This window comes from Schistocerca serialis, chromosome 2, assembly GCF_023864345.2.
Source record: "Schistocerca serialis cubense isolate TAMUIC-IGC-003099 chromosome 2, iqSchSeri2.2, whole genome shotgun sequence".
In the NCBI taxonomy this organism is placed as follows: Eukaryota; Metazoa; Arthropoda; class Insecta; order Orthoptera; family Acrididae; genus Schistocerca; species Schistocerca serialis.
This window is the reverse complement of record NC_064639.1, coordinates 163,321,488-163,609,845: the sequence shown is the minus strand read 5'-3', so window position 1 is coordinate 163,609,845 and position 288,358 is coordinate 163,321,488. Positions and strand designations below refer to the sequence as shown.

General features: G+C 42.8%; 1 non-coding gene and 1 pseudogene across 1 annotated transcript; one reads left to right on the top strand and one right to left on the bottom strand.

The window, feature by feature from the left end:
* Positions 1–40,751: 40,751 nt before the first annotated feature.
* LOC126459221 (5S ribosomal RNA) lies at positions 40,752–40,869 on the bottom strand (annotated as a pseudogene).
* A 231,611-nt stretch (positions 40,870–272,480) lies between these two features.
* LOC126458742 (U5 spliceosomal RNA) lies at positions 272,481–272,597 on the top strand. Its single transcript, XR_007585711.1, has one exon. It is a non-coding gene; the product is annotated as a U5 spliceosomal RNA (small nuclear RNA).
* Positions 272,598–288,358: the final 15,761 nt, after the last annotated feature.

Here is a 288,358-nt window from a genome sequence, read left to right as displayed (position 1 = left end):
TCCAAGCAGAGCCACGCGTGTTGAGCCTTCCTGGCTACCCTCACTCTAACTGCGGTTCGGCGAAGACGCTTTAGAATTCCATTCCACAATAGCAGAACCTGCTTTCCCCACTTAGCGATTCCAACGGACCATAAGTGATGATTGACTGACGCTACATCGCGCGCACCGCAACTCCCACAAAGTGAGGCTGTGCTCAGGCCGCACACGCTCTGTCGCACCCACCAGCCGCCGCCACTGAACTCCGGTCAAAGTTGCATTCCAAGCAGCGCTCACACCAGTCTCATATTCGAGGCATCTCCAGGTGTCACTTGTCTCTGCTGTTGAAGGCAGGGCGTGAAGACACACACACACACACACACACACACACACACACACGTTTAACCATACTTAACTACGCACTACAGCTCTCACCTCGCCGCGAAACGTCTGTGTGACGACTCGCCATCTAAAACGTTCTCAACATTATTCTTACGTCACATCTCTTTCCAAAAAAATAAGAGCCAACTCAACCTCTCGGGAACTGTATAGTGTCCCAGAAATAGTTAACGCTTGCTTTCTTCATACCTCAGCTTGTATGCACGGAAATTCTACCCATAACAGAACCTGTTTACCAAGATATCACCTAATCCAGTCTTCCTCCCGGACATAACGTGATAGCCTTCCTGCTCACAACAAAGGCAGATGTTCTCACCGCTCCTGTATCACATCACAATCAATTGGGCATTCTCATTAACTCTTATCGAATTTACCAGTCGAATTACTAACGCCATCGCTATCGAAGCACCATCCACCTTTTCTTTCTGGTGCTCTCTCTCGTTATTTTGCAAAGATTGCTAATTTGCACCGACAGTTCCCTCAATCTACATACCGCCAACCTGCTCTTTCTTTATACAGACGCTACACTCAATGGTAATAAACTTTTTTACAATGATCACCATTTTTCACAGACAACTAAACATCGCAATGTTGTGTATAGGTCATCAAATACAAACGATACTCGCAAGAATATTTGACCGTCAAACCGATCTCCCACCAGGGAATGTATCACCGAATAACGTCAATTTTCGCTGTACTTCTCGATATCAAGAACACTGCACTAACCTCCCGATCGCTAATGCAACATAATGCACAACATATACACTGTAAATTATTTCTCCACAAACACCATACTTTAGCGATGTGCAGCGTGCTGTAAACCATTGACTAACTAGAAACAAGTAGAGTAAACTGATATGCGCGCTCTCGAATACCGATGTCGGTCATCTAACAGATCTGAGATGATCAATATTCTCTACAAACCAACTATGGTTGTTCCCACGTCTAGAGATCAGGCAAACACACCGCAACCCATATTCCCTCAACTAAATAAAGGCGTCAAATGTGCAAAAGCCGTCGATCGAACAAGTTACATTGGAGGGAATAATGCTCCATTTCAAACGTGCCATCTTCTCAAAGTCATACTTGTTCATGTAAGCAGCCCAGCACATACTTAGTTCGCTATTCGGTCGTCTACTCGTCTACAACATGGAAAAGTTAATTATCGTACATTTCTACACTCCAACAGGCCTCTACATTCGGAAGACTGCTACCATTAACGTGGGAACGTGAATCAATACCACCACAGACTTTGCATACACGAACACATTCTAGAAAACGCCTCATATACTTCTTCTATCATTATTATTATTATTCTGGATTTACAATGTGAGTACATTTTTCCAGCACCTATTCTAGATTACAGTAAGTCACTAATTATTGTTCTCCACTCTTCTCTATTTGTCCATAAATCTTCAGGAATGTTGTTCTTCCTCATTGCTGACTGAACTCCCTGTATCCATGTATCAGGTGGTCGTCCCCTTTTCCTTCTTCCAATTGGTACCCAGTCGATTATGCATTTTGGTATCCTTTCCTGTTCCATTCGTCTGATGTGTCCATACCATTTAAGTTGTTTGTGCTCGATGAAATCAATAATTGAATTTTTACATTTCATCTTGTCTCTGATTACTTCATTTCTTATTCTTTCTCGTCTTGATATTCTTGCTGAACGTCTCCAGAAATCCATTTCTGTGGCTAATAATTTTGATTTCAGTTGCCATTTTGTTGTCCACACTTCTGAACCATATGTAATAATGCTCCTAACTATTGTTTTAAAAATCCTTATTTTGTTATCAGTTGTTATGTGTTTGTCCCAGAGAATTCCATTCAATAAAGAGATTGTCGTCTTTCCAGAATTTATTCTTGATCTAATTTCTTTGTCCTGTTTCCCATCATTTGTAATTTTCACACCTAAATATTTATATTCCTCGGTAGCTGTTATTGTTCCCATCCCTTCTTCTAATATTAAGTCTCCATTCACTCCACCAATTACCATGTACTTTGTTTTATTCATGTTTACATTTAGACCTGATTTTTTATATTCTTGAATCAATTTTCTGGTCATATACTCTATGTCCTTATAGTCTTGGGCTATAATCAGTTGGTCATCTGCAAATTGTAACGAGTATATTGTTCTATCATTTATTGGTATTCCCATAGCGTGACATTTTTTCTTCCAATTCTGTAAAGTTACTTCTGTATATATTTTATACAATGTAGGTGAGATGCTACATCCTTGACGTAATCCTTTTGTGACTTGGAATCCATGTGATAGATATTTACCAATTTTTATTTTTGAAATAGAATTTTTATATAAATTTTGAATTGCTTTAATTATTCTTGGATTTATTCCTATTGATATTAAAGCTTTCCATAAACTGGATAAAGGCACACTATCATAGGCTTTTTCTATATCTATGAATACTAAATGTATAGGTTGTGCCCGAACCATTTTTTTTTCAATAATTTGTTGTAGACAAAAGACATTTTCAATTGTTGATCTTCCAGCTCTAAAACCTGCTTGTTCTTCAGCCTCCTTTTCTTTGTATTCTTGTTCTAACAAATATTTAATAATTCTTCCATATAATCTACTGAAGGTATTGGTCACTGTTATTCCCCTATAATTTTTACACTCATCTTTCGCTCCTTTTTTATGTATCACTGAAATATATCCTACTTTCAAATCATTTGGGACATCTTCCCCATTTAAACATCTTTCGAAAAGGTTTCTTAACAATTCCATTAATTTCTTTGTTCCTAATTTTAATAATTCTGCAGGAATACCTCCAATGCCTGTAGCCCTTCCATTCTTTAAAGATTTTATTGCAGTTTTTACTGTCTCTATTTCCAAACGGATGTAATTCTCTGCTTGTAGATCTATCATTTCATTATATTCAGGGTTTCCCAAGTATTCTTCCCTGTTTTCTGTTAATAAACTTTTAAAATATTTTTCCCAAGAGTCATGAGTAATATATTTAATATGTGTTGTTTCTTTGGAATTCCTTCTTAAATTTTTTATAGTTTTCCATGCTTCTGTGTTTCTTCTATCATTACACTTACAATTAAATCTTACGATCTAGGCCTCAACTGAACTCTATTCGGCAGTGAGCGAAGTACTGGAAATACACTCTGTTGAACGCTGGGGTTGTGGAAACATTTGTACCTTCCTTAGCACTAGACATACTCTTCGCTTCGCTATCACAGTACCCCAAGTCAAATCCCCCCCTACAGCAGCACATAGACATTTCTTTTACACAAACAGATATACTTTATAAACCTGATCGTCAAATGCGGACATATCACACACTTGTCCAACGAATTTTGAAAGTCATTCAGCTAAGAAACGCATTTGTGTCCAGTATTTGCAGTGAAAAAACAAAAGTGACAGTCAAAGTTCGTAGGATGTGGACTATTTCGTATGTGTGATCGATTATTGTGTTGGAATTTGAACTTGTGATAGATTTTTGTTATGGATGTAACGCAAATGGCTTTCTTCCCACCGAAATCGGACATCTTGAATAAATAATAAATGATAATATGATAATAATAACAAATAGAAGTACAGTTTTCGAGACATTATCGTGTTGGAATTTGAATTTGGCTCAATTTTCTAGTGGAGGTAGGCCAATAACAATAAATGATAACAATATTAATAAATAATAATAATGATAATGAATGATAATAAATGATAATCAATAATAATAAATAATAATAATAAAGACAAGTACAGTTTTGCAGCCATTATCCAGTTACAATTTGAATTTGGCGCCAATTTTTTCTGGAGGGTTAGGTTAGTGGACATAGCATAATTGACCTATTTTCCCCACGCTCTATCCCTCACATTCATCTCAACGATCGTACACATGGCGTTGATTTGACAACGACAGCTCAGCAAAGACTAAATGTGCAGGAGTATTTAAGGTCATAACGGTAGTTGAGTGGATGTGGCCCATTTGGCTTTCTTCCCACCAAAATCAACCATGCTGAATGAGGTCACGGCAGCACTCCCTGGGGGTTGAAATATGAACTGAGATAGTTTGACTCCGGACCTCGTAGCGAACACACATGCAAGGTACAAATAATAATAATAAGTGATAAAGAATGATAATAATAAAGGCAAGTACAGTTTGGAGACACATCCTGATGGAGTTTGAACTTCCTGCAATTTTTAGGGGGCGGGGGGTTAGGTTAGTGGACATAGACAAATTGGCCTATTTTCCCACCGTTTTCGTGGAGTTATGAATTATCGTGCTGGAATTTGAATTTCATGCCAATTTTTTCTGGAGGGTAAGGTTGGTGGACATATCCCTGTTGACCTGTTTTCCCGCCAAAATCTGCCACCTTGAATGACACCATAGGCTGCTGCCAAGTTTAAAAGTCACTATCTTGGATGAGGTCATCGCTGCCAACTTGAATAAATTTGGCAACAATGCAGAGTGCGCCTGAACGAAGGTAGTCCCACTACTCCTGGCAGTAGGTGTGACCCGTGCTGCAGCTCGCATTCGTGCTGTTTGTATGTTTCCGCGCTGGCCTCTGTGACCGAGCGGTTCTAGGCGCTTCAGTTTGGAACCGCGGTGCTGCTACGGTCGCAGGTTCGAATCTGGCCTTGGGCATGGATTTGTGTGATGTCCTCAGGTTGGTTAGATTTAAGTAGTTCTAATGGACTGATGACCTCAGATGCTAAGTCCCATAGTGCTTAGAGCCATTTGAACCTTTTTTTTTTGTAGGTTTCCGCCCTCTGTTGGAGGCCAAACCGTATTGCTTAGTTGACGTGGTTGCGGTTCTTTGTTTTCTTCTCGTGTTGACTGGCGCCACTCCGTCTTCGCAAGCATTGCCTGCAGCAACGGTGGTTATCGATATGTAGTAACTGTTGCCCTATCTTTGGGTGGACGTCGTTGTTTTTCCAGCTCCTTTGAGTGTGGATATGGTTGGTGACTGAGGAGGAGCCAGGTCCACGCAGTGTGAGAACACGCCAGGACCGCTGGTGTCAAACATGGACTGTCGGATCGATGGGCTGTGGCAAGGAGGTTGCACAACCTCATCGTAAATCAGATCTTGCAAGCTTTAAGATGAATGCACTTGATCACCACTGTGATATCTCGCTGTTCTCCAGTGACTTTGGTCGTGTTGCTGCTCTTAGTGTCGCCGAGGCGAGCAAGTGGATAGCTTGGGGAAGGCGGATCTGATTAGCTTTCATCGACTTGTTATTACAATTTATTGCATTAAAAATGTTCAAATTGCTCTAAGCACTATGGGACTTAACATCTGTGGACATCAGTCCCCTAGACTTAGAACTACTTAAACCTGACTAACCCAAGGACATCACACACTTCCATGCCTGAGGCAGAATTCGAACCTACGACCGTAGCAGCTCTGCGGTTCTAGACTGAAGCACCTAGAACCCGTCGGCCACAACGGCCGAAGCGCCTAGAACCCCTGAGCCACAGCAGCCGGCTTACTGCATTCAGCTTGTTACAATTTGTTTAGTTCAACCAGCGGTATTTTTCCTGGCTGGTGGCCGGTAACACCCCATTTACCTGCCCTGAGAGTTGGTGTATGTAACGGCAGTGTACATTTCCTCGCGTTGCGCTGCTGTCCGGTAAGGCGTGTAGTTTTGACAGCTTTCTTGATTGTAGGCCGGTTGGTGGTTTCTGTACTCTGGTGGTAGTGATTCCTTTCTCGTTCTCTAAACACAGTATGGTTCAAATGGCTCTGAGCACGATGGGACTCAGCCTCTTAGGTCATCAGTCCCCTAGAACTTAGAACTACTTAAACCTAACTAACCCAAGGACATCACACACATCCACGCCCGAGGCAGGATTCGAACCTGCGACCGTAGCCGTCGCGCGGTGCCAGACTGAAGCGCCTAGAACCGCTCGGCCACACCGGCCGGCTAAAGACAGTATTCTGTGGACGTAGTGCAGACCACCGGTTCCAGCTTTGGCGTATTGCTCCATCGTTGCATATGGTTTGTCGGACGTCAGGTAGTTTCAGCAAGTTATCATTAATCATTTATTGGACTGCCCCTAGTCTGAGCTACCGTCTTGTGAAGTGAATACAACTCTTGGCTGCCTATCTCATCGCTCGTTTGTTCTCAGAGCTCGATTTCTGGAGCACAGTCTGTGACTGGTCCTTGTGTTTTATACTGTATTATTTATTGTAATATCTTGTAATGCCTACATTAATGGTTATGTATGCCTAGTTACTAGTTCTGGTATCCTTCTGGAATAAATATAGCAGTGTATGGGTTATATTACAAGGTTTATCGTCATTTTATTTCACCCACTCGGTGATCAGTTTTTTTTTAATTAACATTTGCTATTGTATTTGCTGTTTTTCGGCAGGATTCTAAATTTTTTTATATAATTTTCGTTCCTGAAGTGTAATTTTGTGTATTGTCCTTAAAACTCTAATTTGGTATTGGTATTTTTAGCAGCAAGCCTTAAAACCTTATGTATTGCCTTGTCTGGCGTTTGATGCCTTCTGCTGTCTTTATGGCTACTTACCGATAGTATTTTAATATTTGTAAGTTGTAAATTGCAGCGAGTTCTTAAACATTCTTCATTTATGGCCATTCTTGGCGTATAAGGAGTTCAGCCGTGATCACAGTGGCTTGTTTTTTTTTTTTTTTTTTTTTTTTTTTTTTTTTTTTTTGAAAAACATTGGTTGCTGTATGTCCATTTTACGGTGATTTGCTAAATTTTAACGCCCTGAAAACACTAATTTTACACAGTTCAGTCCTTCATTAACAACGTGTGTTTTTTTATTTTTTGTTGAGTCTGGAATTACTGGTTTAAAATAAATGTGTATAACTACAAATAGTAACTGACTATGGCCCCGTTCACAATCGTAACCGAATTCTGCCTTCCCCTGACGGCTATCAAGGTTTCAAGGTGGCATCAATGCACCTAATATAAATGTATGTTTTTTCGGGGTGGCCGGATACTTTTGATCACACAGTGTATTCCTTTATTTCCAAAATCCTGTTCTTTCAAATGTATCATATGAAATGACGGACATTTTGTATGTTCCAATAGTCCCAAAGTGAAACCACCTCCTTAAATCAATTATTTGCTTCTTGCCGACTTCTTCTAGTCGTTACTTCCCATTATAATAAAGGTTAATTTTGTGGGAAATTTTAAACTTACATTGCTTTCATATCGTTCATACTCGAAGCGTTAAAGAAGATTATAGTGTACGTCCGCTTTCCCTCACTGACAGGCCTATCAACATACACGTCCAATACGGGAAACGACGAAGTACAAGCTGCGGAAGCGAATTTGTCTAGCACGGACATCACAACCTCAACGGCCTTACCCATTTTCTCGTTACTTCCCACAGCAAGCGCAGTAGGCGAGTGCGAGCGAGAGATCGATATTTATTATCGGAGTGGGGGAGCTGGCGGCGCGGACGACCGAGCGAGATAACTCGCACGGCCCACGGCCGCCTGACGATTCCGAAATCAGAGACGTCACAGACTACGTCCCTTCCGGCACCCCCTTTCCTTCCCCCCCCCCCCGCCCCGACGCCCCCCTACCGCTCTCTACTGGAAATCCGAAGGCCGCAAATAAAGAGCGGTCCGACGGCCGGACGCTGCAGGGAGTTCCCGATAGCGCATTATACCGGCTCGCGGCGTTCGCCGCCAGTTTTATGGTAACGCGCCGGAAGCCTGCATTTCCCGGGGAAGTGGCGCCCGGCTTCGAATAATGACAGTAGGTTCTCGCCGAGCCACCGAGGGGCGATAGCTGGGGCAGCAGCAGCTAACCAAAGGACTCTGGGCCACCAGGTGTAAACGGGAAGGTGATGCACCTCGCAGCTGGAGATTATCGCTACTGACAAAGAGTTACACAAATTACATATGCAGTGCAGTATAGTGTAGTGTAATGTAGTGTAGTGTAGTACAGTGAGCGTTTTTGTGCAGTTTTGATATATCTGAGGTGTTATAAAAACAACTTGCTTTCTATACACACACACAAACACTGCGAACGATAAAACACAACACGCAGGATTATTCATAAGTGTCTCCAGAGTTTCAGAAGACAACTGCGTGTAAAGTATAAAGCATCGCTTCAAGTTTTTAACTCACATTGCAGGTGCCCAGTATCAGCACTGTTTGTCACGTGACAGACGCCAAAATAATGTGTATGCAATTCAGTGATGTCGCTGACCGAAGTTGCCGGGGAGTCATGACAGTAGCCCTCGTCGAAACTGTGTTGCCCGTCTGCAGGTGCGAGATAATTCGATGCGACAGTACTAAGTGGGCGACGTGTCTACATGTTCTGGCACCCGTGCCCCTAGTGCAACATGGAGAGAAGCTCCGTACACTGACTTCTGAAACCCTGCATATTGAATGACCTTACATACAGGGTGGTACAGCAGCCTTATGCAACTTGCAGTTCCGTATCTGTCCATCAAATACCTCGCGGGAGATTTTCATTTCTGTAGCTCGCTATGAGATAACTCTTAGACCTACAGAAAAGATGAACCAACGGTTTTGTAGGAAATTTAATTTAGTTGTTTTTCATACTTTTTTTGATTAATAATCAGCATTGGCGGCCAAAGACTTCGGGCATAAGAAGCCGCCTTCTTTCTGCCAACGGCCTTCTCAAAGGGCGGAGGAGTAGACAGAGGTTCAGCGCACTCTCATAGCCTAGGGGTGGCAAACTGCTCTCCAAAGGCGGAAGAATCAGCAATGATCAACGGCATCAGGATGCAGAAGGCAATGGAAACCACTGCATTAAAGACATCTGGCCTGTAACTGAAGAAGTGTCATGATGATCTCTCCATTGGCAAAAGATTCCGGGATATTCCCCCATTCGGAACTCTGGGAGGCGACTGCCAAGGTGGGGTAACCTGAGAAAAAGATGGAATAATCAACGAAAGGATAACGTTCTACGAGTCGGGGCATGGAATGTCAGAAGCTTGAACGTGGTAGGGAAACTAGAAAATCTTAAAAGGGAAATGCAAAGGCTCAATCTAGATACTATAGGGGTCAGTGAAGTGAAGTGGGAAGAAGACAAGGATTTCTGGTCAGATGAGTATAGGGTAATACCAACAGCACCAGAAAATGGTATAACGGGCGTATGATTCGTTATGAATTGGAAAGTACGGCAGAGAGTGTGTTACTGTGAACAGTTCAGTGACAGGTTTGTTCTAATCGGAATCGACAGCAGACCAACAAAGACAACGACAGTTCAGGTATACATGCCGCCGTCGCAAGCTGAAGACGAAGAGACAGAGAAAGATACATGAGGATAATGAAAGGGTAATACAGTATGTAAAGGGGGATGAAAATTTAATAGTCATGGGGGACTGGAATGCGGTTTTAGGGGAAGGAGTAGAAGGAAAGGTTACAGGAGAATATATTCTTGGGACAAGGAATGAGAGAGAAGAAAGACTAACTGAGTTCTGTATCAAGTTTCAGCTAGAAATAGCGAATACTCTGTTCAAGAATCACAAGAGGAGGTGGTATACATGGAAAAGGCCGACACATACGGGAAGATTTCAGTTCAAATGGTTGGTTCAAATGGCTCTGAGCACTATGGGACTCAACTGCTGAGGTCATTAGTCCCCTAGAACTTAGAACTAGTTAAACCTAACTAACCTAAGGACATCACAAACATCCATGCCCGAGGCAGGATTCGAACCTGCGACCGTAGCGGTCTTGCGGTTCCAGACTGCAGCGCCTTTAACCGCACGGCCACTTCGGCCGGCAAGATTTCAGTTATATTACATCATGGTCAGACAGAGATTCCGAAATCAGATTTTGGATTATAAGGTGTACCCAGGAGCAGATGTAGACTCATATTACAATGTAGTAGTGATGAAGAGTAGGCTGAAGTTTAAGACGTTAGTCAGGAAGAATCAATACGCAAAGAAGTGTGATGCCAAAGTACTAAGGAATGACGAGTTCTCTAAGGCTATAGATACGGCAATAAGGAATAGTTCAGTAGGTAGTACAGTTGAAAAGAAATGGATATCTCTAAAAAGGGCCGTCACAGAAGCTGGGAAGGAAGACGTAGGTGCAAAGAAGGTAACTATGAAGAAGCCACAGATAACAGAAGAAATTCTTTAATGGATCGATAGAAGGAGGAAGTACAAAAAAATAAATTTTCTGGGAAACTAAGGAATACAGAAATACTTGTCGCTGAGGAATAAAATAAATGGGAAGTGCATGGAAGCTAAGACGAAATGGCTGCAGGAAAAATGTGAAGTCAATAAAGAAGAAATGATTGCCAGAAGGACAGACTCAGCATACAGGAAAGTCAAAACTGCCTTCCGTGACATTAAAAGATAGAGTGATAACATTAAGTGTGCAACGGGAATTCCACTGTTAAATGCAGAGGAGAGAGCAGACAGGTGGAAAGAATACATTGAAAGCCTCTATGAGGGGAAGATTGTCTGATGTGATAGAAGAAGAAACAGAAGTCGATTTAGAAGAGATAGGGGACCCAGTATTAGAATTAGAATTTAAAAAAGCTTTGGAGGACTAAAGATCAAATACGGCAGAAGGGATAATTTCTAAAATCATTGGGGGAAGTGGCAACGAAACGACTATTCACGTTGGTGTGTAGAAAATATGAGTCTGGCGATATACCATCTGACTTTCGGAAAAACGTCATCCACACTATTCCGAAGACGGCAAGAGCTCACAAGTTCGAGAATTATCACGCAGTCAGCTTAACAACTCATGCATCCAAGTTGCTTACAAGAATAATATACTGAAGAATGGAAAAGAAAATTGAGTATGCGCTAGATGACTGTCAGTTTGGCTTTAGGAAAGGTAAAGGCACGAGAGAGACAATTCTGATTCAGTTAATAATGGAAGTAAGACTAAAGAAAAATCAAGACATGTTCATAGGATTTGTCGACCTGGAAAAAGCGTTCGACAATGTAAAATGGTGCAAGAAGTACGAAATTCTGAAAGAAGTAGGAGCAGCCTGTAGGGAGAGACGGGTCATATACACTATGTGATAAGTATCCGGACCCCTGGCTGAAAATGACTTACAAGTTCGCCGCGCCCTCAATCGGTAATGCTGGAATTCAATATGGTGTTGGCCCACACTTGATGACAGTTTCCACTATGGTAGGCATACCTTGAATCGGGTGCTGCAAAGTTTCTTGGGGAATAAAAGCCCATTTTTCACGGAGTGCTGCACTGAGGAGATGCATCGATGTCGCTCGGTGAGGCCTGGCACGAAGTCGGCGTTCCAAAACATCCCAAAGGTCTTCTATAGGATTCGGGTCAGGACTCTGTACAGGCCACTCCATTACAGGGATGTTATTGTCGTGTAACCACTCCGCCATCGCCCGTGCATCATGAACAAGTGCACGATCGTGTTGAAAGATCCAGTCACCATCCACGAATTGTTCTTCAACAGTGGGAAGCAAGAAGGTGTTTAAAACATCAATGTAGAGCTGTGTTGTGATAGTGCATTGCAAAACAACAAGGAGTGCAAACCTCCTCCATGAAAAACACGACCTGCCCGCATCTCGTGGTCGTGCGGTAGCGTTCTCGCTTCCCACGCCCGGGTTCCCGGGTTCGATTCCCGGCGGGGTCAGGGATTTTCTCTGCCTCGTGATGGCTGGGTGTTGTGTGATGTCCTTAGGTTAGTTAGGTTTAAGTAGTTCTAAGTTCTAGGGGACTGATGACCATCGATGTTAAGTCCCATAGTGCTCAGAGCCATTTGAGCCATTTGAGAAACACGACGACACCATAACAACACCGTCTCCGAATTTTACTGTTGGCACTACACACGCTGGCTGATGACATTGACCGGGCATTCGCCATACACACACCCTGCCATCGGATTACCGCATTTTGTACGGTGATTCGTCACTCCACACGACGATTTTCCACTGTTCATCCTCCAATGTTTATGCAACTTACACCAAGCGAGTCATCGTTTGAAATTTACTGGCGTGATGTGTGGCTTATGAGCAGCCGCTCGATCATGAAATCCATGTTTGCTCACACCCCGCCTAACTGTCATAGTACTTGCAGTGGAACCTGATGCTGTTTGGAATTCCTGTGTGATGGTCTGGATAGGTGTCTGACTATTACACATTACGACCTCCTTCAAGTGTCGGTGGTCACTGTCAGTCAACAGACGAGGTCGGACTGTACACTTTTGTGCTGTACGTGTCCCTTCACGTTTCCACTTCACTACCACATCGGAAACACTGGACCTAGGGATCTTTAGGAGTGTGGAAATCTCGCGTTCAGACGAATGACACAAGTGCCACCCAATCACGTCCAAAGTCCGTGAGTACTGCAAAGGGCCCCATTCTGCGCTCTCACGATGTATAATGACTACAGAGTTCGCTGAGGTGGAGTACTTGACGGTAGGTGGCAGCACAATGCACCTAATATGAAACACGTATGTTTTTGATGGTATGCGGATACTTTTGACACATAGTGTCCCAAATCGGGACTCATCTGACCAGACCACGGGTTTCCAGTCGTCTAGTGTCCAACCAACATGGTCACGAACCCAGGAGAGGCGCTGCAGACGATGCTGTGCTGATGCAAAAGGCATTCACATCGGTCGTCTGCTGCCACAGCCCATCAACGTCGAATTTCGCCGCACTGTCCTAACGAATGCGTCAGACAATGATTTCTGCGGTTATTCCACGGAGTGTTGCTTGTCTGTTAGTACAAACAATTATACGCTAATGCCGGTGCTCTCTGTCGTTATGTAAAGGCCACTGGCCAGAGCATTGTCTGTGGTGAGAGGTAATGCCTGAAGTTTGGTGTTCTCAGCATACTCCTGAGACTGCGGATCTCGGTATATTGAATACCCTAACGATTTAAGAAATGGAATGTCATATGCTTCTAGCTCTAAATACCGTTCCGGGTTGAAAGTATGTTAATTACCGCCGTTCGGCCTTGACCACATGGGATACTTTTTCAAATGTATCAACTAAGTACAAATGACAGCGCCGCCGAAGTACTGTTCTTTCGTAACTTGAGTATGCGGTACTACCGCCGTCTGTGTATGTGGAACTCGCTGTCCCATAACTTTTGTGACCTCATTGTAGATGGTGCAGCAAAGCCCTCAAGGCCGGCCGCGGTGGCCGAGAGATTCTAGACGCTACTGTCCGGAACCGAGCGACTGCCACAGTCGCAGGTTCGAATCCTGCCTCGGGCATGGATGTGTGTGATGTCCTTAGGTTAGTTAGGTTTAAGTAGTTCCAAGTTCTAGGGGACTGATGACCTCAGATGTTAAGTCCCATAGTGCTCAGAGCCATTTGAGCCAAAGCCCTCAAACTATTCCAGAATGACATCTACAAACTCTCAAGGCTGTAATGTCAATACTTTTTAATTATTTCCGATTAAGTCTCACATCAGCATCAGGTCAATGTAAAATTACATTTGCATATTGTGTGTAGAGGCGGTTAACCGAAAGCACGGTCTTCCTTTCTCTCTCTTTCATTTGCAATATCGTGTCTTTCATACGAAAAATTTTGAGAGGCCCTGCTAAAACCGCAGGACAGGACAGGACAGGTAGTTAAATTGTGGAAAGGGGTCAAAATAAGCGGCTGTCAGTTACATTCGAACACACAACTTTATTTATTTGACCAAACATTACAAAAGCCAAGAAAATTTAAAAAAAAACCACATTAATTTTTGGAAATTAATAACCGGCTGAATATTCCATACAATCTCATGCCTTTAAGGCAATATCACCTTAATTTAAAATCGGCTAAAGCCAATAACTTAAGACTCAAACCAGAATCAGAAATTTAAAAGGCAGAAGGCCTTATCTTAAATCAGGTCTTTCAATTAGGCTGAAGGCCCAAACATACATTAAGAACAAAACAACTTTAATTTTAAAAAAAAATCGACTGAAGGCCTATCTCTTGTGACTCAAACCAAAATTAAATTTTTAAAAGGGAAAAAAGCCTTATCTTATAACAGTTCTTTAATTAGGCTGAAGGCCCAAAGAATTTGACACCTTAAGAGCAAAACAGCTTTAATTCAAAATCGGGTGAAGGCCCATCACTTAAGACTCAACAAAATTAAATTTTTAAAAAGGAAAATTAGGCTGAAGGCCCAACCAATCTTACGCCTTAAGGACAAAACAACCTTGATTTAAAAATCGGCTAGAAACCATAAAATACAAACAAGAAGAACAAATAAGAAAAGACAGTACACCCAACGACGCTCAGAAGTTTCCGAGGGTCAGCCTGGAATTCAAACACTAACGCTCACTTAGGTGAGACAGGCAGTCGGCCCAACCATTCTCGAACCGACGACAACCCAACCGACAGACAGACAGTCAACAGACCCATCGACGAGGTAACTTCTGCTCCACCCGACAAGCACACAACAGAGCGTTCAATGGAACAACGTTGAATGTACTGGCGACCTCAACCAATTACTTTTTTTTGTTTATTTGGCCTTTGAGTGCGTACTTAATCTAGCCATCGGCTACACATAGTGACAATGTACACATAATTGAATAAACAAATAAATGCATATTTACAAGAATATAAAGCTTAACTGTTACAGTTTTGTACATAATGCCTTAAAAATTGAACTGAATTGAATTGGAACATAATTAAAAGTGTCTTGGCTTACAATTCACACCAATTCTGAAATATCTTCTTCAGCAAGACATATTTATAATTTACGTACACCATTAAAACCTACAGATTGTGACCAGTACTCTTGAAGAAGTTAACTATCACTTTATATAGACGAACGTCTTTAGTACACAAAAGAGAAGAAGCTGATTGAGGAAGATGGTAGCCCATACTCAGCAATGTCTCCAGAAAGACCAACCGTTCACGGTCAAATTTGGGGCACATAAATAAGATGTGGTTGACATCAGCTTCCGACTCAGGATCACACTCACATGCTGGTGAACTGTAAACGTTGATCCGATGTAGATATTGAGGGAAAGAGGCATGATTGAAGCGGAGTCTTGTGATGGTAGAAATCGTGGATTGGTCCAGATGTGTCCTCATGAACCACGGCTGTGAAGGAATCCGAGGTTGTAGCACTGCGTAATAACCGCCTTTTGTCGGTTGAGAAACATTCCACATTTCCTGCCATTGTTGTCTTGCGTGATCCTTGACTTCACGTAAGTAGACTGTATAAGGAAGGTGCAGATCCAGGCCGGGCCTAAGGTTGCCGCTTGTTTAGCTAATGCATCAACTTCATCATTATAGAGGATACCAGAGTGGGAAGGTACCCACAACAAATGGATCGTCCGGTCCGTGCGTGTGCTGCGAATATATTCAGATATCACATCCAAGATATAACTGTTGGTTGTTTTGTTCCATCGACTGTACTGAATGTTTTTAAGAACGCTTTGCGAGTCAGATACTATCAATATCTTGGGGAAGGAAGTGCTAGAGACAAACTTAAGTGCTTCCAAAACTGCCACTGTCTCCCCCGTAAAAATAGAAGTGCTCGTAGGCAGTTTGAAGGTTTTGCAGATCTGGATCTGAGGGCGGAAAAAAGCGCATCCTGTACACTCTTCTTGCGGGATTTTGCAGCCATCGGTACATACACAGAGAAAACCCGGCCATTGTGCTTGAACGAGACGATTGAAGCCAACGTTGACATTAGTACTGTCCAGCCAGGTCGTACTTAAATAATGGACTGGGATCTGGGAGCGGAGCGTTTGAAGATCATATTCAAAAACAGGTAGATGCGCTGAACGCCGTATAGAATGTATGACAGGTGACGAAGTGTCAAAGCTGGCACAAACGGCTGGCACTTTATTCCTTCTGTGGGATGCAATCCACAGTCGATAAATGCAGTCTCTACTTTGATAGACGGAACTGTCCATAATGGCCATGCCTTGAATGTAGAATTTGTCCGATAACATTTGGCGCCTAATGCTCAAGGGCATCTCCCCTGCTTCTATTAAAAGGGCGTTGGTGGGCGTCGATCGCATGGCTCCAAGACAGGTACGAATGGCTCTATATTGAAGAGTAATTTGGAGAGATGAATCTTTGACCCAGTGTGGTAGAATTGACAGCCATAGTCTAATCGAGATCGAATTATCCCTCGGTACATGGTGAGTAAAACACTGGTGCGCTCCCCACGGGACACGAGTGAGTGATCCGATTACATTTAAACCTTCTTCACACTTGGTAACGGTGGATCGGATGTGGGGCGCCCAGCTTAACCGGGAGTCAAAAATCATCCCCAGAAATCGAACGTGAGATTTTATTTGGAAGGTGTGCTTGCCACAGGTAATGTGATCTTCAGTGCGAGCTGTCGTCGACTTGGAGAAGGGAACGACTGCTGATTTCTCAGCCGAGATCTCCAGGCCATTGATAGAGAGAAGCAGCAGTAGAGTAAACACACATATCATCTGCATACTTTAGGATTTTTGTGGGGGGAGTAAGTATGCGTTCTAGGTCGTGTGTATATAGAGTATACAGGAGAGGACTTAAACTTGCACCTTGCGGCAAGCCCTGGGAGACATAAAAAGGTCCGATCATGGTACATTTGAAACGGACGTAGATCGTTCTTTGAGTAATCAGGGTACTGATACCGTAGATCATCCGTGAAGGAATTCCGAATCCTGCCAGCTTGTCCAAGTGTATCGGTATTTGTACGTGATCATATGCACCCTTAACGTCAAGAAAAGCTGCCACTACTGTCTCTTTCGTTTGAAAGGCTGACGTGATATCCATATTAAGCAAAAACAGGTTATCCATGGTCCCTTTGCATTTTCTGAAGCCGTATTGACTCCGAGGCAACAAATTACTTTTTTCAAGCCACCATTATAGTCTCCTTTTTACCATTCGTTCCAGTGCTTTTACAACACACGACGACAAGGCAATAGGTCTACAATTAGTACCGACATTTGGATCTTTACCACTTTTGAGAATTGGAATTACTACTTGCGTCTTCCATGTTGATATGAGGTCTTTCTTCATCCAGTACTGATTAAAAATGTTCAAGAGAAAGTCTTTCGCTTCTATAGGCAGGTGTGGAAGCATAGAGTAGTGTATATGATCAATGCCAGGGCAACTGTCGCTCGATACTTTAATAGCTTCGTTGAGTTCTTCATTAGAGAAAGGACGAAGGAGAACATGATAGTGGTCTTCTTCAGCAGGGAACCGATGGTTTAAAAATGGCTCCGTGGGAGGAGCGATTGTATCTATGAATTCCTCTCACCAGGCCGTGGTAGCAGGAGGGGAGGAAGACAGTCTTCTTGTTCTAAAAGTTTTTATTTTATGCCAGATGCTTGCCATACTGGTTTCATTATTTAGGGACAGGCAAAATTGTTTCCAACGGTCCTTCTTGGTTTTCTTCAGGAATTTGTTAACTCGCGCATTCACGTTTTGCACAGCCAAGAAGTTGTCCAATGAAGGATTCTGAAGATAGGTTTTCAAGGCGAGTCGTCGCTTCGCAACTTCCCGAGAGCATTCAGAATTCCACCAAGGAGGAGAACGGTGCTTCATTACTGTAAACTCTTTCTTAGGGATGTTGATGCCAGCTGCGACGTTCATAGCATTGAGTAAAACTGGGTATGCATCTTCGTTCCGTAAGTCACGTCTCGTATTTGCGAGTGCCCGCCGAACCGTTTCCTTATAAGAGGCCCAATTGGCTTCCTTGATTTTCCACGTACTATTAGAGTAACGGATGTGCGTAGTATCGACGTTGATGTTAATGTGAAACTCTATTGGGAGATGATCGGATCCCATTGAATTCTTTTTAACGCACCAATTAGATATTTGAGTAAAGCAGGGGGTGCAAAGAGTTACATCAACTGCGGAGGGTCTACGGAGAGGTGAAGTTATCATAGTAGGAGAGCCATCGTTGAGTATCACTAGGTTATTATCTTCTATAACGCTTATCAAGGTCCTGCCGTTCCTGTCTGTCACGTCTCCTCCCCACGCTACATGGTGGGCATTCACGTCTCCAGCTACGATAAAGGGAGGACGAAGCTGACTTATTAATTGTCTCCAGTCATATGCCACGATGCTGTGGTGGGGAGCGTTATGCAACGAGACAACTGTAAAGGTTTTGTGGGCAGTTCGTATCTCCACAGCAACTAATTCAAGGTTGGTGACAGGTACGTGTAACGGGTGTGGTCGATGCGGCAGCAAAGTTTTTACCAGTATAGCTACGCCGCCCCATCCATTACTATAGAATAATTTTGAAAGCGAACAGTTCGTTCGAATTTGAACCAAATTTCACATAACAGAACGATATCAGGCTGACTTACCAACAGTTCTCGTTGCAAGCTTTCTCTATTGGAATTAGCCGATCTCGCATTCCACTGCAATACTTTTAAAGCCGCCATAATTTAGGGAGAGAGAGATTGAAATATGCCAGTAACGAGGTGCCGGATATCGAAATTGTTCATAACACTATTTTGTCTCATGTTTTGCACTATAATATCAATCACATTTATTATCTTATCTATAAGTTCAGCAAGACCTTGAGGCTGTCGTTGATTCGGCGCTTGTGTGGTTGCTAATCTGTGAGCAGCAGGCTGGTATGGATTTTGGGTGATAGGAGTGAATGAATGTTGCATGGGATATAACAGGCTGCGGTACTGAGACCATTCACGAACGTTACTTTGGTTGTTTACTTGCGCCTGCCGCCGGGGAGGCCGGTAAGCGACGTGTCTGCTGGGGCACAGTTGCACACTGAGTTGCGTCCCCACTTCCGCGTTGTTGACTCTGCATGCTTGCGGCGGGCAGCGGCGGGAAGAGTTGTGGGTTTTGAAAGTCCGGAGAGCTCAAATTTGTTGGAGCACGAATGATCGGAGCCGGCAAGTGATGTTGTTGAACTCCGGTGACGGATGCATAGGTTGGCATACAGCGCATCCCTGAAGTCAATGTTGTTGAACGTAGCTAATTCTTGAGCTCGTCGCCGTATATGGTATTCCGGGCAGGAACGGTCTGTGGATGCGTGTTGTCCCCCGCAATGAGCGCAAATAGTGATAGGTGATACATAGGATTCAACATTATGTGGACCACTACATTTAATGCATCTCATCTGAGATCGATATTGTTTGCTGATGTGCCCGTAACGAAGACAATTAAAGCCCTGCCTGACAGTTGGTACATAAAGGTCTACGGGACATTTTGTTCCGTGAATAGACACGGCTTCCGGTAAGGTTTGAGAGTCGAAGGTTAACAAACAGGTCTGCAATTGAACGATTTGGTCTTTACCATATCTCTTCGTAAACCTCCGAACGCCTACAACAGGGAAGGGAGATTGTACGACTTCCAAAATCTCCGCTTCTTCAAGGTTGGTGTCTACTTTCCTGATTACTCCCAGCTTATGGACAACAAATGAAGGAATGTAAGCTTCTACATTTTTTGACTTTAATATCTCGCTGGTAACTAGGAAATTAGCCTTGTCTGGGGTTTTCAATTCCACCTTAACTTGTTTTTCCTGCTGAATAGATATTAAGTATAGAATTCTTCACTTCTGGCAAGGAAATATGCAATAATTTCCCTAGTGCCATAGGGTGCAAGTGGCCTAAGTTTTTGTCCAAACATTCCATGTAAACTACGAATGGTCCCCTATCTGTACGTTTGTAAAAGTTGAGAGACCTCGGAGTAGATGCAGGTCCCACAGGAGGGGTGTTAGTTGCAGCATGTTGGTTAGGAGTGAGCCCAGAAGCAGTTGCTACGGGGGGGTCAGCTACATTTGAAACGTCAGTTACAGGTAAGAGTTGATTAGCGTCTGCTATGAAGGTTTTGGAATTTCTTAAATCCAGACTGACCTCACTTTGTCGCTTGTTTCTCGTAGGGGAGAAGCTGGAGGAATCCTGTTCCGATAAATCCATATGCTCTTCTGCCGGCTGTATTCCAGATTCTCCCCGAACAACTGCTAACGAGTGGCTGATCACAGCCGTCGTGTTGTCCAATGTAGTTCCTGGAGGAGCTGGTAAGGGTGCGGCATCTGGATGTAGCCGCTGGGCAGGTGGTTGTTGTTGATATTGTCCCATAGGGGCGTCGAAGTCACCACCTCCTTCTCCATACACCCCACCATACATGGCGGGGCTTGCCGTCACGGATAGTGATGTCAGGTGTTAATGTGCTTAACAGAAAATCGTACCAAACGAAAGCTGTTACGCGCGTGCACTAGTAGGAAAACACAAGCGTCACACGGAAGAGCGACCGCGTAGCACGTCTTAACACTTCGCGTCTGTAAGCGAACTGCACAACCAATTATACATTGAGCTGTCAGACTGCACACCGTGCTGGACAGCGACAATACGATGAAGGAAATACACTGCCTGAATTTACGACAACGGATAGGGCAGTTAACCGGAATGTTAACAGCCACAATGCAGAAGGTTCTTCTGGTGCACAATTCAAAATAACCAAGTACAGTTAAACTCCACTGGAGGGTGGCTAAAATTTGCCAACTTGAAAACTCACGTTGTTGCTCGCAGGAACGAGAACAGCCGACAACGAAATTCAAACGAAACAATGTGAACAGTCGTGACTTGCTGGTAGATTAAGTCAAAACTCAACTTTCGTGTCCAGGATCGGTGAGGAATGGACCTCGTAGCAATAGGAACAGCACCACACACTCCGACCAATCGTAGACGCCGCCAGAGCCCCTGGCCAAACTTCGCGCCGTGTAGATTTCCTCGCTACTCCACGCCAAATGACCATCTGGTCCCACACAGTACAGCAGGAAACTTTAAGTGCCAGGTCAAAGATAGTACAAGATGCGAATATCGATACACACCCTTTCTGCCGCTCGCGGAGAGAGAGGATAACAGCATAATCGCAGTAACCGCGGAGGACTAAACACAAAATAGCAATTAAGGTTTAATCAAACGAATAACATGAGCCAGCAATAGTTAAAATTTTATAAATTTTTATTTTATTTGTCGCATATAAATTGTATAGTTACGTATCGTGTCACCTGACTTGGGTGTTTGAATACCAGAACAATAAAATACGTTGCCCACGAACCTGTTACGGTGTTGTAACAGGCGGAAAGGTGCTACTCCGACATGGAGCGTCCCCATGTGGTAGATAGGGGGTGCTCATTGGCTTGCCAGCCGACTTGAAAAAAATGTTCAAATGTGTGTGAAATCTTATGGGATTTAACTGCTAAGGTCATCAGTCCCTAAGCTTACACACTACTTAACCTAAATTATCCTAAGGACAAACACACACACACATGCCCGAGGGAGGACTCGAACCTCCGCCGGGGCCAGCCGCACAGTCCATGACTGGAGCGCCTCAGACCGCTCGGCTAATCCCGCGTGGCAGCCGACTTGAGCGAAATAAAGTAGCTCTCGCGGACCAAACACAAACTCGCTGGATTAACACTCCAGTTGTATCTCGAGCAATCTTCAGAAATCTCCACCACTCCAAACTTACAATTTTTATTGATTATGAGTGGAGAAGAAAACAAATTACCCCAGAGAGTAGTTGTGTACATAGTTCCGCGTAGTCAGCGCGTACACAACTTTCCCACTAGAGCGCGCCCCGCTAAGCACAACAGCGCAGGCGCAGCGCTCGTCCGTCTCCGCTCTACGAGATGGCACTGCCATAAAGACGGACCAAATTCTGCTTCCGCCGATCCGTATTAATATGTAACGCAGCCAATGAGATTGCTGCTAACGTAGAACCTTTTCTCCTCGCGGATCACACTCGCGCAGTGATACCTGAACGCGCGAGGTATTATAACGAGTGTACAGACCTCCGATTAGTCAGTCTGCATTAGTCTGAATTAGTTTGTACCAGTCTACATTAGTCTGTACCAGTCTGTAGTCAAGTTTCAGTCTACGCCTAATAAGATAATCAATTCCTGTACTTAGCCATGAAAATGAATAGACACTTTGTCAAGTATCAGAGATATGTGAGAATAAGATTAACGTACCAAGACCAAAGGAACTTCAGATTGTCAATTGTAAACAGCATCCAGAATCAAGTTACGTAATGTCTATGATTTTTATTCTTTTAATAAATGTGTGTGAAAATTAATCAAGTTCTGTTTAAAGTTGGTCACCGTCAATCAGCTACTCTAAGCGTGCAAGTGGCATTTCTATCGTCTGACCTAACGGCAGAAGATAAACACGCCACGATAAGACCACGAGACATATTGCTGACACTCGCCTACTTCGTTAGAGCGACAAGTCAAATAATCTGATGGCGTGTGTACCGAAGGTCTTACAGTACGCACACCACAAGAGTAAAATCTCTCGACCTCAGATCGCAAGCAGGCATTTCGGATTCTGGGGAGCCTGCACTTTCTGCTCTTGTTTTATCGAAAGAACCTGAAAAACTAAAATTCAGGAAGAAATATAATATAGGAACACTGAACGTTAAGTGACTGATCAAAACAGGAAAACATAAAAAACTGACTCAAGCACTTGAACACCATAATATCCAAATTCTGGCACTACAAGGAGCTCCCTATACTGATGAAAATCCTTTTGAAACGGGCAATTACAGAATTTATAAAGGAAAACCAGCAGCGTATACCTTTGGAAAATGTCCTGTACTAGGTACAGCCTTCATTGTTAGAAGAAATATAATGGATTCCGTAACAAACTCTACGTCCAACAGGCTCTCAACATTGACAATCAAATGTAAAACATAATTTATACGCTATTTTAATGCACAGCTCGTCAAGCAGAAGAAATACAAAAACATAGTTGGAGAATACCCAGCGCATAAGAGAACAAACAAAAATGAAATAAGACTTGAACTCCGCCAAATTTCCAACCTCAGAATAATGACTACACACTTCAAGAAAGATCCCAAGAAGATAGAGACCTGGAAAGCACCAAATTAGCTCCTTGGAGAGTTCCAAATTGACCTCATAGCCATTTATAGTAGATAATTAAGACAATTCAAAATGTTAAGGTACGGAAAGAACCCAAAATAGATACGGATCACTATCTTGTTAAGTCTAAAATTAAATTCATCGCAAATTCAGGAAGAAATAATAATAAACCTATGGGAAAGCATTTTTAAACCAGAAATGCTAAGGCAGATACTCAAAATTATTTCAAATGAAAATGCAAGGTGAGAAGTGGGAATAAATGAAGTCTCAAATAGTGGAAGCTGCAGAAGAATCTCTTCCAACAAAAACCAAACAGAAGAATATCTGGTTGAATGAAAGTGCAACAAAGATCTGGAAAACAGATAACAGCTGTGGCAAAAATTTAAATCGAATCCGATACCTGGAAAGGTTCAGAGAAGGTAGAAAAATAGCCTCCTACACAATCAGAAACGGAAAGAGACTGTAAGAAAGACTATCCCTTCAACAAATACAGGTGTACTTCACTCAAAACAAATCCAGAGACAATTACCAATGTTTCAAAAGACACCTGAAAGGTTACGAACCACCCAGTTTAAATTTTTGTGACAAATCAGGGAAATTAGGTACAAATGACCAAGAAAATTGCAATATTTTGGCATACTATTTCGAAGACCTCCTCAACTATAAAGCGCCTCCAACGAAACGGGAATTCTAAACTCCAGAAGAAATACCTGCACAATCACATCCACCAACTCTAAATGAAGTCCAGCAAGCTATAAAATCCCTCAAGAACAACTAATCTTCTGGTGAAGATGGAATCACAGCTGAACTTTTGAAACTAGGTGAGGAAAAAGTAGCACTACACCTGGGTACAATTATTAAGGAAATTTGGAGAACCAAGAAGACTCCAGAAGATTCGAGGACGGCACTTATACATCCACTTCACAAAAAGGGTGACAGATCAAATGTGAACAATTAAAGGGGAATTTCCCGTCTATCCGTTCCATACAAGGTCCTTTCCAAGATATTACTAAATGGTATTGAACCAGTTCTCGATGCACAGATAGGAGAATACTAAGGTGGAGGAGCTATTCGGAGCAAATTATTAACCTTAAAAACGTAATTAGAACACATGCTGGTCAACCACATGTTACGACGTTTACTAATTTTAGAAAAGTGTATGACTCCATAGACAGAGTAAGCCTTATTAGATTTCTGAAGAAATTTATAATTGACAGAGAAACTAGAGAGACAGTAAAGCAAACACTGACAGATACCAAGTGCAGTTTTTGAGGCAAGATTTCTCAACCTTTTAAAATCCAAACGGGTTTGAGACAAGGGGATGGACTCTCGCCATTTCTGTTCAACATCACTTTGGGAAAGATTGTGAGGGAGACATTGGACGAATACGTACAACAAGAAGTAAAGGGAATTTCTTTTGGAGGATCAGTTAAAGGCCTTACGACACATAAACTAGCTTTTGCAGATGATACTGCTCTCCTATCCACAAATATAGCAGATGCAATTAAACAAATAGAAAACTTAGCAACGCATGCAGCTAAATTTGGTTTACAGATATCACAAGGAAAAAGCTAAAGTCATGTCTAACAAATATAAGGAAATCAAACAATTGCACACAATTGCCAGCCGCTGTGGTCGAGCGGTTCTAGGCGCTTCAATCCGGAACCGCGCAACTGCTACGGTAGTAGGTTCGAATCCTGCCTCGGGCATGGATGTGTGTGATGTCCTTAGGTTAGTTAGGTTTAAGTAGTTCTAAGTTCTAGGGGACAGATGACCTTAGATGTTAAGTCCCATGGTCCTCAGAGCCATTTGAACCATTTTTTTGCACACAATTCTTGGATGTATCGAAAGGGTCAAATACTTTAAATATTTGGGTGAACAATAACGGATACTGGCACAGAAAAAGAAGCTGTCAAACTTCGTATAGCACAACTAGGCTTTCGTGGCCGTTGTCACTGAAGTTACAATCTTCTGGGTTGTTAGGCCGCGTCATGTTTCTTATAAAATGATTGACGTTTCGACCCCTCTGCTGGGATCTTCCTCATGATCTTTTGGTGTCCACTACTGCTAGAACACTGTCAGAGACGAGTGTCGCGTCCACTTATAAAGGGGGAGTTTTCTGGCGTTCGTGCTGGAGAAGTGATAGTACTGGTTAAAATTCATATGGCTAGCATTGGTGGACCATAGTCATAGGCTAATGCAGAAGAAGGGGCGTTGGTAGCTCAACTCCTGTGGATGCCATTGGCGGTCATCCTCATTGGATAGAAAGGCACTATTCCACACTTATGCTGGAGAAGGGTATTGGTTGAAATGCCTGCTACCGCTATTGGTTGGTCGTCATCAGTGGCTAGATTCGAAACGGACAGAGCAAGAGAGGGGGAATGTTTACCCAAAATATTATTGTCGGCTGAGATGACTTGCAGCGCGTTGTTTATGCCGCTCACACACCGCGGCCGCGTATTTACTTCCTTGATGGCGGGGAGCCACGATGCCGGAAGCCTATATGCGTCAGGTTACCGTTCGTTTCTGGGGTCACTGACCGCATAAGCAGAATTTAAAGAAAAATGGTATTCAGACATCTTTCTTTAGTCGAAACAAAATAATATTTTTCCTACGGAAAACGGATGCATCTGATTACCTCCACAATGCAGGCGTCTATCAAGTGTCATGTGTCTGCGGCAAAGTGTATATAGGCGACACGGGAAGAACTGTCAATCAACGCATTAAGAAACACGAACGGCACATGCGGCTAAAACAAAGTGCAAAATCGGCAGTAGCGAAACATCACGAGAACTGTGGCTCTGAAATCGATTTTAATAACGTACGTGTACTGGCTAAAGAATCAAAAATTTATAGAAGAAAGGTCCGAGAAGCGGTTGAAATTTCTAAGAATGCATCTAATTTCAATAGAGAGGACGGATATAGGCTTCCGGCATCGTGGGCCGCGGTGGTCTTGCGGTTACGGCGCTCAGTCCGGAACCGCGCGACTGCTACGGTCGCAGGTTCGAATCCTGCCTCGGGCATGGATGTGTGTGATGTCCTTAGGTTAGTTAGGTTTAAGTAGTTCTAAGTTCTAGGGGATTGATGACCACAGATGTTAAGTCCCATAGTGCTCAGAGCCATTTGAACCATTTTTGAACCATCCGGCATCGTGGTGCCCCGCCATCAAGGAAGTAAATACGCGGCCGCGGTGTGTGAGCGGCATAAACAACGCGCTGCTAGTCAGCTCGGCGGACAATAATATTTTGGGTAAACATTCAATCCTCTCTTGCTCTGTCCGTTTCGAATCTAGCCACTGATGACGACCAACCAGTAGTGGTAGCAGGCATTTCAACCAATAACACCTCTCCAGCGTAAGTGTAGAATAGTGACTCTCTAACCAATGACGATGACCGCCAATGGCATCCACAGGAGGAGCTACCAACGCCCCTTCTGCATTAGCCTATGACTATGGCCCACCAATGCTAGCCATATGAATTTTAAACAATACTATCACTTCTCCAGCACGAACGCCAGAAAACTCCCCCTTTATAAGTGGGCGCGACACTCGTCTCTGACAGTGTTCTAGCAGTAGTGGACACCAAAAGATCTTGAGGAAGATCCCAGCAGAGGGGTCGAAACGTCGATCATTTTAGAAGAAACATGACGCGGCCTAACAACCTAGAATATTTTAACTTCAGGGTGTAAAATACATGATGGCAGGAACACGAGCCTCGTACGGCTCAAAGCTGTACAACAAAAAATGACTATCCAGAAATGCGAAGTTATTGCACTTCAATATAGTGGCGAGAACAGAAGTTCAATATGCGGCAGAAACACTGTCCTTCAAGAAAAAAGGACTAATAGATGAGCTCGAGATGAAGGAAAGAGTAATTCTGAGGAAGATTCTTGGTGGACACAAAAAAATTGTTGAAAAATGGGTAAAGATGAGCAATGAGAAGATCTACCAATTTATTAAACCAGTCACAACGGAAATGAGAAAGAGAATGCTGATGTTCTTTGGTCATATGGTGAGGATGGATGATGACAGATTAAAGAAGAAAATCTTCAATATAATTCAGGAGAGGAAAACACCCAACTGCTGGTTGCAAGGAATAAAGAAGCACCTCGGTGAACTTGGACATACAGAAATGGTCGCAATGAATACGGACAAGTACAGAAAGGCAATAATTGAATTCAAGGTTTTTCAGGAGGCTCCAAAACCGAAGACCAACAGAGAACCAACAGCTGAACATCTGGCAAAAATGGTAGCAGGCAGAAGAGCACCCCGAGAGAAGAGAAAGAAAAAAATGAACATGAAATAGAGTTTCTAACGCAGTCCTTAGTTGGCCAATTCGTGTAAATAAATAAATAAAATACGTTGCTGGGCCTCTGTTAATAAATTTCTGGAAACAAAACTTTTATATTGATAACGCACAGAAGACACAAAGTAACTTTTCAGGTTAAACTGCAAATTCCTCCACTTTTACTGCTTCTTCTCCTCTGTCAATACTTTCTTAGGGGAACAGCTTAAAATTACTGGACCTTGCACAGAATTGGCTTTTATGATAATACAATGCTACGTTTAGTGCGTTAGTGCAATACAGTGTGTGTTTCGCTCACATGGACAGGATCGAATATTTTGCCTTCATTACATTCTTTCTTTTGACCTCTCTGTTGGGAGCAGATATTTATCCAGTTTTGATTACTGTTGCAGTATTACCTCTTTACAGCTAGTTAAGGTACCAGTCACACTAATTGACCGAGATTATTGTGGTAGTTGAATCTTCTTCGCCTTTTCCAGTTTCTCTACGTCGTCTGCGTTGTTATATGGGTTGTGGCAGCGTTGATGGCAGCTGGTGATCGTATGCCCTTCCTGGCGCCATTGCTCTCCCAGCCCACCTCCCCTCCACACCCGAGAAGGTGTATGTATGCCCCATTTGTCTGAGTATATCTCGTGTTCAAACTTGAGAAAGTTTTCCAATTACGTATCGTGTATCTTCATCTAGGTGGACGAGGGATCCTGCCTAAAAACCACGCGAAGGCTGTCTGGCTCACCACCCCTCATTGTTACTCGCGATGTGGGTGCGGAGGGTGGTTTGTCTTCTCCAGTACCGGCAGCTGGACATTAACACGCTCAGCTAACCAGGCCGGTCTACTGTGGTAATCTTGTAATAAATTATTTTAAAAACAACAGTACCCGCACTATTACTTCATAGATGAACCACTGCGCAGACTGAATTGCTTAATATGGGGACCTTATGTGTAAACATTGGTAAACGAGCCCCGGTGGGAAACATTAATTGCACGCAAACCTAGTAAGTGATGTGCTTTAGTCCTATGAGCTGGAAGTTCGACAATAATCCGAATGATAGCAGATCTGTCTCTAATATCAGATTATAGCTGGTGACGACTTTGTCATGATGTATGCATGTAAACAATGGTATACGTCACAAATGTGGCTGCTTGCAGTAGTGACGTGTGCGGTGGTCGTTGCAAGAAAATGCTCTCCGGGAACGAGCTGTACGAATTGCAAGATGATTTGGATACGTTGACTCCGATAAATGGTTCAAATGGCTGTGAGCACTATGGGACTTAACTGCTGAGGTCATGAGTCCTCTAGAACTTAGGACTACTTAAACCTAACTAACCTAAGGACATCACACACATCCATGCCCGAGGCAGGATTCGAACCTGCGACCGTAGCGGTCGCGCGGTTCCAGACTGTTGCGCCTAGAACCGCTAGGCCACTCCTGCCGGCACTCCGATAGATACTGAATATGTTCCTGGACTAAAATGCGCATCAAGAGGTGTTACTAATAAGGTAACTGTGCCTATTTCCTTAAGCAAGTAAACAATGTTAAATCACATAGCTCACAATAGTTCACGTCCATTTACGTGACAGTGCGGTGGCAGGCATGTTAAGGGCCATCTTTTACATTGTCGGCGTGCTGTAGTGAGGTGCTTGAATTGGTATCTTACAAAGCATTATTTACAGCTTTTCGCTTTCTTTGTTATTACTCACGTAACAACTAACATATTGATAAATGGATGAGATAACATATATTGCTATACTTAGTAGTGATGCTGTGCTGTGAATTTCTTTGGAGCTTTAATTTTCAACAAAACAAAATATATTATGTTATTATTCTGGATCTGGCTTTCTATAAAAAGGAACATTGTTTCGTTACTGTAACTCGCTATAAAGTTCAACATATCTTCCTTACTTTACAGTTACTGAAAAGGTTACTGAAAGTTATATCGTTATCAATAATGATGCTACAGCACGCAGTGTTTGCTCAACATCACAATATTGTAGTTGACTTTTGTTAACAGTAAAACACCAATAAGTAGCACGACTAACACGAGAGCATGAGACTTATCAGAGAAAAAAAGTTTTACTATGTTTTCCAGACCAGAACTACGCACAGAAAGATTTCATTTATGTCATGAAGGTAAATTATCTTTTTGCAATGTTAATGATATATCATCCGAAGCCCGCGTCCACCTGTAAAACATTATAAAATCTGCTGCTCTGCCCTGCAATCCCGAAAGCTGAAAGAAATAATTTTAGTTCACTGTTACCTGTCCGCTTCTTTGCGGTATGACTGGTTTCATTTAATGCAGTTCGAATGCGCCGCAGCAGCGGCTCGTTCGTTCGTAGCGCAGCTCTGCACCACGAATAATATTTAAATAGCTGAAAATGTCTTAAAAGGCAGCAGGCAATCTTATTTCAAATCATCGTGCAAGTTTTCACTAAGTAACTCTATTCAAAACATTTAGACAGATTAAATTCTTACACACCTTTACAAATCGATCCCTAATGGCGTCCTTCTCTCAATCTTGACCAAAGAATGCTACACAGGCATACAATAGCGTCACAGGCTCTTCTTACTCACATAACTCCAAAAAGACGAGAGAGAAATTAATGCTCGGTCACTACTATTTATACTCGGGGTGACATATTCTCTTCTTTGTTTGGTATTTAGTAAGTATCGTCTGTGGCGGTTTCACTACTCGCCGACACAGATCTCTCAAAAATATCGGTACATAATTCTATACAAGTAGGCCTATGAAACGTGACACATAATGGTTTCTCTTTATTACACAAAGTTCACACAATCATTATCCACGCAATTACAATCATCCAGTTCAACTACTCTTTTCTCTTTTTTTTTACCACAAATAATATGCGTTTTGCCAGGAGACGTTACAAGCTGATCCATACCTTGAAAATCGCGCAGGCAAACGTCAGTTATGTATTACCTGCTTCCACACAAATTAGTGCTGCATTTATACATCCTATAAGGCGTATGTTGCGAGTTAGTATCTATCTGGCAAATGAGTGACGGCATTAACGAGTAAATAGTACAAAATATCAATGAATGCGTTTTATTATTGTAAATGAAATAATTCTGAGATGAGTGGAGGCTTATCGCCTAGAATTCTTCTAGGTTCACAGGAACGTCCCAAAAATCTATCATGCAGATACACCAGGTCCTGACAAACAAGAAGATAAAGTTGCTGCCAAATATCAGCGGAGCAGATAGAGGTGCCAGAAGAGGGTGATACATGGAGATATCCTGTAACAAGTGAAGAAAATAGAGAAATGAAGTAAAGGAACACAGAAAATACAAGGGCAAGGGGGCAGGGGTGGAGGTTTGTATGAAAATAAATTCTCCATGTGAATGCTCTAAAAAGTATTTCGAGCGAATAAGCCAGAAAGACAAGGATTAAACATTCAGGAAATTCTAGCAGTTGAATTGGTATGATAAGCAAAATGCGTGCCTACAAGGTTGTCTACGGTTAGAAAGGACTATCTGTAAAAGTATATTTTATGTTTGTATTTCTGAGAGGTTTCGCAGTAATGTTTCATTCAATCGGGCACTAAGTAAAAAGTGGTTAGCCAGTGGTAACTTATGTTAAATGAACTCACTTTGCAAGTGATCAGTGTTAGACACCCACTGACGAAATGGAATTGTGGGTACGATTTAACATTTTAAAAACACGTCGTTACGGTAAAATATAACCAAACAATGAGTATCAGGATAAAAAAGTCACGTCAGATGTATGTGCGATACCTTTTTTAAGTGAATTTATTGAGACTTTCGCGTTTACTATCTCTAAACAACCGAAATACCCTTACAATTGTTTACAGTCGAGGCCTTCATATGCCGTTCTTAGTGTGATCGAACTTACAGCAACAATTCGTAAAAAGCTGAGATTTTCAATAGAGAATAGAAAAGACACGAGCAGTCTGCCGTAAATCCACTGTTGAAAGAACGAAGTCCTCCAAACAAAAGTAAAAGTACGCACTACCTCGCAACCCTCCCTTTCCCACCTACAGAATAAAAGATAAAAAGAAGCGGGTAATACATCACGTATTCACAGGCCGCCCGACGCGTTCGGGAGTGGCGCAGCGAAAGACCGAGCTTTGTCCTTTTTGTGTACCGTGCCGGCCGCGGTTGGGCCTCTTCAAACGCGCTGCCGCGACCTCAGAATTAGATGGGGCCACGCGGCGGCCGGTGTGTGTGAGGCTGCGAGATTCTCTGGAGCCCGCCGGATTCGCGCGCGGTAGGGAGATGAGCTAATCGCGGTAAGTGCACATAAATTCTGCGGCGTGCGCACCCCGCCGACGTAGCGAGACCGGCCGCTGGGAGCACCAACACTGTGCAACAAATGACTACACGCGCAGGCGCTCCGGTACCGTGCAGCGAGCGACATCCGCCCAGCATAATAGTCCACGTAATAGTCCATGTAATAGTCCATGTAATAGTCCATGTAATAGTCCATGTAATAGTCCATGTAATAGTCCATGTAATAGTCCACGCGATTACAGGAAGCTAAATATACAAAATTCAAGACCATATGATAACAGCAAATAAAGTATTGCAAAGTACGTAGAACTTAACTCACTTCACTTTATCTACAAGGGATGGACAAAAATATGGAACCACGAAAAGCAAAACACATTATCATGTCAAACAGGGTGTAGAAACCCATTGGTATTCAAAATAGATTCAGTCCTATAGGAATGGTTAAATAAAGATCCTGTGTTAGGTTTGCCAATTCTTTAAAGTGGAGATGAGGAATAATAGTGTATAACAGAAGTTAAAATAAGGGTTAAATGAAAAAAAAAATTAGGGACCTAAAACTAGCTACTCGAACAGAATAACAAATGGGAAGAAATTGTGTTGCATTATTTTTTCTATAAAAAATGTATCAGTAAATTAACAATACAGATTAAATACATTCCTGCAAAAACAAAAAAATAAAGAAAACGCACCAGAACAGATATTCAACACTTGCCAGATTACAGATACAGTGATTTAAAGCCTTATCATTTAATTGTTGATGGCTTTCTGGCGTTTGACGACACATAGTGACCCTTTCTGCAAAGGTGAGTCACTTTTTACAAGAAATTCCGTACAATTATATTAAAAAAAAACACTAACCTGAAGTTCTGCTTTCATTAGATCTAAACGACACCTATTTCCTGGGTCAGTCCATTTATTACTCAGTGACGAAAGAATTCTTTCTGTGGTTGCATTTGATCCAATCACATTGGAAACAAATGCAGCTACCTTTAAAACATTACGCACATTGATATTTCAATTTTTTTTTTTTGAAGGAAGTGAAACCATAAACCCACTTTTACAAGAATTTCTTTCCTGAGAGGTGACGTTTTTTTAAAACATCTTCATCAACTTCGATCTGAAGAAATTCCAGAAGTTTCTGAATGCGCTTAAATTTAAGTCAGATACTAAAGTAAGTTGTATCCAAGGTTATACTGAAATATTTTCATCAAATTTGAAATGCTGGTTTAAATATTCAAGGAAAGTGGAACAGGAATCTATAAATTCCGTCTCAGTAACTGCCCTGGAATACATCAATTCATTTAATTATGTTTGTAGCAATACCAAAAAATTGGCGCGCGATTGTCTTATTTTACTAATTAAATTTTTTACAATTTCGAGAGACTCCATTACACTTGCTCCAGAACATTCTAGTTCCTTCGAGTATTCCGTTATTACGTTACCAGTAGGAGCTAAAAACAATAAATCTGTAATATCAATTCCATTTCTGGGTTTTCACAGTCATTGTAATACTGTTGCATTACTTTCCCACAGTCATTAGTATTTTAAAAATGGCTTCTTACGGGTTACTTCTTATGGGTTCCTAGTGTTCAATTATCCTTTCAACAGTAGGGGTTAGTGTTAACCAGCTGATACGAACGTGCCTCAGGCTGAAGCGGCAATTCTGAAAACACGGGATATATCTTCAGAAATACAAGACTCTAGATTTTCTTCCAAATTACGGGGAAATACAGTATTTCCCGGGATGTGCGTAATATATGGCATCAATATCCCTTTCAAGAACTCCTGTAATATTCTTCCTGCAAAATAGTGGCGAACTCAGGTAACGATGGTGCATATGTGTAGCGGTCACACACCCTTCTCTCCACACTAAGCCACAGACTAAATAATATTGAGATATGCTGACCGTGGTGGCCAGAGGAGGTGCGAAAACTCATCCTGGCGCTCTCAGAACCAGTCTGGACTATGCGAACTGTGTGAACAGGTGCCCTAACGTCTTGCAACACAGCTTCATCATTACTGAACAAACACTATACCTCGGGCTGGATTTGAGCAGCCAAAATGGCAGTAATGTATTTGCATCACTCGTGAGTGATTTTGGAATTCTAGCTATCCCCGTAATTTCCCGGCTATCGGGGCACCTCCGCCCCCCCCCCCCCCCCCCCTCTCCTACACCCTTCCTTTCACCACCTTTGATGGTGACAGTGTTCGCGAATGTGACTTGTGCGCTACTCTTGCAACTACCATCCCATTATTTTTTGGCACAATCCTCTGCAATGAGGCCCCGCCACGATCATTTAACACAAGCTTTCGTCCGCGTTGTGACTTACCGAATGATGTTTTTCCGCTTTAACTGTATGCCGTGTAACTCTTCGATACTGCACCACTTGGAACACCAAACCTTTCGGCTATCCTGGTTACGAAAAAATCATATGACCAACAACAATCTGCCCACGTTTGAAATCACTTAGCTCCTACATAAAGCACTCACAATCACATAGAACACGGTTTGAATACGACTGACACATGCAAGGTATTGGGTAAGTTCCATAGATGCAGTTCGTGGTCAAATACTACAGCGTCACCTGCAGGCTTGACTAGCATCTGCATTTATGTTCAAGCATATATTTAGCTGGTTGTTCCCATACTTTTGTCCAACCTCTATACCTCCATATCAACATAACTACTGTGCAGTGTAAGTGTCTGATAAAGGGTTCATAGTATGACTTTCAGAGTATTTTTCGACCGTTCGGTTTTCGAATAGCAAGAGGGATAAATAAATATTTTACGTTCGACCTCAGGTTTATTTTATTAAGATTGTCATTTTTTTCTCTGTGTAGGTACGAGTCAACAAATAATTCTGGCATTCGGAGGAGATAGTTGGTGATAGAAATTTCGTGGAAAGAACACGTCGCAAGGAAAAATGCTTTTGGCTTAGTGATAACATACGCGAAACTCGCTACCAGCTGTACACTACAAGTTTCAGGAAATAATTCCCACTATCAAATGCGTTTTCCATGTACTATGATATTTTTAACGGTGATGTTTGCGATTTATGAGGGAGTGCACTATTCGTGTGCCTTTACTGTAATATAAACTCGCAAAAGTTCGCAATTACCGTACAGATAAAGCTGATTTTGGAAATTATTTTCGGATGTCGGATTTCTTATTGTCCTCTGACGTAGAAATTCACACATATCATTAGTCAGTTTTACAGTTCATAGTCCAGAACCCTCCCCATGAACCATGGACCTTGCCGTTGGTGGGGAGGCTTGCGTGCCTCAGCGATACAGATGGCCGTACCGTAGGTGCAACCACAACGGAGGGGTATCTGTTGAGAGGCCAGACAAACGTGTGGTTCCTGAAGAGGGGCAGCAGCCTTTTCAGCAGTTGCACGGGCAACAGTCTGAATGATTGACTGGTCTGACCTTGTATCCCTAACCAAAACGGCCTTGCTGTGCTGGTACCGCGAACTGCTGAAAGCAAGGGGAAACTACAGCCGTAATTTTTCCCGAGGGCATGCAGCTTTACTGTATGGTTAAATGATGATGGCGTCCTCTTGGGTAAAATATTCCGGAGGTAAAATAGTCCCCCATTCGGATCTCCGGGTGGGGACTACACAACAGGACGTCGTTATCAGGAGAAAGAAAACTGGCGTTCTGCGGATCGGAGCGTGGAATGTCAATTCCCTTAATCGGGCAGGTAGGTTAGAAAATATAAAAAGGGAAATGGATAGGTTGAAGTTAGATATAGTGGGAATTAGTTAAGTTCGGTGACAGGAGGAACAAGACTTTTGGTCAGGTGAATACAGGGTTATAAATACAAAATCAAATAGGGGTAATGCAGGAGTAGGTTTAATAATGAATAAAAAAATAGGAGTGCGGGTAAGCTACTACAAACAGCATAGTGAACGCATTATTGTGGCCAAGATAGACACGAAGCCCACACCTACTACAATAGTACAAGTTTATATGCCAACTAGCTCTGTAGATGCTGAAGAAATTGATGAAATGTATGGTGAGATAAAAGAAATTATTCAGGTAGTGAAGGGAGACGAAAATTCAATAGTCGTGGGTAACTGCAATTCGAGAGTAGGAAAAGGGAGAGAAGGAAACGTAGTAGGTGAATATAGATTGGCGCTAAGAAATGAAAGAGAAAGCCGTCTGGTAGAATTTTGCACAGAGCATAACGTAATCATAGCTAACACTTGGTATCAGATAGATTATATAATTGTAAGGCAGAGATTTAGGAACCAGGTATTGAATTGTAAGACATTTCCAAGGGCAGATGTGGACTCTGACCACAATCTATTGGTTATGAGCTGTAGATTAAAACTGAAGAATCTGCAAAAAGGTGGGAATTTAAGGAGATGGGATCTGGACAAACTGATTAAACCAGAGGTTGTACAGAGTTTCAGGGAGAGCGTAAGGGAACAATTGATAGGAATGAGGGAAAGAAATACAGTACAAGAAGAATGGGTAGCTCTGAGGGATGAAGTAGTGAAGGCAGCAGAGGATCAAGTAGGTAGAAAGACTGACTAGTAGAAATCCTTGGGTAACAGAAGAAATATTGAATTTAATTGATGAAAGGAGAAAATATAAAAATGCAGTAAATGAAGCAGGCGAAAAGGAATACAAACGTCTGAAAAATGAGATCGACAGGAAGTGCAAAATGGCTAAGCAGGCATTGCTAGAGAACAAATGTAAGGATATAGAGGCTTCTCGCACTAGAGGTAAGATACTGCCTACAGGAAAATTAAGGAGACCTTTGGAGAAAAGAGAACCACTTGTATGAATATCAAGAGCTCAGATGGAAACCCAGTTCTAAGCAATGAAGGGAAAGCAGAAAGGTGGAAAGAGTATATAGAGGGTCTATACAAGGGCGATGTACTTGAGGACAATATTATGAAAATGGAAGAGGATGTAGATCAAGATGAAATGGGAGATATGATACTTTGTGAAGAGTTTGACAGAGCACTGAAAGACCTGAGTCGAAACAAGGCCCCGGGAGTAGACAACATTCCATTAGAACTACTGACAGCCTTGGGAGAGCCAGTCCTGACAAAACTCCACCATCTGGTGAGCAAAATGTATGAGACAGGCGAAATACCCCCAGACTTCAAGAATAATATAATAATTCCAACCCCCAAAGAAAGCAGGCGTTGACAGAAAATTACTGAACTATCAGTTTAATAATTCACGGCTGCAAAGTACTAACGCGAATTCTTTACAGACGAATGGAAAAACTGGTAGAAGCCGACCTCGGGGAAGATCAGTTTGGATTCCGTACAAATATGGGGACACGTGAGGCAATACTGACCCTACGACTTATTTTAGAAGCTAGATTAAGAAAAGGCAAACCTACGTTTCTAGCATTTGTAGACTTAGAGATAGCTTTTGACAGTGTTGACTGGAATACTCTATTTCAAATTCTAAAGGTTCCAGGGGTAAAATACAGGGAGCGAAAGGCTATTTACAATTTGTACATAAACCAGATTGTAGATATAAGAGTCGAGGGGCATGAAATTGAAGCAGTGGTTGGGAAGGGAGTGAGACAGGGTTGTAGCCTATCCCCGATGTTATTCAATCTGTATATTGAGCAAGCAGTAAAGGAAACCAATGAAAAATTCGGAGTAGGTGTTAAATTCCATGGAGAAGAAATAAAAACTTCGAGGTTCACCGATGACATTTTAATTCTGTCAGAAACAGTAAAGGCCTTGGAAGAGCAGTTGAACGGAATGGACAGTGTCTTGAAAGGAGGATATAAGATGATCAACAAAAGCAAAACGGGGATATTGGAATGTAGTCGAATTAAGTCGAGTGATGCTGAGGGAATTAGATTAGGAAATGAGACACTTAAAGTAGTAAAGGAGTTTTGCTATTTGGGGAGCAAAATAACTGATGATGGTCGAAGTAGAGTGGATATAAAATGTAAACTGGCAATGGCAAAGAAAGCGTTTCTGAAGAAGAGAAATTTGTTAACATCGAGTATAGATTTAAGTGTCAGGCAGTCGTTTCTGAAAGTATTTGTATGGAGTGTAGCCATGTATGGAAGTGAAAAGTGGACGATAAATAGTTTGGACAAGAAGAGAATAGAAGCTTTCGAAATGTGATGCTACAAAAGAATGCTGAAGATTAGATGGGTAGATCACATAACTAATGAGGAGGTATTGAATAGAATAGGGTAGAAGAGGAGTTTGTGGCACAACTTGACAAGAAGAAGGGACCGGTTGGTAGGACGTGTTCTGAGGCATCAAGGGATCACAAATTTAGCCTTGGAGGGCAGTGTGGAAGGTAAAAATCGTAGAGGGAAGAGATGAATACACTAAGCAGATTCAGAAGGATGTAGGTTGCAGTAGGTACTGGGAGATGAAGAAGCTTGCACAGGATTGAGTAGCATGGAGAGCTGCATCAAACCAGTCTCAGGACTGGAGACCACAACAACAACAGTCCAGAACACGTTAAACATGCAAACATACGTTCCACAACGGTTTCAACTCACATGTTTATCTCATCCACTTCTGTTTGAGGAATTAAATTAGACGTGACTCAGTACAGTTATTACGCGACGATTCGAAAGGAAACTTAACGAAACATTCAATTACCATTTAAGTATATTTGTTTGTATTAACACTTAAACATTACATGTTTACATTACTCTAAAACAAAAAACCAACCCAGCATACTGCTCATACTGAACGATACTGGTGTATTGCGACAGCGGCTCGGTGTGGCGACCACCAAAGTTGCTACAGAAGTTGTACCTGAGAAGCATGTTCTGGTGCACATTCTCCATCCCACCTATGTCTCTTAAATTTCTGGTGCAGTGGCGAGATTTCGTGCCAGCAGATCTTCCCCTGTCTCTACAGGAGTCTCGCTGCAAGGCAGATGTTAAGCGACATCAAGTGACCCAGTGACATAGTACACGTCATCCAGGCGCAGACACGCTACACATCTGAACTGAAACCTCGTAAAATGGAAACGGTGCTTTTCAGGACATGGGTTCTTATACAAAATATTGTGTATTCACTTTCCTCTGCTAGTCCTAGAAGTTTGTACAAATGGTTCACATGGCTCTGAGCACTATGGAACTTAACATCTGATGTCATCAGTCCCCTAGACTTAGAACTACGTAAACCTAACTAACCTAAGGACATCACACACATCCATGCTCCAGGCATGATTCGAACCTGCGACCGCAGCAGCCACGTGGTTCCTGACTGAAGCGCCTAGAACCGCTCGAAGACAGCGGCGGCCTATAAGTTTGTACGGGAATTTCAGAACACCCTGTACAGTTAAAATGTAAGTTGGTATTTAAGTAAATAATGACTTGTGACAGTATGAAAGTGTGATTACGGAAACAGTGTAGCATTCGATATCGGCTGTTTTCGCCAAACAGAAAATAGGGGAGTAATTGTTGAAAATGGAACCCATTCGTATTCTTATTGTGTTGTGATAATTGTAGAGTCCGATTGAAGTGTGCGATGGTCTACTTACAAGGCGGACGCTGCATGAAAAGCTACACAGCGTGCACTGAGGCTAAACTTAATATTCATTGTACAGTCAGCCAGCCACTATATTCACTGCCAGGTATTACATGCTTTGTAGTGAACTTGTGCTAGTATCGCTATGCTACTGACATTTCCGTAATGTTTTCCTGTTTATTTAACCTTGCTGTATAATCTCGATATTGTGACAGTGTTACGCAGTTGCGTGGAATAGGCACGTTGTTCCTCGTACGATACGAGCGTATGCCCGCAGGTGGCATGGGATGTGCGGCGAATATTACACACTCACGCTCAGAAAAAAATTGAGCTTCTAGAGATGGGACGTTGATAAACACAGGTCATATACATTAGTATGTTCTGCATAATTGATTTGCATTTGAACTCTGTCCGCCCGCGGGTTCGAGGTCATCATCGATATCGCGGATCAACGCTACCTGCCGGTAAAATGTGCCTGCGGCTTTCGTTGTCGCTGTAGACCGAAGATAACGGACCAGTGTGACTTGAGAGACGTGCAGGGTCCTTCGCAGCCGTAAGCATGAACCATACCATCAAATCAGTGAGTTTGAAAGAGGGTGCATTATTGACATGAGAGAATGTGATGTGTCCGTCCGGGAAATTACTGCTCGTGTGGGACGATGTGGAACAGTGTAACACATCGTACATTATCAGGGGGTGACAGTCTATCACTGTTTATTAAGGCATGGGTTACGTGCGTGTTGTCCACTTCTGCGCCTACCTTTGACGAATGTGCAGAAACATACTAGACGGCAATGGTGTATGGAACGACGTCACTGTGGACAGGAAAGAGATCAGATAGTGTTTTTGGACGAATCCAGGTTCTGTTTGTTTGAAAATGATGGCCGCATTTCGATTCGTCCTAAACAGGGGAGTGGCATCGCAGTGGCTGCACTTGCACAAGACATACAGCGCCAACTCAAGCCCTTATGGTGTGGGGTGCTACTGGGTACAACCACAAATCACGCTGTGACCAGTGCGTCCTACGTGAATGACATCCTGCGACTCGTAGGGATACCCTTTCTGCACAACATTCTAGACGCCATTTTTCAGCAAGACAATGCACAACCACACGTCGCTGCACGAACACGTGCCTTATTGTTTCCACAGGATATCAGCCTTTTGCCCTGGCCCGCCATATCAGCAGACTTGTTGCCAATCGAAACTGTTTGGGATATGGTGAAAAGACAGGTGCAGCGCCAGCCACCACAGATGAACTTTGGAACCAGGTGAATGTAGTAGCGTGGATGGCTATACTACAGGATGGCATTCACGGCTTGAACGCGTCAATGCCATCATGCATGAAACAAATTATCAGGACCCATGGCGGACCCTGTGCCTACTATGCCACACGACAGGAATTCAAAAAGCACCGGGACGATCCGACCTCAGAGGAGGATGCGGATAGGAGGGGCGTGGCGTCACCACACCGCTCTCCCGGTCGTCATGATGGTATTCTTGACCGAAGCTGCTACTATTCGGTCGAGTAGCTCCTCAAGTGGCATCACGAGGCTGAGTGCACTCCGAATAATAGCGACAGCGCATGGCGGCCTGGATAGTCACCCATCCAAGTCCCGACCACGCCCTACAGCGCTTAACTTCGGTGATCTCACGGGAACCGGTGTATCCAATGTGGCAAGGCCGTTGCCACACGACTGGAATTCAGGTGACTGAAATGCTGATCATTCCTGCAGAACATACTAATGTGCACGTCAGGTGAATATGAACGTCTTATTTCTAGTCGTTTGAAGTTTTTTTTCTGAACATGAATGTAGTTGGCTCGGGAGCTGCAGCGTGATAGATTTGTGTCTCTCCCCAGAGTTAAGCACAAACTAAGGCGTGATGCGACATAGTTAACACTGCATTTGTTTACAGCAGGTGCATTAAGTGATGTCTCTCTGCGATAAAAGCAGTTTGACACCTGAGAAATTGTTAAACGGTTGGAAAATCTCAGATGTGAAAATGCTTGAAACCACAAACCGAATACTGTCCTCATGGCTTTCGAGTGTATAGCAAGTATGCGCGAACGCTTTATCTTTCAAGGTACCCCAAAGATAAAAGTCACATTGATTTGGATTTTGGACATTATTACCATATTATTAAAAACACCTCTTAGAAGTGCCGTGGGCACAATGGCAGAGTGTGCTCTTGAAGTAATCAGCCTGAAATAGCTGTGCGTCTTTTTGTTAGTTCCATGAAAAAAAGATTGCAGTGGATTTTTGACTTAACTGCCAGAAGCTGTGGTTTAGAGGAACATGATCGGAGCTATTATTCGCGATACACCAGCTGCACACCACTCTCCTGTTATCACATCAGGCGTAGGCTGTGTATGTAGGTAATGAGGATCTTCAGAATTTAAATTGCTTTGCAAGTTCACGCACCACGATAAATCCAGTAATGGCTCGTCAGAGAGTGACACGGTCAACCTCGCCATCAATCACAGACTACAGTAGGCAGTTTCAGAATGTTTGTCGAGTAACAGACCCGTATTGGTCATATGCTGCACCATCACCACTTTGTAAGCTTCCACTTTGAATCAGCGCACAGGTCTCCGAGCGTATACGAGTGATACACGTCGCAGAGTAAGATTCTCGGACTTCTTTCTCAGGCTACTTCTAACTCGTCTAATTTACTCTCGGTTAAAAGCTAGATGTTCTAGATAGTCTTTTGCGTGACACTGTGCCTCTCTCTTAAAATTTCTGAACTAGTCTATGTATTATCCAACTACGTGGAACCGTAATCGGGAAATTTTCATGTCAATGCAAGCAGTTCAACAAAAGAAACTATAGTCGATCCTTCGTGTAAATTGTAGTGAACAGAAACTTCATTTATCGCGAATATCTCGCCTTGTGCAAAGTCTCTAACCACTAGAAAAAAAAAACCACAGGTGACTCACTTATACAAGAAGGGTGAAAGACAGGACCCCATCCGCAGAATGAAAACCGATGTTCTTAAAGTGGGATTGGTGCAGAACCCTTGATCTTAAGTTCGAACCTGATATGTTTCCTTGAAACAGCAATACTTCTGATCACAAACATGCAAGGTTTTAGAAAGTATCGCTAAATCGGCTTACTCTTTTTCGGATATCCTGCAAACCATGGACGAAGCGCAACGGGCAGATTTTATTTTTGTAGACTTCCGGAAGGCATTTGACACGGTGCCTCTTTGCAAGTTCTGGAATATATTCTCAGATAAAAATATGAGTGACACGAAGACTCCTTCAATTCTAGAACCCTATAAGATGTCGTGGACAGCGAAGTGTTAAGCGGAGACAAAGGTAACGATAGGAGTGACCGAAAGAAGTGTGATATGACCACTCTTGTTCTCCAAATAAATAACGATTTGACGGGTAAGCTAATGTCACTGCTGTTTGATCATGACACTGTAGTTCAGAGGGAAGTGGGTACTTCCAAGGATGTTTGCCTATCTAAGCTGCGGGGTCCAAACGATAGATATCGAACGTGCGATTGTAAATCGATCTCGCAACTGTGGTGACGGGCCTTTATGAGCATAATTATTGTGTTCACTACAGCAATGACAAAAGAAGAGCGTTACTAAAATACTTGTAATTGCAAAGGAAACGACTCACCTCACTCGTCGTCGACGATGTCGTCATGAGAAAGTCCATTTGATGTGTATGCTACGGGAAGCATTCCTTTTTTCCCCTAATCTGCGTAGACTCTGCCAATGTCACGCAAAAGTATGGGTAGAGCGTCATATGCGTTAATTTTTCCTTGCAACCGCAAGTTTTCGAAATACAGGTACTGAAACAAGAAGAGTTCTTCTCTTTCTCCTGGACGCCCTTCTCTTTTAATGGAAGATTGGACTCATTTCCACAGGCGCTCGATGTTCCGCGTGTGCACACTGGGATCATCCGAAGACACAAAGTCTACAGAGTGGTTGACGAACTCGTGGTGAAATCCCTCTGCTTTCAGTGTCTTGTAGGACTGAAAGCCGTCTGTAATCACTTTACTGCCGGGCAGTATAAAGTGCTTCATCAAACCGAATAAAGTTACCTTGTCGCTCGACAACACACTTACAACAAAGCACTTCCGGGACTCTCGTTCTGTACCACCGAATACCCAAATATGTTTGCTTTCATTCTTTAAAGTTCGTCCTCTCTGATTCTTCTTTGTTGCTATGTGCGATTCCTCCACTTCAACAACTTTATCTGCTCCACGAACGGTACACTGTCGTTCGTCACTACTACATAACACACTTCTGTGCAAAATCCGGTATTAGTAGATAAGTCAGTTTCCGAAGCTGTTGCTTGCAGGGTGTAGTCCCTAATCCACCACAATCGCGTGATCGATTTACAATCGCACATTCGATATCATTCGTTTGGACCTCGCTGCGTCGATAGGCAAAAATTCTTGGGAATTACCGAGAAGTATCTTCTTTGAGTGACGTAGTAGGATGCGGGATGATTTAAACTAAATTTCAATTGATGTGATGCATGGCAGTTTTCTCTAAGTGTATAAAAATTGGAGTTAATATAGATGAGTTGGAATCAACCATGTAATGTTCGGTTACAATGTTAATGGTATGCTGCTTGACACGGTCACGACGATTAAATATCCACGCAAAACGTGGCCAAGCGATATGAAATGGCAGAAGCAGGTACGTTCGGTTGTAAGAAACGAGAATTGTCGAATACTACTTATTAGGAGTATTATAGGAAAGCGTAGCTCATCTATATAGGGGAGTTATGATAGAACACCTGTGCGATCCATTCCTAAGTATTTCATGGCTATTTGGGATCATCACTAGGTCCAATTAACGGAACACTACGTAGGAATTTTCAGGCACGCTGCTAGATTCAGTTACTGGGAGATTCGGTCAACATGCGAGTATTACGGAAATGTACATGAAATCAAGTGGGTTTCTCTGGTATGAAGATAACGTTTAGTTAAACGGCAATTGAGATTGTCTATAGAAGACTCTACTACCACAAGCGTGTATCTCGCATATGGACTGGGAAGACGTAAGAAATCGAAGCTCGCGAATATATATAGATAGTCGTTTCCCCCTCGATGTACTTGCCTGTGGAAGAGCAAATGAACTGTTCGACAGTGCTACAAAGTAGCCTTCGACATCCACTGTTTTGTAGCTTCCGCATCATGTATGTAGCTGCAGAAAGGAAGAAAACAGATGAAACGTTTACTCGATTGCACAGTACACAAACACACGCGTACGCACGCACACACGTTGTTACCCGACATACCACACGCCACCACACCTTCCGAAAAACAGGCCAGAACGTAATACAGTGTTTCAACGTCCGGCTACGAGGGTGTCTGTATCATCTTCTATTCTATGTAAACTATTACGTAGTGCATGGTTTAGTGTGCTTCCTATTATACTACGTATTGTGTTGTATATGAGACTTCCTGTACATAGGAGTAAACGTACGTGACGAGATGATTGGATTATTTATATATTTTAAAGCAGTATTGAAAGACAGTTTTTTATTTTTATTGTTAGAAAAATTATATTAATCATTAGTTCTCTTGTAGTGTGAATTTCTGATTTATGTAAATGTTAAAATTTTCGCCATTTGACTGTTCCTTTATTCAGTTTTGGAACTATCTATACAGGATGTTCGTAAATTCCCGTTACAAACTTCTGGGTCTTGTCGAGGGGAGTGAGAAGAAAATATTTTGGATAGGAACCCATGTCCGGAAACGTCGTCAAACGACGCCACAGAGACTCAACGTTATAGGCGACAGCGACTGTAAATGTATGTGTATACAGGTTGATTCTCTGATGATGTTACAAACATTCAAGGATAATGGAGACGAATAAAAGTGCCAATTCTAGGTAAGTGTGCCTGGTTCGGAAACGAATGAGTCGAAATTCACAAGCGAAAAATCATTCTGAAACCGCTGAAAGTGGAATGCATATACTATTTTTGCCATGAACGTAGAGTATCTAATTTTCGGAAGTGGTAGCAGGTTGAACCAAAACAAGAAAAAATGTCCAGTAAACAGGGGACCTAACATGCATACTTGAGGAGCTATGAGCACTTGTTCATCTTCGCTAGTGTGAAATACACTTTCTCTATTTAACAAGTGCTCATAAATATTAAAGTATGCATTTTAGAGCCCATTTTTACTGGCCATATTTTCTTACTTTGGTCCATACTACCATCTCTGAATGTTGCGTAGCCTACGATCTTAGCAACAACAGTACTGGTGCATGTTTTCCGTTGTCAGAGATATCAAAACTGTTTTCGTTTCTAACTTCGGACTCGGAGGTTTCCGTACCAGGGTTCTGTACAGCAAACTGATACAGTTATCCTTCTCCATCATCCTTGAAAGTTTGTATCATCATCACGGAATCACCTCGTATATACACACATTTACGGGAATAGGAGCATCCCCTGTACTCATTTTGAAGCAATTCGTTTGTATGGCGTTGTTTATATTCAAGAACCCCATATACAACATCTACATCTACATCTACATCTAAATACATACTCCGCAATCCACCATACGGTGCGTGGCGGAGGGTACCTCGTACCACAACTAGCATCTTCTCTCTCTGTTCCACTCCCAAACAGAACGAGGGAAAAATGACTGCCTATATGCCTCTGTACGAGCCCTAATCTCTCTTATCTTATCTTTCTGGTCTTTCCGCGAAATGTAAGCTGGCGGCAGTAAAATTGTACTGCAGTCAGCCTCAAATGCTGGTTCTCTAAATTTCCTCAGTAGCGAATCACGAAAAGAACGCCTCTAGAGACTCCCACCCCAGTTCCTGAAGTATTTCCGTAACACTCGCGAGATGATCAAACCACCAGTAACAAATCTAGCAGCCCGCCTCTGAATTGCTTCTATGTCCTCCCTCAATTCGTCCTGATAGGGATCCCAAACGCTCGAGCAGTACTTAAGAATGGGCCGTATTAGTGTTTTATAAGCGATCTCCTTTACAGATGAACCACATCTTCCCAAAATTCTACCAATGATCCGAAGACGACTATCTGCCGTCCCCACAACTGCCATTACATGCTTGTCCCACGTCATATCACTCTGCAATGTTACGCCCAAATATTTAATCGACGTGACCGTGTCAAGCGCTACACTACTAATGGAGTATTCAAACATTACAGGATTCTTTTTCCTATTCATCTGCATTAATTTACATTTATCTATATTTAGAGTTAGCTGCCATTCATTACACCAATCACAAATCCTGTCCAAGTCATCTTGTATCCTCCTACATTCACACAACGACGACACCTTCCCGTACACCACAGCATCATCAGCAAACAGCCGCACATTGCTATCCACCCTATCCAAAAGAACATAAAACAGCGGACCTACCACACTTGCCTGGGGCACTCCAGATGATACCCTTACCTCCGATGAACACTCACCATCAAGAACAACGTACTGGGTACTATTACTTAAGAAGACTTCGAGCCACTCACATACTTGGGAACCAATCCCATATGCTCGTACCTTAGTTAGCAGTCTGCAGTGGGGCACCGAGTCAAACGCTTTCCGGAAGTCAACGAATATGGCATCCGTCTGATACCCTTCATCCATGGTTCGCAAGATATCATGTGAAAAAAGGGCGAGTTGCGTTTCGCAGGAGCCATGCTTTCTAAAGCCGTGCTGATGCATGGACAGCAACTTCTCTGTCTCAAGGAAATTCATCATATTCGAACTGATAAAATGTTGGAGAATCCTGCAACAAACCGATGTTAAGGATATTAGTCTGTAAATTTGAGGATCCGTCCTTCTACCCTTCTTATATACAAGCGTCAGTTGGGCTTTTTACCAGTCGCTCGGGACTTTACGTTGGGCAAGAGATTCGCGATAAAGCGAACGTAAGTGGTATGAATCACCTGTAAGTGTGAATAGAGACGAAACTACAAATGTATGGAATAGGAAATAAAAGGAAAGTAAAATTAGCGAAAGTGCTTTCATTTGGACAGTTGCACGTAAGTTTGACTCCCCAAAACAGAAATATTGTGAAATACTGAAGCTAGTAATTGTAGTAGGGTTACATCTCAAACTGCTGACTTCTAGGATTTAAGTTGGAATCAGTAAGAGATTCCTGAGATTGCATGCCTCAGTCCACTGGAAAACATTGCACCGTGGTCACCAAGAAATGCAAGCGACGTTCCGACAAAAACACTGGTTCACTTATCTTCCTGCAACATGGCGCTCGCGGCACTGCACGCCCCCTCCGCGCCCCGCCTGTGGGGAAACCGTCTGTTATCTCAGCTGAGGGGGAACGTCTCGGGGCGACCAACATTTCAATGCAGCCTAGATGTATGCCAGGGGAATGTACCACTGCAAACACAATTATATATTCAATTTGCGTACGCTGAATGGGATAGGGGTAGCGAGGGCCCTCGTAGGTCGTTGCGGAAGATTTAGCTCCGGCTGCAGGGGGTGCTGGGCCGTCACGCCCCCGGCATTCCGCGGGCTCCGCTCTGCCCCGCCAGGAGCCGAGGCATTACTTATAATCCGCTGTGGGCCCCGTGAGGACTTGACTCCAGGCTCCTGTTGGCCCACAGTGTTACGCGTCAATGGATGTGGCCGCTAAAGTCTTCTCCGACACTGAGTGTATTGACAGCATTCCTGATAAAAAAAACACCGCAATTAACAAAATATTCCGGGCTATTATGCCGCTGTCGAAGGGATTTTACTTTGAAACCCGACGTTTCGTCCCCATCTGGGGATGAAATTTTCGAGGGGTATCGTGGCTTTGTTGCATAATCGGTCATTCAAGAAAGTCACAGTCCCCCTTGAAAATGTCCTCCGCAGATGGACGAAACGTTGGGTTTCAAAGTAAAATCCCTTCTACAACGGCATAATAGCCGGGAATATTTTATTAATTGTGACAATTTCTCCCGTGAAAGTTTACATTTTACAATAAAACCATCAACGCAGTAATCCTGATACATTATAAAACTGGATGTATACACGATGGTCCATTGATCGTGACCGGGTCAAATATCTCACGAAATAAGCGTCAAACGAAGAAACTACAAAGAACGAAACTTGTCTAGCTTGAAGGGGGAAAGTAGATGGCGTTGTGGTTCGCCCGCTCGATGGCATACCCATAGGTCAAACGGATACCAACTGCGTTTTTTTTTTACTCCGAACCCCCTTTTTTTATTACATATTCGTGTAGTACGTAAAGAAATATGAATGATTTAGTTGGACCACTTTTTCCGCTTTGTGATATATGACGCTGTAATAGTCACAAACATATGGCTCACAATTTTAGACGAACAGTTGGTAACAGGTAAGTTTTTTAAATTAAAATACAGAACTTAGGTACGTTTGAACAATTTATTTCGGTTGTTACAATGTGATACATGTACTGTTGTGAACTTATCATTTCTGAGAACGCATGCTGTTACAGCGTGATTACCTGTAAATACCACATTAATGCAATAAATGCTCAACATGATCTCCGTCAACCTCAATGCATTTGGCAATACGTGTAATGACGTTCCTCTCAACAGCGAGTAGTTCGCCTGCCATAATGTTCGCACATGCATTGACAATACGTTGACGCATGTTGTCAGGCGTTGTCGGTGGATCACGATAGGAAATATCCTTCAACATTCCCCACAGAAAGAAATCCAGGGACGTCAGATCCGATAAACGTGCGGGCCATAGTATGGTGCTTCGACGACCAATCTACCAGTCATGAAAAATGCTATTCAATACCCCTTCGACCACATGCGAGTTATGTGCCGGACACCCATTATGTTGGAAGTACATCGCCTTCCTGTCATGCAGTGAAAGATGATGTAGTAACATCGGTAGAACATTTAGATTGCCATCGATAAAATGGGGGCCAATTATCCTTCCTCCCATAATGCCGCACCATACATTAATCCGCCAAGGTCGCTGATGTTCCACTTGTAGCAGCCATCGTGGATTTTCAGTTGCACAATAGTACATTTTATGCCGATGTAAGTTACCGCCGTTGGTGAATGACGCTTGGTCGCTAAATAGAACGCGTGCAAAAAATTTGTCATCGTGCCGTAATTTCTCTTGTGCCCAGTGGCAGAACTGTACACGACGTTCAAAGTCGTCGCCATGGGATTCCTGGTGCATAGAAATATGCTCCGGGTGCAATCGATGTTGATGTAGCATTCTCAGCACCGACGTTTTCCGATTCTCGCCCAATTTGTCTGCCGCGACAGCAGCTAAAACACCTACTTGGGCATCATATTTTGTTGCAGGTTGTGGTCGACGCTTCAAATGTGGCGGAACACTTCCTGTTTCCTTAAATAACGTAACTATCCGGCGAACGGTCCGGACACTTGGATGATGTCGTCAGGATACCGAGTAGCATACATATCACACGCGCTTTGGGCATTTTGATCACAATAGCCATACATCAACACGATATCGACCTTTTCCGCAATTGGTAAACGGTCCATTTTAACACGGGTAATGTATCACCAAGCAAATACCGTCCACACTGGCGGAATGTTAAGTGAAACCACGTACTTATACGTTTGTGACTATTACAGCGCCATCTATCACAAAGCAAAAAAAGTGGTCCAACTAAAACATTCATATTTCATTTAGTACTACAGGAATATGTAATACGAGGTGCGGCTAGAAAAAAACCGGACTGATGCTGGAAAAAACATTTATTTACAATTTCATGTTATCTCCTTCAATGTACTCTCCTCCTCGGTCTCTACACCGCTCTATACGAATTTTCCACTGTTCATAGCAATGCTGCAGATCATTTTCGGTAAGTCCATACATTACTTCCGTCGCTTTTTCTTTTACTGCTTCAACAGTCTCAAATCTAGTTCCTTTCAAAGCTGACTTGACTTTAGGGAAAATAAAAAAGTCACAGGGGGCCAAGTCAGGTGAGTAGGGTGGATGATCTAAAATGGGAATGTTGTGTTTTGCCAAAAACGTCTTCACTGACAACGCGCTGTGAGCTGGGGCATTGTCTTGGTGAAGGATCCATGACTTTTTTCTCCACAAATCGTTCCGTTTTCTCCGTACTCGCTCACGTAGAGTAGCCAGGACGCTAATGTAGTAATGCTGATTCACTGTTTGTCCCTCTGGTACCCAATCAATGTGCATAATCCCTTTGATGTCAAAAAAGACAATCATCATTGCCTTGAATTTCGATTTTGACATTCGTGCTTTTTTTTGTCGTGGAGAACCAGGAGTTTTCCAATGCATCGATTGGCGTTTAGTTTCGGGATCGTAAGTAAAAAACCACGATTCATCGCAAGTAATAACATTTTGTAAGAAGGTGGGATCACTTTCAATGTTTTCCAGGATGTCAGAACAAATCATTCTTCGGCGTTCCTTCTGTTCAGTTGTGAGACACTTTGGAACCATTTTTGAACACACTTTGTTCATGTTGAAACTTTCATGAAGAATCTGCCTAACACTTTTCTTGTCAACTCCTGTTAACTCAGACACTGCTCTGATTGTGAAACGGCGATCTTGTCGAACAAGTTTACCGATTTTTTCAATGTTTGCATCAGTTTTTGCTGACAATGGTCTGCCAGTGCGAGTGTCATCACTGGTGTCTTCGCGGCCATCTTTAAATCGTTTAAACCACTCAAACACTTGTGCTCGCGATAAACAATCATCGCCGTACACTTGTTGTAACATTACAAACGTTTCACTTGCAGATTTTCCTAGTTTGAAACAAAATTTGTTGTTAACACGCTGTTCTTTCTGTACACTCAACATTTTCCGACGCACAGACAAAACGTCAACTACTTAAAACAGACGCCCCGGGCAGACTGAGTGCAGGAGGCAGATGAAACTCGAGCAGTAGGCGGAGCGAGAGTCACGTGACAGGCCACGCGACTTTCAGCCTTATTGCATTGGTTTTATTGTTTCACCAGTACTAGTCCGTTTTTTTCTAGCCACACCTCGTAAAAATGGGGTTCCTATTTAGAAAAACACAGTTGATATCCGTTTGACCTATGGCAGCGCCATCTAGCAGGCCAACCATAGCGCCATCTGGTTTCCCTCTTCAAGCTAGACGAGTTTCATTCTTTGTAGTTTTTTCGTTTGATGCTTATTTCGTGAAATATTTGGCCCGGTCACTATCAATGGACCACCCTGTATATGTATGTTCTACACCTCCTCCTAAAGAACTGGACCGATTGCAACCTAACTTCGTACACGTAACACTTACTTCCTAGAAAGAACCGCTTCGGGGACAGAACCACTTACCTCTCTAACAGGAGGCGGTGGAAGTGAAAAGGTAGTGTAGTGCACTACGCGCAAATATCCATATTTTATTCATTATTTGAAAATGAGAGCCATTAGTGACTTGCAACTAACTTTACATGTATCCAGAATGAGATTTTCACTCTGCAGCGGAGTGTGCGCTGATATGAAACTTCCTGGCAGATTGAAACTGTGTGCCCGACCGAGACTCGAACTCGGGACCTTTGCCTTTCGCGGGCAAGTGCTCTACCATCTGAGCTACCGAAGCACGACTCACGCCCGGTCTCACAGCTTTACTTCTGCCAGTAACTCGTCTCCTACCTTCCAAACTTTACAGAAGCTCTCCTGCGAACCTTGCAGAACTAGCACTCCTGAAAGAAAGGATATTGTGGAGACATGGCTTAGCCACAGCCTGGGGGATGTTTCCAGAATGAGATTTTCACTCTGCAGCGGAGTGTGCGCTGATATGAAACTTCCCGGCAGATTAAAACTGTGTGCCCGACTGAGACTCGAACTCGGGACTTTTGCTTTTCGCGGGCAAGTGCTCCGAGTTCGAGTCTCGGTCGGGCACACAGTTTTAATCTGCCAGGAAGTTTCATATCGGCAGACACTCCGCTGCAGAGTGAAAATCTCATTCTGGAAACATCCCCCAGGCTGTGGCTAAGCCATGTCTCCGCAATATCCTTTCTTTCAGAAGTGCTAGTTCTGCAAGGTTCGCAGGAGAGCTTCTGTAAAGTTTGGAAGGTAGGAGACGAGATACTGCCAGAACTAAAGCTGTGAGACCGGGCGTGAGTCGTGCTTCGGTAGCTCAGATGGTAGAGCACTTGCCCGCGAAAGGCAAAGGTCCCTAGTTCGAGTATCGGCCGGGCACACAGTTTTAATCTGCCAGGAAGTTTCAACTTTACATGTAATTTCAAAACATTACTAAACTTTTTCTCTCAAACAACCCCCACAAAATGATGAAAGGAAACATAATTTATCGCTTACTACATTTTCGTGGTTCACGTAGTAAAACTGCTGCATTTATTACTTCTTCGCTACTAACTCAGTTCGAAACAGATTTCGCACATAGTATCCGCATATGAAACTGAATGTACTTAAAAAAAATGTATCTTGTATGACACATGGTTCAGGAGACATGACGTCATAAACACTAAGCTGCGTGGAAACAAAACTGCGGGGCGAAATCCACCAAAAATGCAGACGAAATATATTAAATAAAAACCTCAACAAAAGTTCATAGAGTTTACTACAATGAGTTCCTATAGTACACCCACTGAGGTTTTTGCATTACCTTATTAACAAAATAAACTTTATTCCTTCTGAAAACAAAAGAAAGACTTTCGAAAGTTAACAAAAATCATTACGAAACACAGCAGGCTGTCTCCTAAGTGTACATATTGAAACCAAAAACAGGACCACAGATTCGTTTGTAGGACCTGTTGGAGGGGCGGTCAGATTGCCGCAGATGGGAATTAGAGGGGTCAACGATAACACAGAGTGGACTGAATATTACAAAAGCACTTGGTTGAAACGTGAGGCCGAGGTTTCTGCTAATTCCGAAGATTAGTAAAAAAAAAGTGAATTACTTAATTCAGGACAACTAGAGGAAGTAATAAGGAAACAACAAAATAAAAAATCGGCAGTACCAGAAGGTATAAATATGTAACTCAAAGCTCGGAAGTCGTTTACTCGAACTCCTCCTTCTTCGTCTATTAATCGTCTTTGGCGTACAATCAGGATCACCGGTAAAAGGTTAACGGCAACTGTCTCGTCTATATTTAACATTTGTGAAGGAAATAAAGCCACACGCAATAGAGGTCTAAGGATACTAAATTCAGGAAATAAGTTCTACGCTGTTATCTTGGATTATCAAATGAAGCCAGCAGCAAAGAGAAGACAGAATGGCTTGCGGAAAATGAAGCTTGTGTTCACAATATATTTACTATGAAGCAGCTTGCGCAGAAAGGAAGAGAAAACAATTTTCCACCTACATGGGCTTCGTAGTTTTAGAGCAGGCATTCGGTGAGGTAGACTTACAGGAGCCATGGAACAGTATGGCTCGACGGGACTGCCCTCAACACTTAATAATGTGTGCGAAAGGTTATGTAATGCCACTTGCTCCAGTTTCAGTTTATCTGATTGCAATCGGGGAACCGAGCGTGGTGAGGGAGTGATTAGCACAATGGACTCGTATTTAGGATGACCGTTCATACTCGCGTCCCACCATCCAGATTTAGGCTTTTTGTCATTCCCCTAAACCTCTCCAGGCAAATACCGCGATGGTTCCTTTGAAAATGGCATGGCCGAGTTCCTGCCCCATCTTTGACACAATCCGATCTTGTTCTCCGTCTGTAATGATCTCGATGTCGGTGGGACATTAAACCCACTCTCTCTTCCTTTTACAATCGGGGACATATAGTAGTCAATCAGGAGGTAACACAAGGGAGCGTACTATCACCTGCACTTCTCAACATTTATATGGGTGGTATCCTACATACATGAAATGAACAGGTCCAACCTGGAGTTCAGTTAGGTCGGACCCCTTTAACTGTGCTAGGATACGCTGATGGACTAGTGATTATGCAAAACATTGAAAATAATCTTCAAAGAGCTATTTCTACATCACATAAAGTTTATAAAGAATATACCACTAAAATTGTTAACTCAAAATCAGTAACAATGGCGTCCCAGTGCTAACACCTATTAACAGGTAGGATTATGTTGGAGCAGGTTCAACATTTTAGTTACTTAGGTTGTGATGACTCATATTATTACAATAGAGATGTAGACAATAAATTAGGAAGATGGCATGCAATGTGCGGAGCACTGAAAACAGTGCAGTCTGAAGCTGTAGAGGATGTTAGCAGTGCAGTTATTCTATGTAGCAATGAAATGTAGATGTTAAGACAGAAAAACCACAGCCATACACAACTCACAGAAATGAAATTCATTAGGGCACTACTGCGACAAAAACGCCTTGATAGAATAAGAAATCAGGATTTACGGAATCAATTACAAATATGCGCAGTACTGGAAAATAGACAAATGTACGAGGAGTGTTGATTAAGTAATGCAACACTTTCTTATCTCTGCCAGTTTTGGTTGAAAAATGTGTAATTCGTTGATAAAACATCATGGAATATTCGACCAGGTTACTTTCGTGAAGTTCCGACAGGTGGAGGCACTCTACGTTGCTTTCAAAACGGCGTCTGTAACGAAGGTGCGTTCCAAGCAGAGAGCTGTCACTGAGCTTCTTTTGACAGAAAACCAGAGCATCGTAGATATTAATATGCGCTTGCAGAATTTCTACGGAGACTTGACAGTGAACAAAATCACTGTAAGTAGTTGAGCGAGGCGTCTGTCATCATTTCAAACCTGTTCGATCTTCTGCGTGCCGGCTGGCTGTGCAGATACTTTCATTCGAGGTGATAAACGGATCACAGTCAAACACCTCGCTGCTCAACTGGACGTCTCTGTTGGTAGTGCTGACAAACTCGTCCATCAGCTGACGTACTCAAAGGTGTGTGCCCACTGGGTTTTTCCAGACGACCATAAAGCGCGACAAAGCAACGAAGGACTGTTGTGCGAAACTGGTTGCGCGTTATGCTGCCGATCGTGACAGTTTGTTGTCGAAAATCGTCACTTGCTTTGAGACAGGGTCCATCGCCTCTAACCGGCAATCCATGGAGTGGCGCCACGCTACCTGTCCTCTGAAGAAAATGTTCAAAACCACACCATCAAGCCGGCCGCTGTGGCCGAGCGGTTCTAGCCGCTTTAGTCCGGAACCGCGTTGCTGCTACGGTCCTGAATCCTGCCCCGGGCTTGGATGTATGTGATGTCCTTAGGTTAGTTAGACTTAAGTAGTTCCAAGTCTAGAGGACTGATGACCTCAGATGTTAAGTCCCATAGTGCTTAGAGCCATTTGAACCATTTTTGAACCACACCATCAACCGGTAATATCATGGCGATAGTCTTCTGAGACTGAGGCGTTTTTCTGTTTGATGTTCTCTGAAGTGTATTGTGCTACCATCGCGCAAGGCCTCACGCAAATCCGCACACCCTATGGATGGTTACAAAATTTCATTGGACTGTTCTTCGTCATCCACCCTAAAAGCAGGATCTCGCACCATCAGATTTCTATCTGTTTGGCCCAATGAAGGATGTACTCTGCGGCAAGTAGTATGTGGATGCCGGGGAGATTACTCACGCAGCAAGACCTTGCCTCCGACGTCGACCACTGGAGAGGTACGACGCGGGCATGCAAGCCCCTCCAATAAGGCGGTGTAAAGCAACACCCACTCAAAGGAAGGCCTGGGCGCTTGTTGATGACGTCACGTCAGCTAGGCACGGCGAACGCCAGGTCTGTTGCAGGCATACCCATAGTGGTGGTGTCTCCCTCCCTGACACAGGAAAATGTGAAACTATTGGCGGTAGTTGACCAACACACATTGTTCTGAGAGATTTCTGCAATCAATTACTTGTGCAATTCATTACACTTCTTAACAAATAGTGGACTCCTGAACGTAAATTTCCACCTGTTTTAACGATTGACACACAAAAACAACTTCATGGTCCAACAGCAACAGAATTCGTGCTTCTTTACCTTATTTGTAAATCTGAGGAAGTTACGTTTGCACTGCGTTGCTTTTACAAGAAACTGAACATATTCGTGCTCTTCTTTAGGTATCTTGGTTGACTATGGGGTGAGGAGCACTGAATGTTAATGAAATATCTTGCGATTGTACACGTTGGGGGAGGGGGTGGGGGACAGAAGAAGAGGCAAAAGAGAGATACTTGTTTTATCAAATAAAATTTTTTTATCTTAAAAGTTACTCCTTTCAGTTGCAAGAGGGGAATATTTATCTTTTCTAATGTGCATGTCTAAAAAAGTTTAAGCTCAGCAGTATTTTCGATGTATGAAGCTATTTTGTTTCCTGTTTAGAATTCTTTTCGTTGAAAACGACTGTAATCTAATGACCGGCAACAGTTGGACATTTACACATCTAAATTAGTTCACATTTCCAGTGACGATGTCAAACGAAAATAAATAAATAAATAAAAGAAACGAGTTCATTGTAAGGGTGCTGGGGAAAGTTTCGATAACAAAATGGATCGAGTAAATATAGTTACTTGAATGTAAAATTTCCGAAGCTTGCAATGGGGCAAAGCATTTTCTCATATTGATCTACGTTTGTTTCGACAGGATTCAGTAATACAGAACTATGATCTTCATTTGTAGCTTTACGATCTTTCGTCTAAATAAAACTGCAGAATCCAAAACAATACCAAACATTTTGTCCAAAAATAAGAGATTTATAGTGATAAGCACGCCCAGGCGTTTCTGCCTGCAACAGACCTGGCGTTCGCCGTGCCTAGCTGACGTGACGTCACCAACAAGCGCCGAGGCCTTCCTTTGAGTCAGTGTTGGGTAAGGTCGTCGCGTTGAACAGAGGTTATGTTGAAAAACAGAGTTTTGTAGCCAGAGAGTGGGGAATTATATGGTGTACTGTAATACTGAGTAAAACCAACCTGCTTTCAGAAAAAAAGATTTGTCCCAGTACAAACTGAAGGTCTCTCGTATAAGAAACTCGAAAGAGTTTTTAGAAAGAATTACCAATTCAACGATTCCGATAATGTCATACAGACCTATTGGGCGAGGAGACTCAGGAAGACCGAAGCGAAGATGGACTGAGGCCGGAGAAGGCGGAAGGGCCCAACCCCTGAAAATATGAGAATGAAATGAAATGTCATGTGGCTAGAGCCTCCCGTCGGGTAGACCGGTCGCCTGATGTAAGTCGTTTTGGCTGACGCCACGTCGGTGGCTTGCGTGTCGATAGGGATGATATGACAATGAAGGCAGCACAACACCCAGTTCGTGAGCGAAGAAAATCTCCGACTCAGCCGGGAATCGAACCCAGGCCCCTCGCATGACATTCCTCTTTGCTGACCGCTCAGCTATCGAGGCGGCCAGGATGAGGATGAATATTGTTTACTAGGCCATACCTGAAAGCGATTCCTCGAGATGTTGAATGAGTTCGCACTGTACAGCGTAATTCTCGGAGGATCCCTCACTGGAGTTTGTTTAACATTTCAGTTTTGCGAGGGTCCTGGATAAACCGCGCCACACATCTTAATGACGCAGCTTATGACAAAGCGGTAAATTAATTTTTCTTATATTTTTCCCAGAGCTATACTGTTAAACCAAACCTCTGGATTATTATATCTCTGAACAATACCTATAAATTAGATCGAAAAGTGAAAAGTTACACTAAAGACGGAACAATTAAGAGGATATCTGTGATAGAAATAGATATACATTGCCACCGATTACTTCGATTAAAAAGAAACCGGGGAAGTGTCTCTACATCATCCGTTTTGAAGGAACGAAATACAATCAAGGAGCTATTGCCTATAATTGATATTATCCAGAGTAAACATTACAAAAAGATGCAGAGCCTAAACAAGACGCCTGAGACTCCACGTATTTCTGGTAATATTCATTGCTGCGAGATACTAATACAATGATGTCAGCAGGAAGTCTGTATGGAACTTGCAATGAATGGAGTACAACATGTGGCAAAATCAAGCATTTAGTTGATCCGCGAGGTGTGCTCCACTGGCGAATGGTAAGAAGGCTACACCAAAACGATAGATTTTTTGGGGTCTGGGGTCTGCTTACAACACGAAACTCGCTTCCAGCTTCTCACAGAAAGAGGAACATGTTGTTGTTGTTGTTGTTGTTGTCTTCAGTCCTGAGACTGGTTTGATGCAGCTCTCCATGCTACTCTATCCTGTGCAAGCTTCTTCATCTCCCAGTACCTATTGCAACCTACATCCTTCTGAATCTGTTTAGTATATTCATCTCCAGGTCTCCCTCTACGATTTTTACCCTCCATGCTGCCCTCCAGTACTAAATTGGTGATCCCTTATGCCTCAGAACATGTCCTACCAATCGATCCCTTCTTCTAGTCAAGTTGTGCCACAAACTCCCCGTCTCCCCAATTATATTCAATACCTCCTCATTAGTTATGTGATCTACCCATCTAATCTTCAGCATTCTTCTGTAGCACCACATTTCGAAAGCTTCTATTCTCTTCTTGTCCAAACTATTAATCGTCGATGTTTCACTTCCATACATGGCTACACTCCATGCAAATACTTTCAGAAATGGCTTCCTGACACTCAAATCTATACTGGATGTTAACAAATTTCTCTTCTTCAGAAACGCTTTCCTTGCCATTGCCAGTCTACATTTTATATCCTCTCTACTTCGACCATCATCAGTTACTTTGTTCCCCAAATAGCAAAACTCCTTTACTACTTTAAGCGTCTCATTTCCTAATCTAATTCCCTCAGCATCACTTCACTTAATTCGACTACATTCCATTATCCTCGTTTTGCTTTTGTTGATGTTCATCTTATATCCTTCTTTCAAGACACTGTCCATTCCGTTCAACTGCTCTTGCAAGTCCTTTGCTGTCTCTGACAGAATTACAATGTCATCGGCGAACCTCTAAATTTTTATTTCTTCTCCGTGGATTTTAATACCTACTCCGAATTTTTCTTTTGTTTCCTTTACTACTTGCTCAATATACAGATTGAATAACATCGGAGAGAGGCTACAGCCCTGTCTCACTCTCTTCCCTACCACTGCTTCCCTTTCATTTCCCTCCACTCTTATAACTGCCATCTGGTTTCTGCACAAATTGTAAATAGCCTTTCGCTCCCTGTATCTTACCCCTGCCACCTTTAGAATTTGAAAGAGAGTATTCCAGTCAACATTTCCAAAAGCTTTCTCAAAGTCTAAAACTGCTAGGAACGTAGGTTTGCCTTTCCTCAATCTTTCTTCTAAGGTGAGTCATAAGGTCAGGATTGCCTCATGTGTTCCAATATTTCTACTGAATCCAAACTGATCTTCCCCGAGGTCGGCTTCTACCAGTTTTTCCATTCGTCTCTAAAGAATTCGCGTCAGTATTTAGCAGCTGTGACTTATTAAACTGATAGTTCGGTAATTTTCACATCTGTTAACACCTGCTTTCTTTGGGATTGTAATTACTATTTTCTTCTTGAAGTCTGACGGTATTTCGCCTGTCTCATACTTCTTGCTCACCAGATGGTAGAGTTTTGTCAGGACTGGCTCTCCCAAGGCTGTCAGTAGTTCTAATGGAATGTTGTCTACTCCGGGGGCCTTGTTTCGACTCAGGTCTTTCAGTGCTCTGTCATATTCCTCATATCTACCATTTCACCTTCATCTACATCCTCTTCCATTTCCATAATATTGTCCTCAAGTACATCGCTCTGTATAGACCCTCTATATACTCCTTCCACCTTTCTGCTTTCCCTTCTTTGCTTAGAACAGGGTTTCCATCTGAGCTCTTGATATTCTCTTTTCTCCAAAGATCTCTCTAATTTTCCTGTAGTCAGTATCTATCTTACCCCTAGTGAGATAAGCCTCTACCTCCTTACAGTTGCCCATTTTGCTCTTTCTGGCGATCTCTTTTTTGAGACGTTTGTATTCCTTTTTGCCTGCTTCATTTACTGCATTTTTATATTTTCTCCTTTCATCAATTAAATTCAGTATTTCTTATGTTACCCAAGGATTTCTACTAACCCTTGTTTTTTTACCTACTTGATCCTCTGCTGCCTTCATTACTTCAACCCTCAAAGCTACCCATTGTTCTTCTACTGTATTTCTTTCCCCCATTCCTGACAATTGTTCCCTTATGTTCTCCCTGAAACTCTGTACAACCTATGGTTTAGTCAGTTTATCCAAGTCCCATCTCCTTAAATTCCCATCTCTTTGCAGTTTCTTCAGTTTTAATCTATAATTTATAACCAATACATTATGGTCAGAGTCCACTTCTGCCCCTGGAAATGTCTTACAATTTAAAACCTGGTTCCTAAATCTCTGTCTCACCATTCTGTAATCTATCTGAAATCTTCTAGCATGTCCAGGCTTCTTCCATGTATAGGAACATAGCGTAAATTAATAAAGGATTAATAACGTTCTAACGAAGACGGGCTCATTGGGGGCTAAGAAAGTCTCATAATTTCTCAACTTGGGATCCTATTTCTGCTTTTCCAGCAATGCCGAGAACGTATAAGTTAGCCAGAGTCCAAATCGTGGAGTTTCGTCACTGATAACTATTAACCCGCGACCCATGCAGTATCAGGGGAAGGGTGGGATAGGGGTGGGGGAATAGTTTATGCTCACACTTTGAAAATATTGCAGTCTAGTCGCGTACTTTATGCTTTAAAATTTTAAAAAAAAGTATTTTGTGTTTTGAATGAAGTTTTTAGCCATATTCCAGAAATGTTTTAAATTTTTCAGTAAAATTTAACCCAAACATTTAGGTAGCACGCTTATGTGCCATTTCACAACGAATGTCATATTGACTATTTTCATGTTCAGTACCCTACTTACAAATCGTAAGTATAGTCACCCCGCTTGATAGTACATGTCACTGAAAGGGCTTTGCTATTCTTGAGATTGCGCTAAAAGATATTTTCAGGTTCTGAACCATCGTGACATTTCAGTACCTTGTGAAATCAGCATCAATTAAGTGTTAAAAATGGTATCGGCGTAAAGTGCCCTGTTCTCCTTGGTAAAACACGTCACTGAAAATGTGCTAGTATTGCCAAGGTTAATCTAGAACAGTCTTACATCGTCTTTTAAAAAATTGGCTCTATCTTACTGCTTCTATGCATCCTCATAGCAGTGAGGAAATTCCTCGACCACTTGTGATCGTAGACCAGGTGTGACACTCGCTAGGGGAGTGACAGGCACTTGAAGCTTACACACAATCTCACAACCAGACGCAGAGATGCAAAAAAGTATACGAAGGATTCAAAGAAACGAGCAACACAAGAGTAAAGAAAACTAAATTATCTGATCTAAGAATATTTCTCTCAAGATTTCCTACTTCACTTTTACACCGGAACTAGCTCCATAAGGAGCTGTAATAGTCGGACGACACTAAGTTAATTCACTTGTCTTGATAAATCTTTCACATGTCCTGATGGGTACACTTCTCCATGTTCGTCGCTAACAGCGCTGATGTCATCAAGGAAGTAGACAAATGATAATTCGGGAATTTTAGTTTAAGTGACATTATACACCCCATAAGGAGGTATGATCTCAACAATTTTTGTACAATATCGTGAAATTCTCTGTCCTATGGCTGCCTAAAAAGTTCTTGAGGTCGCTTTCTGAAAGACAGCAGTGACATTCTGTCAACATCATGCAACAAATCAGGTAAATGTTAGACATTAATTCTTTAATTTGTGATCCTCCAAATAGTCCTCCCTTCACCTTTCCGTCATTGATACTTGGAAACGTGACCTGTCAGTATAAGAATTCATATAAAATTCTGTCCACGTTGTTCAAAAAGTCTCTGAGGAGACACAATTTAACGTGCAGTGGAGGTATATAAACAATTTTGAACGCAATAGGTAAAGTGTTCACCACGTCATTCCGTCCAGTCATAGTTCACTTTGAGCAAGTCATTTTCCATAATAATGTTTTTCTCGATCCTTACAGTCCCACTTACATACAAATCAGCAGTGTTTTGTGTGCCCGAGATGCGTGCAGATAAGTGCAGTCGTAAGGGGCAGTCAAGTTTATGATTTCTGAAGTAATTTCCAGAACTGCTGACACGCTCATACCACTGTGAGACAAGACGGTCATGCCTTTATGGAAAAAGTTTTGCGGCAGCCTGCGGAACCATGATTGTACCGAAGCTTGCGGCTCTTCGTCCGAAGCAAATCGACAGCCTCTAGTGTCTTTCTTAAGGGCTCCAAAAAATATGTAAATCGCATGAGCAGGAATTGCGACTGTATGGAGAAAGTGTATGGGCTTTCCAGCGAAATTTCTGCACCGTATTCGAAGCATCTTCCCATCAAAATGCCCGCCCACATATCGCCAAGCTTGTCTTGAATACGCTGCAGAATTTTTGATGGGAAACCCTTACACATCCTTTATAGTGTCCCAATATACGATTTCTATATTTTTGGAGCACTGACGATACACTTTAAAGGCTGTCTATTTGTTTCCGACGAAGAGGTACAAGCCTCAGTATAATCATGGTACCATAGACAGCCACATTTTTCCACGAAGGCATCGACTGCCTTGCCTCACAGTGCCATAAATCTATTAACAGTTATGGCTATTACTGTTGAAATAATAAACAGCTGACTTACTTTTTTCCATTTGTTTCGTCTTCATTTTTACTGCCCCTTACACTTTGAGATCTCTACATTAATGACGTTTTTATTTCCCATACTGGATATATGTGAGCAGCAACTTACGTCTCATTCGCATTAACTACATGAGCACTCGGAATAGACAAATTTTTTTTCCAGTTGTGGGTAAGTACTGCTTTCAGGCTAACTTTGATATATATATATATATATATATATATATATATATATATATATATATATATATTGGCAATCATTTACACTGAGATAATGACCAAGTGTTTTCATAACGACTTCGACATCGTTGCAACGATATCGAGGCCGTTACGAAAACGCTTGGCAATTATTATTTCAGTGTAAATGAATGGCACTCTATATATTACTGCAAAGTTTGCCTGAAAGCAGCACTAAAAAAACGTCATGGTGGTCACGGTAAATACTCACGTGCGCTTCATAAAGAAGGAGATTCCATACTTTTAATCGCGAAGATAACAGCTCTTTTTGTTTCGATAAACTTAAAAAACGAACAAGATTATTGAAATTTCACTGAAACAAAAAGTATGGCTCGTTTGATTAACAGGAGTGCTTAAGAGATACAGTTTTGTCATTGTGACGTACAAGTCTTATAACAGACGTCAGATTAGGATACTGCAGGATTTTCTTAGTTTACGAGAGAGATTCCAACTTTTTTTTTTTGTTAGGAAATAATAACTGTCGATATAGTGTCCATTGGTTCCCACCAGATCTTGGGAACAGCGAAGGATATGTGATGTGATTATCACAAACAGTGTGTCAGGAGTATAATACTTGACGATTAGAATATTGGGGGCGGGGTCACAGTTCTTTCCCTGCTAGCCAACCTTACACCCGAAATGAAATTAGTATTACTTTTTTTATGAGAGGAGTATGTCCCTGTTTTTAGAGTTACCTTCCCACAGATATAACAAGAAACAATTTACGCAATTTACACAGTTCCGACACATTCCTTCTTCTGAATCAACATAAATCACAAACCAAATTCCTTCATGAACTTTAACAAGCAGTTACTTCCAGCAGTGGTCAGAGTCCTCAATGACGAGATCCGAGTGACAACAAGCACAATGTGATTCTACGTGTTCAAGCGTGGCTCCACGGCAGTGCTGTCAGTCCATCTCATCCTGAAGGTAGATTTCTGAAGTGGGGTCATATGTGCTAATTCCTTGTACATATTTAAATTATTTTTCAACTACTAAATATGTAAAGTAGTTTAGTTGTCACAATAGTTTAACCAATGTGCAGCTCCACAGTAAAAGAAGGGAAAACTTCATACCACATGGGGGTATAATTACAATTGGGATCAAGCTAGGAGATAAAATTAAAGTTGTGTATAAATTATCGATTTTCTTTGTGCACTAATAAAGAGTAATTACTTGAAAGAGGGTAAGATAGGTTATGGTATTTAGGTATAATGGTGACAAGTCAATCGTGACATATAGTACGTGTATTTTCCATTACAAATGATAACTGCGAAATAGGGATGAAACAGTTACGTTTTGATTGTGTTTTACTTCATTTTAAACAAACCCACAGTAATGCATTAGTTTTCCCGAATTGCAGTTCCCAATCTGAGTAGACAGAAATAGCTACAGAACCGATTTTATCGGGATGGCGCACGTTACCAGACTATTGATGACTTGGCAGTTACAAGCTCCACGGTTTTAGCACGTCCACGGGCAGTAAACAACTTAGTTGAAATCGTTGAAAAATATCTATTTTGAAGAAAGAAACACGGTTAGTTGAACCGAAGTGTGATAAAAAACAATTTGTTGCCGTTTTCCTCTCTTTCTCTCTTTCTTTCTTCTTAGAATATTCAAGAACACGGATGTGTTTTTTGTCTCTCTATGCATCTGTTAGCTGATCTCCTAGGAATTGAAATTCTATGATCAGTAATATAGATCCCCGTGGGTTCTGCAAATTGTTATGAACGTGCATAAACCAAGTAGTGTACTGAAATATTTCTCTGTAAAATAATATTTTGCACAAGAAGATGTAGCACTCATTCTCCTACGAGAAATGGTTGAACCTGAAATTGTGTGCGTTTTGAAGTGAACTGAATTAAAATCTACGTTTACTAGAAAGTTGTATTACAAATTACTGTACGGAGAGTAAAACAGCTTACAGCTTACATGAGTATATCATTAAATTGTGAAACAAATTATTTCTCTAGACGTACAGCAAATCACTGTGCTCTGTACAACTCTTGCTACGAGTTTTCGTGCGAAGGAGTGAATCCGATGAGCTGTGGTAGCCCATAAAACCTCGTGCTCTAGCCACTATGTAATTTTAAAAGCAGTGCAAAGAAAATGCATTACGCCCGATATTAAAAGTCCTGAAGTTTGCTTTTAACAGGGTGAATACCTAAAGTTTGCCCTTTTAGCGGTGTCGCGTTTTTTGTCTCATTTAACAGCTGAATTTTTATCTCCCCTTGGACCCATTATTTTTGTTACGAATTCTTTCTGGTCACACTGGCCGAGGCATGCGGCGATATTTTTAAGCGCGAGAGTCGGGAGATGGGGTGACGGGGTGCTCTGTCCCCTATTACTGTAACCACATTGTAATTCTTTTTGGCTTTTTTTCCCCGGAGAACTTAGTATCACTGTAGACATAAATCCTTGTGCAATGTGAGGGGGAGGGGAGTTTGGAGGTGGGGGTGAGTTCTCGTTAAGGCGCCAGTCGCTGTATTCTCAACATTGCATACCAGCTTTCTCTCCACCACTTTGCTGTTTCAAGCTGATTCTTCTCCTCAATACGCAATTTAGGGACGGGAAAACTGACCGATTAAAACCGATACTGGTACTTTAGTTATGAAAAACTGGTATTTTTTGGTACTTGTTTGGTCTTAGTTATAGCAAGTCTTGTTTTTTAATAATAACTGGGGAAGAAAACCGAAATATTAACCAGCCATACTAATCGTTGCTAAAATTGTAGTTTTTAAATAAACTTTTTCAAAAGGCCGAATAATTTTCAATTGAAAAATTTCAGTTGCTTTGAAATATTGCGTTATCATGGGAAATGGGGAAAAAGCGATAGTGCGGTTTTAATAATAATTCCGACAACGACGAGCGGCAAACACATTGCATAAAAATTGGTACAGCATCGCTGAGACAATAATGTACATGTTACCAAGTGACAGGTATTAGGCGGTGCACGTGTACACGCAGTCGCAAGGCTTTCTCCTTGTGGTGTATAAAAGTTGTTCCTCATTGTCGTAGTCGGACATCAGTTGTATTACCGAATAGCACCATCCCTAGTCAGTATGTCACGAAGTGCGGTATAAGGGAAGTACAACACTCCATTTGCTTCAAAACATAAACGAGAGGAGCCATAAAAAGTTTGCGATCTTATGTGAGACGCCAGATAAACCCGCTGGGCAGATCCGGTGATTAGGACTGTGGAAAGGGACAAATAAGGTTCACCTTAAAATTGTAATTTATTGTTATCTAATAAGACATTTGCAACCAAAGCGGCACATAGCGGAACCTTTACAACTTCGAGTTTCAAAATGCAATTCTTTCACGGCTGAAGGCCTTCAAACAAGAAATCTTAATAATCAAATTTGGCCAGCACGTTTCACTCTATGTAACACCACAGATTACCAGACATTGGTGAATGGTCGATGAGTAAACAACACGATCGCCACTATTGAAGAAATTCTTGCATCCTAGTATTCTAGTTTTTATTGGAGCCGGCCGAGGTGGCCGAGCGGTTCTAGGCGCTACAGTCTGAAACCGCGAGACCGCTACGGTCGTAGGTTAGAATCCTGCCTCGGGCATGGATGTGTGTTATGTCCTTAGATTAGTTAGGTTTAAGTAGTTCTAAGTTCTAGGGGACTGATGACCCCAGAAGTTAAGTCCCATAGTACTCAGAGCCATTTGAACCATTTGAAAGTCTCAAGGCAAGGGTGGATAGACAAACATAAACAAGATGCAATACAAACGGCTGTAGGCCCACTACAAAATTTTCAAGATTTTAAAATAAATTACCATAACCTTTCAAGGGCAGAAGGCCGCAATTTTTAAGCTTGAAAGGTAATTTTAAGAATAAGAAGGTTCCAAGGCCAGAGGCCCACAATTAGTTTTCCAAAATTTTTAAAAAATATAACTATAAGCCTTAAGTTTCAAGTGGCTGAAATCGGTCTAAAGGAAAAGACAACACAACGGCAATAGCCTTTCAGCAAATATCCACTTGCTGGAATTCAAACTTACTTACGTGCAACACAGTAAAACCAAGAATTCTTTTATCATTGGCCATGCTAGATTATAAGCAGACAATTAAACACCGATGAGTAAGACAGTAAAGACAGCAGTACTCAGAAGCCTCCAGGGAGGTCGGTCTGTCCTCGTTCGTTTAGGTGAGACAGGTGGTGAGCCCAAATACACTTGATCCGTCCGAACCCAACCAAGGGATAGCCACGGACCAACCGACCAACGACTTGCTTGCCACCAATCGGTACATGAGAATTCAAGCACAAAATGTTACTGACGTGATTATCCACAACGAAATATGTATTAAGCTGTCAAAACTACACATCTTGTTGGACAGCGACAACAGGTGAGGAAAGGGCACTGCCTGAAGTTACGTCAGTGTGCAGGGCAGGGGAGGTAACCGGAACACTAAAGGCCACGAGGCAGAAAATTCCGCTGGTGCACTTGAATTGTAGTCAACCAATACAGTTAATCCCATCTCATGGCGGCTAAATTTCAGCAATTCAAACAGTCGGTGTTGCTCACTTGAAAACCTCCCCAACAGCGAACCACCGAAACGAACTACACAACATAAATGGATGTTGCCTGGGTACTTTAAACCACTACTCAACCTTGGCGTCCTGGGTCGGTGAACCACGAAGCTCGTAGCAATCTGACGGCTCCATACACGTTCCAACACTGCGCAGGGACCGCCAGCAGACCCATCCGACTGCACCGAGTGGAGATAACTTCCCTGGTCCGCAGCAACCGACCGACTCCCTCAGAATGCCGACAACATTTAAAATAGTCGTCAAAATAACGCCAACTACACACACAACCTGATAAACACTTGCACGAAGACCTGAACGATACCCGACAGTAACTAAGCATGCACGAAGACAAATCAGGATTCGATGCACACACACACAGCCGACTCATGAATGATCGGCGAGCCAAAACGCGTCATCAGAAAGGACGGCCGACCGACGATCCACCAAGACCGTGGTCCTGCTCATCAAGTGATGCATGGCGGCAATGTTTGGGCGAGCCATGTCGATGCACACCTCACTGCTGCTCCAACCCGACTGCACTAGTACCGCATTGCAACTACCCGACTGGCAGGTCCGGACTGCACTCCAGACGCGTCCCAACTGACTGGCAGCCCCAACTCGCGACCCGAACACCTTACGACATAGAACGACTGGGAAGTAATAGCAGTCGAGCAAAGATACTGTGAGAGGGGATACATTGATACGCGCTGCTAGCGCCGGTTACGGTCAGGCAAAGAAGCAACTCGGTGACAGTAGTAATTTAAATTAACTAAGTGAGGTGGAAATACGTTAAAACAGGGTGTAAAATACATGATGGCGGGAACACGAGCCACGATCGGCTCATTATGTGAGGAGAAAACTTAAAACAGTTCAACAGTAAAAATACAAAGCAACTGATCTGCTGTCTGTGTCTACACGACATACCTATATCTGCTTTTAGCCCATGAAAACGGAAAAATTAACACGCAAAACAGGTGTTCGTCAACCTCAGTTTTCACTCGTTAGCACAGATTATTCGTAATGTCCAAATAGTGGTATGATGTCCAATTACAACATGATTTTGGAGCAGAGTTGGAATCAGTAGGGGAATACAGTTTTTTTTCTCCTTTTGTAGTAGTGGTAGAAGTAGTAGTTGTCAACCACTTATCACTTTTCGAGAAAAGCAGCCGTATCGTGGACGGACTAAGTTTTCATTTATTTGTCTGTTTAATCTAATATTTTCATTCTGTGAGTCTTGAAACTGAGGGAGTCAAAAATTTTCTGTCTCCGTTCGATTTCTACGTTTATTACAGGAAATAACAGGAATAAAAAACCGAAAATCGGTTATTTCAGAACCGGTTAATGTGAACGGTTTTAACAGTCCCGTTAAACTGGCTTCCAAAAACCGATATACCCGAAAACCGGTTGTTTCTGCGGCACCCGCCATCCCTAGTGCGCGTACATCGTTGGGCAACCTTACACCTGCGGCGAGCGTGTTTGTTTTAAATTTTTCTGCTGTGTGATTCATTTGTTGTTATTTATACCGGTGTCGTCTGTTGCAGATCTGCAGTTTGTGTTGATTCGGACAAGTGTGAAGCAATAATTAAGTGGGTTTCCATGATAATGTGTACAGTAAAAAAAAAAAAAAAAAGAAAAAGAATATCAATGATCGTATGGCACTGAGAGAGAGAGTTTCCACCTGGGGAAGTGCGAGCACCGAGTTGCAAGTCTTTTCAGTTGATGCCACACTGGGCGATTAGCGTACCGACGATGTTGAAATGATGATGAGGACAACACAACATCCAGCCTCCGAGTGGAGGAAATCGCCACTGTATGGCGTCACGTTACGCCTATTTTATTTCGTGAACGGTTGCACATATCGAAACGTGGTTTTCGGCAAATGTTAGCGCGTCGTGGGACATTTACCTTTTTCTTTAGTTAATGTTTTTAGCGCTGGTATCAACTAAACGGAAACGCATACTTTGTTCTGTATAACTGCATTCGTTAACTCTTGAGAAGACAATTACAATGATATAGCGTTTGTTAACGTTGACTTTGAAACCAGTCGTATAAAAATTCGAGAAATGTCCCATAATGTGAGAGCACGGTGGCCGGAAACGGTATTTGCGGTGAAAACACTGCGTAGCAGGCCCCTCGGACTAGGGTGCGTAGTTGTATACCATAATGTAGACATGCATTACGAGACTAGAGCTTTATTTCCCCTTGAACTAATCTACTTTCTAGATGTAGGTTCACCTACGAATGTTTTTGACTGAAATTAGATATAGGCTACAATCTAGTGAATCAACTGGCTTAGGAAAACTGATTCATGTAAGTATATCCTCCCAGATTTACGTGAGCTGAAACAGAGAAATCAACTGCCCATTCTTCAAAAATAACAGGTCTTCTACGCTGCAAAAAGTAACTAATATATTAAATACACTCCTGGAAATTGAAATAAGAACACCGTGAATTCATTGTCCCAGGAAGGGGAAACTTTATTGACACATTCCTGGGGTCAGATACATCACATGATCACACTGACAGAACCACAGGCACATAGACACAGGCAACAGAGCATGCACAATGTCGGCACTAGTACAGTGTATATCCACCTTTCGCAGCAATGCAGGCTGCTATTCTCCCATGGAGACGATCGTAGAGATGCTGGATGTAGTCCTGTGGAACGGCTTGCCATGCCATTTCCACCTGGCGCCTCAGTTGGACCAGCGTTCGTGCTGGACGTGCAGACCGCGTGAGACGACGCTTCATCCAGTCCCAAACATGCTCAATGGGGGACAGATCCGGAGATCTTGCTCGCCAGGGTAGTTGACTTACACCTTCTAGAGCACGTTGGGTGGCACGGGATACATGCGGACGTGCATTGTCCTGTTGGAACAGCAAGTTCCCTTGCCGGTCTAGGAATGGTAGAACGATGGGTTCGATGACGGTTTGGATGTACCGTGCACTATTCAGTGTCCCCTCGACGATCACCAGTGGTGTACGGCCAGTGCAGGAGATCGCTGCCCACACCATGATGCCGGGTGTTGGCCCTGTGTGCCTCGGTCGTATGCAGTCCTGATTGTGGTGCTCACCTGCACGGCGCCAAACACGCATACGACCATCATTGGCACCAAGGCAGAAGCGACTCTCCTCGCTGAAGACGACACGTCTCCATTCGTCCCTCCATTCACGCCTGTCGCGACACCACTGGAGGCGGGCTGCACGATGTTGGGGCGTGAGCGGAAGACGGCCTAACGGTGTGCGGGACCGTAGCCCAGCTTCATGGAGACGGTTGCGAATGGTCCTCGCCGATACCCCACGAGCAACAGTGTCCCTAATTTGCTGGGAAGTGGCGGTGCGGTCCCCTACGGCACTGCGTAGGATCCTACGGTCTTGGCGTGCATCCGTGCGTCGCTGCGGTCCGGTCGCAGGTCGACGGGCACGTGCACCTTTCGCCGACCACTGGCGACAACATCGATGTACTGTGGAGACCTCACGCCCCACGTGTTGAGCAATTCGGCGGTACGTCCACCCGGCCTCCCGCATGCCCACTATACGCCCTCGCTCAAAGTCCGTCAACTGCACATACGGTTCATGTCCACGCTGTCGCGGCATGCTACCAGTGTTAAAGACTGCGATGGAGCTCCGTATGCCACGGCAAACTGGCTGACACTGACGGCGGCGGTGCACAAATGCTGCGCAGCTAGCGCCATTCGACGGCCAACACCGCGGTTCCTGGTGTGTCCGCTGTGCCGTGCGTGTGATCATTGCTTGTACAGCCCTCTCGCAGTGTCCGGAGCAAGTATGGTGGGTCTGACACACCGGTGTCAATGTGTTCTTTTTTCCATTTCCAGGAGTGTATATGTTACAAGGAAGATTTGACCTCTTTCTCCTGTCCCTGGCTGTATGCTTCTCTGAGATAAAATACATGCGGTCGGACAACTGTCTCTACCTACACTGCACTAAATTATGTCCAGTGGGGTACATTTGTTGAACAAAAGATTTTGTTAAAATTACTTTGGTGACCACGTGTACACCACATAAATAATTCTTCTTAAAGAAACGTCGTTTAATACTGAACGTGAGCTCGTAATGACAGTGTTGTCAGCTAAGTGCAATACCCACTGTCGACTTACATGAGATTGCAGTGCAGTTTTGTACAAACTTATATGAAATAAACGATTTACTAAGAGTGATTTGGTAACTACACAAATCACATAACATAAATTTTGTCTTCCAAAAAAATAACGTTATCCTTTATTTTAACATGCGTTCAAACTGTTTACCAAGGATTGGAAGGCACATTTGCAGCCTCCGTTCTGAAAACTGACAAGCAGATGCAATTACAGCGCACGATTTGGTAGAACAAGCAGTGGTGAATCGACGACACGTAGCGTCTGCATCTCTGAGTGCTTCCCAAAGAAAGAACTCGAGAAGAACCCAATCGGGGAACATCGCAAGCCTTTTGACAACAAGTTTTGTCCTAGCCAACGTCCAGAAAAGTTCTCATTCAGTATTTACGTTGCAACACGGGACGAATGAGCTGGACAACCGTAGTGTTGCAGCCACATACACTGTCGAATATCCAGTGCGTTCTTCTAGAAGAACAGGCAGGAAGTTCGTCAGAAGGTGTGCGTACAAACGTCCATTTAGAACACCTTAGATGAAGTAATGTCCCACAATGTAATTTCCTATGATGCCGCACCATACGTTTACGCTCCACGGCCGCTGATGTTGCACCCGACGAAGCAAGTGTGGATTTGTCGGCTGCCCAATATTTCCTGTTACGCAAATTTGCATTAGTAAACGTTGTTTCATCGCTAAAGAGGAAACGTTGAAAAAAAATGGGGTCGTCTTTCAATTGCTAAAGGCCAAACCGACAAAATTCTGTACGGCGTTCGAAATCACGGTCGTAGGGTGCCTGATGAAGTGGCAAATGATAGTGATGTATGCAAATACACTCGTCCGACTGATTACACGTTCCTTGACAGTACGTCTCGCACTACTGCGTGAAGTCATTAGCGTCGTAGTCAAAACAGGTTCTTCGTGTTCTCCATCACTTGCAGTCTTCTTTCTTGTCCTTGACGTTCAAAGGGCCTGATCGCACTAGCGTCTTAAATTCGGGCTGTTGCCTGGAGCATCGGACACTGGCGGTCCGGATAGATAGCCTATACCACTGTTTTCTCTTACGGCTTTCCTTCTACATTCACCACACAAGATTAGTGTATCCAACTTCTCCACGTCGGTGTACATGTCTGCACGTAACGAATGCTGAAGCAGAAATGAGCGGCCTGCAGAGCAGATACTAAACGGGAAAAGGTGTTGACATTCTGACACAGTGTGCATGAGAGCTGTGCTGGGCGCTGTTTGCACCGCTAATGCTGATTCAGGTCGCCGTGCTCTCACATTATAGGGCATTTCTCGAATGTTTTTACGATAGGTTTCAACTTCATAATTAACAAAAGCTGAATCACTGTAATTTTCTTCTCCAGAGATAGTGTGGTATACAGTTCCATTAAAAACAACTTACTTGATGCTAGCGCTGAAAACACAGTAACCAAACAAACTATACGTGCCCCTCGGCGCTCTAACATTAGCCGAAAACTGCATTTCGATATATTTAACCGTTCACGAAATAAAGGGAATGTGACATCTTACGTAACTCACCCAAGTTTTCTCCACCTATGAAAAATGGGTCTATTTGCCACAGCCACTTTGACCCTAAAAACAAAAGTTACTGCATCACTTCGCCGGCCGCTGGTGGCCAAGCGGTTCTAGGCTCTTCAGTCTGGCACCGCGCGACCGCTGCGGTCGCAGGTTCGAATCCTGCCTCGGGCATGGATGTGTGTGATGTCCTTAGATTAGTTAGGTTTAAGTAGTTCTAAGTTATAGGGGACTGATGACCTCAGATGTTAAGTCCCATAGTGCTCAGAGCCATTTGAACCATTTTTTTTTTTTTTTTGCATCACTTCCGGCGTTGTTCCCTAACTGTGCCTATCCCAACAGTTCCACCAAAACTAAGAAAGGAGGAAAAGAAAGGTGGGAGAGGGTAACAAATGCATATAACAGAAAAAAGTTTGTCTTTTTTCTTTCCTGTGGAGAGTAGTCCATGAGAGCCATTCATAGCAGTGGAGGAATTCTTGGACGTCTTCTAGAAATAATCGAGAATACTCTTCTAGCCAGTGATTCGGTTAGCAGTAGCACGTATGTGGAATATTAGAATTCACTGAGCCAAGTGCCAGACATCTGCTGCCGGGCCACAAACGGAGGCGTGATCATCTGTGTCCGGTGCCCCGCAACTGACACAAAGCAGGGAGTCAGCGATGTGATCTTAACTGAGACGAAAACGACTCGATTGTTCCCTGTTGATGGTGATATACTGTAAGACGTCATGGTCTCCTGACCTTCACTGTTTACATATTCCGCCCTCACAATCATATTCCGCACATCAAGATGCTTCATTCGAACCCAAACTCGATAAGATAAAGTCAATGTTGTATGAATTCATATAAACGATATGCAAATAACAGGTAAATCGCAAAGTGCGCATCGAGGTTGAAATGCTCGAGGTTGGCGTACACACACACATTCAAGACACGATGGTCACAATAGCTTTTAGTTCGGGAGAGGCAAACTGCACACCAGGAGGCTGGACCCTTCAGAGGACGAGTCAACCTATCTACGTCGGCCGGCGACCGCCCGTAGAGCAGACAGTGTTTGCCCGAGTGAAAGGGAGAAAGCCCCCATGTTCGGCTTAAAAGCAAATTCCGCTACATTGTGTGGGAGCCCCCAGCCTATGCATTCTTTATAAACATAGCATGCAGTTTCAGAGGTTTTCACAGGGAGACAGCAAATGCCAAACGCCAATGCTACAGATTTCCGAATTGATCGCCTTAAACAAAACGTCATTCTCCGATTTTAGAAGAGCCATGCTGATTGGCAGACAATATTCTTGACGCCTTGAGCTGAAGGAGTAATGGAAGAGACCGAAAGATATACCCATTCACGTCTGGCGTGGAGAGGGGCCGTTCTGTTGTCGCTCTTGGAGCGAGAACACGTAACGAGAGCGCGTGCGCTCGTACATGTACCCAAAGAGCGAGGAACAAGTCTCTCCTCAGTACTTCACTGGGAGAGCACCTCTGTCCGACTCTATATTGTGTCCTTGCTATTATATGTTGTTCACTGTGTTGGCCGCCGCACTTATTGTGCAGTGTGAATGGACAGAGTTATAGTTAAACGCCTGCGAGCGAATCTCTGAGTGGTATCGCAGTGGACTGGTTATCTGACCGGTGTACCACACCAATAGACTAGGGGTGAACAGAAGTCCTTGACTTCATCAAGGCGCAGGGAGAGTTTGATTGGCGAATGTCAGTCCAGATAGAACGAGAGTTATCTTATTTGTCAGCAGCGAGCGGCGCAGACAGCAATCATCGAAGCTTACGGTATTGTGCGCTACAGCTCTTGTGAGCCCCATATTTCCTCCACAACAGTACACTTCACTGCATTTCACAAGCGACAGCCTCGACTGTACCTAGCAACATTCTAAAGGATAATTATTCAAGTTGAGCAGGCACAGCTCTCAGCCATTCTGCCAAGTCAATAACAACCTTAAACTTTATATAGAAATTTCATTAGCGAATCCTATCCTCAAGAGGTAATTCACATTCCGAAAAGAACCCGGAAATAACTTGTTCAGTTCAAAACTAAAAGTGCCATTGTGATTTCTCAGAATTTTTGCAAAAAAATAATAATTTTCATTAGTTTCATGTTTTTCTTACACTAACTAGCACTACTCCAGTACCTAAGTATCCCACTAGTTACATAAGAAATTTTGTGAATTTTTCTGTCATTTCCTTACAGCGGACGACTCCAGAAGATATTTATTGCTGAAAGTTTTTCAGGAATTTCTCTTTAGAACGTTAGGAACGTCTGTCTGACTTCTGTAGTAGTGAGGGGGTGGAAATTGCATCTTGCAGGAGCCACAGGGTAAAGGGTACATCTCAGATTAATCCGTTGCTCAGAATGACAGAATAGCACCCACACGTCACTCACAATATCAAGCTGAACGCGCAACAGTGTCGAGAAAAGGAGCGAAGGGGCGCACACCACCCGCCGTTTATTGCAAAACCTGTAGTACAGGTACTTCCGTCACATTGGGGGCGCGCGCCAGTTGCATTTCAGTCGGCAACAAGCGCACAGGTGGGAAAGAGGCAGGAAAAGAGTCCTATGAAATACAAGGGCGTTGGGATGCCCGACAACATCAACGGAGGACGAACGAGGCCGGGACAAATGCATCAAGCAGTAAGCTTGTAAGGCACGTCGGGCAACGCCGCTACATCGTCGACTATGAACTGACACAAAGGGCCAGAGCTCTAGCCGAAACCTGCTAAACACCCACACCTCTAGAGTCTGGGCAAGTTTGAGGGATACATAACGGACATTGGAGGTCATCCTCTGGCTATAAAAGAAACCCATCGCAGCTAAAATGATGCGAGTCAGGTTGCGCGGGACCGAAAGTGTTTGCACATGCAAGGGATCGGTGATCCTCTGTAGATACTGACATAGCATGTAAGTTCCGGAGGCGGAGGCGATGTTCAACCAGTCCGGGCCTCCTCCGCTGTAGTAGGGCGCCGCGGGTCAGCGGTAACATTGATGCAACTTAATGTATCGGTCACGTTGAGCGGGTCAAAGCTCCTCTCAGGCAGCCTGTACCAACATACATAGTTTGAGACACGTACATTAAGGGAGCTGCCGTACGCCTCTCTGGAGGTCGCCACCCATGCAAGCGCCGATGGAATATCGTTGGCATTCGAAGGCCGTAGAAAAAATCGTCCGCATAGGCGGTGCTGCAAAATCAATGCCCACATAGCGACATCTCTGTCACTCATTGTCGCCTCCACCTAACAGTGGTTATAGGGTAGATGTGCACAGCGGAACCGACAGAGGGCATCCCTGCCACACCGAACGCCTCATCAGCATCGGTCATTCGAACCTACCATTATACAGCAGCCGGGATGTCGTGCCATGCAGGAGACATATGACTAACTCGCCGATAGTTTATCCCATATGACGGAGGACAGCTATAAGAAGAGAGCGATCGACCCGATGAACCGCCTGGATACCAAGTAGAAGGACACCAAAGCCGTGGGCAAATGGTGAGCTCAAGCGAGGTTATCAGATGCCTGTAGTGGCAGGGCACTGTCCGAATGTTAGACTCTCCACTTAGCGGCTCCTGACTGTAGGACACGACACGATGGGGGGCCATTCTCTTAAGACGCGCTGCCAAAAGTCGTGCAAAAGACTTCCAGGTTGCTGTTTAGCAAGGCCAGGGGGCGATAGTATCTGATGAGTTCAAAATGGTTCAAATGGGTCTGAGCATTATGGGACTTAACATCTGTGGCCATCAGTCCCCTATAACTTAGAACTACTTAAACCTAACCAACCTGAGGACATCACACACATCCGTGCCCGAAGCAGGATTCGAACCTGGGACCTTAGCGGTCACACGGTTCCAGACTGAAGCGTCTAGAACCGCACGGCCACACCGGCCGGCATCTGATGAGTGGACCACTGTGGGATTTGTGGTTCAAATGGATGTAAGCACTATGAGACTTAACACCTGAGGTCATCAGTTCCCTAGACTTAGAACTACTTACCTAACTAACCTAAGGACATCACACACATCCATGCGCGAAGTAGGATTTGAACCTGCGACCATAGCAGCAGCGCGGTTCCGGACAGAAGCGCCTAGAACTGTTCGTTCACAGCGGCCGGCTATGGGATTTGTGAATAGGGTCAATGAGGCCCTCTAGAAAGGCAGCGGGGATACGCAAAGTAGGAGACATCAGTTCTCCACACATAACAGTCCACGTGGGCGCTAAGAGATGTCGGAAAGTACGATAAAATAGGACGGCGATGGCATCAGGATTAGATGATTTGTTAGCACCTCCCGCTTGGATAAGGCAGGACTTCGTCTTCTGTTACTGGTTCCCGCAATTGTCAATGCCGCACGCTTTCTGGTATCCTGCTGAACGCGAGTCAAGAGACTTGAACGGGAGTGGTTTGCTTAAGACACAGCATAATAAGCGTGAAGGGCGCTTCCAATGCTGCATTGGGTGTCATGTTGCCTGTCTTTATATTCAGTTATCATTCTAAGCAGGGCCCAGCGCTGTTGTCGCTTGTTTGCTGGAAGATGCCATCAACAGAGATTACAAAGCCATATGGGCTCGCTCCACCATTCCTTCAAGATGGCCGTGCTTGAAGGTTGTGACCTGCACTTTGCCAGGTTCACTATTGTACAATGTTCAAACGAAATGGCATTATAGAGCAATCCTTCAACAGTTGGTAATAAACGTTCACGGACCGCCTCCTCCAAGCTGCCGAACCTCTGCCATATGACCCAGCGGAGGGCAAGTTTGCACAGAACAGCCACCACGACAACATCGACGGGTGAGCGGTACGGCGGCGGTGACATGAATCCCAAGTGGATAAGCTGCCGTCAGTCGGGAGATCCTTCCAAACGCCCCTTTCATGCCACACCTTCTGGGGGTCGAGGAGGACTGTTCAGACATATGCCGCATGGTCTGAAATCTCAGCCAATCGGATTTCTCCTGTCAGCGATCGCGAGATTCGATTAAGGCGACTGGAAGAACGTGCCGTGTAAAGCGTGTAACCTGGCCTGTCGGCATGAAGTTTTTACCACTTTTCCACAAGTTGGACACACTCAACTATCGTGGCAAGTTCTGTGAAAGGGGACTGACGCTGCAGCTGCCCTTTGGAGTAGAGGATCTTGACACCCCACAAAGAAAGGTAACGCCGCCTCTACATGGAAGACAGAGCGTTCCCTTCGCCCAACTGATCCTGAAGCAGGACAGATGTTAATCATTCGGACACCGAAGTGTGTGAGAGCCCTGCTCTTCACATGCGGGAGATATTGGACCTCTTCGACGGGTAACCTTTCACGGATGAGGATCGCCACACCGCTACAGGCGCCTGACTCGTGGGAGACGAAGGGGATGTACCCAGACAGGTTAAGAAAACAATCGATATCTACTTCTTGCAAGAGGGCTACGTCTATGTCATCCACAAGAAGTGGAGCATCACCAGTTTCTGTGGGGCAAGTATAGTGTTGTCACCGCCCGTAGCTAGTCGTTATATGTATTCCATCACCCCTGCTGCCGAGACGTAGGGTCAACAAATGGCATCCGGCCGTGACAGATCGCACTGGAGGTCGAGGCCGAGCGCGGTCAGTGTGATGAGGTAGCGGGGTCACAACCAGCAGAACGCGCCCACTCACGGTATTCAAATTTCCGATTCCTCCTCTACGTCGTCCATCCAAGAAACAAAAGCAGCACCATTGTGTTGTCCAGGGGTAGAATCATCGGGAGCTGGCCTGAGTGGCCGAGCGCTTCTAGGCGCTACAGTCTGGCACCGCGCGACCGCTACGGTCGCAGGTTCGAATCCTGCCTCGGGCGTGGATGTGTGTGATGTCCTTAGGTTAGTTAGGTTTAAGTAGTTGTAAGTTCTAGGAGACTGATGACTTCAGAAGTTAAGTCCCACAATGCTCAGAGCCATTTTGAATCATGAGGACGTCGCCGTAAGTCGGCGACCTCCAGGGGGCTTGTAAACGGAGGGCGCAGGCAGCGTTACAGCCTGCCGAGGACAAATAACTGCGGTGGATGGGGAAGGAGGCACGCTAGGTAGCAGGTCTTCCAAGATCGAAACGTCTTCTGACGTTAGTTAGCCGTCCTTTGCGGCCATCTGAAGCGACAACCGTCAGATTGCGTACAACCCTGCGTTTACTCAGTGATCTCTGGTTCAGAATGTGTTGTTTCGTGTCGGAGTGTGATCGGCCGTGATCTGACGCTGTCCTAGCCGGAAGAAAACGTTGGTACGACAACCGAGTCGATGTCCATCGCAACTGTAACGTCGGCTATCGGGCTCTGATAAGCATCGGAGGGCGTCGTTTCTGCTGGAGATGATGGAGAGGCAATCTGAAGACTCGACTCACCGTCAGTATCCGGGAACGATGGCAGATCGGAAGGAATCTGGGCAACAGCGGCGTAGGTGACAGGGGTGCTGCAGGTATCACGGATGGTACGTCGTCTCTTCCTGGCATCTTAATTAGACGTCTACGGAGGTAATATGACCACACGTGGCCCTCTTGGTCACTGCCCGCACAGGTTTGTGGCTGACGGTCGTATATTGCGATCGCTCGCACCCCGTCAACCGTCAAATAAGGAGCACGCCCTTACGCAATTCAAGTTTGATCTGACGCACGGTGTTTATGACGTGGTAGATCGCAAAAGTCTGTCATTTTTCTACGACGTTACTGATATGTTTGAAAGGCAGATACGACCACGTCTTGCGGTACCTAAAGAGGAAATTCTAAAACACGCAGTTATTGAGGCCGAATACTGCATGATCAACTGAAACGGTTCCGATGCGGATATCAGGATGTTCTTATTTCAATCGCCGTGTGAAATGTCGCACAACATCAATGCGACCTTTTTCAGCCCGCAGATTGATATACACAACGTAGCTTGTGGCGGAGAAGTGAATTCCCGCAACAGAAGGTGCGAGATGAAGTAGGTCACGTCTGAAATGTTCCACTACGTACACTCGACGCGGGGCATGTTCCGCTTACAAGGTGATCTTCATAGTATCACGGGAGTAAAATAACGGAACTGCAGGTCGTAACTTGGAGGAAGATAGCGACGTAGTATCGCCCGCTAACATGTAAACAGGGACAGGTCCGCGGAGCGCTGCTTGGAGCACAGAGTCCGTCCCCCTCATGTTCAAATGGTTCAAATGGCTCCGAGCACTATGCGACTTAACTTCTGAGGTCATCAGTCGCCTAGAACTTAGAACTAATTAAACCTAACTAACCTAAGGACATCACACACATCCATGCCCGAGGCAGGATTCGAACCTCCGACCGTAGCGGTCACGCGGTTCCAGACTGAAGCGCCTTTAAACGCACGGACACATCGGCCGGCTCCCCCTCATGTCACGGCTATGTGCCAACTGCAGTCAGACGCGCTGACCACTCAGCTCATGTGACGTGCATTGTGTACGGTATTTGTGTGAAATAAACAAAAAAATGTAAGAGACGTTCACAATATCTTTTTGGTGAACCAATATTCGACTCTGTGAAAATTGTGGATTCCGCGAACAGAAATCTTGCGAAACTCAACTTCTTCTTTGACGTCCGAAATGCAATAAATAGTGTTCCTCACTTCCACTTAATATAAGCTTCCCGAGCATCAGAACAGATTATTTTAATTTGATTGAAGACTTCCGCAGCAATGGAACTCCAGTGTTGTTTCTGGACTGAAATACACGAACGTCGATTTCGGCAGGATCCCCAAACTAATGTTTATGGCGGTTAGTGCAACAAGCTTCACATTAATATGACAACAGCTATATTCGACGTCAGTGAGCAACAGCCACTCACAGACAGAAGGTGGCAGCACTAGCAGTGGAGGGTATACAAAACGTGTCTTTGGGGACACGGCAGACAGTACAATTGTTGTCGTAATGCGGAATCGAAGTGATTTATCTGATGGCCAAAACGAAATGGATACAGGCGAGCCATTTCAGGCTCATGTCGATTCCGTTAGTTCTTTGGCAGTTTGTCACAATCGAGTGGCGTTTTATTTCTACTGAGTTGCTACCATAACGAGTTGCTGACTTACATCCACCATTGCCAGCAGCAGCGATTCTCAATACTAGTACTGCTGTACCATTTTTGGTGTGACTGCTGTATTTCCGAGTGGTGGTGTGTGTGGGTAGTCGGTCGGTTGGGACAGAGCAACAAGGAAGTCTCCGCGGCGTGAGGTCAGGCCTGCACCGCTGGCAACGTACATGCGCGGTCGGATTGTGAGGCGCTAGCTGCGAGAGCTACAAAGTTCGTTGCCCACCGAACCTAGACACTGAAGCTGAATGATCACTTAACCTGTTTTAAACCTCAACTGCTGCGACATCTCTTCGCTCATTGTCGGTTGTTGCTTCCTGGACTGTTCTGATTAGCAGCAACATACGGTGTGTTGGAGTTGGCGAAATTTTGCAGCCGTGTTCCTGTGTGGTCTTTAACTATTAAATTGGTTGTTACTTATCAACGAAGTGCACCAGCGGTATTTTCTGCCTTGTGGCCATTAACGCCCCAGTTACCTGCCCTGGTAGTTAGCGTAGTTTTCCGGCAGTGTGTTTCTCCTCGCCATGTTGATGCTGTCTGGCACAGCATGTAGTTCGACAGCCTTTTAGTTGTTTGTTCATTTTTTCTTCTTAAGAGTGGTTATTGTGTCTTGGCTGTTTTTAGACGCCAATTTTGAAGACGTAGTGCAGCTGGTATCTTCGTCCTCGACTGATATTTTACGTTTTCGTACCGTTGGTCGGGCAGAAGGGAATTGATTAGGTTGTTGGTCGGTCCTTCAGCCGTCCCTGGGTCGGGTTGCCATCCGATTATTTAACCTTACTCTTGGCCGCTTGTCTCACCACACCTTATATTAGAGCTACCTCCTCAGGCCGACACTCGGAACACTTCTGAGCACCACTGTTCTGTTGTTTTAGATTGTGATTTCCATTTTAGTCTGAAGTCATGTGCGAGGCCTTGAGCTGTCTATTAATTTAGTTTGTTTTAATTTTAAGATAAGGCCTTCAGCCGTCTTAAAGAAAAATTTTGGAAAATGATTTGTTTAAAACAATTTTTTTAAAAATTGTCTCTATCTGAAATTCTTGTTAACCAGGCCCTAAGCCCTGAGTTTTTCAATGTCTTGTGTGTGGCCTTCAGCCGAGTATTTAAGTGAAATATTTTTTTTAAAGTAAGGCCTTCAGCCGCATGTATTCTTTAAAGCAGCTTTTATGACTTGTTTTCAGGCCTTCAGCCGTTCTTGTGTTTGGTGTGGTTTTGGGCCTTCAGCCCAGGAGGTATCGCAAGTTTCCTTAAGTAGGCCTTCAGCTGTATTGTGTTAATTTGATCCTTTTAAGGCAATGCATAATTAAGTGGTTCTTAGGAATGTAAAAGTTTGTGTGTTTTGTGCAACTACCAGTAACTGATTATGGCCCCCTCCACAACCATAACGTGATCCGCTCTGTCCTGCGAAACCACATTTCAATAGGCTTCCAGGCCAAGGGTGGAAGCTTTTCTTTTGTGGCGGTGATCGTAGCGACAAGCAATTCGCTGTAGAAACGGCTTACGAAGTCACCGCCACACTTTTAATAGCGGGCCGACCGGTCCGTTGGAACAGTGAACAGAAAGATGAAAACCCAAACACTCTGATTAAATAAAAGTCGGTACTTATCTTTATTAACGAAGATACACAGACACAGTAGTGAACTCCGTGTCTACAGAAAATCTGTCTAGTTCGAGTCGGAGCGGCTAGGTCAGCGTCGGCTGACGACAAACAACAACTCTGCTGCGATGAACACACAACTGACTAGCAAGTACACAATTCGGTGGCGAGTATACAACTGAGCGGCGAATGCAGAACTGTCTCTAGCGCTCGCGACTCCAGCGCTTAAGAAGCCAGAAGCCAGCGGTGGCGCGCGCAGACTTGCGGCGATTTCCTGTATCGCTGGCGCTGCTTATGCGGACGGCGTCCGGACTTTGATGCTGCCAACCTTTTGGCAGCGGGCTCGGGTGGCATTACTGGCTAGGATATAACATTTTCCGAAACTGTTCGTGGGCCACCATGGTTTAAAGAAACCGTGAACAGCAAAACGATGCTATCCAATATCGACGCCATGTGCTGTAGATGACAGAGGTGGACGTCGGCAGCGGAGATGTGGCTGGGCGAATAGACATAACAGATATGCAGCTGTTGAGCAACTGATCGACCAGAGGAGCCAAGAGGCTACCAACAGTGTCACCTCAACTATAACTACAGCTGAGCGAACGTTGCTACTTACGTACCTCCGCAGTAGGCGCCTGGTTCACGCAGCCATCTGGGAACCAAGGCTGAAATTTGCACACCAGTGCGGCAACTGGATGTCCAGATGAAACAGGCTTTATGCTCTACGGGGCAAATGGCTGTTGGCGTGTTAAGGCGTGAAACGTGTGGAATTATTTATGAGTAATAGTAGTCGGAATGGTTATGGCCTGTGAAATGTTTCCTTGGCATGGGTGATGTCGTCATTGTGAACGGCACAATGGACTGACGGAATAATTCATTTATCCTTTGGGACCATGTCCAGCCCTACATGCAGTTTGTTTTCCCTCAGCAAGATGTCATCTGTCAACAAGACAATGGAACGTGTTCCTGCAGTGTACGTGCGTGGTTCGAAGAACTCCAGAATGAGTTTGTCCGTACTTCTCTGGCCATCAGACGACCCTACTTTAAACCCAATCGAGATTCTGTGGGACCGCCTCGTACGGGTTTCTCGCGCCATTGACACTCAACAGACAAACCTAGCGCAGATGGATCGTCGCTAGAGTCGCCATGGATCTACTCGGTACCGTCTAGAACCCCACTTACCCTTTTCCTGCACGTTTAGTAGCGGTCAGCGTCGCACAATATAGTTTTAAGGCTTTTGAAAGTATCTCGTTACTTTGACTGGGTAGTGTATTTACGCATAATACTCTGAAGAGCCAAACAAACTGGTACAGCTGCCTAGCAACGTGTAGCGCCCCAGCGAGCACACAAAAGAGCCGCAACACGACTTGGCAGGGACTCGCTCGATGCTCAACAATGTTATTGTCTGTGGAGTTTGGTGGCCAGCGGAAGTATTTAAATGCAGAAGAGTGTTCCTGAAGCCACTCTGTAGCAGTTCTGGATGTGTGGGGAGTCGCATTGTCTTACTGGAATTGCCCAAGTCCTTCGTAATGCACAACGGCCATGAATGGATGCAGCTTATCAGACAGGATGCTTATGTACGTGTCACCTGTCAGAGTCGTATCTAGACGTATCAGAGGCCCCATATCATTCCAACTGCACACGCTACGCCAAACCGACATGTCTGTAGAGGCAGAGCAAAGAATCAACGAACGACACATAGCAGCAAGCGGAAATGACAGGCAACACGGACTGCAGGCACGCAGCCTCGGTCATCTCATCGACCAACCATCCCCCTCCCTCTCCCGACCCAACTCTTCCGGAAGCACGCCATTGGCCAAACCGTTGGGGTCTCAGCAGAGGAGTCTGCGATTCAGCGGCTATAGAGGAACAAGCTAGACATGAACGTGAGAGTTCTTCTGAAGATGACGGGTACGAAATTCGTCGAACATTGCGACAACATGACGCTAAGACTCGACTAATAATCCGAAAAAATTCAATGAGAAAGCGTCTATCCGCATTTGGTTACAATTCAATTGAATATATACCTGGGCCAGAAATTTAACTTTAATGTACAATCCAAAATAGAAAGTGTTCGCAAATTACCACATAAACTTGCCAGGATCTACACAGTTGACTACAGATTATCCATGAATGGTATAAGAACGTAGGACTGCCACCTACTCGAGTCAACAATATGTTTAGCTGCGAATGTGTGAGCACACTGAGCATGCACTGTGGGTAATACCATTGTGGTAAGGTGCGAACAGAGAAGTATTGCTGTTGCTTATATTGGGGGCGTTTGGCACCATGTCAATCGGGTTCGTTTGCGTAGTGCTCGAGATATACCCGAAAAATGTAGCTATTAAGTATCGCGCAATAACGTATTGGCTGAAAACGGTTAGACTTGTAGCAGTGAGAGATATCTAAGAGGAGGAAAGACAGACCCTGAGAGAGCTCGAACGCTGGACAGTGAACACTTGGTGAAACTAATGGGACAACCGTGAAAACTCCCGTAGGGGGTGTGTGTTCATTCGCGGCATCAAGGACGGTTGTGGATGAAACTTGTCGTTCCAAACCGGGGAATGGTTTCGTTTCCTAATAGGCCACTGGTCATGCGTCACACATCTACCATGTGTAAGACTCGGTCATGTGACTGATTGCCCGTGGAGAGAAGAGGATCCTGGAACACAAGCTTCTGTACTGAGACCATTGGGCGCAAGAAAGTCGATTAACGAACTCACTCGACGACATAACATAATCACATAGAGACTGGGCCTTGTGGGCGAGTCTGAAGGACTGTGCAGACGGAATATCTAGAGCGCTGCATAAACAGTACTTACGAATTACAATACTAGGTAACACATTAAGGAACGAAAATTACTAAGTGTCCTTAGAAAGAAAATTATTTACAATGAAATGCACACCCTTAGCTGCTTACAGGCGTTGACATACGTCAACGGGGACAGATGAAAATGTGTGACTGGACCAGGGCTCGAACCATGGATCTCCTGCTTACAGGGCAGACGCTCTATCCATCTGAGCCACCGAGGACACAGAGTACTGGGCGACTGCAGCGATTTATCTCTGGCACGCCTCCCGCGAAACCCACATTCTCAACGTATTGTCCCGCACTACATTCGTAGTGCCCCCGCCCATTATACTCATTACTCGCGGCGCGTTGCCGATTCCCGTAGGAGTTAGGGCACTGTTTGTGCATTCGCACAGAAGAACAAGATGGTCAAGTGGCCGGTGAGCCTTAACTACATACAGGGTGTTACAAAAAGGTACGGCCAAACTTTCAGGAAACATTCCTCACACACAAAGAAAGAAAATATGTTATGTGGACATGTGTCCGGAAACGCTTACTTTCCATGTTAGAGCTCATTTTATTACTTCTCTTCATATCACATTAATCATGGAATGGAAACACACAGCAACAGAACGTACTAGCGTGACTTCAAACACATTTTCTTACAGGAAATGTTCAAAATGTCCTCGGTTAGCGAGGATACATGCATCCATCCTCCGTCGCATGGAATCCCTGATGCGCAGATGCAGCCCTGGAGAATAGCGTATTGTATCACAGCCGTCCACAATACGAGCACGAAGAGTCTCTACATTTGGTACCGGGGTTGCGTAGACAAGAGCTTTCAAATGCCCCCATAAATGGAAGTCAAGAGGGCTGAGGTCAGGAGAGCGTGGAGGCCATGGAATTGGTCCGCCTCTACGAATCCATCGGTCACCGAATCTGTTGTTGAGAAGCGAGTGAACACTTCGACTGAACCCCCCAGGGTATCCACAACTCTTTTGTGGATACGTGCGTAGTGAGCACGGGACCCTGAGCTAATGTGGCCTTCCTTCCTTTCCGGGCTGCATACCTTCCCATTCCGCATCCTTCCCCATCCCCCATCTTCGCCCCCCCCCCCCCCACTCACCTCTGGCTCTTTTCTTCCCTTTCTCCCCCTCTGGGAGTATGGTTTGTGCCTATGTCCGGAGACAGACGCTTGTAAATGTACCGCATTCTTCGCCTTCCTTGCTTGTATGTCTTCATCCTTCCTTTGTCCTTCTCTTTTCCTTACCTCTTCTCTTAACCCTTTTCTCCGCTGTGGCGTTTGAGACCTCTCTTCTTTTCTTTCTATTTCCTTCTTCCTCCCTGTGCGTGTCTGAAGGCCGACCCACGCACTTCCATGCATAGCCGGTGACGGGGTAACGCGTAATTCCCCGCCCCGGGTAGACAGGTAGGAAACGTACGTACCCCCTGGTAACGGCCAGGCCCAGGGAGGGGTGATTACCCGAGCTGATACCTTCCGAAAGTGCCGATTGGTCCCTCCGTCCGTTTGTCGGGAGGTGTGACCTGAGGTGTGAACAATCACCTAAGGCGGGAGTGCCCTCAGCGAGGGCCCCCACAAGGGAGGAGCGCGCCATCGGAGACGCCGGTAATCATGGGGGATTCTTCCGGAATGGTTTCCTCACCTTCCACTATGTCTGCTCACAAACGTAAGATCACTGAGTCTCAGCCACAGTCAGTTCTTCCATCGTTGCCACAGTTCCTTGTTGTTTCTCGGTCTGACGAAGGTCACGACTTCTCCACGGTCAACCCTTTTCATTATTCAGAATGGTGTCGACGCAATTGCAGGTCCTGTAAAGTCTTGTTCCAGATTACGGAATGGCACCCTGTTGTTAGAAACAGTCAGTGCCCTCCAGGCACAAAAATTGCTGCATACCTCACTACTACACACCTTCCCTGTCCGGGTGGAACCGCACCGTACTTTAAATTCCTCGCGCGGAGTCGTTTATACACGCTCCCTCGATGGATTGTCTGACGAAGAAATTCAGCACTACCTGTCTGACCAGGGCGTAACGGCTGTTCATAGGGTTATGAATGGGGCTGACACGAACATCATTCCAACCCGCACTGTCTTCTTGACATTTGACAAAGTTCAACTCCCATCGAAAATCAAAGCAGGCTATGAGATAATTTCCGTTCGCCCTTACGTCCCAAACCCTACGCGTTGCTATCGGTGTCAGCGGTTCAATCACACCAGCCAGTCCTGTTCCAATCCGGCCAAATGTGTTACGTGTGGCAAGGATGCCCATGAGGGTGCTTGTCCACCTCCATCCCCTCGCTGCATCAACTGTATGGGTGACCACGCTGCTTCCTCTCGAGATTGTCCCGTTTTTAAGGACGAAAAGCTCATCCAAGAAATTAGAGTAAAGGAAAAGGTGTCGACCTTTGCCGCTCGAAAATTATTCGCCAGTCGACAGCCCACCGTGCCTCAGAAAGGAAAATACAGCACTGTCCTTGCTTTTCCTCGGCCAACAAAGGAGGCAGCCTCGCAGACTTGCGACCTCACCTTTAGTGCCACGGTCGTCAGATCGGCCAGCGAAAAGATCGCCCGTTCAACCTCACCACTTTCGCCTGCCCACTCTCTGGCTCACCCTTCGTCGAGTTCTGCTAAATCTCGAGCCCAAAAGTTAGACACCAAGACTTCGAAAAAAGAGCATACTCGTGAAGAGTTTTTACGTACGGCAACTTCCCAACCATCGGTTCCTCCTTCCTCTAAACATCATACTTCCAAGAAGGCTACAAAGAAACCCAGTTCCTCTCCTTCTCCGCCAAGGCGTGTCCCATCTACAGCACCACCTGGCGGAAATCGCCCTCGGCCGTCTTCTGTGTCGCCGAGGCGCACTGCTGGCGGCCGCTCAACCGGCCGATCGCTGATGGCAGGAGCTGCTCCTGACCAACCTATGGATCAGGATCTTCTGCCTTCGGCTGAATGCCATTCCATGCTGTCGGTCGCAAGCTCAGAGCAGTCGTTGAGTTGACAGCGACCTTGGTCACATTCCTCCATTTTCTGTTCACCACATGTCCATTATCCACTGGAATATCCGCGGTATTCGAGCCCATCGGGATGAATTGTCGATCCTCTTACGATCCTACTCGCCGGTCATCTTCTGTCTTCAGGAAACAAAGCTGCATCCCCATGACCGCTTTGTTCTCCCTCATTTTCAGTCCGTCCAATATGATCTCCCCTCTGTTGAAGGCACTCCAGCACATGGAGGACTCATGATTCTTCTCCATGATACTCTCCATTATCACCCAATCCATTTAAACACTTCCTTCCAAGCTGTCGCCGTCCGTCTTTCCCTTTCCGGATACACGTTCTCTCTTTGTACTGTATACATTCCATCGTCCACACCAATGGCACGAGCTGATCTCCATCTTCTTGGTCAGCTTCGACCCCCATATTTGCTGGTTGGGGACTTCAATGCCCACCACCCGCTTTGGGGATCTCCACATCCTTGTCCACATGGCTCACTATTGCTAGACGTTTTCCACCAAGCAGATCTAGTTTGCCTCACCACTGGGGTCCCTACATTTTTGTCTGCCTCCACGACAAATTTATCTCATTTGGACCTTGCGGTCGGTACTGTTCCGCTAGCTCGGCGCTTCGAATGGTTCGCCCTTGATGATACACACTCGAGTGACCACTTTCCATGTGTCCTTAGACTGCAGCCTCAACTGCCCTAAATGCGCCCGCGACGCTGGAAGTTTGCCCAAGCCGATTGGACACTTTTTTCGTCTCTAGCGACATTCGATGACCGTCGCTTCCCAGCGTCGACGATGAGGTCACACATGTTACCGACGTTATTCTCACAGCTGCGGAACGTTCAATACCACGCACCTCCGAATTGCCCCGGCGCCCCCCAGTTCCTTGGTAGAACGAGGCATGCCGTGATGCAATACGTGAGTGGCGACGTGCTCTCCGCGTTTTCCGCCACCATCCTACTTTGGCCAACTGTATCCGCTATAAGCAGTTTCGAGCGCGATGCCGTCGTGTCATCCGCGATACCAAGAAGGCAAGCTGGAAATTCTTTATTAGCTCATTTAACACCTTCACTCCCTCCTCGGAAGTTTGGAGTCGGCTTCGACGGTTCTCAGGCGCGCCTAGTTTCTCCCCGGTCTCTGGGCTCACTGTCGCGCTTGACACATTAGTGGACCCCGTCGCAATTTCTAACTCGTTGGGTCAGCACTTTGCTGAGATCTCGAGCTCTTCAAATTACCCGCCAGCGTTTCTCCCGAAGAAACGTGCAGCGGAAGTGCGACCTCTTGCTTTCTCCTCTCAAAATCGCGAAAGCTACAATACTGTTTTCTCCTTGCGGGAACTCGAACATGCGCTCTCTTCTTCTCGCTCCTCCGCCCCAGGACCGGATGGTATCCACGTCCAAATGTTGCTGCATTTATCAACCCATAGTCTGCGTTACCTCCTTCGCCTTTATAATAGAATTTGGACCGACAGTACTTTTCCCAGACGATGGCGGGAAGCTATCGTCGTTCCTGTTCCGAAACCTGGAAAGGACAAACATCTCCCCTCTAGCTATAGCCCCATTTCTCTCACGAGTAGTGTCTGTAAGGTTTTGGAGCATATGGTGAATTACCGTTTAGCGTGGTGGCTGGAATCCCGCAGTCCTTTAACTCCTGCCCAATGCGGATTCCGAAAGCATCGTTCTGCAGTTGACCATCTTGTTGCTCTCTCCACTTATATCATGAACAATTTTCTCCGGAAACGCCAAACAGTAGCAATATTTTTTGATCTGGAGAGAGCATACGATACCTGTTGGAGGACAGGCATCCTCCGCACACTGTTCTCATGGGGCTTTCGAGGTCGGCTGCCCCTTTTTCTTCGCGAATTTTAGGCAGAGCGCACATTTAGGGTGCGGGTGAACAATACTCTCTCCCGTACTTTCTCCCAAGAAAACGGGGTACCCCAGGGCTCAGTGCTGAGTGTTGTACTGTTTGCCATTGCCATCAATCCAATTATGGATTGTCTCCTTCCTGATGTCTCGGGCTCCCTATTTGTGGACGATTTTGCGATCTACTATAGCTCTCAACGGACCAGCCTTCTTGAACGATGTCTTCAAGGATGTCTCGATCGCCTCCACTCTTGGAGCATTGAAACCGGCTTCCGTTTTTCTCCCGGTAAGACCGTTTGTGTTAATTTTTGGCGACGTAAGGAGTTTCTTCCGCCCTCCTTACGTCTAGGTCCTGTCAACCTTCCGTTTTCAGACGTCGCTAGATTCTTGGGTCTTATGTTTGACAGAAAGCTGTGCTGGTCCTCCCACGTTTCCTATCTTTCGGCTCGCTGTCTGCGATCCCTCAACACCCTCCGTGTCCTGAATGGTACCTCCTGGGGAGCAGACCGAGTGGTCCTTCTCCGCCTCTATCGCGCCTTAGTGCGCTCTAAATTGGACTATGGAAGCATAGTCTACTCCTCTGCTCGGCCGTCTATTCTTCGGCGTCTCGACTCTATCCACCACCGTGGATTACGTTTAGTGTCTGGAGCTTTTTACACCAGCCCTGTGGAAAGCCTTTATGCTGAGACTGCTGAACCTCCGCTGTCCAATCGGCGAGCAGTCCTTCTGAGTCGTTATGCTAGCCATCTGTCTTCCATGCCTGCTAATCCAGCCCATGACATTTTTTTCGACGCCTCCTTTGATGTAGGATATGCAGGCCGCCCCTCCTCCCTACTACCACCGGGAGTCCGCTTCCGTCAACTGCTCCATTCTCTTTCCTTCCGCTTTCCTAAAACCTTCTTGACGACTTGGGGTACGGCACCGCCTTGGCTCCGTCCCCGGCTCTGCCTGCTCCGTGCCCTTTGTCGATTTCCCAAGGATGGTACCCCTTCACTTGTTTATCATCGGGCATTTGCTGCTCTATGTGCACAAATGACGGACGCCACATTTATTTACACCGACGGCTCGAAAACATCGTTAGGTGTAGGGAGTGCCTATATTGTTGGCGACACCCCAAATCACTTTCGGCTTCCCGACCAGTGTTCGGTTTATACTGCGGAGCTTTACGCTGTTCTCCAGGCTGTCCACTACATCCGCCGCCATCAGCGGATACAGTACGTTATCTGCTCAGATTCTCTCAGCTCTCTCCTCAGTCTCCACGCTCTTTATCCTGTGCACCCTCTGGTCCACCGGATTCAGGACTGTCTGCGCTTGCTCCACCTGGGGGGGGGGGGGGGGGGCGTCTCGGTGGCGTTCCTCTGGCTCCCGGGACACGTTGGTATCTGTGGAAATGAGGCGGCCGATATTGCAGCCAAGGCTGCAGTCTCTCTTCCTCGGCCAGCTATTCAATCGATTCCCTTCGCCAATCTACGGAGCGTTCTATGTCGACGTGTTGTTCATTTATGGCACACGCATTGGTCGACACTTACCCATAATAAATTGCGGGACATGAAAGCTCTTCCTTGTGCTTGGACCTCTTCTTCCCGAACGCGTCGTCGGGAGGAGGTAATTTTAACTAGACTCCGGATAGGGCACTGTCTTTTTAGCCATCGACATCTTTTAAGCGGCGATCCTCCCCCACTCTGTCCCCACTGCTCTCAGCTGTGGACGGTAAGACACCTTTTAATTGAGTACCCCTATCTTAATCCATTACGCTCCAGTCTACAGCTATCGCCTGACATATCGTCGATTTTAGCAGATGACACGCGCTCAGCCGACCGCGTTCTCAAGTTTATTAGTGCCAGTGAAATGACGTCAGTCATTTGAAGCTTTTTTTGGGGACAACCAACCCCTTTCTGTAGTGGATTTTTAAGCCTTCCTTCTGCTTTTAGTTTCTCCAATTTTATGACTTTCGTTCCCATTGCTGCTGGTTTTCAATTTCGGCTTTTTACTGTTTCCTAAGTCACGGACCGGGCGCTAATGACCATAGAAATTTTGCGCCCTAAAACCAAACAAAAAAAAAAAAAAGAAAACTTCGACTGAAATGTGCAGGAGCTCTATCGTGCATGAAGCACATGTTGTGTCGTACTTGTAAAGGCACATGTTCTATCAGCACAGGTAGAGTATCCCGTACGAAATCATGATAACGTGCTCTATTGAGCGTAGGTGGAAGAACATGGGGCCCAATCAAGACATCACCAACAATGCCTGCCCAAACGTTCACAGAAAATCTGTGTTGATGACGTGATTGCACAATTGCGTGCGGATTGTCGTCAGCCCACACATGTTGATTGTGAAAATGTACAATTTGATCACGAAACTAAAATGAGCTCTAACATGGAAATTAAGCGTTTCCGGACACAAGTCCACATAACATCTTTTCTTTATTTGTGCATGAGGAATGTTTCCCGAAGGTTTGGCCGTACCTTTTTGTAACACCCTGTATATACTAAGATGGTATCTGTTCTTTCGGACATGTCGGACACCGTTTTTCTCAGTCTCAAACATGTTTCGGCACCACTGTGCCATCATCAGTGGGTTTTCATTTTTGTTTTCTGCAATGTGAACGTTTTTGTTACATGATTATAAAAGTACGTGTATTTTCAATAAAAAACAACAGATCGTTTCTTTTCGTAAATACCTTTACATTTGGTGTGCATGAATTTTCTGGACCACTTTGGTGTTGATTATTAGAGGTAGCTTGTCATCTGCAACCAAACAATGTTGATGAGAAAGTTTTTTTTGCTGAGAGTTAAACTATCTTATAGAGTGTAATTTAGTTTTTCGCAATGTTTTCGCTCCTATTTTCGTATTTACTTACGTTTTCGTGTGGCAAGCACTTCCATTATTCGCATCATGCTGAGATATAGTTATAGTTATGTATGTATCTCAACAACAAGGAACGGGCTATAAGCCTACTCCTTGAAGTTTAGAAGAAGAAGAAGAAGAAGAAGAAGGTCAGGCGACAGCACAGGCGAAGACAGGCCGACATAGAATAAGAATTAAATTCATAGTCACCAGAGTCACACGATAGAAGAATATCTCAACCAGTAATAGTCCAAATAGAGGAGAAATGTAGAAATAGAGGACAGTAATCTCTACCATGTAGAACAAAGAAACTATCCTAAGTGTAGGAGTTAGCCATCTGAGGATGAGAGGCACAAAGAACTGCTGACGTCCTCGCGTAATGAGTCTCTGGCATCTTAGGAGCGAGAGATTCAATGATTTCCTGAGCAACTCACCTCCTCCCACCCCTCCTCTCCCTCCCTCCCTCTCGTCCCCCCCCCCCCCTTCCCAGTAATTTAAAGCAGCAGCTATAATAAGTGTCATGTTCATGAGAAAATTAATATTGTGGAAGCATGATCTGTCCTACTCGGTAGGTGGCAAATCAAATGTAAATGCCAATAAATAAAATAAAATGTATCGAAGCGTGTAATAAAGACGTCTGTTATATGCCAAATAAGTGACGCTGGAATTTTTAGTGGCTAGCAGTGTACCATACACTGTGACTGAGAGAAGCAACATATGTGGGTTTGCGTACGTGCAGGTACGGGGAAATGTCGATGTCAGTTTAATTTTCTAAATGTGATGCGTTTGTCTTTGACACAGATGACGAAAAGATTGGCTTTATATAAGTTTTTGTTGTGGGTGAGAGGATGTTTTTTTATTACAACAGTGAATTTGGAGTAGCGATGCCTTTAAGAGGAAATTACTTCAGTAGTTCCTTGTTGAACCAAAACGGAATTATTCGATGCACTTTTGAAACTTGCAGCATACTACTAGAAGAGAAACGATTCTTCGGTCTCGTTGTACTTCACAGTACTGAAGCAATCAACGGCGAGTGAAACCCATGAGTGTGTCTGTAAAACTAGCAAGAGCTGTAACTTGGAGGGGGTCCGTGACCGGTATACGGATCCAGGCCGCCGGAGGCTCTGCAGAATGAGGGCTGCTGGCGGTGCACCGGCGTGGGCTGCGGGGTCGGTAGAGGCGGCGCCGGCTTTACGACTTCATTTGCGGGCGGTGCTGCGTCGTAACCGTTAAGTTGGGAGCGGCTGGCGCACGGCGGCGCCGGCAATGAGCGGCGCCTTGGCACTGCAGGTGCATCACGCCGGTGCAGTGGCCGCCTCGTCTCAACCATTAGCTTTATGTCTTTGCTACAAAACAACTCATTTGCCAAGTGTCTCACTGCAGATTCTCCTAAGTATCTTGCGCACTGGGAGTCTTCTCATGCAAAGTTGTCATGTAAATAAAACGTAGCATGACAACTTGGCGTGAGGTCCAGCTCAAAAAGAAGACATTTAATAACATAAATTTTTGAAGACCTGAAGATGACATCAAAATCTGTCGAAACTGGCTGTATATAAATAATGAAATATTTAGGCGATCTTAGCTTTAGAAAGTATTTACTGGTACCTTATATCAACGGAGTCCAGTCTAGATTCGCGGCTTCTCCACACGATCCATCCGGTTTCAAGACATTCCAACCCCTAATACATTACTTTCTAATTTGTCTCATGCTGGTCATTTGATTGACAGTGCTTGCAACATTTTATATCCTTCATACACAGCAAAAACTGGTGAAAGTATACAATAGTAGAAGGAAAAAAAGGTTCCAGTAAAAAAGACCCAGAAACGAACCGTTTGCGAAGTGACTATGAATGTGTTGTTACTTCAATTTGAGGTATTTTCCTACTCTATCGTTTGGCTCGTATGCTTCAAGAGCTGTAAATCCCGGTCTTTTCTAATTGAAATCCACATTGAGGTGGCTAGCCAACAACAGGTAAAAAATAATGTTCCACTCCACTTTTGCTACAAGTCAATGTGCGATTTCTTGTACAGCCTTTAAATTATTTTCATAAAGTTCTTATTTACGTCAAATTCTCTTTTAGTGAATATTCATATTCATAGCTAGGCTCATCATCTGTTTAGCAACGATTCGTTTTGAAATTGCCTACAAACGCTATTACAGAATGATAATCTCTGGAAATGAATTTAATCTGAATAGCAAACTTTTACAAAATTCTGCAGGTTCTATTCCGGAAATACTAAGAAACTGAAAATAGAGCAAAGTGCTGCTCAACAATAACTCTTTCAAAATTACGAATCGATTCCGTTCATGAAAGACGGCCACATTTACATTTATTCAAAAATAATTGTACTAATGGGGAGCATAAATTTAAATCAGTAATACGACACACCTTTAAAACAGCTCGATTATTATTTCAATAATATTAATCATTTACATAAAGTATGACACACCTGGCAATACAAGTGTAGACTAATTGGCTTCACAGTCAGTCAGACAGAGCTAAACACTGATAATATTATCAGTTTTATAATCCACAAACGAAGATCGTTTGTCGTGGTTTACTTACACGTACTTTGCTTTCTATTATCTCTTCGTGTATACTGATTACTATCTTATATTTGGGTTACAAAATACACATGTTATATACGAAAAATGGACGCTAGACTAGTTAGTAAAATGTATGGGGCTGTTAAATAAGTTTATGCATAAATGCAAAAATGACCTTTGATTTCTTGTCATTGCGTCATGATCGATTTTGAGGACGCCGTACCCATCCTCAGATGCACCTAGTATGTACAGAGTGTCACTCCTAAGAGTCGACATGAGCAAATTTTCTATTGTTTTGACACTTACTTTTAATTTCGTTTTTGAAATGTATAGCTCGAGTCGTCCAAACAAAATACTGCTTCATGCTATAACCAGTGTCAACGGAAAGCTTCAGTTTGTTTCCAGTTGCTAACAAACTGATTTTAAAACCAGAATTTTGTCTGCTCATTCGATAGAGCAAACCCAGATTAGACTAGTCGGATATTGCTGCAGGAGTACTAGTTTTATTGTCTAGTTTTATTGTCCCTGTTAATGCCCATCTATAAAAGTAATATCGGACTAGGCTAATCTAGAGTTGCTCTATCGATTATGTTCCGGTTTAAAAATCAATTTGTAACTAGGTAGTCACTCGGTTTCTGTTGACTATCAGCGTCGCATGCAGGTGTGATTGGTAGTATTTTTATGGGCGAACTCCAGCTACACATTGCAGGAAATACCAGAGAAAATGCGCCTGACGTCTCTTAGGTGCGACACCTGGTATATTGTCTAATCGACATGTGGTATGAAACTTCCTGGCAGATCAAATCTGTGGGCAAGAACCTTGCCTTTCACCAGTAAGGCCTCTACCGACTGAGCTGCCGGAGCCCTTTTCGCAGCTTTGCTTCGAAGAGTATCTCGTATTCCGCCTTCCAAACTTCACAGCAGCTCTCCTGCGGAAACTGCTGGACTAGAAGTCCTGCGATAAGGACACTGCAGTCACTTACAAACGGGACATGAAACCTGTTAACCACGAATTTCGACGAGTTTTAGGTATGTTGCACAGCGACCTGTGCTGAGTACCAGGTTAGCGGCTTTTCGTGCGACGACCCCTAGATCCTGAGGAAATCGAGTTTTAAGTTTTAAGCTTACTACCTATATCCATATCGTTAAACATATTTCCACCAAGCTACTTAACTATCGCCGTTTGTAACAACAAATTCGGATCAAGATCGCTGGGCTTTGTCTGCAGACAGTCGACATTCTTCAAAGGACACACGTTTATCAATATTTACCTAGCATCACGCATTTCACATATAGCGCATGTATTTCCAGGACCGTTACTAATGCCACGACGTATATTAGCGGCGTTTGCAACCTACGCCAGTACAGGCATGCTCTTCAAAGTCAGTTATGAAACGCTGACCCTTCCCCCAGATAGGAGGAGGTCCTGTTCTAGTCCACGTCCACGACAGAGCGGTGGCCCTGTTTGCAGCTCGCACGTCAAGTTGTGGCGTCACAGCCCGGAAAGTTGACGTCACCACTGTCGACGCGCGACATACCCCGCCTTGGCACTACTTCATTCACTTTTGCCTTGGACACAGTTATGTCCATATCGCACTACCAACGATGAAGCAGGCGGCGGTGCGGTATGTCGTACAAGGAAGGCGCCACCAAACGTTGTCGTTATGAACGTGTGTGAAGGATTATAAACAGTTACATTGGATGTAGACGTCCTATCAACATGGTACATCACAGTGGACGGTAAACAGGTCACTCGATCGCGCATCCGCAAGATACACGTGGCGGACTCGCCTCTATTTGCAGAATACGGAGTGCCAGACACGGACGAGCATCATCTTAGATACGGCGCAGCTGAAGACGTCTGGTGCATGATGCGTCAAATTTTGGCGTGCTTTCCACGAATGACCCAGAACGCATCGCACCTCAGTTTCTACTTTTTTCGGATGAACTGTATTTCCAGCGCATCAGAATCAACGTAGTGACATGGGTACGTGGGCAGATAGTGAACTATGTATTTCATGATGGACCTAATGATGTGGACTTTTGGAACTACCTACAGGAACGTCATTGTAACATTTTTCGGCAACCAAAGTACAGGAAACATTTTTCTTATTACTTAGGGAGTACCCTAAGTGACCCTGCACGCAGCTGAATCAGCAGCCCCCTCCACGCAGCTGGATCATCAGCACGTAAAAGAAGTTTCCCATTGACTGACCTGACGAGAACACGACGTGCGTGATGACATTCCTGGAGAAACAAGCGTAAGGAGAGCATCGGCGCATGCTTCTGTATCGTGCTACGTAGCACATTTTCCATTTGTCCATATATAAGGCCTCCGTGTACTAAGTCCCGGGATTAATTGTTTTGTTTACTTAGTGCACACTGTGGTGTGCTATAAAAATAAAAAGAATAAAAAGTAAAAAAAAAACATAAAAAGGTCCCACCGTTGATTTTTCCTCATCACTCCTAATCCCCTGACGGCGAGAAGGACATCACTGCCTGGCCTTGGGTTACGACCCTTGTCAACTCTACCCTCCCCGCCTTCATCTCCACGCCCTCATTTATCACAAAGAAAACAAAAGGCTTCGAAATAATTGGTTCGCTGGATCAAGTACCGCCCATTTTTTTCTTTAATTAAAAAAAAAACCATTTCGATGAGTCTGAGCTATAAAGTAGGTGGACCTGTCCAGAGTACGTGGCTAGTGGCGATTCAAGCGATGACAACTAGTTTCCGAGAACATCAGTGTTGAAGGTTCGAACGTACCAGTCAAGTTAGTTCTGTTTCGACCAAGCGATGGCAGCGCACTGGCTAAGGTTCGTGCTTACCACACTGACGCGACCGGTTCAGCTCATGCCCTTGAACACTCTTTTACATTACTGATTCGTGAAGAGGGCAGACAGATCAAAAAATCTTTGCAAATGTAAGGAAGGCGTTCACTTCCAATCTAAGAGTTATCTCGCCAAAATGTACTCCTCTTTTTTTCATCTTTCTGATGTTTACTTTTACAGGCAGGTTAAAAATTGCACTAATAAAAGAATTATAGTGATTCCGACTTCCTAAAGATTAACAAATAAATCGCTTCGAGGGAACAGCCCATAAAAAAATTATTTAATTCAGCATTACTCTTTAATTCTGCCCCTTCTTTCATAGGAATGATCAAAACCGCATGGTTTCCAGCGAAGTTAACCGAGTAAGAACAGTTTCTTTCAGTTTAAACGCACTGTGCTTTCCGGTATCGTTTTTGAAAAGTCTGTTTGTCTGCAAAGCTTTCACTGAAAGTATGTGGTGTTCTAAGAGTTCGAGTTTCTGTTGCTTCCACGACAAATAGAGTGAACAATTCTGTTCTAGCACAGAAAGTGATACAAGTGATAGCGAGTAAGCCAATTCTGTAACAAAAGGAATACCCTGTCAGCCCGCATCTCGTTGTCGTGCGGTAGCGTTCTCGCTTCCCACGCCCGGGTTCCCGGGTTCGATTCCCGGCGGGGTCAGGGATTTTCTCTGCCTCGTGATGGCTGGGTGTTGTGTGCTGTCCTTAGGTTAGTTAGGTTTAAGTAGTTCTAAGTTCAAGGGGACTGATGACCATAGATGTTAAGTCCCATAGTGCTCAGAGCCATTTGAATACCCTGTCGGAGAAATTTTACTGTAACGATTGATTTATAAATGACTATTTTTGAATAATTTAGCATGACATATTGTTTTATGGTATTCTGTACGGTGAAACCGTAAAGACAAAAAACGTGTACGGGCAAGATCTGAACCGGTATCGACAGACGAGAAAGCTGTGTACCTGAGCCGCTGCTATTGACTGGGTCAAGCGTGGTCAAGCGTAACTGTTTTTCTTGACATGTACACATGTTATCTATTATTGCCAAGCAGTCATAGGTGCCATGTTAGTTAACGTTTCTGACTGAATGCCAGTGCTTGTTGTTTTTCAAGGGCCTTAGCGATAACTCATAATATTCATTGGCTCTGAGCACTATAGGACTCAACTGCTGTGGTCATAAGTCCCCTAGAACTTAGAACTACTTAAACCTAACTAATCTAAGGACAGCACACAACACCCAGCCATCACGAGGTAGAGAAAATCCCTGACCCCGCCGGGAATCGAACCCGGGAACCCGGGCGTGGGAAGCGAGAACGCTACCGCACGACCACGAGATGCGGGCATAATATTCATTATTGCTCATCTTTTGGCTAGTGCTGGTACATGGGTGGCCCCATTTAGACCTATAGTGTTCTCTAATCCTCTGGTCACTACTGTTTGGAAATGATTTAGAGAAGGACTAACCTGTATTAGAAATCTTATTGAGTTTTTTAAATGCTACCATTGGTCTAGAACTTGCAGGCTATTTATTTACTTGTGGCTTTGTCAATTGACCAGTCTGAGAGATCAATCTGATAGATTTCTGTTCAACTCATGCTGTTTTGTATTTTCTTTGGATGGCAGTGCTTTGAGGTCACTATAATTTGTGAGTTACGAAAAACGCTCACCATGACAGTGTAGCCAAAAAGAAGTGAACTCTTATTGATTTTTGTATACGTGTTGTCAGCTGTGGGTTTATGCTATGATGTGTCCTAGGTTCCATACATCAGTACTGAAATGGTAGGTTACCCAGAAAGTAATGCACCACATTTTTCATTGTTCAACAATTCTTTATTGAACATAATGAGAATTACACACATGAAAGAATGGTATTTTATCTACACATCCTATTTTTCCATGTAATGTGCGTCTCTTCTATGGCTTTCCTCCAGCGCGAAACAAGGGAGTGTGTGCCCTGTCGGTACCAATCCTTGCTTATCTGTGTGAATCACTTCCCCATCGTCCTCAAAATGTCGTCCACGAATGACATCATTTAATGGCCCAAACAAGTGGAAGTCCGAAGGGGCTAAGTCGGGACTGTAAGGTGGTTGGGGTAACACTGCCCAACCCTGTTTTGCGATGTGTTCAGCAGTCCTCAGACTTGTGTGGGGCCGAGCGTTATCGTGTTGCAGCAGAACATCTCCTAGTTTGCTGTGGCGCCGAAGTCGCCGGAAGCGCGTCTTGACATCACATCGATAAGAATAACACCTTCTCAGTCCCAGAACACGGTGATCGTGACCTCACCGGCGGGAGTGATTGCTTTGAATATTTTCTTCTGTGGGGAGTGGGAATGGCGCCATTCTATTGACTGTCGTTTTGTTTCGAGCTCGAAATGGTGAACCCAGGTTCCATTACCTGTCACAATCCGAGAGAAGAGGCGACCCCCACCCCCCTCCCCCCTCAGCTTCAAAACGTTTCAACAAATCAAGACAAATGTTTTTTCTCTGCGTTTTGTAATCCACCGTTAGACACTGCGGGACCTATCTTGTACTCACTTTTGAATATTCAAGAGTGCGGATAATCGCATCCACAGTTCCTTTGCTAATTGACAGATGCCGAGTCGTAATGCGTCCATCCTCGCTGCAACGAGTCAGGTGTGACAGCCGTGGATGGTGTCCTCGACCGCCGCAAATCGTAGAAATGGCTCTGAGCACTATGCGACTTTAGGGGCTCCGGAACGCCCTATACTTGCAATGTTAAAATAACGCTTATAAATTACATCTTTCCTCACAAAGTATTTGAGGTACGAAGTTGAACTTTTTACAGATTATTTATTGGAATATGGGCTACAACTTAACACAGGGATTTTACAAAATTTTAGTTCAGTTATTAAAGATGATTTTTTTTCAATTGTAATGAAAATTCACAACATTTTTTTGCAATTTTTTATTTATACGAGGGTTATTCCAAAAGTAAGGTCCGATTGATTGCCAAATTGAAACCACAGTGAACATCAGAAATGTTTTACTTGTAACAATTAGCTACACCTTTCAGCTACTTCTCTACGTAGTCGCCGTTCTGACTTAGACTTTTGTCATAGCGTTGTACCAACTTTTCAATAGCCTCATCATAGAAGGCAGCCGCCAGTGCTTTCCGCCAATTCTCCACGCTGGCCTACACCTCGTTGTCTGTGTCAAAATGTTGTCTTCAAAGACAGCGGTTCATGTGACCAGAGATGAAACTCAGGGGGAGACAATTGCGGACTGTATTGTGGGTAATCTAATATTTCCATTTGAAAACGATGCAGGAGCATCTTCATTGCCCCTGCAGAATGCGGCTGAGAATTGTCGTGAAGACGAAACAGCACGACAGTTATGTAATGTTGGCTGCATAGCTTCAGGCGAAATTTCTCACCAGGCCCTCGTACTTGGCGGCAGACACTATTTTCTAGACATCTTTACGCACTCACTGCGAGCTCAGAAATGAGAAGAGCGACGTGATGCTAACTGGGGTTATACTAGAGACACTACCCAACACATCTGTGCAAAGCTTTATCGGATTTTCATAGTCGTTTCCATTTCGCGACCGATCGGACCTTACTTTTGGAATAACCCTCGTATATTCAAAATTATACAGTTTTTTGGAAAAAGGCTGTGTTAAATTATGCAGAAGTACTGTGTAACATTTACTGAAAGTTTGAAACGAATATGTTTGGAAGATCCTTAGAAAACATGTAATTAGTATGAGAAAATAAAAGTTTTGGGAATCGACCGACAAAGATTGGATTAACTTTTTAGCGCATTCCAGGTCCATAGGATGGATTATCTTCATCCTCTGCAAACTCCTCCTCCAGCTTCCTCTTGTTCCTCCTCCTGTTTACTCTTGCTTGTATTTCTAGACTCTTTACAGCCCTGTCTGCAGCCCGAAGGCGTTCCTTGTCTAAAGCAAGCATCGCTCGTTGTTGTGTTCGTAGATTTTGCTACCATTTTCTTCAGTTGCAGTTACTGCAACACTGTTCCAAAAGGTGGTCATGTATGAATACTTATCACATTTCAGTTGTATTTCACTAGCAAGTCCTACGTGCTTTATTATGGAGAGTTTCAGACCAACTTCACTACAATGAATACATCTTACACAGTTTGAAAAAATTCCTTTGAGAACCGACATATCAAATATTTCACTCACATCCGATTCGCCCATAAAACATTCATAGTTTTCACTCATTGAACCAAGCTTCTTGTGTGTAGTATTTTCTTTCCCACTTTGACTGCTATGGGCAGGTGTACTTGAGAGGTTAGGTTCACTCACTTGGTTATCGTCTTTATTGTTTACAGTAATAACACATACCTTTGGCTTTCCAACATTTCTCATTTTCTTAAAAGCCTTCAGAGGTTTACTTTTACTCATTATTATACTTCAACAAAACAGAGACCCAAGAAACAGAATTAATTACGAATATTTTCGAGATAACGACAGAGTAAATAAACATGAAACAATCGACAATCACACCAGCGATATATATTGAAACATCACAGGTTAGCCACAACACATACTTTATCTCACATCACTAAAATGTACCTGATGAACACGGACGTTAATAATAACACCATTTGACAGCAGTTTAACAGCGCCACAGTGGGTCACGCCCATGTAGAACACATTTAAAAAAAAATTTAAAAATAGTTGTAGTCTTCAGAATTGAATAAATTATATATCTATTAAAAGGTAATAGTCTGCAGATTCAGAAAACGCAAAAAAGTAAAAATTGAACTTTTCATGATTTTGAGCCTTTCCGGAGCCCCTTAACATTGAGGTCATCAGTCACCTAGAACTTAGAACTACTTAAACCTAACTAACCTAAGGACATCACACACATCCGTGACCGAGGCAGGATTCAAACCTGCGACCGTAGCGGTTGCGCGGTCCCAGACTGAAGCGCCTAGAACCGCTCGGCCACACCGGCCGGCGAAAATCGTGGAGCTCCGCCAAACCACCTTATGATGACCTCACCCTCCGTGCCCAGCGACTAACTGTACTTGTGTCGACAGCACATGATCCACAGATTTTTCACAAGCGTTTGTGAATATTCCCCACAGCTTCTTTCTCTTCAGTGAGAAATTCAATAACGGCACGTTGCTTGTAACGTACATCACTTACAACTCCATTTTGAAACTGTCTTGCAACCACGTTATAGGTCTGAAGTGACGTAAACTTTGCGCGTTCAGTCAGGAGACTTCAAATAATACATATGTAACGATTCGCATTTGTAACATTGCTTCCGGCTGAGGAAAAAAAAAATGCGGTACGCTACTTTCTGGGTGACCCTTGTAACAATGTGTATCACAGGTTATTGCTAGTAAAGGCGATATTCTCACTCTATAGATGCAGAAGTGAATGCATTTACGTTAACTTGTCCCGGACAATACATGTTCTTTTAAAAAACATAGTGACTGTCAAATGGGGTGAAGTTTACTCACTTTTGGACTTCAAGTTTAAATAATTCTTAAACCAATAAAATTAATATGTTGTTTTATTTTAGAGCGTGGGCATTAGGTTATAGTACTAAAATTTAGGGTCTTTATTACCTTTCGCTCTGACAGGTGGGAAAATTTAACGCAGACATGCGTCAGTCTACTTCACATGACGGTGAATTTCACTGGTTATCTGACACTTGATAATTGAGGATTGTGTGTGCCTTTAGGATGAATTTAATTATTCTGAAACTTTATGAATAACTGAAAAATGTATCTGGTACAGTAATTATATTTTAATACTAATTCCAGATTTATATACAAATAAAGTTTAAGGACAACGAACGAGATCGAAAATTTGCTGTATGAAATCCGGAAGGAACACAAAAAAAGTATTCGATGTCTACTGATCCCCAACGTGTCAACTACAAAAGGAAAAAATCTCCCCTTCAACCAACAGTTGGATTTGGAAAATTTTTTACAACATCTGATACCTCTCTTAAGTTTTTGATCACTTCACACAGTGGTCAGTTTCACTCCACTTGATGATAACGTAATGATAAACTTCCAGGCTATATTTCTTCACTTGATACGATTTGCATTTGTAAACATATAGCGTTTTCACACTGATAACTCTTACGATCTCAGCTGTACGATTCACCAAATAGAACTTCGGCTTACACGACAAATTCATACTTTAACATGCAGACACTTGTAATAGTCACTTCCTAGTCCACAGTACTAGACTGTTACACACAATGGTTGCTTCAGTCACTGTGTCACACTGTTGCAGCCTTCATTGGGTCGCTTTCTCGTCGCATTCACGAGTGTTCCCTCATAAGAGGACCACTCCCACAACTTCACCCCAAAAATTCTCAGGTGGTCAACTTCACCTCTTCCGCCAAGACTTTGCAAAGTATTATTTAATATGAGACATAGCGAATGAGTTGCTTTATGTCAGTAACATAAATAAATGTTTTACATAGTTAGAAAAGTTAAAAAAATCAGTCCTTCTGCAAACAATCAGTATTCGGAATGATCGGAATACCACACATTTAGCTATTGCCATGAACTGAGAATTTTTAAACAGTAAGTATAATAACTAAAATAAAATAATTTTCATCCAATGTCTAGCTATTCAACGCAAAATGTTTTTTGAACTTTTCAGTCAGTTTCATGCCAGTGGTCAACTCTACCCAACTTGACAGCACTAGTTACATTAGCTAAAGGTAAAGGTAACATCGCAACAGTGAAACCTTAAATTCGTATCCATGGTTGGCTATACCAGACCAAATATTCTGATAAAGTCTATTTAACAAATTACGATAAGAGTACCACATTGCCATTAATTTGTAAGACAGGACTCTGTGCTGTAAACAAATGAATTTGGATGCAAGCTATCACTCAGCAAGGATTTAGTGACAACAATAATACCGGGGCCAATAGACGTCCATATTGAATTTTTATTATTAGACAAACCCCACGCGTGCTGCAGCATACACAATATAGCTACGTGACCATGTGATCAGTTACTCATCTCTCACTGGAATTGTGCAGCAAGTAGAGGTATAGCATGTCGCGGTGCTGCTTCGCATCGAAGGCTTTTCGAGATGGCATTTTGGAGCTCTAAATCGTCGTAGACACAGAGGGCTTCTAGAATGAGTGTGGGCATTTGTATCAAAGGATGTCGCATTCGTAGCATAAACCAACGTTGGACGTGTAATAACAACTTTATCTGCAATTGTGGAGAGGCCAGATCTTTCAGAAACGTGACGTACGTCATGACTCGATAAACTGCATCACGGTTAACGTGTTTTTTTTCCATGGAAAACGCTGGGATGGCCTCGGAATCGCTTACGAAGATATCGTGACATCACTCCAAATCTTTGACCACATAGACGCCGTCGTCTACAGAGGTGACAGAAATCTTGCGATACCTCCCAGCATCATGTCGGACCTCCTTATCCTGGCGTAGTGCTACAATGCGATGTGGCATGGACTCAACAATCCGTAGAAAGCCCCAGCAGAAATATTGAGCCATGCAGCGATGTAGACGTCCACAACTGCGAAAATGTTGCCGATGTAGGATTTTGGGCAAGAACTGACGTCTCCATTATTTTACATAAATGTTCGATGGGATTCATGCTGGGTGATCTGGGTGGCCAAATCATTCGTTCGAATTGTAGAGAGTATTCTTTAAAAAAATCATGAACAATTGTGGCCTGATAACATGGCGCATTGTCATTTATAAAAATTTCCACCGTTGTTTAGCAACATGAAGTACATGAATGGTTGAAAATAGTCCCCAAGTATCCGAACATAGACATTTACAGTCAATGATCGTTTTATTTAGATCGAGGACCCAGTCGATTTCATATAGAAACAGCCCACACCATTATGGAGCCACCAATAGCCTGCAGCGGTCTTTGCTCCCATGGTTTCAAGGGGTTTGCGCCTTGCTCGAACCCTACCATCGGTTCTTATCAGCAGAAATCAGAACTCATTTGACCAGGCCACGATTATCCAGTCGTTAGGATCAAACCGATATGGTCACGAACCCAGGAGAGGCACTGCAGGCGATCAAGCGCTGCTAACAAAGTCACTCGGGTCAGTCGTCCGCTGTCGAACCCGTTAACGCCAAATTTCGGACCAGAAAACGTTCGTTATACATGCCACATTGATTCCTGCGGTTATTTCACTCTCTGCTGCTTGTCTGTTTGCACTGTTTACAGTAGACAAATGCCGCTGCTGACGGTCGTTAAGTGCAGGCACTCGACCACTGTATTGTCCGTGGTGAGGGGTGTTAGCCGAAATTTGATATTCTCGGCGCACCCCTGACACTACGGAACTCGAAATATTGAATTCTCTAACGGTTTCCGAAATGGAATGTCCCATGCATCTATCTCCACATACCAATCGGTGTTGCATTCGTGTGACCACAATGACGTCGGAAGCCTTTTCGCATGAATCACCAGATTACAAATGACAGCTCCGCCAATGCACTACGCTTTTACACACTGTGTACATGATACTTCCGTCATCTGTACATGTGCATATCACTATTCCGCGAATTTTTTCACCTCAATGTACTTCAAAGGCCATGACAGGGAGTCATCGATGTGTGGAATTTGCAAGAACGTGTCTATTGCTAACCAGGTATCATGCAACTATGCAGCTGTTTGGCGACTCAAGCATACGTACAGTGGAGAAATAAATAGTCTTGGGTGCACTTTATATGTAAAATTACTTTTATGTTGGTCTATTAATAACTGACACTTTAAAAAATAATTTTGTATTTATTTTTATTCAGCTCATCCTCGTCTACTGACAGGTTTCAACGTGGATGCAGGTGAGCATTATTTTTGCCTACACACGTTGTCTATGGAGTTCATCGGGGGTAGTAGATATAATTTTAAATGTCTCTTGTATACGTCTTTGGAACCGACAACGAAGTCTTACTGTTCCCAAGATCCTGACTGCACCGCTCAGTAAACAAAATTGCAGGCAATTATAGTGTGAACCGAGCCACACTCATTATCCGCAAACTGTACTTTTTCAATGCCCGATAACCCACCTATCTCCCACACTTTTATACCAAAGGAGACATTTGCATTGGACGTGTAACTCTCCATAGCACCTCAAAGATGGCCAGAGTAATGCTGCTCTCTGCCTGGTGTGATATTGTCTGACAGGTGGGTACTGGATGTGATCTTGCAATAAGATCACAGGAGGCTGATTGGCACCCATGTGTGACATCGCTGGTGGAACATGATGGAATAACATATTCTTGCCTTTGAACAGTGCTACTCCCCACTGTTACTAGAATGGAAGCTACACTGTGCCTACGCGTGTCCTTGCACCGGCAGTGAAGTTTTATAACCCAACGGCGGACGTGGTACTCTGCTGTTTGCCGGTTTCAGTTGACGTAGATAGTTTTATCTGCATGTGACCAAACGCAGTCACTGGCGTGTCGGTAGCCTTTGGAGGAGGCGGCACTTAGGTACCATTACCTATGAAGAGGGGAAGAACTCTTAAAGTTAATTGTCAATATATAAAATCCACTGCCTTATATTGATCTATGAAAGTCTTATAATGCTTTAAAAAAGCGGCTGTAAGTTACGCTATTAGTCTTATCCCGCACGGAATCTAGATGCATTCAGTATTCTGACTAAAAACACGACGCACTTTGCTGCCATAACTCGCTTCAGTGGTAGTCTGAACTTTAACAGCATTAGCAATATTAGTCTGAAAGTTGAGAGTAGCTGCAAATATGAAGCACTGTTCCAAATGCCCTCGATCTGATGACATTGCAGGTATGCCTCTCAGATGATATTTTATGAATGTGTGTTTGTGTTCGTTGTGTATATAGCTGCAGTCTGATAAAATTTTTGTTGCAGATGGTAGCAACCATCACCACACATGCAAGACACCCCATTGGAGGGTGTAACAGGCACAACTGAATGAGCCTGTGTTTCAGAATTGTTGAATCAACACCTATAGTAGGCGAATCACGTGATTGTAAGTTCACGTTTTTTAAAATATGTACTTACCCGTCGAGGTGTGTGTGTGCGTGTGTGTGTGTGTGTGTGTGTGTGTGTGTGTGTGTGTGTGTGAATAATAATATATTGTTATCTGACTTAATGTTGTTTTTCCCTTCATATAGTACTCGTGGGGTAGCACAAATGGGGATGGACGAGGACGAGTGTGCTCCATACCCTGTGCTTGAAGTTGATTCAACACCCAGTCCACCTGCATCATGTCAGGATGAGTAAAAAAATACATGTGTATATGATCCATCACCGGGTGTATGTATTTGTGCATAGTAATTATTGTCGATGGGATATGTTAGCATTAGAGGGTAGATTCTGTGCTTGTTAACATTTCCCAGCCACAACCCATAACCTAGTTTTCTTGTACTGATGTCGAGTTCTACCCATGCCAGATCATGAAACTCTTCTATGATATGAGTTTGCAGGGATGGGCTACTATTATAGATGAATGCATATGTATGTACTAATTTATATTTCCTCGTCTACAATAATAAGAATAATAATTTATACTTTCATTCATTGGTTTGTGATATGTTCTTTTTTGTTCTAAATGCTATCGATCACAATATGGGTATGGGGAATGGGTTGAGGCCACAGCTCTGGAGACTGAACAGACAGACCCATTCTTTATTCCGTCCCACACCATGACGCCTTTCTTCGTTATGAGTTCATGGGATATGCCATTGGTTTTGGAGCCATGACCAGCACAGGTGACTTTGGAGGGGGGGGCTTATCTTTATACGTGACAGTTATCTGCTACATAATGACCCTCACATCAAACAAAATTGCCTGAGAAGCGTCGGTGGGGTACCAGTTACAACCTGTCAATGATCCATTAACAACTGCGTAACGTGTAGATGTGATGGACAAAAAGCTGCACCTACTGAAGTTTACCACTCAGCCGTGGGATACCAACCTCTAGCCACAAAGACAGGATGAGGTCGTTGTCATTCGTCGTCGCATATGACACAACCTATGAAATACGGCTTCTTGCTGCAGTGAGAGGACCCTACAACGTATGGCGCTTGTGGTTTACAGATCACATTTTAATTGCTTATGTTTTACAGTCAGACAAGAGAGCAGCAGCTAACTAACCTAAAGATTTTCCCTCTATTTTAAGTGACAGTGAGACGAACGTGGTACAACTTTTAAGATTTTGTGAAGTCCGATTTGCCGGCCGCTGTGGCCGAGCGGTTCTAGGCGCTTCAACCCGGAACCGCGCTGCTGCTACGGTCGCAGGTTGGAATCCTGCCTCGGGCATGGATGTGTGTGATGTCCTTAGGTTAGAAAGGTTTAAGTAGTTCTAAGTCTAGGGGACTGATGACCTCAGATGTTAAGTTCCATAGTGCTTAGAGCCATCTGAACAATTGATGTCCGATTTGTTGCTTTAAAATTTCAGGGAGAGGTATTTAGTGTTACTGTCAGTTACAGGATGCCCACTCGTACTTGTGTAATTATTGTAGATTTATTTTTGTATTTGATGTTCTAGTACGACTGGGCAAAATCTGCGTTGTCTTAAGGGATGTGACATGATGTCGCTTTACAGCTGAACGAAAGTGAAACTCGGAGGGACGATGAACTCTTAGGTAACAGTGACTTTTTAACCAAGTTCGTTTATACCAATATAAGAGCACTGACAATCTAATGGTTGTGCCCCTATAAGCCTCAGCCCACATGATTCTATTACGCTTGTTTGGGTAACTCGCGTTGTTATTTTATTTTCTGCTTAACCATTTTCTGTCCAGTACAGCGTACTGGGAAATTGCGTCATGAAAGGGAGCCACGTCTAGGAATCTGATTTACCGAGTTATTAATGACTACGAAATTCTCACGCATTTCAAGAAATTACTGCCCATGATGCTACTGTAAAACAGATTTTGCTTTGGCAAGTGCAACGGGAGGCACTGCGGCCTCACCACTCTATAAATTGTGTTTTTTTGGTAAACGGGCTGTCCACGGAGTATGTACAGCATCTCGTTAGCACTGTGGAGGTTTTGATGCTTTTTGGGCTTCTGGAGGGTGGAAAACTTAACAGAAAATTACCGAAGCTATCCCCAATCTTTAGTTTGTTTCTTCGTGGTACTGATTTTATCAAGCCGTCGAAATCACAACAGCGAGCACGAATTAAGCATGGCTGCGTTATACATCCGTTCCCAGTTTGTAAATGGATAACTCTTCTATTGCTAGGATTTGAGTAAACACTTTTTTAGTTTCCTGTTTCTTCAGTTTGAGTGAAATTAACTGGTGACATTTTTACTGGTTGATTATGTAGATATCTAGCAAGAGTTGCTCAAATTTCACTTTTTTTTCATTGTCAGTCTATAGTTATTGGCATTTTAATAAAACATCTTTTGAATCATATTGGGATGCAATTTCAGGTTGTTACATTGAGAAGGTAGCTTTGACAGTTGTCTTTAAATAACAAATATATGACTGACTTACTCTGTTTTGAATAATAAGAGCTGTGCAGAAGTACTAATGAATCGTAATAGAAAATTAAACTTTTGAACAGTGTGAACTGCCTGAATAACGAACATTGACATAAAACCTACGATAATTAGTTTTGCAAAACTGATCCCAGATCCCAGAACTAAAACTGATACACGACACAAAATAGTTGGCCCTGACTGAATAAAACAAACATAAAAATATTTAGTCCTTACCTCTATTCTGCGCAAATCTGGATAATGCGTTGCAGTACCACTCTGTCTTGCGCGCCGCTATACTAAGGCTGCAAATTACTATATCTAAACAGAGACACCTGTGAGTTCCAATGAGTTCTCTGCTAGTTTCAAATCGAATTACTTTCGGAACACACTTGGTTCCTTTTCTAGTTTCGGAAAAACCACGATCAATTTGTACGAGAAAGGTAGGTGAAAAATGGCACTACAGTAATAAAAGAGTGACTTCAGAAATATTACCTTATAATTCCTCTTCAAGTAAATAAAAGATTCTATTACACTTTCTCCTTCTCAGATCAGTTACCGTAACATAATCATCTTAATTACACACATAGATAAATTGAGACTACATCTGAAACATAACATTACAACTGCTTCCTCACTTTAACACAGCTAACCACTATCTGCCACTACGCCTACGCGCACACCAAAGATGATCACCTAACCCTGTGATACAGTTTACAACATCGGTGCTCACTCACATGTAACAGCTCGAGGGCAAAGATATGACATTACTGTACAATCGATTAATACTCAAATGACATCTATCAGCTTATATATTCACATTAACGATATTAAATGTCGTCATTATTCTAATGGGTTATGACAACATTTTACATACATAGCAGGCTACGTTCAAGAAAATACTGAACGGAAAAGTATCAAACGTTTGAGATATCATAAGTTTTACTTTCAACCTGTAAAATTATTTTCTTATGGCTTTACAGTTTTTCAAACTCACCAAATTAATTCTATCCAAAAGGCAGTATCAGTGCTTTGTCCCCCTCTCCTCGCCCCGAAAATATTTCTGCTGGCGCAAATAGTAACAGGTCAAATATTTGTTAAATCAGTCATATATTTGAAAAGATTCATCGTATGATTGTATTTTCATTATCATTCTGAATAACGTCAGACGGCCTTCGAAAATACATGAAACTACCTGGAGCGCGATTCGTTCTCACTAGTATTGCGTGTTAATATTTCATGCAGTAGCTCGGCTTACACACTACATTAAGGAAGGCAGCAAAAAGCACGGTGGTTGTGAGATGCATACGTGGTGCCAGATATGTTTATTTCGACAATAACTTATCAGCAGATTTGCTGTCCTCGTTGTTTGCAAAGCGGTAACGTGGACAGCAAATGAAATCCATGTTTGCTCTTTGCGCCAAGAGAAACACGTGCCCCTCCGTGCGTAAACAAGACGATTCCGATGCACGGCTCGCTATGCAAAACATCTGCCGCTAATTCCCATGCAAATGAGTGCAAATGGCACGTTATCCGATTTGCAGTTCTCCGTTAGGATAAATGCAGCACTTCAAATGAACCATTCTGCCCAAACGGTCACTACGAGGACATGCGCGGCTGTTCGATGTCTATCTTCCACTGGAAAAAAAAAAATGTTTCACAGGACAGTTAGCAGATCGGAAAAAAAATTAAATGGTACTAATGGAATTCAGTGTTTCAGACAGATGGAACTGTGGACTTTAGCCGGATCTTTTTAGAATAGTTGCAATCTGTGTGATAATAGCCATAAATGTGAATGAGTGTTGTGTTAATACTTGCAAATCTCTGTAAGCGATATTGTCTAGTAGACTCATTCCGCATGAAATATAACATTTCTGACTGGATAATAAGTACGTTCGGAATGAGCGAAATGCTCTTACCAGATGCTGGCGTTTTGTATCACTTTTCATTGTGGACTTTAACCAGAGCGAAAATATAAACTTAGAAAACAATGTAACTATGGGACTTTTTATTTATTTTTTTTATTGTCGCGGAAACACTTGCAGTGCCTGCGGTATTGAAATAACATACAGGAAGGACAAGTCGGTGACAGTCTGTCCAGATTTAGTCTTCTGGTGGTTTACCGAAATCGTTTGGGGCGAATGTTCGCTGTCTCCTCCGCACGCAGCTAACGCTAATATCTTCTTTATCGGCCACTAATCTTCACTCCTCCCATTTAATTTTTTAAATCATTCTACATCTTCATCTACATTTATACAACGCAAGCCATCCAACTGTGTGTGGCGGAGGGCACTTTACGTGCCACTGTCATTACCTCCCTTTCCTGTTCCAGTCGTTCATGGTTCGCGGGAAGAACGACTGCCGGAAAGCCTCCGTGCGCGCTCGGATCCCTCTAATTTTACATTCGTGATCTCCTCGGGAGGTATAAGTAGGGGGAAGGAATATATTCGATACCTCATCCAGAAACGCACCCTCTCGAAACGTGGACAGCAAGCTACACCGCGATGCAGAGCGCCTCTCTTGCAGAGTCTCTGTAACGCTATCACGCTTACCAAATAACCCTGTGACGAAACGCGCCGCATTTCTTTGGATCATTTCTATCTCCTCTGTCAACCCGACCTGGTACGGATCCCACACTGATGAGCAATACTGAAGTATATAGGTCGAGCGAGTGTTTTGTAAGCCACCTCCTTTGTTGATGGACTACATTTTCTAAGGACTCTCCCAACGAATCTCAACCTGTCACCAGCCTTACCAACAATAAATTTTGTATGATCATTCCACCTGAAATCGTTTCTTACGCATACTCCCAGATATTTTACAGAAGTAACTGCTACCAGTGTTTGTTCCGCTATCATATAATCGTACAATAAAGGATCCTTCTTTCTATGCATTCGCAATACATTACATTTGTCTATGTTAAGGGTCAGTTGCCACTCCCTGCACCAAGTGCCTATCCGCTGCAGATCTTCCTGAATTTCGCTGCAATTTTCTAATGCTGCAGCTTCTCTGTACCAGTTATTAAGAAAATTAGCTGATTTTGCTGAAGATGCTGGGTATGATTTGGAAGCAAAATGTGAAGCACTCGCCTGTCTCCTTCTTGAAGAAAAGAAACCGTGATTCTCTTAACGATGATGCCAGGCATGCTTACGGCTTATCTCGACGATTGCGTAAGTTGTTTGTTGCAGAGGCAATGAAGCAGAAGCAACTAGTCCTTCAATTAATCAAACCACGAAACAAATCAGCGGGAATTGGTCACAAAGAAAGATAAAAAATCTCGCCACTGATATGTTTACCATACTGCAGTGGAAAATTTGAAGATATGGAGGAACTGAAACTTGTATCACAGAGAAGTCTTTGCTGGTATGCCACCGGGAGAAACATTTCTCCGAAGAATAAGTCCGATAAATTCTATCTAGAAACTGCATGCTAAAATTATAAATAAGAAAGCAATACCAATAGTGGAATCTCGTGTGTTAGAGACGAATCATGGTTTTACGAAGGGTAGGTCGTGTTCTGATTGTCTTTCCATTTCAGCAAAATCAGTTGAGAAAGGAAGAGAATTTATATTATCAGCTTGATGTGTTTTTATTGATTAAGAAACGATGTTTGACAAGGTAAGAAATCTGATTGTGGCTGTTCACTCTTCATAGAAAAATAATAAAATAAGAATCCGAAGTGTACGATTCTGCCGATATTAATCAAGGAGTTAAACAAGGCTGGTCACTGTCTCTACCGTTTCCAATGTTTATTCTGACAATATAGTTCATAAAATGTTAATTATAATAATATACACATTAAGAAGGGATAATTTTAATATCATGACGCTGCTGTTTGCTAATGGTTACCTTATTACAGGAGAATCTTAAGAAAATAGTTCAAATTGTGACACATAATTTGAGGCAAAGTGCCGCTAAACACGGAATGAGAATATTAACAGATGAAACAAAAGGTATAGCATTTCAAATATTGGAATCTATAATAGTCGACATTGTTACAAATGGACAAATAATTGAACAACTAAGAAAGTTTAAATACCTAGGAAGCACTCCGTCTTCAGGTCATGAGTGGCCTACCGGGACCATCCGACCGCCGCGTCATCCTAAGCGGTGGTTGCAGATAGGAGGGGCGTGGGGTCAGCACACTGCTCTCCCGGTCGTTATGACGGTATTCTTTACCGAAGCCGCTACTGTTCGGTCGAGTAGCTCCTCAATTGGCATCACGAGGCTGAGTGCACCCCGAAAAATGGCAACAGCGCATCGCGGCCTGGATGGTCACCCATCCAAGTGCCGACCACGCCCGACAGCGCTTAACTTCGGCGATCTCACGGGAACAGATGTATGCACTGCGGCAAGGCCGTTGCCTTTAAATACCTAGGGGACTTTTAAATTTCCCACGACAAATACAGAGCTAAAATTGTCCAGAACCAGACATTTCTGTGGAACCATACAACATACAGTCATACATAACGTGCAGAAAAAAACAGTAGCTAAGCTTCACAGAATAATAAGTTTGCAATTGCTGCTCTGTGATAGTGAATGTTGGACCCTAACATCTGATCAGTTACGACTCATCGAGATAAAGTTCCTCCGAATTTTAGCGCAGACCATAAAATAATCGCCTGTACTAGACAAGAACCAAATGTTGGACCCATTAATACTGTAAAGTTGAGAGAGGTGGATCTTCTGGCTGTGGGCTGGGTTCTCTGTCGAATATGGCGAATGTGGGCAGCAGCAGAAGCAGTCCTCGTGAAGATAAAACAACTGTTTATTAGTTCATTAGTAATTCGTAGAGTTCAGAAATTCTTCAGATAGTTCTATTTTCTCTGTCGCGGTCCGGAGTTCCCTCGCAATATTCTGGCGTCAGACGTTGGCGTATGGTGGAGTCGTGCACGCCCTGCTTGCGAGACAGGAGATCTGCGCTGGTGTCTCCGGTATGCGAGGCGACTTGAGACGACAGGATGTGGCCGAGCTGCGTTCACAGGTCTTCACAGATGCGGAAGGTCGCAACGTTCCAATGGCACGGCGATGGCGTTTCGCGGAATCGAAGTCTAGACCGACGGTGAGGAGCAGGGCCGGGAGGATGACGGTGTGTTGCCTGCCCGCACTTGGCATACGGTCCGGTGGCGGCAGATTTCGCAGTGAGGATTGCCGGTTGACATACAGCAGCACCGGGTACGGCCTTGTCGTGCCCAAGCGTGATGTACTCGGCTGGGCCAGACTCTAAATGCTGATTCCTGGTGCTGAATTCGCGGAAGGGCTGTGTTTGTGGGTCACGGCGAACAATTCGGAACAGGATAATGACTGGGGTCTGGCGTAACTGTCGACGACGCGGAAGTCAGTCGAGCGATACTGGCTTCTCGAAGGCTGGCCCCAGGGCATTGACACCTGAGACGGTGTCACAGAAGCCTTGCTGCTGCTGAGGGGTGCTGATCAAGCCGGAACGAAGACCGACTGCGGGCGATGTCCGTGGCTTGTGGCCTGATGTCGGCGCTCGTTTACCGACGACACTGGTGCCGATCAGGCTCGGTTCTAGGGTGGGATGGGGTGGGGAGGGGGCAAACAGTGAATCTGGCCCGGGGGCAAGCATTTGAATACTCATGGCTAAACCAGTTTCTTTGGTGCTTCAGTGTATAGGCCAATACTCGTGTGGTGAGCAAAATTCCGAGATCTGCCCCTAATAGAGAAGTGCGTTATTAGCTCGGATGACATATCCGTCCCTGTTGTCAGTATCCAGGACTTCAAGGACTAGTTAAAAAAGTTGTGAGCTAATCTGCTGTAGAAGGGGATACAACGCCTTTATCACACCACTTCCAACAGTATCAGAGTATTCAAGAAGGCCACAGAGATTGCAAGTCATGTTCAGCGATTGGATCATACTGCTAATTTCCTTTTATAAATTTTACTCCATATGCTAATCACTAAATAACATCACATATCCTCTCAACCCATGATGATTCATTTCATTCCCTCCTTCGTTTCACGGTGCTTCACTATTTTCGTTAGACACTACATATCTAGAGAATGGTCAAAAACAGCCTAAAACCTTCTAAAAGTGTTGCAAGAAATGTTTTCCTGAGAAATAACCGACAAAAAAATTGTAACGTTGCGCAGTTTTCGAGTTAATTGCCATTTAAGTTAGCCAATCGGGTCGTCGAGTGCGCAGATTCAAGCTACTTGTCAAAGACGCTGTCGTCGAACCCTTTCTTCAAAAATTGCATATGGGATGGTAGTAACGATCGAATGTGAGGCAAAGACGTGCAGCCGTCTACGCTACGAGAACAACTAGGGCTATTTGTATTTGGCGGGCCTCGTGAATTTGCGAGCGCAGTGGGATTGGCTAACTTCATTGTAAGTTCGGAAACGACGCAACATGTGGAATATTTTTTTTAACAGTTACTTCTCAGCACAATGTACTCTGCAACACCCTTACAAGCTTTCCATTTTCTCACCGCCCAGTATATGACTAAACATCTAACTCGTTGTGCGGCTGGTCCCGGCGGAGGTTCGAGTCCTCCCTCGGGCATGGGTGTGTGTGTGTCTGTCCTTAGGATAATTTAGGTTAAGTAGTGTGTAAGCTTAGGGACTGATGACTTTAGCAGTTAAGTCCCATAAGATTTCGCACACATTTGAACATTTTTTTTCTAACTAGTTGAAGGGTGTAGGAACCCAACTCCAGGCTCCGTATCTAACGGCTACTAGGGGACAACAAAAATTTTTGAATATTTGATATCGTTATTGACCGAATTTAAAAGTTTAAACAACTGAGGTAATCTATTCATTAAGAAGTTCGATAGCATGATACGGAAATAACACAGTAACAGAACTATGCAAGTTACACATTGTGTATATCTTGAGGCAGAGTAATTCATGGCACGTAAATTACCCAGATTATATTCATCCAGTACTTGAGAAAGAAAGCACTTACCGACCTCCAACCAACTTAAAACACAATTGTAAAACTATACAAAAGTTTTTACCGCTAATGCGCGGTACAAAATGATTTACGGAAAGAAATTTCTCGCTTATTACATCCTCACTGTACAAGGAATAAAACTTCAACATCAGGCATGCCGTTTTAATATTTTACGTCTTTACTACAACTTATACTAGCAATACATTCTGCAGTCATTATCCTTGTATGAGACTGAATGTATCTGCGAAATTATATCGTTGTAGGACATGTAGTTCAAAAATTATGACTTCATAGTCATTGAAATGCGTGAAACCAAGCTTTTTTTTCAAAACAGAGTGCAAATTACCCTAACTACGCTCATCGAGTGTTTCCCAGAGAGAGCTCCGTGCGCCTTCTACCAAACTTTAAACACAATTTGAAACCACTTCTAAACTTTTTCTCACTGACATACTTAACGTCAATTATGTAATACACTAACTCATTTGTAAAGCAATCAGACGTTTGAAGCTGTTTTATACATGAGAGTTCCTTTCTTTAAAGAATCTGGTATGGTGGATTTGGTGGTTGCTGTAGATTTAATGATCTAAAACATGAACTGAACGCATATCGTCAAAGTAGTAAATGACCACATGAAGGTAGCTCAAGCCTGAAATTGACCAGTAGAGCCAAACTAAATAATTTAGTAGTTTTGTCGAATATGTTGGCATATAAGCACGTATGGGCCTGAGTTCTATTGCTTTTCTTCGTTTATCTCTACACTGCGGTAATAACGTTCCCTTCTTGACGCGTCTTCCCGCCACCGTATTCATTGTTCAACGCGTTGTGGAGGTCTGGTACCTTCAATGCAGCTTTCAACCCTATACGTAATAATACGTGGAAGGTGCTTGAAAAGTTCAACTAATTCTAACCCAACTCACACAGGAATCTCGAGCGAATGGAATGATTTGAATAGGACTCATAGAACTTTGTTTATAAGTTGAAATTATGTATGCAGGTAATGCTATGAAGCTGCCAGTGTTGAATGGTAACTAGGAAATATATACATGTTTACAGTCTTCCACTGTCTGCGCTGGATTCCATAGGATTATTTTACTTTCCATATTCGAATGAATTCATCAAGAGATAAACAACACTGATGACAGACTACATCCTTGTTAAGTGCCCCTGCTTATTATTTTTAATAAAGGTCATTAATATCGACTGGTAATTTGTACAGTTAATTTCTATCTTGCCCTGAGTACGTAAATAAGCATTTATATTACTGAACTTCAGTCAGTATTACCATAACGTGACATTAATTCAAAGTCTTAAAAAATATTTTAGAAGGACGTCATTATTACGTTATTACACATACCTTAAAAATTCCAGAATGAATTTAGCTCTGCAGCGATGTATGCGTTGATACGAAACAATCTGTAAATAAAGATTTCCGTAAATAAAGATTTTAATTACACAGCTACAGTCGATACCTTTCTTCAAAATAAAAAATTGTAGTATTTACAAACTAGAACCACGCAACAACTTCAACTCTTCTTCTTTCCTTGTTGTTTTCTGTTTTTTTAGTACTCCTTCATCATCTTCCCATGTTGATTTTCCTTTCTTCTGTTCTTATTATTTCTGTATTGAAATCCTTGTAAGTTTTACATTTTGTTCTTGAAAGGATTTCTGTCTGTTGTTTCCCATGCTTTGATATTTCTTTCTAGATATTTTCTTATCTCTGTAATCCATGCCGTTGTCGTTTTCTTCTACCAGATTTACAGGAGCATTTACTTCGTGAGCCTGTTCTCGTTCATATGATCCAAAAAAGATTAATCTTGTTTTAGCTATTACATCTGATATTTCTTCCATATTTTTGTAGATCTCCACATTACTCCTCATTTTCTACCCACCTGTAGTTTATATTGCTCCGATCAGTTTTTTCTAACTATCCGTCTTTCAGGTATCTCTGTTTGTCCAGCTTGTTGTTCATTTTTTGGCATTGACATGTGTATAAACATTTTGGTCGTACCACTGTCGTGTAGTATTTTACGGTCGATATTATTATACAAAATTCGACTTTCAGTCAACACGTTCAAGCTGTTGTATATCAGTTCTTTAATGGTAGTTGGTTGCTATATCCTTGCTAACAGGTTCAACATTCCAGAACGAATTTTCACTCTGCAACGGAAGTGCGCTGCTTTGAAAAGCCCGCGGTTGTCGTGCTTGGATAGCTCAGCCGACAGAGCACTTGCACGCGAAGGGCAAAGGTGCCAGGTCCGAATTCAAGTCCGGCACACAGTTTGTTATGTTCACCTGGTGTATGAACAAGTCCTTCGAATGATCCATTGGACTTACGTTATAGTCAAACATTAGAGATGCAGACAAGGATTGGAAAATGAATGCGGGAGTTCGAAACTAGCCAACATCAAAGCAACTGTGACGGTAGACTAAGTACTTAATAAATAAATGGTGTTTCTGGTGCTTTATGCCAAAGCAATGCTGGATTTGAACGTTAACGGTAATACCTGTTAACATCCAGGAGCTCCAGTTTTAACGCTCTGAAACTTACATGCAATGGCTCACAAAGCCCTTGTCAAGAATTATTTTCCACAGCTTTTAAATGTAGGATTTTATGCAGAGATGACAACTATTTCTGACGTTTGTGGTTACACGACTGTCGTAAAGATCTCTGATTTATTCCTCGTATTTTACAGAAGTAGAGGGTCGTAAATGCCAGTTTATTTCTTTTTTATTGTCGTGCACTCGAGCTCTCTTTTGTCGGATGTAGCAGGCGGGACGAGGAGTAAAAGACGAACGCGTATGCTGTCGGCGCTCATTGGTATGCGTGTGCCCGCAGCTCGCAAAGAAGGACGCGCCAGGGCGGGTATAAAACCCGGCGTTTAGCTGCCGCGCACCGCCGTACTTCGCGGCCCGGGCGAAATGCACGCTCGCAGAGCCTGGAGGCACAGCAGCGCCGAGAGCCGCCGTATTTCGCCGGGTATCAGTCCTGCACAGTCGCCCGCGCGGCCGGCCATACACTTTGCTGCTGTGTGTACGCTACTGAAAAATGCGAGTTGCCGCAAGCTCAGTTATTCGATAAAACGGAAATTCTGGAGACAATGCTGTGAGCGAGACGCTCGTTCCGCGTTACGACCCGTCATTTGTCCGCGGTAGCTGTTTATGTGCTTGCCGAAAGAGATTCGATGCAAGCGAACGGCGCTAGATCTGGTGACTAGATCGATGTACGCTCACGTGCTTAAGTCTTAGCAGGGAAGCAGATCACGAAGATCTGGAGCAAAATCGTTGGCCGTATTTACAATGGATTGAAGCACGATTTTGGAAGCAAAGCAGAGAGATTATAGACGCAGATATTAGAATAATTATTTGTGGTGACAATATCGCTGAAAATAAGACATAAAATATGTTTATAAGGTTCACACCGGCTCTGAGAATTATGATTTTCGCTGTGAGGCACCGCACGTAGTCCTGCTTCCCTTCATCTGGCGTCGCTGATTTTCTTGTTTCTTGCCGTTGGACTATGGTCGTATTTAAACGCAACTAGGCCACTGTTTTAACATATTGACCTTTTATTTTGAAAGTGACGTAAGTCCATTGCTTTAAAGGAATGAGAGACCACATAAATATCTTATATTAAATTAATCACAAATTACGTGATAACTCATTTGTTCATAAAGCTCTCTGTTCAACGATTACACACTGTATTAGAAATGGACAAGGATAGCAAAGGTAAGGATATGGATGTGGCAAGGGCTGGTTAACCAGAAAAGAAAACTATTGCCCTCTTACTTTCCAGAGTCGTTTTCTTTCTTCTGTCTTTTGTTTTAAAAACGGAACTTCGTACAACAGTAACCCTACGCCTTAACAATAACTGTTCGTTAACAATAAGTGACAATGGAAGCAGCGCATCGGAGTGCACGGTCGAACTGTAATAACTGCATAGCCTGCTTTGATCTTTGACAGAAGAACCACTGTATCAAGAGTGAGAAAAAGAGTGCATGTGGGCACTAAGGATATATCTACTTTACTCATCACCTGATGGTCTGCAGTGACACCCTGATCATAGAGGTACCTTTGGATTTCTGCCTCACTCACACCATCGATCAGACTTGTGTAAATAACATGACGGGAAGATGGTTCAAATGGCTCTGAGCACTATGGGACTTCCAACATCTGAGGTCATCAGTCCCCTAGCACATAGAACTACTTAAACTTAACTAACCCAAGGACATCACACACATCCATGACCGAGGCAGGAATCGAACCTGCCACCGTAGCAGTCACTCGGTTCCGAACTGAAGCGCCGAGAACCGCTCGGTCACCGCGGCCGGCTCAAAGGAAGAATTCAGCATTCGAAGGGCCTTGACATGAAGAGAATAGCCATGGAAGAGCGAAGCCGCAAGCAGTGCTTGAGAATCAGAAGCAATGTCCAGAAACAAAGTGCCATTTCGTAAACGAGAGCAGCATTTCACAGGGCCAGCAACTGCATCAACACCTTTCTGAATAATAAATGGATTTGCGATAGCAAAAGACTGACCGGCTTCAGTAAGCGAAACCACGAGGAACCGTGGTGCTGCTGGAAGGGTCTTTGAATCATTAGCCTCATTCCATTTATGTTTCGTAGACGTTGTCGGTGAAAAAGATGACCGGCTTACTGTGAGGAAATCCCCCATGATTGCCAGCGTCTCCGATGGCTTGCTCCTTCCAACTGGGGCCTCCCTTAGAAGGGGACGCACACGCCTTAGGTGATTGCTCACACCTCAGGTCACACTTCCCGAACACCTGACAGAGGGACCAATCGTCAATTTAGGAAGGTAGGAAGGTAGCAGCTCAGGCAGTCACCCCTCTTTGGGCATAGCCTGTACCAGGGGTGCGTGCAAACCCGACCTTTCGATCCGGAACTGGGAATTACGCGTTGCCCAATCACCTGTCACGCGTCAGACAAGTCGGCTGGCGTTCATAAGCGCATAGGAAGGAAGAAGGAAAAGAGGAACCTCAAACGCCAAAGCGGAGGAAGAATAGGAGCAGGGGATCGAAAAAAGAAAGAAGGAATAAAAGACAATGGAGAGACTGTTCCGATATCCAACAATATACCAGATATTTTCCCCAAGGGAGGGGAAAAGGAATAGCACGGAAGGGAGAAGGTGCTGCAAAGGCTGGGGGCCCGTGGTGCCAAGCACGAACCCGCCGAAGAGCGGCGAGCCCCCTGTACACGCCCGAATGGACATGTTAAAACTTTTCGTAGTATCTAGATCCAGACAACATACAAATAAGGCGACAATTTTCAACGGTTCTTTGCTGTCAGTATTTCTTAAGTCCAGTTAGGATGGCTGCGGCCAGGTAATTGATGTGATTATCATCTGCTTACTTCCTTACTTCATCCGTTCCTTAGTGCTCAGGCATCGGTAGTACGTCGCATCAGACTTTAAGTATCTGTCATCTCCCACCTCAGTTATTTAATACAGCAACTGTGCTCCTTCGTTAAACAAAAACATCCGAAATCTCCTTCTTTAATTCTGCTGTCAAGAAATACCTCGTTATATGTGAGACAGGACCTGATGGAACCTAATATTCCAAGGTTAAAGAAATGATAATGATAATATAAAACGCAAGTTATCATAAAAGGTTAGTGGGCTAAAATAACAAACTGAATACAATATACACAATGTAAAACTTAAATTTTCATTATGGGAACGTCATACTTACTAAAATATTGCAGGCTATTATGCCGTGAGCGGAGGAACTTCTTGTTGAATGCTCGTCTACGGAGGATATCTTCCATGGAGGCTGTAGGTTTTTCGCAAGTCCGGTACTGACTGAAAAGGAAAGCTACAACGTCTCTTGAAGGTTTACGCAACATGCCGTATTGTATTCGTCACCACAAGAAGTCGCCAGTTCATTAAATCACAAGCGGACGTGTAGTGTAAAGCAAATGTAGGATCTAGACATTATAGAGACCACATTAAATTTCATGGCACAGTTCCTTCTTGTCACTTTAGATATATTGCATAATACATGACAGAGTGTATTACACTGCATCGTGTAATAATGCTGTACGTTTCAAAGTTATAGGAACTTTGAGACACAAGAAATACGGATCAACAAATGGTTCAAATGGCTCTGAACACTATGGGACTTAACATCTATGGTCATCAGTCCCCTAGAACTTAGAACTGCTTAAACCTAACTAACCTAAGGACATCACACAACACCCAGTCATCACGAGGCAGAGAAAATCCCTGACCCCGCCGGGAATCGAACCCGGGAACACGGGCGCGGGAAGCGAGAATGCTACCACGGATCAACAGATAAGTTGAGTGCAAGTAATTTTAAGCAGACTCTTTCATGATTAACTCAGGAACCATTACGTCATCTGAATTACTAATGTACGTACGTGGCTGCAGGTGAAGTAAACCACACTGTTGTGCAGTGGGAGGACGCTTTTTAGTACAAGATCGCTTTAAATAGCAACTGCGAAGAGTGAATAGTTATCGTGAGATAAACTAAAACTACATTAATTTAGAATTTGTGCTGAACTGAGGAATCACGTACTTGGTCAGAAGGGTCTGTTTACGTTGTAAGTTCGAATCCACATCACTTTTAGGAAAATTTCTCGGTTACGACAAAATAGGAGCAGGCATGGAATACAGAAACCATGATAATGCAGTATAACAATTGCTAATCGGAAAACTTTTTCATGAAATGAGTTTAAACTCTCGGAAGAAAGAGGTGGATTCGACGACATCTTGAACATATGCATGGCGAGAAATCCACTAAGTAAGATCTCACGCCCACAGCACGAAACCTTTGAATATATTCATATCATTTCAGTGGATACTTAGAACGAAAATCTGACCCCCACATAATAAATAACGTGATAAACTGCCGTATGAGGAGCCACGAGAACAAATAGCTCGGTCGAACCCAATTGTAACTACCAGATGACTACAGTGAAATGGCTACCAACTCATTGATTTTCCAACTAATAATCTGACGTGAAAAGACTAACTTGTAACATTATTTTACCGCACTAAACATGTTACAGAATGCTGGAGATTGGGACGTGCACACGAAAGTATTTACACATTCTATATCTGCGTCATACTCCGGAACCCACCCAGTGGTGTGCGTCGGAGGATACCTTCTGTACCACTAACTGAGTCCTCCAAACCTTTTTCATTTGCGAATAGCGCGCGGGAAGAAACATTGTTAGCAAGCCTCTGTGTTGGTTCTAATTTCCCGAATTTCCTCCTCTTGTTCATTACACGAGATGTTTGTCGGGGGAAGTAATATGTTGTTGGACTCTTCCTAGAAATTGCTCTCTCGAAATTTAAATAGCAAATCTCTGCTTAATCCTCCCACTACTTGTTTTATTTGGTCGTTCCACTTAAGGTCGCTCTAAATAGTTACTCCTAGATATTTTACGGTAGAAAGTGTTTCCAGCGGTTTTTATAAATTGTGTAGCTGTACGGTAGTGGATTTCCGTTCCTATGTATGAACAATATACTACATTTAGAATTCCCCTAACATTTTCTATACCAATCATGAGTTACAGATATTAATATTTATAACTAAAGTTCTCCCAGATCTATACGTCAGCTTGCCAGCTACCTTCACACCGTCGTCCTGATATAAGCGCCACGTTAACCACTCTAGCTCCCTCCAACCGTCAGAATATCCTTTCGCTATAAGCCTGCATCTCTGCGTGCTACTGATAGAGGAAATATAGTAGCGTCTGAGTCTTTGAAATAATTAAAAACCTTAAAAATCTAATTAATGAAAATATCAATGGCAATGACAAGGTAAGTCACAAGATTTGGAGCTGTATTCATGTCTTACAGTTTCCTACAGTGTTTACGTTTGATAAGAGTATTCGATCAAACTTTTGTTGTAACCTTTATCCAAGAGGTCTGTGAAGGACTGTAGTCCTTAAAATAAGACTATTCCATTCTCCGTGATACGATTCTTTTAACGATGATAGTCGTCCAAAGTGTACAGATTGGGAAATACGCTTTTCGTTAGTCATCAGTCTGGTTCGATGCGGCCCTCCACGAATTCATGCTTCGCCCCAACTTCTTCATCTCAGAGTAGTATCATACATCCTCTGTTGCTAGTTGGATGTATTCTAATGTTTGTTTTCCGCTACAGCTTTTACCCACTACGGCACCTCCTGTTTATTCTCTAACGTCTTAACACATGTCCGTCATGCTCCCCCTTCTTCTTGCCCGAGTTTTCCTTGTGTTCCGTTTTTACCGCTTCTGCGGAGAATCCTCACATTTAATATCATATCTACGTTTCCGATTTCTCCACAGTACATGATTCACTGTGCTCCAAACGTACAGTCTCAGAAATGTCTTTTTCCGATTAATGCTCCGCTTGATTCTAGTAGAGTTCTCTTATCAAGGAATGAGCTCTTTGCCAGTACTTATCTACTTTCTATGTCTTTCTTCCTTCGTCCGTCATGTGATATTTTGCTTCCACGGAAGCAAAGTTTCTTAACCTAGTCTACTTTGTGATACACAATTCTGATGTTAAGTTTATCGCTAATCTCATGTGTGCCTCTCCTCATTACACCTTCTTCCGATTTACTCTCAGTCCACATTTTTAACTCATTAGCTTGTTAATTCCATTAAACAGGCCATGTAATCCATATCCATTTTCACGGAGAATAGTGAAGACATCCGAGAATCTAATTATTGAAATCTTTGCAACGTAAATTTTAATCCCAATCCTGGTCCATTTATTTATTTCCTCCATTTTTGCTTCGATGCGGCGGATGAACAGCAGAGGCGAAAGACTGAATCTCTGTCTTACACTCTCTTTAATCCGAGCACTTCGTTCTTCATTTTCGATTCTTGTTGTACTTTCCTATTTCTCATAACATCCCCTTTTACGTGCAACTTACACTAACTTCCCTGAGGATTTCGAATATCCTGCAACACTGTGCATTTTAGAACTCGTTTCCTAGGTCGAACTTTTCTTAATTTTTCTTATGTGTCGCTTCCATTACGAACAACAACGAAGTTTGCTGCCTCCGTGGTGCCCTTACCTTAGTGACAGTCAAAGTAATCGCTATATAACAGATCCTCATTGCTCTTTTCCCTTTTCTGTAAATTATTCTTGTCAATGACTTCAGTGATGAACCGTTCACATGGCAGACAGTTTCCGCACTTCTCTGTCCTTGCTACCTTCGTGTTTCGATGAGTGTTTCCGAAGGTCTGATGGTAAGACTCCAAACTCATACATTCTATTCACCAATCAGAGTTGGCGCTTGGTTGCCATTTCCCCTGTTGAGTTCAGAAATTCCGAAAGAATCCCTTATTTGATCGCAGTCTTCTAAAGCCCTTTTAAACACTGAAGTACTGGATGACGCATATCTTCTACATCGGCTCACATTTCGTGCTTAATCACGTCATCAGAAATGTCCTCCCACGCGTAGAGGCCTTTAAAGCACCCTTTTCAAATATCCGCCGACTTCTCTGTGTGTAACAGCAGTATTCCTATTGCACTCTTACGATGGCGACTCTCGCTATGTACTTTCTGTTGCTGTTCGTATTACCCCATTTTCGTCTGACCAATATTCCTTGTTTTTTTTTCTTTTTTGCTTTACTGACCGCCACTGAGTTTCTCCATCTCCCTTTTCCAATTTTCTAACTTATCTATCAACTCCACACTTTCGGCATACCACTTTCTTACTAGTAGTATGTTGCCATTTCATTTGTGTGCTATAAATTTTTGTTAAAATCATTACTCGCCAAGATCGCACTGTAGAAAAATGTGATTAGTAGTTTCGACCACTTAAACGGTCATCTTCAGATCAGAATACAAACAGGCAGTGTCTACATGAAGAGAATAATGCAGAAACATTTCAGTATTGCCGGCCTGAGTGGATGACCAGTTCTAGGCGCTACAGTCTGGAACCGCGTGACCGCTACGGTCGCAGGTTCGAATCCTGCCTCGGGCATGGATGTGTGTGATGTCCTTAGGTTAGTTAGGTTTAAGTAGTTCTAAGTTCTAGGGGACTGATGACCACAGCAGTTAAGTCCCATAGTGCTCAGAGCCATTTGAATCATTTCAGTATTAACATACTTAAGGACATCTTAGGTTGCAAACGAATTTGCGATATCGGTATGAGAATTTGACTGTGTAAGCGGGGTTGTAACAAAGTGAATGTGACATAACGTAAGCTATTCTGCCCTGCCACAGTGTCAGTCAAAGTTCACCAACAATTTTCTCCCTTGATGTTCGTAAATTTGACTGACGCTGTGACCGCGCAGGATGGCTTACCTCAAGTCACATTCGATTTGCCACAACAATATTTTGCACAGGATGTTCCACATACGTCTGTTGCAAATTGTTTTGTGAGGAGACATTTCCTTAAAGATGTTAAGACTGAAATTAATACACTGATCATCGAGAACATTATGACCCTCGTTAGCAGCGGCCAGGTGTCTGACTGCGTGTGTCTGATTAGATACATGTAGTATCAGTGAGCGTGCTGTCCGTGTTTAGAATAGGGAAGGCGCGCGCCCTATCTGAGTTTGACCGATGGCAGATTGTGATGGCCCGAAGGCTCGGCGCGAGCATTTCGGAAATCGCACAACTTGTCGGACGTTCGAGGAGTGCTGTGTCGAGTATCTTCAACAGGTGGCGCAGCGAGGTGAAACCACGTCCAGACGCGGGGTTGGCCTGCTGCCTCTCATTACAGCTGTCGAATGTCGTAGGTTGGTCAAACTGGTAAAACAGGACAGGCGGAAAACTGTGACGGTACTAACTGGGCAGAGTGCAAGAGTGTCTGAGCACAAAGTGCATCGAACACCACTAAAGATGGTACAACGCAGCCGACGATCCATGCGTGTCACGACATCGGCAACTATGATAAATCTGCACGTGACCATTGCCACTAGACTGTGGTTCAGTGGCAAAACATTGCCTGGGTCCAGTGGAGCTCGTGCAAGGCACCATGGCGGCTAAGGAATACAGTACACTGCTGGAAGACCACGTACGCCCATTTATGATGACCATGTTTCCTGACAGCAGTGACATTTTTCAACAAGATAATGCGCTCTATCACAAGGCCAGGAGTGTGATGGAGTGGTTCGAAACACAGTGGCGAGTTCCAATTGATGTGCTGGCGCCCCTGCTCTCCAGATCTGAACCCCATCTAACACATCTGGGATGTTATTTAACGTTGCGTCATAGTTCATTGCACCAATTCCCGGAATTAAACAGAACTTGGTGACTTTTGGGTGCAGATGTGATGCCATCTCCCTCCAGCGATTTACCAAGGCCTCACTGTTTCCAAGCCACGACGCGTCGCCGATGTTATCCGTGCGAAACGTGGTCATACTAGCTATTAGAAAGGTGGTCATAATGTTCTGGCTGATCAGTGTATTTTACCTATTATCCGCACGTAGACACCGCCTGTTTATAGCCTGATCTGAAGATGAAACTTCCTGGCAGATTAAAATTGTGTGCCTTATCGAGACTCGAACTCGAGACCTTTGCCTTTCAGGGACAAGTGCTCTACCAACTGAGCTACCCAAGCACGACTCACGACCCGTCCTCACAGCTTTACTTCCGCCAGTACCTCGTATCCTACCTTCCAAACTTCACAGAAGCTCTCCTGCGAACCTTGCAGAGCTAGCACTCCTGGAAGAAACGATATTGCGAAGACATGACTTAGCCACAGCCCGGGGGATTTTTCCAGAATGACTAAGTACTGGCAGAGGTAAAGTTTTGAGGTCGGAGCACGAGTCCTGCTTGGGTAGCTCAGATGGTAGAGCATTTGCCAGCGAAAGGCAAAAATCCCGAGTTCGAGTCTCGGTCCGGCACACAGTTTTAATCTGCCACGAAGTTTCATATCAGCGCGCACTCCGCTGCAGAGTGAAAATCTCATTCTTATCTGAAGATGGTCGTTTAAGCGGATGAAACTGGTAATCATTGTTTTCTAACATGCAGTCTTGGGAAATGACGATTCTGTGTAAGGAATCTACAATACTCACATACACACAACCCTCTCTTCATGTAGATTATGACAGGTAATTACAAACTTTCCTTTATTTTTCAATTTTTTTTTTCTCATGGTCACTAAGCTCTTGAATAAGCCCCTCAAAGATATCCGAAAGATGGACTAAGCCCGAACGTCTTTGCAATGAAAGGATTGCCATACACTTTGTCAGATCCACAGCCAGTGGATACACATTGAGTGTCTTGAATGCAGTCCTTTCCACTTTCTTCTGCACTCTCGTGCCAGTGATCATTGCCGGTTTTTCCATGTTTCACTGTGTGGCCGAGCGGTTCTAGGCGCTTCAGTCTGGAACCGCGCAACCGCTACGGTGACAGGTTCGAATCCTGCCTCGGGCATGTATGTGTGTGATGTCCTTAGGTTAGTTAGGTTTAAGTAGTTCTAAGTTCTAGGGGACTGTTGACCTCAGATGTTAAGTCCCATATTGCTCAGAGCCATTTCCATGTTTCAGCGGCAGTTTCAGACCTCAAGGCAAATGATTGCCCTGGATCTCTGTCCAAGCCTGCGCGGTCTTTGGCAAGGGCGTTGGGGGAACAAGAGTGACTTTTTATACCATGAGTCTTCAGTCATTATTGATGATGCTTTTTATTCAAAATTTAGGGAGTGGCTGCATTCGAAATCGAAACAGAGGACGTTCGAGATTTTTTTGAGGCGCTCTCAAAATGTGGTTCGGGTCCCATTCCCTGAAAGAAAGAGAGTGTACGATTGGAGCAGGACAACTGTAACAGATCTGTGTGGCACAGACCGTTGGGTGCCGTACAGACACGTCCAGGCTGATACGGCTCCGGGAGCGCCGTCGTCCGTCGCGATGTGATTTAGGGCGCGGCAGCCCTGGCTGTAATTACGAGCCCTGCAGAAAGGGCGGGGCGGAGCCGCAAGGGCGCCTCGCCTAATGAATGGCCAGGCAGACACGCCGGCCGAATTTTGATGCCCGACCCACCCTTTCATCGCTGCGCAGGTCGGCATGTGTTGTGGAGGCTGAGCAAGGTAATGACGTACGTGACGCTTCCACCCTTGCGAGACGTACGAGCAGTGTTGTCTCACGGAAGGGGGAGGGGGGAATCCAGTACAGCGGGTGGATGTTTAACGAGAACGTTTGTGAAGTATCGTGAGTCGAAATGTCTAAGACAGATAAAAAAGCTTAGCTGAAAGAAGCTTAGTCGCTCTTAGCAGCTAACACTTGTAGCTCTGATAACGGCCACATTTCGGTGACGAAGTTTCTTCAAGTATTGAAGCCACTCCCTGATGATTAGATTCCGTAGAAATTCCAAACTGTGCGGGTGTTGACTGTTACATTCCACCCACTTTTGCTGATAGTCCCTGGCACTTTCTGTGAGATTTAGGTCGGATCATTTAGCAGGCCAATATAGGGGTGATAGTGTTCCTCAGAAAGGTGAACGTATGCGTCCAGCCCAATGAACACGGCTGCTGTTGAAGATGGCAGCGTGCACAACGTAAGTGCCGGTCTTTTGTTTTAACTGCGTGACTGATGTCGTGTAGTGTTCTTCATCTACATCTACATCTACATGGATACTCTGCAAATCACATTCAAGTGCCTGGCAGAGGGTTCATCGAAACACCTTCACAATCTCGTATAGCGCGCGGAAAGAATGAACACCTATATCTTTCCGTACGAGCTCTGATTTCTCTTATTTTGTTGTGGTGATCGTTCCTCCGTATGTAGGTCGGCGTCAACAAAATATTTTCGCATTCGGTGGAGAAAGCTGGTGATTGGAATTTCGTGAGAAGATTCCGTCGCAACGAAAAACGCCTTTCTTTTAACGATGTTCATCCCAAATCCTGTATCATTTCTGTGACACTCTCATATTTCGCGATAATACAAAACGGGCTGCCTCTCTTTGAACTTTTTCGATGTACTCCATCAGTCCTATCTTGTAAGGATACCACACCGTGCAGCAGTATTCTAGAAGAGGACGGAGAAGGGTAGTGTAGGCAGTCTCCTTAGTAGGTCTGTTGCATTTTATAAGTATCCTGCCAATAAAACGCAGTCTTTGGTTAGCCTTCCACACAACATTTTCTATGTGTTCCTTCCAATTTACGTTGCTCGTAATTGTAATACCTAGGTATTTAGTTGAATTTACGGCTTTTAGATTAGACTGATTTATCGTGTAACCGAAGTTTAACGAGTTCCTTTTAGCACTCATGTGGATGACCTCAACACTTTTCGTTATTTAGGGTCAACTGCCACTTTTCGCACCATTCAGATACCTTTTCTAAATCGTTTTGCAGTTTGTTTTGATCTTCTCATGACTTTTTTAGTCGATAAACGACAGCATCGTCTGCAAGCAACTGAAGACGGCTGCTCAGATTGTTTCCAAAATCGTTTATATAGATAAGGAAAAGCAAAGGTCCTATAACTACCTTGGGGAACGCCATAAATCACTTCTGTTTTACTCGATGACTTTCCGTCAATTACTACGAACTGTTACCTCTCTGCCTATCGCCTTTCGCCTATCGCCTTTCCTTCTCAGACAGGAAATTAACCCTCATCTGCAGATATGCGGGTCTCAGATTTTTTCTTTCGGCAGGTGCTTCGTCTCCTAATTATAGTTTCTTTTAGTAACAAACGGACAGTGGGAAAGTTACAGAGTATGATAGGCAGTAAATATAATCAAAATAGGCATAGGTACTGCAGTAAGACACAGATATGTAACATAAGCCTTCACAAGTTTTCAAGCATGCACTCACATATCTGAGTGACTTGGCGCGAAGGCATTTTGTTGTATGACAACAAATTAAAACAAACAGACTGAACAAAATAAAGTGCAGTCCTGGGAGCGCACGATAAGATGCTAGCCATAAGATCTACATGACGAAAACGGAGCAGGGAGACGATGACAAAGCGTACCCGAACACTATTTGTGAAGTCGCTAAGGCGGATGCTCGCTGTGAAGCGGCGTAATTGTTCAAAATGGTTCAAATGGCTCTGAGCACTATGGGACTTAACATCTCCGGTCATCAGTCCCCTAGAACTTAGAACTACTTAAACCTAACTAACCTAAGGACATCACACACATCCATGCCCGAGGCAGGATTCGAACCTGCGACCGTAGCAGTCGCGCGGTTCCGGACTGAGCGCCTGAACCGCTAGACCACCGCGGCCGGCGGCGTAATTGTTGGTAACAGCCAACTTTGCATCTGCGAGTTCCCGAACGCGATTCATGCTGGTCTACATGTACAGTCCTATGGCCACTCCCAAGCTGATGAGAGACAACATTTCAAAATTCTGGCAATTTCCTCGCTACTACTGTCGGCGAAGTGAATACGGCCAAGATCAGCAGCCGAATGGCCTGAAGTACGGCTCTCTGGCCGGCCAGGGTGGCCGAGCGGTTCAAGGCGCTACAGTCTGGAACCGCGCGACCGCTACGGTCGCAGGTTCGAATCCTGCCTCGGGCGTGGATGTGTGTGATGTCCTTAGGTTAGTTAGGTTTAAGTAGTTCTTAGTTCTGGGGGGTTCTGGGGGACTGATGACCTCAGATTCTAAGTCCCATAGTGATCAGAGCCATTTGAACCATTTTACGGCTCTCTGTGTGGTTTGTAAACACGGGCACCGCAACACAGCGTCAGACCGCAGTTCAGATGTAGGTCGCAGTAAACAGCATGACAGCGGAAGGGAACGAATCCGTTGATGCAGTCTCGCCCCGGAGCGCCCCCTATTCTCCAAAATGAGAGAGAACCGGTATGGCCACACTACAGCGTGACTTCAACTCAAATTCAAACGTAACGGCCACTAACTGTTCTGGAAATTTGTCACTTCGAGCATTTACTACAGTAACCAAATGCAGAATGTGAAAATTACTCAGCCCCCTCCATCTGATGATCCTCCGTGTGAGCAATCCCTTGATTTTACTGTTGGCTGGGGAAAATACTCTTATCGTATAAAATGACAGATTTAGGTTTTAATGTCTGATACTAGTCCAGTCGAGATTATCATCAATTAGCTCGAAATTTCGTAGGCAACTTGAATTTGTGACTGTAATTATTTATTTGGCTCTCTTCCTTATGGCTGAGAACAGATAAATACAGCAGTTATGCCCTTAAAGTATTTGCGCTACATTCACCACGGGAAAGAACGCCACTTGGTCATCGGGAATGTTAAAATACGAGGGTTATTCCAAAAGTAAGGTCCGATTCGCCGTAACTATTGAAATTTGGCGCCAATGACAAAACACGCATGCGCGCCGACTCCCGGCAAGCCTTGCGCGTCAAACGCCGCCATTCGCTTTGTTACTGTTGCTGAGTGTAGTTCACAGTGTCACTTTACAATGTTTAAGACAATTGATCAGCCCGCCGATTGTGAAGTAAGGGCAGTGATAGGGTTTTTGTCTGCAAGAAACAATTCAGCGGCGGAAATCCATCGGCAGATTACTGAAGTGTACGGTCCTAACATAATGAGCGACAGTAAAGTGCGCAAGTGGGTGCGAGCTTTTAATGAAGGACGGAATAATGTGCACGATGAACCACGGTGTGGCCGACCATCAGTGATTTCAAACGATTTGGTCAATGCGGTTGACAAAAAAATTCGTGAAGATCGCCGATTCACTATTACAGACGTAGACATGCATTTTCCGAATGTGAGTAGAACAACTTTGTACGGAATTGTGTCTGAACATTTGAAGTTTCACAAATTGTGTGCCCGTTGGGTTCCCAGGCTGCTTACTGAGCCCCAACGAATGAAAAGAATGGCTTTTGCTCTTGATTTTTTGGAGCGATATCATAAGGAAGGTGACAGTCTTTTAGACAATGTTGTCACAGGGGATGAGACATGGGTTTCTCACATCACTCCAGAGTCTAAACGTCAGTCAATGCAATGGCGTCACACGTCATCGCCAGTCAAGGTCAAGGCAAAGCAGACAATCTCAACACGTAAGGTTATGGCGACTGTGTTCTGGGATAGACGTGGAGTATTGTTAGTCGACTTTATGGAGAGAGGAACAACGATTAATAAAGCCGCCTACTGCGCTACCCTGACTAAACTTCGACGTGCAATCCAGAATAAGCGACGTGGTCTTTTGTCGTCTGGAATCTTGTTGTTGCATAACAATGCCAGACCCCACACTGCAAATGAAACGCAAGCTCTGATCAAGAAATTTGGATGGGAACAGATGGACCATCCTCCTTACAGTCTGGACCTGGCGCCAAGTGATTTCCACCTGTTCCGTTACTTAAAGGAGTTTCTCGGCGGCAAGCGCTTCGACACAGATGATGAAGTGAAAGAAGCAGTTAAGGACTGGTTATCGTCACAGGCGGCCGATTTCTATAACATGGGCATTCAAAAGCTTGTTGAACGATGTGATAAATGTTTAAATAAGTATGGAAGTTATGTAGAAAAATAGATAAAGATGTAAGGAATGTAAATAAAACAATTGCTTTGAAAAAACATTTTAGTTTTGATTTTTTTTTTATAACCGGACCTTACTTTTGGAATAACCCTCGTACCTACCTTTATCAAACGGTTCAAATAGCTCTAAGCAGTATGGGACTTAACATCTGAAGTCATCAGTCCCCTAGAACTTAGAACTACTTAAACCTAACTAACCTAAGGACGTCATACACATCCATGCCCGAGGCAGGATTCTAACCTGCGATCTTAGGAGTCGCGCGGTTCCGGACTGAAGCGCCTAGAACCGCTCGGCCACCGCGGCCGGCGTCTAATTAGTGGTACGGGGAGCTAATGTCTGTGGAATAAGTCGCGGAATGCCGTTGTTATGTGTTTATTTGCCAACACCATAAAATAGTAACAGTTCAGTATCTTGAAATGATTCCTTTCAAATAGGTAATAATTTCAGAGAGCATGATGAAGCCGAATAATGTAAATGAACAGTATCTGAATACACTCTTTCGCCATCTCCCAAATCTGAAAGGTCTCGAAGTACATCCTGTCGTCCACTGGAGAGCTTGGCACGCAGCCGAAATCTCTTGCTTACACCGTGACACTTCATAGGCCGTTGTGTAACTTTTTTAATGATATTAATTTGTCTCTTGAATTTTCGGGTTTACTCCACAACTTATTATTGCAGTGAGACCAGATGACTCGTAGGCTCGTCCTAGTACTGCTTATGTCAATAGAGGGCCTTAAGCATTAAGCCGGCTCAGTGGCAGAGCGGTTCTAGGCGCTTCAGTCTGGCACCGCGCGACCGCTACGGTCACAGGTTCGAATCCTGCCTCGGGCATGGATGTGTGTGAAGTCCTTAGGTTAGTTAGGTTCAAGTAGTTCTAGGGGAGTGATGACCTCAGAAGTTAAGTCCCATAGTGGTCAGAGTCATTTTTGAACCTTAAGCATTAATATTTAGAAATGTAAAAATACATTATGAAGCCTCGCACTCCCGCCTCCACTCTCACTGCGCACCATCACGCCATAGAGTCCGGTTGCCACCTCTGTCTCCGTGGGAACCGGCTTCCTTCTCAACGCCAGGCTATTCTGCAATAATGCTTAATGCAGCGATTTGATTTCGGCTATCTACCGAGTTTCAATAAACGCAAAAATTTCGAGAACAAATACCCTTCAAAGCAAGGGACCTCTTCACAACCTACATTCACTGACAGGAACATACACTGATCAGCCAAAACATTATGAGCACTGTCCACGGCGACACTGGGTGTCACCTGGCGGTGTTGTAGGCACGAATATGTAGGCCGAGCAGACACTGACGGGTGATCATCATAGCGAAGAGACGGGCTGCAAATATCGAAATCCATTGAGCTAAGCGGCTTTGACAAAGGGCAGATTGTTATTACGCAGAACTGTGAGTGAGTTTCTCCAAAACGGTGAAGCTGATTCCATGTTCTGTCGCGAGCATCTGCGGAGAGAGGTAGAACGATAGTGAAACTACCACTAGGCGCTAAGTGGTTGGACGTCCACGACTTTTCACAGAGAATGGGGTTCGGAATTTTGTCTGCTCTTTGAAGTAGGACAGACGGTGTATGTGGCACCTCTGCCGAAAGAGCACAACGCTGGTGCACGTACAACTGTTTCGGAGTTCACCGTTCATCGTACACTGTCGAACATTGAGCCCTGCAGCAGACCACCCCTATGTGTTCACATTGTCAATTACGTTTGACTATCGCCACATGCAGCGCGACGAGAACGCAGGCTGGTGCGAGCAGTATTATGCCATAGGATGCATTCTCCTGCACTTACATGGTACCTATTGTAGTAACTGAAGACACTATGGCAGCTGCGAACCACCTGCACCCCTTCGTGTTTGATGCCTTCCCCGATGGCTATGACATCTTTCAGCAGTATAATAGTCCTTGTCTCGGTACCAGAACCGTGCTACAGTGGTTTTAGGAGCAATATAGTACACTCACGTTGATGTACCAGCTACAAAATTCGCCTGATGTAAATCCTATGGAACCCATCTGGGTCGCTATCGGGTGTCATCACCGCGAACGGTAATGAGTGATCAGTTATTTACGTGACCTGTGCGTACACATCTAATGCCACATACCTCCACAAACCTACCGACAAACTAACGGATCCCCGATACGCAGGATCAGTTTTGCATTTAATTCCAATGACGATCAAACAAACTACCAAGGAGATGGTCGTAATGTATTAACTCATTAGCGTATGTTATTTGGTTTAAAACACTGACAAAGTGCGACATTCGTTTCTGGTCCATGTTAGCTAGGATACGTTTGGAATCACTTTTCTTTAGCCATGTTACGTGACTGCAAGTAGTACATAATTCCTTGCATGCTTGATGAACAGTTCGTGTTGATACACCAACAAACTGGGTAATTTCATTTACAGCGTGGTCACGAGCGCTGTAAACACAGAAACTCCTTTCTGCCATTCTGTCACTCCTCCATGTCCATCCACTTGACTGCGCTGATTTCATCTGTCCGTCACATACTCACCACACCACTATGCAACATCTCGACTCGAAACTGCTTTCAAAAATATGACAATTCTGACTGGTTGCTAGAGCATAACAGTAGATGTGGGAGTGGCAGATGTACACTTCACGTACGCACTGAAAAAGTTCGCTACATTCACTGTGAGTCTTGTAATAGCAGTGTTCTTCTCGCAGAAGATATCACACCTTCGTCTGTTCACTGATTGCACCCAAGGTGACTGTAATAACGACTGACGATTTCCTAAATCTGCTGAACGGTTTCATATGTTTCGTCGGATTCCATATTAATTTATAGGCATGGAGCAATGTCAGCCACTACGTCACAGTCACCATGCTAAGATAACACATGAATTAAAAACGCATTGTTACTCTATGTACCTCTCAGAGCGACTTCCTTGTCCTAACTCTCCTTAATAACGTGAACGTCCAAATGTAAATTCCAGATATGAACTGCCGAGACTGAACTGTTAAACTCAACTTCCAAAACTGAAGTGACACTACAGATCTAGTGGCCATCTACTCTGGATTGTGTTTTCTCCACTTTTAGTCCATCAGAGGCCAGTAAAGGCAACGCTTCCTTCTAAGGCATTACCAATAGAAGACAAGAAAACGTATGTCCCTGTTCCATCACGTCATGCCCCTCCTCTGTTGTTTCGCGTGTCACGCACACACACATCACATGATTATCGAGAATCACGACGCAGTACGTCTCGTCCAGCTTAGTTTAAGTGATATGGCACCACATTGCGTTTTCTGCGATGACCAGTTACCCATAAATAATGTAACTGCTACGACTTACATCACGGGCGAAGGGGCACATCATCACCTGGTATCAGTCAGTGCTACACCTTGTGAAGCTCTCTTAAAATGTCTAATCGAAATGCCCTAATCCCAGTTTTCACACAACAGAAAATTAAATGAAATAAATTTATTTATTTCTCAAAAATGAGGTGAATGCCAAGCTACATTTTGAAAAGAAATTACCATATAAAATCAAAACACTTAGATGGTGAAGTGAATAGTGTCTAGTCTGTATTCAGTTTCCATCCTGGCACGCTGCAATCTGTCCAGAGGTATGCTGCTGGTGACTCCCACAATCCAAGCACGCAGGTCTTGCAGATCTAACGTTGTAGTGGTGAAACCCTATCCTTCACGTAGCCCCACAGACAAAAAATTCGGTAGTGTGATGTTAGCAGAACGAGGAGGCCACTTCAGGGCCCATCACATCCAATCCAGCGTCCAGGACATGTCCGATTCAGAGATATTCGTACATCCAATAACAACTAAGATGGAGCACTATTTTGTCGAAACCAAAGGTCTTCAACCTGGAGAAAAGCAAACATCTCCAACATGTGCAGGTAAATCGCTCCTGTGGCTGCCCGCCCAGCAAAGAAGAACGGGTCAAGTATTTCGTAACACATACGGTCACACCAAACCTTCATCTTCGGGCTACCTCACAGCTTTTGCTGATACTATGTGGATGCTGTGAACCCCCAAGTGCGAATATTATGCTTATTCGCAGGTACGGAGACATGGAATGTGACGTCGTGAGAAATTATACTTTAAAACAAATCAAGATTCCCGCCGATTCGGTTAAGCATTCCAATTGCAAATCCATATTGCCATTGCTTGTCATCGGGCTTTATGGCTTAAAAATCTGCATCTTGTATAAATACAGACGCACCCGCACTTTAAGGAGATTATCGGTACTTACACGTGGCATCTGAAGTTCGTGCGAAGCCGAGCGAGCCGGCCGGTGTGGCCGTGCGGTTCTAAGCGCGTCAGTTTGGAACCGCGTGACCGCTACGGTCGCAGGTTCGAATCCTGCCTCGGGCATGGATGTGTGTGATGTCCTTAGGTTAGTTAGGTTTAAGTAGTTCTAAGTTCTAGGGGACTGATGGCCTCAGTAGTTAAGTCCCATAGTGCTCAGAGCCATTTGAACCATTTGAAGCCGAGCGAATTGACTTGCGTAGATCTCGTTACAACGCTTGACGGATATCCTCAGATTATTCTTCAGAGATATACCGACCCTCTGCATGCCGCTTCACAATGCTGCCATTATCGAGGAAGTGCTATGCTTTTACACTCACGATGTCTGGAGCTACCTTATTGTAAACAGAATGATTATAACGTATTTAAACGATTCACAGCTTGTGACTTCTCCTATACTGTTGTCATTTTCTCTAGGACGGACAACAATGATACAATAAAAAGGTTGGCACAAATTAGGCAGCAGTTTTACGTCCTGCTGCTCCAAACGGACAAGTCAGCCTGATACAAAGATTTACTGTTTTTGAAACGTCTCGAAAAACAGGGTGTTTCGATGTAGACAATCTGCAGTTGTTTGGTGAGCTTACTGGTGAAAACTGACTCAGAAAAGAAGGCAAACAGTTATTTCACTATTTTGTTTCAAATAATACCGCCACTATATTTCAAGAGCAGCTTGTTTGTGTTCGATTATGACGCTCTACGATCACGAGCTCTGGGCCCGCCAATTTGATTAAACATCATTTGCTACCGTGGCCGAGGACTTCCATTATAGATAATCAATGTAATTGTGTCAGTGATCTTGTTGAAAGAGGGTGGAAGAACCGTCTAAGATGTGGGTTAGGAAGATTAATGAGTTATGAGGAAGCAGAAGGCGATGGAAATCACAGCGTTATCGAAATAAATTCTCTATTCGCAAAAATAATTGAAAAAGAAGTCAATAATCATCTCTTCGAAAGATTCCTTATTGATCGGCTGTAGATTCTCTGTAGGAAAGTGTAAAGCTCTAAAATCAGATTAAAGAATATTTTTGAAGTCGGCGTTAGGGATATCAAAGACCAAACCGTGGTATGAAAACTAGAAAATAAATATTTTATTACATACTTGAAACTGCAGACACAATAAGTTGAAAAAACGTTTAGAACCGTAAGCGAAAATTATGATGTTTAATAATAAATGAAGGCTATAGACCCATAACATATCAAACTATTAGTTCAGGTACGCGTACCGACGTCAGAATATGATGATGGGGTAGATTGAGTATGCGGGGGCACGAAAGGATAATTAACTATCTAAAAGTAGAATGTATCCTAACTAAGGATTCTGAAGACTAGATTTGGGGGAAGCAATAGCATACAGGGTTCTGGGTGAACTTGGTAACATGCGTGAGAGGGGAAAAAAGTCTTGCGTTTCGCTATATATCACACCTAGTATCAGAAAATACACCGTTCAAACTTACGACAGGAGGTGGTATGCTTGGAAAAGGCCAGGAGACGTAGGAAGTTGATACATGGATTTCATCGTGGTGAGGCAGATATTTCGAATTCACTATTGCATTGTAAGGCATACTCATTAGCAGATACAGACTCAGATAACAAATCAGTAATGATGTAGAGTAGGCTACTGGAGATTGAGTATTGTCAGCAAGCAGGGACGTACCATAAAGTGGGATATTAAAGAGCTGAGGAATAGTTATACGAGTAATCGTTTGATGCTCTGTGATGCAGTAGGTATTATAATAATGAATTCCACAGTAAGTTCTTCATTCACGTGGGAATGAATAGATATAAAATTTGGGCAGAGATATTTGTGAAAAAGGTAAAGCGAAAAACGAATGGGTAAAAAATGGTAACTAAGGAGGAAAATGGCAGACTGTTTAGTAAAATAAGGCAATAGACGGATATAAGTCACTGCAAGGAACTGAAACGAAGTGGCTGCAGAAAAAAATGTGAAAAATCTAATAGTAAATTATCGCCATACCAACAGATTTAGTACGCTGTAGCTTTTGGCGTAATTATGCTACGGGTGTGGAGGTGTCAACCTAAAGGGCGCAGAAGGAATCTGTTAAACACAGAGTAGATTAAACACAGAGTAGACCGTAGATAGATGGAATAGATAAATTTAGAGCCTCTAGGAGGATGTAGGATAGACATTCCAGAAGCAGAGATAGGTACCAGTTTGAAGGATATATGGGACTATGTATTAGCATCAATGTTTCTTTTAGCTTTAGAAATTTTGTAATCAATCAAGACAGAGGGGATTGATAACATTTCTTCCAAATTTCAATAATCATTGCAGATGTAGCAACCAGAACACTATTCACTACTCAAGTTAGTTCTACCGGACCTTCATAGAGCCACTACCCACATAATCTCGGAGATAGAGGGGCAGATAAATCCGAGGGCTGTTGGGGCAGCAGGTAACAGATTATGCGTCGAAACTGCTAACAAGAATAATATACAGATGAATGAAAAAGAAAATTAAGAATTTGATACACGACGATCAGTTTAGAGGGGCAGTTCCTATGCTACTCTTGATAACCGAAGTAAGACTGAAGAAAAATTAACCACGTTCGTAGATGCTGTCGACGTGAAGAAAGCATTCGGCATGTGTTCAATATGGCTCTAAGCACTATGGGACTTAACATCTGAGGTCATCAGTCCCGGAGACTTAGAACTAATTAAACCTAACTAACCTAAGGACATCACACACATCCAAGCCCGAGGCAGGATTCGAACCTGCGACCGGAGCAGCAGCACGGTTCTAGACTGAAGCGCCTTGAACAGCTCGTCCACAGCGGCCGGTTCGGCATGTGTAATGTATACCCCTACCACTACTATTGTAATTTAGAATGCTTTTAACCAAATAACAGAAGACCCTGTCTCTATGTTGCCACGTGTAACCCTCTTACTAAATTTAGTTTAGTTTCCAAAGAAAGTACACTATGGGAGGATAGTCCTATTAATAGGAAAAGATAATCAATAGTGTTACCCCTTTTACAGGATTCGACAGTGTGTTGTGTCTAATGGATAAGTAAATCAGACTTTCAATTCTTTTCCTCTTACCCAGCGGTTAGAAAGTAATGCAGTATGAATAGTATTATATTGAAGTTAGGACAAATCAGTTCGAAGTTGATTTAGTGGTTTAAAATATGTACTAACGGTCGCCAGCCTATACAGATAATGAAACAGTGAAGTATGAATTTTGTCTACTTTCTTGCTATTGTTTAATTTAGTTCTTCAAACTGATATAACTCCACTTACGAAAAAGCCTAGTAGATAAAGGAAGGTAAAAAATTTGGCCAGGGGGACCTTTAGAAAAGCACTTTCCATTATCAACTTACTTAAATACTAAAATACTTAGATACTAAAGCACACACTTTTTATACTGAACATTTCACTTCAAGAAAACCTCTTCCTTACGGCAATTTACTTTCAAAAGTTATTACTCTTTGAACTAACTCTGTATATTCATTTAATAGATTTTAGTAACTTTGCTTCACTCTGAATTTTATATAAGTTACGAAAACTTTTTCATTATTTACACAAAAAATTTAGATGGTGCCTCTTTATATTAACTTGTCACTTCGGAAGTCTGTAAAACCGGATACTCGGATTAACCAAACACCAGGAAGGAACGCTATATAGACGTGTGATTAGGATGAAATAACAGGATGAACCAGTTTCTTTAAAGTTCAAGAATGATTATTAAAACACATTTTAAATTAATGGTTCACGGTGTACAAAAGTAGAATACAAATAAATCTTGTCTGGTGGCTGTAGGCTTGGGTGTGGCGAACAATTATGACGGCTACACTCCCATAGCACGGCCTGCAAGTATCTTGCTGTATGGGCTCAATTTCTCTACTTGGAGTCGTTCAATTTTGCGTACAGTAGCCCAACAACTCGCAGCTATGCCGTATGCCGTTTTCAGTCTTCATCCGCTCCACAGAGGTGTCGCGTCGGTCACTGCTGCCTACGGACTGTGACTTACTTCCCGCACTTGCTCTAGGTAGCGCGCCAATTCGCCGTTGCCACCTTTGCCTCTTCCGTTACAAACGAAAGCATACTGGCTTTCACATAACACCTATTCCTTACATTGATCCTAAGAGTGACCATTTCATACAATTGTCAAATTTACATCAACATGAACAGTTTATACACACAAATATTTTAAATACAAAAGTTATCAGAAAATTATTTAACGTAATAAGCAATTTACATAGTATTTTACACACATTATTCACACATAATGCAAAGTACTTCAAACTCGAGTACAGCACACTTTACATATACAGAAAATATAGTATCAATATGCGAAAATGTTAAAGAAAAATATTACAAAAATGTAAATGAACCATAGACAACTAGTTATAAGTCGACTGAGGTGTTTAAAATTACGAACAAAATAACGATGAAGACTGTTAATTTGTACATGAACCAAAAAAATGGTTCAAATGGCTCTGAGCACTATGGGACTCAACTGCTGTGGTCATCAGTCCCCTAGAACTCATAACTACTTAAACCTAACTAACCTAAGGACATCACATACACCCATGCCCGAGGCAGGATTCGAACTTGCGACCGTAGCAACAGCGCAGCTCCGGACTGGAGCGCCTAGAAGCGCACGGCCACCGCGGCCGGCTACATGAACCAAGAGCGATAATAACTGAAGAGAGGGAGGTGGTATAAGGGCGTAAGGTAGAGCTGTAGCTTTTCCTCTCTACTCTTGAATCTTTGTGTCAAAAGTGTTGTGAAGAAACAAATACAAGGTTTTTCTGAAACATGAATGTGAATGATAAGCCTCACTCATAACGTTGCTATCCTGAGTGAAAGCGAGAAAGAGTTACAGAAGACTTCTGAGAGGCCTGAATGGTCTGCAGGACCCAGAGGAGTGATTTAGATCAGAGGAAAGGAGAGAGGAAGTACTGAGGACCAGTGTAAACGACGTTACTGGACACTGCAAAATTGGAAACGAAGTACAGAATTTACACTATTATGGAAGTATAATCACGTAAGACAGTAGAAACAGGGAATACTAGAGAGAAAACTAACATAGGAAAGGAGGAGATGTCCTGCCAAAGGCTGTCTATTAGTCTCAATCATAAAGACATAATTTTCAGAATGGACATCTGGAAGACAGCATTGAGCGGAAGTGAAAAACGCTAGAAGAAACAAGGAGAAGTGAATCGTAATAGTTGTGGTGTCACACACGCTGAAAAACAGCTTGATTGTTAAAATGGAGAACGAGAATTTTTTTCTGTAGAATCAACGAGTAAACGATAAGTATAAGATACAGGATGACAGCATTATTTGTAATACAAAAGACAGAAAATTTCATTTTACAAGAGCGAACTTCGAATAAGAACAAAGTGGAGTAAAATTGAGACAAAATATATAAAGTAATTCGAGTCAGGTGGTGCAGAGGTAGGATACTTGACTTGCATTCAAGAACACTCCGGTTCAGATTCCCTTCCTTGTGTGTCTCCCTTGGTTTTCCTGCACTGTTTAAGGCAAACTGCAGGATCTTTCTTTTCAACAGAACGCGTCTAGTTTGCTTCTCCATCCTTCCCCAGTCTGTCCTATGCTCCGTTTCTAATGGTATCTCTACGGGTGGGATTAGAAACCATACTCTGCTGTTCCCTTTTCTTCCTTACAACTAATAATTGACGACGTTGGGTTTAAGTTCTACTAAGGGATCAAGAACCTGTCGCAAAAGACAGGTAGTAAAAAACTGGCTAGTGTTATGACCGTTAAACAGTGTTCCTACGTACCACATCGCCGGCCGGAGTGGCCGAGCGGGTCTAGGCGCTACAGTCTGGAACCGCGCGATCACTACGGTCGCAGGTTCGAATCCTGCCTCGGCCATGGATGTGTGTGATGTCCTTAGGTTAGTTAGGTTTAAGTAGTTCTAAAGTTCTAGGGGACTGATGACCTCAGAAGTTAGGTCTCATAGTGCTCAGAGCCATTTGAACCATTTGAACGTACCACATCGCAAAACCTTGCATACAAGTATTTGGCTTCATTTTGATAATGAGACAACAAGTACAAAATCCACGTTACCATCAATTAGAAAACTAAGAGATACACACACGCCATCAAATGTAAATCTTTTGTTTGAAAGTACAGATACACTTAAGAACGCTTGTTGCAGCAAGATCAATTGCAGTGAACAGCAGTGTTGCGTAATGCAGTTCAGTGAAAACTTCATTTCAAAGAAATCTGAATCTAGAAGTAATCACAGAGGATCCAATGGAGATACATAAAGCATAGGAGCTTAAAAGTAGGTACTCTGCATGTGCGTCCATTACCTAAAACTGGGGTGCACACTAGGCAGTTCTGTAACTCCAGCATATCTACATGGAAACAACTGAAAACAAAGTATTTATGTTTGAACAGGTATTTATTACAACAATAGCTCCCTCCAGAGTACGGAAAATATGTCTAAAGTAATTGGGTGTAACATGTTTGCTTGACAATAAAAATTGCGTTCACTTGCAAAAGATGAGTAATAACCACGACACGGAAATAAACCAAAGTCAATCAACACTCTCTACAATCACTGAGTGATCACACTGGAACTTTTGCCATGTTCGGAGTTTCACTTTCTGATCAAAAGTTCCGGACACCTCTCTGTAATACATAACTGGCCACTACATGTCAGAGGTGAACACGCTATTATACGAGGCGTGCTTTTTAAATAACGTCTGTTTAAACATAAGTAAACAACAAAAGGTTATTTCAAAAAAGTAAATTCATCTTCAGAAAGTACATACTTCACTCTATTCTTCGACATAGTTGCCAAGTTTGTTGAAACAAGTATCATACCTCTCAACCAATTGTAAAATACCCTCTTCATAAAAACTTGCCGCCTGCTCTGATAACCAAGAGTTCACTGCTATTTTCACGCCATGGTCATCATTGTAACGATTGTCAATCAGGTGTTATTTGAGGTAGCGGAACTTGGGTCTGACCTCCAGTGTGATGTCTTGCATTGTCATGGAGAAGGACAATTCCCTTTGTCAGCATGCTGCATCTTTTGTTTTGAATCGCTCTGTATAGGTTTCTCAGGGTTTGACAGTGCGCTTCTGCATTTATAGTAGTTCCTCACTGCATGAAGTCGACCAACAAAACACCATGCCTACCCCAAAATAACGACACCGTGATTTTTCGCTGGGACAGAGTCTGTTTGGCCTTCACCTTTACAGGGGTGTGTGTGTTTCTCCATTCCATGCTTGTTGCTTGGATTCGGGTGTGATATGCAAAACCCATGTTTAGCCTCCAGTTACGATATGACTCAAGAAGCCGTCACCTTCTTCGTGCGTGATAACGGATCAAGAACTTCATCGCACATGCAAATCTTTGGTTTTTGTGGTCCTCAGTTAGGAGTTTTGGGACCCAACTGGAGCACAGTTTCCTAAACTTTAGGTGTTCAGAAACAATGTTGTAAAGCACTGATCTTGACACATCAGGAAATTCGTTTGAGAGACCTGTTATTGTGAAGCGCCTGTTCTCACGAATCCTCGCTTCAACTGAAGCCACCAAATCGTCTGTAATCAAACAAGGGCGACCGGAGCGGTCCTCATCGCGGATCTTGCCACGGCGATCTTTGAATTCTCGTACCTATTACGCACTTTGCTTTCACTCATAACAATATCACTGTACACTTGTGCAGCAGACAGGTTCCTTGTTGACAAAAGCCGTATCACTGAGCGAACCTCACACGCGGCGGGTGAGTTGATAGTCTTAAACATTTTGAAAGCACAAAACAGAATCGTACAGGTTAGCTACAGAGCTGAGCACAGTTGTTCCCAAGGCATGCTGATACGCGATGCACACGCTCGTTGCGGTATGCGCGCGAACTACTAGTGCCTACAACAAAACGGGCCTTATTTAAAAAACACGTCTCGTAAAAGTGCAGTTCTACGTTCTCGGTAGAAAAGCAGTAACAGCAGACAGGGTCACTTTCGAGAGCTGAGTGTTTTCAAACGTTCACTGGACACTGTCAGCTGAGTAATAAATTCATCATACGCGTTTCAACCCTTCTATAATTGCCAGGTCGACTGTTGGTGATGTGCTTGTCAGGTGGACACGCGAAGGAGCCGCTATAGATAGTGCAAGACCAGTCATACCTCATGTACTGACGGACACAGACAGTTGAGCGCTGTGGAGGACTCATGTAAAATTCGCTTGAACTCAGCGGAAGGAATCACTCGTGAGTTCTAATGTGCTGCAGGCAGTCGATCTAGCACATGACAGTGCGCAGGCAGTTAAAAGAATGGGATACAACGACCGAGCAGCTCCTCATAAGTCACGTATTTCTGCAGTCAATGGCAACTGATGCCTGAGTTGGTGTCAGTGTCACTGGACAATGGATGACAAAACGAGTGATAAGGAGTGATGGACCATGTTATACTCTGCGGTAATTCGATGGAAGGATTATGCTTTCCCGAATGCTTAAAGAACATTACCTGCGACCATGTGTAGCGGCAACTCTGAAGTATGCACGAGGTGCTTTCACCGTATGGGCGCGTTTTCGTATTTAGGATGTGGCTCCCTGACTGAACTTAAGAAGACGCTGAATATGGAAGGTATCGTGTATTGCATATAGTAGATGGATATTTCGGAGACGATGAAATCAAATGATCGTATGGCATTCGACCACCTGATGCAAGTCGTTCTACTCCATACATTTGGCGCTTGACACGTCTTTATGATTAAGATGAGATGCAAGGAGCAACACAAAAACCCAGTCATCGAGTGAAGAAAATTTCCGACGAGAATCGAACCCATACACCACAGTCTAGAGGCAAGGAAGGAAAGAAGATTAGCAGGTCATTAGAGAGTGAGCACAAGCTCGGACTGTTTCAAGGATAGGGAAGGAAATCGACCGTGCCCTTTCAAAGGGACCATCCCGGCATTTGGCTGGAGTGATATAGGGATATCACGGGAAACTTAGATATGGATGACCGGACGCGGATCTGAACCGTCGTCCTCCGTAATGCGAGTCCAGTGTGCTAACCACTGTGCCACCTCACTCGGCGTAGAGGCAGCAGCGCTAATCAATCTGACACTGTTTTTAACCACTACACCATGAACTACGGACGGAGACGGTGATTGTACAATGGTATGTCTGGGATAATATTCCTGAAATAGACTGGTCTACTCTTGCAAAAATGGCTATGAGCACTATGGGACTTAACTTCTGAGATCATCAGTCCCCAAGAACATCCATGCCCGAGGCGGGATTCGAACCTGCGACCGTAGCGGTCGTGCGGACTGTAGCGACTAGAACCTCTCGGCCACCTTGGCCGGCTTCTACTCTTGCGTCCAGGCCTGAATCCAACGAAACACGATTGGGATGAGTGAGAACGTTGATTTCGCTAGAGGCTACATCGTCCAAAATCGCCATCGCTATCTCCTGTGCCTTTCCTCTTGGGAAAGAAAGGTCTGCCATTCCTCAACGGACATTCAGACGCCTTGTAATGTCCCCACAGAAAATACCCTCTACTACGCACCAATTAATTATTGTCAATCAAACCATCCACATTCATTCACTTTGGAAAAGTATCTGATCTGATTTTCTCGTAACATATGCGGCGACAGCTAGACGACGCCAAAGTATTTTCTAGCGCGTTTATTCTTTGAAATAACAGAGATGCATATATGCATTCTCCATGGTTGTTAGAGTGGTAACTAAGACAGTCTCTGGAGTAGGGATTGAGGGATTGACGTATTTCTGAGAATTACATATTCTGATTTTCTTCTCGCTAAATTGAGCGAATTAACTTTTGTGCCACTAGCGGTTTGTTTGAATAGAAAGAGAGTGGAAACGGAAAATAATTAAGACGTGGAATCACCTGAGATCTGGACATGTAATGGAGATGGATTTAATACACAATTTCCTTCATAAATAAGGTTTGTGACTTTTTGTTTCGGAGTGAATGAACGAATGAGTTTTTTCTGAACCATTTGATGGTCACGTTGGCCCTGTAATTAGTGGGGAAGTATCAGCTGTGTCGAAGAGAGCCTGCAATCACTGAGTCTGTGTTAAATCGTCCAAAAAGGCTTCGTACACATCTGGAATTCGCAATCTTTCGTAAAAGGAACAAATTGTCCACACGATTGATTCTCCCGACTGAATACAGTATTTAACAGTAATAATAAATGTAAAGATCTCTTACAGCAAGCCAGCCGCTGATTACCAAGACGAAGGACTCCACCAAAGATCCTATTTGGCTGATTTCACGCAATGAAATATTATAATAAAAACTGTAGATAGATAAAGGAGAGAAAGAGAGAGAGCGAATGAAAATAGAGATAATATTAATAATCCTTCATTAGTGTAACTTTTCGCCTGTCTTACCACGGATCAGCCAAGACACGGGAGGCCTTTACATTACTGTATAGATTTATGTGTGAAGGTGAAAGGTTCTTAAAGACAACAGATACACGTCTATACAGACAAGACATTACACAAAGTTAGCGGCTAGCTGCATTCATCATCTATTCATAGAGGAAGAGACAACTTATTATTATCTTGTTAAAATGGCGACCGTGACAGGACACGTTTTTGGACGTTGCTAAAATAATTTTGTTCTCTGTTTCATGTCAACTACGACGAGCTAACCTAACTGACGCTTGGAAAAGACAGGAAAGACTTGCAGGTGATATAATTGGATCTACAAATAAAGCCAAAAGACAGCACACTGGGCGCAGAGAAAAGGCCAGATTTATATTTTTATTATTATAGCTTGCTAGTATAGTTGAAGTATACGCTTTTTTGTTTAGTGTTATGTGATTTTTGAACATTGATTAACTCTGTTCATGTTAGATGTATTTTCATTGACCTGTCCTAGTTGCATTTATCTGTATATGTACAATAAGGAGGTAGACACAGAAGTACTTTTGTGTGAACAGAGTTACATATAGTGACAGTAGAGGGGAGTTATATAGTGACAGTAGAACATTTATATGGTTTTAACTAGGGCAATGTTTAGGATGAGTCAATCACAGCATAGCAGCACGCAACAGCCTTCAACTGTTAGCACTGATAATAATGATGCAGTAAGAAGTGTTGTAGGACCGATGGCTATAGATAGCGCAAAATAGAACGCCCTGTAGACACGGCTGGAGGTGTAACAGCAAGTACACAGCAGGGATTAGATCCATTGGTAATTATCATGAGACAGATGCAGATGATAACCGAGAGCATGAATACTTTGAAAACCGATATTAACGCAAAATTAGCCTCAGTTACTGAAGGGCAAAATGATTTGAATACGAAATTAGCCTCAGTTACTGAAGGGCAGGAAAATCTGAAAACCTATATTAAAGCACAATTAGTGATAGTCACTCAAACTCAAGAAGAAATGAAATTAGTCCAGACTGAGATTAAGCAGCAGTTACAAGACAGTTTTTCCGAATTAGAGCAGCGGATAGAGGCGAAGACCAAGGAACTCAAAGATCAGGCCGAAGAGACGGAACGAAAATTAACTGCACAAATAGAATTGGTGAAAGTACAATGTGAGGAATCTACTCACCGCGTACGTGTCGAAATGAAGGAGTATGTGGCTATTAAGATAGATACTGTACGGGAACAAGTGGAAATGGTTCCGCAATTAATACAAAAGCAAGACGCCATGTCATGTGCAATTGCGCAACTTCCTGAATTGGCACGTACACAGGCTAACCTAAAGGAAAGCGTTGAACATCTGACAGAGGGTCAAGACGTTATAGACCACCAAATTAACGGGTAAATTATCCGAAATCACATTAGAAAACTAAAGGCTAATGTGTGAAATCGTTGAGCAAAATGTTAAGGCAGCATTCCAGAGTTTATCTGGCAAACAGGAAGAGAATTTGTTCGCGAAAGGACTTGAGGAGGTGCGACACCAGTTAGGTGCTGATTTGGAGCATTGGAAACAAACGATAGAAGAGACGATGCGCGCTTCACAACAAAGCTCAGAACAAATGAATACAGGGCAGCAGCAGAAGTTGGCAGCGACTATAGAGCCAGTTACTGCCCATTCGCACACAATACCGACTTGTGTAAGTAATTCAAACATTAAATTGCCACAAGCGGTCTGTTCGCGTGAAGTCTTATCTAACGGAGATTACGAAAGCCTTTGCCACGCCAAAGAAAAAATGATAAAGCATCGGCAATTCCAGATTTTTAACCCTGACAAAAGGGGGGTCCATCCAATTGTTTTTATTCGAAGTTTCAGAGGAGTGTTACCCAGAAATTGGTCGGAGTGGCAGATCAGTTTTGTTACAGGATATATACAAGGTTCGGGGGCAATCTGGGCTTCGGACATGACTTCTGTTTGCTCGACATATGACGATTTTGAGAAGGCGTTTTTAGCAAAGTTCTAGTCAGAAGGGGTACAGGAACGTCTAAGGCAGGAGGTGCTCTACCCAGAGCCTTTCTCCTTTTCGAAAGGAAGCCTTAGAAAGTATTTCGAAAAATATATAAATAAAACGAGATACTGGGACAGACCTATGCCTTTGCCAGACATAATAAACATACTTAAGGCAAGACTACCAACTAGCATCCGGAATCAATTGATTTACGGCAGCGACAAAGACTTGGAGTCGTTCCTAACGACGTTAGACCATATAGATATTATCGAAGAGAACAACCAGAAAGCCCGTAATAACAGATTCCAATATAGGGAGATAGAACCTCCGCCAAACGGTAGGCAAGGTGGAAGTATGTGTTATGCCAATGGCGATCATTCGACACTTAGAAGGAATGAACAGAGATCGTTAAGTAATGGAGAAACCCCTCAAAATCTCAATAGTAATCCCGGCAATGGTCTTGCGAGGGGCTATTCAAGGAACAACAGGAACGGGAAAAGATAAAATCCCGTGTGGGGGAACGAAAGAAATTTCAGACCCCAAGCATGGAATAATAACAACAATAGAAAGTGGAATCAACCGGGAGGAATGAATTCAAATAGCCAACATCAGTGGGGACAGACGAATCTACGAATCAACCGGTAATTACTGAAGTGACGGATGATGTCAACCAGCAGAAAAATCAAAATCCAACAAACTTGTAAGGACCCACTCGTGCCCCGGAGGAGCGGTCAACAATTGGTTGAGGGGCAACAGGATATGTGTACCCATGTTAACGTATAATGATGGACGATTACTGGCAGATGAACTGACCGAGGACTTAGAACCACAAGATGAGGATAAGGAACAGGTGGCAGTAGCCAAAGTGCAAGTCATTATGGAGACCGTACCCATAGAGCCGGTTTTAGACACAGCTGCAACCACAAATGTTATTTCGGAGGCGCTACTCAACAGGATCAGAAATATAAGACGAGTACCAATTTTTCCAGTTCAAAATTGTAGAATAATAGGCGCCGTTGGGGCTCGATCGGCTAATGTAAAGGTGCAGTCACTACTTCGTGTGGAAGTCGGAAATGTAGCAATATTAAGCACATTCCTTGTTGTGAAAAATTTGATGGTAGATTGCATTATCGGAGTCGACAGCCTACGTCAATACGGATGCAGAATAGATTTTAAAGCAGTAAAAATTTGGTTGAATGTTAATAAACAAGAAATTGAGTTGGAGTTGTTGAGAAAAAAAGCCTTACGAGAAAATATAATTGTGGGATCAGTGTGCAAGTAATCAGGACAGCTACCAAAATTCTAAAGAGCACATAATTAATGAGTTCCAAGTCAAAGAAGATTTCGGTCAATTAGTGTTTGAAAAGTTAAATGAATCCGACTGCATTATCGAAGATCAGAAGAAGCAGCTCAATGAATTATTATGCACGTATGAAAACGTTTTTGATGAAAGGCCAGGAGTTATTAAGGGACACATATGCCATCTCTAGGTTAAGCCGCACGAAACGTATTGTAGAACTTTCTATCCTGTTCCCTGGAGGTTAAAGGCTCAAGTTCAAAAGGAAATAGATCGCATGTTGAAATGGGGTTTGATCGAACCCTCTACAAGCCCATACTGCTCCCCATTGTTAGTTGTGCCAAAAGCAAATGGGACTGTTAGACTGGTACTCGATGCCAGAGAAATAAATAAAATCATAATTCCAGTGAGAACACATCCGGAAAACATAGACGAACTTATACAACGGTTCCAGGATGTTCAATATTTGACGAGCATTGATTTGCGGAGCTCTTATTGGCAAGTCAAGCTGGATGAGTCGTCAAGGAAGTATACGGCTTTCATTTATTCTGGAAGAAGTTACCAATTTACTGTAGTTCCTTTCGGACTCAACATTAGTGCCGGAATCTTTATAGCAGCTCTAGATTATGCACTAGGCCCAGAACTCAGAAGCAGGATAACAGTGTTTGTTGATGATTTGCTTATTCCATCGAAAACTTGGGAGGAGCATATTACCTTGCTGAACCGAGTGTTGGACGTGTTCAAAACCATGGGAATAACTGCTAACGTACAGAAATCCCATTTTGCAGTAAACAGAATCAAGTTCCTGGGGCATATAATTGACGCAAAGGGAATTTTACCAACCAAGGAGAAGCTAATTGCGATTAGTAAGTTTCCAACACCCAGGAATAGGAGGCAATTTAAATGGTTTATGGGCCTTGCCTCATTTTTTAGAAGATTCATAACAAATCAGGCGATGAACGCAGCAGCTCTAAATAATCTGTTGAAGAAGGATGTGCCCTGGCTCTGGGCATTAGAGTGTCAAGAAGCATTCGAAGAGATAAAGAAGCAATTAGTAAATGCACCGCTTTTGTACCATCCGGACATGCAAGAAGAATTTTACTTGTCAACAGATTCTTCGAATGTGGGTAATGGAGCGTGCCTTTTCCAAGTACGCAAGATAAATGGACAACTCACCTTCTGTCCTATTGCGTTTGCTAGTCGTGTTTTGTCGAATTGTGAACGAACTTACACGACGACAGAATTAGAGGCTCTTGCGGTCATCTCGGGATTTAAAAAATTTCATTATTATCTATAAGGGTCAAAGACTATCGTATATTGCGATCATCAATCATTAACATTTTTACAAACGTGTAAACTGTTACACCCCAGACTGGCTAGATGGACTCTCGCTCTGCAACAATACCAATTTAAGATCATGCATGTCTCAGGACAGCAAAACATTATTGCTGACGCTCTATCAAGGTCACCACAGGGTTTGACCAAAGAGATTGAAGTAAATAATAACTCAGAATTCCCTGTATTGCTGCTGCAGGAAAATCCATATAAGATGTACTACGTCAATTTGTGTGCGCATATGGCACAGTTACAGAAAAGAGATGCTCAATGGGGAAGTGTCATTCAAAGGTTACAACAGCAACCTTCGGATCAGATGGCAAATTATTACAAGTTGGTAAATGGCGTATTATTTTTCCGCTGTGGAAGGCCAAATAAAGTCCGTTGGTGTGTTTGTATACCTGAGGCGCAAATAGAGAAACTCGTATGGTTCACCCATTTAACCTGGGGACATTTCGGTGCGACAAAATGTGCAAACAAGATAAGTGTGTACTGTTATTTTCCCAGCATAAAGCGCAGAGTGCATGAGGTCTTGAAGAAATGCATAATCTGTCAAAAAGCAAAGCCGGATTCAAAAGGGAGTAAGCACCCATTATGCTCTATATTAGTCTGAGAACCAAAAGAATTAATTTCGTGCGATCTGTGTGGACCGTTACCTACTTCAAGAGGAGCTGTTAGATATGTGTTGGCATGTCTCGATGTGTGTACGAAATATGTAAAGCTATACCCGATAAAGGCGGCTACAGCCAAAGTAATTGTATTAAGATTGACAAGGGATTATCTTCCACATGTTGGTATACCTAAGGCGATAATGACAGACAATGCTAAGATATTCACGGGACTCCGATGGAAACAGGCTTTGTCTCAAGTCGGTGTGAAACACATACTAACATCATTTTACCACCCACAAGGCAATTTGGTTGAGAGAATTTTTAGAGAGTTCAATCGATTTATGAGGACCTATTGCCATAATAAGCAGACTGCGTGGGCAAATTATGTGGAAGAATTTGAGCAGATATACAACAACATGCCCCACTCCTCCACTGGATATACACCTCATGAACTGATGGTCGAGGCAAAAGAAGAAAACTTCTGGACTGAACATATGCCCAAAACTCAGGAAACTGAGATGCCTTGGGAAGAAAAAATAAGGCAAGCCATCATAAATATGACACAAAAGGCTGATCAGAGAAAACAACAATATGACAAATTAATAAAAAGGGTACAGGCGTACCACGTCAGAGAGAAGGTACTCGTCAAAAGACATACCAAATCATCCATAATAAAGAAGAGTATAAAGAAATGGTAGTTATTATATACTGGTCCACACATCATTCTATAAATTCCAAACCCTGGGGCTTATCTGTTAGCATACCCGGAATCTAACAAAATTAAAGGGTTATTTTCCCATAACGACTTGAAAAAATTTAATGAAGATTGGAAGATAGGGAGGAATGGTGTTGCGAGTGACAGAGATGAACGCTCGAAAAAAATAACATAAAAATATGTGTGTTTAGTGTTAGAAAACTTTAAGCTGAAATAATTAATCAGTGACACAGATTGTAGAAATAGTGACTAACTATTACTATCGAGTGCTGCAAAGAAGACAGTGGAGATAGGCTTCACCTGTGTTTGGGCCAACATGGGACTTTAGCATTGCTAATATCAAGATTTATAAAGGATCTGAATGACCTTCAAGAAGAAAGAAATGTTTTCCGAAAATGACGCTGCATAATCAAAAGAGGTTCCCAGTGAATGTTCATATATAATTTCAAGTGCACGCTTAGATGTGTAAACGTGTGAAGTGATGCGTTTAGGCAGTGAATCATGAGTGACGGTTAACGCCGAAAAGATAATTTCCCGCGCAAAACAATTCACGCCGGCGCGAGAGTTAGAATCGATATAGACGACACAGATATGCTTTGTAAGAGACTCGCATCAAACGCGAGGGGAAACTGATTGATGTTGAACTTCAAAAAAGTGTCATAGTTAGACGTTAAGAGTTCTTGATTTATTGTTGAATGTCAAAAGAAAGTAATATTCATAGAATTAGTAGTTATTTAATGGGTCTTGTTCACTTTGGAATTTTGTTTGAAAATCCATTTCCATATATGTGCATGTATGAATGCCGGATGAATCAGAGAATAAATGAAAGAAGAGAATCCACATTTCTCACTACTAATAACTTTTACATTACAGCAATCAAGCGGAGAAATATACGTATTTAGGATAAAATTTTTATGAGTATAGATAAATGATGTGACTTTTCAAGGAAATGATGGATTATGTCTTTGTATAAAATGAACCACACTTTCCATTATTCGATGATTTGGATCCAAAATCTACTGCAAGTTGCATGAATTCTTTAAATTACGAAGAATAAATCATTGACAGAAAATGTGTCAGAATTTTTGAACTTACAAGCACAAACGGTGATGCGAAGTCCAAAAGAAAATTCAAACTAGAGTAATTATTATGATGTTTTCGGCAACAGCATTAGTCAATGGATAAATGGAAACTTTAAGTCAATGGCTAAATTCCTTGCAGTACATCGTAAGAAAAACGATGCATGAAGCCATAGGGATTTTGTTTTCAAAAAGGAGAATCTTGGACGGTGGAAAACCAGTTCTTTTACAGGAAGAGTTTCCCTTTCGGTCATTGCTAATTCTTTTGGAATGAATGTTGCATGTGAAATCTGGTATCCCTGTTCCTTCTACTCTTCCCATTGTGGGCCGCGTAGAAGACCGACTACAAATGTGGACGTCGGGGACATGCAAGATTCGGGGGAGTTTCAGCATCGCAAGATATTGTCCTGGAAAAAAAAAAAAAAAAAAAAAAAAACAGCCTCGAGTTATTTATTGTAAATTTTTTTTTGCTAAAGGCACAAATCACTCTTCTCCAAATCGTTGTATAAGTCGATCCCTATCTTTCCTTTAGAGATCAATTTCAAAATTATTTTTTCTCTTCTGTAGGCTTTCCTGTCTTCTATGTACCGTAGGCTGGGGGTCTAGGCTTAAGAGGTTTTCCAAGGTTTCCCTGCTTAAGAAAGTTCCCGAATGGGTAGACCCTGATAACAGTCTCAGGAAAGATCATCTTCCTTGGTTGTGCACAGCAAACATAACACCTTGATGCATGTAAAAGCAATACAGCCGCGGTACCTGTCTCTTCATTTCTTCTGTTTCCAATGTTTATTTTCTTCGTCTGTCTTAAACATAATTAATCTTTTTCAGTCGGAGGACTGACACTCATCACTTCCGGATTACCCACACTAATAGATAGCTCGCGAAGTGTGTTCGGTAAATCAAAATTAGGCTCACAAACTTAACTCGCTGGAGGGGCATTGTAATGTCCCCACAGAAAATACCCTCTACCACGCACCAATTAATCATTGTCAATCAAACCATCCACATTCATTCACTTTGGAAAAGTATCTGATCTGATTTTCTCGTAACATATGCGGCGACAGCTAGACGACGCCAAAGTATTTTCTAGCGCGTTTATTCTTTGAAATAACAGAGATGCATATATGCATTCTCCATGGTTGTTAGAGTGGTAACTAAGACAGTCTCTGGAGTAGGGATTGAGGGATTGACGTATTTCTGAGAATTACATATTCTGATTTTCTTCTCGCTAAATTGAGCGAATTAACTTTTGTGCCACTAGCGGTTTGTTTGAATAGAAAGAGAGTGGAAACGGAAAATAATTAAGACGTGGAATCACCGGAGATCTGGACATGTAATGGAGATGGATTTAATACACAATTTTCTTCATAAATAAGGTTTGTGACTTTTTGTTCCGGAGTTTTTTTCTGAACCATATGATGATCACGTTGGCCCTGTAATTAGTGGGGAAGTTTCAGCTGTGTCGAAGAGAGCCTGCAATCACTGAGTCTGTGTTAAATCGTCCAAAAAGGCTTCGTACACATCTGGAATTCGCAATCTTTCGTAAAAGGAACAAATTGTCCACACGATTGAGTCTCCCGACTGAATACAGTGTTTAACAGTAATAATAAATGTAAAGATCTTTTATAGCAAGCCAGCCGCTGATTACCAAGACGAAGAACTCCACCAAAGATCCTGTTTGGCTGATTTCTCGTAATGTAATATTATAATAAAAACTGTAGATAGATAAAGGAGAGAAAGAAAGAGAGTGAATGAAAATAGAGATAATATTAATAATCCTCCATTAGTATAACTTTTCGCCTGTCTTATCACGGATCAGCCAAGACACGGGAGGCCTTTACATTACTGTATAGATTTATGTGTGAAGGTGAAAGGGTCTTAAAGACAACAGATACACGTCTATACAGACAAGACATTTCACAAAGTTAGCGGATAGCTGCATTCATCATCTATTCATAGAGGAAGAGACAACTTATTATTATCTTGTTAAAGCCTCACGGAAAGTATTCCGAACAGAGTTCAAGAGTTCATTATGACGGTTGACACACTCCACATATTTAGTAGAATAATGTCTTGATCACAAAAAAGACGTTTTATTCATGGCGACCGGTTTCAGTCTTGAAAGACAATAGTAGACGGAGGTGTTGTTACTGACAGAAGGCAGAGTCATGAGCGGCCGAGCAGCTGACGAGTATTTCTTCTGACATACTCTACATCTCCACTCAACGTGATTCCCTATGTTCTGCAGATGGTCATTCAAGACTGAAGCTGGTAACCATAAGCAAATAAAACATCTTTTTTCAAATCAAGAATTATTATTTCATTAAACTTACATGTAGGTCGTTGTGTTTCTAAAAGTTTTTGCCCAATAAACTCTTTATTAATGTCTAGGAATAGGTGTCCCCGTGCGGAGGACCCAGGCTCGGTTGTCGGTACTACCAAGAACTGTACCTTTGTGGACAGACTTGTATGGGGTGCATTCAGCCCCTGTTGCCAATTAAATATCGGCTCCACGGTCAGGAAAGTAGGCAAAACGGCCAAGAGAGCGGTCTGCTAACCACATGCCTGTCAATATGGCATCCGCATGACGCAGCAAGGTGGAAGAGGACACGGCGGCGGGTCAACATCCCTTGGGTCTCCAAGGCCCAGACGAGAAGTTCATTTGTTAACATAAAGGATTAACACCTTGGCAGGAGCACGTTCAGGGAAGGAGTGTATGATGGTTTGGTTTTGTTGGGGGCTCAACTGCGTGTTCATCAGCGCCCAAACAAAGTCCCAGTTGTTCACACTGTCCAGTTTCTTTACTCCGTCGAATTTAGCCACTATCACGAGTGATGATGATGATGATGAAATGATGAGGACAACACAAACACCCAGTCCCTGGGCAGAGAAAATCCCCAAACCGGCCGGGAATCGAACCCAGGACCCTGTGGTCTAGAGGCAGAGCTAGCCCTAGACCATGAGCTGCGGACACAAGAAGTGTAGTTGGCATATCCTGCGGAATGCTTGTGTAATTGTACATTTCATTCAACTCACACATATCTCAGACAATTCAACGTAAAGTGATTGAAATGATATCAGTGTACTCTGGAATAAATGCATTATGTTTTCATTTTATATTAATTTATGATAACATATTACGAAGATGATATACGGGGAGTATATGAAAATCCACTGCCGGAAAGAAAGTAGTGAACTTGGAAAGACATCATTGAGTTCGATCCGAGTGTTCCGACGTAGCAACAAGCGACGGCTTGAAGATCAAGAACGCAAGAGCAGAGAAGGCTGTGAGACGACGTCAGTCAATAGCACGCTGACTAGGACGTCACCACGACAGGAGAGGCCTCTACAGCTACAGAATATGAGTGCCGCTCCTGTGAGCCTCGGCCGGACAGTAGTAGACTGGTAGTAGAAGACCTGACATTAAAGAGCCGTCGTCCAAAGTCTTATACTGAGAGTTGTGCCTTATATCAATTGCTTACGTGGACATTGTATGTAGTGAAGGACATTGAGTTTCTGCATGTCACCAACTGTATGTCGCCAATGTCCTGTAAACCAAAGTTAAGAATTGTAAATTTACTTTATTGTAAAAAAAAAAAAAATACATTAACGTAATTTGCTTGAGTTGTTATATAGCTATCGGAGAAAGCACCATCCTTTAGGCACCCTATAAGGGACGAGTGTGCAGAATCCCACACCAAAGACGGTGTATGCCATCATGTGGGCATAGTAGATGTGCAGATAACAGTTTCAACGTCGTCCGTCATCAGATAGCGTAGTGGCAAAGCTGCCAGGATGCTATGTGTGTCTTTGATAGAGAATGCTCACACCCAGAAGGCTCAGTGTGGTGCTAATGTGTAAAGTAAGCAGGAAACCATGACGTGCAGGTACTCTCGTGCGTCCTACAGCAACTGAGAGAATCTGAATCGGGTCAAATTATGACCTTCCGAGTGGAGACGTAGTCCTGTTTGAGAATTGGAACACAAGGTGGACGTGCTGCCTCAGTTGTGCAACGATGATGGTATCAGTTGTCAAGTGAACATTCTGACACCCATAGCGGAGGTTCTGGACGTCAACGCAGCACAGACGCCCACCAGGATCGTCGTATTGTAAGGGCAGCAGTGGCTGATCGTACAGCTACTGCAGCACAGGGAAGAGGGCTTGAGAGCCCAGAAGTGTCAGCACGAACTGTTGCGAACCGGTTAATTGCAGTGGGACTACGGGCACACACATCTCTAGCCTGTCTTCTGCTCACGCCACAGCTTTGATGTGTTCAGCTCTACTGGTATCGTCAGAGGATCACTTAGACGATGGAATGGCGCGCTGTGGTCTTCAGCAATGAAATGAGCTTGTGCCTGCACGCAACTGATGTTGTTGGCACGTTTGATGTAGACATGGCGAGCACTGTCTCGTACAATGCATCCGAGCGAGACACACTGGCTCCAACCTAGGACATATGGTCTGGGGTGCGATAAGCTGTAATTCCCATTCATCTTTGGTGTTTCTGAAGAGGATGCTAACCAGCGTTCTTAGACCCGTGCGTTTGCAAATGAAGGTTATGTGTTGTTCCAACAAGATAATGCTCGCCCTCGCACTGCCCTTGAGCATCAACGTTCTGTGCAACACATACAGCAACTCCCTTGGCCAGTACGATTTCTGGACTTGTTTCCAATCCAGCATGCGTGGTATATGATGGTGAGCCATGCACGGCTCGTGTTCATGCCATTTGTTTTTCATCTTCTATTACTGTAATCCCGCCTCGTTTTCTTATTCCATTTACTACCGTCACTAACTTCCTGCCTTACTTGCCTGTGAGCGGCAGCAGCAGCGCGTATCGAAAAGTGCACTGTCGTACCATCTCTGGAACGACCGATAGTACTTCCGGGGTCGTCGTGTGTATGGCAGTGAGTTCGGGACGGATCAGCAGTGCAGTCGGGACGCAGCAGCAGCGAAGTCGGGGGAACGGAGCGCCAGTGCTCACCCACCGCTGGCGACACACTTGAACTGTCCGACGGAGGGAGATTGGAGTGGGACGACCGTTGGTTGGTCTTTCAGTTGGTTGTCTCATCGGCGGACGTATTTTGGTCCTTTCACCATTTCCGGGCCTGACCAGTCGGTCGGTTGACGTGGAGCAGCCAGGAATTCTCCGCAGTTTGGCCGGGGCCGCTGGTGGTCTCTACGGGTGTCGGAGTGTTTGGGGGTTGTCCCATTGCTACGAGGTTCGTGGCTTACCGACCCTGTACACGAAAGTCAAGACTGTTCACATTGTGTCGTTTGAAGTTCGTTGTCGCCTGTTGTGATATTCCCGCGAGCAACAACGTTTTTCTTTTAAGTTGGAAAATTCTAGCCACCCTCCAGTGGAGTTTCACTGTATTTGGTTATTTGAATTGAAGTGCACCAGAGGAATCTTCTGCCTTGTGGCAGTTAACGTTCCGATTACCTGCCCTGGCCGTTGACGTAAACATCAGGCAGTGTAGTTTCTTCGTCGTGTTGTTGTTGTCCAGCTCAGTGTGTAGTTTGACAGCTCCATGTATGATTAGTTGTGGGCGCCAATATCTTCTACATTAAATGAAACAACAAGTTCACTGTTACCAGTCACCGTTTTATTTATTTCCACGACGCGTTTCGAAGGTTTAAACCTCCATCATCGGGTGGATTTATATTAGTAAGTATTACATTTTTTTGTGTGTGTTGTGTTACTATTTTTAGAGGAACTTGTTGCACTGCCTTCAGTGGTCACAGGTTCCTTCTGCTGTCATAACACATCACATGTATGTGTTACGACAGCAAAAGGAACCTGTGACCACTGAAGGCAGTGCCACAAGTTCCTCCAAAAATCGTAACACAACACACACACACACACACACACAAATGTAATACTTACTAATGTAAATCCACCCGATGATGGAGGTTTAAACCTTCGAAACGCGTCGTGGAAATAAATAAAACGGTGACTGGTAACAGTGAACTTGATGTTTCATTTAATGTCAGTAATAGTCACAGTAAAGCCTAACCTAAAAATGTTCGCATTTAAATCTTCTACATTGTTCTGTTGAACTCCCAGTTGTGTCCGGGTCAGGTGAGGTGGATGTTATACTGTCGGTGGGTCCGTTGACTGTCGGACGGTTGGGTTGTTATCAGATCGTGAATGGTTGTCCCGACTGCCTGTCTCACCTAGGCGAGTGTTTGTGTTTGAATTCCAGGCCAACCCTACAACATCTGAGTGCCCTTGGGTGTACTGCCTTTTTTTTTAGTTGTTCTTGTTGTTTGTACTTGTATGGCTTCTAGCTGACTTTAAAAAAAATTAAGCTTGTTTTGCCCTTAAGGCATAAGATTCATTAGGCCTTCAGTCTAATTTAAAAAACTGTTTCACGTAAGGCCTTTGGCATTTAAAATTTAATGTTTTTGAATTTTAAGTATTGGGCCTTCAGCCGATTTTGGGTTTGAGTTGTTTTGCTCTTAAAGCCCTCAGCCTAGTTTAAAGAACTGTTTCAGGTAAGGCCTTTGGGATTTAAAAAAAATTAATTTTATGGAGTTTTAAGTGTTAGGCCTTCAGCCGATTTGAATTTAACTTGTTTGCTCTTGAAGTGTCTGATTCTTTGGCCCTTCAGCCTAGCTAAAGAACTGTTTGAAGATAAGGCTTTGCCTTTTAAATTTCTGCTTTGGTTGAGTTTTGCCTAATTAAGAACTGTTTTTCGTAAGGACTAAGTTTTTTTTTTTTTTTTTTTTAATGTTGTTTAGTCTTAAGTGTTAGGCTTTCAGCCGATTTTCAATTCAAATTGTTTGCTCTGAAAATCTCAGTTTCTTTGGGCCTTCAGCCTAAATAAAGAACTATTGTAAGATAAGGCTTGCCTTGCATTTTAAGTTATTGGCCTTCAGCCGTTTTTAAATGAATGTGGCTTTCAGCCGGTAATTAGGTCCAAAAGATTAAAGCTGTGTGTTCAGAAAACATTTTTTGGGCTCTTGTAATGTTTGATCAAATAATAAAGTTGTATGTTCGGTGTAACTGACAGCCCCTTATTTTGGCCCCTTTTCACAATTTAAACTACCGTACCTGTCAGATGGGACGTGAAATAACTCTTGCGATTCGTCAACCAGTGGGTCTCCAGAACTACAGGTCAAGCGGATGTGGAACAACGTATCCCGTGATAGTATTCACCATATGTACGATGGAATGGATGCCAGAGTCATCGCCTACGCTGCTGCCCGACGATGCTGCACCACGTATGTTCAGCATGGGTCGATATCTGCTACCACAGAATCGCTTGTGCTATTGATCTGTAAATGTGATCATTTCATATAATTAATACGCACTGTCGCTACAATAAGTCTTGACTGAATTTTAAAGCTCTAAGATGATGTGCTAATTCATTCCGGCACTGTACATCTCTTGATGGCGTTACCGAATTTGCTCAGTATTTTATATTACTGAAGATAGGTGTACACCGTATGCAATTCAATCTTAAGAACAAATTTTGTTTTTATCTTCTTGAAAACGTAACGCATAATGTTCCTCTCCCGCGTTATAAGCTAGGGGCTTGTCTGTCTGGTTTCAAAGCGAGAAACAGATTCCTAATCTTCTAAATAACTCGCTGTTACGTTTATTGGCCAGCTACCACTCCGTATAAGAATTTAAGGACCACATGTATGTGCACAGTCAAAGCTCATCTGATTTAGAATTGTAAATAACGACATGCGATTGCCACGAAGAAGACCAACTACCTTTCTGCGGCAATAATAATAAACAAAGAATGTTTTTTCCTCCAGCTTCCTCTTCTTTCATAAGTGTTTTTTATCAGAAGCTGGAGCAGGCCTATCTACTAGCTAGTTAACGGAGAGAAGTTGCCATTTCTAAATCATAGAACAAACAACAGTAAAAGAAATAAAATAACGACCCATGCAACAGTAAAAGGAATGAAAACGAACAAATCTCTACGCAAAACGGACGATTACACAGGACTGCGAGCTGCCTAGAACGGAAACCTGGTACTATCGGGAAGTGTTATACTGCTGTGGTTGATGGTTTTGCAACCGAAGACTGTTGTTCCGGCCACAGGTCCCGCGGATGTCGCTCAATGGGAACCGTGCCTTCCAAAAATATCTCAGGACACAACTTCATAACAGCTAACCCTGCGTTTGAACAGATTATAAGTGGAAGACAGTGATACAATTCCTTCCTGCAATAATTGCACGAATGCGGAAATGAGGGATACCGAAACCGTGGAACGGAAAACCAAGAAATATATAGATGTAAGTTGTCCTTATGGGATACCTGTTCGACTGTATGTAGATTACGGAAAAGAACGGATCTACCGTTTAACAGCACTTTATCAAACGTCACTGAGGTGGCAGGTCAGTCTTGTCGTCATGAATGGTCAGCAGACAGATGCTATAGATATAATTGTATAATGTCAGCCGGATCGGAACATATGAAACGCTTTATGCTCACGTACTACGATCTTTCTGGAGACAATAAAGATCGTCTGTAGGAATCGAGATAAACGCCGCAAACAGAAATCATTTGAATTTTAGACCTTTGTTCATTTATGGTAACGAGAAAACAGTCGACAATGCATGTTGTTTGACTTTCAGAAAGTGTTCGATAGAATTCTGGTCTATTTCCTAGGAAATAAGATGCGAGTTTCTGTTTTTCAACTACCTTTTATCTGCTTCTCTCACAGCCTTCTGCACGACCCTGCCTCCTAAAGTTTCTCCTCCCTGTCTGTTGCTTTATTCCTGCGGGCGTACCTGCCTTCCATGTTATTTCCTATTCATTTCCTTCTACGTGGCTGCTCCGCTACGATCGTTATTTTTTTCACTTCTCCCTTACTGGCTTCAGTCTCATTTTCAGGCAATTACATCTTCCGTTTCATTTCCGGCGACAAGGTCACCTCGCTCCTACATTTCACCAACAATTTGACTGCTACGGCCTACAGCAACCTCTTCGTGAACATAGTCTTGTAATTCCGTTTTTACGATATTAAATTCACTTCTCTTTATTTCTCTACAGACAAAGTATTAGAGTTCATTCATTGAATTCTTAAGTGTAATATTTACAGCCTCTTGCGAAAGGGATCTAAAAATATTTTGAATACCGGGAAATTCAAGAGCTGGTCAGTATACCATGATGCTGATAACACTAGGAAGACGGTGTGAAACAAATATCAGTATTAACATTTCACATATTTTACTAGAGTTATCATTATTGGTGTCAGATACACTGTTGTTAGTTTCAGGATTTTCAGAGAGACCGAATGTAATAGTATAAGTTTAGTTGTGAACGAGTATGCTACTACTAACGTACTCAGAGTTTAAAGTAGAACTATATATCAATTCATTGACGATTTGGTTCCATTAATAATGCACCATATGCAAGTATTTCATTTCCCTAATTGGAAAGAGTAATACAATCAGCCTGAGATACCACATGGTGGCTTCAGCCGTCTTTCTAGTGGTGCATTCGCTGTCGACACTTTTCTGTAGGAATTATTACTGTTCTCGGACCTTCCTGTGGACGTTCTTACAGTTAACTGAGAAATTCTTCTTCATTTGCAGCAAGCGACTAGATTTGGCGCAGGAAACAGTATTGGAACAGTCTTGGTCGGAAATTAATTTATTCACTCTCACGCGTTTCGATATATCATCATCAGAACACAGTTGTACCGTGAACAAGAAATACAATACAAGAAACGCTAATGAAAACAATCTTCTCCTGCCGTATTCACCGGTACCTTAACCACCACCATCTCCTTACCCTTACGCAGTGTGGTTTCCGGCCTTCCTTCTCAGCCGATGACTAGCTCTTTAACACTATCAATCTTCTTTCCCTCCAACTTAACTCCCATAATTCCTCTATCTTTGTTTCCCTTGACCTCCAGAGCGCCTACGACCATGTGTGGCATCCCGAGCTGCTCTTCAAAGTCCAAACCTATGCTATCCCTATTAATTTCGTCTGTCTCGTTACTTCCTTCCTCTCCTGCCATCCCTCCTATATCACTATCCACAATTCCACTGCCGTACCTTCTATCCCTTCTCCAGTGTGCCCCAAGGCTCCGTCCTTTCCTCTCTCATCTATCTCTGGTACACTGCTGATACGCTCAAGGCTCCCCCACCTGTTCATCTCCTCCAATTTGGTGATGACATCGCCTTCCTAGCCCTTTATCCTACCCTTCAACGGTCCTGACATGCACCCCAAACCCACCTTGCCCAGTTCAACATTTGGTGCAACCAGTGGTTCCTTCATATCAACCCCTCCAAGACCCAGATGATCATAACAGGCTGCACAACCTGCTCCATCCATCTTCATGATTTCTACCTAACCATTTATGACCATCCTATCCACCTCACTCCTATCTACTCAACTGCCTTGGCCTCACCCTCGACCGTCACCTCACCTGGACTCCCCATGCCCTTACAATCCAACACAAGGCCCACAACAGAGTCCGCCTCCTGAAACTCCTGTCTGGCCAGACACGGGGACTGAGTCCTTCCATCCTTCCACCATCCTTCACGCCTACAAATCCTTGATCCTCCCCATCCTTTGTTATGCCAGTGTTCCTAGGATTTCCGATCCTCCCAGGTTCTATGACACTCTCCAAATCCTCGAGCGCCATGCATTCTGCCTCATCTTCTGTATCCGCCTTCTGTCCCCCATGCACATTTTTTATTTATTTATTTATTTATTGTTCCGTGGGACCACATTTAGGAGAAGTCTCCATGGTCATGGAACGAGTCAATACATGAAATTATAACACGATTGTAGAAACAGATAAAATGAAATATAAGAAACATATTCAGGTGACAAGTCGTTAGTTTAAATAAAGAAAATCAAGAATGTAACACTGGAATTTGCTTAATTTTTTATCTCTTCCAGGAGCTCCTCGACAGAATAGAAGGAGTGAGCCATGAGGAAACTCTTCAGTTTAGACTTAAAAGTGTTTGGGCTACTGCTAAGATTTTTGAATTCTTGTGGTAGCTTCTTGAAAATGGATGCAGCAGAATACTGCACTCCTTTCTGCACAAGAGTCAAGGAAGTGCATTACACATGCAGATTTGATTTGTGCCTAGTATTAACTGAGTGGAAGCTGCTAACTCTTGGGAATAAGCTAATATTGCTAACAACAAACGACATTAAAGAAAATACATACTGTGAGGGCAATGTCAAAATTCCCAGACTATTGAATAGGGGTCGACAAGAGGTTTTCGAACTTACACCATACATAGCTTGAACAGCCCGTTTTTGAGCCAAAAATACCCTTTTTTAATCAGAAGAATTACCCCAAAAAATAATACCATATGACATAAGCGTATGAAAATATGCGAAGTATACTACTTTTCGTGTTGAAATGTCATTTATTTCAGATACTGTTCTAATGGTAAATAAAGTGGCATTTAGTTTCTGAACAAGATCCTGAACATGGGCTTTCCACAACAGCTTACTATCTATCCGTACACCTAGGAACTTGAACTGTTCCGTCTCGCTTGTAACATGCCCATTCTGTCTGATTAAAATGTCAGTTCTTGTTGAATTGTGGGTTAGAAACTGTAAAAACTGAGTCTTACTGTGATTTAGCATCAAATTATTTTCCACAAGCCACGAACTTATATCATGAACTATATTATTTGATAATGTTTCAATATTACACACAAGATCCTTCACTACCAAGGTGGTGTCATCAGCAAACAGAAATATTTTTGAATCACCTGTAATACTAGAAGGCATATCATTTACATAAATAAGGAACAGCAGTGGCCCCAGCACCGACCCTTGGGGAACGCCCCATTTAACAGTGCCCCATTGGGACTGAACATCATTACCACTCTCAATATTGCGGAGGATTACCTTCTGCTTTCTGTTCTTAAAGTAGGAGGCGAACCAATTGTAAGCTACTCCCCTTACTCCATAATGTTCCAACTTCTGCAGTAATATTTTGTGGTCAACACAGTCAAAAGCCTTCATTAAATCAAAGAAAACACCTAACGTTCGCAACCTTTTATTTAATCCGTCCAAAACCTCACAGAGAAAAGAGACTATAGCATTTTCAGTTGTTAAGCCATTTCTAAAACCAAACTGTACATTTGACAGCAAATTATGTGAATTTAAATGCTGCAGTAACCTTGTATATACAACCCTCTCGATAACTTTAGCAAACACCGATGGCATAGAAATAGGTCTATAATTGTCAACATTATCCCTGTCTCCTTTTTTATAAAGTGGCTTCACTACCGAGTACTTTAATCGGTCAGGAAACCGACCACTCCTAAAGGAAAAGTTACAGATATGGCTAAGTACTGAGCTAACATACGTGGAACAATACTTCAGTATTCTGCTAGATACCCCGTCATATCCATGAGAGTTCTTGGTCTTTAGTGATTTAATTATTAACTCAATGTCCCTCTTGTCAGTATCATGAAGGAGCATTTCAGGTAACAGTCTCGGAACACTTTTTTCTAAGAGCGCTATATGATTCCCTGTTGGGACTAGGTTTCTATTTAGTTCACCTGCTATATTCAGAAAGTGATTATTAAGTACTGTACATATATGCGACTTATCAGTAACACGGACATCCCCACTACGCACTGATTCTATATTCTCGACCTGTCTCTGCAGACCAGCCACTTCCTTTACGACTGATCATATGGTTTTAATTTTATCCTGAGACTTAGCTATTCTATCTGCATACCACATACTTTTTGCCTTCCTAATAACGTTTTTAAGCACCTTACAATACTGTTTGTAATGGGCTGCTGCATTTAGATTTTGACTGTTTCTAACGTTTTGATATAATTGCCACTTTGTTCTACAAGATATTCTTATCCCTTTAGTCAGCCACCCAGGCTGCCTGTTTGTGCTAGTACCCTGTTTTGAACGTTCTAACGGAAAGCAACTTTCAAAGAGCACGAGAAAAGTCTTGAGGAAAGCATTATATTTATCGTCTACTGTATCAGCACTATAAACATCTTGCCACTCTTGTTCCTTGATAAGGTTTACAAAAGTCTGTACAGCAACTGGATCAGCTTTCCTAAAAAGTTGGTAACTATATTTAACATGTGTTGCAGCACAAAAATCTTTTAGACTTAAAATTTGTGCATCATGATCTGAAAGGCCATTCACCTTTTTGCTAACAGAATGCCCTTGTAATAATGACGAATGAACAAAAATATTGTCTATGGTTGTTCTACTGTTCCCTTGCACTCTCGTTGGAAAGAATACGGTTTGCATAAGATTATATGAATTAAGGAGGTCTACCAGCATCCTTTTCCTTGCACAATCACTTATACAATTAATATTGAAGTCACCACATGTAACTAACTTTTTGTATTTCCTATAAAGTGAACCAAGAACCTCCTCTAGCTTTAGCAAAAATGTTGTGAAATCGGAGTCTGGGGATCTATAAATAACAACAGTAGGAAGTTTAGCTCCACTAAATTTAACCACACCTGCACGACATTCAAACACCTTTTCAGTGCAGTACTTTGAAACATCAATTGACTCAAATGGGATACCGTTTTTCACATACATGGCTACTCCCCCACACCGCAAAGAGCTCCTAGAAAAGCTGCCAGCCAACCTGTATCCTGGTAAAGGAAGCCTCTGAATTATCTCCTTATTTAAGAAGTGTTCAGATATACCAATAATTTCAGAGTCAACATCTATAAGCAGTTCACTAACTTTATCTCTAATACCTTGTATATTTTGATGAAATATACTAATTCCCTCATTAATCGGATACCCAAGCTTTGTAGAAAGTGGTTTCTTTGTTAGAGAGACTTCCCTTAAGCAGGAATACCTATCAGCTGACTTCAATCTAAAAAAGGTACAGCTCTAACACCCACAACTACCGGAATTTTCCCATTAGTGATCCCACCACCCCCACCTATGCTGTATGCTGTCACCTATAAGTTTTGCCAACCTCCCCTTCCCATACCTGTTGAGGTGCAGGCCATGTCTAGTGAAACCCGTCCTACTGATAGACATCCTCTACGCCCTCATCCCTTTCCCCCACCTTTTCCTTCAAGACATCCTCGCCCTGCATATTGCCGCCGATTCGATCCCCCTCACCCCCTGGTGTCACCCTTCCTCTCCACCTCCAGCCCATTGCCACACCTTTACTACTGTGTCCCGCCCACTCTCCATCTCCACACCCTCCACCTTCTTTTCCAACGCAACTTCCAGCACCTACCCCTACTGGATGATGAAATTTGCCTAGATGTCTACCCCTCCTACCAAATCTAACCCTACATTCCTCCTGCCTCCTCCTCAGGGCTCCTTCTTCTCCCCCTCCTCCCATTCCCTTCTCCTGAGCAGCTTTCCCCTCCTACACCCCCTCCCTCTCCAGTGCTGCTCATCAGTGTCTCTGCACTTCCTCCTGCCTTGTGTTCCCTCTTCATCTGCCGCACTGCCTGTCTCCTACCCCTTGGTGCGCCTCCTGTCCCTTTTTTCCTCTTCCTTCCAACCTCTAGTCCCCTCACCACACTTTCCTCCCCTCTTTTTCCCTCCTATCCAGTCCCTCAGTAGGTACCTACCAGCGGTTTTTTATTCTTCATGAGTGCTCCTTCGTTTCCAGTGGTTTTTTAAGTGTCGTGCTATGTGTGATTTTCATCCTGTGGCCGACTTTTAACTTGTGTTTGCTTCCAGTGTTTTCTTAAGTGCACTTTGATTTGCCAGCTCTGTTCTTTTAACTTAATGTCGACTTTTTAACTGTCCCCCAGTCCATGTCCCCATCTTAGTGTATATTTTAACTCCCATCATTACCATTTACTGTGTTTTTTATGTCCCCCTTTTTACGCTCACTTTTTCTGTAACCACCCTTCTGTATTTTTATAAAGCCAATAGGCTGAAGAGCGGTGGTCACTTCCGCTGCCAGCCCTCCCCTGACCATATGGGGCAGGAGAATGAAATTACAATAAAGAAATAAAATGGCATTACGTAAAAATTACTCAACAGGCACAGAAACTGAGTGGTGTACACTTCATACACAAAATAACAAATATAAATTTACAATACAATGCTGATAAAAAATAGGAAAAATGAATAACAAGAACAACATAGAACGTGTGTCACAAGAAAGCCAAAGGATTAAAATGTACACTGACATAAACCTAGCGTCCATAATAAAAATGAGAAAAGGCTTCACAGTGTCACACATACACTACTGGCCATTAAAATTGCTACACCAAGAAGAAATGCAGATTATAAACGGGTATACATTGGACGAATGTATTATACTAGAACTGATTTGTGATTATATTTTCACGTAATTTGGATGCATAGATCCTGAGAAATCAGTACCCAGAACAACCACCTCTGGCCGTAATAACGGCCTTGATACGCCTGGGCATTGAGTCAAACAGAGTTTGGATGGCGTGTACAGGTACACCTGCCCTTGCAGCTTCAAAACGATACCACAGTTCATCACCCGGAGCGTGTGTGGAGCTGTCCGATCGCTACGAGCTTCGTGGTTCACCGACCCAGGACGTCAAAGTTGAGTAGTGGCTTCAACTACCCAAGCCACGCCCATTCATGTTGCTGAAATTTAGCCGCCATACGGTGCAATTAGCTATATTGGTTGACTACAATTCGTGTGCACCAGCGGAATTTTCTGCCTTGTGGCCGTCAGTGTTCTGGTTACCTGCCCTGGCCACGGACGTAAATTCACGCAGTGTTCTTTTGGGGTGAAGTTAACTATATTACCTTATTTCAAGTTCAAGTGTACCACCGGAATTTTCTGCCTTGTCGCCGTTAGTGATCCGGTTACCTGCCCTGGCCACAGGCTGCGTTCTTTCCTCACCTGTTGTCACTGTGCAACATGGTATGTATTTTGACAGCTAACACATACTTCATTGTGGATTATCACGTTCTTAGCCTTTGATGTTTGAGTTCTCGTGTACTGATTGATGGCAAGCAAGTCGTCGTGTCGGTCCGTCAGTGGATGTCCCCTGGTTGGGTTCCGACAGATCAAGTGTAGTTGGGCTCACTACCTGTCTCCCCTAAGTGAGCGAGGGCAGACCGACCTCCCTGGAGGGTTCTGAGTGCTGTTTATTGTCTTTCCCACCCGTGTTTAATTATCAGTTTTCAGATATTTAAAATTTAAGGCTTGTGGTTATATATATTTTTTTCATTTTGGAAAATTAAATGTGGGCTTTCAGCGTTGCAACTTTAATCTTAAAATTATCTTTCAAGCTTAAATCTTGCGGCATTCTGCCTTTAAGAGATTATTGTAATATATCTTAAAATTTTGAAATTTAATTGTGGCCTTGTATTGCCCATTGTATATATCTGTTCTTTTTACTTTGCCTTGAGGCTTTCCACCTAGCTGTGATACATGTTTTTTAATTATTTTATTTGCTATTTAACTGCGTTTTTATCTTGTGGATTTTAAGATTTCTTGTTTGGAGGCCTTCAGCCGTGAAAGAGTTGCATTTGGTAAAGGATCGGCTATGTGCCGCTTTTGTTGTAAATGTGTTATTAAATTACAATAAATTACAATTAGAAGGTGAAACTGACGTGAACCTAATTTCGCCCTTTCCACAATCCTAATTACCTGTTCTGCCCAGCGGGTTTAGTGGGCGTTTCAATAATAGTAGCCTTCACTTGTCGTCTAGAGAAGAGCAACAAAGAAATAATGCAACACGATTGAACCTTTATGAAAGGAGGGTAGAGAGAAAAAGGGGAGCGGTAACATGTTGCGATGATGATGTATGGGAACGCGTAATGGTGAATAAATTAATTTGCGACATAGACATTTTCAAGATTGTACCCTGTGCCTGTGTAACGGCACAAGCTCAAGGCGGGGTCTGAGGCTTGATGCTTGTCAACGACAGCTTGTTCAGGTCTTACGCCAAGCTAGCAGCGCCGTGCACCGCTTAGGCTATTAAAGGCCCTTCGAACCATTTCAAAGGCGCTAGGCAAGCCGCGTACATGACTTCAGTCGAAAAAACCTGCCATCGGATGCTGAGCGTTGTCTACACAGACGGTGTCTACTGTATGTTGGCTGTAACGCTGAGGCCGCCAACGTTCTTCTGGCGCCGAGGATCGAACCGATGCCTTCCTATTCGCAGAGCCACTGGTGCCTGCCACCGCTCGTCATTCACCACAGCTGAGCAGAGCACAGGCCACCCCGCCAGCACAGAAGCAACAACACTGACCAGACAAAACATTATGACGACCGTCCTAATAGAGCGGCGACCCATCGTGAGATGGAAGCAAGTGGGCCTTTTTTTTTCTTTTTTTTTTTTAACTTCCCATTTTGTTCACTTTGGTTCGTTGCATCTGGTCGGGGCAGAGGTCGTAAGACATCCATTTAAGTTCGTTGTTGATCTGTTAACTCCATTTTTTTATTACAGAGGGCACGTTACCCTCTGACCGAACACGCTGAGCTACCGTGCCGGCATCCTTGGTAGGTCTATGAAAGGAGCTGGCACCACATCTGCAGACACAACTACCGAAATTTCCGGTAATTTCGGGGAAAGGGGAGATGAACCCTAACGCCAAGTTCAGTCACATGCCAGATGTGTTCTGCCAAGTTCATATCTGGTGGGTTGGGAGGCCAGCACATCCACTGGAACTCGAACAACTCCATCACACTCCTGGTCTTGTAACATGGTGCATTATCTTGTTGAAAAATACGACTGCCTTCGACAGACATGATTGTCATGAAGGGGTGTACGTGGTCTGCTACCTGTATGCGTGGCCGTCATGGTGGTTGCACGAGATCCACTGGACCCATCGATGCCCAACCGAATATTCCACATAACGAAATAAAGCCGCTGCCAGCTTGTCTCCGTAGCGCAGTATAGGTGTCAAGGAGGTGTTCCCCTGGAAGACAACATGTTCGCGCCCTCCACTGCACCAACGTCCAGTGCCGATGTTCACGTGGCCATTTCAGTTGTAATTGTCGATTCATTAGTGTTAACATTTGCGCATGCATGGGACGTTGGATGCGGAGGCCCATCGTTAGGAGTGTTCGGTACAGTGTGTGTTGAGATGCACTTGTTCTTTACCCAGCACTTAAGTCTGATGTTAATTCAGGTACATTTCACCGCCTGTCCTGTTTTACCACTCTGTCCAGCCTACGACTTCCAACATCTGTAATGAGATGTGGTCGCTCAACCTCATGACGTCTCGACGTGGTTTCACCTTGCTTTCGCCACGTGTTGAAGACACTTACCGCAGCACTCCTCGAATACCCGACAAGTCGCGCAGTTTCCGAAATGCCCGTGCCGACCCTACGAGACATCATAAAATGCCTTGGTCAATCTCAGATAGGTCACGTGGCTTCCCCGTTCTACATACGGACAGCATGCTCACTGACACCACATGCACGGTGCGTGTGTCTCACTAGAAGTCGTTCCTCGCCAGGTGACGCTGCTATAGCCTGGGCGAGTATATCGATAGTAGGTCGGTGGTTATAAAATTCTGGCTGATTAGTGTAAGACGGCCGCATCTGACGCGGCCTCGCCACCAGTGGGGCAGCATCTACCATCCTTGTGACACTGCTTCTCACCACTGTTCAAAAAATGGCTCTGAGCGCTATGGGACTTAACTGCTGAGGTCATCAGTTCCCTAGAACTTAGAACTACATAAACCTAACTAACCTAAGGACATCACACACATCCATGCCCGAGGCAGGACTCGAACCTGCGACCGTAGCGGTCACGCGCCTAGAACCGCTGGGCCACCGAGGCCGGCCTCACCACTGTGAGCTGCGAGAAAGCCGCCTGACCACACCCGTGGAACACGAACGCACTGGGTTGGCACTAGACCGCGCCACAGGACGAGAGCACTTGGAGTTTTAATGCAGTCACCTTCACCTCCTGCGGACCTCCTTGAAGCCCACCGAACCCAGAACGTCTAGATGTGGAGCCATTGCCATCTTGATCACTTGAAAAACGGCTCATCCATTCCTCCGTAGCGGTCGTTTTATCTTAGTCCCACTACGCTTTGGCCCTCAGCTTGGGGCGTATGCGACCGTCTATGTTTTTACACCATTACAGTTTGACGACGGCAGTGGGATTGGGAAACGTGCTGCAGTCACCAACGACACAAGTAAGTAGCAGTATATGTTATTTCCATTATTCCTGCTTTTATGTGCGTCCACATTTCTCCCTTTCTGTGCAGAATATATCCGGAATGAAAGTGAGTATATGTTGGGGAGGAATAGGCAAGATGTAGATAAGGAACAACAGATTGCATACAACACTACCTTCGGGAACGCCCAAAACCACTTCAGTTTCTCTTGACGAGTTTCCGTCAATTACTACGAACTGTGACCTCTCTGACAGGAAATCATGGTAGAGATGACTGTGTAAACAGGAGGCGAGTGTAGATTTTATTGTTGTTGTCATGCAGCTTATAAGTCTAGGAATTCTCCAAGCGTGTACCTTAGTAAATATGTGGTTTGACGTCCACAGAGTGTCTTAGTGGTATGTGGAGCTTTTCTTTTCTTTTTCTGTCTCTGCGCTGCACTGATACTGTTTATTCTGTTTTCTAGTAAGATTGTTGTAAACCGTGGAGCAGTACTAATAAGGTGAAACGAGGATCAATGTCGCAACAGTATCTCATTGTTTGGTTTCTTGTCTTTGCATCATGCAACACCGACTCATTGATGCAATATACTGAAGGCACCACACGGATGTGAGACAGGTCATTGGCCGTGACTTCGTCGTTAAGCCGCTCCAAGTGTACATGATGGTAACAGGAAATCCACATCCATCTAGTATACTCTACATCTACATCTACTTGGATACACTGGAAATCACACTTGAGTGCTTCGCAACGTTTTCATCTGACCACCTTCACAATAATTCTCTGTTATTCCACTCTCGGACAGCGCATGGAAAACACCTATAACTTTTCGTGCGAGCTCTGATTTCGTTTATTTTATTTGATCATCGTTTCTCCCTATGTAGGTAAGCGTCAACAAAATATTTTCGCATTCGGAGGGGAAGTTGGTGACTGAAATTTCGTGAGGAGATCCCACCGCAACGAGAAACGCATTTGCTTTAATGATGTCCACATGTACTCCTGTATCATATCCGTGACACTCTCTCCTCTATTTCTCTATAATACAAAATGTACCGCTCTTCTTTGAACTTTCATGGTGTACTCCGTTAATCCTATCTGTTAAGGATCCCACACGGTGCAGCAGTACTCCAAAACACAACGGACAAGTGTAGTGTAGGCAGTCTCTTTAGTAGATCTGTTACATCTCCTAAGTTTTCTGCCATTAAATCGCAGTCTTTGGTTCGCATTCCCAATTGAAGTTGTTCGTAATTGTAATTCCTAGGAATTTAGTTGAATTTACGGCCTTTAGATTTGATTTATTTATCGTGTAAACCAAGTTTAACTGATTCCTTTTAGCATTCATGTGGCTGAGCTCGTTCAATTGCCAATTTTCACACCATACAGATATAGTTTTTAAATCGTTTTACAGTCTGTTTCGATCTTCTGATGACTGCTAGGCGATAAACGACAGCATCATCTGCAAACAACGGCTGCTCAGATTGTCTCCTAAATCGTTTATGTAGATAAGGAACAACAGATTGCATACAACACTACCTTCGGGAACTCCCAAAGCCACTTCAGTTTCTCTTGACGAGTTTCCGTCAATTACTACGAACTGTGACCTCTCTGACAGGAAATCATGAATCCAGTCGCATAACTGAGACAACATTCCATAAGTACGCAGTATGATAACAAGCCACATGTGAGGTACTGTGTCCAAAGTCCACTGGAAATCTAGAAATACCGAAATAATTTGAAATCCCTTGCCAATAGCACTCAAACTTTGTTTGAGTAAAGAGCTAGTTGTGTTTCGCAAAAACTATGTTTTCCAAATCCGTGTTGACTGTGCTTCAATAGACCGTTCTCATCGAGGAAACTCATAGGGTTCGAACACAAATTATGTCCCAAAATCCTGCTGCATATCGACGATACTGATACGCGCCTGTAATTTAGTGGATTACTCCAGTTGCCTTGAATATTGGTACGACCTGTGCGACTTTCCAGTCTTTGGATACGGATCTTTCGTCGAACGAGGGGTTGTTTTTGTTTATGTAAGGAGTTATGGCAGCAGCATATGAAAGGTGGCTACACTGAGCCACAGCGCCAGAGATTGCGCCAAAGAGTATTATTCCGCCGCCTCCACTGGCAGTGCTTGTCGAGAACTAGTAGTGTGTGCTTGCTGAGATGTCGTAGTGAAGAGTTCTTGTCGAGAAGTCGTGGTGGAGTGTGCTTATCGAGATGTGGTAGTAGTGAGCCGGTGTTGATATGTTGTAGGGAGTGCTTGTTCCATGTTTTATGCAGTTGTTTGATGGGTTAGACAGCAGATGTTGTTCGAATGGAGATATTGTAATGATCAGAGTGCTTTTCGTCAATATATGTGATGGTAAAATATTCCCTGTTTTTTCATTATTTCAGTGTCTTAAATAATGCGTCATTACAGGTTCAGTCAACAAAACATCTGGCTCGTGTTCTTGTATTAGAGTGTAATTCTGGTTTCCTTACGCAATTATAGTATTTATATTTTTTTAATTACTTCAGTATAAATGAGATTTAAAATTTCTTGTCTTATTGAAGAAGAACCGTGCCAGATGTGTACGTTGAATCACACTTCCACACACAGAACAGTTACACTTGTGCTTTGGTTTCGTAGGTTTTATAGTTGCTGGGGACTTAATTAATTAATTGTGTTAACGGAAATTTTCTTTCATTCTTTGTTGTTATTCTATGCAGTCAGATTGCGTACTAAAACTAGTCAGGGCCAACCGTTTCCGAGACTTCGCAATCGGACATACAGCAACTAAAAAAAAATAAAAAATTATTTGCATTTCATATTATATAATTAAGCCCCCATGCACTTGGCGACCCTGCCAGGATCGTCCCTTGGAATTCTTCTGATTGTAAAAATAGTAGACAGTAGTATTGTTGTAGTAATTTGTAGTTTAGTAATTGTAGTCTATATTGCATGTGTAGATTTGGTAATTGGCATTCTTCTAATGGTATTTTGCAAAATTTATTTTTTGTTGTCTTGTCTATGGGTTTGACAATTTAGTGCAATTATTTCAATTGTTCGTTAATCGTGTTTGAGGGAAACATTTCGTGTGAATGGTATTGTTGGAGATAAAGTGTCATTGTGTGTAATTTTCATATAGTGACGGGTTTTGCATGTTTTGTAAATGATTACGCGATCGATGAAAAAGGCAAAAATGATGGATAGTCAGAATGACGAAATTGTTGACATGGCGAACTCGCCAACACAGGAGAACAGTATGATGAATAATGAAGTGGAAAACAATTTAATAAGTCGGGAAAATAGTCCGGAACCATTTCAAAATTTTTCTCAATCAGAGAATTCACAGAATACGATATTAACGATAGAAGATTCTGAAATAGTGTCGAACACAGATAGCTTTATGGCTATGCAGAAGGAAGTTAGTTTTGCGGGAAATGTTAGGGGCTAAAAGAATTTCGAACCGGCTAATATGGAGCAGTTGATGGGTGCAATATTAAATGTGGGATCACAGTTGGAATCTAAATTTAAAACAGAGATAGGAACAATTAAAACAGAGATGGGAACTTTGAGATCTGAAATTAAAACTGATATAGGAACAATTAGAACTGAGATGGGAACAATGGAAACATGGATAGACTCACAAATAGGAACAATTAAAACAGAGACGGAAACAATGGAAACACGGTTAGATTCACGAATAGGGACGTGTTTCAAAAATATGAAAGATGAATTAAAGAAAGAAATCAGAGAAGAAGTACAACCGATTTTTAATGCTCACAATAATAGATTAATTGCAGTAGAAATCAGACAAAAGGAACAGAATAAAGAACAGGAGGGAAGAGATCGCGTGATAGTACAGAAATTTTCAGAGTTAAATTTACAACGTGCACACGATAAGGAGGAAATATTTGAGAGAATCGAGGAATCCGTACCAAATGACAGAATAAATAATCTAACACAACAATATGAACAGTTAACTACCGAATGTGTTAATACTGAAACCCGAGTCGCGACACTTACGGAAGACGTAAATAAACAGAAAGAACAAATAGGTGATTTATCGGGAAGAGTTGAGGAGATTTCGGATAAATTGACAAGTCTTAGTTTAAATGGGGACAGAGATTCGGATGATACAGCACCATTGCCATTTGCAGAAACAGAAGAGTACCAGAACATAAATAAACATGTTGAAAATCAGGGAAAATTTAATGAACGCTTTAAAAGGGAAGTTGAGGCATTACGAAAACAAGTCAAACAAATTGAAGGCGAAATCGTAGGAAAAGACAGCAGAAGAAATTTAGAATCACAGATAGCAGAGGGCTTTGAAGAAAATAATTTATTTCATTTACGAGAAGCAACAAGAGAGCGCCAGGCGCGCGAACTTGACAATAATCGACATTCGGACTGGGACAGACGCGGTAGGTCTTTGTCGCCACGAGGAGAAAACTTTGACTATAAACACTTCTTAACTGTTCGGAAATTTAAGATCTTTCGTAATTCTAAGAATGACATACATCCATGTGCATGGTTAGATCAATTTACGTACGCACTTCCACCAAATTGGCCACTAAGTCAGAAACTAGAATTTATGTGCGGGTATTAAAGTCCTCAGGGGATTCACTACACTAAGTGAATATGTGCCGTAGCGTGCATAGGGCCCCGAGCTGTAGTGGTGCTATTTCCCTTTTAGTTTTCTGCACCGCTGCCTACTCTTTTACTATTCTTTGCATCTGTCAAAACAATTCTTCAACTATCCATCTATCTAGAGAATCGTTAAAGATTAACCGGATATGAATATTTTACCCAAAAGTGATTTCGGAAATTACCGTTTGGACTTTCTGTATCATCAGCAGCATTTATTCGTAGTTTAAACGAAATTAAATCTGTTTATCTTCGTGACAATATTACTTCATGTGTTGACGATATTGTTATTGCTAAACGTTCTTGGAGTGAGTACAACAAAATTTTGGATTCATTATTACGTATTTTTGCACGAGTTGGCATTACTGTGAACTTGGAAAAATCTGAATTTGGTCGTTCTCAGGTGAAATTTCTCGGTCATATTATTTCTACAGAAGGTATTCGTCCTGATCTAGAGAAACTAGACGCTATTCGTAATTATGCTGTTCCTACTACAAAACGTGATGTTCGTAGTTTCCTTGGTGTCTGTAATTTTCTTACACGCTTTGTTAGATTGGACAATTTGGCCACACCTCGTTTTTGCGAACTATCTGGAAAGTTCTTTTTAAACGAAAATCGGTTGACAACTCTTTTGGGTTAGTTTGTATTCCTGATGAGTGGGTTAATAAATTGATTTGGTACACACATTTCAGTTATGCACACTTTGGTCCCAGAAAATGCTTTCATAAATTGCGAGAAAATTGCTACTTCAGTAATATGGAAAAACGTATTCGATCTGTTCTTGCCAAGTGCAAATTATGTCAAGAGGCGAAGCCGCCAACTATTTCTCACAGAGCACCGTTGTTTCCTATCATTCCAGCGAAATTAAAGGAGATGGCTGCAGTCGATTTGTTCGGTCCAGTGGTTCGTTCTACTAATGGTTTTGCGTACATTTTAGTAGCAGTGGAATTGACACCAAAATATGTGTGTTTTACACCTTTACGCAAAGCAATAGCTCGTTCAGTATCTAACGCTTTCATCAAACATTTTCTTAAAGAAGTGGGTCATGTTGATAAGGTTATATCAGATAATGGATCACAGTTTCGCTCTAAAATTTGGCTTCGTACTCTGCGGCGTCGTAAGATTAAACCAATTTTCATTTCACTTTTTCACCCTCAATCTAACGCTTCAGAGAGATGGATGAAGGAAATCAATAAATTGTGTCGTCTTTATTGTCATCAGAATCACAGAACGTGGGATCAGTATCTTCATATTTTTCAAAACATTCTGAATGAACTTCCTAATGACTCAACTTCTTTACCGCATATACTAATATTAAAAAACAAAGCACCGACAAATCGCATTTCTGAAATCGTTCCTTTTCCGCCTTCACGAAAACTGCGGCATTCTGAATTTGTTCTACGGTTATTATGCGCATTGTAGCACGACTGTAGTGACTGTACCATGCATTACTTTGCCTTTGTGAAAAGTTTAGGCTGAGTTCTTCTTCTGAGCACGTGCATGTATATGGCCTTCTCTGTCTAAGCTTGAATGCATTTACAAATACCGAGATTAAAATCTCAGAAGACGTTCAATTCGTTCAAGAGACGCACAGGAATGTAAAGGAGACATTTTTCTGTAGTTTACGTAAGTGATCACGTTATACGAACTTCCAGCTTGCTGGAATAGTTACAGGTTAGTGACTCCTGCTAGTGAGTGCATATAAATACCAGCCAAAGTTGCAAATTTCACGTTTTATACGTACTCAATGATTATTTTCGCGCCGGGACCCATTTTCAAATCAAATTAACAGATAGTAAAAATGGCAAAGTGACCGATTATAAATCATCGTAACATATTGTAAAAATGGTATTTCCGAGATTACATAAACCACATAAAAATATATAAGTATTATGAAGTTCAAGTTAACAGTTACAGAGCGATTGGTGTTTTGTTGTACTGTTTAGGATTTGGTAAGGGGAATCTGTAATGGTGTAATGAGTATTGCGGAAACAGTTAGTCGGGCAAAATGCTGATCTTTTGCAAAGTGTGGTAACTAGGTTAAAGACGACATTGATAATTCTTAAGGTTAAGTAGGAGAGCACACGAGAAATACTGGGTACGTACACTGCACAAGAGAATCAAAGGGTAACTTCTTTTAAAGATTTTTATTTTCATCCTTTTCAGACGCATAAGAGTGAAATTTGGTTCAAAGGTGCCCACAACTTTCCTCTGTAATCTTGCAAAAGTGTGGGCCCTGCGTCATCACTCAACAGATTTCTCCACATTTTTGCCCAAAGCCACCTTGGACGAGTCACACGTTGAATAAGTCGCCACAGTCCCTCCAACCCACATTTCGCCACTTCTTTTGAGCCTCTCTGATGGAGATCAGAACCGTGATATCTAGCATTGAAATCGTGTGGTTTTGTTACGGGTGGCTGAGGAAACCTGACCCCTCTAGAATGTCGTGTGACCACAATTCGGGCCCTGGTATACACAATGCAGCCACTTGGGATCGAGAAAAACCGCTCGACAAAGTTTTAAAGTAATCTGAAGCAGCCAGGGGTGTGTATGCTCTGTCAGTCCACTGCAGCTTTAGACACACTGTCACTCAGAATCGACAAGAAAAGACCTTAGGAGTTAGCGTAAAGGTCGTCAATGAAACCACTCCTTACTTTGAGGTGTCCATTTAGACACGTTTCGTGGCCGAAAACGACAGCTCGAGTGCGATGTGTAACATAACGACGTTTTTCACGAGCTCCGACGTAGCTGAGACTTCCAGTTGATTCAACCCTTCTCTAAGGATATCGTGGAGCTGCACCCTTTTTGAACGTTACCGTACCTCCATGGAGTGTAGCATTACTACAATTTTTGCCCTAGTATACAGCACGGTGGAACCACTAGGATCAGTTAAAAACCACTCGACTAAATTTAAACGTGGTCTGAAACAGGAAAGGATGTTTACGCTTTGTCAGTCCTTCTGTTAGCAAAGCGTCTCTTAGAGACTCCCACTTTGCAACATCGTTGTTGCCACCTGCACGTATTTGTGTAGCACTGAAGAAAATGTACTTATAAAGACGGCCCTTGATTGATCCCTTGGTGCCTGTGGACAGGCAACACCTTCGACACACCTCAAATTCAGCATGTCGGCAAGCAGGTGGCAGAGCAGCAACTTAGCTACACTCATCTGGAGGGTGCCTACAGCTGCTTAGGATTCGGTCACGAGTTGTCTCTGTACACATTTTTAAAATTTTCGAGAAATTGAATGGCTGACATTGATAGTGCTCACATTTTTAAAATTTTCGAAAAATATGAATGGCTGACATCGATGGTGCTGCCGAACTGGGAATCTTAGAGAGATACTTTGCCGCTTTACCCATGTACATATCAATGTCGCACCTTCACCTTCTCCAACTCACTCCGCCCACCCCTCCTTCATGATCATGCCACAGGAGATCGCAACACAGAAAGGTTGAAAAAGCATAAACCCGTTAGGTATTTCGGATCACAGATTTTGTCGAACAGTTTAGAATCATCCTAGTGGTTCCACCCTGTAATCTGGAACAGAAATTATCATGCGTCACATAACATTCGATGTACTGTACTCAACAAAGTCGTTAGAAAGCAGATGAATGTCTCTGGACAGTCAACAGAGTTAAATGTTATCAGCAACGTCATTCTGTTGCCTATCACACTGCAAAGTGTCGTTTTCGACCTCAAAATTCTGCAAATGAGTGCCACAAAACAAGGGCTGATATCATTGATGCACTTTATGCCATCTCCTGTGGTCTGTTCGTGTGGATTCAGAGCGACGGCGTACCTAAGGCGCTTTTCTGCACCACACAGTAGAAGAATACCGCTTGAGGTCGGTTTCCCGTGTGACACGTCTACTGTTGTATTGGGCGGAGTTGTGGTGAAATTTGGAGCCAATGTGACTGCAATAACTCACCCTACACCGTGGATGAATATGATGTCGCAGGACGTCATTCACTTACACCTTACAGCCAAATTTCACCCTTCTGCGTTGCAATGGGGTAAAATAAACAAGTTTCGAAAAAATGATTTTTGAATTATTTTGTTCAGCGTAATTTCCTGATGTAATAGGGTGCCTCCCAGGTCTTCAGACTACGGTTCTCACGAGATAGTTTAATATAGCTGCCGAGTGGAAAAGTGTTGTGCAATGCTTTTCCAACACTAGTTTTGCGTAGAGGCTCAGTGGGGCAGCACAGAAAAAGTTGTATGAAGAAGTGAGTGCACTATGGGCAGTGAACTGAAGCGTTAATAGTCTGAACAGACGTAACCACTGCAGTTATCCCAGTTTCCGTTCACACATCTCCATTGTTTTCTGAACTGCTCAGTGACTAGAACTATACGCAGTATAGATAGTCATTCGTCATTGTGTCTGAGTGTGTGCCCCAAGTGTGCGGAACAATGATAGTTGGGGTAAATATAAACAAGAGAACTAAGAGTACAGGCATCCAATAGCTAACCTACAGTTACTCTGGACTTGTGTGTTGATTTAAATTTAGAACGTGAAACTTTTAAAACTACCAGGCTCTGTTTCAGCCAGAATAACAAAGCCAGAATCCGGTGGGCTGAGTTACTCCAGGAAAGGAGGAGTGTAGTATCTTGGGCACAATACGGGGTCTGATGCTGAAGTCCGAACACTTGCCAACATTTGCGAGATCGGCACTTACGCAGTGCCTGCAGCTCCAAATATTGAGCCGGCCGAAGTGGCCGTGCGGTTAAAGGCGCTTCAGTCTGGAACCGCAAGACCGCTACGGTCGCAGGTTCGAATCCTGCCTCGGGCATGGATGTTTGTGATGTCCTTAGGTTAGTTAGGTTTAACTAGTTCTAAGTTCTAGGGGACTAATGACCTCAGCAGTTGGGTCCCATAGTGCTCAGAGCGGATTTCCAAATATTGCTGTAGCAATAACTGGCATATGTCAGGTAATTTCACTACGGCACAAAATAAAATAACTATACCGGAAATAGAGCTGCAGTGGTTCCTACTACCATTTGCAGTTGGTTTCAGAAGCACTTCTTGAGCTCAAAATTTTTAATTTGTTAGTACATTTAAATTCGTATTGAACAGAAAGTAAGTTCTGATCGCTCGTGAAATGGAAACCATTGGGAAAATCGGGTAACGTTTTGCACAGAAATGTTGGGCAATGTCTCTAGTATATCCGTCGATCGTGTCGCGTCGCTATTTTCAGTTTTGAGTGAACAGTGAGCAGGTAAAAATGCATTGGGAATAGCGTCTCCCGCCAAGTATGAGGGCCTGGTTAGAGGTTTCGCCTGTGTCATGCAGCCCACATACCACAACTGTCTAGCAGTTCCTTCTCCATGCTAGTTCTCGGACGCACAATGCAGAGGTAATGGAGACACTCCTGCAGTGTTTCCGACGAGTGGTGTTTGATCACCCACAATACAGTCCATAATTGGCTCTACCGGAGTCTCATCTCTGCTCACAAGAACCGCTGGCTATGAAGACAAAATTTTTCCACAGACAACGAGCTGCAGACTAGTGCAGATAACTGGCTGAAAGCACAGGCGGCTACTTTCTATGACGAGGATATTGGCAAGCTGATAAAACACTACGACAAAACTCGAAGTCGGAGCGGCGACTATGTAGAGAAGTAGGTGGAAGGTGTACCTAACTGTGGCAAATAAAACGTTTCTGGTTTCCATTTAACTACGGATCGGAACCTACTTTTTGGACAACCCTCGAATGTTAAACGTTAACTATTCTGTCTTGGAGCTACTGAGTAGTCGACAAAGTGCAGTTCATTTGTGTTGTAGACAATGTTCAGATGATTTTATCTTCTCATATACATTGATTGAAACAAATATCTTATACATGACTTTGTGGAGATAGTTATAAAAGGACAGTACTTGTATTACTGTCCTGGCTGCTTCTCTGGTTGTTAAGATTTCCTATTGCATTCGTCAGAGTGCTGCATTTATTCCCTAATGCAAAGCACGAAGCCCACACCGGCAACAGTAGTAGAAGCTTATTTGACAACCAGCTCCAAAGATGATGAAGATATTGAGGAAATGTATGCTGAAATAGCATAAATTATACATATAGTTCGGGGAGACGCAAAAATTGTGGTGGGGGACTGAAATGCGACAGCAGGAAAAGGCAGAGAAGGAAAAATAGTAGGCGAATATGAGCTGGCAGAAAGGAATGAAAGAGGAAGCCGCCTGGTAGAATTTTGCAAAGAGTGTAATTTAATAATCGCTGAAACTTGGTTTAAGGATCATGAAAGAAGGTTGTATACGTGGAAGGCATCTGGAGACACCGGAACGTTTCAGACTGATTTTATAATAGTAAGACAAAGACTTCGGAACCAGATTTTAAATAGTAAAACGTTTGCAAGGCATATGTGGAATCTAACCACCATTTATTGTTTTGAACTCTACACTGAAAGCGAAGAATTCCAAAAAGGTAGGAAATTAAGGCAATGGGACGTGGATACGTTAAAAGAACCAGAGGTTTCTTGAGAATTTCAGAGGGAACATTAGGCACTAGGGTAAAGGAATACAGTAGAAGTTAAAAAGGGTAGCTTTAAGAGATGAAATAGTGAAGGCAGCTGAGGATAAATAGGTAAAGAGAAAAGGCCTTCTTGGAATCCTTGTACAGGGCAGGAGATATTGAATTTAACTGATGAAAGGATAAGATATAGAAATGCAGTCAATGAAGCAGGCAGACGGGAATACAAACGTTTAAAAAATGAGACTGAAAGGTAGTGCCAAATGGCTAAGCGGGAAAGGCTAGAGGATAAATATAAGGATTTAGAAGCATTTTTCAACAGAGGAAAAATCGATACCACCTACAGGAAAAATAAAGAGACTTTTGGAGAAAAGAGAAGTAACCAGTACTAAGAAAAGAAGGGAAAGCTGAAAGGTGGATGGAGTATATGTAGAGGATCTATACAAGGGAAATGAACTGGAAGGCATTGTTATAGAAATGAAGGACGACGTAGATTAAGATTAGATGGGAGGTATTATACTGCAAGAAGAATTTGGCAGACCACTGAAAGAAACAAGCTCCCTGGAGTAGACGACATTCCGTCAAACCTACTGATAGCCTTGGGAGAGCTAGCCATGACAAAAGTCTACCATATGTTATGCAAGACGTATGCGACAGCCTAAATGCCCGCAACTTCAAGAAGAATGTAATTGCTGAAAGGTGTGAAAATTACCGAACTATCAGTTTAATAAGTCATGATTGCAAAATACTAATACGAATTCCTTACAGATGAATGTGAAAACTGGTAGCAGCCGAGCTCAGGCAATATCAGTTTCGATTTCAAAGAAATGTAGGAACACGTGAGACAATACTGACCTTACGACTGATCCGAGAAGTTAATATTTGTAGACATAGAGAAAGCTTTTGAAAATGTTGACTGGGACGCTCTTTCTGTAATTCTGATGATAGCAGGCGTAAAAATCAGGGAGTGAAAGGCTATTTACAACTTGAGTAGAAACTAAAAGGCACTTGTAAGAGAGGAGGAAGCAGTGGTTGAGAAGGGACTAAGACAGGACTGCAGTCTATCCCCGATGTTGTTTAGTCTGTACACCGAACAGGCAGTAAAGGAAACCAAAGATAAATTTGGAGTAGGAATTAGAGTTCAGAGAGATGAAATGAAAAAAGGACAGGATAATGGTATTTAGTAGAATTTAATCAGCCTGTGTCAAGAGAACTATAGTAGGAAACGAGACACTTAAAGCAGTAGATGAGTTTTCCTATTTGGGCAGCATAGTAACTGGTTGTGGGTGAAATAGTGAGGATATAAAATATAAATGGACAGTGGCAAGATAACTATGCCGGAAGATGAGAAGTTCATTAACATCGAATATAGACTAAAGTGTTAGGAAGCCTTTTCTAAAGGTACGGAATGTAGCCATGTGTGGAAGTAAGCTATGGCCGATAAAAAGTTTAGACAAGAAGAGAAGTTTTTGAAATGTCGTGTTTCAGGTGAATACTGACAGTTAGATGGGTAGATCACGTTACTAATGAGGTCGCTTGATGGGACACATTCTGAGACATTAATGGATCACCAATTTAGTATTGAAGGGAAGTGTGGTGGGTCAAAACTGTAGAGGCAGACCAAGAGACGAGTACAGTTTGCAGTTGCAGTAGTTAAACGAGATGAAGAGGCTTGCAAATCAGCCTTTGGACTTAACACCACAACAACAGCAACATATGTTACATAACCGTTATGTCTATTCCATCAAATTATTATCTTTACAGTTCAGTCCTCGTTTTTCTATTTGTAATTTATGCATTAATTATTAATTAGTACTATCAAAACTCAATGCTTATTTGTACCATGATCATTTTCCGATTTTCACCACACAGTGAGGCAGCTGGCAGACATAGCTTTTATGTTTTTCAGGCAATTTATAAATTTTATGATTTATTAAAATTATTCCAAGAGAAAGTTTGTGTCCGCTGAACAGACTGTTGTAGGAGTTGAAGGCACGAAAGAGACGTGAAGTGTGAATATCCTTGCAGTGTACTGGTGAAGTTTCGGCATCTCACCATTTAGCCGACCAATGTAAGGACCAGTAGTCACATGTTCATTGGAGCGCTTCATACGTGCCAGAATTTGGGGTCGGTAGGTTGTAGTACACCAGGGCTAATCAACATTTTTTACTTATAGCCCACGGTTGTATTCGCGTTAGGTATAGAATTTTATAACCGCGCACCCATTCTACAATAGTGATGATCTATAAAGTAGAGAAATAACTGTACGTTATAAAACGTATAAAGCAGAGTTACGGCAAGCCACAGAACGCAATAAAAGTTTCTTAAAGTTCTTAATGCGAAAATATGAAAATGAAATGAAAGTGTTTTTAAGACCACGAAATACTACCGCCCATCATGAACGCTGAAGCGCCCACTAGCGTGCGCTGGGACCAGGTTTACTATCACTGCAGTAACTGAATGTCGGAGAGTGCACTACTTCAACAAGACTTTCGGAGGTGGCAGTGTCAATGTCTCCACACACCGCTTCCAGTACTGCCAGTCGTCTCCTTAGATATTTAAAATCAGCTTGAAATTGATCAACTGAAAGCTAACGCCACGGATGTTGCCTGTGGCCATTTCCAAACTCATTAGCAAGTCAGTTATGAATGACGCGATTCAGTTATATGTGAAGTTACAGGCATTATACCCAAAATATAATTTAAATTTAGGGATAAGAACATAAAGTAAGAAATACAATAGCATTGGTACGTGGCCACACGTCAGCAACAACCAAGGCACTGTGGTTACTTTCCAGGATGTCAGGCTCTGTATAACGATATGAACAGTGTATCGATAGATTTCACATGGATGTAAGTAGCCTATGGTTTTCATACATTCTGTGAAATGATGATGTTACTCTATTCTTCATTCCGAAGACCCGTTTGATGCAGCTCTCCATGGAAGTCTAACCTGTGCAGTCCTCTTCATCTTCGCATGAATACTACAGCCAACAACATCCATTCCAATCTGCTTTCTGCATTTGAGGTTTCGTCTACCTCTATTATTTAACATTACACACCTATCCATTATGAAATTAGCTGTTCCTTGATGTCTCAGTATGTGTCCTATACAGCTGTGTCTTCATTTGTGATCAAGTTTTGCGAACTGATATCTACAAGGTATCTAATGAGTACAGGTCGTGGATTGACATTAAATCGAAGAGAGACGAAAGTAATGAGAAGTAGCAGCGATGAGAACAACGAAAAACTTAACAACAGGATTGATGGTCACTAACTAGATGAAGTTCAGGAATTCTGTTACTAGTCAGCAGAGTAACCAATGACGGACGGAGCAAGGAGGGCATTGAAAGCAGACGCACTCACAAAAAGGTCATTCCTGGCCGAGAGAAGTTTATTAATATCAAACTTAGGCCTTAATATGAGAAAGAAATTTCTGGGAATGTGCGTTTGGAACACAGCACTCTATGGTAGTGAAACATGGGCTGTGTGAAAATCGGAATAGAAGAGAATCGAAGCATTTGAGATGTGGTGCTACAAATGAATGTTGAAAATTAGATTGACTAATAAGGTAAGGAATGAGGACGTTCGGCGCAGAATCGGAGAGGAAAGGAATATGTGGATAACACTGAAAAGAAGAATAGACAGGATGATAGGACATCTGTTAAGACATCAGGGAATGACTTCCAAGGTAGTTGAGGGAGTTGTAGAGGGCAAAAACTGTAGCGGAAGACAGAGATTGGAATACATCGATCAAATGCACTGAAGCGCCAAAGAAACTGGCATAGGCATGCGTATTCAAATACAGAGATATGTACACAAGCAGAACACGGCACTGTCGTCGGCAACGCCTATCTACAACAATAAGTGTCTGGCGCAGTTGTTAGATCGGTTACTGTTGCTACAATGGCAGACTGTCAAGATTTAAGTGAGTTTTAACATGGTCTTACAGTCGGCGCACGAGCGATGGGACCCAGCATTTCCGAGATAGCGATGAAATGGGGATTTTCCCGTTCTAACATTTCACGGTTGTACCGTGAACGTCAGGAATCCGGTAAAACATCAAATCTCCGACATCGCTGCGACCAGAAAAAGTCCTGCAACAACGGCAATGACAACGACTGATGAGAATCGTTCAACATGCCAGAAGTGTAACCCTTCTGCAAATTGTTGCAGATTTCAATGCTGGGCCATCAACAAGTGTCAGCGTGCGAAGCATTCAACAGGATATAATCGATCTGGGCTTTCGGAAAAGAAGGCCCACTCGTGTATCCTTGATGACCTCACGACACAAAGCCTTACCCTTCGCCTGGGCCCGTCAACACCTATATCTGTTGACGAATAGAAACATGCTGCCTGTTCGGACCAGTCTCGTTTCAAATTGCACCGAGCAGAAGGATGTGTACGAGTATGGAGATCCTCATGAATCCATGGAGTCTGCATGTCAGCAGGGGACTGTTTAAGCTGGTGGAGTCTCTGTAATGGTTTGGGGCGTGTGCAGTTGCAGTGATATGGGACCCCTGATAGGCCAACATAGGACTCAGATACGTACGTAAGCATCATGCCTGCTCTCCTGCATCCATTGATATCCATTGTGCATTTCGACGGACTTGGGCAATTGCAGCAGGATAACGGGGCACCCCACACGTCCATAAGTGCTACAGAGTGGCTCCCAGAAAGCTATTCTGAGTTTAAACAGCTCCGCTGGCCACCGAACTCTCCAGAAATGAACATTATTGAGCATATCTGGGATGCCTTGTAACGTGCTATTCAGAAGAGATTTCCACGCCTTCATACTCTTACGGATTTATGGACAGCCCTGCAGGGTTCATAGTGTCATTTCCCTCCAGAAATACTTCAGACATTATTCGAGCCCATGCCAGGTCGTGTTGCGGCACCATTCCGTGTTCGAGGATGCCCTATACGATATTAGGCAGGCGTACCAGTTTATTTGGTCCTTCAGTGCAGTGAGGAGTAGGTTGCAAGTGCAACTCTGAGATGAAGAGGCATGGCGCAGGAGTGGAATTTGTGAAGGGCCGCATCCAACCAGTGAGAAGTCAGATGACTAAAACAAAAATATACAGGGTGATATGTCTGCGCAATCAGAATAAACCAACGATCAAAGTCCGAAAACAATTTATTGGACTGTTCAATTAACCAAACCAAATTCTCCAAAGTATAACACCAACACAAAACAGTGATCCGTCTTCGAATCACAACTACATACAAGAATAATAAAGAAAACAACTGAAATAATTTCCTACTAGTTTCCACCGGAGACTTCTCCGATATACCAATCCTAATCCAGAGATCATCGAGAAGATCCAAGCCGAGTTGCCAGGGCGGCAGCTATCCACGTCTGCTGGCGGTTGATGAACCGGCCTTTGTAGCGCTCGGCGGATGAGTACCTCGGAACTATTTTCCATCACGTGGTTTGACGTGTGAAAATAGTTCCTGGATCTGCAGCGACCTCTTCCTTATATTTATGTGGCCGGTAGTGGCCCCTGGTTGCCGTTGGTATATTCATGAGTTCAGATGTGCTGTTAACGAATATGTTAATGAAAATGCAAAATTAGCCCTCGTTTTGAAGCAATGATAACCTTACATTATTGCCTGTAGAAGGTTATGCATGTATTTACTTTGATTTTATTCCTCGGATGGAGGTCACTGAAGGCGCAAAGGAGCTTTTCTGATGGTGATTCCTTGATTAGTGTCCAGCAGCATTGTTGCAAACCACTTTCCCTGGTATCTCATTTCCATGTCCCAAATATTCTGGTGTAAGCGTTCTCCATATTCGTCGGTTACAACACCACAATTGTCAGGAAAGAAATCCAAGTGGGAATTAAGGACCAGTAACTTTAGGGACATGCTGCCCCTCACTCTGCTGTAGCAGCATAGAAGACTTGCCACACACTCCCTGTAGTTTTCTGCCCTCTCGTCTCCTATAAAGATCGTTGACATTTGAACGAAGGCATCCCAAACTAACTTTTCATCACCTAACAGGATGGTGTTGAAATGCTCACCTTCGTACAGTTTGCGTTTACTCACGAAAATCCCCTCTTTTATTTTCGCCTCACTAAAACGTGGAAACTTCTCGCTAAAATAGAGAAATGCTTTCCCAGTTTTGTCCATGACCTTAACGAAGTTTTTCATTAGGCCCAATTTTATGTGGAGAACAGGGATAATTATGTTTTTAGATTCGATAGGTGCTTCGTGCATTACATTTGAGGTGCTGGTCCATGTGTGAGACGCTTAGGCCAATATTTCATTTTGTAATGAAATACTTTGGTCCGGCTATCCCAGAGGCACAGGTAGCAACTGAATTTGATGTAGCTGTGTTGTATCCTACGTAATATGACTATGACTTTCAGATCCCCGGAAATCTGCCATTTAAACTTCTCATAGTTCAGTCGCAACAACAATTGTTTCATGTTATCATACGTTTCTTTCATGTAAGATGCATACCCAATCGGAATCAATGGTAACACGTTGCCATTATGCAATACTATACACGTGACACTTACTTTGGAGGAGTTTATGAACAACCTCCACTGATCACTTTTATGGTCAATGCCCATATGTGCCATTAGTCTCTGAACATCACCGCAAAATACCAACTACTTTTTACTTTCGTAAAATGGAAGGAATGGCTCATGAAGGTTGAGGGACGCAGACACATTCACCGTCTTACCAAGACTGTTCCACTGGTGAAGTCTTGACGACAACAATCCAGATTCACCTCTCGGCAATTCCAGATCTCTCACTTGGAAATTAAGTTCACTGTCCGTTATTTTGTGAATCTCTGGACACTCATCGTTACACAGAAAATCACAATCTTTCGAAGAACTGGGTTCTGAAGGTGATGGTGCAGCACTGGTTTCACTTACGCCCTCGTCTCTATTACAGGCTGGTGGGATAGGAACAGGTATCCCGTCTCCGTGAGGCAATGGTCGCATGGCCGACTGTATGTTGTAATACTCAAGGAGGACTTTTCATTCTTGGAAATACCATGTGTTAACTGAAGCGTAATACAAAAGTAAAAATCATTCGCATGGTTCGGTGGTTCTCGCCAGATCATGGGCAAAGCAGAGCCCACGTAAGATATTTTACGATTCAACCACGAATTAAGACTCAAGACACAAGATGTGCAACGTATGTCAAGAGCCCAGGTCTTGTCCTGGTCCACGATTTGACAGCAAAAGTACAGTTTGTATGGCTTGCTAATATACGGTGTTATTGTGCTTCTGTGTGATTTCAACGTAGCCTGTCCCCAAATGTCGCAAAACTGTCAGCACTGTTTACGCATTTGCAAAGCATACTGAACCACAAGAATTACAATTGCCACATGCTCTAACTGCACTTCAGTAACACGTTCTTTCAGCACAAGTACAGAACACAGCGTGTAAAAGAATGAAGCTACGCTTAAATGAAACATACTGCGCTCCTGCCTTCCTGTTCCGCTTCCTCTTGTTACTATGTCGGGTTCAGATAGTGACAAAATACACACAGTTACTGTTACCTGGAACTTCTTCACTCTGTCTATCATCAGCGGGATTGCGAAGTCTACGCGAGCACGGGACGACAATGAACGCCAATAAAACATAATTAAATGGATCCCTTTAACTTGGGAAGAAGGGCTAATTCGAGATTCTCATAGTCGTTTTCATTATCACCATTGTCGATATGGTTGACAAAAATCTAATTCGTCCCAGTTGCATTTTCATTGTAGCCTAGTGTGGCCAGAGCTCACGTCTCCTGTCCATCGTTTCGATCTAACTCCCCTGCCTCACTTTATTCTTCTATCTTCTCACACTGGTAGCCCATACAGCACATTCAGCACACCCACCTTTCACATCCCACATAAAACTGGGTAAAGAGTAATCAAAATTTTCATTAACGGCTGTATGATTTATGACCTGAATTCGTCTACGACCCTACCCTGCGATCGTCCTAAACACAATCTGAGAGCGTACTGGAGGCTGGTAGGACAGCGAGAAGAGCGCGCGAGCGCCCAAGTCACGGCCCGGCCATCGATCCTCGGGGTCGCCAGTTCGCGCCCCACGGAGGCGGCGCACGCACGGACGACTCGTCAGCCGTGGCACCGTCTCGTTGCTCTGCCCACGCCGCATGAATAATTCAGTCTGCAGCACTGGATAACGGGTGACTCACACCGCAGCACGCCGGACCGACCACAAAGAATGTCGCGAATTCTCTTCCTCCTGATTCGGACTGTGTATAGACTGACACACGGGAGAATTTTAATGAATACTGTACTGTGTAACATACTCTCACGAATGCACAATGTGTTGGCGTAGTCTCCTGGTGGAGACTAGAAAATACTTCTTCTGTTTGGAGACTGAGTGTTGTGGTCACGTTTAACCGTGCATTTTAGAGCAATTTTATAATCACTTCTTGGAAATGTACCAGGTGGATGCGATGTACGAGTGGATACAATTTGATGTAAATTTGTGGCAGCATTAGCGGATGAGGAAAAGACCTACAGCTACTTCCAAGAACATGGGGCAACTATCCATACAGCCAGTCGAACCTTGGAGCACATTTACATAATCATCTTTCCTCAGAGAGTAGTTAGTAGAGGTCAGTCTGGTAGTGGTGAACTGATCTGTCAGTGTGTGATTACTTTGTGTGAGAGGCCCTCCAGTCTAAGGTGTATCGCAACAAAAAAATGGTTCAAATGGCTCTGAGCACCATGGAACTTAAATTCTAAGGTCATCAGTCCCCTAGAACTTAGAACTACTTAAACTTAACTAACCTAAGGACATCACACACATCCATGCCCGAGGCAGGATTCGAACCTGCGACCGTAGCGGTCACGCTGTCACGCGGTGTATCGCAACAACCCTCACAGTTTTCAAGAAGTCCAGCAAAACATTTTGGACGAGACTGCAACAGTTTCAGCAGGCCACCTTCGATCTGCCTTCAGCGACTTGCTGACCAAGTCCAAATGTGCCAAGAGGTGAACATTCGCTTCAGTCACGGTAGTACTGAGTTGCTTTCCTCTACGGTGTTTCTTTATACTCTGGAACTTTTATTTTCCTCGCCACGAAATGGCAAATTAACTGTGTCTGCTAAGTTTTCATGATTAAATTGTGAAACAATTTTGGTGAAATTTGAATTCCTTGATCCCAAAGGAAGAAAAGGAAAAAATCGACCTCTAAGGGGGTGAAGCAGGCAAGCAAGCGACTTCTTTTAGATTAGTGAACATCAACCATGACAAAAAATTTTCTAAATTTCTCGTGTATTTTACATATTGTGCAATGTATACCTGCTTCAGTAGCACATGTATGCATGCATGCACGCACAACCCTACTCCCTTTTGGCGTGCACCGCAGCAACCCTAAGCCTGTCTCGTTGTAGCGCATTGGGGCATTTGGGACGTGGTGAGGGGATAGGGGAAGGTAGAGGGAGAAGGGGAGTCACACATCATGAGCTATGCTTACCTGAACAGGCAGACACGTGAGGAAGACAGCTGGCTGCTATATACAGACAAGTCGTTGTAAAACAGGAATGCCAAAAATCTCTAAAAGTTATTGTGACTGGTTTACTTCAGATTTTTACATGATACTCTAATAAACATCTGGAGAACATAAAACCCATTTACATATATTTAAAGAAAGTGTTGAAAACAAAAGTCTCGAAAAGTTCTTGACTGGGTTATTTCCTACACTGGAGTCCAAAATTAAAGCAACAAACGGAAATTTTTGCAAGGTTGTGTTTATTTTGCTGCAAAACATTATAAACAGAAACGGTATAAACAGACGATGGTAAAGTAGAAACAATGCAAAGAACACAGAACGTAATGAGCTGCAACACGCCTAACGGTAGACAAATGTGTTCTGTTTTTTTTTTCCCCCATGTTAACGGACTTGCACAGACATTCTGACAAGTGGTTAATGTGTTCAGTATGGGGTGTGACCACCTCTGGCACCAATACAGTCCTGACGAGGACGGGGCATACTGTGAATGATATCATCAATCTCATGTTGAGGCGATAACGCCCAGTATTTCTGCAGAGCTGCTGACAAATCTTGGAGAGTGGTTGGTGGGTACTGACGTCTCACTAGTGCATTCCAGACATGCTCTATGGGATTTAAGGCATGAGAGCGAGCAGACCACGCCATGCGTGCAGTTTCTGCCACTCCAAAAAGAACACCAACCACCTGCACTGTGTGAGGTAGACCCATCAACTCGGTCTGGGCCCTCAGCACCTCGCAACAACCGTGCATGTGATTCCAAGATCTCCTCACAGCACCTAACAGCATTTAAACCTTGCGATTCATCCATACAATTTCATGAGGAGTTGTTCGAGTAGTCAACGTAATCCCAACCCACACCATTAGGGATCCTATTCGAGATCGGTCTCTTTCCATAACGTTTGGATCCCGAAACCGTGTTCCACGTGCCCTCCAAATGTGAATCCCTCGAGAATCACCCTCCAGACTACATCGGGATTCATCTGTGAAAACAACATTGGCCCACCGCTCGACCCTCAGGTAGCATGTTGACGGCTCCATTCTAGACGAAAACACTCGAGAGGCAAGCAGACGGCAGGTCTCCAACAGTAAGGCCACTCTACTGAAGCCTTCTGTACACCGTTTCCCTCGGTACAACACGTGCAGGCGGACGCTACGTGGTCAGATGTCAGTTGCAGTGCAGTACTAACGTGGCCCTTACAGCCAAATAACGGTCCACTCTGTTTGATGTGACTCGTAGTCGGCCCTTTCTTGGTCTTCGGGATACGTTTCGGTCTCTATAAACAACAGAACGATTCACGTTAAGCCATGGGACCACATCAGTTGGCGACTCTCCTGCTTCCATTCTTCCTATGGTACTCCACAGCAGTGTCTCTAGCCATCTACTCTGTGCCATGTTGCACAGAGCTGTGTGGCTATGTAGACAGCGGCTGTGGATAAGGGACTAACCTTCAAGCACTACCCCGCTTGATAGGTGGTGTGACGTCATTGCTGGCGTGGTTGTCCGTTGATCGGAATGCCGTCTTCCGTGCAGAACACGATCGTAACGACATCTGTTGACAGTTTGTGTGATTATATCGTGAATTAAACACAGGACAGGGAAATAGCAGATTCTTGCTCCAATTTTGGACACCAGTGCCTTTTTACAAAATACTTTAATAACCAATTTTTTTAATACATAGCCATATATACAGTATCAAGACGAAACATCGTTTGCAGAAATCTCGAAATGTTTTTGACCGACTAACTTCCGATTCTTACACTATACCCTAATAAAGATTCAGACATAGGCTACACGCCGGCCGTTGTGGCCGAGCGGTTCTAGGCGCTGCAGTCCGGAATCGCGCTGCTGCTACGGTCGCAGGTTCGAATCCTGCCTGGGGTATCGGCGAGGACCATTCGCAACCGTCTCCATGAAGCTGGGCTACGGTCCCGCACACCGTTAGGCCGTCTTCCGCTCACGCCCCAACATCGTGCAGCCCGCCTCCAGTGGTGTCGCGACAGGCGTGAATGGAGGGACGAATGGAGACGTGTCGTCTTCAGCGATGAGAGTCGCTTCTGCCTTGGTGCCAATGATGGTCGTATGCGTGTTTGGCGCCGTGCAGGTGAGCGCCACAATCAGGACTGCATACGACCGATCCACACAGGGCCAACACCCGGCATCATGGTGTGGGGAGCGATCTCCTACACTGGCCGTACACCACTGGTGATCGTCGAGGGGACACTGAATAGTGCACGGTACATCCAAACCGTCATCGAACCCATTGTTCTACCATTCCTAGACCGGCAAGGGAACTTGCTGTTCCAACAGGACAATGCACGTCCGCATGTATCCCGTGCCACCCAACGTGCTCTAGAAGGTGTAAGTCAACTACCCTGGCCAGCAAGATCTCCGGATCTGTCCCCCATTGAGCATGTTTGGGACTGGATGAAGCGTCGTCTCACGCGGTCTGCACGTCCAGCACGAACGCTGGTCCAACTGAGGCGCCAGGTGGAAATGGCATGGCAAGCCGTTCCACAGGACTACATCCAGCATCTCTACGATCGTCTCCATGGGAGAATAGCAGCCTGCATTGCTGCGAAAGGTGGGTATACACTGTACTAGTGCCGACATTGTGCATGCTCTGTTGCCTGTGTCTACGTGCCTGTGGTTCTGTCAGTGTGATCATGTGATGTATCTGACCCCAGGAATGTGTCAATAAAGTTTCCCCTTCCTGGGACAATGAATTCACGGTGTTCTTATTTCAATTTCCAGGAGTGTATTTAGCAATTTCGAGGCATTGCTGGGTTCGCTAGTATTATAAAATTTTCATTGCACCGAAGTAAAAATTGTTTTCTTTCTTCGTCAGTTAAACGCTATTGGCAAATTTTCTAGGTTGTAAAGTCGTGGTCGATGAAACATTTTAATGCCTGACGTATTTATATTTGATGTTGGTGCATTTATTTCGAGGACTGCTTCTTTGGAGTTGCCTATGTTATTCTACGTTGCTCAAGCCTCTCGACCTTTAGATAATTATTGCAACGTACAGTCGCTTGAATCTGCTCATTGTAATCAAGCTCTAACCTCCCTCTGCGATTTTTGTCTCTCCCTCCACTTCATCTCCACAATTCTCTCCATTAGTAAACTGACAAATACTTGATGCGTGAGAATGTTTCCTTCAAATGACCCATTCCTTTAATCTAGCTGTGTCATAAATTTCTTTTCTTTTCATTTCAAATCAGTATTTCATTAGTTATCCGATTTTCCCATAAAATCTTGAGCAATTCGCGTATCTCCGCTTTTCAAAACCTTCTACCCTCATCTTTCCTGTTCCTTTTATTGTCCACGTTTCACTTCTCTACAAGACGAAACTATAGGTTTTAAACTTTCTGACACACATATATGTTTGAAACAAAAAAAATTAATCATTTTCAGAAACGCTTTTCTTGCTACTGCCTCTCGGCCTTTTTACTTTCTCCCTACCTTGAACACGGTTGTTTCCCCGGACAGATAGCAAAACTCAACTACTACTACTTCTCTTTCATTCTCTCACCTAATTCTCTCAACATAGCTTGAATTAATTAGATAACACTCCATTACGTTTTTAAACATTTTCATATTACATCCTTCTTTCCTTTCCGCGCAACTGATCTTCCAAGCCTTTTTCCGTCTCTGACAGCATTACCATGTCATCGGTGAAACTCAAAAACTCTTTTTTCCCCTTCCACATTTTTCAATGGATTCCTGGTACTGTTTACTCAATGTAGTGGTTGAACAGCACTTTTGACTGGCTGCAACCCCGTCCCAGTCCTTTCGCAACTACTAATTCCATTTCATGTCGTTCAACTCTTAGAACTGCAGCCTCGTTTCAATACAGTTCTTATAGACAAGAAAATCATTGTTCATTGGTCAAGTCTCGGAGATTAGAAGTTGGGCCTTCATATAACATTCTAATTTCCTAGAGCCTATGTACCTGTGTTTGAAGTTCGGTTGGAGCAGTATAAGTAATGCTGGTTGTAAAATACGAAAACAAACGCTTCATACGTATTTCAAAGCAATTTCAGCATAATTCTGGTTGCAAAGTATGAAATCAAACGATTAATACGTACTACAAAATAATTTCAGTAACATTTAGCTGTATGGAAGGGCAAACTGAAGTCTTAAAACCCACCAAAAAGTGATCGAAATGTTCCTATAATACTTGAAGATGCTTAACCATTAGATATACAGAAAATCTATGATATAGTGGAAGAGCTACGAGATTAGAGCAACGCTGCATAATGACGAAATGCGAGTACAACTGAATACAGCACTTACAGAGCGCTGTTGATTTTGGGACAGCCAAAACAGGTTCAAAGTGATGCCGGAAAGGTCGACGAAGTCAAAGGCACTCCAGGAGAAAATGACAGGACAATTGAGGAGCTCGAGAACGCCTAAACGCCTAAGCTCTGAAGTTAATGCTGAACTAAGGGCGCAGTTGTAAGACATTCTACTGGTATCGAGGAGAATGGTTCAAATCCCCATCCAGTTGTGGTGTCCGTTGTTTTCCTAAAGCGCTTAAGTCAAACACTGGGATGGTCATTTCGAAAAGTACACGATCGATTTCGTTCTCCATCTTCCTCCAATCCAAGCACGTGCTCCGTATATCACTTCATTGTCAACGCGGCTTTAAGCCACAATATCATCTTCCTGTCAGAAAGGTCACACAGTTCATGGCAACTGACGGAAAGGCATCAACAGAACTTCTGTTCTTAGTCTACATTACTTTTAAGAAATTCTGAGCAGCCCTCTTAGACAGTTTGTAGATGATGCTGTCGTTTATCGTTTTGTAAATTCACCAGAAATCAGAACCAATTGCTAAATGATTTATAAAAGATACCTGCATTGTGCGATAAGTGGAAATTGACTCTAAACAATAAGAAATGTGTTCTCGTCCGAATGAATACTAAAAGGAATCGGTTAAACTTCGGATATAAGAAACATCGCACAAATCTAAAGGCTGTCAGTTCAACAATAAACCTATGGTTTAGAATTACGAACAGTACAAACTGGATCACTCACATACTTGGAAGCGTTGTGGGAAAGGGTAAACAAAGACGTCGTTTTAATGAAAGAATACGGAAGATGCAACAGATCTACTGAAGACACTGCCTATACTATGCTCGTCCACCCTCTTGTGCAGTACTGATACGCGGTATGGAATCCTTAACAGATACGAATGATGGTGGACTTCGAGAAAGGACAAAGAGGGGCAGCTCGTTTCATATTATCGCTATTAGAGGAGAGAATTCAAGGAAATGATATGCGAGTTGGGCTGCCAATCCCTAAAACAAATGTGTGTTTCTTGTGGAGAGGTCTTTCCAAGATTTTTCGGTCACCAACTTTCTCCTCCGAATTCGTCCTCCTACATATAGAGAAATGATCATCGCGTTTAAATTAGAAAGATGTAGATATTTCACAGTGATAATGATGATGATGATGATGATGCCTCAGATGTTAAAGCCACTGGGACATATGCAAAAAATTTTTCGCAATGGCATAAAGTGGGACATTTAAGCATGAATAATTGTTGGCGTGGCTTTCATAGCTCAGATTTCCATCTCTGCTTCTTGCGGTCTCACATTTCAAATCGTTCCGTGATCATATTTGTTGGTTATAAACTGGTGTTTCTATGTGTGCGGCGTATAGTTTTAGGAATCAAAGCTATTCTGATTATACGAGGGTCACTCCAAAAGAAATGCACACTATTTTTTTTAAATCTATCTTTTATTCTACATGCCAGAGAGTTTTACAGTATGTAGATACATCCTTTAGGAACAACATTTTCATTTCTCCACATAATTTCTATCCCTCTCAACTGCCTTACGCCATCTTGGAACCAGCGCCTGTATACCCGCACTGTAAAATCTGTTTTGCAGCGTCCACAAGGGAGTCATCATCTTCAAACCTACGAAAAGAGTCTTTCAGTTTCCCAAAGAGATGATTGTCACAAGAAGCCAGGTCAGGACTGTAAGGCGGGTGTTTCAGTGTTGGCCATCCGAGTTTTGTGGTCGCTTCCACGGTATTTTGACTGACATGTGGCCGTGCATTGTCGCGCAACAGCAAAACATCTTGCTTTTTCCGATGTGGTCGAACACAATTCAGTCGAGCTTGAAGTTTCTCAGTGTCGTCACATATGCAACAGAATTTATGGTGGTTCCACTTGGCATGATGTCCACAAGCAAGAGTCCTTCGGAATCGAAAAACACCGTAACCATAACTTTTCCAGAAGGTGTAGTTTTGATTTTTTTTTTCTTGGGTGAATTTGCATGATGCCACTCCATTGATTGCCTCTTCGTCTCTGGTGAAAAACGATGGAGCCATGTTTCATAATCCGTCACAATTCTTCCAAGAAATTCATCTCCACCACTCTCGTTCTGTTCCAAAAGTTCGCTGCATACCGTTTTTCTTGTTTCTTTGTGAGCCACTGTCAACATTCTGGGAACCCACCTGGCACAAACCTTTTTTAACGCCAACACTTTCAGTACTCTGCAAATACTTCCTTCCCCTATCCCGACGCAGCGTGACAATGCGTTCACTGTGATGCGTCTGTCAGCAGTCACCAATTCGTTAACTCTCTGCACATTGTCTGGAGTGTGTGCAGTACGAGGCCTGCCGCTGCGAGGACAGTCCTCAATATTGCCGTGCCCGCTTTCATCACGTAACCTGCTTACCTACCGACTAACTGTACTGCGATCGACAGCAGCAACTCCATACACCTTTTTCAACCGCTTGTGGATGTTTCCCACTGTCTCGTTTTCACAGCACAGGAATTCTATGACAGCGCGTTGCTTCTGACGAACGTCAAATGTAGCAGCCATCTTGAAGACATGCTGTGACGGCGCCACTCACGGGAGCAGCTTGAACTAAGTTTGAAAACAGGCGGGAAGGATGTATCTACACATATCTACACACTGTAAAACTTTCACACATGCAGAATGAAAACTGTATTTTTACAAAAATAGTGTGCATTTCTTTTGGAGTGACACTCGTACTTGAGTACGAAACTAGCTTTCCCATGAAGCGTCGCTGCAAAGTAACATATCTCAATGAAAATTTGACCGTACATAGAAAGAACTACCAGAGTAAACTACAGTACGGTAAAGTATAGTACAGAACAGACGGTAACTGAAAGAAAAACGCAATGAAGCGAACACTTTTATTCAAATAGATTAATTACATTGAAATCACAGCGAGTCACAATGGTCCCCTTGACATAAAAAAAGGTGGGATACGGTTCCTAATAGGATGTATGATTAGCACAGATGCCATCGCATGCACTGCAGGGTGCTGGCCACACGATTGGTGAAGAACTGTTATGGTAGAGTTTATCATTCCTCTATCATCACTGTTCACAACTACTGGATGGTTGTTGAAACATGTGGACGTGGTCTAGTACATCTTTCCAACGCATCCCACACGTCCTCGATGGGATTTTAGTGGGTGAACGAGCAGCAAGTCCATTCACAGAATAGTCTCTCATTTCAAGAGCTCTTCCGCAAGCGCTTTTCGATGTGGTTCCGCATTGTCATTCACTAAAATGAAGTCAGGGCCCAATGCACCCATGAAATGATGCACATGGGGAAGGAGTACAGTGTCAGAATAACGTTGATCGGTAAATGTACCGTGTTCGGAGATTCGGAGCTAAGTACGCCCATGCAACAATACACTTTACTACAGCAAAAAACCTGAATTACAGTGTTCCTGGGTGCATTACGTGTTCCTGACTCCTCCCATATAACGGTACTGTAAGCTACCCCTTATTATCTGATAAGAGCCCATTTTACTTTGCTTCCAGTTTTGCTATATCATATACGTGAAATGAATGTATAGGTGTTGCAGTACCTACAGAGTAAGTACCTAGCGGTAGGTTCTCACTGTAATCCCCCCCCCCCCCCCCCCCGCCCTCCTTCCTACTCCCATCTATTTTCCACATTAGTCTTTTATGAAGATTTAAGAGGTGCGAAAGTTACAACAAATTTTCTAGTTTACTTCGCTTTGCATGTAGAGTTAGCTCCACTTCTTCTTGTCTAGGGGTTTGATTCTTGAAGCTTAAAATGTCACATTTTAAATCCTCACTGTTGGACTGATCTAAATAAATTTGAAGATTGTTGTTGCAGAATTTTTGTTTTTACGTAAATCTGTTTTCTTACTTTTTAATACACTCCTGGAAATGGAAAAAAGAACACATTGACACCGGTGTGTCAGACCCACCATACTTGCTCCGGACACTGCGAGAGGGCTGTACACGCAATGATCACACGCACGGCACAGCGGACACACCAGGAACCGCGGTGTTGGCCGTCGAATGGCGCTAGCTGCGCAGCATTTGTGCACTGCCGCCGTCAGTGTCAGCCAGTTTGCCGTGGCATACGGAGCTCCATCGCAGTCTTTAACACTGGTAGCATGCCGCGACAGCGTGGACGTGAACCGTATGTGCAGTTGACGGACTTTGAGCGAGGGCGCATAGTGGGCATGCGGGAGGCCGGGTGGACGTACCGCCGAATTGCTCAACACGTGGGGCGTGAGGTCTCCACAGTACATCGATGTTGTCGCCAGTGGTCGGCGGAAGGTGCACGTGCCCGTCGACCTGGGACCGGACCGCAGCGACGCACGGATGCACGCCAAGACCGTAGGATCCTACGCAGTGCCGTAGGGGACCGCACCGCCACTTCCCAGCAAATTAGGGACACTGTTGCTCCTGGGGTATCGGCGAGGACCATTCGCAACCGTCTCCATGAAGCTGGGCTACGGTCCCGCACACCGTTAGGCCGTCTTCCGCTCACGCCCCAACATCGTGCAGCCCGCCTCCAGTGGTGTCGCGACAGGCGTGAATGGAGGGACGAATGGAGACGTGTCGTCTTCAGCGATGAGAGTCGCTTCTGCCTTGGTGCCAATGATGGTCGTATGCGTGTTCGGCGCCGTGCAGGTGAGCGCCACAATCAGGACTGCATACGACCGAGGCACACAGGGCCAACACCCGGCGTCATGGTGTGGGGAGCGATCTCCTACACTGGCCGTACACCACTGGTGATCGTCGAGGGGACACTGAATAGTGCACGGTACATCCAAACCGTCATCGAACCCATCGTTCTACCATTCCTAGACCGGCAAGGGAACTTGCTGTTCCAACAGGACAATGCACGTCCGCATGTATCCCGTGCCACCCAACGTGCTCTAGAAGGTGTAAGTCAACTACCCTGGCCAGCAAGATCTCCGGATCTGTCCCCCATTGAGCATGTTTGGGACTGGATGAAGCGTCGTCTCAGGCGGTCTGCACGTCCAGCACGAACGCTGGTCCAACTGAGGCGCCAGGTGGAAATGGCATGGCAAGCCGTTCCACAGGACTACATCCAGCATCTCTACGATCGTCTCCATGGGAGAACAGCAGCCTGCATTGCTGCGAAAGGTGGATATACACTGTACTAGTGCCGACATTGTGCATGCTCTGTTGCCTGTGTCTATGTGCCTGTGGTTCTGTCAGTGTGATCATGTGATGTATCTGACCCCAGGAATGTGTCAATAAAGTTTCCCTTTCCTGGGACAATGAATTCACGGTGTTCTTATTTCAATTTCCAGGAGTGTATATCATACAGTCTTTTGAATTTTTCACATTAACAAAGCCGAAATTACATTGTTCGCACAAAATACTAAAATATGTCCGATCACATCAGAGGCATGCTTACTACTCTCTCACTCTGCTGAAATAACACTATCCAAAGGGCTTAAATTCTTCTTCACAAATGAATTTCTGCTAGTTACCGTTACATTATTAATTTCGATTATTATTCCATAAATGAACGCAGACATAAATATAGCGAACAATACAAGATTAGGTGATTAATAATAGAAATTTTAGGTATGTAAATATTTCGTAAAATCAAATATTTATAAAAAATTATTTTAGCTCTACATTCAGAAATAGTACCTATCGGTTGTAAGATCGAGACTAAAATTTTTTGTAATCTAATTCCTCTTTATAAGTTTTAACTTGAAATATAACACACTATATATAAAATTATATGAAAGTTTTCAGAAAAGCAATTGAGATAGTGGTGACATGTCCAAAACTCGAAAAATAATACTGGTATCGACAACTACTGTTGAGGAAAAGTAAAGCTAGAGGAGGATGTCCGTTACACCACGCTGGCCATCTGGTACTTTCGTAGCTAGTGGGATGAGGTGCCGAGGCAGAAATCGGTCGTGACGTCAGCAAATAGATACATGGTAAAAGTACATTTATTCCGGCGGGAATCAAATAATTTTTATTAATAAATATTTGCTAACGAAAATTTCATTTTAGGACTCAGACATTAGGAAGAGTTTACGGGTCATAAATACTAACTTTCAACAATTTATAGTGCCAGGAAGCATTGATATTAGTAAATAATTGGGTAAGATGTATGACCTCTTTCTTAACTAATCGCACAATAATGGCATCCTATGTAAAAATTAATTACACAAAAACTTCTGCCGGCCGGAGAGGCCGTGCGGTTCTAGGCGCTACAGTCTGGAATCGAGCGACCGCTACGGTCGCAGGTTCGAATCCTGCCTCGGGCATGGATGTGTGTGATGTCCTTAGGTTAGTTAGGTTTAATTAGTTCTAAGTTCTAGGCGACTGATGACCTCAGAAGTTAAGTCGCATAGTGCTCAGAGCCATTTGAACCATTTGAACCAAAAACTCCTTCCCACTTCATTAAGTAAAACACAGTAGAATTGCACTCTCAGATCCCGACCGCGCCGCTACGGCTCTGCTAGGGGACATGAAACTGCCGTACCACATTCACATATCGGGTAGGAAGAATTCTTATGCGGCGGCGCACTAAGTCAATTCAAGGACGGACTGGCTTAATTACAGAAAATGTCTAGTGGGAAAGGGTGGTCATTTATACTGTACGCCCCCATATACCATCATCTACGGGCTCACCGGCTAAACTGAGACATTTCTGGAGGTTTAGTAAGAGTGGGGGTTCTTGCAATACCTAATGCACCCAGGATCACGGTCGAGCAAGTTCTTTATTGATGTTCTGAGTTATGCTGTGCGATATTGTTGCGTGGGCCTACAGACCTCCAAATCTTTGATCACGGTGGGCTCAGCGGACAGTGTTATTGTGACGCTGTGTACTCCTTCCCCACATTCGTCTTTTCAGGTACCGTATTAAGTCCTACTTGGAAGTCTATGGATGACAACGCGCGACCGAAACGAACAGTGCTGGTGGAGGAGCTGGGGAAAGCAGAAGACATTCGGCTAATGGACTTCCCTGCCCGTCTCGCCGACTTAAGTCCCAACGATTGCATGTAGGATGCAGCAGCAAACGTCGTGCAGCACGTCCACATGTAACAACGACCATTCGCTGGTGGAGGAACGGAACGCGCTACCGGAACAACCGCTTACCAACCTTCTGGCCAATGTAACATCCACAAGATAAATATTAGTTACAGTGCGACGAGAGGAAATTATGCCTCTAACAGTTATAAACATTATCTATCCGACATATGAAAAAACAGTGAAATAAAACGATTATAAATATTAATTATTTATAAAATATTTTATGATGTTATTGTACACATCGATGTGTATCATACAAAGACAATGATAATTGTAAATTCCTTTCACGATCTGCGTTTGTCTTCCCTTGTTTTTTACCTTTTGTTGGTTGGATTTTGTAGGCTGCGGACGCAAGACGCTTATCAAACTGAGGTCTGTTAAGAAATTGTAATTATTTGTTAATTATTACTTGAGAATAGATTTCATTATAATTATATATATGAGTCAATAATTATTTGTAACTTTAATTCCTCTCTCAGTAAGCATTATGTGTGTTAATTATTTCTTTCCGCTGCAAGGAGCGCAGCCATTGATGATAGCGATTTGTATCGCGTTTTCATCTGTGTTTCTTAGGAAAAAATCAACTGTTTGCTTCATGAAAATTAGTGTAAATAGTGCACAATATGAAAGTAAAGTTTAATAAGAATTTCAAATACTTACCCTGTTAAAAGGAAAGTTGATCTAACAATAGAAAGTCTCTATCAATTGTCTGCCGCCATCTTCAAAATTATCTCAGCGGCAAATTCAAATTGCATACAGACGTAAATGCCGAAGGTAATAAAAATAAATGTGCACCGGTGGTCCCGAACTTATTTTAATGAAAATAGTTCGAATCATATTGGTGCTTTAAAAACAGTGCTCACAGCACGATCCATATAACAAACTTCTTCTTGCTGATGTATGGAGCTGAAATTTTACGCACGAGTTGCGAAGAATATTGTTTCAGGTAACATACGTCAGTGTTGTGCGCGGCTGATATTCGGTGGTTTTAATGATCATTTTGCTGAAGATAACTGTTTTCATCATAATCAATAGGTGTATAGAATCTGTTGTATGAACTGTGATTTAGTGACTCTTACACAGCTTACAGACAACACTGTAACACAACGTTAACTTTGATTTCTTTAGCAACTTGACCAAATCTTTAGCTGGGAGAAAAAATTATTTAGTAATTACTCAATGTAATGAAATAAGATTATCATTTTCATTTAAAAATTAGTTAAATACCAAACCACTGAATAACACAGCCAACGCCACACCAACACGGTGCAGGGCATGCACTGCAGTTCGTGATTATCACACACTCTTCTGAGAATCATACACTGTCTTTTGCTATGTCAAGGGTAGCATCGTAAATAGCTGTGACTTCAGTACAATTATTCTCTCTGAATAAAACCACCATTTCTGCTCGTCTCATTGTGTATTTCTTTCAGTTACCTTCTGTACTATACTGTGGCAGTTCTTTCTACGTTTGGTCCAAGATCCTCTGAGCTATACTGCTGGGTAGTGACACATCATGCGAAAGTTACTTTCGTGCGTAAGTTTTACACACTACTATATGCAAAATAATGTTTAGGGGTTAATTATACATAGAAGATTGTTGACTGCTTCGAAATCAAAATGACTGGGAAGTTTTTATTAATTTTTTTATTTCTTAAATATTTTTTTTTTAAGATTTGCTGCCTTGCAGTTTGTCAGGCGGGCTTCTATCAGTAGTAGAGGTCTCATTATTGGCAATGTGAAATCATAGAAAAGTAATTAGCCTATTCTGCCGTTTGTTTCACACTAAGGATACTTCCATGCCGAGTTGTGAGTGATTAACCAAAACTGTTTTGGTCAGTGCAGTAGATCAGTAACATAATTTATTATAGTCTATGGAGTAAAGTGATTGGACGTCGTTAACTTTATTTTCCATCACAACACAATCATCATTAGTTCGTCACTGTATTGGTGTCACCGTCGTCTGTTCGGTAGAGTACATGAACAGTGAATGACGTTCCGCTCTCTTTTATACCAGTTCTCTCTTTTTATGATAGGACGGTAACAAGGCTCGCTGAAGTGAATGAATAACAGTGAAATTCGCTACGACATATATTGACTGAAGTGTTTGTGCAACGTACTCCTTTATAACTGATCACAACAACTGATAAACTGTTTTAAAATCCTTAAACTACATCCACTAGCAAGAAACTATAACACTGCAACAATGTTTCCTCCTACATGAGCGTTGGTATCCTGTATTATAGATTGTACTGTTTATATCTTAAGATACAGGATAATTCTGAAAAAATAAAAAACTCGAAAAACGGTTACGAATTGAAAAGTTCATCCTCAGACGGTCAATAAAATAAATCGCTGTAATTTAACGGCCTTGAATAGAATCCTTTTCAGTCTTGAATTGGGAATCATCCATAGATGAAAGAGTTTTTCTTAATATCCTCCACCGGTTGTCTGCTGCTTATTTCCCCTTACTTTTCTTTTAATTCCTTTATCCACCAGTAATACCCGAGGAGCACAAATGCAGATTTAGTTCTGAATGCATCTCTTTAACTGCGGGGATCATGTCGATAGAGCAGTTTGGCATAAACGGCATATTTCTCTGGAGTAACAGTGATTTGAGAGAAGTAGTCTACATACTACCCTAAATAACGGAATAATAACGTATGTGAAATCGAAGATGACTGCGTGCTGCCGAAACATACCGTCCGAATTCATTATAAGAAATAAAACGTTATTGAAACAGAAAACATACTCATTTTCTAAATTAACGTATTCAATTAATGATACCTGAAATTTAATTTGCGGCTACTGAAAATGCTTAATTATTTTCACATAGTAGTTTCGATTTATTCGTTTAAAACATCGTCAGTGGTGTGGAATTTAACGTAGCCTGTTTACAGTTTTGACTTGCATCTGGATGTAAAAACTGTTCATTATAAAATATGTATGAGTAGAACTTTTTTCTTTCCCCATTTGCGTAGTGTTCACGCTCACATCTAAACGTATGGTCTGGTAGCAAGTTCTTCCAGGCAAGCAGATACAATTCCAGAAGAGAGCGGAAAATTTTTCATGTGAACAGAAGACCAACATACAAAATATCTACGTTATGATAGCAGCTAAATGTTCATTAAAGAATGAATAAATATATATAGTTGCGGTTTTCGACAAGATATACCGGACAATACGAAGAATTTCCTGAAGGTATCAAGTAATTTTTGTCGTTTGTAATAGACGAATTACGATACCGGTATTTTTTTCTAATGGAGCTATGTACTTTTTCTGCGGAATTTGAAAGGAGGTTCTAAGAGAACTTCAATGACATAAGATATATGGCACCTGATCAAATATTATCAAGAAAACAGCGCTGCAAACCACTGCCCCACCGTCTGGAGATCAGGTTAATAGGGCAGACGTATATGGATACGTCTGCCCTATGATACCAAATGTAAGCGAACTCGTAACTCAGGTACGGTTCGTGTATTTATTATCACGACTGTCATACGAAGTGCTCAAAATGTCCACGTTGAGCAGTGTTGCACGTAGTAAAGAGATTCTGAAGAAACAATACAGCACATAGAATTTCATCTGAAGTTAACAAGCCCATGTTATAAGGCATTTACAGTCTTCGGGAGTCGTCGGTGTTTCCTAATAGATCTCTTGTTTTAATTTTCGCCACAGATAAGAGTATACTGTTAAGTTCGGTGAGTGTGCAGACCTTTCTGTGTTTTCTGAACGACGGTTCCAATTCCCTTCAAATGTCCTCTTAAGATGGTCTGTCATTAGATGTGCGGAATGGGAGAGGCATCCGTCATGTTGGTACTACACTGAGTGCCTTATGCCCAGTGGGATATATTCCAATATCTGTGACAGCAGCATATCTTAGGAACTAGAGATACTTGAGTGTATTTAGTTCCCACCGATAAAACAGGGACAAATGATGACGGGCATAAAAACACGCAACAAATGTTGACAGACCAAAAGCGTTTCTTTTTTAGTCACTTCTTTGAGTTAGTGCGCATTTTCTACTGATGGTAAGTTCATATTGCGCAGTTGACATGGTTTGTAAACAGTGGTTCTTCCTTAAGCAAAGTTACTTTTCGTAGATGAAGTTCCGGGAACTGTAACCAATTTTGGAAGTCATTTCCGTGAAGCTGTAGATGCTGCGAAATGTGAAGAGACTCGGCGAAATGTGAAATTAAATTAATGTGTATGTTACTCCTCTTGTTCCTCGGCGTTTTTCATTGTCCACATTTCTAGTTTCTAGACTTTTTGTTATACTGTTTGAAAAGTCAGATGGTGAGTGCTTGGCGCGATCTGAATACAATCGCACCGCTGCTTTCATAATTTAATGACGCTCCCCATAAACGATACTCAATTTTTCGACTGTCTTCTATACCATGACTATCTCAGTTACTTGATTTCTACAATAACAGAATACAGACTGATGGGCTTGAAGCGTAGAGGTAAACACAAGAGTTATGCCTGAGCTACGTGTTCGCCCACATTTGGTATAATAGGGCAGACGTTTGAGGAACCGCTTCTCCTGATGGCGGGACAGTGGTATGCGGCGATGTAATCAATGCCAAGCCGAATAACAGATTTCATAAGAACCAGAGGTGGACCAGTTTCGGATAATTCCTTCGTGGTGCGTCATTTTTTGTTGTTTTTGTATCTTTTTTGCCTTAGAATGTGTTTATTCCTTCTAGATATATCTGGGGTGGCTTGTATTACCTGCCTCATCCTGTATAGTAAGAATTTCTAGCAACTGATCTTTGTTCAGAACTATTCTGTATTTCCGCCAGCAGTCAAAGCTGAAGCATTCTTCCTTCATAATAAGGCTTGTGGGCCATTCCCTTCTATATCCAAAGCTACGAATGTTTGTCTCGCATTTGCAGACTGCGTAGTCTGTTGTCCGCTGACAAATGTAGACTATGACAAAAGGTCACTCCTTCATCCTCTCTGCACTGTCCAGTCTTGAGGCGATGGGACCAGCACGTTTCACTCTGTGTAACAGCTCAGATTATCAGACATTGGTGAATGCTCGAGGAGTAAAAACAACACGATCGCCACTATGGACGAAATTCTTGCGTCCTAGTATTCTTTTATTGGAGATCCTAACCACATTGGTGCATCGCAAACGCTTATCACGCTGACTTGCCTGCTGGCGTATCGCTGATCACAAAACTTGCGTAGAGGATGAAATGCACCACCGAAAGCTAAATATAGACAATGGAGTTGCGAAAGTTTTTAAAACAGTTTAAACTGGATTGATCTGCAAGAAAATTGAGGATAACGCTGTACATTCTGAAACTGACCATCAGCTCATCACCCAGAATTGTTGGAATTGTCCCTGTGATGCACTTTTCCATTCTTCTGAGAGTAAAAATGTCACAGTGTTCATCGTATCTTCGACGTGGAAGACCATATCACTCATAACCTCTTTTATAGTCCTCCCTAGAAAATTTTCAGAAATGATTTTCGAAAACCATTGAGAAAGCGAATGAGTATGGTCGCTCGGTGTTTGAAACTATTTTTCCAACTGTATTACTATTCCACCTCATTCACTATCTCCTTCCAGTTCCGTGAACATCAACTACGTGCGCTTCAATCATAGTGTCGAATTTCACATTCAATTTGTCTGTTATGTATATAAAGCAGAAAATACGCGTATATTTCCGAGACCTATTTCAAAACCCTCGGATCTGTTCCAACCGATGTTTGCACACATGCAGCAGGCCTCACGAGTATCAGCAGTGTGGAGTTTATTAGCTCTTGACTCCAATTGGAGCGAAGATGCGGGTAAAAACGTGTTTTTTCCAGCCCCCGAGGAATGGGTTGCCCTGCACAGCAGGCATGCTGTGTAGGAATAGCATTAGCCTTAAAATTCAACCTCCTTCGTAGGGCAGAGACGATGCCAGTGGCAAAAAATTGTTTTCCATGCCGCAACGTGTAGGCTGCCCTGAATGAGACGGTGGCAAACAAGTGATGCCCCCCCCCCCCCCGCCCCCCTGAATGACATGTGTGTTGTGGCAGTAGTATTAGCCCACTTTATTGAACTGTATTTGCCGGGGCTACATGTGCCAAAGTTCATGGCTGAGGACAGGCTTAGATAGAGGAGTGGATGGACAGAGTGAGGGGGATAACCAAATGGACAGAGAGAGGGTAGGCGGCCGAAATGAATGAGGCAGGTGAAAGATGTAGAGGAGTATTGAACAGATGGAAAAGGGAGATGGAGGGGCAGAGATGGAAAGAGAGAGTGGAAAATGATATGGTCGGAGTGAAGAGATAGGGACCTATGATCGGAGAGAAGAGGTAGAGGAAATGGACAAAGAGGTGAGGAGGAGGAGGTGAAGAAACCCAGAGAGTGGGAAGGAGTAGTGAAATAGACGTGGGAAGATGACGTGGACAGACGGAGGGAGAATGAGGTGGACTCAGGGATGAGTAGGAGGAGGTGTGTTCAATATATGTGTCGAACGCTTACGCGTCCGAAGCCACGGAGAAAAGGCTAATGTTCTGTAACAGGCAATCAAAACATTTCCGTCTGGGGGCGTTGCTGCGGCCTCGTATGCAACGCTGCGCGACTCCACTGCAGGTATATAAGCATCAACATGTAGGCAAGATATTAGTGTGCCATTCGTGTCTTTCCGACGTGCATGCGCTAAATGCAAAAACTTAATTACACCTATGTTATTTCCAACTGAGTCCAAACAGGCCAATCGCGCGGTTCTACTTTCCCTGGCTGTCGAAGCAGAGGTAGACATCAATCATGGAATGATGAGTGCGTGTGAGGCAGCACGTATGTCGAAAACCACTGTTGTGGAAAATTCCGACAAGAGCTACTCATGCTGCTTCATGATAGCGCACGTCCCCATAGCTCAACTGTAGCAACGCAGAAATTACGCCAATTCAAGTGGGAGACAATAGAGCACCCGCTCTAAGGTCCACAACTGTCCTCATGCTATTGTCACGCCTTCGATGTCTTCTAAAGGCCTTGAAGCGACGACGATTCCTGTCGAAGAAGATGTGCAGGGCCCAGTTACGGACCTCTTCATGCAACAGGTCACTGTATTTTACCAAACGGGTACCGTCAACTTTGTGCGTCGCTGGGATGACTGCCTGAATGCTCACGGTCTGATTGGCATACATATTCTGGACTGTATAGCCTTAGAACGGAACTTTCTGATCGGCCTTGTAACTGGGTGACTAAAGCGGCGTATCTCAAGACTGGCATTATGACAGTCTCAGATTCAATCTTATGTGCGCTATAATTTGCTACTGTGTGTATATGTGTGTGTGCGTTTGTAGTTTACGGACGCTCAGCAGAGAGGTTATCAGTGCCCTTAAAAATATTATAAGAAACGAACGTAGATAACACAGCTGACAACTTTGTCACTCAATGAGGAGTAAACCTACAAAATGACATTCAGTCACTCTCACCTCACTCGCGTGGGCAGATACAATCACGCCATCCCACACGCCGTTAGACAACGGAGAAAGGGTGTGAGGATCTTAACCTTGGATTAAAACATAAAGAAAACGAGAGAGAAGCTAAAATAACAGCTGAACTAGCAGCACACATGTTTGGTCATGAAGTTATTTGCTGAGTGGACCAGTAAATTTTACGTTTCTTTCGACGTTACGTGACATTTGTACCAAAGTACTATTTTCATTCTGAAGATGGGCAGAGCTAGAAACGCGTAATGAATAATGACCAGGTCCAGTAACACACTGTCACTTTGTTACCAAGTAGCTATTTTAAAACAATTTTCATAATTGTGATTATAATGTTCGTACACCTCTACTAGGAGTTTTAGTCACGTCTCCAATTCAGGGAAATGTGAGTGGCTGACCACTTACGAAAAACATGGGTAAGTCAGTTGCCCATTTAACACATTGAGAACATCTCCCTAAAATTTAGGAAACAAGTTGGACATATCACATAACCTTAAAGCTCTAACAATATTCGTTTGAATGTCACCTAAAGCAGAGGGCTGATGTGTTGGTACATCTGCTGCTGTCCTCTGTACTGAAAAGAAAACACAGTGTGGTAATTATGGCGCACATTCATATGTACGCCAAATGCACCATACATTAAAAAGTCTTCTCGCGGTGCAAGAAGCTGTGCGTCATAGCGCTGTGGTCTGAGCAAAGACACTTAGTCATCCCTCCTGCATAGCTGAAAGGACACATCCGCGGCAGCGTTTACTTTTTTTTTTTGGTCATCAGTCTACTGACTGGTTTGATGTGGCCCGCCACGAATTCCTTTCCTGTGCTAACCTCTTCATCTCAGAGTAGCACTAGCAACCTACGGCCTCAATTATTTGCTTGACGTATTCCAATCTCTGTCTTCCTCTACAGTTTTTGCCCTCTACAGCTCCCTCTAGTACCATGGAAGTCATTCCCTCATGTCTTAGCAGATGTCCTATCATCCTGTCCCTTCTCCTTAACAGTGTTTTCCACATATTCCTTTCCTCTCCGATTCTGCGTAGGACCTCCTCATTCCTTACCTTATCAGTCCACCTAATTTTCAACATTCGTCTATAGCACCACATCTCAAATGCTTCGATTCTCATCTGTTCCGGTTTTCCCACAGTCCATGTTTCACTACCATACAATGCTGTACTCCAAACGTACATCCTCAGAAATTTCTTCCTCAAATTAAGGTCGGTATTTGATATTACTAGACTTCTCTTGGCTAGAAATGCCTTTCTTGCCATAGCGAGTCTGCTTTTCATGTCCTCCTTGATCCGTCCGTCATTGGTTATTTTACTGCCTAGGTAGCACAATTCCTTAACTTCATTGACTTCGTGACCATCAATCCTGATGTTAAGTTTCTCGCTGTTCTCATTTCTACTACTTCTCATTACCTTCGTCTTTCTCCGATTTACTCTCAAACCATACTGTGTACTCATTAGACTGTTCATTCCGTTCAGCAGATCATTTAATTCTTCTTCACTTTCACTCAGGATAGCAATGTCGTCAGCGAATCGTATCATTGATATCCTTTCACCTTGTATTTTAATTCCACTCCTGAATCTTTCTTTTATTTCCATCTTTGCTTCCTCGATGTACAGATTGAAGAGTCTTACACCCTTCTTAACACGAGCACTTCGTTCTTGATCGTCCACTCTTATTATTCCCTCTTGGTTGTTGTACATATTGTATATGACCCGTCTTTCCCTATAGCTTACCCCTACTTTTTTCAGAATCTCGAACAGCTTGCACCATTTTATATTGTCGAACGCTTTTTCCAGGTCGACAAATCCTATGAAAGTGTCTTGATTTTTCTTTAGCCTTGCTTCCATTATTAGCCGTTACGTCAGAATTGCCTCTCTCGTCCCTTTACTTTTCCTAAAGCCAAACTGATCGTCACCTAGCACATTCTCAATTTTCTTTTCCATTCTTCCGTATATTATTCCGGTAAGCAGCTTCGATGCATGAGCTGTTAAGCTGTTGTGTGATAATTCTCGCACTTGTCAGCTCTAGCCGTCTTCGGAATTGTGTGGATGATGCTTTTACAAAAGTCAGATGGTATATCGCCAGACTCATATATTCTACACACCAACGTGAATAGTCGTTTTGTTGCCACTTCCCCCAATGATTTTAGAAATTCTGATGGAATGTTATCTATCCCTTCTGCCTTATTTGACCGTAAGTCCTCCAAAGCTCTTTTAAATTCCGATTCTAATACTGGATTCCCTATCTCTTCTAAATCGACTCCTGTTTCTTCTTCTATCACATCAGACAAATCTTCACCCTCATAGAGGCTTTCAGTGTATTCTTTCCACCTATCTGCTGTCTCCTCTGCATTTAACAGTGGAATTTCCGTTGCACTCTTAATGTTACCACCGTTGCTTTTAATGTCACCAAAGCTTGTTTTGATTTTCCTGTATGCTGAGTCTGTCCTTCCGACAATCATATCTTTTTCGATGTCTTCAAATTTTTCCTGCAGCCATTTAGTCTTAGCTTCCCTGAACTTCCTATTTACTTCATTCCTAAGCGACTTGTATTTCTGTATTCCTGATTTTCCCGGAACATGTTTGTACTTCCTCCTTTCATCAATCAACTGAAGTATTTCTTCTGTTACCCATGGTTTCTTCACAGCTACCTTCTTTGTACCTATGTTTTCCCTCCCAACTTCTGTGATGGCCCTTTTTAGAGATGTCCATTCCTCTTCAATTGTACTGCCTACTGCGCTATTCCTTATTGCTGTATCTATAGCGTTAGAGAACTTCAAACGTATCTCGTCATTCCTTAGTACTTCCGTATCCCACTTCTTTGCGTATTGATTCTTCCTGACTAATGCTAGACGCAGTTTATTGTCTGCCATCTCCAGCCATTTTCATCCCACTTGCGCATGAATCTGTGCAGGGAAATAGCACACAGGACTAACTGAGGATCGCGTCGCGCCTTATTCACTGCTACATCCGCCCTTTCGTTCCCCGCAATACCTATGTACCCATCTGAAAGATACCTCTTTCCCTAGGATCTGTAAGTGGAGAATGACGTCCTGATCGTGGATCAGTTTATGGCCTGCATACAATCGTTCCAGGGGCTGAAGGACACTCAGTGAGTCGGAACAGAGGATTTATCAGGCCTGGCCTATCTTGTCTGCTCAAGCGCCCTCAAGATCGCAGGTAGTTCGGCATCGATGGCAGTGAAGGCTGTAGGCAACCGAATCTTGAGGACACGATCAGAGAAAAGAACAACCAAAGAAATCTCCCTACTTAGACCCCAAAGTAAATATAAATAAACAGTTGTGAAACTCGACTAAATTTTGGGAAAATATCTGTTAAATGCATAAGGAGGAATGAAATCTCTCCCATACTGCACTATATCTAAAATATCTCTCGGTCTCTTCAATAGACTGGGTGGCAGTCGGTTAAAACCCCAGATTTGAGCCTGTATATGTGTAACACCAAAGATCACCAGCACACACTTCGTGCAGATCAAACGGCTCGTTGCCAATGGATGACTTGTAAAGAGGAAATCCATAGCTGGACTAAATACTTTATGAGCATGCTGAGGAAGTGGGGTTAGCGAGGAACTTAAAATGCCTGACGCAACAACAGAAGCTGTCGCCAGATAGTGAGTGGCGGTTCACCAGCCTTAGGACGGAGACTGGGTGTGGTGATGGTCTTGTAAGCACCAATGGCCAGCCTGATCCCTTCATGGTACACAGCATCAATGAACTTCAGGTAAGAACGCCTCTCTGGCCTCGATCGCCACAAGATCCTGTAATAGGGACGGGAAAAACCCACCGTGGTACAACAACAAAGTTAGGAAACAACTGCGAAAGCAAAGAGAGCTTCACTCCAAGTTTAAACGCAGCCAAAACCTCTCAGACAAACAGAAGCTAAACGATGTCAAAGTTAGCGTAAGGAGGGCTATGCGAGAAGCGTTCAGTGAATTCGAAAGTAAAATTCTATGTACCGACTTGACAGAAAATCCTAGGAAGTTCTGGTCTTACGTTAAATCAGTAAGTGGCTCGAAACAGCATATCCAGACACTCCGGGATGATGATGGCATTGAAACAGAGGATGACACGCGTAAAGCTGAAATACTAAACACCTTTTTCCAAAGCTGTTTCACAGAGGAAGACCGCACTGCAGTTCCTTCTCTAAATCCTCGCACAAACGAAAAAATGGCTGACATCGAAATAAGTGTCCAAGGAATAGAAAAGCAACTGGAATCACTCAATAGAGGAAAGTCCACTGGACCTGACGGGATACCAATTCGATTCTACACAGAGGCGTACTCCAAAAAGAACTTGCCCCCCCTTCTAACAGCCGTGTACCGCAAGCCTCTAGAGGAACGGAGGGTTCCAAATGATTGGAAAAGAGCACAGGTAGTCCCAGTCTTCAAGAAGGGTCGTCGAGCAGATGCGCAAAACTATAGACCTATATCTCTGACGTCGATCTGTTGTAGAATTTTAGAACATGTATTTTGCTCGAGTATCATGTCGTTTTTGGAAACCCAGAATCTACTATGTAGGAATCAACATGGATTCCGGAAACAGCGATCGTGTGAGACCCAACTCGCTTTATTTGTTCATGAGACCCAGAAAATATTAGATACAGGCTCCCAGGTAGATGCTATTTTTCTTGACTTCCGGAAGGCGTTCGATACAGTTCCGCACTGTTGCCTGATAAACAAAGTAAGAGCCTACGGAATACCAGACCAGCTGTGTGGCTGGATTGAAGAGTTTTTAGCAAACAGAACACAGCATGTTGTTATCAATGGAGAGACGTCTACAGACGTTAAAGTAACCTCTGGCGTGCCACAGGGGAGTGTTATGGGACCATTGCTTTTCACAATATATATAAATGACCTAGTAGATAGTGTCGGAAGTTCCATGCGGCTTTTCGCGGATGATGCTGTAGTATACAGAGAAGTTACAGCATTAGAAAATTGTAGCGAAATGCAGGAAGATCTGCAGCGGATAGGCACTTGGTACAGGGAGTGGCAACTGTCCCTTAACATAGACAAATGTAATGTATTGCGAATACATAGAAAGAAGGATCCTTTATTGTATGATTATATGATAGCGGAACAAACACTGGTAGCAGTTACTTCTGTAAAATATCTGGGAGTATGCGTGCGGAACGATTTGAAGTGGAATGATTATATAAAATTAATTGTTGAGATTCATTGGGAGAGTGCTTAGAAAATGTAGTCCATCAACAAAGGAGGTGGCTTACAAAACACTCGTTCGACCTATACTTGAGTGTTGCTCATCAGTGTGGGATCCGTACCAGATCGGGTTGACGGAGGAGATAGAGAAGATCCAAAGAAGAGCGGCGCGTTTCGTCACAGGGTTATTTGGTAACCGTGACAGCGTTACGGAGATGTTTAATAAACTCAAGTGGCAGACTCTGCAAGAGAGGCGCTCTGCATCGCGGTGTAGATTGCTCGCCATGTTTCGAGAGGGTGCGTTTCTGGATGAGGTATCGAATATATGGCTTCCACCTACTTATACCTCCCGAGGAGATCACGAATGTAAAATTAGACAGATTAGAGCGCGCACTGAGGCTTTCAGACAGTCGTTCTTCAAGCGAACCATGCGCGACTGGAACAGGAAAGGGAGGTAATGACAGTGGCACGTAAAGTGCCCTCCGCCACACACCGTTGGGTGGCTTGCGGAGTATAAATGTAGATGTAAATCAGGAGCAGATGCATCCTGTCCACTCCCCAAGACCTGCCCACTAGGCCCTTGTCTTCAGGTCCTTGGCATATAGTAACCACGATAGTTTGGCGTCAAAAATGAGGCCAAGAAACATTACAGAGACTTAGAAGGATATTGGGGTCCCATATATGCAGTACAGGTAAATTGAGAATACGATGAACACCCACTTCTCTGCAGAAAATTTCATATCAGTGTTTGGACTCTACTCCTCTAACATCTTTGTTGTAAATTGCGGTATTGGAGGAAGCGTATAAGATTGCAAAATCCTTCACAAATAAGGAACATTGGACAAGAATCCGAACTGTGGACACTGCTCTGTTAATGGCTACGGCAAAGAGGGGGACACTTGAAACACTACCCTGGGGAACACCATTCTCCTCCAAGAAATTATTTGGCAGCATGTCACCGACTCTGTGTCTAGAGAGGCTTCTTGAGAGAAAGAACCGAATGAAGGGGGAAGGTGCGTACGAAACCCCATTAGTGTAGCGAACTGAGAATGTTGTGCCTGCAAATGGTGTTTATACGCCTTACATATGACAAAAATATCCCTATATCAGGTGTGGGCAAATAGCTGGCCTCTCTATGGTGCGATGGATGCCTCTCCATGGTGCAGTTGCGGTAATCAGTGCAAAATGCTCTGCCATTGTCTGTGTGTGGTGTCTCCAGGTGTTGCTTGGAGAAATCACTGATCCAACAACGCCGCTATAGATAGTCCACTGCCTTTACCGGAAATTCTTCTGGTAACTGTTCTAGAACACGTGTACCTGTTGGAACAGTCCAGGAACGGTTGCCACAGCCTTTTAATGCTCTCCTTGATGATGTGTCGAGATTTGGTCCTCACCACTCTAAAGGTTTCAATTCTTTCCGCCGTTTGTTGGCATTTAATTGTAAACCGTCGCCACTCCCTGGATCTATATTATTAAACAGCACCAAGGGACAGGTTGCCTGAGAAGATGGGAGACATCAGTAGTATGATGTGATGTGGTCCACCCATTCCTGGACGCTGTAGTGGCATTGAAACACAGCCAGTCGACTGGACAGTGTCCAGTTGGCGCTGCTGATCATGCGTCGTGGTTGTGTCCACTGCAACAGCTTGCTGGTCAGTAGCCAGGCAAAGAGAGAAGTGGTGCACGTTATTCAAACACTGGGACCCATCCACTGGGCCTTTTCCCAGTCGGATACTCCATATGATGAAGGGTATAGCCCTGTAGTATAGGACGTTCCTGTGCTAGTAGTTTCAGTTCCTCCACATGTGTCCTGAGCCCCATTAGCGTTCCATTGGAGGATAGCAGCCTTTTGATCGCGGGTATAACAATTTCATCCTGAAACTTCCTGGCAGATTAAAACTGTGTGCCCGACCGAGACTCGAACTCGGGACCTTTGCCATTTGCGGGCAAGTGCTCTACCAACTGAGCTACCCAAGCACGACTCACGCCCGGCACTCACAGCTTTACTTCTGCCAGTACCTCGTCTCCTACCTTCCAAACTTTACAGAAGCTCTCCTGCGAACCTTGCAGAACTAGCACTCCTGAAAGAAAGGATGTTGCGGAGACATGGCTTAGCCACAGCCTGGGGGATGTTTCCAGAATGAGATTTTCACTCTGCAGCGGAGTGTGCGCTGATATGAAACTTCCTGGCAGATTAAAACTGTGTGCCCGACCGAGACTCGAACCCGGGACCTTTGCCTTCCGGGCAAGTGCTCTACCAACTGAGCTACTTGCCCACGAAAGGCAAAGGTCCCGAGTTCGAGTCGCGGTCGGGCACACAATTTTAATCTGCCAGGAAGTTTCATATCAGCGCACACTCCGCTGCAGAGTGAAAATCTCATTCTGGAATTTCATCCTGTCTTTCCGCCGAAGAGCAGAGCTCACAGTGGGTAGAGGCTCAAAGATGTTTGTTTCTCTGTTAAATAATCAGATAGCTGTGTAATTCTGTGTTAGAGAAAGATGGTACCGATGTGTAAAGTTGTATAAGCAAATACAATGTTATTTATGGCTCCTTGTGCTTGCCACACACATGGTAAACCAAGTAAGCGGTCGCCACATGAAACATCCCCTTTGAAAAATTAATAAATTACTGAACTGATAAACCTCTTACGTTATTTGATTATCAAACACCTGAGCAGTACTGAACTCACCCAGACATTTCTCTCTTTACTTATTCTGATCAACACTAAACTGACACATAATATTTTTAGCGCAACGCAATCTGACTTTCAGTAATCCCTACAAAAGAATGGCCCTGACCAACAATAACCTATACCTTTCATGAATGACCATGAAACCAGGGGTCGCCAAGCCCATACCCATGAAAGTAATGCTGAAACGGTGAGCGCATTTTGCTATTACTGAGCCAAGGGCAGCATGATGTCTGTATTCGTAAGCTCTCTGGTTCTGTGAATCACTCGGCAGAGATGATGTTTGGAACCTCTAGTATAAACGGTGATATCTTGCGACTCTGGGCGGCTACACAAGGACTTCGCTATGAGGGGTACGCACTGATGCTGACTGCGGACTGAGGGCGGCAACGAGTGTGGAGGCAGCCCTGAGCCCTATCAGTCAGAGTACAGATTTGAGGTTCTGGAACGCCTGCCCCGTTTGTGTTGTGTGGGCAGTTGTGGTTGTGTACTTGGACTTGTTGGGCAACTTATTGCGAGACCCGCCAGTAAATCTGTTTAGTCCGCGCCTAGAGAGGAAAATGGTTCAAATGGCTCTGAGCACTATGTGACTTAACTTCTGAGGTCATCAGTCCCCTAGAACTTAGAACTACTTAAACCTAACTAACCTATGGACTTCATACACGTCCATGCCCGAGGCAGGATTCGAACCTGCGACCGTAGCGGTAGCGCGATTCCAGACTGCAGCGCCTAGAGAGGAGTACTGTAATCTGATGTGTTGCTAATTCTACACTGGCCTAGGAGGAGTGATTGTGTTGTTCTGGTTCCATCGACATTGGTGTAACTAGTTTTTTGATGTATCGGGCAGGTTACATGCAGCACATTTCCTTGCGTGTTAATGGGTGCGACATTTCAAAATCAGTTGTCTTTTAAATCTGTTTCATCAAATGGTGCTACATGTTGTGGTGTGTAGCTGCTCATGCTGAGTTGTTTCAGGGAGACATTTTAGTGGTTAATTATGATGAAAACTATACATGCTGATGAGTCATGATTGATTAGCAGTCTGCCGATGTAAAGCATCCGGGTGGATGAGTCATGCAGGAGGGTTTGACCAACATTGTGTATGTTCCATACCCAAAACTAATCAAGTTCATTATAAAAGGGAAGCTTTTAAATATTTTATTTTTAAAATAGTAAAGTTCTGTAATTTTTGATTTCATGCCATTAAGCTGTGTATTTAAAATGTTAAGCGTGGTGTTTAGACGGTTGTTCATCTCCTTAAAATCTTAAGAAGTGGATACATTTTTCTTTTGTCCTTTGGTATTATAGTTGCTCATCGCATTAATCTGGTCTCAGTTTACTTGAGATCAAGGGAAATGTGTTTGTTGTGGTGCCCACTGGAGCGATCTAAAGTGTACTGTTATGCATTTCTTTTTTCTTTGCTCCAGTCTCTACAGTTGAGTAACAAACTAGAGAACTTTACGGCCCTCTTAGATTTTCTTTACACTTACAAAACAGTAGTTGTCAAACTTTTTACCTTAAGAATCAATGTCGACAGTGCAGGGCGACACTTAGGGCAGCATCGGAAGAGGTGGATTGGGGGGCGAGGCTGGTTTAGTGGCTACTCAAAGAGGAATTCAATTTACACCAAACCATGGTTATTGATAAAAGCTTACCACCTAGACATTTCGAATATCTGTATTACGAAGTATCACACGGTATATTTTAAGTGAAAATGTAAATAATGTATTGGAACTACATGCATTTTTCTCAAGGCTTACACCGTGGCCAATTTCCAGTACCTATGCGGGTACTGTTGACAGAGCCATTGCAACAGGATCCTATATTTTTTGTTCTGCTTTCTGGGCGTACTATCTAGCATTCTTCCACACGCGGTACTATCTGAACGAATACCAAGCGACTGCAGTACACCGTTTTGAATCGGACTTTCTTGTTAGACCATATATTGCAGAATGGAGACGGGTTAATACAGTGTAACTTTATTAATTGAAAACTGTCCTAATGGGGTACAATGACGGATGATAGTTTTGCATATATAAAAGGATTTAAAGTCAGTCTTATCTGCTATATTTTGCGTGATATGTGGAAGTAACGAAGTTTTATTGGGGTGAACACCTTGCTCACTTTTCCCAACGTGTAGTGTGACTACTTTTCCGTATTTGACATCACGTCGTTGTTAGTGATCCACAAAATGAACTATCAGACGGAGCCAACCGAACGGTTCTAGGCGCTACAGTCCGGAACCGCGCAACGGTCGCGGGTTCGAATCGTGCCTCGGACGTGGATGTGTGTGATGTCCTTAGGTTAGTTAGGTTTAAGTAGTTCTAAGTTCTAGGGGACTGATGACCTCAGAAGTTAAGTCCCGTAATGCTCAGAGCCATTATCAGAAGAAAATAAATATCAAGGAACTACATTTGTAGCCTAAAATACGCTCATTAAACACTGATATTGTACAAATTATTGTTCTTCATACAAGTGAGATCATAAGAATAATACAAATGACGAAAAAAAAGTTTTACTAAAAAGTAAGGGAACAAGCTTCTTCCGTCAGTCTCGCTGATAACAATGACAACGTATGTTAAAACTCGTCTGACGACACCTGGACAAACAACACCGTGTTCAGACCAAAATGTATCCAATGGCCACTTTTCCCTTCCCAGCTACTTTACCACATGTTGTGTCAGCTACTGGGAGTTAGCACTGACGCAAACAAGAAAGAAGAGAAGTTGTGATGGTTGGTGACAGGAATCAAAAATCATCTGTTCATAACTTGAAGATCAATATGACACTGTATTTCTACAAATAAGAGAACCATTGCTTAATTTGCATGTGCAGTTAGACAGGTTAGTAGCTATTACTACTCGAAGAACTCAGGTTAAGTATCGTCTTCCTATTACTCAGTACTGATGCTCTTGTAGTGTGGGACCGAACCAGGGTGGCCCGCGATGGGCCGGGGTGGCCGAGCGGTTCTTGGCGCTACAGTCTGGAACCGCGTGACCACTACGGTCGCAGGTTCGAATCCTGCCTCGGGCATGGATGTGTGTGATGTCCTTAGGTTAGTTAGGTTTAAGTAGTTCTACATTCTAGGGGACTGATGACCTCAGAAGTTAAGTCCCATAGTGCTCAGAGCCATTTGAACCATTGTTTTGGTCCGCGATGGGCGGCTGGTTAAATCAGAGTTGACAGGGGGCGCTGAGCTTTGCCCTCCTGGAGGTGTGGCGCTGCCCGTTCTTTCCATTGGCGCGCAAGTCAGCACCTTCTTCATGCGCGAGTGGGTGTGCGGTCAACGCTTTAGGGCTGTATACCACACACCTCCTTGGCGATCTTACTGTTAATTGTTAAAGTAAATAAATTGAGCACATTACTTTAACTTATAACAGTAATTGGAATTTGAGACACGATCACAAATGTTTACTGAATGGTTTGAATCATTTTTCTTTTCGTATTACTTGTTACAAAAATGTACCACATTTGAAGATCACTGCTCGTGTAAAGCGCATTCACAAATCCGGGTTACTTCATTTATACCACAGCAGCTGATCGGTACTATCTGCGCCTGCTCTTGAGTTGTCAGCATTGAAAGAGAAACAATGAAATATTTCCCCTCCCTGTTCTGTCAACTACGCAGTGACCGCACTACACACCACTCTGCCTCTGACGCTAGCTCACGACCGAATTCACTAACGTAAATCGAAATTAAGCACACCTTCAGATATTACGGTCTATTAAACTATTTTTGTTTGTTACTGAACGAGAAAAAGACAGTCTTAGTCTTAGTTGACGTTTTCGGATTCTGCTGTTAGTTGTTAGTAGCAAATTGTTATACAATACGGTTGAGAACCGCGGCTCCCACGAACTCTTGGCCACGGGCGGCAGTTTGACGACCGCTGTTGTAGGACAGTGACCTAGCATCAGTTTCCTATGCAGTATAACGCACTTCTGTTAATACAAGAAAACAGAAGAAAAAAATAAACGCCTTTCAATATTATAAAATTCTCGGTCGCTCTTAAGTAGAAAGCATATGCAAAACACTGCTCATAGCAGCTGGAGATCGTCAAAATTATTATTTTTTCTAAAACGAAAAAAGAAAATGCTTAGCGTAAAAGTCATGTACACGCAATGTCCTTATTTCGAATCTTCCTAGCAGTGGTTTTTAAATTACCAGCCACATGAAATGATAAATATTCTAAATAAACCATAATCTTGCACAAAAATACAGAACTCCAAGTAGAAAATAACATAACGTTCTTATTTACAGAGATTGAACAGTATTGTTGACGTTTGTAGTATTTTCATTTAGCAGTAATGCCTTTTGAATACTTGCAGCCTTGCTGTTCTGGTACTGTGAACGGCTGAAAGCAAGGGGAAACTACAGCCGTAATTTTTCCCGGGGGCATGCAGCTTTACTGTACGGTTCCAGAAACCAGGTGGCAGTTATAAGAGTCGAGGGGCATGAAAGGGAAGCAGTGGTTGGGTAAGGAGTGAGACAGGGTTGTAGCCTCTCCCCGATGTTATTCAATCTGTATATTGAGCAAGCAGTAAAGGAAACAAAAGAAAAATTCGGAGTAGGTATTAAAATTCATGGAGAAGAAGTAAAAACTTCGAGGTTCGCCGATGACATTGTAATTCTGTCAGAGACAGCAATGGACTTGGATGAGCAGTTGAACGGAATGGACAGTGTCTTGAAAGGAGGATATAAGATGAACATCAACAAAAGCAAAACGAGGATAATGGAATGTAGTCAAACTAAATCAGGTGATGCTGAGGGAATTAGATTAGGAAATAAGACACTTATTGTAGTAAAGGAGTTTTGATATTTGGGGAGCAAAATAACTGATAATGGTCGAAGTAGAGAAGATATAAAATGTAGACTGGCAATGGCAAGGAAAGCGTTTCTGAAGAAGAGAAATTTGTTAACATCGGGTATAGATTTAAGTGTCAGGAAGTCGTTTCTGAAAGTATATGCATGGAGTGTAGCCATGTACGGAAGTGAAACATGGACGATAACTTGTTTGGACAAGAAGAGAATAGAAGGTTTCGAAATGTGGTGCTACAGAAGAATGCTGAAGATAAGGTAGGTAGATCACGTAACTAATGAGGAGGTATTGAATAGAATTGGGGAGAAGAGAAGTTTGTGGCACAACTTGACTAGAAGAAGGGATCGGTTGGTAGGACATGTTCTGAGGCATCAAGGGATCACAAATTTAGCATTGGAGGGCACCGTGGAGGGTAAAAATCGTAGAGGGAGACCAAGAGATGAATACACTAAGCAGATTCAGAAGGATGTAGGTTGCAGTAGGTACTGGGAGATGAAGGAGCTTGCACAGGATAGAGTAGCATGGAGAGTTGCATCAAACCAGTCTCAGGACTGAAGACCACAACAAACAACATACTTGCAGCCAAATTTAATTCATTTTCCTGTGGTTGTCGATTACAAATGTTAAAGATATTACTTTTGATTATGATTAAAAATTTCTAAATTAAAATTTGCACACATTGTTATTATTATTATTATTACACATCTTCGCCTCCTGGACAGTGATGAACTTGAATGTTACATCATTATTCCTTGTTTTCTTGTTTCCTTCTTTTTTTCTCTTCTCGAAACCACTTCATTCTTTGGCTGTGCTCTTGCTTCCTTTCCTCTGAGCATATTTTTCCTGTTTCCTTCCTCTCTTTCACTTCAAATTTCGTGGCCATAATTTTCCTTTTCAATTAGTGTCTTTCATTTATCACTTCAGTTCTGATCACTGCTTGTTTAGGTCTTTTTCTGTTTCTTGAGACGAACTAGATTATTTGATTGAACTATTTTCTACATGAAAAATCGTCTTTTTGAATCTGTTGTTGTTCCTTCTAGGTATGTACCCATAGAACGTTTTCTGATCATGTCGGTGAGACTGTCTGTGTGTTCATATAATTATTTGGTTGCTGTCTTCATCCAGATACCATCTCTGTGTACTGATCCAAAAATTTTTCTGAGTATTTTATGTTCTATTTTTTCTCTCTCTGTGTTGGTTTCTCATGCGTAGACTACTTCTGTTAGTGCAACTGTGTTGTAGTGTCTGATTTGGCGTGTCTTGAAATATTAATTTCATATTAATAAATATAGAATTTATAGACATCAGAAAAAGATAACCACTACCAGCGAGAATCTAACCAAAGACATTGTAAATACGCGTCTATTACGTCATACGTATTTCTCGTTTTTCTTCAGCCGTTCTGTGCTGATGCTGCATATCATTTCTTAAATTACGTTGACGAACTCCACTTACTATGCTGCATAGATTTAGCTAACAACACTCGGAAATCTTGTAAACTTCAAAAGTTCAAATCAAATGGTTCTGAGCACTATGGGACCCAACTTCTGATGTCATAAGTCCCCTAGAACTTAGAACTACTTAAACCCAACTAACCTAAGGACATCACACACATCCATGCCCGAGGCAGGATTCGAACCTGCGACCGTAGCGGTCGCGCAGCTCCAGACTGTAGCGCCTAGAACCACTCGGCCACTCCGGCCGGCAAACTTCAAAAGTAAAACTTTCTTTTAAATTTTTCTATCGAATAGTTTTGAGCATTTCAAGACTCCATAATAGTTATTTTTCGCCGCCTCCGCCCACGTGGCACTTGAGGTGGATTAAAGCTTATAATAAAGGTGCAGCTTTCTAGCCGACGGTAAACAGGAGCGGAACCTCTATTTGCCGAGGTTGCTGACTGCGTATTCTGATCCAACTGCCCCTCCAACAATTTTGCTGCCTTCCTGCGCCGCTAGGCCGTGATAAATCGACCAGTTTCACCTCCCGCCGGCGGCAAAAGGAGCCGCCATTTATCAGCGGCGCGCGTAAGTTGAGGAGGGCGAGAATGATAAGCTGATTGCGGACGGCCAGACCGCCCTACAAATGTAGCGCAGCTTGTTTCAATAAACCACCGCACTGCGGCGCTGCGGGCGCGCTGACAAATGCCCGCCCTCCATCACCGTGCCAAGCCAACGTTGCTTTCTAGTTGCTCTCCTTCCGCGTCTGGGGATGCGAATGCAGGTTACCTTTCCATGATGCGATGTAACTTCCTCATCTCCTATCTGAAGATATACAGTTCAGTTGGGGAGGAAAGAAGCACTTATATATGATTTCACTGGGTGGTCTCCCTAACTTTTCCTGCCCTCAGTTTCCGAAGAAGTACCATGCCTCCAACAGGTATAGGGTGTTTCTTTTTTTCTCTTTTCTTCTACAGCTGTTATTCCCTGTTTGATTTGTTGATGCAACACAAACCTTTATCACCTTCAGTGTGATGGTCGTTCGGTTACTCACAAAAACCAGTTCTGTACAATGTGTACATTTCCTTCAGGGCTTCGCATATATCTTCACCATAACGAAAAACGCTTCTGTTTTACCACAAAAAAGGCGATATGTCCTGGGCAGAGTCACCGATAAGGGAACTACATTTACGACTTATCTGGCAGCTTCAGGTATATTTAAATAAAAACTTTTTGAAATATTCGTGCTTCTTTACGTGTTATTGTTAGTACCCATATTATGTAATATAAGGCATTGTGTCAAGTCTAGTAACGTGATGCGTGTTGTCATTCCTCCAGGAGCTACTTCACCCACAGAAATTTTATGGAGACAGGAAAACATCAAATCCGCCGGTTAGTCCCTCAGCCGTTAGGGGTAAAACCCAATGGGACTCGGGGCAAGTAAGGCTAGCAACCTGCTTCCCTGGTACTTTAAATATGATGCTGGCAACAATCAGAGCAAAATGCCTCGGACTAACTGACAAACCAGGGACTCCTAAGATACGACTTGACAAACAAATGGTAATGAGATGGGGAGCTATTAATATCAATGGGGGCTACTCTGAGGCTGCAAGTAAGATGGGGCTGGACGTTTTAGCTGTTAGTGACATTCGGGTAAAGGGTGAGAAAGAAGAGGTAGTGGGAGAATACAAGGTCTACCTGTCAGGAGTCAAAGCAGGAATAGCACAATATGGTGTAGGGCTTTACATCAGGAAAGAAATGGAACCCAGCGTAGTTGCAATAAGGTATGTAAACGAACGACTGATGTGGGTAGATTTGACAGTGTCTAGCAAGAAAATTAGGATTGTGTCAGTATATTCGCATTGTGAAGGGACAGATCAAGATAAGATGGATAGTTTTTATGAGGCACTCAGTGATATAGTTGTTAGAGTAAAGGACAAGGACAGTGTTCTGCTCATGGGTGATTTTAACGCCAGGATTGGAAATCGAACAGAAGGGTATGAAAAGGTTATGGGTAAATTTGGAGAGGATATGGAGGCCAACAGGAACGGGAAACAACTCATGGATTTCTGTGCCAGTATGGGCTTAGTAATCACAAACTCCTTTTTTAAACATAAGAACATTCACCGGTATACTTGGGAAGGCAGGGGAACCAGATCTGTCATTGACTATATAATAACAGATCAGGAATTCAGGAAGGCTGTGAGGGACACACGTGTATTCAGGGGATTCTTTGATGACACTGATCATTATTTAATCTGCAGTGAAATTGGGATTGTGAGGCCGAAAGTGCAGGAGGTCAGGTCCATATGTAGGAGGATAAGAGTGGAGAAACTTCAGGATAAGGAAATCAGGCACAAGTACATAACAGCGATCTCAGAAAGGTACCAGTTAGTTGAATGTAGTCAATTACAGTCATTGGAAAAGGAATGGACAAGGTACAGGGACACAGTACTAGAAGTGTCTAAAGAGTGTCTTGGAACAGTAGTGTGTAAAAGTAGGATGAAGCAAACAGCTTGATGGAATGATACAGTCAAGGCAGCCTGTAAAAGGAAAAAGAAGGCATATCAAAAATGGCTACATACCAGAACCCAGGTAGACAGAGAAAGTTATGTTGAAGAAAGAAACAAAGCCAAACAGATAATTGCAGCATCCAAGAAGAAATCGTGGGAAGACTTTGGAAACAGGTTGGAGACTATGGTTCAAGCTGCTGGAAAACCATTCTGGAGTGTAATTAGCAGTCTTCGAAAGGGAGGTAAGAAGGAAATGACAAGTATTTTGGACAGGTCAGGAAAACTGCTGGTGAATCCTGTGGATGCCTTGGGCAGATGGAGGGAATATTTTGAAGAGTTGCTCAATGTAGGTGAAAATGCGATCAGTAATGTTTCAGATTTCGAGGTAGAATGGGATAGGAATGATGATGGAAATAGGATCACATCTGAGGAAGTGGAAAAAATGGTCAATAGATTGCAGTGCAATAAAGCGGCTGGGGTGGATGAAATTAAGTCGGAGCTCATCAAATACAGTGGAATGTCAGGTCTTAAATGGCTACACAGGATAATTGAAATGGCCTGGGAGTCGGGACAGGTTCCATCAGACTGGACAAAAGCAGTAATCACACCAATCTTTAAACATGGAAACAGAAAAGATTGTAACAACTACAGAGGTATCTCTTTAATCAGCGTTGTGGGTAAAATCTTCTCAGGTATTGTTGAAAGGAAAGTGCGAGTATTAGTTGAGGACCAATTGGATGAAAATCAGTGTGGGTTTAGGCCTCTTAGAGGCTGTCAGGACCACATCTTTAGCTTACGGCAAATAATGGAGAAGTGTTATGAGTGGAACAGGGAATTGTATCTATGTTTTATAGATCTAGAAAAGGCATATGACCGGGTTCCTAGGAGGAAGTTATTGTCTGTTCTACAAGATTATGGAATAGGAGGCAAACTTTCGCAAGCAATTAAAGGTCTTTACATGGATAGTCAGGCAGCAGTTAGAGTTGACGGTAAATTGAGTTCATGGCTCAGGGTAGTTACAGGCGTAAGACAAGGCTGCAACCTGTCTCCACTGTTGTTCATATTATTTATGGATCATATGTTGAAAACAATAGACTGGCTGGGTGAGATTAAGATATGTGAACACAAAATAAGCAGTCTTGCATATGCGGATGACTTAGTTGTGATGGCAGATTCGATTGAAAGTTTGCAAAGTAATATTTCAGAGCTATATCAGAAATGTAAGGACTATGGTATGAAGATTAGCATCTCCAAAACGAAAGTAATGTCAGTGGGAAAGAAATATAAACGGATTGAGTGCCAAATAGGAGGAACAAAGTTAGAACAGGTGGACGGTTTCAAGTACTTAGGATGCAAATTCTCACAGGATGGCAACATAGTGAAAGAACTGGAAGCGAGGTGTAGCAAAGCTAATGCAGTGAGCGCTCAGCTACGATCTACTCTCTTCTGCAAGAAGGAAGTCAGTACCAATCTTTCGACCAACTTTGTTGTATGGGAGCGAAAGCTGGGTGGATTCAGGTTACCTTATCAACAAGGTTGAGGTTACGGATATGAAAGTAGCTAGGACGATTGCAGGTACTAGTAGATGGGAACAATGGCAGGAGGGTGTCCACAATGAGGAAATCAAAGAAAAACTGGAAATGAACTCTATAGATGTAGCAGTCAGGGCGAACAGGCTTAGATGGTGGGATCATGTTACACGGATGGGAGAAGCAAGGTTACCCAAGAGACTCATGGATTCAGCAGTAGAGGGTAAGAGGAGTCGGGGCAGACCGAGGAGAAGGTACCTGGATTCGGTTAAGAATGATTTTGAAGTAATAGGTTTAACATCAGAAGAAGCACCAATGTTAGCACTGAATAGGGGATCATGGAGGAACTGTATAAGGGGGGCTATGCTCCAGACTGAACACTGAATGGCATAATCAGTCTTAAATGATGATGATGATGATGATGAGGAAAACATCTTTACCTATTATGTGCGAGCTGTTCAGCCATGTGATATCGTGTACAATGGCAGGCGGATTTTCTGGATATTGAGCACAGGATTAGAGACTTTATCTAGTTCATAAACTGATGCAGATGTGCCAACACCTTTCAGCTAAGACACCTCACTGCGCTGGGGAAACATGGTTAACTCCCAAAAAAGTGCGAATGTGTCAAGATGTTTTGGTTTATTGTTTTTGAAGGTTAGAGTTTTCTTTACACGTGAGACAACTGGTCTAGTATGGGTGTCTTACTATCTTTCAAATCATCTTGCTTGTACCGTGGAAACAGATAAAGATTTTACAAAATATCACGGCGACCATTAATTATACGCGTTTGTCTATCTTCTCAAAAAATTTGGACCACTTTGCCCAAGTCTGACATAGGAGTGGTATGTGTATAAAACTCACCAAAACGTAAAATCCAAATGAAGCTAGATCTTTTACAGAGAGTCTACAAATTTCTCGTAATTTTTTATCTACTTGATTCAGTTCATACCGTTTCCGCATATTCAGTTCACTTCACGAGTTTTGTGTATTACATTTATCTCCACATTTACCTCCATTTTAAATCATCATATCTCTACAACGGATAAATGTTATTGCATAAAAAATAGTTTTGGCTTTATTCTTGTGTTACACTTCGTACAAAATTTGAAACTATTCGTACAAGTTTAAAGTATTGAAATGCCGTCCTTCTGAACTTTCCAGAAATACGTGTTTTTTGGTCGTTTTTCCACGTGAAATCCGAACGGTGAGTATAAAAATGGTGTCATTGTCTGGGAATTAATGTCAGCCCAATTAAAATATTTTTAGAAAGAAATTAATCGATTCGTGCAATTAACATGGGCGCTATCTAACGTTCGCCGTCCAGACTTGCTTAATATTCACTTGTCAGAAGGAACATTATTGCCACTGACTTACTACCGACATAAGCCCGTCCAGGCCACAGCTGCGTCAACTGGCTATGAGTGACTGCTAGACACCACACACACACACACACGCACACACACACACACACACACACACACACACACACGTACACACACGATGCATGTAGTGTCAGGAGCTTGAGTTCCGTGTGTATAATGGGAAAGTCGAGCGGCCTGCCTGAGTTAGAGTGAGGCCAGATTGTGATGGCCATGAGGTTCGGCACGAGCATTTCGGAAACTAAACTACTTGTTGGGTTTTCGAGGAGTGTTCTGGTGAGTGTATTTCAACACGTTGCTAAACCAAGGTGAAACCACGTCCAGCCGTCATGGGCGTCATCACAGATGTCAGACGCCTTAGGTTGAGCACTAACGATCGGCTAACGCAGCCCACTAACTAAGCTTGTGTCAGTGTTAACACCACGGCATCGGCAACTACTACTGAAACAGGCACGTGACGCATTGGACGCTGGCGCAGTGGTAGACCGTTGCATGGTCTGCTAAATGCCACCTTTTCCATTATGCCAATGGAAGGGCGCGAATCTATTGTCTTCCAGCGCAACAACTCGTTGACACCTGTACTGAGGGACGGAGACAGACTGGTAAGCGACTCCATTACGCTCTGCGGAACAATGAGGTTAGCATCTGTAGGTCCAGTGGAGCTCGTGCAAGGCATCATTATGGCCAAGTACTATCGTACAATTGTTGCACATCACGGAAACCCCTTCATGACGGTTTCCCGATAGCTGTGACATTTTCCAACAAGATAATGCGGGATGTCACTAGGTCAGGAGTGTGATGGATGGAGCGGTTCGAGGATGACTATGGCGAGTTCCAATTGATGTGCTGTTCCTCTCCAACTCGCCAGATATGAAGCCTATCGAATACATCTGGCATGGACTGAACATGGTGTCAAAGCCCCGGAATTTACGAGAATAAGTTGTATGTGCAGATGTGGTGCCAAGTTCTTCCAGCGATCTACCAAGGACTCATTGTTTCCATGCCACGACGCGTCGCCGTTCTTATCCGTGCCGAAGGTGGACATTCCGGCTACTAGGTAGGTGATCATAATGTTCTGACTGATCAGTGTACTGTAAAATAGCTACCGTCAGACAGATGTTCGAATGGCCTCACAAATGTCCGCTGGTCCAGGCTAAACAAAAAGACATGGTTAGTCTGGTGGCGATCTGCAGTTCACAGTTACTGAAGAAAACTTCACAAGACAATATCGCAAAAAAGCATTTTATTGGCTGACCGGTTCCGAGAGAACGATGCTGTCGTAAGATCCGATGATGACAGGGTAGCTCAATCTAACTCTGTCATCAAATAAAATACTTTTCAGCAAACTTGGCTTGCGAATTTTCCCACAGGTATGATCAATCGCATCATAAAATTAAAGACACGTAAGTCCTAGAAGGAAACTATATTCGTCTGATATTGACTTAATCTGCATCGTTTTCAATACACTGCCGGCACTCGACAAGAAATAGCAGCAAACTGTGAACAAAGGAAACAATTGTGCCCATTATTGGTGCACATGGAGTTCAGTTCCATAAACACCAGTTATCTAATACATTCTTGGAAACTCTTGAAGACAATGCTTGGCTGTAGAGCATTTAAATGACTTGCTTCTAGCATTATACAAGAACAAATTATAACATATTGAGTAGATATCATCCTTCATGTTGGTACAAAAGTCAGACCCATTCGTAATACAACCATTCGTGTTTTCTGATAGCAGTCAATAAAATAAAGGAATTTACTATGCTTGGAAGAAACATTGGAAGTTAACGCTGAAATTTACGCAGAAATTGAGAACAGTAATGTGCAACAGCATCGTTCGATCTCATCGCCTAAAGCAACATGCGACACCCCCTATATCTACGTCCGTCCAGCGCCAAAAGTTCACCACGCGTCTTAAAGAAAAGAAAACTGGTGCTTTCGAATTTTCGCAGGCCAAGACGTGATTCGCCACTGCTCCAAGGAATTTAACATGTCAGCACAAGGATAGTTCCAAAAGGTGTGCCTTCGGTGGATACAGGCATGCGTCTTTGGAACTAATCTCGTGTAACAACTTGCATTAACGGAAGGAACGATACGAAATAGGAGCCACGTTTCAAGGAAAAATAGGATGTTTCTGGCCAGAAGAAGACTGCTCTTACAAAACATAGCTCTTCAATTGCGGAAGAAATTTTTGACAATGTATGGCTGGAGAATGAAATCTTCTAAGGTGTATGGGGACCAGAACAATGAAACCCGAACACCCAGTACAACGGGGTGGTTCTATTCAAAAGTAATCACACCACGCGTTAAGACATTTATGCCACCGGGGGACGAGACGATCAATTCCTGATTCGTAGATCGCTGTCGGCCACTGACGGATCCACAACTGCTATTGCTCCTGCACTTCTTCGTCCGACTGAAATCTTTCTTCAGGTCGCCAAAGATGTGAAAAATCACTTTCACACTGAACGATCAGCCGTGTTTCCCATCCAAATCACTGAAGGGTGGCCTTCGTCTAGCTGGCATTGCGGGAACAGGCGTAAACGTACAACAGGATAATTCTGTCCGACAGCGTTCCTTGGCGCTTTAACTTTTCGGGTCGTCGCAGTTTCTGAAAAAATTTCTTCCAAGCGATACACATTCATTGTGTTTACATGCTCGAGGAACTCGAGGAATAGAGGCCCCTTAAAGTCGAAGAAGCAGCCTGAGGGCAAACGGCAAAGCCAACAATGGAACCATCCCACATCCACCCCGCCAAAGAAATTCAAAGCTGTTCACACAAGTTCCGGGGAGAGTATGATTACCTAAAACTTGTAGTGATTACTTCTGATTGGAAGAAGTTGACGGTCTCGCTGTGGCAGGTGTTCAGTTTTCATCTGATTTCCCCTCATAAACCACGCACTATTTAGAAACAGGGAAAGAAGACAAGGGTTTAAGGAGTGTTGCTGTTGAAGAATGCTGAAAATTAAAGCAAGGCATGGCGAGGAAATTAAAATGCAGAAAACACCAACTAGAGGTACCTTATAATTCAAAGAATACGTTCTTTGGTACTAAACGGAACCATAGAGAGCAGAAATTGGAGAATAAGATAGAGACTAGAGTATATGAGCCGTCCGGTGTGGCCGTGCGGTTAAAGGCGCTTCAGTCTGGAACCGCGTGACCGCTACGGTCGCAGGTTCGAATCCTGCCTCGGGCATGGATGTGTGTGATGTCCTTAGGTTAGTTAGGTTTAAGTAGTTCCAAGTTCTAGGGGACTTATGACCACAGATGTTGAGTCCCATAGTGCTCAGAGCCAACGAGTATATGAGTCGGGAATAAATTAATGGCGTTGGCCGTATGTGCTCTTCAGAGATTAAGAGCTCATTGTTGTCTGCTGTATGTATCTCTAGACTACTTTATTGTGTTCCTCTGGCCGAGGTGTTAGTGACAATAACTTTTTGTTGATCCATTATGGATCGTGGGACGACGGCTGGCATGAACTTCTTGATGCAATAATTTACCAATACCCGTATGTATTGTAGAAATTTATTTTATTTTATGAAACTTCTATGTGCTACCAATTTCGGCATTACATTTATGCCATCTTCAGGCCCCACTCGTCATAGTCGTAAAATGTCTATACACGGAAGGAGCCATATAACTGGATCCGTGAATCAAATCGTCCTGCAAGAACTCTTGGTGGCCAGGCGACACAGACTGAGGCGGTTTGCAAATCTCGATGTGTCGTGTGGGCTGTGTTCACATGGAATGGACTGGTCCTGTGGCACATCTGAACCGATCATGGACAGGGAATGGTTATGTTCGGCTACTTGGATATCATTTGCTGCCGTTCATGGACTTCATTTTCTCAAACAACGATCTTATGTCAGCGGACAGCAATCGTTCGCGATTAGACTGAAGAACCTTCTAGAGAATTGGAGCGAAAGATTTGCCCACCCAGATCGCTCAATCTTAATCCCATCGAACAACTGTAGGACATAATCGAGAGGTCAGTTTGTGCATAACGTCCTGCACCGGTAACATTTTCGCAGTTATGGACGGCTAGAGGCAGCATTGCTTACAAGGGAACTTCCCCATCGCACCCCCCTTAGATTTAGTTATAAATTGACACAGTGGATAGGCCTTGAAAAACTGAACACAGATCAATCGCGAAAACAGGAAGAATTTGTGTGGAAATACGAAAAAATAAGCAAAATATACAAACAGAGTAGTCCATGCGCAACATGAGTAACATCTAGGAAAAGTCGAGCTGAGTAACGCCGTGGTCCCGTGGTTAGCGTGAGCAGCTGTGGAATGAAAGGTCCTTGGTTCGAGTCTTCCCTCGAGTGAAAATTTTACTTTCTTTATTTTCGCTAAGTTACGATTTGTCCGTTCATTCATTGACGTCTCTGTTCACTGTAATAAGTTTAGTGTCTGTGTTTTGCGACCGCACCGCAAAACCGTGCGATTAGTAGACGAAAGGACGTGCCTCTCCAATAGGAACCGAAAACATTTCATCGCAAGGTCATAGGTCAACCGATTCCTCCACAGGAAAACACGTCTGATATATTCTATACGAAACTGGTGACGGCATGTGCGTCACATGAGAGGAATGTGTTGTCGACCCACCTAACTTGCACACTTGGCGAATGGGTAAAAAGATTCTTCTACCTTGCCCGATTTAGGTTTTCTTGTGGATGTGATAATCACTCCCAAAAAAGTGATGAAAACATAAGAGTTTGTCACATAAACTGCAACAAATGAATGCAACAGTTTCACAGTCGCACAGTTTTCCCTGTGCTCTGTCATAACATATGTTTTTTACGTTTTCAAATGTTTCCGTGTGTAGACCGTCAAATCCTGCGTATGTCCAAGCAAATCTGAACATGTCCTGGAATTTTGGAGAGCGAAGTTGATTATGTGTGAGTGCCAAAACTTTGATAATTGTCTGAAAATAAAAAATTTTTCACTCGAGAGACTTGAACCAAGGATCTCTCGTTCTGCAGCTGCTCACGCTAACCACGGGACCATGGCGCTCGTAACTTCAAAGTCTCCTTGATGTTGCCTACATTTCACATTGACTACTCAGTTTGTATATTTTACTTATTTTTTTCGTAGCTCCACACAACTATTTCCTGTTTTCTCGATTGATCTGTGTTCAGCTTTTCAAGGCCTATCCGCTGTGCCAACTTATAACTAAATCTGATGGGGGCGCGATGGGGAGGTTCCCTTGTTAGTATTTGTGGAAGGAATTTTCTACGACTTATTGGACCACGTCGATTTCTGCACTACGCCAGAGCGAAAGAAGGTCCGACACTATATTAGGAGGTATCCCATGACTTCTGTCACCCCATTGAATATTACCGTGAATAGTTCCAGTCTTTCCTGCAGATTGCTGTTCCAGTATCATTATCCTGGACGGAGTGTAAGATTTGGCATTATAATGTGATGGGACATCATACAAAAAAATCGATAACTGGATACAGAAAAGCTCCTGTCTCTCACCCTATCTTCTACGTTTAGATCGTTTACGTCGTCGCTCTGACACGTCTTGAGTACTACTCGAGCGTTTGGGATTCCTATCAGGTCGGATTGAGGGAGGACATAGAAGCAATTCAGAGGCGGGCTGCTAGATTCGTTACTGGTAGGTTTGATCATCACGCGAGTGTTAAGGAAATGTTTCAGGAACTCGGGTGCGAGTCTCTAGAGGAAAGGAATCGCTACTGAGGAAATTTAGAGAACCAGCATTTGAGGCCGACTGCAGTACAATTTTACTGCCGCCAACTTACATTTCGCGGAAAGACCACAAAGATAAGATAAGAGTGATTAGGGCTCGTACAGAGGCATATAGGCACTCATTTTTCCCTCGTTCTGTTTGGGTGTGGAACAGGGAGAGAAGATGCTAGTTGTGGTACGAGGTACCCTCCGCCTCGCACCGTATGGTGGACTGCGGAGTACGTATGTGGATGTAGATGTAGAAGTTAGCTGTTGTCCAAGTATCTTTCATTCTTTTCTCTATAAAAGTTCGCGAAGTATATTGTGCACCTTTATAGCTGATCCACTGTTTCACATTATTTTCAGCCTTTTGAGCAAACGATGTCAGGATTTGACGTAGGCTTTGCTGCGGTGTAAGCTGTGTGTTTATACACTTCTCATCAGATTTAACTCACTTCGCTGTTCCACGAATTCCCCTTCTGTTCCAACCTCTTCATCTCAGAGAATCAACTGCAACCTACATCCTCAATTATTTATTGAGTGTATTTTCATCACAGTGTCGTCTGCAGTTTTTACCTTCTACAACGCCCTCCACTACCACGAATGATATTCCCTGATGTCTTAACAGGACTACCATCCTGTCCTCTCGTCTTGCTAGCGTTTTCCATATACTCCTTTCCATGCCGATTCTCCGGAGAATATCTTCATTCCTTGCCTTACCAGGCCACCAAATTTTCAACATTCTTCTGTAACACCACATCTCAAATGCTTCTATTCTCGTCTTTCCACAGTCCATGTTTCACTGACACACAATTCTGTGTTCCAAATGTACATTCGTACAATCTCAGGATTTCTTCATCAAATTAAGGCCTATTTTTGACAGAAGTAGACTTATCTTGGCCATGAATGCCTTTTTTTACCAGCGCTGTTCTCCTTTGATGTCCTCCTTGCTCCGACCGCACATTGGTTATTTTGCTGCCTAACTTGTAGAATTCCTTAACTTCATCTACTTCACGATCACCAATACGGATGTTAAGTTTCTCGCTGTTATCCTTTCTGTTACTTCTCATTACTTTCGTGTTTCTTCGATTTGCTCTCGATCCATATTATGTACTCATTAAACTGTTCATTCCATTCAGCAGACCCTGTAGTTCTTCTTCTCTTCCACGGCGGAAAGCAATATCATCAGTGAATCTTATTATTTTTATCGTTTCACCTTGAATCTTAATTCTACTCATGAATCCTTCTTGTTTCTTCGAAGTATCGATTAAACTGAAGAGGTGAAAAACAACATCCCTGCCTTACTCCCTTTTTAATACGATCACTTCGTTCTTCACCTCCTACTATTATTATTCTTCCCTGGTTGTTGTACATATTGTATATTACCCGTCATCTCTACAGGTTATACCTATTTCTCTAAGAACATCTTGCACCATTTAACATTGCTGAACGATTTTTCCAGGTCGTCAAATCCTAAACGTGTTTTGATTCTTCTTTAGTCTTGCTTCCATTATCAACCGCAACGTGAGAAACGCGTCTCTGGTGCCTTTAGCTTTCCTGAAACCGAACTGTTTTTCTAACACATCCTCAATTTTCTTTACCATTCTTCTGTATGTTATTCTGGTCAGCAACTTGGATGGAAGAACTGTTTAGCTGATTGTGCGTTAATTCTCGCACTTGTCGGCTTTTGCAGTTTTTGGAATTGTGTGGATGATATTTTTCCGAAAGACAGATAGTATATCCCCCACACTCACACATTCTACACACCAACGTGGTCGTTTTGTTGCCATTTCGCCTACTGATTTTAGATATTCTGATGGAATGTTCTCTATGCCCTCTGCGTTATTCGATCGTCAGTCCTCCAAAGCTCTTTCACATTGCTATTCTAATACTGGGACCCCTATCTCGACGTTATTAACTTCTGTTTCTTCTGCTGTCACGCCATTAGGAAAGTCTTCCTCCTCATAGAGGCCATCAAAGTACTCGATCCACCGATCTGGTCCCTCATCTGCGTATGACAGTGGAATTCCTATTGCACTACTATTGTTAGCACACTTCCTTCAATTTCACCGAAGGTTCATTTGACTTCTCTGTGCGCTGAGTCAATCCTTCTAATAGTCATTTCCTTTTTGATTCCTTCACAATTTTCCTGCAGCCATTTTGCCATAGCTTCCATCCTTTTCCTCTTTGCCGGTATTTCATTTTAAGTGACTTTTGTTTTTGTATTCCTAAATTTCTCTGAACATTTTTGGACTGTCTTCTTCCATCGAGCAACTGAAGTTGTTACCAATTGTTTCTTCGCAGCTACCTCCTTTGTACCTATGTTTATCTCTCCAACATGTTTGATTGCCTTATTTAGGGAATATGTAGCCTCATAGATCTTCAAGCGTGTCCCATTCATCAGTGCTTCCGTATCCCACTTCTTTGCGCACTAATTTTTCGTGACTAATCTCTTAATCTTCGGCCTACTCTTCATCGTTACTTAATCGTGATCTGATTCTATATCTTCTCCTGCGTACGTATCTGATTTTGGAATCTCTGCCTAATCATGATGTAATCTAACTGACATCTTCCCATATCTCTCGGTCTTTTCCAAATGTACCTTCTCCTCATGTAATTCTTGAACAGGCTATTCACTGTTACTAGATGAAACTTATTGCAGAAGTCAATTAGTCTTTCTCCTCTCTCATTTCTGGCATCAAACCCAGATTCTTATGCAACCTTTTCTTCTACTCCTTCCCTTATAACTGCATTCCAGTCCCGCATGACTATTAAATTTTCATCTTCCCTCGCACACTGTATTACCCTTTCAATACCCTATATACATTCTCTTTCTGTTCATCTTCAGCTATCGTCGTCGGCATATGTTCCTGAATTATTGTTGACGGTGTTGGTTTGCTGTCGATTCTGATGAGAACAGCGCTATCATTGAACTATCCACACTACCACACTCTCTGCTCTACCTTCCTATTCATAACGAGTCCTACTCCAGTTATACCATTTTCTGCTTCTGTTGATATTACCCTATACTTATTTGACCAGAAATCCCTGGCTTCTTTACATTTCACTTCGCTTACACACAATATATGTAATTGTGCCTTAGCATTTCCTTTTTTAGATTTCCGAGTGTCCCTACCACGTTCAAATATTCTGCCATTCCACCCCCAGACTCGTAGAAAATTACACTTCCGTTTGTTATTCAACTTCTTTCATTCATAGACACATCCCTCTTGGTAGTCCTCTCGAATAGGGGCCTAATACTGAATCTTTTTCCAATGGAGAGATCATCATGACACTTTTCCATTACGGGCCACACGTCCCGCGGATACACGTTGTGTGTCTTTAGTGCAGTGATTTCCACTGCCTTCTGCATCTTCATGACGTTGATAATTGCTGATTTTTTCGCCTTTAGGGGCTGTTTTCCACCTCAAGGGCAAGAGAAAGCCCTGAACCTCTGTCAACCCCTCCGCCTTCTTTGAGAAGGCTCTTATCCGACAAGTATTCGGCAGCCATTTCTCATGACTTTGATTCAAACTTTGAGGGATGGCGGTGTTAGAAACTGGACAGAGGACATTTTTATTGGTAATCAAAGACGCTACTATCCCTAGACGACGGGTGACGTAGAGAAGCTAGGCTTATTTCATTTGCGACTTTTACGTCCTCCGATTTCTGACGTATGAAATTGGTATTCCCTTACTTGGAATCATGAGACACTCCATCTTTAATAGCGTAAAACCTTAGTGACGTTTCAGTAAATTTTTTGTCTCCTTCTTGACAAGCAATCCGCTTCAGTTAGGGTGAGAGTGATTTAAATTTTTGTGTTCAAATTTGTTCTTATTTATGAGAATCAGGTTTCTATTAAGACTTCAGTGAGTTCATAGTTGATGTTATAATTTAGATTTTGTTTGATAGAACTAACTGCAGTGCAAGCCGGTATTTTAAATTCAATACTTTATTAAAAATTGCTACTTAACAATCATGTCACGTTTTACACTGTAATTCGTGCCAGTTCTGTTGGTCAAGTTACGCTACCGCATAATAATTACTAGTTTGGATTTTGAACTGTATGTTATTATATATAGTTTAACAATGTCACAAATTTAGATACTTCGTCTATTACAATATTGATAACAACTCTTTAAAAATCGTCAATTAAATGTAATTATGTATGATTTAAATGCATGTGATGAGCATAGTTTTCCAAGAAAACAATTGTGGGTCATTAGCGAATAAATAGTCCGAGCCGTATATCCGAACAAACTCTCTACTCGAAAACATCGCGCTTTCTCTGTAGTTAAACCAATTAACTGCATCGTTTAGGATGACTGTCGCCCAATCATTTTTGTAGTATTTACTTTCCACATTTTAAGACATCAATTTCAAGTACTCATTTCAACATCCATTGATCTCGAGATGTAACTGAAACACAATGCTGTCTAAAAAATTACAGTTGCTAAAATACTACAATGTCTAAGCTTCACAAGGAGTTTGCCGGTGATCCAGTTTTATGTTTCTGCATTGTTATTTTCTGCTTAGGGACTCACAACGTAGTTGATTGCCTACGTGGTCCTCATTTAGAGAAAGTGTGTGAGAAATTAAAAGTAATTAACTACAGAAATAAACTGTATATTGTGGCGTTCGCTGGGTTATTCAGTGGCTTGGTATTTAACTAATTTGTAAATGGAAATGATAATCTTATTTTATTACATTGAGTAATTACTAAATAATTTTTCTTCCGGCTAAAAATTTGATCAAGTTGCTAAAGAACTCCAAGTTAACGTCGTGTTAAAGTGTTGTCTGTAAGTTGTGTAAGTGTCACTAAATCACAGTTCATACAACAGATTCTATACAACTATGGATTATGATGGAAACAGTTATCTTCAGCAAAATGATCATTGAAACCACCGAATATCAGCCGCGCCAAACACTGACGTATGTTACCTGAAACAATATTCTTCGCAACTCGTACGTAATTAATTTCGGCTCCATACATCAGCTAGAAAAGTTTGTTATAACGATCGTGCTATGAGCACTATTTTTAAAGAACCAATCTGATTCGAATTATTTTTCATTCAAATGGGTTCGGGACCACCGGTACACATTTATTTTTACACATTTGTATTACGTTCGGCATTTATGTCTGCAGAGTTGCATAATTTGAATTTGCCGCTGAGATAATTATTGAGATGGCGGCAGACAATTGATAGAGACTTTCTATTGTTAGAGCAAATAAGTAATTATTTGAAATGATTACTAAATTCTATAAAATATACTTTCGTATTGTGCGCTATTTAGACTTAATCAAGCAAACATTTGATTTGTTCCTAAGGAAAACACAGACAAACACGCGATACAAATCGCTATCATCAATGGCTGCGCTCGTTGCAGCGGAAAGAAATAATTAACGCAGATAATCCTTACTGAGAGAGGAATTAAAGTTACAAATAATTATTCACTCACATTTATAATAATAATGAACTCTATTTTCAAGCAATAATTAACAAATAATTACAATTTCTTAACAGACTTTAGTTTGCTATGCGTCTTGCGTGCTGAACCAACAAAAGCCAACCAACGAAAGGTAAACACAAAGGAAGACAAACGCAGATCATAAAAGGAATTTACAATTATCATTGTCTTTGTATGATACACATCGATATGTCCAATAACATGGAATATAATATAAATAATTAATTCACTCTAAGGTTTCATTGTTTTTTCATACGTCGAATACATAATGTTTATAACTGTTAGAGGCATAATTTCCTCTCTTCGCACTGTAGCCAAAAATTTATCTCGTGGATGTTACAATGCCCCTTGGGCTGAGAAAAAGAAATTAGTTTATCTACTGTATATTTTTTTTATCGGTCCACGCAACCCACGTAGATTTGCTACTCTCAAGATGCATGTGTTTAGTTTCAGTGTTGTTTTAGACATGTCAAAATTATAGTTGAATCGAGTATTTTAAATGACTTCAGTGACTGTATTATCTCGGAAGCTGCTGTGGATACTTCCCGGATTAACTTATCCCCCCCCCCCCCATTTGGGTTCACTGGACTCGGAAAACCGGGAATAAAACACCGTCCAAGGGGCTTCAAGAAAATACAGACACCTACTTTTAACAGTCAGGCTTGACATGAATGTAATAAAATATGCTGGAAAATGCAAATTTATGACTCTGTTGTAAGCACCTGAGATAATGAATGTTTTCTCATCGTGAGGTATCATAAAATTTACAAAGTCACTCATTTATCAAATGTCATAATTTGCTGCTGTAGTTGAATTCTTTTATCTTGGCGGCTCGCGCATGCCCGCCCAGACGCGGGAGATTGCTGCGTTGCCAGTTGCACGCGACGCACGCGCCAATAGAAGCAGCGCCATAGTATAGCATAGTTCGCAACCTTACGTTTAGGGGGGAGCGCGCAGTTTATGAAGTAAAGCCACCACGGCCGCATTAACCCTTGCGCTGCTACAAAGACGTGCTCCCTGCATTCCGCGCTGTGCGCGATTTTGTCACTGCACTGCTCGCCTATGCAGACACATTGTGTTCCGACTGCTTTGACACTCTTTATCATTCGATTCCACAAAAACAATTGGGCTCAAAAATTAGATTTTTACCTATCTTCTTGACTGATACCTTCCCCCCATAAATGACTTAATTTTGTTTCGATGTTCAACGCAGTTATTATGCAGCATTAAATATAGTAAACCATTGCACGAAATTTTGAAGAGTTTGCAGAGGTAAAGTCCATAGAGTATACTTTCCGGATGGTCGATTTTAGTTGCCACAATGTGGACAAGATACCTATATATTTCATATAATTTAAGTACCACCTAAGTGTCGTATGTAATATTGAGAAATATTCCACCCTTCGCGACTGTAACAAAAGTTTTACTTACACTGGGCACGTTTGGCTTTATTTTAAAGCACTTCAATCAATCAAAAGGAAGTAGACAAAATACATTAAACAAAACTGTGGACTTACAAAAACAGTAGGACTTGAATATACCGTCTGTCAGTGAAGTGCTCAGAGATATGTCAAATATAATTTTGTGTGTGGCACACACAAACAGCATTTATTTGCTAAAACACTGATGAGCCAACACAAATGTTGAATATTGTGCTACCGCAGCACAAAACTACGAAAGGTGACTTAGCAATGGAGGTCACAAAATACAGTCCTCTTATGATTCTTCAAAAGAGAGAAACGCGTCTGGTCTAAATAAGTCGCTTATTACAGTTGCAGAAGAGGGATATATTTCAATACCATTGGTAAAACTGCGACTGTGGAACAAAAACAAGAAATAGAACATGAATACCATTGTGTATGTGCCATACCTTTCATCGATGGAAGTGCTTCAAAATAAAGCCAAACGCGCCCTGTGTAAATAAAACTTTTATTACAGTCGCGAAAGACGGAATATTTCTCAATATTACATACGACACCTATGTGGTACTTAAATTAAATGAGATATTGTTATACAGTAAATATTATATGAAATTTAGGTATCTTGTCCACATTTCATTCTGAACATTGTGGCAACTAAAATCGACCATACGGAAAGCATACGCTATGGACTTTTACCTCTGCAAACTCTTCAAAATTCCGTGCAATGGTTTACTACATTTAATGCTGCACATCAAAACAAAATTAAGTCATTTATGGGGGGAAGGTATCAGTCAAGAAGACGTGTAAAAATCAAATTTTTTGGCCAAATAGTTTTTGTGAAATCGAATGATAAGTGTGTCAAAGCAGTGGGAGCACCATGTGACTGCACAGGCGAGAAGTGCAGTGATGACAAAATCGCGCACAGCGCGGAATGCGGGGAGCACGTGTCTGCAGCAGCGAAAAAGTTAATGAAGAGGCAAGGCACTAGAAATTTCGTTCAAACGAATAACATTCGTGAAGTAAGGCACTCCAATATTGTTTTTAAATAAAGAAAGTATTAAGCAGCACCCCACAAGCTTTGAACTCATAACCTTTCGCTTGGTAGCCCAACGCCTTAACCGTTCCGCTACCTCAGCTCATCAGACAGTGCGACTCCATAAGAACTCTAACATCTCACGCAACTACTTATAAACACTATTGGTATGACTATGAATTACTCACGCTTCGTCGAAGTACAATAGGAAATAAACAATTACCGCTGTTCTTTATTGCGAAAAAACAGTTCGTGAGATTGAAACAAACTCCTTTCCTTGCTATCGCCTGAATTAGGAGTCTTATTGCTTGTTTGGTTTAATTAATTAATAGACTATGAAGCAATTGGTATAAAGAATGCTTATTCCAAACTTTCTATAAAAGTAAGTCTGCTACCAAGACATTGCTTTTGTTCTATTACTTTATTTATGACTGAACGTTTGTAAAACTGAAGACACTCGTCTGTGCTCTGCACTGCAGTCGAGATCTGGCAACGTCGTTCTCTGTTCATTGGCTGACTGTGTTTTGTGACGTCACATGCGCAGAACGAACCTAAACTCGGCCGCCAAGATATATGACGCGCACTTTAACGTCGTAAGACCGCCCCCGCGTCGAGCCGTTGGACCGCAGACAGGTAGTGGCATCTGCTGGACCGCCCCCGGCCGAGTCGGTGGGGCGTCGGTTGCCGTCGGCTGCATCATGGTTTGGATCTGCTGCTGGCTGGAAGTCGCGCTGCAGCTGGTCTTGTTTCTCCTTTCCCACGTCCCTCAGTTTTAGACGGGTACATGAAATGTCAAAATATAAGCATCAGTGACAAGATAATTACTATTCTCATCCTGTGGAAAAGTTTATTAGTGTCCATTTCACTCGCATTCACACGGATGGAATTAGACTGTTTTTGGAATATGTTCTGTATTTTGACACTGTTCAACACAATGTAGTGATTCACACTTAAGTTTATCACAATATGCACATTTTGAACACTGCACCGTTAATCATACAAGTGTCTGTAGTGTGCTTCGATTACTTAAGCGCAATGTAAATATTTTCGCGACGCGCTGCGTAGCCAACGTTGCATTATTGTTTTGCCGCGCGGCTGGCTGTACAGTCTGTCACATTAAATTTGGCACGTGGAGACGCTTCATATCAAACTACTAAAGGTCGTCAGTTCAAGTTAATTATTAATTCAGTCAACAGTACTCAACGTTCATAGCGTTGCTGCTAACTTTGACGCTCCAAGAGCGTTCGTAAGGTTGCGTGATCACAGTTTTTATCACTGTTCACAATATAAATCACAGTTCTTCACGCGTCCACAAGTTCCTGCGAAACACGTTTCACTGTTCTGATTGCTGTCAGTAGTTTTCCACAGTACTTAACAGACAATCTATATGCAAATGACACTTTTCAAGTAATGAGGTCTGGTACACTTGCACATAAGTTCATATTACCACGACTAAATAACAAAATTTAAAATTTTACACTGTCACATGAACATGAGACAATATAAAACTTTCAGAATCTGCTACATTATCTTGACCATCAGGTCATTACTGAACTGTCCAGATAACAGTACATTTCCATTTTAATTACAGATACATATATTTATATTTTTTATTTTTTTATTGGGATTGTTATTTACTATGTTTTTGGGACAGATGTCCATGTTAGGTTTATCTAACTGGAATGTTGCTCATAAGAGCATTTTAAATGACTTTGTAATGAAACCATGTACGTAAATCAGTACACATTCAGATTTCGCTTCACTAGTGGTGAAAGCAGTTTATTTTATTTTTTACTTATTTATTTATTTTTTTTTCAGTCATACAGCTCACACACCACCAACACAACGTGTGTGGGACTACTACATGACTCAATCTTATGAAAATATTTTTGTTATATCCATTCTTACACACAAACAAATATATTATTTAAGCATTTTAAGCATTTCTATCCTACGTATAGAAAGGTAAAATTCTTCTCATTTAATGCAATATTATTCAAGCGTTTATCAAGTTATTTATCCCTTTTAGCGTAAAATTACATTTATTATGGAGATTCTCTACTCCTTGTTCAAATAATTCAAGAACATTACAGTGTAATACTTGACATAAAAGCTTATAAACTAATACATACATAATATTATCAAAGTATTACTGCTAATTATTTTACCATAAACATTATATTTACAGTTATGGCGTAGTGCACTTGCACTTCTGATTGCTCCTTTGTATATTCACTTCGTTTTCCTTAGTCCAGGGGACCGAGTAAGATGCTCTGCAATAGGTCTTGTGCGGATATACTTTCATATTATACTGGTAATCTTTTACGATTCCAGGGCGTTCAGTGAATACTTCGAGGTATCCGGATAATAATTCTGTTAATTGTCTAGCCTCTGAAGCATTAATGCAAGTTGCCTCCTGTACTTTCTCTTCTATTGTTGTGACCATGTCACTCACGTTGCTGGGTGCATCGTTATTTCGATTTTTGTGACACATCTGTGGGTGCTTATGATCCTACACTAACAACTTCTGTTTGCTGACAGAAAGATTCATTTTTCTGATCAGCAGAAGGTTCGCACCGAACTCCCGATTCAGCATTAATGTTATGGGTCGCTATTGGTACTTAAGTGCACATGTCCCACGGGCGAGATCAATTACAGCTTCCCTTTCCCGAAGGAACTCAAGACCCAGAAGCACCGATACTGACAAGTTATCCATTAGTAGGAACGTGCATAATAAGCGATCATTTCCCAAGGAAACTTCCACCTGTGTCTGGTATTTTATACTCTGTGCCTTTTTCCCAATGCCCCTATAACCTTACAATTTGCAACCGACAAAATCGGCAATCTCCGTATCTCCGATACCTTCTTGAAAAACTGCGTGTTCATAACTGATACATAAGCACCTGTGTCAAGCAGAATAGTAGTTGTTACACCATTAACAGCTCCGGTGACACTTGCTTGGATATTTTCCCTTTGTGGCTTATCAGACACAGCAGGTTCCTGATATAGCTCATCTTCGAATCTGTTGCCATCCTGATACCGTATCATGTTTATTTTTTGTTCCGTCGACCTATTGCCTTCATTGCTGCCCTCGGCCACCTGGCGAAGGCCTACAGGGACCGAAATTAATTTGTTGGCTTCCGAGTGTTTTGTTTTGTTTCCGAAGGTACCTCCACTATTCTAACATTTTGTGAGTTTTCAGTCGGAGGAGGCCTGCTTAGATCCCACCACGGTGGATATTGATTGCTTGGTATAGGTATAGCCTGTACAGAATTTATTGGCTGACCTGAATTGATAGAATTTTGCTGCGGCTGCCAATGACTTGGCCCTGGCTGTCGCCAATATTCACTGTCACCCCGCATATTTTTAGGCATGTCTTTATATGGACTATCTGACCTGTTGTCATTTCGCCTCTTTCGGTTGCTATTGTTATTGTTTGGGTTTTCATTGTGGTACGGCCTCTGATTACCATTCGGTTGCTGGTGTTCTTCGGCCTTTTGATAATTACTGTTATTATTATTAGGATAACCATAATTTTGGTTGTAGGGATTCTTACTACTATTATTATTATTATTGTATTTTCCGTTATTATAAGCTTTACTTTTATATTTCTTTGGACTACCTTCGCCCCTATTTCCATTATTTCCACCCCATGAATTTTTTCTATTACTACTATTACTATTGCTGATCACGTCAGAATTTTTTCTGGCGTCTTTTTGCACTAGATCCAGAGAATCAATTACAGACAGAAATTCTTTCAGATCGGTGTCTCTAACATTAAATAATTTTTCTCTGATTACCATTCGGTTGTTGGTGTTCTTCGGCCTTTTGATAATTACTGTTATTATTATTAGGATAACCATAATTTTGGTTGTAGGGATTCTTACTACTATTATTATTATTATTGTATTTTCCGTTACTATAAGCTTTACTTTTATATTTCTTTGGACTACCTTCGCCCCTATTTCCATTATTTCCACCCCATGAATTTTTTCTATTACGACTATTACTATTGCTGATCACGTCAGAATTTTTTCTGGCGTCTTCTTGCACTAGATCCAGAGAATCAATTACAGACAAAAATTCTTTCAGATCGGTGTCTGTAACATTAAATAATTTTTCTCTAATATTTACGGGTAATCTAGCTTTTAACACTCGCAGTAAGTCTCTGGTGGTTACTGGCTCATCCCAGTACCAGGTCATGTTAATATATTTCTCAAAGTACTTTCTTAGGGAACCTGACTTCGGTTTGTACATTTCTGCATTGTAAACAATTTTACGGAGTCGCTCTTGAGTAGACGCTGACCAGAATTGATCAAGGAACACCTTCTCAAAGTTGTGGAAAGTCTTGCAAGTTTCTGCTGCATTTAATGCCCAGAGCGACGCATCACCAGACATATGTGAAACCACAAACTGTATTTTCTGTTCTTCCGACTATGATTTTGGAAGAACACTTTCGAAATTTCGAATGAAAACTACTGGATGTATGTTTTTCTTGCTTTCTTCGTTAAATATTTGAAACTGTCTATGCTTAATCAGGCTTTCTTCATGCTTCAAAGTAGTTAAGTGCATGGAATTGCTATTATTCGCAGGTGGGGTGGTTACTTTATTACAAGTACATTCTATTCCACTATTATTGTTCCTTGGTGTCACATATTGCTCTGGTAATATCGATTGATTACCAAAATTTGTTCTTCCTTCTGGTGCATTAAAATTCGCCATCAGATTATCTGCGATCTTTTGCCTGTCAGTACCAGTGTTGTCATTACTGCATACTGTCAGATTTTCAAAGTTTTGATTTTCAGAGCTCAGCACCCTGGCTACTTCTGTTTGGAGGGAATGTCCTCCTAGGGAATGTCCTCCTGCATTGTTTCCACAGCGGTAGCCAAGACTTTGAATTGGTTCTCTAGTCAATCTACTTCAGTTTGAAGACTATAGACCTGAACGTGAATGTTTGTTAACGATTCAATAGTGGTTTTTACTGCATCGATCTCCTGCTTAAAATGGGTAGTAATAGCATTATCACGATCGACCAACACTTGATTTATCCTACGGACAATTTCTTTATCTCTTTCCAGAAAAATATTGTTTATATTTTCCATAAATTTCTTTTCCTTTTCTTGGTCCCTGAGCTCCTGTTGCTGTTTTTCTATAAGCTTGTCCTGTCTATGTTTTTCCTTTTCCTGCTGACGTTGTCTTCCACGCTCCTGCTCTTTAAGCTCGCGTTGTTTTTCACGCTCCTGCTCTTTAATAGTAAACTTTTCACATAATGCTGTTAGCATATCCTGTATGGACATAGCTTGAGCATTGCTAACTTCTGCCCCTTGCCCAGAAGAAATATTGTCATTAATTCCTAACTGGTTGAATCCAGGAGTGTCAGTTTGTTTTGGCAACTCCTCGGTTTTACTATCACTCGGGACATCAGTTTCTAAATTATCATTCATAATTAAATTTTCTAATAATTCGACAGAAAAATGGGCAGATTGTTCTACCTGAGACTCTGATGTATTCTCTGCATCAGTATACTCATTCGCTTTATTTTTCTTTTGCTTAACCATTCTACCACCAATATAGCACAACAAATATATAAATCACTGACAAGCATCAATTGACACAAGATAATCTTATAACTTACACATATATACAAATAACACTTCAAAATATTATTCTCGCAGCCAGAATATTCAATTATTACTACTTATGGCTGCAGGTCATCATCATCATCGCCACACACTCACCTGCCAATGTTGGGCAAAATTTTTCTGCCTGACTCATGTAATACCATCACCGTCAGAGGGTGGTACGGGACTACCAGTCCCACCGCCACACCTCCAAAGTGAATTGCACTGTCGTGTGGAAATTTACTGTCTCACCAACACAGTTAGACCGCAATAGACCGGTGATGCTGTATTGTAACATATCACCCCGGACAAGTCCATCATCATCATCATCATCATCATGTTCGGGAACACAAGTCTCTCCATCGTGTTCTGTCTTTCCACCATTCACCCTCTTTCACCCTCGTCCAGCTCTCTCCTCTTCTCGTCACACATTCCTTCACTTCCTTCACCCATCTATCTCTTGGGCTTCCCCCCCTCCAGTTGCAGATCAAACATCCTCTTTGGAATTCAACCCTCATCCATTCTCTTCATGTGTCCATACCACTGCAGTCTTGATTTTTCTATCCTGGCCTGTACTGGCTCCTCCTTTAGTCTTTCCCTCACATACACATTTCGCAATCTGTCTCGTCTTGTTACACTCAACCTGCTCCTCTGGAACTTCATTTCACTAGCTTGTATTCTACTTTTGTCGCTTTACCCATTGCCCATGTCTCACCTCCGTATGCCAATATGGGGACAAAATAGGTTCGGTATATAATTCCCTTGGATTTCTGTGGCACCTCCCTGCTCCAAATACGCCCCCTAATGCATTTGAAGAACTGCCCTGCTTTTCTGCACCTTTCATTTATTTCCATTGCGTTTCCCCCCTTACTTTCAATCATGCTTCCCAGATACTTGAAGTTCTCTACCACTTGTAGTTTTTCCCCTCCACAAGTTATATCCACATTTGGCCTATTCTTCTTCCTTGTTGTGACAATTATTTCACTTTTCTTTGCAGAGAAATGCATTCCATATTGTGCTGCCGTTGCCTCCCATACATCTAACTGCTCTTGCACCTCCTTCTCGCAATTTCCCCATAACATCAGGTCATCGGCAAAAAGCACTGCTTTCATTTTATGATCCCCAATTGCATCTGATACTCTCTGTAGGGTTTCATCTATAACAATAATAAACAATAAAGGCGAAAGTGCACTTCCCTGTCGCAGCCCATTTTCCAGCTTGAACCATGCAGTACGTTCCCTCCCCACTTTCACACAACTCTCACTTCCCTCATACATTTTTCTGACTTTTCGTGTTATCTCTTCATCTATCCCTTTTGCGTTCAGCACATCCCAGAGCTAATTCACTATAAGTTTTCATTGTTTTTTCATACGTCGAATACATAATGTTTATAACTGTTAGAGGCATAATTTCCTCTCTTCGCGCTGTAGCCAAAAATTTATCTCGTGGATGTTACAATATATAAACGGCAAGTTCTCTTACGACTGTCTTACTTATAGATTTAACATCTTTTCTGTAAGGAAGAGAAACTGCAATGAAAGCGTTTACCCTAACTGAAATTTAAAGAAAATTCTCCTTGCAACGAAAATGTTCAAATCAATAATCAAATGTGCAACACAGGCGAGTTTTACGTGTGTTTGTTCGTATATTTACACGTATAAGTAACAGAATTATCACCATCATCTACTTTCCAGAGTAGTTGTTTATGAGCAACTATTTACTCACTCAGATTGTCAAAGATCTCCACGTTCGGTACGCTGTGTTAGGGTCCGTAAGACAATGTAAAATTACAAAAAATTAGGTGATATTAATAAGTAAATGTGAAAATTTACCCTTTTCTTAAAAATAACAGAGCGACATTTGGAAACATTTTACAAAACTTTACATCATTTAAACTGATGAGTGTCATGATTCATACTTTTCGTCAAACAATAAGTTAACCACAAAATGTTTCACGTAATACATTAATCATCACATTTTCGTAATGATCTTTTACACGTGAACAATGAATAGAAGTATGATCGACATGTGTATGCAGTAAAGAGTGGTTCCAAGATAAAGTAGCGACTCATTTCTAAACATGTGTTCTCACACTGTTTCGTTTCCTATGTTCTGCCGCAACGCCGTGGCACGAAATTTTTGAAAATACGGCGAGGAAGTATAAACACAGAAAAGTATAAGCCTAGTCATAAATTCGAGCTCTGGGTTCTGCAGGTACCTCTACCACCTACCGGGGTATTGCTACATAGTTCCAGTACTTATTTCAGGTCAACATGCTAGGTGTTTTCAATGTGATTTCCCAGTGCATTGTTGTGTTTATTTTCATGACGAAAGAGAAGAGGCTGGAACATTTTCTTATAATTTCTCTCTGTGAAATTGTGCCAATAGGGCAAGGTGCGTTCAGTGATCCAACGTATGCATCTTCATCGACGGCTTCATAAATACTCAGTTTTCGCGGTGTAGGGGGTACGTCATGTGCAAGAAATTATGAATGGAAATGTTCTCAGTCACAAAGGAATATATTTAAGGCGAACGTAACAACGAATTGAATAACACAATTAGTACACTTCCGAAAATAGCAATGTCTGTATTTTGCCATGAAACATCTGAAGCCTGAAAACTACTTCTGTTTGAGTACACGAAATCAGGGCTTTTGCTTAGCCAGTTAGAAGATTCCATTTACTTATTGTTCTCCATATAGAGCGGGCAGTAATAGTAATTATTCATTCTCGAGAGAGTTTGTTTTCAGCCAAATAGCGGCTGAGTTGGCAGTGGGCCAGACGGGGTCAAAATTTGGAATATTTGTGAGAGAATTTCCAGTTCCAGCCTATGCGGTACAACCAAGTGTAACCTCCGTAACTTACGTCAGAAGTGAGGTATGGGAATTATTTTCAGTTTAACTCTGAGAGCCTTGTGTAAGAGAATGTGTTAAAGTATACAAGATCACCAAACGCCAGCGCGCACTCGCAGATGAATCGTTCAGCCTTCACAGATGGCGCAGCGATCAAACCACGTTTTCAACAGCGCGCACTGCCTCTACGCCTCTTACCTAAAGCAGCAGTTATTAACGAGACATTCACATTTCAAACGGACATTGTACGTAGACATGGATAAATATAAGGACCCGGCAAAGCGGTAAAAGGGGCAATTATTTTTAGCTCTGTCCTTGGTCACCCTGTGGGAATATGGTGGATTTGTTGGTATTTCGCGGCGGATTGTTCAACGTGTCTACAAGCAGTGGGTAGGAAACGTGGTGATCGGAGAAAGATCCTGACAGAGAGAAAGGAGACGCATTTCTCGGCTTGTGAATCAAAATTGCTTTCATACCCGACAGGCAATGAGTGGAGGTCCATCCTAACTTTTTAGCGAGAGATCGCAGTGCCGGGACTGCACGCAGTGAATATTTGGAGTGTGTCACCTCACAAGAGACCATTGCTCACAGAGGCACATACCGATGCGCGTCTTCAGTGGGCTAGAAGTCATCGACCGTTGGACAGTAGCTGACAGGCGGAACTTAACGTGGACTGATGGATCACGATTTTGCCTATATTCAAATGCCGCACGTCGTCGATTCTACCGAATGGCAAGTGAACCATTTTGGGGGTGTTTTCCTTATCATTAACTGGGCTCCCTCACTAAGGTGTCCACTAACATGAACCAGCATGGTTGTTTAATCATTCTAAATGTTTAAGTGTTGCCTGTCAGTAGACATCTGCAGATGAGTACGCTATTTATTCCCCTATTTTTCAAGACAACAGCAAAGTTAATCGCGCTGCAAGAATACATGTTTGGTTTTCTGAACATTCCCCCGCCCTATTACATCTCGACTGGTCTGAAAAATCACCTAACCTGAAGCCCAAAGGAAATCGGTGAGCATCCCCACAATTTGGTGGAACTGCGCCATCAAATTCTGTACGAGTGGTTTAAAATGCTTGCAGCGGACCTGCACAACTTTGTGTAATCAATTCCGAACCGAATCCAGGCGATTATCAAGTCCAGAGCACAATTACATGTTTTTAAATGATGCTTTTAATTACACTCCTGGAAATTGAAATAAGAACACCGTGAATTCATTGTCCCAGGAAGGGGAAACTTTATTGACACATTCCTGGGGTCAGATACATCACATGATCACACTGACAGAACCACAGGCACATAGACACAGGCAACAGAGCATGCACAATGTCGGCACTAGTACAGTGTATATCCACCTTTCGCAGCAATGCAGGCTGCTATTCTCCCATGGAGACGATCGTAGAGATGCTGGATGTAGTCCTGTGGAACGGCTTGCCATGCCATTTCCACCTGGCGCCTCAGTTGGACCAGCGTTCGTGCTGGACGTGCAGACCGCGTGAGACGACGCTTCATCCAGTCCCAAACATGCTCAATGGGGGACAGATCCGGAGATCTTGCTGGCCAGGGTAGTTGACTTACACCTTCTAGAGCACGTTGGGTGGCACGGGATACAAGCGGACGTGCATTGTCCTGTTGGAACAGCAAGTTCCCTTGCAGGTCTAGGAATGGTAGAATGATGGGTTCGATGACGGTTTGGATGTACCGTGCACTATTCAGTGTCCCCTCGACGATCACCAGTGGTGTACGGCCAGTGTAGAAGATCGCTCCCCACACCATGATGCCGGGTGTTGGCCCTGTGTGCCTCGGTCGTATGCAGTCCTGATTGTGGCGCTCACCTGCACGGCGCCAAACACGCATACGACCATCATTGGCACCAAGGCAGAAGCGACTCTCATCGCTGAAGACGACACGTCTCCATTCGTCCCTCCATTCACGCCTGTCGCGACACCACTGGAGGCGGGCTGCACGATGTTGGGGCGTGAGCGGAAGACGGCCTAACGGTGTGCGGGACCGTAGCCCAGCTTCATGGAGACGGTTGCGAATGGTCCTCGCCGATACCCCAGGAGCAACAGTGTCCCTAATTTGCTGGGAAGTGGCGGTGCGGTCCCCTACGGCACTGCGTAGGATCCTACGGTCTTGGCGTGCATCCGTTCGTCGCTGCGGTCCGGTCCCAGGTCGACGGGCACGTGCACCTTCCGCCGACCACTGGCGACAACATCGATGTACTGTGGAGACCTCACGCCCCACGTGTTGAGGAATTCGGCGGTACGTCCACCCGGCCTCCCGCATGCCCACTATTCGCCCTCGCTCAAAGTCCGTCAACTGCACATACGGTTCACGTCCACGCTGTCGCGGCATGCTACCAGTGTTAAAGACAGCGATGGAGCTCCGTATGCCACGGCAAACTGGCTGACACTGACGGCGGCGGTGCACAAATGCTGCGCAGCTAGCGCCATTCGACGGCCAACACCGCGGTTCCTGGTGTGTCCGCTGTGCCGTGCGTGTGATCATTGCTTGTACAGCCCTCTAGCAGTGTCCGGAGCAAGTATGGTGGGTCTGACACACCGGTGTCAATGTGTTCTTTTCTCCATTTCCAGGAGTGTATTTCTCTGCAGGTGACTAATTTTTTTATTCGGTGAGCTTACACAGTTATGTCGACGAGACGCTCTATAACCGTAGTTTACTATATGAGCGTGGACAAGGGACCAGCCTTCGGCGGGAAGTATCAGCATTTACGAGCATCACCAACCGCCGTTGCTGGTCAGGTACGGTGGTTAGATTTAACTTGTTATTCCGCCGGCGACTGACGCTTTCAGAGTGACATATTTTGTATGGTCGTTGGATTCTCCTCTGTCACACTTTAATTTCTTGTGGTAGACTTGCAAGTCATAACCACTGTGCGACCTGTAGGGAGTGACGAAGTGGCGCCTATACAAGTCGTTAGCCCGCATAATGGGCGTCAAGCCCTGGGAAGTATTGTTAGTTTTGACGAGACGCTCCTACGATTTGTTGGAGACGAAAACCATCAAGGAAATTGATAACTGAAAAGAGAAAAGCGGGGGTGAGACGCTAATAGTACGAAAGTTCGGATTGGCGGGCAAGAATCACGAACGTGATGACGCTAACCAAAACCATGGTTCGTGTGAGGAATCAAAGGAAAATGAAGTTTTTAAAAGTACGTAGAAAACGTCATTAAGGGCCACTCTACGATTAATCGTGGACTGCGGCTCAGGGAGGCGCCTCGGAGTCGAGCATCGGGGATCAAGTGAAAGCCTTCAAATGGTTCAAATGGCTCTGAGCACTATGATACTTAACTGCTGAGGTCATCAGCCCCCTAGAACTTAGAACTACTTAAACCTAACTAACCTAAGGACATCACACACATCCATGCCCGAGGCAGGATTCGAACCTGTGATCGTAGCGGTCGCGCGGTTCGAGACTGTAGCGCCTAGAACCGCTCGGCCACTCCGGCCGGCTGACAGCCTTCACTGTAGTATAATGAGTACACGCCAGTGGCCAGCGACCCAGATAGGCCGACTTCAGGTGCAAAGTTTGCTTACTGAACTGGAGCTGGGCGAAGCAAACGGTCGGTAGCCACTGAGGCAGCAGCAGTCCTCACTCATTTCGAAGCGACGTGGTGCACTCCTGCACTTCCGACCTAGCTCAAGCTACCCTGAGACATCCGGCCATTCTTATTCAATTTTGTCATTAACTGTTTATGAAGTTATACAGAATAAATGTTATCTCTTCCACACTTCTCTTTAAATTTTATAAATAACTTCCTCCAAATACCTAATAAAAATATTGTCGAGCATTAACTGTAGCTTAACACCCACGGCAAGTGGTGCTGCGAGACGCCAGAGAAATGTTACCCCACTTGCATAAACAGCTATCTTAGAGTGTGTATGTACCAATTTCAGAGTTTCCGGATTATATAATCACTTAATTAAAAAAATTAAAAAATCAGGCACCTTTTATTACATGATTTGTCTAGAAGTGAGAATAAATGGATGAGAGCAACATCTGACTTACCTCATTTGCTGTACGCGATTGCAATCATAATCAAAAGGCGTATCAAATACATGTCTGAACTATTTTATTTCTTACTTTTAGGCGTAGGTTTGCACATTCCAGCAGTTCTTTATTAATTTTTTTTATTTTCAGGTATCGTTGAGAAAGCATGATTGGTTCGACACCTCACTTTGTTTTCATGCGTCTTGAATGGGGTACTGGGTCGGATGGAAACCATTTCGACACGCAGGTATCAGATCAACGTAATATTTTATGCACAAAATAACCGCCTCTAGAAAAGACGAGCTTTTTCACTATTTACAGCGGTTATTCGCGTAGTATTTCAGTTTTCCCTCAAATCACTCATTAAGTTTTTCTTAATTGATTACTTTAAGGAATTGCCGTATTTTATGGACTACAAGACGCTACGGACTATTAGACGCATATTAATTCTGAAGCATTTTTCTTAAAAAATAACATTTTAATATTTTCAGTATTAGATTCTGAAGCTAGATTTAAAAAATTCTTAGTTTACAAAACTGAGATGACCCATAAAATCCCTGAAAATCGTCATCTTCTAGTTTTGGCCATTTTGCATTCAGTCCTCTATTTGCACATTTAGTCTGCCACATTTGTTTCAGTTCTTCTTTACTAGCCCGCCAATAGCGAATGGTTTTTCTTTTTTGTTGGTGGAGGGCCGAAATGCCTCTCAGATGCTCTGTTTCCAGTTACTTCATCATATGCTACTATTTTCAGTGTATAGTCCCATCATTTGTACACATTTTATTTTTTCCATTACGGAACTAGATAGTAACGAAAATACTGTTCTGTTACCCATAACACAAATAATTTTCCGTTGAAGTTCACTGCCAACGTAGGCAGTGACGCATCATAGCCTAGACAGTGTTCTGGGTTTGTGATGGCGGGAAGGGAGGCAAACAGTATTATGAAGTTTGTGAATCCCCGTAACTCCTGTTCTTCGTATCGGTGCGCTGCTGCTGCCAGTCGAATACAATGTTTCCAGATAGAGATAGGTTTCTCGCGGCATCGAATATATGGGCGTCTTTAAGACGGACGAGAATTTTAAATCAAACACTGGACATTGTTATATAAATTTAGAATATAAGATGCACCTGAATTTTGGAAGCAATTTTTCGAAGATCAAAGAGTGTCTTGTAGTCCGTAAGATGTGGTAGATATTTTTTTTTCAGAGCTAGACCTCACGTTCGTCAATTAGATGCCACTTTTGTCTGTTTCCCGCTCCTTGTTTGGTTTTTAAAATTCGTTTTGTGTTAGCAGAAGAGCCAACACCGTGTTACGAGTGGAGGCAGAAATGAACGCGTTTTAGCTCACGCAGGCTAGCGGGAGGAGGGAAGAACTATACTGACGTGAGGTCTGGAACATGACAAGGAATGAGAATTCAGAAAGCGGACGTAATTAGTTTGATACTTCACTTTAATCCATTAATGATGACAGTCGCTCTTGACGGTACATGATTCACAGTATTATCTGTTCAGAATACATTCTTGAAGGTAGTAATTATAGTAACTGAATATGGCGCCCTGCTAGGTCGTAGCAAATGACGTAGCTGAAGGCTATGCTAAACTGTCGTCTCTGCAAATGAGAGCGTATGTAGACAGTGAACCATCGCTAGCAAAGTCGGCTGTACAACTGGGGCGAGTGCTAGGTAGTCTCTCTAGACCAGACCTGCCGTGTGGCGGCGCTCGGTCTGCAATCACTGATAGTGGCGACACGCGGGTCCGACGTATACTAACGGACCGCGGCCGGTTTAAAACCTACCACCTAGCAAGTGTGGTGTCTGGCGGTGACACCACAATTCGAACAAACCACCATTGTGTAGTTCATAGGGAGTCTTGTTTTCGTTCCGCTCAAACATTTTATCAAAAGCAATTACAGAAAAGAAAAGTCGTAACAAAATAATGCAGCAAAATTAAATCCACACATGGTAATAACAGACATCTTCCGAAAATACGACTAGCGTTTCTCTGCTCAAAAACGTCTGTCCATATCAGTAGTGGCACTCGCAGTCCTCTACAGGGGAAAAAAAAGAGGGCTGGAGAAAATCTGTGCCAAACTGCATCGGAACTTTCGCAGCGGGGAACAAACTGCAAGATGCAACGGAGCGTGAGATCTCAGCTCTTGAACAAGTTTATAAAGTTCCTGTAGTGTCGGGCGGACTAATACCGGATCTCGTGCAGCGAAGTTCGCGCATCTGCGAGTGTGTTCCCGTAGCGCCGGCGGCACTGCGAGGAACCCGGCGCTACCGCCCAACTCGGCGCAAGTGCTTCTGACCGGCTGCAGGCCGCTCGCATCACATGCGGAATTCGCTGCCAGCTCCAACTGCTGAGGAGGCTGCTGGCACGGAGGTGTAGTGCCAAAAGCGAATGACCAAATCCGTTCGACTTATTCATTACCTTGTTGGAGATAAAGATTTTGTTTCGGTGCCAGATTGAACGAGATGAGGCACGCAGTGACTTACCTATAAATAAAAGGCAGTGTCCTGACTGACGAACTAACTGAATAATCATCGCCCAGAAAAAACCGCTAAGGATATAAACTTGAAATTTGGAGCAGTCGTGTATCTTACACTGCAGTCGTCTTTTAAGAAGGGATTTTTCGAAATTCCAAACCTATGAGGGTGAAATGAAGGATGCGACTTTTTCCAATTTTTTTTTTATTATGAAATTATTTTTCAAGCTACATCAAGAAAGATTTAAATTTGGCTTCTCAGAAATAAAAAAAAAGTGTTTCATTGTTTTTGGAAATTCAACCCCTAAGGGTGGTGAAATAGGGTCGGACGATTTACTGACTCGTCATCATCCTGCCCAAACCCCTAAAGATAGAAACTTTAAGTTTTGAGAGGGCGTGGATCTTATACCGTAGGCATCGTTTAAATTTGGAAATTTGTGGTAAGGACTATGGGACCAAACTGCTGAGGTCATTGGTCCCGAGGCTTACGCACTACTTAAATTAACACACGCTAAAGACAACACACACTTCCATGCCCCAGGGGGGGACTCGACACTCCGGCGTGGGGAGTCGCGCGAATCGTTACAAGACGCCTCTGACCGCACGGCTACCCCGCGCTTCGGCATCGTTTAAGTAGTTATTGTACGAAATTCCACTCCTAAGGGGGTGTAATAGGTGATGAAAGGCTTTTTGAAAGTAGGTCGCTTTTAAGGGAATTTTTAATCTAGATCTACGAAAACTGGTTCTTGGTTATTCAGTCAGAAAATAAAAAATGCTTGTTTCAGCATGTTTGGAAATTTAACCATTAATTGGGATAAAATATTGGGTGAAAGATATTTTGAAATAAATAATTACTAAAGAACTACTAATGCAGTTTTAAAGCTACGTCTAGGACTATTGGTATTTGATTTCTCGGTTAGAAATAAAAAAAAATAAGTGTTTCATTGTTTCTGCAAATTTTACCCCTAAGGGAGTACAATAAGGGATGAAAATTTGTAAGATAATATTTTCTTAGATTAAAAAAAATTAAAACTAAATTTTCTAACATTGTTATTTCATTTCTCGGTTACATATATAGAAATATTTGTTAGGGGATGAAAATTGATGTGGAAATCAGAAGAACGCAAAAGGCACGGTTAACAAAAACTGTCGACTCCAGTTACAAGAATCGCCCTTTTGTCAGAAGTACATTCGGAAAAGAGCATGCTTATATGGCGTTATTTAGCGTGAAAAGCTTAGAAGGTGTTGCAGTTTGTGAACAATGTAAAAATTCTATGAAACAAGAACGAAAAAAAGTCTCTGCAGGCCTTACAGCCTACGCGAGCGAGGCAACGGGCGCTAAGAAAGTACTTCTATATACAGGCTCTGCAAACAGCGATGAAGTGTGTGACAGAGGATACACAGCATGGCACCATCTATTACGCCTTCTTCTCGTTCAAATCACGTACGTACCATGGGAGAAATATCTCTTTATACTGATTCTTCAAACATAGTGATTAACGTTTCAGGGATAATACGTATCGATTTTCATCGTCAGCTAAATCAGACTGTTCATCATTTTTGTAGTGCTCTCCCTGAGTTACACAAAACTGTGACCATGCGCGATTCCTTCTTGTGTATGCTCAGTATTCCTTTTAGGTATGCGTCTCACGCGCTTGATAAGTGATATCAGAAGATCGCACAAGTGGTTTGCAAGCAGACTCATAAGTAGGCGGCATTTTCCCAGTATCCTTCCAAGTCTACCACATACTTTATCTACGACTCAGCCAACGTGACTGTTCCATTTCGTAGGTAGTAGTACCCAGGTATTTCTGTGTGTTGACTAATTCCAATTTTGATTCGTATTGTTGTAGTCATACGACACTTGTGAAGTGCACAATTTTTCATTTGTGTTATGTCCTCACTTTTGAGAAGACGCTGATTCAGGACCCTGTTCAGCTAATTAAATTTGTGTTTCTGTGGATTCGCTGGATTGAGTCGATTTCTTTAACTGTCACTCTCTAATACTCCATCTCAAATTACTTTCTTCTTGACTGTACGATAAACTTTAATCTTTTTTTTTTTGCAACGTCAGGCTCATAAAAAAAATAGTTTTTGAGCTACGTGCACTCTTCTACCACATTTAACGTATCGCTACAAGAATCTTAGTTCATCGTCAGGAGATAATTCTGAATGCCTGACCATAATAGCAAAGGGCTTGCCTAAATTTCGAAACACCAGTGATGTGACATTCTGCGGCTTGTTTCCTATTTGCACTCCTTATATCTCTGGAAGCTGATATTGAATGAAGAATGAAGACTTACTTCCTAGTGCAAACTTAAGTTCGTAAATAATGATGTGGTAGCCACTAATTAAGTCAACCACGTCGTCGATTCAGACGCTGCTGGTGTAAGTTTTGATATTTGCAATTCAAACGTGTATGTTTGACAAATAGCTAGAAATGTGACGAAATGGCTGAATCATCTTTGGAGATAAACGAACTGTAGAATTTACTTTCATATTCAAACTTCACCTTCACACAATATACTGATGGCGAAAGAAGTATGAAATATATAGAAACAATGAAATAGAAGCTGTGCTACTCTGCACTCGGATGGCTGTGTTCTGAATTTGGATATAATCATATCTTTTGACTTCCACGCCCGTCTCTTGTAGTCACGCTGATTTACATCAGCAGTGTCTGAATTAAATTACTACTACAAACAGCATAGTGAACGCATTATTGTGGCCAAGATAGACACAAAGCCCATGCCTACTACAGTAGTACAAGTTTATATGCCAACTAGCTCTGCAGATGATGAAGAAATAGCTGAAATGTATGACGAGATAAAAGAAATTATTGAGGTAGTGAAGGGAGACGAAAATTTAATAGGCATGGGTGACTGGAATTCGTCAGTAGGAAAAAGGAGAGAAGGAAACATAGTAGGTGAATATGGATTGGGGGGAAGGAATGAGAGAGGAAGCCGCCTTGTAGAATTTTGCACAGAGCATAACTTAATCATAGCTAACACTTGGTTCAAGAATCATAAAAGAAGGTTGTGTACATGGAAGAATCCTGGAGATACTAAAAGGTATGAGATAGATTATATAATGGTAAGACAGAGATTTAGGAACCAGGTTTTAAATTGTAAGACATTTCCTGGGGCAGATGTGGATTCTGACCACAATCTATTGGTTATGAACTGCAGATTGAAACTGAAGAAACTGCAAAAAGATGGGAATTTAAGGAGATGGGGCCTGGATAAACTGAAAAAACCAGAGGTTGTAGAGAGTTTCAGGGAGAGCATAAGGGAACAATTGACAGGAATGGGGGAAAGAAATACAGTAGAAGAAGAATGGGTAGCTCTGAGGGATGAAGCAGTGAAGGCAGCAGACGATGAAGTAGGTAAAAAGACGAGGGCTAATAGAAATCCTTGGGTAACAGAAGAAATATTGAATTTAATTGATGAAAGGAGAAAATATAAAAATGCAGTAAATGAAGCAGGCAAAAAGGAATACAAACGCCTCAAAAATGATATCGACAGGAAGTGCAAAATGGCTAAGCAGGGATGGCTAGAGGACAAATGTAAGGATGTAGAGGCTTGTCTCACTAGGGGTAAGATAGATACTGCCTACAGGAAAATTAAAGAGACCTTTGGAGAGAAGAGAACCACTTGTATGAATATCAAGAGCTCAGATGGCAACCCAGTTCTAAGCAAAGAAGGGAAGGCAAAAAGGTGGAAGGAGTATACAGAGGGTTTATACAAGGGCGATGTACTTGAGGACAATATTATGGAAATGGAAGAGGATGTAGATGAAGACGAAATGGGAGATAAGATACTGCGTGAAGAGTTTGACAGAGCACTGAAAGACCTGAGTCGAAACAAGGCCCCGGGAGTAGACAACATTCCATTAGAACTACTGATGGTCTCGCGAGAGCCAGTCATAACAAAACTCTACCATCTGGTGAGCACGATGTATGAGACAGGCGAAATACCCTCAGACTTCAAGAAGAATATAATAATTCCAATCCCAAAGAAAGCAGGTGTTGACAGATGTGAAAATTACCGAATTATCAGTTTAATAAGTCACAGCTGCAAAATACTAACGCGAATTCTTTACAGACGAATGGAAAAACTGGTAGAAGCCGACCTCGGGGAAGATCAGTTTGGATTCCGTAGAAATTTTGGAACACGTGAGGCAATACTGACCTTACGACTTATCTTAGAAGAAAGATTAAGAAAAGGCAAACCTACGTTTCTAGCATTTGTAGACTTAGAGAAAGCTTTTGACAATGTTAACTGGAATACTCTCTTTCAAATTCTGAAGGTGGCAGGGGTAAAACACAGGGAGCGAAAGGCTATTTACAATTTGTACAGAAACCAGATGGCAGTTATAAGAGTCGAGGGGCATGAAAGGGAAGCAGTGGTTGGGAAAGGAGTGAGACAGGGTTGTAGCCTTTCCCCGGTGTTATTCAATCTGTATATTTAGCAAGCAGTAAAGGAAACAAAAGAAAAATTCGGAGTAGGTATTAAAATTCATGGAGAAGAAGTAAAAACTTTGAGGTTCGCCGATGACATTGTAATTCTGTCAGAGACAGCAAAGGACTTGCAAGAGCAGTTGAACGGAATGGACAGTGTCTTGAAAGGAGGATATAAGATGAACATCAACAAAAGCAAAACGAGGATAATGGAATGTAGTCAAATTAAGTCAGGTGATGCTGAGGAAATTAGATTAGGAAAAGAGACACTTAAAGTAGTAAAGGAGTTTTGCTATTTTGGGAGTAAAATAACCGATGATGGAAGAAGTAGAGAGGATATAAAATGTAGACTGGCAATGGCAAGGAAAGCATTTCTCAAGAAGAGAAATTTGTTAACATCGAGTATAGATTTAAGTGTCAGGAAGTCGTTTCTGAAAGTATTTGTATGGAGTGTAGCCATGTATGGAAGTGAAACATGGACGATAACTAGTTTGGACAAGAAGAGAATAGAAGCTTTCGAAATGTGGTGTTACAGAAGAATGCTGAAGATAAGGTGGGTGGATCACGTAACTAATGAGGGGGTATTGAATAGGACTGGGGAGAAGAGAAGTTTGTGGCACAACTTGACTAGAAGGAGGGATCGGTTGGTAGGACATGTTTTGAGGCATCGAGGTATCACAAATGTAGCATTGGAGGGCACCGTGGAGGGTAAAAATCGTAGAGGGAGACCAAGAGATGAATACACTAAGCAGAATCAGAAGGATGTAGGTTGCAGTAGGTACTGGGAGATGAAGAAGCTTGCACAGGATAGAGTAGCATGGAGAGCTGCATCAAACCAGTCTCAGGTCTGAAGACCACAACAACAACAACGTGTCTGAATTGACGACGTTGTTGACTCACGTGTGCCGCGTTTGCCACACAGTACTGCATTTCAATGAATTATATACGATACAAAGTAATTGGCCCAACAAAGTAACTGAGAGATGTGCCTCTGATGCTCAACGGATAACTTAGTCGATGAGCGTAGAGAAGATGGGGCCAAATAACGTTGTGCGCAGTGCTATATTCTCTGTAGTTGCAGCAGTTTCATTCGTCAAAGTCCAGCTCCGTTTTTGTACCGGCTATACATAAAAATCCTATTCCGTTTATATTCCCTGGGGTTTCAGAGCGACTGGACGGAGAAGAGGTTATGAAATGCCGATGACTACTGATCACGAAACTAATTTATTCAGTAGCATAAAAATGGACACCTTTTAGAGATACAGTCCCACGCAAATTACTTTTAAAAGTAATGAAATGTATCCCTCAATGAGCTATTACTCATGTTAAGCAAGAAAATATAAAAAAGTAAAATAATTAAACAGTTACCAGAGAAGGTGCTAGTGCGTGCCATCGCAATTATTCGCAATTAAATGCTTGCATAAGCTCAACCATTCTAATCCATCTGGCTCTATACTCGCTAGAGCTACAGTGCGCCGGGGAATGCCAGGGTAATAGGTTCAAATGGTTCAAATGGCTCTGAGCACTATGCACTCAAATGGCTCTGAGGTCATCAGTCGCCTAGAACTTAGAACTAATTAAACCTAACCAACCTAAGGACATCACACACATCCATGCCCGAGGCGTGATTCGAACCTGCGACCGTCAGGGTAATAGGCCTACATCTGGGTGCACTAGTGGATTTCCATCACCTACACAGAACACAATAATATAAAAGCCATTAACTGGCAATTTCCAGATATTATGTAACCATCTTATTTAGGAATGAGCTCAAGGGTCTATTTGTGTTTCATTACGGTAGTATTCATATTCAGAACACGTGCAGTGCTGATGACCAGTATTCAGTCTACTTCCCAATCCTCTAGATTGTTAGATTGGTCTGTTGTTTGAGTCACGTATCACAAAAGGTGAAGTGGGTGCCTCAGCACAGCATCTGCTGGCGAGAGTTTTTAATTTCACTTCCGAAGATGGTGAGAGTGACACTCATCGAAACGTCGCGGAATTTCGGCGCAGCTATCCAGATGGAAGCCCGAGATGCGTCAGCAGTATACGCCGGAAAAGTCGACATTCACATATAAATTATCCGCTCAACCTAAGTGAATGGCATGACTGGTATAAGAATTCGTCACTAATAATGCTTACTTGTGGTGTACAGAAGATACAGTTTGAAACTTCCTGGCAGATTAAAACTGTGTGCCGGACCGAGACTCGAACTAGGGACCTTGGGTAGCTCAGATGGCAGAACATTCGCCCGCGAAAGGCAAAGGTCCCGACATCTAGTCTCGGTCCGGCACACAGTTTTAATCTGCCAAGAAGTTTCATATCAGCGCACACTCCGCTGCAGAGTAAAAATCTCATTCCGGAAACATCCCCGAGGCTGTGGCTAAGCAATGCCATCGCAATATCCTTTCTTCCAGGAGTGATAGTTCTGAAAGGTTCGCAGGAGAGCTTCTGTGAAGTTTGGAAGGTAGGAGACGAGGTACTGGAAGATGTGAAGCTGTTAGGACGGACTGTGAGTCGTGCTTGGGTAGCTCAGATGGACGCCGGCACGGTAGCTCAGGGTGTTCGGTCAGAGGGTTTAGCTACCCTGTATAATAAAAAACTGAGTGAACGGATCAACGAGCAACCTGAACGAGTGTCATCGGACGTCCGCCACGAACAAATTCAACGAACGATACATAGAACTAAATGAAATTTTAAAAAAAGATGGTAGAGCATTTGTCCGCGAAAGGCAAAAGTCCCGAGATCGAGTCTCGGTCCGGCACACAGTTTTAATCTGCCAGGAAGTTTCATATCAGCGCACACTCCGCTGCAAAGTGAAAATCTGATTCAAGAAGCAGTGTGTCGCTCAATGCCCTCTTTGTTTCATGGAATTACTTTATGCTTCGGTCTGTCAGGCCACTGGTTGCCATTGTTAACGCTTCTCTTCTTCACACCTATTATTTTAGTACTGTCAGGTAAAAACATTTCTTAGCTTATATGATTTTTTTAAAGTAAGAGATTGCAAATTATTCTGAGTGCTACTACAACACTCACATTGTTGACATAGCGGCAGTCATAGATGTAAAGTACAAATTTGATGAAATGTTGAAAGTTTGGTCTCATACAATTTTTTAAATGACTGTGCTATTCACCTTTAAACTTCATATATTGGCCGAAATGGTGTAATGAACAAGGTCATCTTAAATAACATTACTTTACAGAAAATTAGCTACACTCGTCATTCTAACCATAATATTCATTGTGTCATTTTGTGTAACTCATATTGGCACTTCTGGAGACCTATAAGTTTACTTAGCACTATTATAACTATATGTTTATGCAACTCAGATTTGAGAGACAAACACCTTGTGAGTTATCAAATTGCTCAAGTAGTAGTCTCTCCGGGTGAACTCGACACTGTCCAGATTCATAATGGTGAGATGGTCACTCAGAAACTTCCACAAAGGCCACTCGAAGAACAGACGAGCGTTAGTTAGCATCGATACAGTGAGCCCAATTAACCCTCTGCATTCGTAGTAAATTATTCACACTTAGCGTCAGACACCACTCTTGACAACTTCAGTAGACCTCTAAGGCGCAGAAGTGTACGAGACATCAGTCCAAAGACTTCAATACATCATTCTCTTAAGGTGAGAAACGTATGTGAAAACTGTCCACAAAATGAATCACTTCGTCCTGGGTAGATTCAGACATTAGTTTATCAGTTCATACCAGCGATCTTTACGGATCTGTCAAGTTGTTTCACTGCACTATGTTTTCCTCTGCTTTGCTATTAGAGTTATTGGAAAGTTATTGCAAGATTTAGATCTGTGAGTAGCATTTTAGCAACCAAAACAGTGCGATCCATTGAGGGATTATATTACACTGCCAGATACCTCTGTTTTTGAGGTAAGTCAGCTGACAAGTGTGTCTAGAGTCTGAGCGCAATGGGGAAAGTACGCTTTAGAATCCGGTGGTCCTCTGTCTGTCGATTTTGAAAGCTTCCCAGATCGATAACTGTGTGAAGATATTCCTTGATATTTATTATTCGAAACACCACAGCTAATTTGGACTCAAGTGCCTTTTCGAGACTTCCTAAAATCTTGGCTTAGTCACTTTTCTCAATTCATATAGTCTGACACAAAGGAAGTTTACGATGCTGAGATGCTTACGGATCTAGTCTACTTTACTAATGTGGTATTGTTATGCTGAACAACATTGAAAGTTCTTAGTATGTGCAACACATTCGTCAGGTGCAATTGCACTGAAGAAGTGCCACAAAGTTTATTTCTCTCTCCACTCAGAGAGGTTCAGTGGCACACACGTATTTCAGTCGATAGACTGACAGCTGACTCGAAGAAAATGTAGAATATTTCAGTTCTACGCCTGTTAGCAGCAGGACGTTCTTCCAGGCAATGTATTAACAAATGATTTCTGACACTCTGCTGTATGAAATTATTGAGTGAATCTTTGACTTTCCATAAGAGCCGAGTTGTCACACTCTGATTCCACTTCAAGACGCGTAAATCTTTCGCCTTCTGCTAAAGATATCCGTGTATGGGTACAATAAATAGTACACTGTATTAGGTTTTGCTTGACAATGTTTCGAAGTCGTTCTCAGACTAGTGAAGTACAAGAATTGCCGGTTACTATTTTAACCCTGTAAACATAGTATTGTTAGGCTGAAAATAACCTTTATAGGAACGTTTCCACATTGGAAAGCTTCCCAACGTGAACCAGCTGTATTTTACCAAAATATAATTCTTCACACTCGAAGAACAGTATACATGGAAACAAAGCAAACAGACTCAAAGCTGTTGCATACCTAATAAAACAGGAAAACAATTACTTTAGGAAAGTCTAATTTGCTTCACCTGTTACAGCTTGTACAATGCTACAGACGTAACAAGTTGTTTGTAGCCTGTGGTGTTTAAGGGGAAGATGGTGTGACATACTGTAACCTCATTTCAAGATAGAGAGAGGGTGAAGAAGTGTAAAGTATAGCATGAATGGAGAGAATAAGTTTACGTAATCAGTTTAATTGTTCATAAACAGGATATTTTTCAAAGTACTTTCTGGAAATAAGGCACACAAAGGATATAGGTAAAAATTAATTTTAACAACACATATGAATCATCGTTACTTGATTCCGAGTGTGAAAATCGCTAACGAGCTGCCGAGATCTGGTGAAGTAAGAGACGTTTAACGTCAACTAAAAGAACGGAAACCAGACAAGGAGCCTGCACTATGTACACGAACAGGTGAAAGGAAAGGCTTGCAATCGATGAGACCCCGATGACAACGCCCAGTGCACAATCGTGAACACTGTTAAGTACGTAGGACGTCTGTCTAAACCCAATGAACTTCGCGACAGATGCAGGGACACATTTATGTAAATCAACAGGACAGGGACAGCCATGCCCAAGTGCAAGAGAATATTGCATATTCGGTAATTCATACTGTTATCGTTACTTTCCACTAGGAGTCAAACTAATACGATCCAGCAACATTGCACCTACACAGCTGAAAGTTGGAGATGATGTCTGTTTACAATAAATTTCTCAGTTTCACATTGCACGACATTTTTTAGTACAAATTTGAAACAGACGAATTGAGGATAAGTCCTCCACTTAACTACTTTTGATTCTTATGGTATGTGGATAACTGCGCCAACTATTGCATAGTCAGCCATAGTCAGCTTAAGAGCTCGTGCAGCCAAGCTGCTGAAAGCATAATATACAGAAGTACGTAAAACTGATGATGTGTTACTGACCATCAGTTTGGATTTAGAGAAGAGAAGGTACCACGCAGACGGTTATGAAGTTGCACTTGAAAATGGAAGCAAAAATTTAAAAAAAATGATAATATTTGTTTATCTAGGAAATGCGTTTGACATTGTAAAATGATTCAAGATGCTCGAAATACTGAGGAAAATTAGTGTACAGTGTAGGTAAAACATGTACGGAAACCAAGAAGGAAAAATAAGAATTGAAACGAAAGACTAAGTGCTCAGTATAGAAAATGTGTGAGAGAATTAATTTCTCCGCCAATACTGTTCAATTCATATATCGAAGAAGCAGTAACGGAGACAAAGGGAGTGGTTCAAAGTTCAAAGTAAAAAGATATTAACAATAAGAGTCGCTGAAGACATTTCTATCTCAGTGAAAGTGAAAAAGAATTACAGTATCTGTTTAATTTAATGCTCTGTCTAATGAGCACATGCTATGGATGGAGAATAAACCGAGGAATGACTAAACCAATGAGTAGTAGAAAGAAAATTGTTTATGAAGTCAACATCAAAACTGGTGACGACGAAACAGATGAAATTAACGAATTCTGCTTCCTTGGAAGCAAGATAACACATGACAGACGAGCGAAGAGGATACTACCGCAGGCAAATACGACATTCCTGGCCTAAAGAAGTCTACTGCCTTCAAAGATAGGCCTTAATTTAAACGAGCGAGGTGGAGCAGTGATTAGCACACTGGACCACCATTCTGGAGGATGACGCTTCAATCTAGCGTCCGGCCATCCTGGTTTAGGTTTCCCGTGATTTCCCTAAATCGCTCCAGGCAAATGCCTGGATGGTTCCTTTGAAAGGGCACGACCGATATCCTTCCTCGTCCTTCCCTAATCCGATGAGCTCGCTGTCTGGTCTCCTCCCGCAAAACAACCCCAACCCTTAAGGAAGAAAAATCTGAGAACTTAATTTTTTAGTACAGCATTGAATAGTACTGAATCATGCACTTTGAGAAACACAGTCGATCTAACGCAGGCAAATACGACATTCCTGGCCTAAAGAAGTCTACTGCCTTCAAAGATAGGCCTTAATTTAAACTACAGAAGTATGTTGAAAATCAGGAATGCTGATACAGAATGAAGGAGTCCAGAGGTTCTCCGCAGAACTGGCGAAGAAAGGAATGTGTAGAAGACACTGAAAAGAATAAGGCACGAGATGACAGTGCCTGTATTAAAATATCACGGAATTCCATTGTAACAGATGAACCTACACAAGTTAAAAGAAGAAGGAATACATCCAAGAAATAATTAATAACATACGGTGTAAGTGCTACTCTTAGATGAAGAGGTTAGCTCAAGGGAGGAATTCATGGAAGGCCTCATTAGTCCAGTGAAAAGACAGAGACGTCAAAAAAATGAAGGGGAAACATTCTACCATGTGCTATAGCAATTTTGCAGGGAGTTGTTCTGGCTTGTTCCGTCAAGAAACGATTTACTTTTGATTTCAACTCTTACTTTCAGACTTGTAAATGAAACAGAATGAGATTGGTACAGATACTGTAAGTGTTCAAATGGCTCTAAGCACTATGGGACTTAACATCTGAGGTCATCAGTCATCAGTCCCCTAACCTTAAAACTACTTAAACCTAACTAACCTAAGGACATGCCCGAGGCAGGATTCGAAACTGCGACCGCAGCAGCAGCGCGGTTCCGTACTGAAGTGCCTGGAACCGCTCGGCCACAGCGGCTGGCTACTGTAAGTGTGATATCTTCGTTTACAATGCGATCAAGAGAAGTAGAAACACCATAATTGCTGAGAGATTGTTCTAAATTAATAGATGCAGTTATTCCGCGACAGGCACCTAGATATCAGTAATGGTGATCTATGTCATAGTCGAAATATAACTTCATTTTTTAAAGAAAGGTTGGCCGGTGTGACCGAGCAGTCCTAGGCGACCCCTACGGTCGTAGGTTCGAATCCTGCCACGGGCATGGATGTGTGTGATGTCCTTAGGTTAGTTAGGTTTAAGTAGTTCTAGGTTCTAGGGGACTGATGACCTCAGATGTTAAGTCCCATAGTGCTCAGAGCCCATTTTTAAAGAAAGATTCTTTTACAAAGGTTACCAGAGAAAGAAGAACAAAAAGTATACCGACCAGGAGCATTCGATAGGTACATTCGAGAGAAAGATTCTTGAAAAAGAAATGAATTTGTAACATAGTAAGTGAAGACTGCACAGTACATGTGGAATCTAATATGCAGCAACACAGTGAACGTAAAATTTGTAGTAGTGGTTACAGAATACTAAAAATGTGTAGTTCGTTGCGGCAGTAAATATTGTAGTTTCCAATCGATGAGTTTGGACGCCGAATTAGTGTACAGGCGTACTTATGTACGAAGATCCCTCAGTTAATGCACCTCGAAATTTGTGACGTAATATCTTCGCGAACATGGAGGGAGAATCCGAAAAAGGTGGGTAAAAAACCACTTTCCATCTGGGAAGCGTCTGGAAGAATTCAAAGCCTGGAGCAGCAGCCAGGGGGTGCGACTGAGCAATTTGTCACAGCTGACACTGCAGACGCGATTGCTTCCACCGCCAATCAGCGCTCCTCACACCTGCCGCCAACGGTCGCAATCTCGCGGCCAGCAGTCGCCCGGTCCGTACCGCTGTAGGAGGGGTACGTGGTGAACGAGCGGGAAGGCGTGTCAACTGCAGAAGGGGACAGCGTAGTCGTCTGTTGGCGACCTCAATCGAAATGCATCTGTCTCGTTTTCACACACATCGGCCTTCATTTGACATGGCCATAACACAGAATGTTCCAAAAATACTGTCACGAATTTTAGTAACAGTCTCCTTACATCAAAACTGGGACAAAAGTTCATATAAACGTATGTCCGAAAAACCTTGTATTTCGAGTTATTAACGAAAGTTTACAACTTAGGTAATGCTGGAAATGTCCCCCTCCCGCTACTAAACACGCATGTACCCGTCGAAATACGGACTGTTGCGCCCTTTCTCATTTTCCCTGACGGTTTCGAATAATTTCCCAGGCTTGCATGACACGTGAATGAAGAGTTTCTGCGTCCGGGTGGTCTGCTGCATAGACCAATTGTTTAAGGTGCCTTAGCGGAAAACATTCCAAAGGACTGAGGTCGGGAGACCGTGCAGGCCAGCGAAGTGATCATCCTCTATCTGCCATGATACACTACTGGTCATTAAAATTGCTACACCAAGACGGAATGCAAATGATAAACGGGTATTCATAGGACAAATATATTATACTAGAACTACATGTGATTACATTTTCACGTAATTTATGTGCATAGCTCCTGAGAAATTAGTACGCAGAAGAACCACCTCTGGCCGTAATAACGGCCTTCATGCGCCTGAGCATTGAGTCAAACAGAGCTTGGGTGGCGTGTACAGGTACAGCTGCTCATGCAGCTTCAACACGTTACCACAGTTCATAAAGAGTAGTGACTGGCGTATTGTGACGAGCCAGTTGTGCGGCCACCATTAATCAGACGTTTTCAATTGGTGAGAGATCTGGAGAATGTGCTGGCCAGGCCAGCAGTCGAACATTTTCTGTATCCAGAAAGGCCCGTGCAGGACCTGCAACATGCGGTCGTGCATTATCCTGCTGAAATGTAGGGTTTCGCAGGGATCGAATGAAGGGTAGAGCCAGGGGCCGTAACACATCTGGAATGTAACGTCCACTGTTCAAAGTGCCGTCAATGCGAACAAGAGGTGACGGACACGCGTGACCAATGACACCCCATACCATCACGCCGGGTGTACGCCAGTATGGCTATGACGAATAGATGCTTCCAATGTGCGTTCACGGCGATGTCGCCGGACGCGGATGCGATCATCATGATGCTGTAAACAGAACCTGGATTCATCCGAAAAATGACGTTTCGCCATTCGTGCACCGAGGTTCGTCGTTGAGTACACCATCGCAGGCGCTCCTGTCTGTGATGCAGCGTCAAGGGTAACCGCAGCCATGGCCTCCGAGCTGATAGTCCATGCTGCTGTAAAGATCGTCGAACTGCTCGTGTAGTGGTTGTTGTCTTGCAAACGTCCCCATCTGATAACTCAGGGATCGAGACGTGGCTGCACGATCCGTTACAGCCATGCGGATAAGATGCCTGTCATCTCGACTGCTACTGATACGAGGCCGTTGGGATCCAGCACGGCGCTCCGTATTACCCTCCTGAACCCACCGATTCCATATTCTGCTAACAGTCATTGGATCTCGATCAACGCGAGCAGCAATGTCGCGATACGATAAACCGCAATCGCAATAGGCTAGAATCCGACCTTTATCAAAGTCGGAAACTTGATGGTACGTATTTCTCCTCCTCATACGAGGCACCACAACGACGTTTCCTCATGTCAGCACGTTGCAGGTGTCGCCACCGGTGCCAAACTTGTATGAATGCTCTGAAAAGCTAATCATTTGCATATCACAGCATCTTCTTTCTGTCGGTTAAATTTCGCGTCTGTAGCACGCCATCTTCGTGGTATAGCAATTTTAATGGCCAATAGTGTAGATACCAGCTAGTGTGCCTCCAACAGGGCGTCTTCTTGTAGCACTTGGAGAGTGTTCTGAATAAAGTTCTTGTAGAAGTGCTGGAAAACGGCTCTACGAGACACCCGCAGTTCCAGCCCACACATAAATATTAAAGTGCTGCAGACGTCTAGTCTGTACTGAAGCGTGAGGATTTAGATCGGCCCATACGTGTTACTTGTGGATAAATATTATTCCAAACGTTGCTTCGTCTTTAAACAAAACTGAAGAGACGAGCAACGGATTGGCAGTTTGTGCAACGAACTATCGGCAAAAGTTCTCCCATGATGGGTGATCGGCGGGTGTAAGGTCCTACATGCGTTAGAGATGGTGCAGATACATGAGTTGCTCGTGAAGTCTCCCTCATGCCGAACGTGGAAATATACAACATGCAAGAGCCACACGTCTTGTACCTATACCTGGCTCTTCTTCTGTCTAGTCTTAACCAGTTGTTTGTTCTGATTACAAAATTCTTTCCTTTCTATTCTTCAGTCTCAGTGAGTATGGAGATGTCAACAGCGATTCTTATCACCAATATCCTTTCACCCTGAATTTTAATTCTCTTGAACTTTCCTTTTATTTGCGTCATTGTTTCTTCGATGTAGACATTGAACGTAGAGACAAAAACTGGATCCCTGTCTGTACACTTTTTTGACTCGTGCACTTTTATCTTGGGCTTCTATTCTTATTGTTTGGTATACTGTCCTATGAAGAACGTTCGAAAGCATTTCAAGTGGCAACTGACGGCCCGGTTGGCGCATTTTTGCTCTGTGGTGCTACTTCGTTAGTTAAATAACATGTAAGACTTTCATTTGTTTAGTTACGATGATACTCTACATTTCTAATGAAAAGGACACCTGAGTTTAATATCCACTAATTATAAACCAACCATTTTCACGTCGTGAATAAAAATCTGTGTTGACCTTAGACTATTTCGATTTTCTGCACACATCACTCGTCAGTCATTTCTAAACTGCGTGTTATTTGCCTTGATTGGGGGAAGTGGTTGGCCTAGTAGCATATTTTTGGGAGAGCTACGTTATCACGCATTGTGCTCTTTGCAAATTATTCAGAACGCTGTGTCCTAATCGCGCTGCTTCTAAAGTTTTAACTGACTTACTGAACACATGGCAAGCATTCTAGGGTCGTCGCAAGGATTACGACATCACGAAGCTTTTTAGTCAACATTTTTCACCAATAAAACATTATGACACGCTGTCTCTGTATCGTGGTTACTTCACGCCTTCACAAATATGCCCAAAGTGGTACTGTAGTCACAAAAAATGGGGAAAAGGATCTTAACATGGCTGAAAGGAATTTAAAATGAATGCCAAAAATAGTGTAAAACTGGAAAGATTGCAAATTCGGAAAACATTTCTAATAACATTTTTCCTCTTTTAAGACAAAAATCATAAGCCAGGTGATTTCGATGAACTTCAATCTATGAGCAGAGTATCCAGACAAATATAAAGCAAACGATTTTGTGTGAACGTTTTATTCTTCTTATTTGTCTGCTGTTACGTCAAATTACAAAAATGTGTCAAAGTATGTGAGTGAAATGTCACTATTTTACTTACGTATAGCATTCGTTTTGTATAAGCAGCACAGGCTACTGTAGAAGGCAAAAGAAGGGAACCAGTGGATTATGTTCCTCTTTAAAAGACTCTGACAATGAAGTGGGAAACAAGCTGCCTCGATCCTCATTCCGTCTTCCTCACCACAAATTTAGGCATGGGATACCAGCATAGAGGAGGGCTCATTCTGTAGCGAAATTTTAAGCACATGAGTGTAGAGAAATAACCAATTTGGAACCAGAATTTTTGAGCTGCCTAAATATGGTGGAGAAAGTGGCAGTGGTAAAGAAAGACAGTGTCAGTGGGGTATACTGTAAATCAATGGAAGAGAATTAGTCAGGAAAAGGAGAAGAGAGGGACTTACATAGACAGGGACAGTGAGAGAGTGATGCAACTACTTTCAGTTTTGCAGAGCATTCGTCTTCCTGTATAAAACACCGTCTTTTATTAGTCAAACATCTCTTGAGCCAGAGGCATATTTGTCAAGACACTGCATATGATCATATCTTGGTTAATTGTCTACAATGTGGAACAGTGTTAAATACTTTAAGGCAATCTAGGAAGACGAATTCTACGTGCTCACTGGCTTCTAACGTTTTTGAGAAATCTGTAATTAAGAAGCTATAAGTATTTCATAAGAGTGTTTTTTCTTGAATCCATGATGACTGTTTCAGAGAAGTTGTTTTCCTCCCAGTTCACAATAGTGCTTGACCTCATAACATAATGGAGGGCTCTGTAACAGACGTAGTGGCTTTACACATGACATGTATGTCCAATTAAACAGTTTTTCTACCACCATCCACAGTGCTGGAAAGAAAATCTGTCACCATCAAGGTCTGCGTTAAGCGGCACACGATATAATATATGCAACTAAGGGTTAATAGTGTTAGTGATTCATTTGTCACAGTCATTGACGATCAGATGCTGCTCGGGAAGCCTTTTACTGAACCCCCTGTTTTCACTCTGCAGGCGGCAACCGTTTTGAGTTTTGAAGTGAACAGTGTTTGTAACATTCATTCTATGGTACAACCGTGTCCCACTGACGAGTACGTTCACCTGTTGAACGGAGTAAGTCATCGCATTGTGGGCCAGCAGGAAACTGCGTGCACATACTCGTGTTGCTGGACTGCGCACATGTTGGACACAACGTACTGGCGGTGTGTTGCTACTTTCAAAATGGTCTGTGGACCATTTCACAATCTCTAGACCAGTGCAGATGCTCATCGAGATCGACACATTGTGTCGGCGACGGTGGACGCCCAATCATCACCCAAGGATGCAATCTGGGCATTTGTTGCACATGCTGTGTTATCAGGGGCCACTGGAAACTAAATGCCTGCAGCAGGGTTAAGATCACATGAGTCTCTGGACAGGCTGCCACTGAGACCACAACAGCAACAAACATGTCTACTGTTCTACCGTGGTAGATTTAAGTGGACAGTGGAATGACACTTTCTTGTCTTCTGTGATGAGAGTAGGTATTGCCTGTATGCACGTGTTGCATGTACACGAGTATTGCGTAGACCTAGTGAACTGTCTATTGCAGAGTAAATTCGCCTACGGCAACAGGTTCCATCCTAGTATTCACGCACTGGGGAGCCATCAGTTACGATTCGCCGTCACAGTGAGTGTTTCTGCAGTGAAGCAACTAGTGCAAGCAACTTTGAACAGACTTCTATCCCCATGCTACTGCCATTTATTTGACAGGAAGGTGATGTGATTCTTCAGCAGGACAATGCAGTTCACGTAGGGCTGCTGCTGCGTGACTTGTAATCTCACGATAAACGAAAACGTGTGGGGCGTGATTAACAGGGAACTTACTTGTTTTCCAGAGTCTGTAAGAACCATCGCTGGATTCTACTTTTATATCTACACCTACACGGTTTTCTCTACCGTTTCATTGTCGAACACCCAAATGAAAATGAACACTTAAATGTTTACGTGCGACCTCGGATTTCTCTTATTTTATTCTGATGATCATTTGTCCCTGTGCAGGTGGACTCCAAGAAAATATTTTCACACTCTGAGGAGAAAGTGGTTTGAAATTTCACAGAATAACCTGCCCCAAAGAAAAACGCTTTACTATTATAGATTGCCGCCTCTATCCAGGTATCATATCAATGGCACTCTCTCTCCCCTATTTCGCGATAATATAAAACGAACTGACTTTCTTTGAAATTTTTCGATAAGTTCCGTCAGTCCCATCTAATGCGGATCCCACACCCCACAGCAGTACTCCAGAAGAGGGGGGAAAAGACAGTGTAGTCAATTTCTTTACTAGACCTGCTGCATTTTTTAAGTGTTCTGCCAGTGCATCTCACTCTTTCATCCACTTTCCTCATAACATTATCTATGTGATCGTTCCATTCTAGTTTATTCGTAACTGTAATCCCTAAGTATTTTGTTGAATTTACAGACTTTATATTTGTGTGATTCATCGTGTAACGAAAATTTGGTCGATTATTATCATCACTCATGTGGACGACTTCACACTTTCCAATATTTAAAGTCAATTGCCACTTTTCGAACAATAAAAGTGTATTGTATGAATTATTTTGCAATTGGATTTGAGCATCTGATGACTTTAAAAAACGATAAATGACAGCAGCACCTGCAAACAATATTAAGTGGGCCGCTCAGATTGTAACATAAATCGTCTATGTGGAACAGGTACGCAGCTGGCCTGCAGCACTTCATTTCGTAACGCCAGATATTACTTCTGTTTCCCTCAACTACTTTCTTTACTATGAGCTATGACCTTTCTGACTGGAAACCAGGATTTCGCTTGTGAGGAACGACATAAAAAAACGTTCTGGAAATCTAAAAATACGGAATTATAACAAATGGCACAAGATACTCGGGCAGCCTATGGCAGGATACCATTCTGTACTTTTATGATCGTTCACATGCGAGAATACACGCCTGCCTTGCAGCCAGAGGGGGTAATACGTATATTGATGCGGCTGTTTGGGCAACATCCACTGCGAAATTTGTGTTTCATGTGGTCAGAATTTGTTGTCATATGCTCAAAAAAATTGTTCAAATGGCTCTGAGCACTATGGGACTTAACGTCTGATGTCATCAGTCCCCTAGAACTGAAGAACTACTTAAACCTAACTAACCTAAGGACATCACACACATCCAGGCCCGAGGTAGGATTCGAGCCTGCGACCGTAGTGGTCGCGCGGTTCCAGACTGTAACGCCTAGAACCGCTCGGCCACCGCGGCCGGCTGTCATATGCTCATTCAGTGATAAAATGCCCGTCGCCTTACAATAAAATGACCTTGTGTTTATGAGGGTGCTGCATTTTTTTCCGGAGAATTTTTTCGGGAGAATTACGCCATTTCCCTTTTCTGTCACATAATTTGCAGCTGCCTCCTTTAATCCACAATCAACCTGAAATTTCGTTGTTCCTTTCGAGTATTCTTTAACTTTGGCCACACATCCCTGTCTCACATGTGACTGGTATATGGTATAAGTTCACCTTTTCTGTAAACCGAAACCGCAATAACCACAGACATTCATTTCATTGTACTTCTTAATTTCGATCGGTACTGATATGACCATCTCTTCTGTCCTGCTCCCATCTCAGTCGGCGTCCAGAAGAGTATTTGACACGAGGTAAAGGTAATTCATTAGTGGTATTGTCATGTTCCACACCTATTCTATCAGATCTGACCGTCCTAGAGGACATCATATGAAGTTCTAAAAACACTGCATTTCGTAAGCCTTTACTCGTTTCTTTAAGTCCTTTGTATGATATTGTTTAGCCTAATGCTGGCAATGACTGTTTACACGTCACATTGGTAAACGAATTTGTGAAACATGTTAAAAACTATCACCAGAATCGACCGTTTTTCAAAATCTCTCCACGCTCATTAGACCAAGGGTGTCAAACTGGTCGCCCGAGGGCTGCGTATGGCTGTTAGAGGTTATTTGTGAGGCCCTCCCAGGCAATATAACGTCATGCAAATATTGTCACCTTATTAGCAGGCGTTTCAGATCCGAGTCGCAGTGAATATTTTAATAGGCCACTACCACTTGACAAACCTAAACAGTATAAAAGGAGATTCTATTCAGGCCTTTTTGTAGAAGCCTTCCTCAACAGTGCAATGCAGTCGGGTCTGGAGCAACAATGCTTGCTTTTAGAAATAGAAGAGCGCGCTGTTGCACTTTCAAGTACAGACAACAGATCAGTCTCGACCAAAATCACTACAATATGTCGTCGTAGCAGTGCGTATGAAATTATTTCCGACTTTGAAAGAACTTATCGACTTGAGCACCGTCCTTCATTAACGGAAAGAAATAAATCTCCTGTTACATCCAATTTCGTAATAGGGAAGTTACTAGCAGAAAAGAAGTGTAGCGTCAGGAATAAATTATTAATCTTATCATCGTTCTTGTGCTTTATACTATATTTTTCTAAATAAATTTATGTTTCTATAAAACTGGTTTTGAAATCCGTTTTTTTTGCACGACACCTAAGTTCGAACTTTGTGTACGTGGTCGAAGTCAGCATCTGAGATCGACACTCTTTCGTAAGACGGATACACATCTGCTTCGCTATCCAAGACTGAACTACAATATAAAAATCATCAAACCATAAAAAACTCAGTTGTTCAAATCTCATGCCGATGATGTACTCGACGTTCCATTCTTTAAATTATACCCCGTTTACTTTAAAGAACGGCATTCGACCTTAGAAAAATGTGAACGATTGTGTAGAGAAAAGGATCATTATGTGAGGAAACCGTGACTGTTTACATGCGCGGGAACAGGTATCTGTGTAGACTAGTGGTCTCGTATCTTAAATCAGTCACTCATTGGGTCACAGAGTTGAGGCCAATGTGGAAGTCGCACTGTCTCCGCCAAGCTCTTACAAAGGGTGTAGCGTAGACCCTTATCGTATGGATAAATCCGAAGACCACTTGTACTCGATTCTAATGACCTTGATGTTGTACAACACGTGATGTTGAGGATAACACCGTACTGAGAATATTTTTGAGTGATTTCGACTGGAAAGCTTCTTCCCATAAACGGTTCTGTGAGGAAATTGTGAAATTACAATTGCGGAGATTTTGCATGGCAAAGCAGGAGCCTTGGTGAACGAACTAGGGGTAGGTACGACACGCCGGGAGAAGCCTACCCTCGCAAATGCCAGTCGACTGAGTCACAGTTCCATGCTCCCGTTCACTATCGATTCGGTTGTCTTTTCCTGAAACACGCGACCCATTTCTGCAGGGGAGAGACTGTCGCATGTCCGCCACAGGCAAGTTAACGAGGTCGTATCACTTTCATGTCCTTTTCCTTTCCGTTTGTGGCCAAGGCATATATTTTCTGTGTGATACTGGCATTCTCAGATCACAGTTACTCCGAGTTTTCATGTTATTACCTTGCACTGCACTTATTTTCCAGAAGCGGCCAACTTGTCGATAACCCTTCAAGCTGTATTAATTTTCGGTGCGAAGGCTTCCTCGTCTGAATAGCCATATTCTTAAGTCGCTTAAACCAAATTTTCAGGCATAATTAACACGACTGTGAGGATTGTGTGTTTGTACAAAAATAGGCCGTGTCCTTCTATAGCCTTTCTTATTAGTCTCGTAGATGTTAAGATAGTTGAAATATTTTAAAGAACTAAAAGAAAGAGAACACATATACGTGTGTGTTGTGAACGCAAAAGACAAGCGCGCATGTAACAATACCCACTCACCAACTTTCCCACGCCCACACACATTGCAACACACACATACACTAACGCGCGTGCGAGATTTTTCTCACACGCATTCAGAGAGAGGGAAAGAGAGAGAGAGAGAGAGAGGGAGAGAGAGAGAGAGAGAGAGAGCATGCAGATGTATTTGCATTTATCGTTTGACAAAGACAGAAGGAGGCAAAATGCATATCATATTAAGGGATTACAATAATTATAGTCTCATTTCCACACATGGTGTGGTGACAGAGAATTATTGTAATTAAAGGTACGGCCCATATATACTTGAAACTTATTATTTGCGTGCCGGCTGTGTGTTTAATGACATTGATGAGGCAATTGATGTCGTATGCAGGATGCAATGTTTTATTCAAAATCTCATTAGCGAATGAACGCTTCGGCAGTTGGCGCACGAGGTCTGAATAAATTAAATTAAATTTACCGCCATTGTGGTGACACGCCGCATTCATCGAAAATTATAGAAATGAGAACGCAAATTCAGCAATGGTCGATAAGTCGTGCAGAATTCCATAACACGGAAATATATGAAACGCATTCTGTCGCAGGAAATTAAATAGACGTAATAGTGCATTTAACGATAACAGTTTGGGCGAGCGCAGTCTTTGGAAGCCGAAAAATAGTCAGAAGAACTTATGTAGCAGTTTATATGTTTCGTGCAAACAGAAAGTCTATATCTGTGCGATGAAAGGCAACTGTACAAATTCCTCTGTGATAACTAAGTCGACACTAAATTTTTTCTATATTTGTTCACATAGACATCTTCTTTTGTTGCTAAAAATACTCTGAAGCTTAACTCAATATAAGGATATAAGATTATATTATTCACACTTATAGGCATCCACACCTTCCTCTGAAAAGATCTCAGACTGATTTTATTCTTGACGGATTAGCGACGTCAGCGTACTAATTACGATGGCAGCTTCCACTAACAAGTGTAAAAAACACATATGTATTCGACCAGTCACTTATGAGCAGGCGGTTTATGAGGCCATAGTAACTAGCGTTGTTCTATCACAAATCGCAATGGAGCAACATCTAAGTTGTTCGAGAAATTCTTCCACAATGTTTCGAAGAAGAGAAAAGTGTGAGCATAGTTTCATTTAATAATGTATTCCCGCCTTTTATGCCGTCGTCGAATAGATTTCACCTTAAAACTCAACCTTCCGTCCCCATCTGTGGAGGATATTTTCAACGGGGGTTGTAGCTTCTTCGAACGTCTGATTCACACCCTGGCTTGCTACTGACTGCAACAAAATTCCATTACTTCGCACTTCCGATTAGTGGCGTGACGTCAAATGCTTTGATTATGCGAGAGCGGTTGGCCGTTGTCGACTGCCGTAGACCGCTGTTGCTGTCTCCCCATGGTGGAATATTGGTACACATTTTCTTCAGCATCGGAATCCAGATTTCATTCAATTTCACACCATCCACCTTTCTACTTATACCACTGAGGCGTTTTACAATCTCTTTGGCCTCCCTGTATAGCCTTTCATAGTATCGCTTGTAACTCCCAGCACTTGAGTCCTATCAAAAGGAATGTGTTGTTCGCCTGGCTGCAAAGCTTGTTCCGCAAGAGCTGATCTGTCAGTCTCCATTCTTCTGCAATTGCTCTTGTGCTCTTCTGATCGTTTTCTGAGCGTTGTTTTGTAGTATTCACGCACACCTCCCCACAAGTACTCTGAATCCTATAGTACGTCCCACACACCTTGACTCCTGAATAAAAATAATCACGTGAGGACGCTGTCGCAGCTTCGTTGAAATGGAAAACGCAGACAGTATTCTTTTTTGGAAGAAAAGCATCACTGGTTTCGAGACTTGGTGTTATAGAAACAGCCTACCACAAAACGACAATAGTAGAAATACACATGAAGGTCAACGCTTTGACGACATAACAGGCATTGAAGCCAATGTGATGTGCGAGTGTAACAACATCCCAAAAGACAATTTCACAAAGTTTCAGGAACGTTCTGTGTGTTGCGTTATTAATCTGATTTCGAAACTTTTTGGAGTGTCGGGGTTTATTAAAGGTTGTAGATTGCAAAACTTGAGTATTTCCCGGAGAATAACAAAAAATAACTTACGTGAATGTAACTGAGTGATGTCGACAACCACGGATATTTCGACTGTTCCATTCCCCGTCATTTCCAAGGCGTATTATCGCTGAAATTCGTATCCTAAGTCCGCAGCATCACCACTGAATGTTCCCTATCAGAACACAAAAAATGTGAGAGATTGTAACGAACTGATACGCTACAGTGAAACATACATTCATGCACTGTCCTTCATGACGTAGGTAAGTAGCTCATAGATAACAATAGCTATCTCACAGAGGCACAGTTACATCATCACAAGTGAAGAGTTCCCGAAATTTCGAACCCACATAGAATTGGTGACTTATCTGAGCTATTAGGTAAATACTGGTAGTAAGCGAGACTATAAGGTCTCGTAATTTCCTCATTTCCCCTTGCCGCTTGGCAAGAGTGTTATGCAGCATACTTAAAATTACAAAATACAAAGTTTTATCCTTTAACTCTCTTCCTCCTTCCTTCCATCTCCATTCACTTATTTACATCGGCACCTAGAATTCGTTTATATCCGTGAACCACTCTAGAACCACATTAGTATTCTATTTACAGTACAATGCAGTTATAAGAGAGAAATCACTGAATGAAACCTATTAAGCCTTATGTATTAGATACTACATAAATGTAGTTCTTTATGAATATAGCCAGTAGTGGCGCAGAGATTTTCCAAGCTCATTCAA